General features: G+C 52.5%; 6 protein-coding genes and 1 pseudogene across 16 annotated transcripts; 3 read left to right on the forward strand and 4 right to left on the reverse strand.

The window, feature by feature from the left end:
* Nucleotides 1-23,528: 23,528 nt before the first annotated feature.
* On the reverse strand, nucleotides 23,529-30,439 carry HINT2 (histidine triad nucleotide binding protein 2). Of its 2 annotated transcripts, none has more exons than XM_084832691.1 (6): nucleotides 30,354-30,439; nucleotides 29,080-29,133; nucleotides 28,678-28,815; nucleotides 28,259-28,363; nucleotides 27,328-27,400; nucleotides 23,529-23,878 (listed from the first exon to the last, which is right to left on the reverse strand). In XM_084832691.1, exons 1-6 carry the CDS (start codon nucleotides 30,411-30,413, stop codon nucleotides 23,787-23,789), a joined length of 522 nt encoding a protein of 173 aa, XP_084688817.1. In that variant the 5' UTR covers nucleotides 30,414-30,439; the 3' UTR covers nucleotides 23,529-23,786. The 2 variants fall into 2 exon arrangements, with proteins under 2 accessions (XP_084688817.1, XP_084688816.1); XM_084832690.1 differs by lacking the exon at nucleotides 30,354-30,439 and adding an exon at nucleotides 29,509-30,012 and having other exon boundaries at nucleotides 23,696-23,878.
* Nucleotides 30,440-31,819: 1,380 nt separating this feature from the next.
* TAF1C (TATA-box binding protein associated factor, RNA polymerase I subunit C) lies at nucleotides 31,820-40,267 on the reverse strand. 4 transcript variants are annotated; one of them, XM_084832686.1, is made up of 13 exons: nucleotides 39,853-40,267; nucleotides 39,648-39,760; nucleotides 39,440-39,535; nucleotides 38,798-38,868; nucleotides 37,774-38,024; nucleotides 37,384-37,512; nucleotides 37,164-37,281; nucleotides 35,976-36,047; nucleotides 34,999-35,134; nucleotides 34,650-34,778; nucleotides 33,893-34,073; nucleotides 33,678-33,821; nucleotides 31,820-33,080 (listed from the first exon to the last, which is right to left on the reverse strand). In XM_084832686.1, exons 1-13 carry the CDS (start codon nucleotides 40,223-40,225, stop codon nucleotides 31,966-31,968), a joined length of 2,928 nt encoding a protein of 975 aa, XP_084688812.1. In that variant the 5' UTR covers nucleotides 40,226-40,267; the 3' UTR covers nucleotides 31,820-31,965. The 4 variants fall into 4 exon arrangements, with proteins under 4 accessions (XP_084688812.1, XP_084688813.1, XP_084688815.1 ...); XM_084832687.1 differs by lacking the exon at nucleotides 39,440-39,535; XM_084832689.1 differs by lacking the exon at nucleotides 37,774-38,024 and having other exon boundaries at nucleotides 37,384-37,535.
* Nucleotides 40,268-68,012: 27,745 nt separating this feature from the next.
* Nucleotides 68,013-130,153, reverse strand: FAM221B (family with sequence similarity 221 member B). The gene is made up of 8 exons (XM_084832748.1): nucleotides 129,880-130,153; nucleotides 127,392-127,511; nucleotides 89,843-90,354; nucleotides 87,957-88,100; nucleotides 86,524-86,634; nucleotides 71,742-71,945; nucleotides 69,653-69,772; nucleotides 68,013-68,300 (listed from the first exon to the last, which is right to left on the reverse strand). Exons 3-8 carry the CDS (start codon nucleotides 90,345-90,347, stop codon nucleotides 68,098-68,100), a joined length of 1,287 nt encoding a protein of 428 aa, XP_084688874.1. The 5' UTR covers nucleotides 90,348-90,354; nucleotides 127,392-127,511; nucleotides 129,880-130,153; the 3' UTR covers nucleotides 68,013-68,097.
* Nucleotides 113,689-147,122, forward strand: TMEM8B (transmembrane protein 8B). Its single transcript, XM_084832735.1, has 13 exons — nucleotides 113,689-113,811; nucleotides 125,638-125,827; nucleotides 127,296-127,503; nucleotides 129,856-129,989; nucleotides 130,449-130,720; nucleotides 133,343-133,695; nucleotides 134,046-134,142; nucleotides 134,344-134,467; nucleotides 135,919-136,061; nucleotides 136,646-136,824; nucleotides 143,538-143,684; nucleotides 144,238-144,354; nucleotides 145,122-147,122. The coding sequence occupies exons 1-13, from the start codon at nucleotides 113,736-113,738 to the stop codon at nucleotides 145,464-145,466; spliced, it is 2,385 nt and encodes a 794-aa protein (XP_084688861.1). The 5' UTR covers nucleotides 113,689-113,735; the 3' UTR covers nucleotides 145,467-147,122.
* Nucleotides 147,123-148,407: 1,285 nt separating this feature from the next.
* Nucleotides 148,408-159,796, forward strand: LRPAP1 (LDL receptor related protein associated protein 1). Of its 7 annotated transcripts, none has more exons than XM_084832755.1 (9): nucleotides 148,408-148,625; nucleotides 149,558-149,762; nucleotides 151,217-151,364; nucleotides 153,079-153,203; nucleotides 154,271-154,391; nucleotides 156,295-156,456; nucleotides 156,790-156,872; nucleotides 157,333-157,509; nucleotides 159,389-159,796. In XM_084832755.1, exons 2-9 carry the CDS (start codon nucleotides 149,658-149,660, stop codon nucleotides 159,452-159,454), a joined length of 987 nt encoding a protein of 328 aa, XP_084688881.1. In that variant the 5' UTR covers nucleotides 148,408-148,625; nucleotides 149,558-149,657; the 3' UTR covers nucleotides 159,455-159,796. The 7 variants fall into 7 exon arrangements, with proteins under 7 accessions (XP_084688881.1, XP_084688883.1, XP_084688882.1 ...); XM_084832757.1 differs by having other exon boundaries at nucleotides 151,220-151,364; XM_084832756.1 differs by having other exon boundaries at nucleotides 148,408-148,604.
* Nucleotides 159,797-178,715: 18,919 nt separating this feature from the next.
* Nucleotides 178,716-179,792, forward strand: LOC146351845 (beta-1,3-galactosyltransferase 5-like; annotated as a pseudogene).
* An 11,393-nt stretch (nucleotides 179,793-191,185) lies between these two features.
* LOC146351846 (uncharacterized) lies at nucleotides 191,186-194,675 on the reverse strand. The gene is made up of 3 exons (XM_084832665.1): nucleotides 193,833-194,675; nucleotides 193,522-193,680; nucleotides 191,186-191,672 (listed from the first exon to the last, which is right to left on the reverse strand). The coding sequence occupies exons 1-3, from the start codon at nucleotides 194,673-194,675 to the stop codon at nucleotides 191,658-191,660; spliced, it is 1,017 nt and encodes a 338-aa protein (XP_084688791.1). The 3' UTR covers nucleotides 191,186-191,657.
* Nucleotides 194,676-219,038: the final 24,363 nt, after the last annotated feature.

Genomic DNA, 219,038 nt, shown 5'->3' on the forward strand with positions numbered 1-219,038 from the left:
AGGCTCCCTCCTGCGCCACCCTCGGGCAGTGCACGGGCAGTGGGGGGGCTGCGGGGGCACCTCCTTTCCCCTCTTCTCCGGCCTGTTGGATTGGTGGGAGGGAAGCACGCTCCCCAAGGTCTAGTGCTGCCTCCACATCTCAGAAAAGCGCCACAGTGCCCCCAGGACATCTGGAGGGGTGCTGTGCCATGCAGGCAAGACGGCCTGCGTGGCACGAATGCACCCGGTCGCCAGAGCCGAGCGGAGATGGCTTGGCCGGAAGAACTCCTGTCTCCACACTCTACCCACCAAGAGAGACTTTATCCAGAGAGGACTCTGGACTCGGCCACCTGGCACCCTCGGGAGCCCGGGTCCTAGACCTCTTGCAGAGCACATGGGATCAGCACTCCCCACCCCACCCAACCAGGAGAGAGCATGCTATTCTATGCATCTGTGATTCCCTGCCTGTGCCACTGTATCCACGCTGCCTTTCCCCCTTTCTCAAAAAGCCCAAGGCAAGAGATTGGAACAGTGGCCCTTCCAGAGAGGGCTCCTTCTGGGCTGGTGTGCGGAAGGCCCCCCACAGTGGTTAGCTCCCCCTATTGCCCAGGAAAAGCAGGGACCCCGTGACTGAGTTTCGAACGCGCTGTCAGTACAAAGCTCCTCCTAGCCAGTTCCGTCCATGGCTAAAGCTCAGAAATTGAGGAAGGAAACATCTCTTGGTATCATAGGTAAGGAAGAACCACAGAGGAACAGAAGGCTCATTTGTAAATACATAGACACCAATCTGAGAGAGCAAACTCTGAGGATCCTGAGGAGAAGGTCTGGCCAGCCAGCGGCAGAGACAAGTGGCCTGACTGACTCGATGGTGCTGCAGGGCGTGGCTGCAATGCCTTCTGCGCACGGACCCAGAGGGAACCTTCTCGGTAAGTACCAATGTTCCGTTCTCCAGGTTGGTCTAAGGAAGGCATCCCACAACGGGACACGCTGAAGCTAAAACCCTCATTTGGGTGGGGAAAATATGAGGCAGAGTCTATTGTAGTGCTACTACCTGCTGGGGGACTCTTCTGCCAAAGGAGACGTCCGCTGAGGCATATGCCTCTATTCTGCAGAGCCTTATGAAAGAATTGGGACTTGTTTAGGTGGCCGCCTTGCAGATTTCTGCCAGGGGAGCATCAGTACTTAAGGCAGCTGATGTGGCTGATGCCCTAGCGGAGTGAGCTGCGACTCCTAACAGCTCCGGGAGGCGAGAAGCCTCATAGGCTGAGACAATGCTTGCTTTTAACCACCTAGCCGAGGTGGATCTGGTAACCATCTTGCCCGTAGCAATAGGGTGAAAGGAAACAAACAGCGAGTCAGATTTTTGAGAGGACTCTGTCCTCCTTACGTAAGCTTTAATAGCTCTGCGGACATCCAGCTCGTGCCAGGCCCTCTCCTGTGGATGAGAAGGGTTAGGGCGGAAAGAGGACAGAATAAGCTCCTGTGACTATGGAACAGTGTGTTGACCTTAGGGATAAAGGTCGGATCTGTTCAGACGACGACGGGATCCCCGTGGAAGGTGATGAGGCCTTTTCTGATTGAGATGGCAGATAACAGATTCTGCAAGCAGACATGACAGCAACAAGGAAAAGAACTTTTCGTGCCAGAATTCATAGTAGGGTAGATCTAATTGGCTCAAAGGGAGGTTTAGTCAATGTAGGAAGTACAACTTGTAGGCTCCAGGAAGGCAGCCTGTGGACTGTGGGAGGGCTCTTGAGAGCAGCTCGACAGGGACCTTTCAATGTGAGGGTGCAAACTTTGTGGCTGCCCACCCAGTTGGGAAAGGACCGATGAAGGCCCAACATCCGCCTGCACGGGGTGCCTGGTCTCGGACCCACCTGGAGGCTCCTCTGGAGAAAGGCCAGGAGTTCCTTGCCGCCTGTGGACTGTTTTCCCCTTTCGCTCCATCTGCAGAAGGCCTTTCAGGTTGTTTCGCAGATTCTGGTGACAGAGTTCTTGCAGGATGCCAGCAGGGTGCATATGATTCCTGCACTGAGCAAGGGGTTGGGCTCAATGGTCTTGCAGGCCCCTTCCAGCCCTGCTATTCCATGCTTCTATGGCATCCTTGGAATAGCCCAGGGTGAAGCAGATGGGCCGTTCAGCAGGTGCCAAGCTAGCAGGGGGACTAGAGGGGATGCGCAGCACCTTCCTTTCAGCCAGGTGATGCACAGCGCACCTGCTCCTTCAGCTCCGTAGGCTGGCATCTGGAGAGAAATCTCGGCAGCTTGTGGCTGTGTCTGGGTGCAAAAGTCCCAGCGTGAACGGGCCGATGCGCTGTATGATTTCCTGGAAGACTGCTGGATGTAGGCTCCACTCCCCCGGCTCCACTTGTTGCCAGCTTAGTCCGCCGTATGGCCCAGGGTCCCTCCGAGGTGTGGGGCTGACCTGGAGGCTAAGTGCTGCCGAGCCACAAGGGCGTGTGCTGGGCCCCCAGGCGGAGGGGGGATGCGGTGTCCCTCTGATGCCTCGTGTGTACTCACGCTGCTGGGCTGCCATTCTGACTAGGGCGTGAGAATGTAGCAGCAGACGTGAGGAGCACTTCAGGCCCAGCTGGACTGCCCTGAGCTCCAGCCAGCTGATGCGGTGGGGGTTTCCCCGTGTTTCCTTTCCTTAGGCCAGGAGGGAGTTGCGGCAGCTCCCGGTCCTTCGAGGCTCGCTTCTGCCGTGTGGTCCCGTCCGACTCCTGGATGGGGCTGCCTGCCTGTAGATTTCGCAGGTGTTGCCACCATCTGAGGAAGTCTCTGATGTGCTGAGGGAGAGGTACAGGGAGGTGCAGTCCTGTGAGACTTCGTGACTGGAAACAGATCAGATAAGAAGGGCATCCAAATACGGGCGAGTACGCCCGCCTTCTAGCCTGAGGTGAGCTATCAGAGACACCATGGTCGTGGTGAGGCGCGGGGTGCCGAGGATAGGCCAAATGGCCTCGTGCTGTACCGGCAAAGACAATCCTGGTAGGAAGAGCACAGGGATTTTCTGTGAAGCGGCGAGGTAGGAACATGCCGATATGCCTCTGTGAGGTCTATTGATGTCAAAAATTCCATTTTGTGAAGGGTTTCCTTGATGGTTTGGAGTGTCTCCATATGGAATTGTCAGTGTCTGACAAACTTGTTCAGGTGTCTGAGGTACAGCCTAGGTCTCCAGCCTTTGCCCTTTTTGGTGACCAGAAAGAAGATGGAATAACTGTCTTGTATTTTACGTGAGATGGTGCTGGTCGTATCACTCCTATTTGAAGTAGACGTTGTATTGCAGTAGATATGATGTAATTCTTGGTGGTGGATTGCGATGTTAGGGATGGGACGACCTGAGGAGGGGGCTGTTTCCGAAACTCTATGAGATAACTGCAGGAGATGATGTCCAGGACCCAGCAATCCCCTGTGGATTGTTCCCCAGCTGGAAAGCTGGGAAATGCTGGAGTCTCCCTCCTACAATGGGTTCCCTGGCATCAGATCTGTTCTTTTCCGGACCTGGAGATCTGGAAAGTAGAAGAGGGGGTTGGAAGAGCAGTTAGAGGAATTGGTGCTTCTGAGCTGGAAGCAGGATCTGGACCATGCTGGTTTCAGGAACCTCTAGCTTTGGGACTGAAAGGAATTCTGGTTAGTGCTCCAGAATGGGCGTAAGAATGTATAAAACTGGGCAAAAGTTTTTACAATCTTCTCAACAGGAGAAGGTATAACTTTTTTCTTTTCCTTAGTTTCTATGAGCACATCTTTTAAGGCCTCTTTGCCAAAAAGGTGTGCCCCCATGAAGGGTACAGCGGCAAGTTTTCCCCTTGAGGGAAGATCAACGTTCCAGTGCTTGAGCCAAATGGAACATCTGGCTACATTAGTAGCTGCCATGCAGCAGGCGGAAAGCGCATCTTGGGTGGCATCTGGAGCACATCTTGCATGGCATCAGCCAGGAAAGCAAAAGATTTAAGGAGAGCGCTGAAGCTTCATGTGTCTTTTTAAAAGCTGTATCAGACGTCCTTTCCCCACGGTCTTTTAGGGCAATGTCACCATCTTTTGGCATTACAGCGCCCGAGAGCCAGGCTGCCACAGGGGCATCTGCTAAGGGGATTTTCAGTTCTTCCATCACATCATGACGAAGAGTGTAAAATCTCTGTGCTGTACTGACCCCTTTTCTCCCTGGTAGGGAGATTTCCACTTCTTTCATTAGTTTATTAAAGGATTAGGAAAAGGTACTTCTCTGGTGGTCTTGGGTTCCGGAAACATCACCGCCCCTCTAGATAATGATTGCTGCTTCTCAGATGGTGCTGGGTCGCCAGACAGGGAGGCAACTGCTTTTGACAATAACATTAAAAAGTCCTCTGTTAAAGAATCCATCAGAGGAGGAATGCTCTGTAACCTCTGTGTCTGGCCACCCACCCTCATCCCCTTCTGAAGCAAATTATGGCGGAATCACCGTCAGGGTGGGGCTCAGCCAAGGTGGTCCTGCTCTGTGAGTGCGCCCTGTGGCTGTGGAGCATGGGTCTGGACAGCAACCCAAGAGCCAGCTGTCGAGTGCAGATCATGGACAGAGCTAGGCCATTTTGAAGTCTGACTTGGGATGCCTCCACACCATCCTGAAATGTGGCTGCTTCACTGTCCACGCTTGACTCCCCTTTCCTGGAACTCAAGTTTTATAGCAGTCCGAGTGCAGATCCTTCAGGGATCTGACTTCTTACCTCTACCCCACTGCGAGGGCTGTCACGTATTCCTGCTCCCTGCTTTTGAACCAGTCACCAATCTAGAAGGGGCTGTATGCTCGTCTCAGCATTGCTAGGTTTACTTAGGAGCCCTTGGGGCAAAACTGTGATACCGGCAGGTTTATTTTTTATTCTTTTCCTAGTCCACGCCCCCTTTCCCAGAGCCACTGGTGATTTGAAATTGTTGTCGATCACAAGCTGAATATGAGCCAACAATGTGATGTGGCTGCAAAAAAGGCCAATGCTCTTTTGGGCTGCATTCATAGAAGCATAGCTTCCAAATCCCGGGAAGTACTAGTTCCCCTCTCCTCAGCACTGGTTAGGCCTCATCTGGAGTACTGTGTCCAGTTCTGGGCACCACATTTTAAGAAGGATGCAGACAAGTTGGAGAGGGTTCAGAGAAGGGCAACAAAGATGATCAGGGGACTGGAAACAAAGCCCTATGAGGACAGACTGAAAGAACTGGGTATGTTTAGCCTTGAGAAGAGAAGACTGAGGGGAGATATGATAGCGCTCTTCAAGTCCTTGAAAGGTTGTCACAGGGAGGAAGGCCAGGATCTCTTCTCGATCATCCCAGAGTGCAGGACACGGAATAATGGCTCAAGTGACAGGAAGCCAGATTCTGGCTGAACATCAGGAAAAACTTCCTGACTGTTAGAGCAATAGGACAATGGAACCAATTACCTGGGGAGGCGGTGGGCTCTCCCACCCTGGAGGTGTTCAAGACGAGGCTGGACAGACACCTGTCAAGGATGCTCTGACTTGGATTCCTGCATTGAGCAGGTGGTTGGACTGGATGGCCTTGTAGGCCCCTTCCCACCCTACTATTCTATGATGCTATGATTTGTGGCTTCCCAGCCCCTGCGCAGTTTCCCCCCATTGGCCTCTAAAAGGCCAACACGCCTCTCTGGAGGCTGAGCTACTGGCAGGAAGTGCTTAGAGCTGCAGTGCGCTGGCATTTCCAGTATTCCGCCCCGCCCACTCTGCCCTTGGCCCTGCCCACCCCTGGAAGGCGGCCCCCGAGAGCTTCTCCAGCATGGAACTTGGCCCCCGGGCGGAAAGAGCTCTGCACCCCTGGCAGGGTCAAAACATGCATCCACTCCCACAAGATGCAGTGACAGCCACCACTTCTACAACACAGTAACAAATGAAGAGCCATGATGGATCTGACTCATTTAGGAGGTGGGAAAAGCGGTTCTTCTTGCTGCGATTGTTAAATTATTGGAAGTCAGAAATCCTTGCAAATCTCCCACGCTCTGCCCGTCGACTGTGACTTGGCTCCAGCCAACTTCTGCTCTTGGCCATCTCCTGTAAATGGGCCAAAGCTGAACTCTCCTCGGCTGGGCTGGTAGTATGGAGGGAGGACACAGGTACAATTATGGCTGGCACAAGACATGCACTGGAAACGCGGGGGGGGGGGGTCAAAAATTTCATGGAATGACCCAGGCAGCGGGGGAGGGCAGGGGGAGAGAGCCTAGGAGGCTGGGGCAAACCATACCACTCGTGTGTCGGGGCAGAGATTGTAGAGCTTAGAACATAAGAAGAGCCTTGTGCCTGGAGCAGACCCAGGGTCCACCTAGTCCAGCATTCCGTTCACACAGTGGCCAACCAGCTGCCCACGGGAAGCCCACAAGCAGGACACGAGTGAAACAGCACCCTCCCACCCGTTCCCCTGCAACTGGTGTACACAGGCATACTGGAGGTAGCACATAGCCGTCAGGACTAGTAGCCATGGACAGCCTCCTCCTCCTCCAGAAATGTGTCCAACCCCCTTTTAAAGCCATCCAAGTTGGCGGCCATCACTACGTCCAGTGGAAATGAAATTCATAGTTTGACTATGCGCTGTGTGAAGGGCTTCCTTTTATCTATCCTGAATCTCCCCCAATCATAGGAGGACACCTTGGGGTTCTAGTATTGTGAGAGAGGGAGAAAAATGTCTCCCTGTCCACATCCTCCACACCATGCATAATTTTGTGCACCTCTATCATGTCTCCCCTTACCCGCCCTTTTTGCAAGCTAAACAATCCCAGCTGTTGTAACCTTCTCTCATAGCGGAGATGCTCCAGCCCCTTCATCATTTTAGTTGCCCTTTTCTGCACCTTTTCCCGCTCAACTGTTTCTTTTTTTAGCGGTGGAGACCAGAACTGTACACGGTGTTCCAACTGCGGTCACACCAAAGATGTGTGTAAGGGCAGTACAATATTGGCAGTTTTATTTATTTATTTATTTATTACATTTATATCCCGCCTTTTTTCCTCCTCAAGGAGCCCAAGGCGGCTTACACAATCCTCCAGTTTATCCTCACAACAACCCTGTGAGGTGGGTTGGGCTGAGAGTCTGTGACTGGCCCAAAGTCACCCAGTGAGCTTCCATGTCTGAGTGGGGACTAGAACCCGGATCTCCCAACTCCTAGTCCAACACTATAGCCACTACACCACACTGGCTCTCAATTCTCAATCCCTTCCCTAATTATGCCTGCCATGGAGCTTGCCTTTTTTTTACAGCGGCCGCACCCTGGGTTGACATCTTCACTGAGCTGTCCACCACAACCCCAAGATCTCTCTCCCGGTTGGTCACCGCTAGCTCAGGTCCCATCAGGCTATACTTGAAGTTGGGATTTTTTGCTCCGACGTGCATCACTTTGCACTTGCTTACAATTTGGATGGCTTTAGAAGGGGACTGGACAAATTCGTGGAGAAAGCTACTGATGGATACTAGTCCTGATGGCCGAGTGCAGCCTCCAGCATCTGAGAGAGCGAGCCTCTGCACACCCGCTGCTGGGGAACACAAGCAGGAGGGTGCTACTGTGCTCACGTCATACTTGTGGGTTTCCCCCAGGCAGTTGGCTGACCACTGTGTGAACCCAATGCTGGATGAGGTGGGCTCTTGGTCTGATCCAGCATCAAGGCTCCTCTTGCGTCCTTAATGCTGTCAAATGCTTTTTGGAAGCTGAAGTATGGAGTCTCGGCCCGAACACCCTGACCCACATGCTAGTTGACACTCTCAAGGAAGCCTTCAAGAACCCGAAGAAGCAGGAGCACCTTGGCCTGATGGTCCGACAGAGCTGTTGCTACTAGCTCCACTGCCTTCTGGGAACTGGGTGAGCCTAACCCTGCAGTCCTGGGAAGGGGATACAGCTCAATGGTCTTGGCATGTACAGGGCCCAAGTCAATCTGGTTAAAGACTCTCAGAGAGCAGGGCTGGGGAAAAAACAGAGTGGCTCACACAGGCCAGAGAGAGCGCTGGAAGGCTGGGGACAGGCCGCTCCTTCCACTGGGGGGTGGGGGGGTGCCTTTCATAAGGAGAAGGGAAGGGCTCCTTGCCACTCACTCCCTGCTCCTATGGGGGGGGTCTGTGCTACTCACCTGTGCTTCTGGTACAGGAGCCATTCCAACATGGCCTCCCGCTGCCCTGGGGGAGGAAGAACAGCCAGTTCAGAGCAGCCAGAGCTCGGGGGGGAGGGGGGCAAGCAGCAGCCTGGGGTGGGGGAGAGAGGGTCAAGGCAGTAGCCCCTCCCTTGAGGAGGAGGATGGAGACCCCAGGCCAAGCCAGTTCCCCACCCTCACAAGACACCAGTGACTTCTGAGAGTGACAGGCTGGAAAAGCCACTGGCTGCACCCAGAAGCCCCCCCTTCCCGTCTCAGGGCAGGAGGTTCTTGCCCCCAGCAGGCTCTACAGAACTCTTCCCCTTTCACCAGCAGACTGCAGGGATGCTTAACAGCTCCATTGCACAGGCCACTTGGGGCAGGCGGGGGCGGGGATGCCCCACAGCTTCCTCTTTACATGAGCTGAAGTAGCTCAGGGCGGATAATGGTCCCTTTGAAAGCAAATGTAACCTCTCTAGTTGTATTGTTATACTGTGGTTTTAATGTTTTATATATTTTATATTGTTTTATTGTGTGCTCTTTGGCTTTAATTTTTGTGAACTGCCCAGAGAGCTTCGGCTATTGGGTGGTATAGAAATAAATAAATAAAATAAAATAAAACTTGGCCATGGCCATCTAACCCAGACTACTAAAAGCAGTCCAAGCAGAAAAGTCCTGAAGCATGGGCACCCGGAAGGCATTCAGAGGCAGGCTCTGGCCTCCGAGGACGGAGAAGCCACCATTTTGACAATGGGGCAGGCTCAAGGCTCAGAAAACCCACCGGGACTGGCCACCTGTCCCGTGCCGCCATTCTTTGGGTGAGGCAGAGCCTCGGGCGGCCCCCTGTGATGTGTGGCAGCGCTGGGGCCCAGCACAAAAACAGTCTATTGGCCCATGTTGTACCGCTGGGGGGGAAGAAAAGCCAAGAGGAAGGGAAAGGGCCTTTCCCCTGGCCGTTTGCTGTGGCTGGCGACTCTACCCTCAGCCCTAGCCAGCCCTCTCCCTGCCCCACATGCGCTACTTGGAGGGAGCCCTGCGCTGCCACACACGCGTTTCCCGGGGCGCTCAGCCTCCCTAGCCCCTGCCCACCTGATCCCCACCTCTCGCGGGGAGGCCCGTCCTCCAGGGTCTTCGGTAGGAGTCCGTCATGGTGGTGCTCTTGGCTGGCCCAGCTAGGCACTGGAGGGTGAGCAGCCCGGGGTGTCCGTGCCGAAAGAAGAACCCCTCCGTGCCGCCCTCGGGCCTTGGCGCTCGGTCCAGGTCGCTGGTGGCTCTCTGGAAGAGGCGTCGTCAGGGAGGGAGGCTGGAGGCTCGCCGGGAAGGGGGAGCGGCAGCGGTGCCACCCCGCCGCTCGCCCCACCTCAGGCTGACGCCTCGGGCGCGCCTTTCTTCCCCGGGAGCCGCTGCCCCGCTTCGCCCGGCAGCGCAGCGCCCCGCGTGTGTTTCCCGGGTGCTACGAGTGCGGCTGCGGTTCGGGCACGGCCGGGGAAAGGGGCCGGACGGGCGGCTGCTGCTCTCGCGGGGCCCGCGGGCGGCCCGGCACAACCCTTGTTAGGCGGCCTGACGGCAGGCCGGGCCGCGGGAGGGGGCGGCGTGCGGACAGGACGGCGGACGCGCGGAGCGAGGCGGCGGCCGCTGCAGGCCGGGGGGCATCGCGGTGCGCTGCGTGGGGGTCCCTGGGCGACCCGCCGGGGGCAGCGGGTTCGCTGCTCGCTCCACCTCAAGCCCGCCGGAAAAGAACCGCGAGCGCTGCACGCGGGAGCGTTACCTCCTCCTGCCAGTTGCGGATCAGGCACGCGCCGCGGAGAGGGCGCTGCCCGGGCGGCCCCGGCGGAAACGCCTCCTGCTCGGCGGCGGGCAGCCCCCCGAGGGCGGGCCCGGGGAGGCCGCGGCGCGGGGGCCTCTCCGCGGCGCGGGCCGGGGTCCTCGCCGCCACGGGGCCGGCCTCGGGCCAGCGCGGCGCCTCCCCCGAGCAGAGGGCCGGCTCGCCCAGGCCGGCGGGGGCTCCGGCGGCCTCGTCGGGGGGCTCGTCTGCAGGGCCGGCCGCCGCCGCCGCGGCGCTCAGCTGCGGGCCCTGGAGCGCGGGCGCGGACCTGCAGCGCCCCGGGGGGCGGGGGAGAACGGGCTCTGTGGGCCGGCGCGCTCTCCGCCAGGCCGCCCGCCCGCCCGCGCCGGGCCGGGCCGGGCCGGGCCGCGGGGCAGAGGGCCGGGCGGCGGCGCTCCCCCGGGGGCTCCCCAGCCCGCCCGCCCGGGCCGCGTCCCGCAGGCGCGCCCGCTCGGGGGCGCAGGGCGCCGTGGCCCGAGGGCCCGGAGCCACGGCGGCGCCGGAGCAGGCCGCGCAAGGGCCGGGCGGGGTCCCCGCCGCGCCCCGGCCCGCCACGCCACGCCACGAGGCCCCGCGGCGCGCCTCCTCACCCGTCCGGCTCCATCCCTCGGGCCTGCGCCTGCGCCGTCTCCACGGCGACGGCCAGCGGGCGCGCGGCCCCCCGCGGCGCGGCGGCGGCAGGGCGCGCGGCCGGGCGGGGAGCGGCGGCGCGCCCGAGCGCGGCAGCGCCTGGCCGCCGCCCCGCCGCAGGGCGCCCGCACGCGGGCTCCGCGCGCCGCGGGACAGGGCGCCGTGCCGAGGCTGGCGCAGGCCTGCGCCCGCCCGGGCCCGGGGAGGCGAGGCGAGGCGAGGCGAGGCGAGGCGAGCGGGCGCTCGGCCGGAGCCGCGAGAGAGCGCGCGCCCGCCCCAGGCCCCCCTGCGCGGCCGGGGCCGGGAGGACCGGGAGGACCGGCCTCCGGGGGCCGCTTTCGTCTTCGTTCTTCTGGAAACCGGGCGGTGTTGGGCTACTGCGTATTTTCTTCTAGAAGGACGAATAAAATGTTTAGGACAAGGTGGTAGGCAGCCCGCACGCTCCAAAACGATGTCTACAAACTAAGGAATAGGAAGACTAAAATTTCTGAGAATTTTGTTGCCGTAAAGGGGGTGGGGGCAGGAGGAATGGTTTTTTATCCTCTCTGTGAGATTTCCAGCTTAGTTATTTCTTCCATTCTTTATTAGAATTATTGATCTTACATACTTTTTACTGGTAGACGTTTAGGGGAGCTCCAAGTCATGGACAGTTTCCCAACATGATGTTAGAGTTGCCATATCATAATGTGCGAAGATGTGCATTCTTCTGAGTTTTGTTCTCTAGCACGGGTGGGGAACATGTGGCTTCCCAGATGTTGGACTGCAGCTCCCATCACCCCTGGCCAGCATAGCCAAGAAGGTGGATCTGGATCTACTGCATGATCTGCAGTGGTGCTGGCAAGGATTTCTGACTCCCAGTTGTTTGACAAGAGCAGAAAAAAAACGACTCCCCTCACATCCCAAATTGTACTCCTGAAGAAAGCATTGGGATCTGGATCTACTGCGTGATCTGCAGTGGTGCTGGCATGGTAATGGCAAGATGAAAGCCTTGTGTTGACGCACCCCTACTTGAACACAGTGTTGACCACCCCCTGTGAGTCAGAGGCTTCCCTCTGATGTAAGGGAGTGTGTGCTCTGGGAGAAAGGAGGCTGTGTCGAGGCTGCTGCTAGAGGTGCAATAGCTCCCTTCTGCTATAAAAAAAGGATATTGCAGAGATGGAAAAAGGGCAACTAAAATAATTGAGGGGCTGGAGCAACTCCCCTCCGAAGGATGGTTACAGCATCTGGGCCTGTTCAGGTTAGAAAAAAAGGTGAATGAGGGGAGACGTGATATAGGTGTACCAAAGTATGCTTGGTGTGGAGAATGTGGATAGGGAGACATTGTTCTGCCCCTCGTAATCCTAGAACCCAATAGGGTCACCCCATGAAGATGATTGGTAGGAGATTCAGGACATAGAATCATAGAATAGTAGGGTTGGAAGGGGCCTACAAGGCCATCGAGTCCAACCCCCTGCTCAGTGCAGGAATCCAAGTCAGAGCATCCCTGACAGGTGGCTGTCCGGCCTCGTCTTGAACGCCTCCAGTGTGGGAGAGCCCACCGCCTCCCTAGGCAATTGGTTCCATTGTCGTGTTGCTCTAACAGGAAGTTTTTCCTGATGTTCAGCCAGAATCTGGCTTCATGTCACTTGAGCCCATTATTCCGTGCCCTGCATTCTGGGATGATCGGATAAAAGGAAGTCCTTCACACAGCGCATAGTCAAACTATGGAGCTCGTTACCACAAGATGTAGTGATGGCCACCCATTTGGATGGCTTTAAAAGGGGGTTAGACAGATTCCTGGAGGAGAAGGCTATTGATGGCTGCTAGTCCTGATGGCTGTATACTACCTCCGGTATCAGAGGCAGTGTGCTTATGTACACCGGTGGCTGGGGAACATGGGTGGAGAGTGCTATTGCACTCATGTCCTGCTTGTGGGCTTCCTGTGGGCAGCTGGTTGGCCACTGTGTGAACGGAATGCTGGACTAGGTGGACCCTGGGTCTGCTCCAGGCACAAGGCTCTTCTTATGTTCTAAGCTCTACAATATCTGCCCCGACACACGAGTGGTATGGTTTGCCCCAGCCTCCTAGGCTCTCTCCTCACGCCCTCCCCTGCTGCCTTGGTCATTCCATGAAATTTTTGACACATACCTGTTTCCGGTGCATGTCTTGTGCCAGCCATAATTGTACCCATGTCCTCTCTCCATACTACCAGCCCAGCTGAGTTCAGCTTTGGCCCATTTACAAGAGATGGCCGAGAGCAGGAGCCGGCTGGAGCCGAGTTGCAATCCACCGGCAGAGCATGCGTGATCTGCAGGAGGTCAGCAAGGATTTCTGACTCCCAATTTAACAATCGCAGCAAGAAGAACTGCTTATCCCCACCTCCCAAATGGGGCTGCTGAAATCAAGAAAGCTTGGAGAGAAACAGGAATAGATTTATGTGTGGAAGGATTTGTCAGCAAGCTCCAGTTCAGCTACCACAACTCTGGTGCTGTAGTTGAACTCCTGGCTTGAGTGATGGTTCGGGGAGGCTGCAGCACAGGGAAAGCCTTAGATAACCTCTGCCGGCCTGCCCGCCCACAGGATCACCATTCTGTAGATTCCTATTCTGCTTTTCTCCGCAAGGTCGCCCAGTGAGCTTCAGGGCTGGATCAGGATTTGAACCTGGGTCTTCCCAGTACCACTGATACGCTAACCACCACACTGGGGACTGGTAACCAAAAGCGAGGTGTGGGGAAACTTCCAACAACACTAAATACCCTTCCACTCGGTTTATGGTGATTTCTCCACCGTCCGCTGGCTGGGTCCTAAAGACCAAACCAAACTGGTTGCTCTCACAATGCTTAAGAACGTAGGAAAAGGCAGCCTAAACATAATTTTCAATCAGTAAATAATGAAGAGCCGTGCTGGATCGGACTATTCGGTTCCCACAGTGTCCAAAGAGATGCCCCAGCAGAAGACGGACAAGCAGGATGTGGCCGCAACAGCGCCCTCCCGCTCATGCTCTCCGGCGTCTGGCGTGGAGAAGCAGAAGCCTCTGGCCGTTCCGGACACCGCCTTCGTCTGTGGTCATCGTGACTAGCCACCACTGACGGGGCGGGGAGCCTGTGGCCCCGGCACGTCCCCGTCCGCCACAAGCCGATTTTGCTGTTCGCTCTGCCCAGCAATCGGGGATAAGAGCAAAATAAGCTTGTGGTGGATGGAGCGCCACCAGCGCGCGCTGCACCTCGCCGTCAGCCTTTCAATGCTCTGCTCAGAACGGAGGCATGCATTTTGCAGGCAGGAGACCTGCTTCCTTGTGAGTAAACATGCGCAGGCTTGATAGTTTTAAAAAGGGATCCAGGGGGAGGGGTCCAGGAAATTACAGGCCAGTCAGCTTAACGTCTGCTCCAGGTAAATTGGTTGAAAGCAATAAAGATAAAATTACCAAGCCTATAGAATTAGCAAGCCTATAGAATTAGCAAGCCTATAATTTCTCTGCACAGAAATACAGGAGGATGGGCTTGGTAGCCCCATCAAGAGTATCTGGGTTAAAATAAATGGAGCAAAGAATAAAAGGAACCTGGTGGTCGGAGTCTACTACCAGCCACCCAATCAGGGAGAAGACGAGGATGAAACTTTTGAAAAGCAAATAGCCACTGTTTCGAGGAAGCATGATGTAGCAGTAATGGGGCACTTCCATTTCCCCGATATTTGTTGGGAGACAAATTCTGCAAAATGTGGCCCTTCCAAGAGATTCCTGACTTGTGTCTAACAGAAGCAAAAGTTGAGTGTAGCCAAACGTCTACCCTGGATTTTAGGAAAGCGGATTTTAATAAACTCAGAACAATGATCAGTAAGGTCCCATGGTGAGCAACTCTAATGAGAAAAGGAGTCCAAGATGGATGGGAGTTTTTAAAAAAGGAAATTCTGAAGGCACGTAGCTGAAGAAAGCCTTTGTGTTGCTTTTAGCCTCCCTTGCTAATCTCAGCTTATTCTCAGCTTTGGCCTTCCTGACGCCATCCCTGCAATTCTGGGCTACCTGCCTGTGCTACCTGCCTGCCTTTGTTGCTTGGCCTTCCTTCCACTTCCTGCATGTGTGCTTTTTTGTTTTCAGGTCATCTCTTAGCTTTTTGTGAAGCCACATTGGCTTCTTCGTTGTCTTTCGCCTTTTTTTCCTCGTTGGAATTGTTTGTAATTGCACATTTAGAATTTCCTTTTTCAAAAACTCCCGCCCACCTTGGACTCCTTCTGTATCCCTACAGAGCTGGAGCGCCCAGCTGCTGCGTGGAACAACCCTTCCTCAGTGGGGGAGTCTTGGACGTGCCGGCGAAGGCCTTCCCCGCTTGGTGTGAGTGTGGGCGTGTGCAGTGACACCCGCCAGGTGCTCCCCCACAGCACAGCACTTGTGTCCTCACTGCCACTGCTGCCCCCACCTGCGTCATGCACACACCCCTCCCCCGGGTGTCCTGTCATGGCTCTGATGGGCTGACCACGGTAGCTGTGCAAGTCTGTAATTGGGGACGTGGGGTGCACGGGAAGCGAACCCAAACCAATGGGGTGCGGGGGGGAGTGATATGCTGTCAAACGGGGCTGAAGGCATGATCAGCCCCCCCCCCCGCACTCCCCTCCACTTAAGGCTATGGGGCCTGAAGCCGGAGCAAGCCAAGCGAGGCACTCCCCCCGCCCGCCACCCACAGACAAAGTCCAGGCCCTGGAACGGGGACAGGGAGCTCAGCCCATCTCTGACAGCCACCGACATGCCTGCCAGCAGCTGAGGCTCCCCGGGGAGGCCGCCTCCTGCTTCCCCCCGCCTGCTGTCTCTGTGGGGAAGCTCGTCATCCTTGCCGGGCTGTTCTGAGCTCCCTAATGGAAGGCAAGCAGCCTCCCCCCCCCCGGCTTGCTTCAGGGTCAGTGACTTGACCAGCCAAAGTCGACACATAGCAATGGTGTGAACGCACTGCACACAGCTGGCTGCACAACACCAGGAGCAGGGGGCCCGGAGCGCAGCACAAGGAGAGCCCCGGCAGCTGACGTGCCGCAGCGCCCACACCTGGATGCTGGCAGGGGCTGCCCTCAGCCACTGGGGCATGAAGGGCTCCCCAAAGCTGGCTGGAGCTGCCCCACGGGGAGGGAGACCCTCGCCTCTGGCCTAGGGAAAGGGCCTGCTCACCCTCCGCACTTCCCAGTCGCACCAAAAGCCTCTTGGCTCGCCCAGGTCCCTGGCGCAGAAGCTCATCCTGTCGACATCTGGCTGAGGGCCAGACGGGAGAGAACAACAGTGTCGCGAGGTCGTCTTGGACTCGACCTAATGGGCTTACTGGCAGGGGGTTCAGATCAGCTATGTCGGCCAGCTCCTATGGGAGTTGTGGTCAACACATCCGGAGGGCAGCACGCTGGGGAAGGCTGCTTTTGACGGTCACAACTATGAGGTATGAAGCCAGACCTGCCACATACGGGGCCCTCCTGCCCTTCTGTCGAGCAGGGCTCTGGACCTCTGCCCCGAAGTCCTGCCTGATAGCACCACTGTGGGAGAGCCTGCAGAAGGGGCCCTTCTCTGTGGCATGGGGAGGATGTTGCCCATGGGGGCTCCCCATCCAGCAGCAAGCTGCTCCTGTCCTCTCCAAACAGTGGTCAGAAATAAGAGAGTATTTAAATGCCTTCAAGTGCCCTCTTATCTCCGATCACCATCCGGAGATAACAAGTGAAGAAGCTTGCAGCCAGATACAGAAGACAATTCCGCCCCTTTGCTCTAAACGGCGTAGTGCAGGGCCCTGAAGTGGCCATGATCACAGAGACGTTCTCCTAGAGTTGGGAATCTTGACTCTAAGAGACTGTGGCACAAGGCCCACACAGGAATCTGCTTTGGCCCAGGTTGAACTACAGTCTGAGCCAGACATGGGCCCCAATAGCTGGGGGGGGGGGCACTCAAGAGCACCTGGGAGGGAGGGACCCTTGGGACACGATGGAGACCCAGCAGCAACAGGGACCATTGCTGGTTTTCCCTCCATTACCTGGCCTGCTGTTCCACTTTCACTCATGGTCCCATCCTCAGTACATGATGCCATGCTGTCTCCTGGGATTTCAGCGCCCTCCTTGCAGGATTTAGTTTAAAGCCCTCCTGATCAAGGTGTGAGGCTCCTTCCAAACATGTTCTTCCCAGCCTCAGGAGGTGCAACCCATCCCCTGCCAGAAGTCTTTCATTGCGGAGGCAGAGGCCACAGTCCAAGAATCCAAACCCTTCCCAACAATGCCATCTGCCTATCCAGTCACTCCTTCCCAGTATTCTTCTCTCTGACTGGGCCACGGTCTTCAACAGCAAGGAGTGACAGAAATGCCCCATGTCACCTTCCTACCCAGAGCCTCATGGTTACTCAGCCATGTGTCCAGAGCTGTGTCTGGCAACATCCTTGGATCCCACATGGATCAGTGGAAGGGTGTCATAGCCAGTGGGCTTGATGATTCTCGGCGCGCTTCCCATCACATCTCGGATGTCAGCAGGGAGATGGCATACCCACAACAAATCAGGACTACATAGAGGCTCTGGGAGAGGGTGAGCTTGCCAGCCTTAACCTGTGAAGCCAGCCCAGGCCTGCTACCACTTCCCAGGTCTGTAGGTATGCTAGGCCTTGGAAAGGGGTTTCCAGAAAATGCCCAGTGGCTGTGGTCTCCCCTTCTTGGGATGATCTGCAGCCCCCCTGCACACTGCACAGGGGTACGGGAGTGAGTGAGCCCTCCTCTTTGCCCGCTCTCTGAAACCAGGAAGGGGCTTCAGTGGCAGGGCTCTCCTGGAATGAAGCTGAAGGCAGCTGAGAATTTCATGGCAGTGATGCGGACAGGGGCAGAGGGGGAAGCAGGTGTTATCTTGCAGCTTTCATCATGATATATATCAAACTCTTCACCCCAAACAGAGCTTTCAACTAGTTGGTGGTGGGGATGGTAGATAGATAGAAACAACAAAGAGTCATGTGGCAGCTTAAAGATGAGCACATTTATTATGGCAAAAGCCTTCCTGCGCTAGAGTCTGCTTCATCAGATGTAGAGGATTATCCTAAATTGGCAGGTATACTTGGGGAGCGGTGGGGATGGAAAGCACATCAGAGTGAAATGAAATGCAAGATGTACAGACTGTGACACCAGCAACCACAGGCCACATGACAAGGACACAAACACAGATGGCCACTCTGTCCCCATAACTACTTGGTCATCACATTTACAACACCCAATAACGCCCCCTACAACATCATTTCAAAATGTGATATTTGCAGTCATCCGCTAGCAGCACCCCTCTGCATTCTACATTGGACAAATGGCCAGTCTCCACACAAAAGAATAAAAGGCCACGAACCTGACATTCAGAAACCAGTGGGAATGCTTCAGCCACCCAGGATTCTCTGCTGCAGACCTTAAAGAAGGTGGCTATTCTCGAACAAAGGAACTCTGAAGAGACTCCAGTGTGAAACGGCTCAATTACAACTTATCAAAAAGTTTAATTCTATCACCTATGGCCTGAATCCAGATAACAGGTTTTGCTGCTTATATTATCCCCTTGTAGGTGTTAATTAGCTTACTAGTGCCAGGATGTTTATCATTGTAACTTTGTGAACGGTCATTGTAACAACTGTACAGACACTTAACACAATTGTCGTAGTCTGTACTTTTTGCATTTCATTTCCCTTTGACCTCACAGCTTACAATTCTACCCCACCGCACCCATGTGCTTGCCAACTTAGGCTAACCTTCTATGCATCTGAGGAAGGGGACTCAAGTTCACAAATGTGAATAGAATGCAGGACACGGAATACTGGGCTCAAGTGACAGGAAGCCAGATTCCGGCTGAACATCAGGAAAACCTCCTGTTAGAGCAATAGGACAATGGAACCAATTCCCTGGGGAGGTGGTGGGCTCTCCCACACTGGAAGCATTGACAAGGCTGGACAGCCATCTGTCAGGGACGCTCTGACTCGGATTCCTGTACTGAGAAGCGGGTCAGACTTGGTGGTCTTGTAGGCCCCTTCCAGCCCTACTATTCTATGAATAGCATCATACATGTTTTAGTCTGCAAAGTGCCACAAAGCTCTTGGTTATTTTTGCAGCAATAAACGAGCATGGATACCCTCTAGACAGTGTTCAGGATCCTGCAGAGTAGTAGCAGGTGTCATTACAGAAAGCAGAAATGACTGGAGAATCCTGGAGCCTGGGATTTTAACAAAGCAAGAACACCAAAACTAGAATTAATGCCTTTACATTCTAGTGCAACTGGACTTAATTTCAGCATGTTCCAAAGAAAAATGGGGGGTGGGGGCTGGAGCTGCAGTGGCTTGTCCCCTCCACTGCAACAAACCCAAGGCTTTCTAGGCAACCCACGGAAGTCCAAGCGAGCGACTGGAATGGCTCAGCACCACAGCGAATGTAAAGTTCAAACGGGAAGACCACTTTGCTTGCACCCGAGTCTGCTCTCCAGGTTGCCCAGGCTGGTCTCCTTTGCCCATGTGACCCTGTTGACTGGAGCCAGCCCCGGGTTTGCAGACAAGGCAAGGACTCCGGGAGTCCTTCTTAGCAGGGCTGTCTCACCTGAATGGCTGAGCTTATGCATCTTCCAGAGGCTTCTTCTTTAGCTTGGAGAGCACGGGCAAGGAGGAGGGCCTCTTAACTGGGTACGGTCCACCACTGAAAGACAGCACTCAGATTCTGGGCCACTTCTGTTGGTTCCCCTTCAAGTGTTGCTACTAGCACTGACCTCCTGACATGGGCAATTAGGCCGCGGTCGCGCTCGCTGGCTTCTCAGGCCACGTGCACTCTGCAGACTAGCCTTGTTATTGGCCCAGGGGTTTATTTCTGTTCCTAGTCCAGTTTTGTCAGGCATGGCACGCAGCAGAGCCAGAACCAGGGGCTGACCTAGAAACTTCCAGAGCCCTTCCAGTGCCGTGTCACCACGCACGGCGGAGGGCAGCTGGTTTAGGCCCTGGACACCAGTGAGGCCCAGGGAGCTCCACCAGCTCTGCCAGCAGGCTCGGCTATTCTTAGCAGCAGGCGCCTGGTGGGCCCCGGGCGCAGCAGGCCCTGCGCCAGCCCCACTGGCCAGGTGCCTAATTGGCTGCTAAACAGCTGCGCCTGCCGTTGCAGCCAGCACGTCGCCACTGCCGGCCCCACGGGAACCACCGTCCTCAGCACAATTGCATGGGGGGGGGCATTTGCACCTCTACGTACAGCTGCCCCGTGAGCAGAAGGGCTGGCCCCTTCTCTGCTCCTGTAACACGCCCACCTTCGAAAAGGCTGGCATAAAGAGTTTCGTTGCTTTGAATAACCAAATGGTTACTTATGAGAACGTGAGAAGAGCCCTGATGCTGGATCAGATCCAGGGTCCATCCAGTCCAGCATTCTGTTCACACAATGGCCAACCAGCTGCCCACGGGAAGCCCACAAGCAGGACACGAGTGCAACCGCACCCTCCCGTCCGTGTTCCCTGGCCACTGGTGCATACTGCCTCTGGTCCTGGAGGCAGCACAGAGACATTGGGACTCCAACGGTCACTGTTCCTTTGCTGACCCAAGTGCGGCTAGTGGGGACAAGAGGGAGGCTTAAGGGTGGCACCTAAATGACGGGAAAGCCTCTCTGGGAGGGTCACCTGGCCCCCTCCTTGCCCACTTTCAAGCAGGCTCTTAAGCCAGTTTTATTCTGACGGGCATTTTGAAATGGAGCCTGCAGTGTATGTTTTAAGTCTGCTGTTGCTTTTTACAATGCAGCCTTTTTAGTGCTGCTTGATTACTTTTATACTTGTCAGTAGCCCAACTCCTGGGTTCTCTGGGCAATTTGTAAGCCGCCTGGAGTTTGATTTTATCATGGAAAAGTGGGCTACGAAGCTGGGGCAGGGGGTCATTTGAAAGCCAGGGGCTCAGGGCCGGCTGGAACGTCTTCCACCCCGGTGCCAGGTCTGTGGCTGCTGCTAGTTGTGCTCGAACAGTTATGAGGGAAACATTCTCTGCATACGCTCAGAGGCAATCCTTTTTTAGCCTCCACCGGGGCCAGGGCTGAGCTGTGGCACCCGGAGCCCGAGCCCTGCCCCTGGGCAAGGGGGGCACAGGGGCTGCCCCAGAGCCCAATCTGCGGCCAATGCGGAAGGCAAGTTTGCTGCGGTGCGTGTCCAAAAGGGAAACGCGGGGCAGGGCTGCTCTGGGGAGCCGTGGCCCAGCACGGCCTACCTCCTGCCACCCCAGCCATGTTTGTAGTCAAGCCCCGCCCCTGCAAGCATGGCCCCTTTTGCCAGGGGACGGCCACGGCCAAAAGCCGCCTTCCTGCAGCTCCGCAGTGCCACCTAGCGCCCACCAGGCAAACAGCCCTTTCTGGGGAACAAGAGGGGCATTATCCTGGCTGCCGCCCGCGGTGCTCCCTCCTCCTCCCCAGGAGAGCCCCGGAGGCCTCACCCTGCCACCCCACAGCGCCCCGTCCACGCAGCCCCTCCACAGGAACCGCCTTGTGCCAGGACAGCACAGCCCTGAGCACAAGGGACTACATTTAGACAGTGCTCAGGGGGGTGAGGAGAGCAAACAGCATCCCTCCAAAGCCTGACAGTTGGTCGGTGGGCGGGGATGGGCCTAAAACATCACGGCCACCTGGAGAGACACACTTTCCCTGCAGCACTGGGGCTCGAGGCCTCCCAATTAAAAGGCCTGGATAGGCGCAGAGGGCAGGCAGAGGGAAAGCTTCCTTCCTGCAATGCATCAACTTCTGGAATTTGTTGCCACGAGCAGAGGAGAGGCCACGAGCTTTGATGGCTTTGTAAAGGCGTTTGACATATTTGTGCAGGGGGCGGGGAGGGCGACCAGCAGCCACTGCGACCACCACGGCACTGAAGTGGCGCTGCCACGTGCAGAGGGCGTCTCGTCGTCCTGCTGCTGCTTCTGCGTGGGGCCCTTTGCACTCAGGGCGGCAGCCAAGCACGCCGGAAGAGCAGCAGGGCCTGGGCCCGTGGCATGGACAGCAACTGCTCCCACAGGGCCGCTGGCCACTGCGCTGCACCCACCAGCCCAAGCGCCAGTTGCCAGCAACACCCGCATGTCAGCCGTGCACGTGCGGCGCCCACTGATTTGCGGCAACAACGGGCTGCCAGGCAGATAGCGCAGAGCCCATTCCACGCTCCTCCCTGCTGCGCTGTGCAGCCAGGCTGCCAGGAACAGCCCAGAGAGCCCCCGCCGCCAGACTGCACGAAGCCCCGTCGCTCCCCTGGAGAAAGGCCTCTGCTGCGCTATGCTGCCAAGGCTTCCACACTGCCAGCCTCCACGGCACATCAGGCCTGGTGGCTCTGTGAGGGAAACAGACATTTTGCACGGGAGACGGAGGGGGCAGGCTCCCTCGGACAAGGAAGAACGGACACTCCACCAGCAAGCTCACAGAAAACTGGCTCTGTGCGAAGGAGCCCGCCACTGATGAGCACACTAGAACCCAGGTCCTCTTCAACTGCAGAGGCACATCCTCCTCCCCGCACCTGGCCCATGCTTGGGACAGACCGGCACCCCCTGGATGGGGCCAGTTTCCCTGAAGGGCTGCTACCTTCACCCAGACAAACAGAAGGCAGGGTGTACGCTGGGTGAATGAACCAGCAGTCAACAGCGATGGAGACAGGGACAAAGAGCCTCCCTGCATCCAGCCGCAAGAGCAGGACGCCTTCGGATCTGCCCAGCCTCAGACCGCTCCTGCACCCCAGGAGGCTCATCCCCCAGGAGATGCTGGTTCTGTTCCGAGCAGGCCTCGCCCCTGCCCTTCCTCTTCCACAGTGCACTGCACAATGGGGGGGGGGGGGGCAGGCAGGCAGGCAGGCAGGCAGATGGTATACAACGGTGAGGATACAACGGTGAGGAGGAGGATAATGTAAGCCGCCTTGAGTTCCTTGCGAGAGGGAGAAAGGCGGGGTATAAATGCAATAAATAAATAAATAAATAAATGGTTGCTGGGGTCGCTCCAACCCGCTCGCAGCGGCCAGGCTCTGGAGCAAGAGGCAGACCGTCAGCTCGGCGGGTTGGGAGAGGCCAACAACTCACCGCCTCTCTGCCCACTCCTTGTGCTGCCAGAAGGGCATCGCTGCACATGCCACGCAGAGCCCCTGGCTGAGCACCTAGCAGCACTGCTGCAGCATGTTGATCCGCTGGGCTCCTACAGCATTGCGCAGAGCTGGGGCCGCCACCCTGTGTTGTTGCAAGCCCCCTCCCCTGTGCCTTTGGGAGGGGACTGACAGAAAGGGGGGATCAAGAGGGTTAAAATCTCTCCAGAACCCATGGAGGGGGCTCAGCCCCATCACTGCAGCAGCTCGCCAAGAATGCATTCCGCAGGCGAGGAAAGACAACGCCAAACCAAAGAGGTCACCGGCCCGGGTAGCGAGCAGCGCCAAGGAAGCTCTCAGAGAAAAGAGGGCTTCGTTCAGAAAATGGGCGTCTTGCCCAAAGAAGGAGAATGTTTGGGAATGAGACCCCTGCTGGACACAGCCCACACGGGTCCATCCAGCCCAGCATCCTGCTTCTCACAGTGGCCAGCTCGATGCTGCGACCCCCACGCAGGACATGCCTGGAGAAGCTGGTGAGGTGGGTGGGCCAGAGGGCTACAAGTGGGGAGACCCAGGCTCGCTGCCCAGGCCGATATCAAGCGAAGTCACTCTGTCACCCGCAGTGTGCCAAGCCGGAGGTGGCTCTTGTGCGCAGCGTCCAACATGCTGCCTCCAGCACCTGAGGCAGGCGCCTGTGTGCACCAGGTGCTGGGGAACATGGGCGGCGAGTGCTGCTGCGCTCAGGCCTTGCTTGTGGGCCACCGTGTGAACAGGATGCTGGACTGGGTGGGCCTTTGGCCTGATCCAGCAGGGTTCTTCTTGCGTTCGTATGTCCTGCATGCAGGCTTCTCCCTGGGGCCTCTGCTTGGCCACTGTGGGAACAGAATGCCGAGCTAGACGGTCCTTTGGTCTGGCCCAGTTTCAGGCCCAACATTCCTTCTTAGGGGACCGCCCCAGCCCCAGATTGGATGTAGAGAGAGGTGGGCCAGGGGAGGAGGGGGAACCATCTAGTTTGACTGAAGATGTATTCAGGCTTAGGGGTCCCGGCACCCTCCCTACCCCATCTCCTGCCTGCCCCAAGCTGCCACTTCGCTGGGCTTCTCCCAGCTCCGTGAGACAGGGCAGGAAGGACACCAAGTGCATCGCAGCAGGACAGCCCGCTGCCCCCACCCCAGACACAGCCCACGCCCAGCAAGGACCGCCCCACTCCAGTCCCAGCGCAGGTGTTTATTTCCTTCTGGTGCAGCGCCTGACACAACTGGGATGCACAGCTCAGCCGGGCGGCCAGGCCATCTGGCGCCCCCCCAGGACGTGGAGATGGAGGTGGTAGACAGACTGGGCCCCCTGCTTCCCGTCGTTGATCACTGCAAAGGAGGGAAGGAGAAAAGAGCTTTGCACGACAGTGTGGGGATCAGGCCAGGGGGCGGTGGGTGGGCTGCTGCAGGAGCGATCCAAAGCCATGCTTTGGCTCGGCGCCCAAGAGCGAACGCCCGCTGCAGCCAGACTGAGAGGGAGCTACAACCTGCCCCACAGCAGAGATTCCACTCCAGGGGAGTCTGGAGGGGGCTGGCCAGAGGCACGGCTGCGCTGTGGCAAACACAGATCCAGGTCACTGCCCAGCCACAGCCCTCCCTGGCCAGGCCACTCTCACTCACTCTCAGCCTGGCCCCCCTCACAGGAGAGACCACCCCCTCATGGCCAACAGAGAACATAGAATCATAAAATAGTAGGGTTGGAAGGGGCCTACAAGGCCACCGAGTCCAACCCCCTGCTCAATGCAGGAATCCACGTCAGAGCATCCCTGACAGATGCTCTTCTTGAGTGTCTCCAGTGTAGGAGAGCCCACCACATCCCTGAGGAATTGGTTCCACTGTCGTGTTGCTCTAACAGTCAGGATGTTTTTCCTGATGTTCAGCCAGAATCTGGCTTCCTGTCACTTCAGCCCATTCTTCCGTGTCCAGCACTCTGGGATGATGGAGAAGAGATCCTGGCCTTCCTCCCTGTGACAACCTTCCAAGGACTTGAAGAGCGCTATCAGATCTCCCCTCAGTCTTCTCTTCTCAAAGCTAAACATGCCCAGTTCTTTCCGTCTCTCCTCATAGAGCTTTGTTTCCAGTCCCCTGATCATCTCTGTTGCCCTCCTCTGAACCCTCTCCAGCTTCTCTGCATCCTTGCCCAGAACTCAATACAGTACTCCAGATGAGGCCTAACCAGTGCTGAGGAGAGGGGAACTAGTACTTCCCGGGATTTGGAAGCGATGCTTCTATGAATGCAGCCCAAAAGAGCATTGGCCTTTTTTTCAGCCACATCACACTGGTGGCTCATATTCAGCTTGTGATCAACAACAATTCCAAGATCCTTCTCGCTTGTAGTGTGGTTGAGCCACGTATCCCCCATCTTGTAACTGTGCATTTGGTTTCTTTTTCCTAGGTGCAGAACTTGGCATTTGTCCCTATTCAATGTCATTCTGTTGTTTTCTGCCCAGCGCTCCAGTCTATCCAGATCACTTTGAATTTTGTTTCTGTCTTCCAGGGTATTAGCTATCCCGCCCAATTTGGTGTCACCTGCAAATGTGATCAGCATTCCCTGCACCTCCTCCTCCAAGTCATTAATACAAATGTTGAAGAGCACTGGGCCCAGGACTGAGCCCTGCGGGACCCCACTCGTTACCTCCCCCCAGTTTGAGAAGGTCCCATTGAGAAGCACTCTTTGAGTCCGATTCTGTAGCCAACTGTGATGGTTGTTTCCTCTAGCCCACTTTGAGCTCGTTTGCTGATCGGGATATCACGGGGCACTTTGTCGAAAGCTGTGCTGAAGTCGAGGTATATGAGGTCTACAGCATTCCCACGGTCCACAAGGCAGGTTACTTGATCCAAGAACGAGATCAGATTCGTCTGGCAGGATTGGTGCTTGAGAAATCCAGGTAGGCTTCGAGTAACCACGGCATTGTTTTCAAGGTGCTTCCAGATGGATTGCTTTATCACCTGCTCCAGAATTTTCCCAGGGGTTGTCAGACTGAATTGGTCTGTAGTTCCCAGTCATCTGGGAAGTGCCAGATGACTGGAGGAGGGCTAACGTTGTCCCTATCTTCAAAAAGGGTAAAAAGGAGGAACCTGGGAACTACAGACCAGTCAGTCTGACATCAATCCCTGGGAAAATTCTGGAGCAGATCATAAAGCAATCCATCTGGAAGCACCTTGAAAACAATGCCGTGATTACTCGAAGCCAACATGGATTTGTCAAGAACAAGTCCTGCCAGACAAATCTGATCTCATTTTTTGATCAAGTAACCTCCCTTGTAGACCGTGGGAATGCTGTGGACATCATATACCTCGACTTCAGCAAAGCTTTCGACAAAGTGCCCCATGATCTCCTGATGAGCAAACGAGCTCAAAGTGGGCTAGAGGAAACAACGATCATGTGGATCCACAGTTGGCTACAGAATCGGACTCAAAGAGTGCTTATCAATGGGACCTTCTCAAACTGGGGAGAGGTAACGAGTGGGGTAGCGCAGGGCTCAGTCCTGGGCCCAGTGCTCTTCCACATTTGTATTAATGACTTGGAGGCGGAGGTGCAGGGAATGCTGATCAGATTTGCAGATGACACAAAATTGGGCAGGATAGCTAATAGTTTGGAAGACAGAAACCAAATTCAAAGTGATCTGGATAGACTGGAGCGCTGGGGAGAAAACAACAGAATGACATTTAATAGGGAGAAATGCCCAGTTCTGCATCTAGGAAAAAGAGACCAAATGCCGAGTTACAAGATGGGGGATACGTGGCTCAACAACACTACAAGCGAGAAGGATCTTGGAATTGTTGTCGATCACAAGCTGAATATGAGCCAACAATGGGATGCGGCTGCAAAAAAGGCCAATGCTCTTTTGGGCTGCATTCATAGAAGCATCGCTTCCAAATCCCGGGAAGTAATAGTTCCCCTCTACTCAGCACTGGTTAGGCCTCATCTGGAGTACTGTGTCCAGTTCTGGGCACCACGCTTGAAGAAGGATGCAGACAAGCTGGAGAGGGTTCAGAGGAGAGCAACAAAGATGATCAGGGGACTGGAAACAAAGCCCTATGAAGAGAGACTGAAAGAACTGGGCATGTTTAGCCTTGAGAAGAGAAGACTGAGGGGAGATAGGATAGCGCTCTTACTTGGAAGGTTGTCACAGAGAGGAAGGCCAGGATCTCTTCTTGATCATCCCAGAGTGCAGGACACGGAATAATGGGCTCAAGTTACAGGAAGCCAGATTCCGGCTGAACATCGGGAGGAACTTCCTGACTGTTGGAGCAATCCGACAATGGAACCGACTCCCTAGGGAGGTGGTGGGCTCTCCCACACTGGAGGCCTTCAAGACGAGGCTGGACAGCCACCTGTCAAGGATGCTCTGACTTGGATTCCTGCATTGAGCAGGGGGTTGGACTTGATGGCCTTGTAGGCCCCTTCCAACCCTACTATACTATTCTATGATTTTATGCCCTGGGGAGGGATCACTTGGCCAGCAGGCACAGGGCCAAAGAAGAGAGTTTGGTGCTCCTGTTGAGGGGTGCTGAGGGACATGGGCCTCCTCCCATTATTCACATGTGCTTCACACTCTCTCCCTCTCCCTCACACACATGCACCTTCCCTCCAAGATGACTCAGTCCAGAGAAGCCCTGGCCAGAGGCCCCCAAGAGCCCACCCAGACCCAACTCTGTTCTTATGGTGTCTGCAGCTCCGCCAGCTCCCAGGGCTCAGTTCCCCCAGTGCACGGGGAGACCGAAAGAACCTTCCGGGCCACCGTTCGGGGATGGGTGTCTCGACTGCTACTCACCCACACGATAGCCATCCGACAGGCCTTCCGCCTTGGCTGTCTGGCTGGCCACCACCAGCAAGTGTCCCAGGAGCTGAGGACAGGGGGGGATCAGATCAGGGGATGGCCCTGGTGGGATCCTGCCCCGCCCCCCCCCTTGCATGTGGAATCCCTAGAACAGACTGCAAAGCCCTTTGGCAAGCATGGTTATTTGTATCATGCCATCAGTATTGGTGATGTCTCATGGAATAGCACAAAAAAAGGAAATTAAAACATGACTCCCTGCCGCAAAGAACTTGCAGTCCACGTTTCCAGAGTGGGAGAGAAAACAAGGGGAGAGAGGGAAAGGCTGGCGTGAGCAATGCAACGGGGAGCAGGAAGCAAGGGAGAGCGAGAAGGAACAAGGGGCAGAGGCAAGCGAGCGCCAGGCACTGTGTGGCGTAGGCCTAGCGCATGCTGTCGGTGCCACATGGAAGTACCCTAGTGGTATGATCAGCAGCCACTGAAGCCACTTTCAGCCAAAGGGGGAACGGCACGATGCAGCCCACAGACTGCTCTCACCCTCAGGGAGGGTCACGCGCTTCACCATGGCTGGGGGCTGCCTGCCAAGGATGCCATCACCCGTCAGGGCCAGTCAAGGGGGGTCTTTCCCACAGAAACAGCACTGTTAGCGGGAAAGACCAGCACGCTGGTGTCAGTGACTCATAGCCCAAGCCACACGGCAGCATGACTCAGGAAAATAGCGTGCTTGTAGCTGGGGAGGGTCTGAAAGGCGCCCCAAAACAGTCGGGTCCTTTCTGCATGGCCACAGCCACGGACCCACATCTGTCACATTGAGCAGGTCCCAGCAGTCCTGCTCCCTCCCTCCTTCTTTCTCCCCACTCAGAGCAGGGCTCTCACAGCACCCCCGCCCGGCCCTCTGCATCTCCACCCCCTAGCCTCCCTCACTCACCTGGGCATCGCTCTCAGCCACACCACTGATGCGGGGTATGGGGCGCCTTGGAATCACCAGGAAATGCACAGGAGCCTGCGGGGCCACATCTCGGAAGGCCACACACTGAGGGGGAGACAGGCAGAGAGGCGGTCACAGCACTGCAGGCGAGCAAGGGGTGCCAGGTTTCCCATACACCAGCCAGGACTTCTTTGTGTCCTCCTGGACGTCTAGAGGCTGCACACTGTTGCTCTTTGATGAGGGGAAAACCTTCTGCCCATGCTCAGGAGCAGTCTGTGATTTTTTTCCTAGGCTCCAAGTTTGAGTCTAGGTACTGAAAAAAGATTCCAGAGCACAGAGCCCCCATCCCACATCCTTCCATAAGGCTGTCCTTGTCTACCCTTCCCCCCTTGAAAAACCTCATGTGGCAAACCACCAACCTTGTCATCCTGATAGATGATGTTGGCTGGGACAGAGCCGTCCAGGATCTTGCCGAAAATGGTTGGGAAGGGCTCCCGGGCTGCCCGCTGCGCCTTGTCTGCCTCCCCATCTAGTCCTCGTGGGGCCACAAATGCCCTCTGCCACAAACACAGACAGGTCCAGCTGGCTCGAGTCACGGCCAGAGGCCTTTCCAGTCCCTTCCTGCCAAGGACCCTGGAGAGCGGTCGGGGGGGGGGGGGGGATCAAGTGTTTCCGAAGCTGGCCCAAGTCCTCAGCTTGGGGAGGGGAGCAAAGGCTCTCCGCAGCCTGCCAGTCACATTCCTGGCCCATCGGCCTCCTTCCCCGCTGCAGTGGCAGCAAGCAGCTGTTGTTGCAGCCCCCGCCCCCCCCCCGCTCCCTACCTGGCTCTGGTCTTGCCTTCTGCTTGCTGGTGCGAGTCTCCTACTCCAGGATCCCTAGAAGTGACATTGCAGAGTGGGGAAGGGATGCTTTGCCATCTCTCCGAGCGCAGGCGTGAACGTACGCGCACAGAGACACAAAGGCACAAGAAGCGCACAACAGTGTTGCCAGGTCTGCTGAGATAGGAAGGGTGACATGTGCTCTACAACGGGCAGCATCCTGGTCTGCTCAGCACCCTTCCTCGGAACAAGGCTTCCCTGCAGTCTCACTTGTGCCCACAGATCCCATGGAGCCCTTTCAGGGAAGCCTTGGTGGTCTGTTAATTCCATCCAGGCCTCTCAATGATTCATGTGAATGCCCTGACTTGGGGGGGGGGGGGTTCCCGATGGATGGCTCCAGATGCCTCCAGCAATGGGGCCTTCCGCACCTACCGCGTCTTCCCCCCTCAGGAGCAGCGGGGAAACAGGCGAGGGGGCCCGGCGGAGGTGACATCCTCTGACCCTCCCCCCACGGGTCCCATTCCCCGAAGGGGGCAGTGGGGTGGCCGCTAGAAGCCTGGTCTTGAAGGGCCCCCGGTAGGAGCCCAGGGAGGTCCGCGGAGAAATCCCCGCTGCTCGCTCTCTCGAGGCCACGGGCCTCCGGGCTGGAGCATCTCCCGGAACTGTAAGTGCAGAGCGGCGGGGGGCGGCCCGCATCTGCAGCGGGGGCTACAGCGGTCCGAGACACGCGGCTGGCCACCAGCCCTGGCGAGTCAAAGCCGGGGTTGCCGGCTGCCGCGCCAGGGCGGGGGGCAGCTGGGGGGCGGGGCCAGCCCGGACCGCTTTGCTGCCTGAGGCAGAGGCCGAAAGGGCCCTCCGGGGGCGGCATCCCCTCGCCGCGGGCGCAGCAGCAGGCGGCTCACCCGGCCAGGGCAGGCCCGCGCCACCCGGCGCTCTGCCGGCGCCCCGCCCCTCCGCGCCTGCTGCGCGCTCGGCCCGCCGCCGGGCCGGGCCGGGCCGGCAACCTCCTCGCCGCTCGACTGGCCGCGAGGCCGCCCGCCCGGGCCCCTCGGCGCTGCCGCGCGGCCACGGCGCCGAGGCGGAGGGGCGCCGGCTGCCCGGGGCAGCAGCTTCCGAGTCCGGGCGAGAGCGGCGCGCGCGCAGGCCTGGCCTGGCCTGGCCGCCGAGGCGCCGCTCCACGGCCCCGGGCCGAGCCAGAGGCGCGGCCGCCCAAGCGCGCGCCCCGGGAGCTGCTGGGCCCCCGGCGCCCCCCGGCCGCCGCCGCCGCTCGCCCCTACCAGCCCGGGCCGCTCCCAGCGGCGGAGCCGCAGCAGCAGCAGCCCCCGCGCCGCCGCCATGCCGCCGCCGCCGCCTGCCCCGCCCCGCCCCGCCCCGCCCCGGAAGCGCCAGCGGGTCGCGGCGCGCCGCCGGGGTCCTGCCGCCGCCGGGCCTCCGGGGGCGAAAGGGCCCCGACGCCGCCCGGGCGCCCCTGCGCGCGCCCCGCCCGAGCAGCCCGGGACTGGCAGCCGCCGCCCCCGCGCTTGGGCCCTTTTGGCCGAAGGGGGCGGACACCCCGCCCGGCAGGCCGCGGGCGTTGCGGCAGCAGGCGGCTTGCAGCGCGCGAGGCCGCCCGCCGCGGAGGGGGAGCCGGGCCCCGGAGGAGGCGCGCGAGCGGGGGCGGGCTCGCCCGGCTTCCGCGGCAGCAGGCCTCCGCCTGCCTCGCAAGGCCCGGGCGGCTCCCTCGCCAGCGGCCGGCCCGCCGCCAGCAGGGGCGGCTCCGCGGGGGACTGGCCCTGCCCGGGGGCCGTCCGGGGCCGCCGGCCCTGACGGCTGTGCGCCGCCCCACGCCAGGGCGACGACCCCGCGCGCCGGCGGCTGGGGAGGGCGCCGCGGGGCCCCGCGCCTCGAGGGGCCCGCGGCCTGGTCCAGCCTCGGGGCTCGCGCGCCCTTGGCCCCCGCGGGTGCGCCCTCGCTGGGCGCGACTTCCGAGCGTGGCCCGGGCAAGCCCGGAAGAGCGGGCTCAAGTCCCGGCCGCTGCGCTCATTGCGGCGATGGAGGCCTCACGCCAGCGGGCGATGCTCTTAAACTCGCCGGCGCCTCGCGGCGCTCCGACGGGCGCTTCGCCCAGCTGCCTCCGCGGCAGCGCCTCCCGCTCGCCGAGCTTCGCAGTAGGCGCGGCAAACCCGGCCGCCCAGCGGGGCCCCCCGCGAAGACGGCGCCGGCAGGGGCCCGCGGCCCGCGCGCGGTTCTTGCCGCTCCCGTCGCCCCTGCAGGCTCCTCCGGGGACCGGCATCCCCAAGCAAGGCCGCGCCCCGCTGCGGCAGCCCGCGGCCGGAGAGGGGGCTGCTCCGCGCGCGCCCTCTGGCCCAGCCCCAGGCGCGGAGGCCGCAGCAGGCGGCTCTTCCCCCAGGCGAGAAGCCAGCACACGCGCTTGCGCCCCCGCCCTTGCCTGCGGGGCTTGGGGCTCGCCGAGCGCTCTGCTCCGCGAAGTCGGGCTGTCGCCGATGCGGTCCTCTCGTCGGCACCAGGTGAAGGCCGTCCTCCTGGGCACATGGCAGCACGAGGGAGCTTTTTAGTTTTTTATCAGGCCGGGTAGTTTTATTGTTAGTTGCTCTTAACGTGTTTTCAAATAGTTTTAAATCTTTGCACATTAAAGGTTTTATGTTTTATCATGCTGTGAACAGTCCAAGGAGCTTTCACTGTTGGGCAGTACCAGCACTGCATGGATGACAACCAAGAGCCAAAAAATAGCGACAAGCCCACCTGGGCCAGAAACAATTGTCCTTTATTCCTTTACCAAAGACTTCAGAGAACAGCCCACAGCCACTCCAGGGCCCGCCCCCAACAAGAACTTCGGCCGTCCTCTGCCCCTCGCCAAGGGGGACTCCTCCAGCCACCTGGGCGGGGGCATCAGAAGCCCATGCGGGCTCGCTTGCACCGGGGCTGGGAGCTCTGGGAGGAAGGGGGGCCGCGCGGGCTGCCTCGGGCAGAAGGCTGGCTAGACAGCGGATCATCCAGGGGCGGAGGGGGCTCATCCCAGATGGCGAGGTAGTTGCGCAGGGTCCGGCAGCGCTCCCTGGGGATCCCACGAGAGCGCAGCGTCTGGGAGGAGAGCAACTCCGAGGAGTCCTGGGCATCCGGCCCGGGGTCCAGGGAGGCAGGCGGGAGGCAGGGCGCCAGGGAAGAGGGCTGCATGGGACCACAGGGCTCCTCTCTGGGCACAGCATGGGCAGGCTGGCTCTCATTCAGGCCAGTGGAGACGCCACTGCCACCTCCCGCCCCAGAGACGTCGCTGAGATCCGACTGGTAGCTGGTGGAGGAGGTGAAGCTGCCGGACAGGCTGGGGGTGCCCCGGGCCCGCTTGAGCCGGCGCCGCTGCTCCCTCAGCACCTGCTGCTTCTGTGCCTTGGTCATGCCCAGCTTCTCTTGCCACCAGCCATACCAGTTGCCAGCCCAGGAGGATGCAAGCCGCTTGCCCAATTCACCCAGCTGATCCTGAGGCAGCAGGGCTGGGGGCAAGGGGGCCGTGCCCTGCTCCGCCCAGGGGCACAGAGGCAACCTCTTCTCCATGGCGGTGCGCAGGTGCTGGCGGGCTTCCGCATGGAGGGGGGCAAACCACGGCTGCTCCTGGAGCTCATGGCGGCTGAAGAGGCGGTCCTGGGTGACAGTGGGCAGAGGCCGCGGCCGGCTCCGCACTTGTTCGGGCAGCTGCTTCCAGGCCCTCAGCAAGGCCCGGAACCAGCACTGATAACTGGCCGGGGCAGCAGCAACGGGGCCAGCTGTGGCCACAGGCACCGAGGGTGGAAGAGGCGAGTCCTGGCAGCGCCCACCTGCTCCAAAGACTCTGCCGGCATTGCCCTTGCGGGAGACGTCTGCATCTGGTCCTGGCTGCGCCTCCGCACAGGTGCCCTCCCCATGCTCGTCCTGGCGGAGCAGCGGCTGGTAGAAGAGGTCTCCCACCTCCGAAAGCTGGAAGATGAGCAGGCTCTGGCTCTGGCCCTGCTGGCCAAGGGCAGCTGCAATGCCTGGGGGGAGCAGCGTGGGCGGTGAGGGGCGGGGCTCCCCTGAGACGAGCCCCTCAGCAGCAGGTCTGGTTGCCGCATCTCGAAAACGTCTTAGCAGGCTGGAAACAGCAGCGGGTAGGGCGGGGGCACAGAACACCTCCCTTAACAAACACTCGGGGGAAATGGGGGGGATGGTCACACACTCCTGACGGGCTTGTCCCTGACTGGAGTGACTCAATCACAAATAGGAGTGTTGGGGGCTGTTCGGGATCAGACCCAAGGGAGCCTCCAGTCCAGCCTCCCCTTCCCAAGTGGCCAGCCAGCTGCCCGGTGGGAAGCCCACAATCCGGACAGGAGCACAAGTGCAACTGGTCGGTGGAAGCACCTTGCAGCCAGCGCGCCCACCCTGGCACAGAGAGGGCTGGCATGAGCACAGAAACGCCCATACGCATCGCCCATTTTCTCTGGTGGCCCTTTGGCCTCTCTGACACCAGGCTGGGCTAGCTGGGCGATGCAGAAGCGCAGCTCTTACTGATGGCCTGTGGGAGTCCGTGGCTCCGCCCAGATCTGGCCCGACCTCTTCCAGAGCTGCGCACCCACCCCTTCCCCGTCACGTACCTGCAGTGGGTGCACTGAGGCGCTGGTGCAGGGCGCTCTGCATGATGGGGACTTGGACAGGGAAGTGGGGCAGGCACTCCCTGATGGACGGGAGCTTCTGTGGAGGGCCCCAGAGCTGGCACAGGGTGCCACTGCCGCTGCCACCTGGAAAGAGGCATTTGAGTGGCCCAGCCCGCCACAGCCGCCTCCCCCCACAGCAACCCCCCGGCCCCCACCTGTGTATTGCAGCAGCAGCAGTTCCTGGGAGTGGTGGGTGCCCAGAAGCACCTTGTGGCTGCGCTGTGGTGACATGGTGGCTGGCGAGAGGTGGGCATAGACAGGCGGCCTCCGCATCATGTGCTCCCAGCTGAGCACAGGCACAAGCGGGAAGCGTTCGTCCAGCATGTAGACCGAGAACTAGGGAGCAAAGCGCATTCAGAGGACTGCACAGGAGGGAGGGGGCAGCACATTTCAGGGCGGGCACGCAACAGGCAAGCCACCCCCCACTCTTGAGTCTGCCCCCACCATCTGCAATGTGGGGGGGGTACTGATGACAGACGATACATGCTTGCAGTAAGGAATACTGAAATGACGGATATGAAGCACTCTGAGCCACGGAAAGCATGACCACAATGCAACTATACAAAGTATCATCAAGCCAAGCAGCGACTGGGGTGCCAGAAGCCCCCCCTGAAGGAAGCCCCTTCCCCAGACCGAGTGTGGTGCTAGCCTCACACTGCAGGCGTGAACAGGGCTTGGCAGCTCCGGGGGAGGGGGCCTTCCAGGCATGGCTGGGCAGGATGGCCCCCACCCCGCCGCAGGCCAGGCGGAGCGTCTGCCCAAGCCAGCTTTGTGGCCAGGGGAAAGGGCCCCCTGGGACAAGGCGGCCCCCTGGGACAAGGCGGCTCCCTGGGCAGGGCGCAGCTGCCAAGGTCACATCCCTCCCTTGGGGCCCCAGAGCTCTCCCAGAGGCAGAGACGCTCCCGCACTGACCTGAGTGGCCACCAGGTGGTGGTGGGGCTCTGCCTGGCCCAGGTACTTGGAGAGGACCAGGCGCTCCCCCCGCCGGCACTCTGCTTCGCCTCCCACCTTGAAGAGCTCGACTCCGCAGCCGCCGGGCTCCTGCAGCCACCGAGACAGTCAGCCCCGGAGAGCAGCACCCCCTGCCACTCAGCCCGCTGCCTCTGGCCCTCTGGGCCCGCTGTGGCTCGGCCCCCCGGAGGGGCCCTGAGCACCGAGGCGCAGGGCCATGAGCAGAGACGTGCAAGACGCACAAAAGGCGCCGCAGCGCCACCGCCCCTGCCCTTCCCCACCTGCGTCTCCTTCCATCCAGGCATCTCACCCTCTGGTCAATGCCCCTAAGGCCAGTACGGTCAGCAAAACTCAGCACGCACGGGTGGGCGGTGAACTCGCTCCAGCGCCACGGGGAGGGGTCGCGGAAGAACATGGTCTCGCAGTCCTGGTGCAGCCGCCGAGGCCTGGCAAGAAGGCCGTCTGGGTTGGCCCCGGGGGGAAAGAAGCCCTCGCTTGGCCTCCCGGCCTCCCGCCTGGCCCACCCACCCGCCCCTGTGTCTGCTGGTGGCTCTTCCCCCAAGTGCAGGCTCGGGGCCAGCAGCAGCGGTTCTCCTGGCCAGGTGCACAAGAGCAAGGTGGCTTCCCGGGCAGCATCCAGCGTAGCCCCGGCATCCGCCTGGCCCCGCTGCACCAGCATCATCTTCTGTAAGTTACAACCCCCGCAGAACCGAAATGAGGGGAATCATTGAGGGGGAATCATTGAGGGGGAATCATTGAGGGGGAATCATTGAGGGGGAATCATTGAGGGGGCACACAGGCCCTGCTTCTGACAAGGCTAACACAGGGCCCCCAAATACAATCCACAAGGGCATGCTTGCCAAGGGCTTCAAAGGTAAGGGATGTTCTTGATCCTTGGGGGAGGCAGGTAGACAGTGACAATTCCCACAGATCTGTTTTGTCTGTTTGTACAACCTTGCGTTAAGAGGGAAGTCACCAACGTTTTCAAACTACAGGGTAACGTAGGCTTGGGAAGGCTGTTTACCAAAGCAAGCTCTCCCTGCCTCCATCCCTCTCCGCATCCCAAAATGCCATCATCGCAGCCACCTTCCTCCTCGCCAGGAGGCAGGAGCCCTTCTAGCATCGTGATCTGCCACCTGCAAGGCTGCCCCTTCCTCCCAGAGAGATGGCCAAGTGTAAACACACATCTCCACAACTATGCAGGCTCAATGCAGAACCCCTTCCAGGGCAATATCCTGATCTGTGCCCGACTCCCAGGGGAACGGTGTGGGCCCCAACCTCGCTCACCCCGTCTCGATGTTCCACACATACAGGGCTCCATGGAGGGTGCAAAAGGACAGCTCGCCAGGCACATGCGGGCTGCAGAGAGGAGAGGCAGAGGTGTAAGCAGGAGGGATGGAGGAAGAGGCCCACCGCCCGTGGCCAGAAAGCCCCGCCCGCACCTTAGCTCTAGTCAAAGGGTCTCCCTTTTTTCATAAGATGGCCACGTGGGTCCATGAGCAAAACCCCCCCCAAATCCTCAGCTAGGCAATGCCTTTATTAAGACCAACCAAAATGCAACAAGAGCATGTGTACAAGCTCCCATGTTCTCCAAAACTCTTCATCAGGCTAGGTGCTTTGGGAGAACTTGAAAACTTGAACTTGGGTGGCAGGCCAGTCCCAAAAAGGGCTGTTGGGGGATTACTCCTTGACCTCTTGGTTGTTAGCCTACAGGGTCCCATAGGGTTTCATCTTGTTCCCTATTCTTGGCAACATCCACCTGAAATCACTGAGAGGTCATTCAGGGATTTGGGGTTGGGTCTCATGATGACACTCAGCTCAGTACAGGAGACAATTTCCAAACAGTTTTTAAAAAAAATCTGGCTCTGATTTTAGCTCTCTGTTTTTACTGTATTGTAAAAGACAAGGTAGATTTTTTTCCTAAATAAGTACGATAAAATTGTGGACTGGTGCCCAAATGTCAGCAACTCGCACAGCGTGACTGAGCGAGCGTGTGAGGAGAAAGATTTGTGTCACTCCTCCCGTGCCCCCAGTGACACTTGCACAATTGCAACAAGAAACGATGAATTACCTGTTCAAAATGCTTGGAAAATGCAACATCCCCAGAACTCTTAACTCTGCCTCAAAGGCAGACGTGCAACCTGTGCACAAGCAATATAAATCAAGCACGCAATGAATGACTATGCAGAAGGGGCTCACGTGACGGGATCCCATCCTCTCCCGGGCAGCCAAGCCCCCTTCCCTAAGTAAACCACAGGCACAATCCCATGGCTTTGGGTAGCCAAACAGATCAGCTGGAAGAGTGAATCAGCAACAAGTCACCAGACATTTCCAGGTGGCTGCCACGCTGAACTCCAACATGACTGAGTCTGCAGAAGGCCAAATCCAGGGGAGGGAGAACGGGTGACAGCATGACAGAAAAAGAAAGAAGGTGGAAGAACCACCCTCTTCTTCTCTGTGGCAGACACAGCTTACCTGACAGAGATGGAGGAGCAGGGGGCCTCTGTGCGAAGAACCTGGAGAGGAACAGGGGCTGCTCCATGTTGCATCTTCCACACCCCACAGTGATGCTTTGAGCGCACCCCAATGAACTCTGTTTTTGGATTCAGAGCACAAAGACCAGATTAAAGACCTTGGAAGAACACTGGGGCGGGGGGAGGGAGACAGCAATTTCCGGCGAATGCCTCTCGCTCACCATGGCCATCAACGTGCGCTGCTGCCACTTGCTGGACCACACCGCTCAGCTCAAACTGCACAGGGCAGCTGTGGGTTCGAGGTCTCAGGGAGCCGCTGGTTGTGGGCTCCAGAGTCACATCCTGAAAGCCTGGAGACTCTGCTAAGGAAGGCCTGCGGGGTGATGAAAAAGGGAGGAGGGGGCTCCGGTGGGGGGGATCAGACAGGTGGATGACAGGCAACACCACGGCAAAAGTGGAGAAGAGGCTGCCGGGGGGGGGGGGGGCACATGCAGGGTTCCATGGAGGAAAGGCCAGAAACGGAGCTGCTGGTCGATCTCCCACCGTCCCCACCATCCCACCCCTGGTGACTGACTGGATGTGGCCACCCTGTCCCACCTCTCAGAGGATACAGAGCCAGTTCATGGCATCGCCAGCTGGGTACACCAAGCAGCCGCTGCGGGTGGCCCCCCCACAGCCACTGCTGGGCAACCATGCCAAAGCCCCCCCAGTGGGGGCATCGTCAAAGGAAAGGCCTCTCCACCGATCAGCCAGGTCCTCATGTACCCATTCAGCTACCAGGTCCAGGGGCAACTCAAAGAGCCAGTCCCGGCACAGGTGGGCCACCCTGCGCAGGCGCCCCTTGGCCGTGAAACGGGGACACCTGCAGAAGGGCGGCAGGGGAGAGAAGAGCAGCCCTCAGCCCCAGGGCCAGGGAGGAAGCCCTGGTGGGCTTCTCGCCTGTGCAGCTCCCAGCGGAGCCACCCATGTACCCCAAGGAACCACCACAGGGCGAGCAGTGAGCGGCAGGTCCTGGGTCAGCAAGACCGGTCAGGGGGATGCCGGGGCCCAACAGGCTGCTGAACCAGAGCAGGCTCAGAATGCAGCATCCCGAAACAAGGCCAGGCACTGTTGTTTTCATGAGCCTGCAGGAAAGCGGAGACTGAGTGAAACTTATAGTTGCGGGTGTGGGGGGGGGGTCCTCAGCTCTGTGCAACTCCTCCCTCTTACTGTAGCAAAAGGGGAATCACATCACAAAACAGGCCTCTCTACACAGAGGAAGCAGCCGCCGGGCAGCTGTTGCGCGTCAGCCCCACAGCCCAGGAGCAACGCTGCAGGCTGGGCTTGGCGTGAGGTCGCAGGCCCTTGGCACCAGCTTCTGAACCTCTCGTCACGCCCAAGGCTCAGCCTTCCAGCGGAAGTCAAAGTGAGGAGCTGTCCTACATCCATGCGCACAGCTCCTTTCCCTCAATGCCGCCTCAAGGCCAGCTGTGTCCAGGATTACAGAGGGGGTCTGAGGGCACACTCTGCACACAGCCACAAAGAGGGGCAGCTCACTCACCAGGCATCCACCCGGAACGCTCAGCCCCGCTGGCACCGAGGGGCATGCTGGACCTCCACCCCCATGTCCCACTTCGGGAGAGGAGGGCTGCTCACCTGCCTTCTCCCTGGGCATCCAGGTCTTTGAGAATGCGGGTGGCACGGCAGACGTTGTCTCGCGCTTCTCTCTGCAGGGAGCGGAGGCAAACGAAGCATCAGCCCCCCCGAGGCCTTGGCGCATCTGCCCCTAGACCTGCTAGCTGGGCACAGTGGAGAACATGTGTGGGTCCCCGCCCCCCCCCCCCACAGTCTCAGGGCTTGGCTGGAGAAAGGCGCTCGCTCCACTGAGCCGTTCCCTGGGGCGGCAGCTTCGGCCAGCTGCTCTCTCCAGCAGCCTAACCCCCTCACGGCAGGATTCTTGGGAGGAAATACAGAAACGAAGACATATACAGCAACAGAGCTCCTTGCAATGCTACTAAGAGCTGGGGGGGGGGGGCTGCTGGAATGAAAGCCCCCAGCCACCACAGAGAGCAAGAATGCAGCCATGTGATGCCGGCAAAGGATACGGGGCCTGGGCACAAGCCACTGGCGAGGAGAAAGCAAGCGGGCCCTCACGCCCAGTCCCTCACCAGAAGGAGGCCCAGACTGGCGTGTGCCACGGACAGCAGGGGCTGCAGAGGCCACAACACAAGAGAGCAGCCTGAGCGGAGACTGGGAGGCCTGACGGGGAAGGAAGCGGGTGCCTGGAGGCTCACTCACCGGCACCCCTGAATCTCCCAGGTAGAAGTTCTCCTGGAGCAGCGGGCCCATGGCACCAAAAGCCACGTCGGGATGGTCCTGGAAGAAGGCGCCCAGCTGCGGTGCAGAGAGACAGGCTGGCCCCTTGCCCGGGAATACAGGCCAAGCGCCTCCTGCACAGCCCACACGCATCCTCCCCCGCCCCCCGCGTGAGCTCCCCCTGGACTACCTGACTCGTGAAGTCGAGGGCCGCCTGAGCGCCGGTGTTGGTTGCCTCCACGGCCCGCTGGATCTGCCCCCGGTAAAGGATGTCCTGGGGGGTCACAGCTGGGACCCTGCAGCCTGTGGGGAGGGGATTCCGTCTGTCCGCGGCTCCGCAGGGGCGGCTCGGGCACAGGCACCCCCCGGCCCAGGGGCAGCAAAGGGGCTCTCACCAGCATCGGGCAGCCTCAGCGGCAGGGGGGCGGCCTCTGCGGGCACCCAGCTCTCCCGGTCCTTCTTGCGGTGGCGCGGCACGAACCTCGGCTGGGCCTGTGGGGGCACGAGCGGGGCTGGCGAGCCGGGGAGCCCTCCCGCCGCCCCGCCGCCCCCGCTCCTGCCCGCCGGGGGCGAGGCCGGGCCCGGGCGCGCCTTCCTCGGCGAGGCGTCGCGCCCGCTCACCGGCGGCTGCTGCGGCCCGCGCGGGTCGGCCCGCACTCGCCCGTACCGGCCCCAGCCGGCCACCAGCGGCGCGCAGCGGGCGCGGGGGCGGCGCGGGAGCCCCTCGCGGAAGTGGCCAGGGAAGAGGGGGCAGGGGAAGGCCGCCATGGCCGGCCTCGCGGCGGGCGGGCGGCGAGAGGCGGGCGGCGCCTGCGCGGCGCGGCGCGAGCGGAGTTCCGGCGCCCGCGCGCCCCCTGGCGCTGGGAGGCCGCGGCCCTGGCGCGGCTGGCGGCCCGCGAGACGAGCCCGCTGCCGGCGAGGCCCTTCGGCCCGCGGCGACGGCGGCGCTCCGCGGCCTCGGCGCGGCGGGCCGCGAGGCTGCCGAGGCGGGCGGCAGGCTTCGGCGTCGCAGGCCGCGCGCCCGCCCGGCCAGCTACCCGGGGACGTAGGGCGGAGGAGCGTTGCCGGCCTGCCACGCACCGCCCGGGCCTCCGGCTACGGCCCGGCGCTGCCGCTCCCGGGCGGCTCCCGGGCCCCGAGCCTCAGCCCCGAGGCCGCGCCGCGGGCCACCCGGCCTCTCCGGGATGTGTTGGTGCAGCTCCCCGGCCCGGCCGGCCCTGGCCACCTTACGGCGGGGGGGCAGAAGGCGGAGCGGGGCTCTGGCGATTGGCAGTTATTTCTGACTCCCGGCTGTAAGCCCTGCGCCCCCTTCATGGGTCACTGCCTTGTTGCGCGAAGGCGCTTGCGTAACTCAGTGGGGCCAAGAACTGTGCCGCGCAGGGCCACCCAAGACGGACAGGTCACGGCGGAGAGTTCTGACAAAAGGTGGTCCGCCAGAGAAGGAAATGGCAACCCACTCCAGCATTCTTGCCAAGAAAACCCCATGGAACGTATCACAAGGCTAAAAGAGATGACGCCGGAAGATGAGCCCCTCAGTTCGGAAGGTGTCCGATACGCTGCTGGGGAAGAGCAGAGGGTATTTCCAAGTAGCGCCAGAAAGAGTGAAGCGGCTGGGCCAAAGCCGAAAGGACACTCCGCTGTGGATGTGTCTGGTGGTGAAAAGAAAATCCGATGCTGCAAAGAACAATATTGTTTAGGAACCTGGAATGTCAGATCAATGAATCAAGGTAAGCTGGAGGTGGTCAAACAGGAGATGGCAAGATTGAACATCGACATCTTGGGAATCAGCGAACTAAAATGGACAAGCATGGGCGAATTTAATTCAGGTTACCATCATATCTACAACTGTGGGCAAGAATCCCTTAGAAGAAATGGAGTAGCACTCATAGTCAACAAAAGGGTGGGAAAAGCAGTATTGGGGTACAATCTCAAAAATGATAGAATCATCTCAGTACAAATCCAAGGCAAACCATTCCACATCACAGTAATTCTAGTCTATGCACCAACCACTGAGGCCGAAGAAGCTGAGGTTGATCGGTTCTATGAAGACCTACAACACCTTCTAGAACTAACACCAAAAAAAGATGTCCTCTTCATCATAGGGGATTGGAATGCTAAAGTAGGAACTCAAGAAATCACCGGGATAACAGGCAGGCATGGTCTTGGTGTACAAAATGAAGCAGGACAAAAGCTAATCGAGTTTTGCCAAGAGAACACGCTGATCATAGCAAACACTCTTTTCCAACAGCACAAGAGGCGTCTCTACACATGGACATCACCAGATGGTCAATATCGAAATCAGATTGATTATGTCCTTTGCAGCCAAAGATGGAAAAGCTCTTTCTGTAGCCCTGCGAGATCAGTTTCGCAGACAGATGATGGCTGGCCCAAGGCCTCCCTGCAAGCCTCGTCGGGATTAGAGCCCTGGTTTCTCCAGTTCAGGCAGTTCTCCACTGGCATCCGTGTTTTTACTGGGTCCATTTCACACAGAACAGGACCATAAGCCTCCATCCTGTCCCCAGCGAGGATACATGCCATTTGGGCCCATTCTACAGCTGGCTGTGCCCTGCTCCGCTCATGCCCAGTCTGACCACAGGCAAGGCACCAGGGGCTGCACTGCATTTATTTATTTCATTTCTATACTGCCCAATAGTCAAAGCTCTTTGGGCGGTTTGCAGTGGTGTGCAATGAACTCGGCTCACGAAGGGAACGCTGCCCATCTTTGCTCTCACAGCAACCAGCAGGCACAAGCCGCTTGCCCGTAAATCAGCCAGCCTTCACGAAGGCCACTTCACAACCCCAAGGGTGACAATGATCAGAGTTCCATCCTATAGACACTTCATTTAAAGCCCCTTGTGAAGGAACAGAACTGCCTTCTAAGTTCGTGTATAGCTTGGTTTGGCTATTATGGGGCTAATGTTTACTCTCTGTGTACTACTGGTCAGTGTAAAATCCAAAAGGTTAGAAGCTCAGGTAACGTTTCACTAAGTCTTGGTGCCACTAGGTCTGGAAAATAAGCAAGAAGGAAAGAGATTGAACAGATGGTTAGCTCTGAGTGTGGAGGAACTCTCTTTAGTTCCATTTTCATGGACAGATCACTACCTGGTGGGGTTTAGACTTGTTGGCACTTGGAACCTCTGCAGGGGTGGAGGGCTGATTAAGATGGTCCGCCCCAGGAGGCTGATGGATCCGAATGGTTTCCTGAAGGCTCTTGGGGATTTTCCTGTTGCCTCAGCAGGCGATTCTGTCGATGCCCTGGCCGATCTCTGGAATGGAGAAATGACCAGGGCCGTGGACACAATCGCTCCTGAGCGCTCCCTCTCATGAAGTGGAGCCGCACCAGCACCCTGGGTTTCTAGGGAGCTGGCGGTGATGAAACGAGCGAGAAGACGACTAGAGCGACATTGGCAGAAAAAACAGTAAATCCGATCAAACACAGGCTAGAGCCTATTTGAAGGCCTACTCTGTTGGCAATACGGGCAGCAAAGAAAATATTTTTTTCTGCCACTATTGCGTCTGCAAAGAGCTATCCAGTGGAGCTGTTTCAAGTGGTTAGGGGTCTTTTACACACTAGCCCACAAGAGGAGAATTTAAACCCCTCGACAGCCCGCTGTGAACAATTTGCTCAGCACTTTGCAGACAAAATTGCTGGGATCCATTCTGATTTGGATGCTATAGTTGCTACGGACCCAGAGGATGTAACTTTGGCCCCTGCTTGTCCAGTGTTGTTGGATAGTTTTCAATTTGTACAGCCTGAGGATGTGGACAGGATCCTTGGAGAGGTGAGAGCCACCACGTGTGTTCTAGATCCTTGCCCTTCCTGGCTCATAAAAGCAGCCAAACGTGGACTGGCCGAGTGGGTAAGGGGAGTGGTTAATGCCTCCCTTAGGCAAGGCAGAATTCCAGCCTGCTTGAAGGAGGTAGTGGTGAGACCTTTGTTAGAAAGCCCTCCCTGAACCCCACTATATTGGATAATTATCGGCCAGTCTCCAGTATTCCATTTCTGGGCAAGATATTGGAGCACGTGGTAGCGTCCCAACTCCAGAGATTCCTGGATGAGACAGATTATCTAGATCCATTTCAATCTGGCTTCAGTCCCGGTTATGGGACAGAAGCAGCTTTGGTTGCCTTGGTGGATGACCTACGCCAGGAACTAGACAGGGGGAGTGTGTCCCTTTTGGTTCTGCTGGACCTCTCAGCGGCTTTCGATACCATCGACCATGGTATCCTTCTGGGCCGCCTTGCTGGGATGGGACTTGGAGGCACTGTTTTACAGTGGCTCCATTTCTTCTTGGAGGGGCAGACCCAGAAGGTGGTGCTGGGGGACTCCTGTTCGACTCCCTGGCCATTGGCTTGTGGGGTCCCTCAGGGTTCTGTTTTGTCCCCCATGCTATTTAACATATACATGAAACCACTGGGGGAGGTTGTCCGGAGTTTTGGGGTTCGGTGTCACCAGTACACTGATGACACCCAACTCTACTTTTCCTTTCCATCTAATTCCAAGGAAGCTGTTGGGGTGCTGAACCAATGTCTGTTGGCAGTAATGGACTGGATGAGGGCAAACAAATTGAAGCTTAATCCAGACAAGACAGAAGTGCTCCTGGTCAGTTGAAAGGTAGATCAGGAATAGGGATTCAGCTTGTGCTAGATGAGGTTACACTGCCCCTGAAGATACAGGTTCGCAGCTTGGGTGTACTTCTGGATACAGCCCTGAGCCTGGATGCCCAGGTTTCAGCGGTGGCCAGGAGTGCATTCTCACAGTTAAAGCTAGTGCACCATCTGCGCCCATTCCTTGAGATGTCTGACTTGGCCACAGTGACACATACCTTAGTTACGTCCCGTTTGGATTACTGTAACGCACTCTACGTGGGGCTGCCTCAGAAGAGTGTTCGGAAACTTCAGCTGGTTCAAAGAACTGCAGCCAGACTGCTGACTGGGGCTGGTTACAGGGAGCATACAACTCCCCTGTTAAAACAGCTTCTCTGGCTCCCAGTCTGTTTCCGGGCACAATTCAAAGTGCTGGTTATGTCCTATAAAGCCCTATACGGCTCGGGTCCAGGTTATCTGAAAAACCGTATTCTCCCCTATGAGCCTACTTGTGCCCTGAGATCTTCAGGGGAAGCCCTTCTCGCCATCCCACCATCATCACAGGCATGCCTGGTGGGAACGCGGGAGAGGGCCTTCTCGGTGGCTGCCCCAAGGCTCTGGAACTCCCTTCCCAGGGAGGCGAGAGTGGCACCCTCCTTGATATGTTTTCGTAGACATGCAAAAACTTTTTTGTTCCAGCAGGCCTTTGGGGATAACTAGTCTGGACCTGGGAAAATGCGACGTATGGATACCATCTGGTTGTCTTTTAATGTTTTAATATCTTTACAATTTTAATATTGATGATTTAATTATATTTTTAACTTTTATACAGTTGTATTTATATTTCTATTTATAGGTTTTAATTGTAACAGTTTTAACGTTGTAAGGCCGCCTTGAGTCCCAGTATTGGGGAAAAGGTGGGATATAAATTACTATAATAATAATAATATAATAATAAGCAAGATAGGGAGCTAGCAGCAAGGGGCTTGTTTATATTGTGGTGCCAAAGTAACTGCAGGTTTCATTTCTGCAAAAATTGTTGTAAAGAATTGTAAGGGACAACGGTAAGTCCTGATTGGTTCGTATTACAAGAGTTCATGCTAGCTTTAACACAAAAACTGGAGCAAAGGGGCAGGTTTTTTGGTAGAGGAGGACTGAAATAGAGGAAGTTTTAAACAAACAAGAATCTGGAAGAAAAAAAATCAGACAGCTGCTTGGGAGAAGCTGAATGCTAGGGAGAGCTGAGAGCTCTGAGGTAAAACATTGCTGGGAAGAACTTGGCTGATAGAGGGACAGTCTAGGTAGGAATTACTGGATGTGTTTAAACCCTGGTCATTTTCTTACCCTTTTGCTTGCATGGATTTGTTTTGTGTTTGTTGTAACCATTCCGATGTCAAAACCCTTTTCCTAATAATAGTATTTTTTTTAGTAAACTTTTAAAAATGTTGTTTAAATCTTGGGGTCTCCTGTCTTGTTGGATTACCAACCCACACCTAAAAGCCAAACCTCAGACTATTTAAAGGTATTTACAAGAGGTTGTTTGGTGGAGGCAGCCAGAAAATAAAGATTTCCATCTGGTGGCAGTGGGAAAGTACCAGGATGGGAAAAGGCAATCACTCCATTTGGCCTGGTCTCCCTTCCACATGCAGGTCAGGGCATAGATGCTCCCATGACAAACCTCTTGGTGGGAGCAGCTGGCTAAGAAACGTCTTGTCTGTGCCTTCCCGGTGTCTTTCCAATCATTCTAGCTTGTCCTGCACTATTTTGTCCTGCTATTGTGCAGTCACTCACACCTGACCTGACAAGGCCTAGTTTCCCTTCATTCAGGTAAGTAACAGGGCATCAAGGGTGCTGTCAAGAACATGGGCGATGTTTATCCTAGCAGATGCTGTGACAAGGTGTCTGTGGTCTGGCAGTTGCAACCTCTGGGAATGTTCAGACATTCTTGCAAGATTCTCCTAAATTTGGCAGCGCTTGAAGCAGGGGGCCGGTGCGGGTATCATAGAATAGAATCATAGAATCATAGAATAGTAGGGTTGGAAGGGGCCTACAAGGCCATTGAGTCTAACCCCCTGCTCAATGCAGGAATCCAAGTCAGAGCATCCCTGACAAATGGCTGTCCAGCCTCGTCTTGAAGGCCTCCAGTGTGGGAGAGCCCACCACCTCCCCAGGTAATATGTTCCATTGTCGTATTGCTCTTACAGTCAGGAAGTTTTTCCTGATGTTCAGCCGGAATCTGGCTTCCTGTCACTTGAGCCCATGATTCCGTGTCCTGCACTCTGGGATGATCAAGAAGAGATCCTGGCCTTCTTCTCTGTGACAACCTTTCAAGTACTTGAAGAGTGCTCTCATATCTCCCCTCAGTCTTCTCTTCTCAAGGCTAAACATGCCCAGTTCTTTCAGTCTCTCTACATAGGGCTTTGTTTCCAGTCCCCTGATCATCTTTGTTGCCCTCCTCTGAACCCTCTCCAGTTTGTCTGCATCCTTCTTCAAGTGTGGTGCCCAGAACTGGACACAGTACTCCAGATGAGGCCTAACCAGGGCTGAGTAGAGGGGAACTAGTACTTCCTGGGATTTGGAAGCCATGCTTCTATGAATGCAGCCCAAAATAGCATTGGCCTTTTTTGCAGCCACATCACATTGTTGGCTCATATTCAGCTTGTGATCGACAACAATTCCAAGATCCTTCTCGCTTGTAGTGTGGTTGAGCCACGTATCCCCCACCTTGTAACTGTGCATTTGGTTTCTTTTTCCTAGGTGCAGAACTGGGTATTTCTCCCTATTAAATGTCATTCTGTTGTTTTCTGCCCAGCGCTCCAGTCTATCCAGATCACTTTGAATGTTGTTTCTGTCTTCCAAAGTATTAGCTATCCCTCCCAATTTTGTGTCATCTTCAAATTTGATCAGCATTCCCTGCACCTCCTCCTCCAAGTCATTAATACAAATGTTGAAGAGCACTGGGCCCAGGACTGAGCCCTGCAGTACCCCACTCATTACCTCTCCCCAGTTGGAGAAGGTCCCACTGATAAGCACTCTTTGAGTCCGATTCTGTAGCCAACTGTGGATCCACCGGATCGTTGTTTCATCTAGCCCACGTTGAGCTCGTTTGCTCATCAGGATATCATGTGGCACTTCGTCGAAAGCTTTGCTGAAGTCGAGGTATATGATGTCCACAGCATTTCCACAGTCTACAAGGGAGGTTACTTGATCAAAAAATGAGATCAGATTTGTCTGGCAGGACTTGTTTTTGACAAATCCATGTTGGCTTCGAGTAATGGCGTTGTCAAGGTGCTTCCAGATGGATTGCTTTATGATCTGCTCCAGAATGTTCCCAGGGATTGATGTCAGACTGACTGGTCTGTAGTTCCCAGGTTCCTCCTTTTTACCCTTTTTGAAGATAGGGACAACATTAGTCCTCCTCCAGTCATCTGGCACTTCCCCCGTCCTCCATGATTGCTCAAAGAGAATAGACAGCGGTTCTGAGAGTTCTTCTGCCAGTTCCTTTATGACTCTAGGATGCAGTTCATCTGGCCCTGGAGATTTGAACTCATTCAAAGGAATGAGGTGTTCCTTGACCATATGCCTGTCGATCTCAAGCTGCAATCCTGCCCCTTCAGCCTGTACTTCGCCTTTGCCAGGGGGGTCATAGACCCTCTTTTGGGAGAAGACTGAGCCAAAGTAGCAATTGAGCACCTCTGCCTTTGTCATCTGTTATCATTTTGCCATCCTTATTTAATAGCTGAACCACCATTTCTTTCCTCTGCCTTTTGCTATGCACGTAGCTGAATAAAGCCTTTTTGTTGTTTTTAACATCCCCTGCTAGCCTCAGCTCATTCTCAGCTTTAGCCTTCCTGACGCCATCCCTGCAATTCTGTGCTATCTGCCTGTACTCCTCCTTTGTTACTTGACCTTCTTTCCACTTCCTATATGTGTCCTTTTTTGTTTTCAGGTCATCCCTAAGCTTTTTGTGAAGCCACATTGGCTTCTTCTGTTGTCTTCCACCTTTACTTCTTGTTGGAATTGCTTGTGATTGTGCCTTGAGAATTTCCTTTTTTAAAAGCTCCCACCCATCTTGGACTCCTTTTCTCGCTAGCATCGCTTGCCATGGGACCTTACTGATCATTGTTCTGAGTTTATGAAAATCAGCTTTCCTAAAATCCAGGGTACGCGTTTGACTACACTCGGCTTTTGCTTCCCTTAGAACCAAGAACTCAAGTACAACATGGTCGCTTTCCCCCAGAGTTCCTGTAACTGCTACTTTATCCACTAAGTCATCTCTGTTGGTTAGGATCAAGTCAAGGATAGCCGATCCTCTAGTTCCTTCCTCTACTTTCTGTAGGAGGAGGTTATCCGCCACACAAGTCAGGAATTTCCTGGAGGGGCCATGTTTTGCAGAATTTGTCTCCCAACAAATATCGGGGAAATTGAAGTCCCCTATTACTACTACATCATGCTTCCTTAAAGCATTGGCTATTTGCTTTTCAAAAGTTTCATCCTTGTCTTCTCCTTGATTGGGTGGCCGGTAGTAGACTCCGACCACCAGGTTCCTTTTATTCTTTGCTACATTTATTTCAACCCACATGCTCTCGATGGGGCTACCAAGCTCCTCCTCCTGTATTTCTGTGCAGAGATATGTATTTTTCACATACAGTGCAACCCCACCTCCCTTTCTGCTCCTCCTGTTCTTTTTGAACAAGTTATATCCTTCAATTGCTGTATTCCAGTCATGAGAGTTATCCCACCAAGTCTCAGTTATACCTATCAGGTCATAATTTCCCTCTTGAATTAAGAGTTCAAGTTCGTTCTGTTTGTTTCCCATACTCTGGGCATTAGTATATAGACATCGAAGACCATGTGCTTCATAGTCTGGCTTTCTTCCTACATGTGTCTGAAGACTATTATTGGGCGCTATCAGAGCTGTTCTCTCCATTGCAGTGCATGCGCCTATGTCCATTGTTACCCCCAACATTACATCTCCCTTCCCCGTAGTATTCAGTTTAAAGCCCTCCTGATGAATTTCTTCATGCTGTGGCCAAACACATTCTTCCCATCCTTTGTGAGGTGCAACCCATCCCTAGCCAACAGCCCATCTTCCAGGAAGTATAGCCCGTGGTCCCAGAATCCAAATCTTTCTCGTTGGCACCACCTTCGTAGCCAGTCATTCACCCGGAGTATTTTTCGTTCCCTTTCTATCCCTCTTCTAACTACTGGAAGGATGGATGAGAAAACTATCTGGGCCCCAAAGTTCTTGAGTTTCCTTCCCAAAGTTTCAAAGTCTGACGTGATCTCTTCGTAGCTCTGCTTGGCTGTATCATTTGTTCCCACATGGATGAGAAGAAAGGGATACCTGTCAGTGGGCTTTATGAGTGCAGGCAACCTTTCAGTCACGTCTCTAATCTGTCCTCCCGGGAGACAACATACCTGGCGAGTCCACGGGTCTTCGCGACATACTTGGGTCTTGATCCCACGCAGCAAGGAGTCTCCCACTGCTACCACTCTTCTCTTCTTCTTGTTGTAGGCCTGGGTTTCATCGCCTCTGCTTGACTGACCTTCAGCCTCTTGCTCACTCTCATGCAGGTTCCCCTGTGATTCTTCCTCTGCAGGCTGTCCTCCAGTCTCATCCGCAAGTACCTGTAATCGGTTCCACAGCTCTACTGCTTCCACTGGTGCAGAGTGGTGTCTAGTTCTTCTCCTAACTGTCACCCTTTTCCAAGGAGTATCCTCTATTCCATTTTTCTTCACCTCAGCATTTCCCACTGCCTCATCTTGCTGTTGCTCTTCAAGCTTCTGGTCTGCCCTTTGCTGCTGTAGTTCCCGCATTCTGTCCAAGAACTCTTCGTGTTCTCTTATTCCCCGGAGGGTCGACAGTCGCCGCTCCAGTCCACTTACTTTTTCCTCCAGCAGCGTGATCAACTTGCACTTGTTGCAGGTGTCGGCCACGTTGTTCTCAGGCAAGAAAACAAACATTGCACACACCTTGCAGGTCACCACCACTGGAGAGTCTTGTCCTTCCACAGCCTCTTTTCCCTTTTTGTGTCTAGCTTTGTGATTGTTCTAGACTAGCCTGTGCCTGCTCCTCTACTCAGTAGAGGTTAAAAGCAGAGTCCCACTGGTGTGAAAGTGTGTGTTACAAGACAAATAAATGGAAAAAAGTTAGTTAAAATAAAAAATAAAAATAATTTAAAAAATGTTAGGGGCCTCCCCCTTGACCTCCCCTGTCGAACTCCCCTGGCCAACTCCCGTTTGCTCCCCCTGTTCGCTCGCTCTCTGGGAGCTTGCCTGCTTCTGTAGTCCCTGGACCAGCTGGGTAGGGGAATGCATTAAGTGTTCCGCCTTTGGATCCAGCAGAATACTGGCCAGCTGCTTCAGCTGCTATCCAGGGCAGGATCTCCTTTTCATCCTCTTTATTTGGAAGGAGGGGGGATTGCATTGTAGCAGCCGTATCAGGGGTCAGACTAAGTAGCCTCATGCAGTCTCATGCTTCATGTTCTTGCTGAGCTCTTTCTCCCTTGAATATATTGTTGTAAGCTGACGAGACACAGGAATTCCTTATCTTGTCAAAGGTCATACAATTGTATATCTTGTTCTCTGCTGTTCTCTTCTGTTCTCTCCTTATCATGGCTACCCTATAACCCAGTTCTTGTATTATAAACAATAGTGCTAAGAGAAGAAATGTTGAGGATTGCAACCCCATGCGGGAGGGAGAGGAGGAGCCGTTTCATATGTGTCACAATGTCTATAAAACCAATGTGCTAATATAAATCGGGGCTTCTGGCTCTTTGGAAATGATTCCAGCCTTAAGCCCGCGCGTTAAGTAAAGGATCTCTTTTTCCTTCACTCCGTGGTCTCTCTGACTCTGGGTTCTGCAACATAAATGGTGCCGTGACTCGGATCTGGCAGGCTCTGAGCCAGACAGGTGGCAGTTGCCTGCTCTTGATCTCCGCACCGGGAAGACGAGCTCGGCGCATGCCTCCCTTTCTTGGCGCCACCGACCTTTTTGTCGAGTGAATGGGAGAAAGCCTGCGCCGGGATCGCCCAAACGGCAGCGAGCGGCAAGAGAACCTTGGGAAGCGGAGGAAGGAACTTGAGCCCTGCCTGTATCGCAGCTGCAATTGAGTTGAAACCCACATTGGAAGCCTTCAGGAGAAAGGCAAGTATATGGGAAAAAGAGGACCCCGCCTTTAGGGAGAAAGGCCACTGGGCAAAAAAAGAGAGGGCCCCGCCTCATGAAGAAGGTCAGTGTTGGTGGTATACGTATACAAAAGAACCTACTCCTTGCGGGTAGAAGGGGGGCCTGATCACACCCCCGAGTGGGCGCCAGTACCCAGCACGCCAGTACTCAGTAGGAAGCTGAGGAAGCCGTTTTCCGCTCTGGTAAAAAGTGGGAAAAGTGGGTGGCAGGGACATATGGATGCAGTGGAGAGATTGATGATTGTGTGAGTGGCTACTGCGGTTTCTGACGCATACCGTTGACCGTCCGGGTGCCCAGGCCAGTAGCAAAGTGCGTGGTGTGTAAAATCCTCTTGTGTCGGCCAGTGAGACCCCTTCCTCACTGACCAATTCCCATTCCCTAATTGTGTCTGTCTTCAATTTAGGAGGGAGGCTATGGGTGGTGGGGGAAGCAAACCTTGCACCCCCTTGGGATGTATGTCAAACAAAGAAGGAAAAAGGTTTTTTTTTTTTTTAAAGATTCAGAATAGAAAGAGAAAACAGCAAAAAGCTCAAGGTCGAGCTGAGAGGAAAAAAGAACAAGATCTGAGGCTGTTTATTAGAAAAATGTTGCAGGACAGCCTGGCTTTTAACAAAGCGTGGGAGCGTGAGAGTGTAAGGCCGAAGAAGTAGCTGTTAGCCTAGCGCGCCGAGAGGGGGGGGGCAGGAAAATTGCCCACAACGTTCTGAGTTGTGCAACATCATCACCTCGCCTAATTGAGATGAAATCCCTAAGAAATGGAAACTGAAAATGAAGACCCAGAAGATGAAGGCAAAATAGAAAATAAAGGTGAAGAATCAGCCCCCAGAGCACAGGCTAGACCCCTCTTCGAGTGGAAAGTGTGCCATAAGACTGTCCCAAAGCAGAATGAAGCGGAAAGACCATGTTGAAGATCTCTGTCAAGGTAACCGTGTTTAGCTTTGAACTGTGTTAGAATTGCATACAGCCTGTAGCTACTGACCATCGGCTATATGATTTCTGAAGAGCGTAACCATTAAGCTTTTGCCGTGGGATTCCCTGCAATGAAGAAATCTCACTGATTTGAGTGTCCAGTGTTACACTGCCTAAGTGTGTGCTGAAGAGACCGAGAAACCAGACAGCATGTTCCTGGCCAAGCCAAAATCGCGCTACTTCCATGCTCCTGAAAGCTGCAATAAACTGTGTAAGCTGGGAGACCCAACCTGAGTGAGAAGAAAAGAAGATATTGGAGCAACTGTCTTAAAAAACAATGAGATCTGTGTAGCTGGCTGGCTGACGCTGTCAGTGATGTTACAACTTTAAATTAAGACTGTTTTCCTGTTTGAGACCCCAGCGAAGAAAGCTGACCCGAGTTATTTGTTGCCCCTGCCAAAGCAAAGATTTGGCTGCCCTGTACCTCATCATGTCCTGTTTTAAGCTTGGGATTTACAAATACAAACAAACTGAGAAGCTTGCCTTTGAAGTCCTGCAAATCACCCCACCGCCTCCCCGAAGATTAATGGCTGCCTGAAAAATGCAAGTATAAGGCGATGCCCATCACCCCCCAGCATCCTGAGTTTCGGCACTCAGTGTTTCAGTGCTTTCGTGTACCAGGTTAGAAGAGAAAAAAAAAGAGTAAGTTTTTAAAATGTCTGTGAGAGAACCTGACAGAAGTAAAATAAAATTTACAGAGGAGTTGCCCAAGTTAAAGCATCATGGCTAGAGAGCTGAGCTGTGCCGCTCTGTTTAGACAGAGGCCTTGCTAAAAAGTTAAAGGCCCTTGTCTGTCAGAAGGGGTGTAGGGCCACACTTTCCCTTTTTAAACTGATGCAAAAGTGGAGAGCCTTTGCTGGAAACATCGCATCTTCATTGCCCAGAGCCTTCTCTGTTTGCCTCCATCATCATCTGGGCTTTTTAGAGACACTCTGCACATGAACTAAAATTTTAAATTGTCAAAGACTTGCCATGGACAGTGCTGTGAAGCTTTGGATAAACTTGAACTCTCATCGCTGTAGACTGTGTGTCTGTGTTTGTAGTCAGCTCAGTGTACAGCAGGCTGAGTTTGATCTATGACTTTTAGATTTCCTTCTGCCAGAACTCATGCAGCATAGAGTTGCCGATGCAAAAATGGTGACCTAGAACTCTTTGCGTGTGTGGGTATGCCCGTCCCTTGATTTTAATGGGCCCTGAGCTTTCAGCCAGAAGAGCAGTATAATTGCTGGATCTGCTCCATCATGCCTTACCATGCAAAAAGTGTTTTCCATTCATTGTGTTAAATTGCAGAAAAAGTTTGTTGTGTATATTTTATGATTTCTTAGATATTATAAAATATATGTGATATTTGCAGATTAGTGTTAGTTGCAACTCCAAATGATACTGAGTGTGGTTCCCGATGGATGACAAGGAAAAAAAAGAAAAAAAAACATTTATAAAAAAGAAGCGTGGCCATAGTTGCCCCCAGAATAAATTAAAAGCAGCTGATTGTGCCTGGAGCTTATTACCTGGGGTAAAGTAGCCACAATAATGTAATAGTTCTTTAAGATGAAGAAAATGTAACTAGAAGGAGAAGAAGAGCCTATCCCAAATGTGTGTCATTGGGACTAGTGTAAGGCAGAAAGGTTTAAGTAAGTGAGTTTAACTTGAAAAAGACAAATAAAGAAACAAGGCTGGTGCATGGATCAGAAAGTTTTATATAAAAAGTTTGAAACATGATCTGCAATACAGGCAGATCAGCAAGAAAAAAGAAAGCAAAAGAGAAAAAATTTATCTTCCCATACTAATAAATAAAAGTGTTATCAAGCACTTTGGGAAGCGAAGTTGTTTACAGGAAGCTGTGCCTGAGAACCAAACACTTCTAGCCTATGCTGAAAATGCTTGCTAGTGTTATGGGTAACATGTATGGTATAAAAACCCATTTAGCCCAATAGCTCGTGGTTCAGAGAAGCTGTCTGATCCAACCATTAAGTACGCCTGTGTGCTGCAAGTTACCCAATAAAGTCTCCTTGTAAGTAAACCCCCCCCCCCGCTGAAATCCCAAAACACAAGTGGGGATTCCATTTAAACCCTGCTGTTAGAAGCCATGAAAGCAGGTATGAAGAAGTCATTTAATATGACCAAAGTGTCTAAAGTGCTGCAAGGTGCCACCGAGGCCCCAGAGCGTACTTGGAGCGTCTTTCAAATGCCTATCGCCAGTATACCCCCCTCCTCAACCCAGAGGCCCAAGAAGACGTGGACGAAAAAAAAAAGAAGACCCGGCAGGGGCAGAAGATTCTTAAAAAAGAACCAGTGTGCCCAGTGTGGACAAGATAGACATTAGTGGCATGAATGCCCAAATAAAATAAATCAAATACACAAAAGAGAAAACCAAAGGGGCCAGAATGGGCGAAGAGGGAGACAGCTTGAGAGGGGCCGTGACATTGACTGTGAGGGGCCGTGACATTGACTTCATGATTGACACTGGAGTGGCATCAAGAGCAAGCAAACGTTAGCCTTAAACAAGAAGTCCAAACACTAAACAAAGTTCTTCAAGCCCAGCCTCGCTTTGTCTTAGAAAATAAGCCATTCCCATCACAGAAGTTCATCCTTTCCAATTAAGAGTTAAAGTATGAGTTAAAGAGGGAAAAATAACCCTTTGACTCCCAGATAGAGAAGACTGAAAACTGTCATACTTTCCACCCCCGCAGCTATGAAAGCAGCTAGAGTTAAACCCTGAATACATTAGACATGAGTCAAGAGAGCGAGAGGGGGAAAGTAGACTATAAACAGAAATCCTGAAAATCCTTTAAAAATCATTCTGAAAAAGCAGTAAGAAGACTCAGGCTAGACCTTACTGTGGACATACCAGGAAATTGTTCCCCCTGCGTACGGTCAGACCTGCAACTGGAGAATTGAAGAAGGGGACTAGACCCTACTGCAGCTTGCCAGGTGAATAGCTGCCCGGCGTACGGTCAGATCCCAAAGAAGATCAAACATGTGTGTTGTAGTGTTAGTAGTGTTGCATTGTGTTTCCTTAATAAGGTGCAAAAGGGGGGGTCTGCCCCTGGAAGGAGAAGTTTGTCCCAGTGATTTGCTGATAATTCCTGGCTTCACCTGGCTAACATCACGAGAGTAAAACATTTTTGTTTGCCAAGAGATATACCTGCAAACAGGCTTATTAGCTCTTGCCTAATACCTGTCTGTAGACATCCTGGGAAAATTCAAAAAGATACCAGGTTAAGTGTTTATGGTGTAAGTTTAACTTATTCCCAAAATGCTAATTGGGGCGTGGTTGCAAAGATCCTACCCCCTACAGAGTTCACTCTACGCACTCCCATCGTTGCTGAAACAAATGCTACGTGTGCACGAATGCTTAATTGTCAAAATTTTTTCCAGAAAATACAAAGCTATCCCTGGCCCCCTTCCACTGTAATAAAATTCAAAACATATCTTTTAATGATGCCCACATACTTTTGCCTCATGGATGGTTTTAAACATGTGGTTCCCGCACTTGGTCATTCATTCCTGCCAACTTGTCTAATAACCACCCATGTTGCCTCAGCCGCCAATTGAACTGGTGCCAATTTTTCCCCTGTAGCCCGAGAAAATCCGTCAACGGCAGCCTCGAGCACTCCAACTAACTAAAAATTGTAATAGTCATGTGCAGTTATATTTTGACTCAGAAAAATTGGCCTTAGCAATGTCACTGGTTAGGGTTCCAGGTTTAGCCTTGGCTGATGGTCTGGAGATCAACCGGTTAGCTTGCAGCTTAGCCAAAAGCATAAATGCCACCTCACGAGCATTGTCATTGTTAAATAAAGAGTTGCGTGATCTAAGAGGTGCAGTTCTAGAAAACAGAGCTGGTATAGATTACCTCTTCCTTCTTCATCATTTAAGTTGTGAGACACACCAAAAGCTCTATTGTTTTAACTTAACTAATAATGGCAATGCTGTAGATAAACAGATCAACAAGCTGCACAATATAGTAGCTAACAAAACAATTAGCTCAATTAGTTAACCCCTTGGCTTCCAGATCTTAGCTGGCTTGAAGCATTGTTCATCCTAATTCTACCAGTGTTGTTCATAAAAGTTCTGTTATGTCTCTGCGTTCCTTGTCTTATGCGCTGTTTAACCAATCTGTTTTATGTCTCAGCTAGTAAAACTGCTGCCCTCTACGCTCTAATAGCCCAACAAGAGGCTAAGTAATATGTATGTCACAAAAAGCTTTGTATAGTTATCAGAAATGCTATAATTGTAATGAAATTATGCATTTAAGGGGGGAATGTAGCAGCCATATTGGGGGTCAGACTAAGTAGCCTCATGCAGTCTCATGCTTCATGTTCTTGCTGAGCTCTTTCTCCCTTGAATATATTGTTGTAAGCTGACGAGACACAGGAATTCCTTATCTTGTCAAAGGTCATACAGTTGTATATCTTGTTCTCTGCTGTTCTCTCCTTATCATGGCTACCCTATAACCCAGTTCTTGTATTATAAACAATGGTGCTGGGAGAAGAAATGTTGAGGACTGCAACCCCACGCGGGAGGGAGAGGAGGAGCCGTTTCCTATGTGTCACAATGTCTATAAAACCAATGTGCTGATGTATTTCGGGGCTTCTGGCTCTTTGGAAATGATTCCAGCCTTAAGCCCGCGCGTTAAATAAAGAATCTTTTTCCTTCACTCCGTGGTCTCTCTGACTCTGGGTTCTGCAACAGCATCATTGGGCAGCAGCCCCCCTTGTGCCCCCTGGCTGCCCTAAGTAGTGTCTGGATGGGCTCATGCTGCTTGTCCCACCTGCTTTTGTCCTCAGAAAGTTACTCCATAAGAACCTATGAAGAACCATGCTGGATCAGACCACAGGTCCATCTAGTCCAGCATTCTGTTCATATAGTGGCCAACCAGCCGTCGTCCAGGGACCCAGAAGCAGGGCAACAGCACCCTCCTACCCATGTTCCCCAGCAACTGGTGTACATAGGCTCACTGCCTCTGGTACTGGAGGTAGCACATCGCTACTTGCGAGTAGCCATTGACAGCCTTCTCCAGGAATTTGTCCACCCCCCTTTTAAAGCCATCCAAACTGGTTGCCATCACTACTTCCTGTGGTAGTGAATTCCATAGGTTAACTCTGCGCTGTGTGAAGAAGCCCTTCCTTTTATCTGTCCTGAATCTCCCACCAATCTGCTTGATAGGATGACTCCGGGTTCTAGTATTTTGAGAGAGGGAGAAAAATGTCTCCTTATCCACATTCTCCACACCAAACATAATTTTGTACACCTCTATCATGTCTCCCCTTACCCGCCCTTTTTGCAAGCTAAACAATCCCAGCTGTTGTAACCTTCTCTCATAGGGGCGATGCTCCAGCCCCTTGTTCATTTTCGTTGCCCTTTTCTGCACTTTGTCCAGCTCTACAATATCTTTTTTGAGGTGTGGTGACCAGAACTGTACATAGTATTCCAAGTGTGGCTGCACCATAGATTTGTATAAGGGCAGTATGATATTGGCAGTTTTATTCTCAATCCCTTTTCTAATTATGCCTAACACGGAGTTTGCCTTTTTTTAGAGCAGCCGCACAGTGGACTGACATTTTCATCAAGCTGTCCACCACAACCCTAAGATCTCTTTCCTGGTCGGTCACAGCTACCTCAGATCCCATCAGGCTATACTTGAAGCTGGGATTTTTTGCCCCAACGTGCACCACTTTACACTTACTTACATTGAACCGCATTTGCCATTTGGATGCCCATTCTCCCAGTTTGGAGAGATCCATTTGGAGCTCTTCCCAATCTCTTTCTGTTTTAACCACCCTAAATAATTTGGTGTCATCTGCAAACTTGGCCACTTCACTGCTCACTCCTAATTCCAGATCATGTATGAACAAGTTGAAAAGCATTGGTCCCAATACAGATTTATTATTATTATTTATTAAATTTATTAATCGCCCATCTGGCTGGTCACCCAGCCACTCTGGGCGATGTACAACACACCATAAAACAATTTAAAACAATAAAATTCTACCATAATTTTTTTAAAAAAATACCCTAACCCACCCCAAATGCCTGCCTGAACAACCACGTTTTTAATGCACAACGGAAGCTCATTAAAGAGGGGGCATGATGGAGTTCCCTAGGGAGGGAGTTCCACAGAGTGGGGGCCACCACAGAAAAGGCCCTCTCCCTCGTCCCCACCAGTCTAGCTGTCCTGGCTGATGGGACAGAGAGAAGGCCATCTGAGGCTGATCTTGTTAAGCGGCCTGTCTGGTGTTGCTGGAGGCGCTCCTTAAGATAGGCTGGGCCGGACCCATATAGGGTTTTAAAGGTCAAAACCAACACCTTGAATTTGGCCCGGAAAACAACTGGTAACCAGTGCAACTCCTTCAGCACTGGAGTGATGTGATCTCGCCGGCGGCTGCCTTTAATCAGGCGAGCCGCCGCGTTCTGTACCAGCTGCAGCTTCCGAACCGTCTTTATTTATTTATTTATTGCATTTATACCCCGCCTTTCTCCCTCTCGCAAGGAACTCAAGGCAGCTTACATTATCCTCCTCCTCACCGTTGTATCCTCACAACAACAACCCTGTGAGGTAGGTTGGGCTGAGAGTCTGTGACTGGCCCAAAGTCACCCAGTGAGCTTCCATGGCCAAGTGGGGACTAGAACCCGGATCTCCCGGCTCCCAGTCCGTCACTCTCACCACTACACTACACTGTCTTCAAGGGTAACCCCACGTAGAGCGCATTACAGTAGTCTAAACGAGAGGAGACCAGGGCATGTACTACCGATGGGAGCAGATGGTCGGGAAGGAAGGGGCGCAGCCGCCGTATCAGATGGAGGTGATACAGCGCTGTCCGGCTCACAGCTGACACCTGAGCCTCCATGGACAGCTGGGAGTCCAAAATGACCCCCAGGCTGCGGACCTGGTCTTTCAAGGGTAGCCGTACCCCATTCAACACCAGGTCAACATCCCCCAGCCTCCTCTTGTCTCCCACCAAAAGTACCTCGGTCTTGTCAGGGTTCAGCTTCAGCCTATTCCTCCCCATCCAGCCACTCACGGTCTCCAGACATTTGGACAGGGATTCTACGGCCAACCTTGGTGAAGATTTGAATGAGAGGTAGAGCTGCGTGTCATCCGCATATTGATGACACTGCACCCCAAACCTCCTGATGATAGCCCCCAGCGGCTTCACATAGATGTTAAATAGCATCGGGGAGAGGATGGAACCCTGTGGCACCCCACAAGTAAGTGGCCACGGGTCCAAAACCTCCTCTCCCAGTGCTACCCTCTGGTACCTGCCGGAGAGGAAGGACCGGAACCACCGCAATACAGTGTCTCCAATGCCCAACCCCTCCAGGCGGTCCAGGAGGATACTGTGGTCAACGGTATCAAAAGCCGCTGAGAGGTCGAGGAGAACAAGGAAGGAGCATTCACCCCTATCCAGAGCCCTCCTCATATCATCCACCAAGGCGACCAAGGCCGTTTCTGTCCCATGCCCAGGCCTGAAGCCCGACTGAAATGGGTCTAGATAATCAGTTTCTTCCAAGTGTGCCTTCAACTGCACTGCCACCACCCGCTCAATCACCTTGCCCAAAAATGGCAGATTTGAGACTGGGCGAAAGTTGTTCAGAACTTGAGGATCCAAGGAGGGCTTCTTTAAGAGTGGTCTTATCACTGCCTCCTTGAGGGCTGATGGCATCACTCCCTCCTCAAGGGAGGCGTTCACCACCGCCCTGATCCCCTCACCCAGTCTCTCTCAGCAGCTCATAATGAGCCAAGATGGGCAAGGATCAAGTAAGCAGGTGGTCGGCCTTACAGATGAAAGCACCTTGTCCACTTCATCAGGAGGAAGCTGGAACCGATCCCACAAAACCGGTTGGCCACAGGCCGCCTCTTGCTCACTAACTGTATCCACAGTGTGCAGAGTAACACACCTAATCTGATCAATTTTATCTGCAAAGTGCCTTGCCAAAGCCTTACAGGAGGCCTTAGAATGCTCCAGTGGTTCCGGAGCCACAGGACCGACCAGGCTCCAGACCAATTGGAACAGCCTCCTGGGACAGCACTCTGCAGACGCGATGGAGGCAGCATAACATTCCTTTTTTGCTGCCTTCACCGCCACGTGATAGGCTGAAGATACAGCTTTAGCCCGTGTCTGATCGTCTTTGGAGCGAGACTTCCGCCACCGGCGCTCTAGCCGTCTCACCTCCTGTTTCAGAGCTCGTAACCGCGGATTGAACCATGGTGCAGTCCGAGCCCTGTTCAGGGGGAGAGGGCGTTTCGGAGCCACCCGATCTAATGCCCCAGTAATTGCGGCATTCCAGCCACCCACCAGGGTCTCGACCAAGTGGCCGTTGGCATGCCCCAGAGAATCCCCAAGCGCGTTCAGGAATCCATTTGGATCCATAAGACGCCTGAGGCGGACCATTTTAATGGGTCCTCCACCCCTGCGGAGGGGTTGTGGAACCGAGAAGTCCAACATCACCAGATAGTGATCTGACCATGACAAGGGGGTGGTGGATATACCCCCGACTTCCAGATCACTCCCCGCTTCTCCAGAAACAAACACAAGGTCTAGTGCATGACCGGCTACGTGGGTGGGCCCAGTTAGAATATGGTGCAGCTCCCAGGAGGCCATGGTCTCCATGAAGTCCCGAGGTGCTCCTGTGAGGATGGCCTCCGAATGTACGTTGAAGATCCCTGTGGAACCCCACTATTTACTTTCCTCCATTGGGAGAATTTACCATTTATTCCTGCTCTCTTCCTTCTGTTCATTAACCACTTACTGATCCTCTTATTCCATGACTGCTGAGTTTATAGAATCATAGAATACTAAGGCTGGAAGGGGCCCACAAGGCCATCGAGTCCAACCCCCTGCTCAATGCAGGAATCCAAGTCAGAGCATCCCTGACAGATGGCTGTCCAGCCTCGTCTTGAAGGCCTCCAGTCTGGGAGATCCCACCGCCTCCCCAGGTAATTGGTTCCATTGCCGTATTGCTCTGACACTCAGGACGTTTTTCCTGATGTTCAGCCGGAATCTGGCTTCCTGCAACTTGAGCCCATGATTCCGTGTCCTGCACTCTGGGATGATCAAGAAGAGATCCTGGCCTTCTTCTCTGTGACAACCTTTCAAGTACTTGAAGAGTGCTATCATATCTCCCCTCAGTCTTCTCTTCTCAAGGCTAAGCATGCCCAGTTCTTTCAGTCTCTCTTCATAGGGCTTTGTTTCCAGTCCCCTGATCATCTTTGTTGCCCTCCTCTGAACCCTCTCCAGTTTGTCTGCATCCTTCTTCAAGTGTGGTGCCCAGAACTGGACACAGTACTCCAGATGAGGCCTAACCAGTGCTGAGTAAAGGGGAACTAGTACTTCCCGGGATTTGGAAGCCATGCTTCTCTGAATGCAGCCCAAAAGAGCATTTGCCTTTTTTGCAGCCACATCATATTGTTGGCTCAGATTCAGCTTGTGATCGACAACAATTCCAAGATCTTTCTCGCTTGTAGTGTGGTTGAGCCACATATCCCCCATCTTGCAACTGTGCATTTGGTTTCTTTTTCCTAGGTGCAGAACTGGGCATTTCTCCCTATTAAATGTCATTCTGTTGTTTTCTGCCCAGCGCTCCAGTCTATCCCAGTCCAGATCACTTTGAATGTTGTTTCTGTCATCCAAACTATTAGTTATCCCACCCAATTTTGTGTCATCTTCAAATTTGATCAGCATTCCCTGCACCTCCTCCTCCAAGTCATTAATACAAATGTTGAAGAGCACTGGGCCCAGGACTGAGCCCTGCGCTACCCCACTCATTACCTCTCCCCAGCTTGAGAAGGTCCCATTGATAAGCACTCTTTGAGTCCGATTCTGTAGCCAACTGTGGATCCACCGGATCGTTGTTTCCTCTAGCCCACTTTGAGCTCATTTGCTCATCAGGATATCATGGGGCACTTTGTCAAAAGCTTTGCTGAAGTCGAGGTATATGATGTCTACAGCATTCCCATGGTCTACAAGGGAGGTTACTTGATCAAAAAGTGATATCAGATTTGTCTGGCAGGACTTGTTTTTGACAAATCCATGTTGGCTTCGAGTAATCACGGCATTGTTGTCAAGCTGCTTCCAGATGGATTGCTTTATGATCTGCTCCAGAATTTTCTCAGGGATTGATGTCAGACAGACTGGTCTGTAGTTCCCAGGCTCCTCCTTTTTACTAGGGATGCACGAAAGTCACTTACCTGGTCTCGCAGCTTGCTTCACGGTGGGGGGGAGGCGCTTCGCTGCTCCCCCCGAAGTTCAGGCTGGGGGGGGAGGCTTCCCTCCTCGCCCGGCCGAAATTCAGGCCGGGGGGGAGGCTTCCCGCCTCGCCCGGCCAAAATGCAGGCCGGGGAGAAGCGCCCCGTCTCCCCGGCCGCGAACTTCAAAAGGAAAAAAAAAAAACCCGCCCCTGTGATAGGCTACGTAACGATTATCGTAGCCTATCATGGCTAGATCTGCAAAGTCAGCCGTGATAGGCTACGTTAATCGTCACGTAGCCTATCACGGGTGACTTTGGGGCGGGGGGGAAGCGCGTACACAAATGGCGGCCCCCATAGGGAGCCGCCATTCGCGTTCCTTATTTGGTCCCTGTAGTCTACGTAAAGATTTACGTAGACTATGGCGAAAATAAGGGCAACGCTATTTGCATTGTCCTTACTTTCGCCGTAGTCTACGTAAAGATTTACGTAGACTACAGGGACCAAATAAGGAACGCGAATGGCGGCTCCCTATGGGGGCCGCCATTAGCCGTACGCATTTTTTTTTTTTTTAAAGTCACCCGTGATAGGCTACGTGACGATTAACATAGCCTATCACGGCTGACTTTGCAAATCTAGCCGTGATAGGCTACATTAATCGTTACGTAGCCTATCACAGGGGCGTTGTTTTTTTTTACTTTTCTTGTAATGGCGGCGGCGGCAGCCAGTCGAAAGACTGGCTGCCGCCCCTGCCCCTGACGAAGACCTGCCGAACCACCGCCGGGAGGGACATTCGTGAAAGGTAAGTCCCATCCCGGGGGGGGGGGGAGAGAATTTCTCCCCGAACAACCTTCGGAGAACCGAACACATTGGCACTCGGCCCCCCGAAGTTTCGGGGAGAAATTCTCCCCCATCCCTACTTTTTACCCATTTGGAAGATAGGGACAACATTAGCCCTCCTCCAGTCATCCGGCACTTCCCCCGTCCTCCATGGTTTCTCAAAGAGAATAGACAGCGGTTCTGAGAGTTCTTCTGCCAGTTCCTTTATGACTCTAGGATGCAGTTCATCTGGCCCTGGAGATTTGAACTCATTCAAAGGAATGTGGTGTTCCTTGACCATATGCCTGTCGATCTCAAGCTGCAATCCTGCCCCTTCAGCCTGCACTTCGCCTTTGCCAGGGGGGTCATAGATCCTCTTTTGGGAGAAGACTGAGCCAAAGTAGGAATTGAGCACTTCTGCCTTGTCTTTGTCATCTGTTATCATTTGGCCATCCTTATTTAACAGCTGAACAACCATTTCTTTCCTCTGCCTTTTACTATGCACATAGCTGAAGAAAGCCTTTTTGTTTTTAGCATCCCTCGCTAACCTCAGCTCATTCTCAGCTTTAGCCTTCCTGACGCCATCCCTGCAATTCTGTGCTACCTGCCTGTACTCTTCCTTTGTTACTTGGCCTTCTTTCCACTTCCTATATGTGTCCTTTTTTGTTTTCAGGTCATCCCTAAGCTTTTTGTGAAGCCACATTGACTTCTTCTGTTCTCTTGCACCTATTCTTCTTGTTGGAAGGGTTTGTGATTGTGCCTTGAGAATTTCCTTTTTTAAAAGCTCCCACTCATCTTGGTTCACTGTATGTGAAAAACCCATATTCACATGATTCACTGTATGTGAAAAACACATATCTCTGCACAGAAATACAGGAGGATGAGCTTGGTAGCCCCATCGAGAGCATCTAGGTTAAAATAAATGGAGCAAAGAATAAAAGGAACCTGGTGGTCGGAGTCAACTACCGGCCACCCAACCAAGGAGAAGACGAGGATGAAACTTTTGAAAAGCAAACAGCCAATGTTTTAAGGAAGCATGATGTAGTAGTACTGGGGGATTTCAATTTCCCCGATATTGGTTGGGAGACAAATTCTGCAAAACATGGCCCCTCCAGGACATTCCTGACGTGTGGCGGATAACTTCCTCCTACAGAAAGTAGAGGAAGGAACTAGAGGATCGGCTATCCTTGACTTGATCCTAACCAACAGAGATGACTTAGTGGATAAAGTAGCAGTTACAGGAACTCTGGGGGAAAGCGACCATGTTGCACTTGAGTTCTTGGTTCTAAGGGAAGCAAAAGCCAAGTGTAGTCAAATGCATACCCTGGATTTTAGGAAAGCTGATTTTAATAAACTCAGAACAGTGATCAGTAAGGTCCCATGGCAAGCAACTCTAACGAGAAAAGGAGTCATAGAATCATAGAATTCAAAATCAAGGCCATCGAGTCCAACCCCCTGCTCAATGCAGGAATCCAAGTCAGAGCATCCCTGACAGATGGCTGTCCAGCCTCGTCTTGAACGCCTCCAGTGTGGGAGAGCCCACCACCTCCCCAGGTAATTGGTTCCATTGTCATATTGCTCTTACAGTCAGGACGTTTTTCCTGATGTTCAGCCGGAATCTGGCTTCCTGTCACTTGAGCCCATGATTCCGTGTCCTGCACTCTGGGATGATCAAGAAGAGATCCTGGCCTTTTTCTCTGTGACCTTTCAAGTGCTTGAAGAGTGCTATCATATCTCCCCTCAGTCTTCTCTTCTCAAGGCTAAACATGCCCAGTTCTTTCAGTCTCTCTTCATAGGGCTTTGTTTCCAGTCCCCTGATCATCTTTGTTGCCCTCCTTTGAACCCTCTCCAGTTTGTCTGCATCCTTCCTCAAGTGTGGTGCCCAGAACTGGACACAGTACTCCAGATGAGGCCTAACCAGTGCTGAGTAGAGGGGAACTAGGACTTCCCGGGATTTGGAAGCTATGTTTCTATGAATGCAGGCCAAAAGAGCATTGGCCTTTTTTGCAGCCACATCACATTGTTGGCTCATATTCAGCTTGTGATCGACAATAATTCCAAGATCCTTCTCGCTTGTAGTGTGGTTGAGCCACGTATCCCCCATCTTGTAAGTGTGCATTTGGTTTCTTTTTCCTAGGTGCAGAACTGGGCATTTATCCCTATTAAATGTCATTCTGTTGTTTTCTGCCCAGCGCTCCAGTCTATCCAGATCACTTTGAATTTTGTTTCTGTCTTCCAAAGTATTAGCTATCCCACCCAATTTGGTGTCATCTGCAAATTTGATCAGCATTCCCTGAACCTCCTCCTCCAAGTCATTCATACAAATGTTGAAGAGCACTGGGCCCAGGACTGAGCCCTGCGCTACCCCACTCGTTACCTCTCCCCAGTTTGAGAAGGTCCCACTGATAAGCACTCTTTGAGTCCGATTCTGTAGCCAACTGTGGAATGCTGATCAGATTTTTCAGATGACACAAAATTGGGCAGGATAGCTAATACTTTATAAAACTGTAACAGATGACAAAGAAAAGGCAGAGGTGCTCAATTCCTACTTTGGCTCAGTCTTCTCCCAAAAGAGGGTCTATGACCCCCTGGCAAAGGCGAAGTACAGGCTGAAGGGGCAGGATTGCAGATTGAGATCGATAGGCATATGGTCAAGGAACACCTCATTACTTTGAATGAGTTCAAATCTCCAGGGCCAGATGAACTGCACCCTAGAGTAATAACGGAACTGGCAGAAGAACTCTCAGAACCACTGTCTGTTCTCTTTGAGAAATCATGGAGGACGGGGGAAGTGCGAGATGACTGGAGGAGGGCTAATGTTGTCCCTATCTTCAAAAAGGGTAAAAAGGAGGAACCTGGGAACTACAGACCAGTCAGTCTGACATCAATCCCTGGGAAAATTCTGGAGGAGATGATGAAGGAATCCATCTGGAAGCACCTTGACAACAATGCCGTGATTACTCGAAGCCAACGTGGATTTGTCAAAAACAAGTCCTGCCAGACGAATCTGATCTCATTTTTGGATCAAGTCACCTCCCTTGTGGACCGTGGGCATGCTGTAGACATCATATACCTCGACTTCAGCAAAGCTTTTGACAAAGTGCCCCATGATATCCTGATCAGCAAACGAGCTCAAAGTGGGCTAGAGAAAACAACGATCCGGTGGATCCACAGTTGGCTACAGAATCGGACTCAAAGAGTGCTCATCAATGGGACCTTCTCCAACTGGGGAGAGGTAACGAGTGGGGTACTGCAGGGCTCAGTCCTGGGCCCAGTGCTCGTCAACATTTTTATGAATGACTTGGAGGAGGAGGTGCAGGGAATGCTGATCAAATTTGCAGATGACACAAAATTGGGTGGGATAACTAATACTTTGGAAGACAGAAACAACATTCAAAGTGATCTGGATAGACTGGAGCGCTGGGCAGAAAACAACAGAATGACATTTAATAGGGAGAAATGCCCAGTTCTGCACCTAGGAAAAAGAAACCAAATGCACACTTACAAGATGGGGGATACGTGGCTCAACCACACTACAAGCGAGAAGGATCTTGGAATTGTTGTCGATCACAAGCTGAATATGAGCCAACAATGTGATGTGGCCGCAAAAAAGGCCAATGCTCTTTTGGGCTGCATTCATAGAAGCATAGCTTCCAAATCCCGGGAAGTCCTAGTTCCCCTCTACTCAGCACTGGTTAGGCCTCATCTGGAGTACTGTGTCCAGTTCTGGGCACCACAGGTGAAGAAGGATGCAGACAAACTGGAGAGGGTTCAGAGGAGGGCAACAAAGATGATCAGGGGACTGGAAACAAAGCCCTATGAAGAGAGACTGAAAGAACTGGGCATGTTTAGCCTTGAGAAGACTGAGGGGAGATATGATAGCACTCTTCAAGTACTTGGAAGGTTGTCACAGAGAGGAAGGCCAGGATCTCTTCTCGATCATTCCAGAGTGCAGGGCACGGAATAATGGGCTCAAGTTACAGGAAGCCAGATTCCAGCTGAACATCAGGAAAAAATTCCTGACTGTAAGAGGAATAGGACAATGGAACCAATTACCTTGGGAGGTGGTGGGCTCTCCCACACTGGAGGCGTCCAAGGCGAGGCTGGACAGCCACCTGCCAGGGATGCTCTGATCTGGACTCCTTCATGGAGTAGGGGGCTGGATTTGATGGCCTTGTAAGCCTCTTCCAACCCTACTATTCCACAATTTTGTATGATTCTATGGTCCAACTGCCTTCCTAGCTGGTTTTCTGCTTCTGATATATTTAAAGAATTCGTTATTTTTGGCCTTGATGTTGTTAGCGATATGCTCTTCAAAATGCTTTTTTGCATCTCTTTTTGTCTGCTTGCATCACCTTTGTGCAAGCTTGTGCTCCCTTTTGTTTTCCTCACTTGGGCAAGACTTCCATTTTCTGATGGAAGCTCTTTTTTCCACTGGGCACTGGCCCTGTCCTCTGGCCTCGTGTGGCCCCAGCATGGCAGGGAGCGTGGCCTTCCGAGGCACAGGTGCGGCTGCCACAGCAGTGGCAGCACAAGGGCCTGGCAGTCTGTGATGTGGGGTCCCTGTTGGCATGGGAAGGGCTGGGGCTTGCCCTGGTGGACCTCACAGCACGGCTGGCAGCAGGGCAGAAAGGCGGTGCTTGGTACATCCCTCATCTCACCATCCAGGATCCTGGTTGGCCCCAAGATGTGGAAGTAGCCCGCTGGCTCTGCAGGGCACAATGGCTGCCTCTCCCCTGCTATGGAGGCCTAGGGCTGCCCTGGAGTCAGGGCCTCTGTGGAGCCTCCGCCCCTACCTGAACACACACCCAGACACGTGCCCAGAGCAACCGCTCTTTATTGCCTTCAGCTGTGCCACGGCTCGCTCCTGTCTGCAGGCCACCCTTAGGCCTTCTTGTCGTCTTTCTCCACTAGCCTCCGTGGCCCTGAGGGGGGAAGAGGCAGAGCACGTGAGCCAGAGGGGGCAGGCAGGGCCTGGTGGGCCTGGCCCTGCAGCAGGGCCTGGTAGGCAGAGTTGTCCTCCGTGCGCCCGGTGAGCATGGCGTTGCGCAGTTCGGGCATCTCAGCAAAGGGCAGATAGGCTTCTCCTGGGGGAGAGAGAGGCAGGTGTGGGACACAGCGGTGCTGTGGGGGGCGGCTCCAGGGGCACAAGGCCAGAATGAAGGGAAGGACTTTGTTCAGAGCAAGTGAGTCAGTCGCCCATTAAGCCAGCCAGGACTGTGGTGGAAAAGGGAGGTGTGGCTGATGAATTCTCTGCACACACAAAAGGTTGCTCTCGGGCTGGGCCACGAGTCTGTTGTGAGAGACCTCCGCGTTTGCAAATGACATGCTTGATGCAAATCTTCCAGGCAGCTATAGAATCTAGATTTAGATTGGTGGAATTAGTTGGGTTGCTGAAGGCAACAGAGCAGAGGAAAGCTGGAGAACCCCCTGGGGGCAACTGGGTCTGCACATCCTCACGGCTGCTGCTCCCGTGCGCTCGTCGCCCAGTGGCTGCGGCAGGTTTGTGCAAAGCAGTGGAGAGCACGGCAATCCCAGAAGGCCCCACTGAAGGTCCAAGGGCCAGCTTAGCTCGAGGGCAGGCCGACCTCCGGTGTGGAAGATGTTCCTTGTTTTTTACTAGAACCATCAGATCCACCAAACGGAGCCTGGTGCAGAAGACCTCTGCCTAGAAGTCAAGAATTCTGAGACCAGGGTTTTGGTGTGTGCCCCAAAACCGAAGGGAGCTCACCACCCATCCACACAGAAGCCCACTCCGGGCCACCCTGCCCAGCCTTCTTCATTTCCGCGGAATACGTCAGGGCAGGGCCCAGCGGAGAGCCATTTTGGGGCTGCTCCTGATCGATCGGGAGTCAGAGGCCCTCGCTGGCCGCCACAAAGCACCCGGTACAGCCCAGCCGGCCTTCCTGGCATCCTCTCGGCTGGGGCAGAGGCCCGGGGCGGGTGGGGCAGAGAGGGCTAGCTTCAGCGGAGGGCGCCGGCGCCTGCGGCGTGCGGGGAGGGCCAAGGGCCGGGCCTGAGCGGCTCCAGCCCGGAAGGCGTTCTGCTTCCGCCGGCCTTGGGTGGCGCGCGGCATCCGCGCGGCAGGCGGGGCGCGGCCCAGGGCGCTCCCCCTGCCCTGCGCAAAGGCGAGGCTGCGCCGCCCCTGCCCTCCGGAGGGCGGGCCGGGGGCCGGGAGTTCTCTGGCCGGCCGGCCGGCCGGCCAGGCGGGAGCGGCGGGGCTTGGCTGACAGGAGGGGGCCCGAGCAGCCGCTGTGCCTGCTCACAGCCCCGCCCAGGGCGCAGGGCCGGCCACGAGCCCGGCCCGGCCCCGGCGAGGGGGCGCAGCGGGGCCGCCCTGGCCCCGCCTCGCGCAGGTCACGCGCCCCAGGAGCACAGCCAGGCCCCCGGCGGCGCGCCTCCCGCCCCGCCCCGCCCCGCGCAGCCCGCCCCGCCGTACCGCATGGCCGGCCGCCTTTGCGGCGCGTCTCCTCGGACTCGAAGAAGGTCTCGTGCTCCTCCCAGCGCCGGTCGCAGGCTGCGCACAGGAAGCTGGACGTGAACCCCGCGCAGGGGCAGCCTAGAGGGGGAGGGCGCGTCAGTGCCCGAGGCAGGGGCTGCCGGGCCACGCTGGGCGTCTCTGCCGCGGGCCCCGGGCTCCTCGCTGGGCAGGAGCGTCAGCTGGGCCGCTTCGAGCTGCTGCGGCGCGGCGCGCGGCCTCCGGGCAGGCCGTGGCGCCCTGGTTCAAGGCCCTGCTCAGCCGCCGGGGTCGCCCGGGCAGCAGCTTCGGGCCGGTCGCTAACCGCCCCCGCGGGGCGATGCCGAAGAGAAGTCAGGAGGAGCCCCGGCAGGCCCGCCCGCGGGGGGCACGCGGCGGCCACTGCTCGCCCGCACCTCTCCTGGCCCTCGGGAGCCGCCCCGGCTTGCCCCCTCCCGCGCCCCTCCGTGCGCGCTGCTTCCGCTCGCGCCGCCTGGCCAGGGGCTGGGGAAGCGCGGGGCAGCGGCGTGGTCAGCTGTGCCGCGGCAGAAGCGCCTCCGCCAGCTCCCGGCACAGGGACGGGAAGGCGCTCGACCCGCGCGATGCGGAGGGAGGCGCCGCGCCCGCCTCCCCGCGGGCGGGCGCCCGAAGGCGGAGGAGGGGCCCTCGCCATAGCCCGGCCCAGCTGGCGCCGGGGGGCGCAGCGCTTTGTCGCGGCCGCGCCGCTTCTTGCAGGCTCCTTTTCTTCTTCAGACGTTTCGCGCCCATTGCTTGCAGTCGGCTGAAAGTGCGTGCACCGGCCCCAGGGCTGGCCTACATTTCCGCCCTTCCCAAGGGCACGTCTGGAGACTGGGAGGGCTTTGGAGGAGCCTTCTGCCCATGGCAAACTATCCCCCCGTCTGCCCCCTTTTGCTTCTGCTGGCTTCGGAGAGGCAGGTGCTGCGGAGGTGGGGAGGGGCCCTTTGGGGTCGATCCCCCTGCCCAGACTGGGCCTCTTCGTCTGCCCTTGAAAGGGAGATCCAGGTGGCCCTCTAACTCAGGAGTGGGGAACCAGGGGCCCTCCAGTTGTGGTTGGACTCCAACTCCCATCATGCCCAGCCACTGGTCCTGCCAGCTGAGGCTGATGGGAGTTGGGGTACAACACCACCACAGGCCCACCACCCTTCCCACAGCCCCCAGGACACTCTGGCGAGGACCATGGGGTGGCAGCCTAGAAGTGGGCTCCCCACTGTGGAGGAAACGGGCCAGTGCCCCCCCTCCCCCCACGTCCTGTCTGGGTGGGCGGGACATGGCATGCGCACAGGGCTGCTTGAGCACAGGCAAAGGGCCTCCCTCCAGCCCCTGGCAGCCACACATGTGGGGGAGGGACCATTCTTGGGAGGAGCCCCAAAGGCAGCGGGAGCGTGATCCCAGCCGAGGTGACCCCTTCTTGCCACGGATTTCTTTGGGGCACCTGTGCGCCGCGTTCTTGGCCTCAGGTGGCACTCAGCCAGCGCACAGCTGACCTGACCTCTGTGCAGCCAGAGCCAGCCTTCTCCCAAAGGGCCAATTTCTCCTAGGTGAGCTGAGGGTCTCAAAGGAGTCTCTGGGGGCATCCGCACAACACAGCCGCCCGCCGTGGGTTATTTAACCCTCGGTGAGTCTGTGGCGCGTGTGGGGCACGTGCAGCCCCCGTTTTGGATTTGCAACCCCCACTCGGAGGATAGTCGTGTCATGCAAGGCTGGGGAGTGTGGGCTATGCAGTGGGCTCAGGCTGCGTGGCAACCCCAGGCGGGGCGGGGCGTGCACCAGGGCACCTGCAAGCGCCATGGCTCGTCTGAGCCTGGTCTCTGCCTCTCGAACCCTGCAAGCAGCTCCGTGGGATGTGGAGCTGGGGGAGGCAGAGGGGCTCCTCAGGGAAAGCCTATTTTTCCTTTGGAAAAATGCCCCATTCCCCCCACCCCGAGCCTCCACATCTCCAGTGCTCTGTGCATTCTCCCCGAGTCCCCTTCCCAAGAGCAGCATCGCAGCCAAGGTCCTCCCGTGCTCAGGCACCTGCTCCCTGCTGGGGAAAAGGCACAGCCCCACTCACCTCTGGCCCCGCAGGCCCAGGCTCCGGTCGGTGCGTGCTCCTCGTGGGTGTGTTTGCAGCGGCATTTTGCCCTCCAGGCAGCTGCATCAAAGCCAGTTCTCCTCTGCAGCCAAAATTCACCCACCTCCTCTGGGCGTGATGGGATGAACATGTAGCTCTGGCATCTGCAGTTGGGCACAGTGCAGGGCACGGTTGCCCGCCTCTCTGAAACAGACAGCAGGCTCGTCAGGAGAGGGGGCTGGCTGGGGGTGGGGAGGGTAGCAACAAGAACCAAAGTATTCCCTGAGCAGGGCGTGGGGGGAAGCAGTTCTGGGAAGCACCAGGGAAGAACTGAGGCTGAGGGCAGGAGCACTTTGGAGATGGCTGGCAGTCGGAGTAGCACAGCGTTTTCAACACTTCGGTCTCCTGTGGCATCTCTACAGCATTTGCAGCAACAAATATTGCAGTGTGTATGTGTGCATAGTGTATGTGCGCGCGCGCGCCTTTATAAAACCCTTTTAATGGCTGGTTTAGCCATGTTGGGGCAGAATCACCCTCAGGGCAGAGCTAGGAGAAGAAGAGTTCACTTATTCTGCTGCGGAGTTGCATAACATGGGCTCTCGGTCACCTTGAATAAACTGGAGTTAATTGATAGACTAGAAACGAAGGCTGATGTCTTAACGGACACGCTCCATGATCAGTGCTGATGTGGTGTAATGCCACAAATTATGCTGGCTTACAACTTACCCTCCAGGCACCCACACTTTTTCTTGGTCTTCAGGCCCAAATCCAGATGGGGACAATGGAGTGCCTGGGAACAGCAAAGATGCCCCACATTGTCCGGTCCCGTATTGCCTTAGGAAGCACCTGAGGAATCCTCCTGTGAGCTGGCCCATGCCTTATCTCAACAGCTGGCATGGAGGGTCCTGACCAGCAAGAGGCCCCCCTTCTTAGGCTTGCTCAGCACAGAGGAGGTTCCAGTGTGGCACTAACCACAAGGCTAAATGACATGAGAATTCAAGCGTCTTCTGGATTTGGAGCTGCAGCACAGAGAACGTGCAGTCGCACTCGTGTCCTGCTTGTGGCTGTCCCGTGAGCAGCTGCTGGGCCGCTGTTTGAGAAGAATGCTGGACTAGATGGACCCTGGGTCTGGTCCAGCGCAGCACAGTCCTATCTGGATGGTCGCCAGCCTCCCAGATCGGAGGCCTCCGACTGTCCTCTGCAGGGCAGATGGAGCACAGAGGGGACCCTCCCCTCCGGGCTCTGGCTGCCCTGCATTTTTCCGCCTAGGTGCAGCTTCAGGGAGAGGGACGGGGCCTGGAGGCCCAATAGGAAGCTGTGTAACGCGGCTTCCACGGTCCCCTCCCCCTTTTCCCTGTCTCCATGCGCCATTTCTTAGCACAGAGATGTAGCCCGCATGGGGAGAACCGCACTGGCTATGGGGGGGGGAGAGACACTGTTTCTGGGAACCAAGGCCAGAGCCCTGGCTCCAACCTCCGTTCCCAGAAACTGAACAATCCTGTGGCCCTCCAGACAGATTGCTCCCTTATGTTCTTATGCAGTGACAGAAGAATACCGATCTACCACGTGGAGTTTCCCTGCTGGCCTGCTGCAGGACACTTGCAACTGCTTTGGAAGCTCAGATGCTTGGTGGGAATAAAGCGGGCCGGGTGGTACAGTGTTGCAGTTGAGGTTAAGCACCCTCTTTCCATACACCACACACAAATTACACCACTTCACAGAAGAAAAGATGTGTGGGCTAAGGTTGTGAGCTTAACGGTCTAACTTGATATTCTTCATAAGTCCCTGTGAGTCCCCCTTTCAGAGGGGAAGAGGCACCAAACTACAAATGCACTGAAATAAAAATAATGAAACAGCCCATTCATGCTCAACGTCAGTCCAGTCCATTCCTACACGCTGCCAAGATGCACTGTTTCTTAGAGCCTATTAAGAGTAGTAGTAGTGGGAGACTCCTTGCTGCAAGGGATCAAAACCCAAGTACGTCGCGAAGACCCGTGGACTCGCCAGTTACGCTGTCTTCCAGGAGGATGGATTAGAGACATGAGTGAAGGGTTGCCTACACTCATAAAGCCCACTTACAGGTATCCCCTTCTTCTCATCCACGTCGGAACAAATGATACCACCAAGTGAAGCTACAAAGAAATCACATCAGACTTTGAAGCTTTGGGATGGAAACTCAAGAACTTTGGGGCTCAGATAATTTTCTCCTCCATCCTTCCAGTAGTTAGAAGAGGGATAGAAAGGGAAAGGAAAATACTCTGGGTGAATGACTGGCTACGAAGGTGGTGCCAACGAGAGAGATTTGGAGTCTGGGACCACGGGCTATACTTCCTGGAAGATGGGCTGTTGGCAAGGGATGGGTTGCACCTCAGAAAGGATGGGAAGAATGTGTTTGGCCACAGCATGAAGAACTTCATCAGGAGGGCTTTAAACTGACTCCTACTGGGAAGGGAGAGGTAAGGTGGGGGTAACAATGGACGAAGGCTCATGCACCGCAACGGAGAGAACAGCTCTAATAGCGCCCAATAATAGTAGAATCATAGAATAGTAGGGTTGGAAGGGGCCTACAAGGCTGTCGAGTCCAACCCCCTGCTCAATGCAGGAATCCAAGTCAGAGCATCCCTGACAGATGGCTGTCCAGCCTCGCCTTGAACGCCCCCAGTGTGGGAGAGCCCACCACCTCCCTAGGCAATTGGTTCCATTGTCGGATTGCTCTAACAGGAAGTTTCTCCTGATGTTCAGCCGGAATCTGGCTTCCTGTCACTTGAGCCCATTATTCCGTGCCCTGCACTCTGGAATGATCGAGAAGCGATCCTGGCCTTCCTCTCTGTGGCAACCTTTCAAGTACTTGAAGAGTGCTATCCTATCTCCCCTCAGTCTTCTATTCTCAAGGCTAAACATGCCCAGTTCTTTCAGTCTCTCTTCATAGGGCTTTGTTTCCAGTCCTCTGATCATCTTTGTTACCCTCCTCTGAACCCTCTCCAGTTGTCTGCATCCTTCTTAAAGTGTGGTGCCCAGAACTGGACACAGTACTCCAGATGAGGCCTTGTAGCAGCCATATCAGGGGTCAGACTAAGTAGCCTCATGCAGTCTCATGCTTCATGTTCTTGCTGAGCTCTTTCTCCCTTGAATATATTGTTGTAAGCTGACGAGACACAGGAATTCCTTATCTTGTCAAAGGTCATATAATTGTATATCTTGTTCTCTGCTGTTCTCTTCTGTTCTGTCCTTATCATGGCTACCCTATAACCCAGTTCTTGTATTATAAACAATAGTGCTAAGAGAAGAAATGTTGAGGATTGCAACCCCATGCGGGAGGGAGAGGAGGAGCCGTTTCATATGTGTCACAATGTCTATAAAACCAATGTGCTAATGTAAATCGGGGCTTCTGGCTCTTTGGAAACGATTCCAGCCTTAAGCCCGCGCGTTAAATAAAGGATCTCTTTTTCCTTCACTCCGTGGTCTCTCTGACTCTGGGTTCTGCAACATAAATGGTGCCGTGACTCGGATCTGGCAGGCTCTGAGCCAGACAGGTGGCAGTTGCCTGCTCTTGATCTCCGCACCGGGAAGACGAGCTCGGCGCATGCCTCCCTTTCTTGGCGCCACCGACCTTTTTGTCGAGTGAATGGGAGAAAGCCTGCGCCGGGATCGCCCAAACGGCAGTGAGCGGCAAGAGAACCTTGGGAAGCGGAGGAAGGAACTTGAGCCCTGCCTATATCGCAGCTGCAATTGAGTTGAAACCCACATTGGAAGCCTTCAGGAGAAAGGCAAGTATATGGGAAAAAGAGGGCCCCGCCTTTAGGGAGAAAGGCCACTGGGCAGAAAAAAAGAGGGCCCCGCCTCATGAAGAAGGTCAGTGTTGGTGGTATACGTATACAAAAGAACCTACTCCTTGCGGGTAGAAGGGGGGCCTGATCACACCCCCGAGCGGGCGCCAGTACCCAGCACGCCAGTACTCAGTAGGAAGCTGGGGAAGCCGTTTTCCGCTCTGGTAAAAAGTGGGAAAAGTGGGTGGCAGGGACATATGGATGCAGTGGAGAGATTGATGATTGTGTGAGTGGCTACTGCGGTTTCTGACGCATACCGTTGACCGTCCGGGTGCCCAGGCCAGTAGCAAAGTGCGTGGTGTGAAAAATCCTCTTGTGTCGGCCAGTGAGACCCCTTACTCACTGACCAATTCCCATTCCCTAATTGTGTCTGTCTTCAATTTAGGAGGGAGGCTATGGGTGGTGGGGGAAGCAAACCTTGCACCCCCTTGAGATGTATGTCAAACAAAGAAAGAAAAAGGTGTTTTTTTAAAAATTCAGAATAGAAAGAGAAAACAGCAAAAAGCTCAAGGTCGAGCTGAGAGGAAAAAAAGGACAAGATCTGAGGCTGTTAATTAGAGAAATGTTGCAGGACAGCCTGGCTTTTAACGAACCGTGGGAGCGTGAGAGTGTAAGGCCGAAGACGTAGCTGTTAGCCTAGCGCGCCGAGAGAGGGGGGGCAGAAAAATTGCCCACAACGTTCTGAGTTGTGCAACATCATCACCTCGCCTAATTGAGATGAAATCCCTAAGAAATGGAAACTGAAAATGAAGACCCAGAAGATGAAGGCAAAATAGAAAATAAAGGTGAAGAATCAGCCCCAGAGCACAGGCTAGACCCCTCTTCGAGTGAAAAGTGTGCCATAAGACTGTCCCAAAGCAGAATGAAGCGGAAAGACCACGTTGAAGATCTCTGTCAAGGTAACCGTGTTTAGCTTTGAACTGTGTTAAAATTGCATAGAGCCTGTAGCTACTGACCATCAGCTATATGATTTCTGAAGAGCGTAACCATTAAGCTTTTGCCGTGGGATTCCCTGCAATGAAGAAATCTCACTGATTTGAGTGTCCAGTGTTACACTGCCTGAGTGTGTGTGCTGAAGAGACCGAGAAACCAGACAGCATGTTCCTGGCCAAGCCAAAATCGCGCTACTACCATGCTCCTGAAAGCTGCAATAAACTGTGTAAGCTGGGAGACCCAACCTGATTGAGAAGAAAAGAAGATATTGGAGCAACTGTCTTGAAAAACAATGAGATCTGTGTAGCTGGCTGGCTGACGCTGTCAGTGATGTTACAACTTTAAATTAAGACTGTTTTCCTGTTTGAGACCCCAGCGAAGAAAGCTGACCCGAGTTATTTGTTGCCCGTGCCAAAGCAAGAATTTGGCTGCCCTGTACCTCATCATGTCCTGTTTTAAGCTTGGGATTTACAAATCCAAACAAACAGAGAAGCTTGCCTTTGAAGTCCTGCAAATCACCCCACCGCCTCCCCGAAGATTAATGGCTGCCTGAAAAATGCAAGTATAAAGCGATGCCCATCACCCCCCAGCGTCCTGAGTTTCGGCACTCAGTGTTTCAGTGCTTTCGTGTACCAGGTTAGAAGAGAAAAAAAAAGAGTAAGTTTTTAAAATGTCTGTGAGAGAACCTGACAGAAGTAAAATAAAATTTACAGAGGAGTTGCCCAAGTTAAAGTGTCACGGCTAGAGAGCTGAGCTGTGCCGCTCTGTTTAGACAGAGGCCTTGCTAAAAAGTTAAAGGCCCTTGTCTGTCAAAAGGGGTGTAGGGCCACACTTTCCCTTTTTAAACTCATGCAAAAGTAGAGAGCCTTTGCTGGAAACATCGCATCTTCATTGCCCAGAGCCTTCACTGTTTGCCTCCATCATCATCTGGGCTTTTTAGAGACACTCTGCACATAAACTAAAATTTTAAATTGTCAAAGACTTGCCATGGACAGTGCTGTGAAGCTTTGGATAAACTTGAACTCTCATCACTGTAGACCATGTGTCTGTGTTTGTAGTCAGCTCAGTGTACAGCAGGCTGAGTTTGATCTGTGACTTTTAGATTTCCTTCTGCCAGAACTCATGCAGCATAGAGTTGCCGATGCAAAAATGGTGACCTAGAACTCTTTGTGTGTGTTGGTATGCCTGTCCCTTGATTTTGATGAGCCCTGAGCTTTCAGCCAGAAGAGCAGTATAATTGCTGGATCTGCTCCATCATGCCTTACCATGCAAAAAGTGTTTTCCATTCATTGTGTTAAATTGCAGAAAAAGTTTGTTGTGTATATTTTATGATTTCTTAGATATCATAAAGTATATGTAATATTTGCAGATTAGTGTTAGTTGCAACTCCAAATGATACTAAGTGTGGTTCCCAATGGATAACGAAGAGAAAAGACAAAAGCAAATAGAAAAGAAGGAATAGAGAAAGTAGAAGACAGATAGAGAAGAGAGAAAAAGAAAAGGCAAAAGGCAAAGAAAAAACATTTATAAAAAAGAAGCGTGGCCATAGTTGCCCCCAGGGTAAATTAAAAGCAGCTGATTGTGCCTAGAGCTTATTACCTGGGATAAAGTAGCCACAATAATGTAATAGTTCTTTAAAATGAAGAAAATGTAACTAGAAGGAGAAGAGCCTATCCCAAATGTGTGTCAGTGGGACTAGTGTAAGGCAGAAAAGTTTAAGTAAGTTTAACTTGAAAAAGACAAATAAAGAGACAAGGCTGGTGCATGGAGCAGAAAGTTTTATATAAAAAGTTTGAAACATGATCTGCAATACAGGCAGATCAGCAAAGAAAAAGAAAGCAAAAGAAAGAGAAAAAAAATTGTCTTCCCATACTAATAAATAAAAAGTGTTATCAAGCACTTTGGGAAGCGAAGTTGTTTACAGGAAGCTGTGCCTGAGAACCAAACACTTCTAGCCTATGCTGAAAATGCTTGCTAGTGTTATGGGTAACATGTATAGTATAAAAACCCATTTAGTGCAATAGCTCGTGGTTCAGAGAAGCTGTCTGATCCAAAAATTAAGTACGCCTGTGTGCTGTAAGTTACCCAATAAAGCCTCCTTGTAAGTAACCCCCCCTGCTGGAATCCCAAAACACAAGTTGGGCTAGAGCGCCTCACCCAGTATCAAACCCTGCTGTTAAAAGCCGTAAAGGCAGGTATAAAGAAGTCAATTAATATGACCAAAGTGTCTAAAGTGCTGCAAGGTGCCACCGAGGCCCCAGAGCGTACTTGGAGCATCTTTCAAATGCCTATCGCCAGAAACCCCCCTCGACCCAGAGGCCCAAGAAGACGTAAACGAAAAAAGAAAAGAAGAAGACCCAGCAGAGGCAGAAGATTCTTAAAAAAGAACCAGTGTGCCCAGTGTGGACAAGATGGACATTAGTGGCATGAATGCCCAAATAAAATAAATCAAATACACAAAAGAGAAAACCAAAGGGGCCAGAATGGGCGAAGAGGGAGACAGCTTGAGAGGGGCCGTGACATTGACTGTGAGGGGCCGTGACATTGACTTCATGATTGACACTGGAGTGGCATCAAGAGCAAGCAAACGTTAACCTTAAACAAGAAGTTCAAACACTGAGCAAAGGTCTTCAAGCCCAGCGTCGCTTTGTCTTAAAAAAATAAGCCATTCCCATCACAGAAGTTCATCCTTTCCAACCAAGAGTTAAAGTATGAGTTAAAGAGAAAAAAAATAACCCTTTGACTCCCAGATAGAGAAGACTGAAAACTGTCATACTTTCCACCCCCACAGCTATGAAAGCAGCTAGAGTTAAACCCTAGATACATTGGACACGAGTCAAGAGAGCGAGAGGGGGAGAGTAGACTGTAAACAGAAATCCTGAAAATCCTTTAAAAATCATTCTGAAAAAGCAGTAAGAAGACTCAGGCTAGACCTTACTGTGGACACACCGGGAAACTGTCCCCCTGCGTACGGTCAGACCTGCAACTGGAGAATTGAAGAAGGGGACTAGACCCTACTGCAGCTTGCCAGGTGAATAGCTGCCCAGCGTACGGTCAGATCCCAAAGAAGATCAAACATGCGTGTTGTAGTGTTAGTAGTGCTGCATTGTGTTTCCTTAATAAGGTGCAAAAAGGGGGGTCTGCCCCTGGAAAGAGAAGTTTGTCCCAGTGATTTGCTGATAATTACTGGCTTCACCTGGCTAACATCATGAAAATAAAACATTTTTGTTTGCCAAGAGGTATACCTGCAAACAGGCTTATTAGCTCTTGCCTAATACCTGTCTGTAGACATCCTGAGAAAATTCAAAAAGATACCATGTTAAAAGTTTATGGTGTAAGTTTAACTTATTCCCAAAATGCTAATTGGGGCGTGGTTGCAAAGATCCTACCCCCTACAGAGTTCACTCTACGCACCCCCATCATTGCTGAAACAAATGCTACATGTGCACGAATGCTTAATTGTCAAAATTTTCCAGAAAATACAAAGCTATCCCTGGCCCCCTTCCACTGTAATAAAATTCAAAACATATCTTTTAATGATGCCCACATACTTTTGCCTCATGGATGGTTTTAGACATGTAATTCCCGCACTTGGTCATTCATTCCTGCCAACTTGTCTAATAACCACCCATGTTGCCTCAGCCGCCAATTGAACTGGTGCCAATTCTTCCCCTGTAGCCCGAGAAAATCCGTCAACGGCAGCCTCGAGCACTCCAACTAACTAAAAATTGTAATAGTCATGTGCAGTTATATTCTGACTCAGAAAAATTGGCCTTAGCAATGTCACTAGTTGGGGTTCCAGGTTTAGCCTTGGCTGATGGTCTGGAAATCAACCGGTTAGCTTGCAGCTTAGCCAAAAGCATAAATGCCACCTCACAAGCATTGTCATTGTTAAATAAAGAGTTGCGTGATCTAAGAGGTGCAGTTCTAGAAAATAGAGCTGGTATAGATTACCTCTTCCTTCTTCATCATTTAAGTTGTGAGACACACCAAAAGCTCTGTTGTTTTAACTTAACTAATAATGGCAATGCTGTAGATGAACAGATCAACAAGCTGCACAATATAGTAGCTAACAAAACAATAAGACAAAACAATTAGCTCAATTAGTTGACCCTTTGGCTTCCAGATCTTAGCTGGCTTGAAGCATTGTTCATCCTAATTCTACCAGTATTGTTCATAAAAGTTCTGTTATGTCTCTGCGTTCCTTGTCTTATGCGCTGTTTAACCAATCTGGTTTATGTCTCAGCTAGTAAAACTGCTGCCCTCTACGCTCTAATAGCCCAACAAGAGGCTAAGTAATATGTATGTCACAAAAAGCTTTGTATGGTTATCAGAAATGCTATAATTGTAATAAAATTATGCATTTAAGGGGGGAATGTAGCAGCCATATCAGGGGTCAGACTAAGTAGCCTCATGCAGTATCATGCTTCATGTTCTTGCTGAGCTCTTTCTCCCTTGAATATATTGTTGTAAGCTGACGAGACACAGGAATTCCTTATCTTGTCAAAGGTCATATAATTGTATATCTTGTTCTCTGCTGTTCTCTTCTGTTCTCTCCTTATCATGGCTACCCTATAACCCAGTTCTTGTATTATAAACAATAGTGCTAAGAGAAGAAATGTTGAGGATTGCAACCCCATGCGGGAGGGAGAGGAGGAGCCGTTTCATATGTGTCACAATGTCTATAAAACCAATGTGCTGATGTATTTCGGGGCTTCTGGCTCTTTGGAAACGATTCCAGCCTTAAGCCCGCGCGTTAAATAAAGAATCTCTTTTTCCTTCACTCCGTGGTCTCTCTGACTCTGGGTTCTGCAACAGCCTAACCAGTGCTGAGTAGAGGGGAACTAGTACTTCCCGGGATTTGGAAGCGATGCTTCTATGAATGCAGCCCAAAAGAGCATTGGCCTTTTTTGCAGCCACATCACATTGTTGGCTCAGATTCAGCCTGTGATCTACCACAATTCCAAGATCCTTCTCGCTTGTAGTGTTGTTGAGCCACGTATCCCCCATATTGTAAGTGTGCATTTGGTTTCTTTTTCCTAGGTGCAGAACTGGGCATTTCTCCCTATTAAATGTCATTCTGTTGTTTTCTGCCCAGCGCTCCAGTCTATCCAGATCACTTTGAATTTTGTTTCTGTCTTCCAAAGTATTAGCTATCCTGCCCAATTTTGTGTCATCTTCAAATTTGATCAACATTCCCTGCACCTCCTCCTCCAAGTCATTCATAAAAATGTTGAAGAGCATTGGGCCCAGGACTGAGCCCTGCAGTACCCCACTCGTTACCTCTCCCCAGTTGGAGAAGGTCCAATTGATAAGCACTCTTTGAGTCCGATTCTGTAGGCAACTGTGGATCTACCAGATCGTTGTTTCCTCTAGCCCACTTTGAGCTCATTTGCTCGTCAGGATATCATGGGGCACTTTGTCAAAAGCTTTGCTGAAGTCGAGGTATATGATGACTACAGCAGTCCCATGGTCCACAAGGGAGGTTAATTGATCAAAAAATGAGGTCAGATTCGTCTGGCAGGACTTGTTCTTGACAAATCCATGTTGGCTTTGAGTAATCACTGCATTGTTTTCAAGGTGCTTCCAGATGGATTGCTTCATGATCTGCTCCAGAATTTTCCCAGGGACTGATGTCAGATTGACTGATATGTAGTTCCCAGGTTCCTCCTTATTACCCTTTTTGAAGATAAGATCAACGTTAGCCCTCCTCCAGTCATCTGGCACTTCCCCTGTCCTCCATGATTTCTCAAAGATAATAGACAGTGGTTCTGAGAGTTCTTCTGCCAGTTCCTTTATAACTCTAGGATGCAGTTCATCTGGCCCTGGAGAGCTGAAGTCATTCAAAGGAATTAGGTGTTCCTTGACCATATGCGTATCGAACTCAAGCTGCAATCCTGCCCCTTCAGCCTGTACTTCGCCTTTGCCAGGGGGGTCAGAGACCCTCTTTTCGGAGAAGACTGAGCCAAAGTAGGAATTGAGCACCTCTGCCTTTTCTTTGTCCTCTGTTATCTTTTTGCCATCCTTATTTAATAGCTGAACAAATATTTCTTTCCTCTGCCTTTTACTATGCACGTAGCTGAAGAAAGCCTTTTTGTTGTTTTTAGCATCCCTTACTAACCTCAGCTTGTTCTCAGCCTTAGACTTCCTGACACCATCCCTGCAGTTCTGTGCTACCTGCCTGTACTCTTCCTTTGTTAAGTCTTCAGAAACATGTAGGAAGTCAGACACATGTAGGAAGAAAGCCAGACTATGAAGCACATGGTCTTCAGTGTCTATACACTAATGCCCAGAGTATGGGAAACAAACAGAACGAACTTGAAGTCCTAATACAGGAGGGAAATTATGACTCGATAGGTGTAACTGAGACTTGGTGGGATGACTCCCATGACTGGAATACAGCAATTGAAGGATATAGCTTGTTCAAGAAGAACAGGAGGAACAGAAAGGGGGGTGGAGTTGCACTGTATGTTAAAAATATATATCTCTGCACAGAATTACAGGAGGATGGGCTTGGTAGCCCCATCGAGTGCATCTCAGTTAAAAGAATTGGAGCAAAGAATAAAAGGAACCTGGTGGTCAGAGTCTACTACCAGCCCCCCAGTCAAGGAGAGAATGAGGATGAAACTTGAAAAGCAAATTGCCACTGTTTCTCGGAAGCATGATGTAGTAGTAATGGGGGACTTCAATTTCCCCGATATTTGTTGGGAGACAAATTCTGCAAAACATGAACCCTCCAAGAGATTCCTGACTTGTGTTGCTGATAATTTCCTCCTATGGAAAGTAGAGGAAGGAACTAGAGGATCAGCTATCCTTGACTTGATCCTAACCAACAGAGGTGACTTAGTGGAGAAAGTAGCAGTTGCGCAAACTCTGGGGGAAAGCGGCTATGTTGTACTTGAGTTCTTGGTTCCAAGGGAAGCAAAAGCTGAGTGTAGTCAAACACGTACCCTGGATTTTAGGAAAGCTGATTTTCATAAACTCAGAACAATGATCAGTAAGGTCCCATGGCAAGCAACTCTAACAAGAAAAGGAGTCCAAGATGGTTGGGAGTTTTTAAAAAAGGAAATTCTCAAGGCACAATTACAAACAATTCCAACAAGAAAATAAGGACACATACAGAAAGTGGAAGGAAGGCCAAGCTACAAAGGAAGAGTACAGGTAGGTAGCACAGAATTGCAGGGATGGCGTTGTCAGGATGCCCCTGTTGCCCACTGACTTCTCCAATAGCCAGAATCAACACTCAGACAGAAGGGCTGCTTTCCAAGGCTTTAATTCCATTTATCCTAATGAGGCATACAGATGGTAATTACTTGAGACTCAGAGGAACTACAAAGGAACAGCCACCTAGGGGTTTCTAAGAGTTAGGACGTCAGTTGATCTCCTTTTGGGAAAAATGCGGCACTGAACTTAAGGGGTGGGAGGGGAAGATGTCCCCCTCTCCTGTGATGCTTCTGGGTGCAGCTGCTTACGTCGAGCCAATTGGGCTGAGCACCGAAGCTCGATTGGCCCCTGCAATCTCTCGCTTGTGCCTGCATCCGCACCACGCATCTAAAAGCTCAGGTTGTCCCTTTCCACGCCTGGTTCACTGTCGCTCCCAGGGATGTGAGCAGGGGGAGCTCCCCCTCCAGCTGCGCCTCTGAAATCTGAACGAGTTCCTCCCCCATGAAGTGTATCTCCTCAGAATCAGAGCTGCTTTGGGACTATGGGCTCAGCTACAACCCTGACAGGCGTCAGGAAAGCTAAAGCTGAGAACGAGCTGAGGTTAGCGAGGGAGGCTAAAAACAAAAAGGCTTTCTTCAGCTACGTGCATAGTAAAAGACAGAGGAAAGAAATGGTGGTTCAGCTATTAAATAAGGATGGCAAAATGATAACAGATGACAAAGAAAAGGCAGAGGTGCTCAATTCCTACTTTGGCTCAGTCTTCTCCCAAAAGAGGCTCTATGAGCCCCTTGGCAAAGGCGAAGTACAGGCTGAAGGGGCAGAATTGCAGCTTGCGATCGATAGGCATATAGTGAAGGAACACCTAATTCCTTTGAATGACTTCAGATCTCCAGGGCCAGATGAACTGCATCCTAGAGTAATAATGGAACTAGCAGAAGAGCTCTCAGAACCACTGTCTATTACCTTTGAGAAATCATGGAGGACGGGTGAAGTGCCAGATGACTGGAGGAGGGCTAACGTTGTCCCTATCTTAAAAAAGGGTCAGACTCAAAGTGTGCTTATCAATGGGATCCTCTCAAACTGGGGAGAGGTAATAAGCGGGGTACCACAGGCCTCAGTCTGACATCAATCCCTGGGAAAATTCTGGAACAGATTAGGTGGGATACGTGGCTCAACAACACTACAAGCAAGAAGGATCTTGGAGTTGTTGTCAATCACAAGCTGAAGATGAGCCAACAATGTGATGTGGCTGCAAAAAAGGCCAATGCTCTTTTGGGCTGCATTCATAGAAGCATAGCTTCCAAATCCCAGGAAGTACTAGTTCCCCTCTACTCAGCACTGGTTAGGCCTCATCTGGAGTACTGTGTCCAGTTCTGGGCACCACACTTGAAGAAGGATGCCGACAAACTGGAGGGGGTTCAGAGGAGGGCAACAAAGATGATCAGGGGAATGGAAACAAAGCCCTATGAAGAGAGACTGAAAGAACTGGGCATGTTTAGCCTTGAGAAGAGAAGACTGAGGGGAGATAGGATAGCACTCTTCAAGTACTTGAAAGGTTGTCCCAGAGAAGAAGGCCAGGATCTCTTCTCCATCATCCCAGAGTGCAGGACACGGAATCATGGGCTCAAGTGACAGGAAGCCAGATTCCTGCTGAACATCAGGAAAAACCTCCTGACTGTAAGAGCAATACGACAATGGAACTAATGACCTAGGGAGGTGGTGGGCTCTCCCACACTGGAGGCATTCAAGACGAGGCTGGACAGCTACCTGTCAGGGATGCTCTGACTTGGATTCCTGTACTGCGCAGGGGGTTGGACTCAATGGCCTTGTAGGCCCTTCCAACCCTACTATTCTATGATTCTACTATTCTAACCACGCTACTCAAGTTCAGTTACTCTTTTCTAATCCTTTCAACTGTACCATATGTTAGAAATTCTGATCCAATATTAATTTATTGCATTTGTTTATTAGTCTGAATTAATCCCATCAGTCTCATAATGGTAGAGTCCTATTGAGACAACAGTATTTTAGCAGGGGAGAATGTGAGTCCCATGAACTGGCTGGTTTAGCCCTGTCAGGGCAGAGTCACCCCTCTGGGGAAAGCTAGGAGCGAAAGAATTTGCTTATTCTGCTGGGGAGCTGAATAACAATCATGGGCTCTTCTCACCTTGTATAAGCTGAATTGAATGGACATACTATGTGTGCAGCTGATTAGCAAGGGCATGTGGAAGACGTAGTTGTATCTGTGGTGTTTGTTATATTTGTACTATGATCACAAGGCCATGTCCTTCAAGCTGCAATTTATACGTTTGCCATTTGCTGTGGTTGGCCTGCTGCTTTGGGACTAGAAAAACGGAAAGCAAGAATGGTGTTAATCGCCACTTTCCTAGTTTCCAAAAAGGGCTGCACAAATTTATGGAAGGCACATCTATCACATGGACTATTTGCCATGAGAGCTCATGGGAACCACTCATGGGAACCACCAGAGCACCAGGGATGCTCTGACTTGGGTTCCTGCATTGAGCAGGGGGTTGGACTCGATGGCCTTGTGGGCCCCTTCCAACCCTACTGTTCTGTGATTCTATGATTCTATGATCTCCAGATGCCACCAGATCAAGTGGCCCTCACCTTCAAGGCCAGAGCTGCTGTGAACAGAATGCTGGACTATTTGGCCTGAGGCCTGATCCGGCAAAGCAGTTGTTAAGTCAGGTGTCCTCCAGATGTTTGGGACTACAACTCCCATAAGCTCAATCCAGCGTGGCCAATGGTAAGGGGTCATGGGAGCTGCAGTCCAAAGCACTGGAGGGCCCCAGGTTGCCCACGTGTGCCTTGAGCCCCAGGGACCCTCTGCTGCTTACCCACATAGACCTGATGCAGCTTCAGCAGGTGCCCACAGAAGCACTTGGAGTCGTCACCCACGCGGAAGCAGTCCCACAAGTACTCGGGGCAGCGCCAGCCAATGTAGAGGCCTGTGGGAGAGGAGGCCCGTCAGGTGGATGGCCTTGCAGGGACTGAGGGAGGGGCCCTGTGCTCTCGGGCAGCCAGGGTCCTCGGCTCAAGCCCACCTGATGTCCCTGGGCCCAGCCAGCCCCTGGGATCTCCTCCCCGCTGCTGCCTGGCCTTTCCTGACGTTCCCTCCAGCCCTGCCCACTGTCCAGCCCTGGCCTTCTCCTCATCCCACCTGCTCCGCCCGACAGGGTTGCCAGCCAGGGCTGCGGGCTGTGCCCCTGCGGAGTCCTGGAGGCGGCCCGTTGGCGCTGAACACGTTCTCAGCAAGGGGGAAGCACAAGGCGCCTGAAGGCGGGGGAGGTGCTGCCCTGGCAGCTGCGTCACGTGGCCTGGCCACAGCCGTCCTCGCTGACGAAGGCAAGGGTGTTCCCCCTCTTCCGCTTCTATTGTCCGTGGAATGACGTGATGCTGAATGGGGGGGCAGGGGGTACCGCTGACTCGCCTGTTCTTCGGCTTCCCAACTGGCTCTGCAGTCGCCGTGATGCCCCAACAGACAAGACTGAGGGCAAGGGCCATTTGGGTGACGTGCCACATGTGGGGGGGTCTTTTGCTGCATGGCCTTGCAGGGGCCACTGTGAACCACAGACCTGCTGGGCTAGAAGTGACCCGTTAGGTGGACCGTTGGTCTGACTCGGTAGGAGGCCGCTTCCTACGTTCATAACTGGGGATTGGGACCACCTCCTCGGCAAGTCTGGTTTTGGGTGGGAGCCTGACAGCTGAACATCAGGAAAAGCTTCCTGACTGTCAGAGCAACAGGACAATGGAACCCCTTCCCCAGGGAGGCGGTGGGCTCTCCCACCCTGGAGGCGTTCGAGACGAGGCTGGACAGCCACCTGTCAGGGATGCTCTGACGCAAGGGTCTTGCAGGCCCCTTCCAACCCTACTCTTCTATGATTCCATTTCCTCAGGTGGGGGGGTCACTGGCACAGTGCGGGTGGCATCTGTGGGCTTCCCATGTCTAACCTGGGAAGAGAGAAAAGCGGCCCTTCAGGGTCCAATTGCTGGGCTCTCAGCATATAAACAGCAGACATTGGCTCTGATGGCATGGATTCCCCAGAAGAACCCTGGGAGATGTAGTTCTGTGACGTGATCAAGAATTCCTTGTCCGGTGTTGTGTTCTTGAGCAGCAAGAGGGGACATTCCCCTCCCTCCTACCCCTGCTCTCAGTCACCGGCCCTGCCGGGCCAGGGCCCGCTCTCACTGCTTGCCTCCACCTCGGAGGAGGGCTGGGTTGCCTCCAGGAGCATCACCAACACTCTGCCCAGCCTGGCTGCCCCCACACCTGTCTCCATGGACCGCAGGGCTGCCTCCCTCTCCAGGCGGAAGAGGTCCTTGACGTTCTTGCCAAAGTTCTCCCGGTGCATCGCTTTAGCCACAGACACGAGCTCTGCCTTCTCCGCTGGCACAACGGGCCTCACTGTATAATCTGGGAACAGGGAAGCCAGTCAGAAGCCAGCCCGGGGTTCAGGCACACAGAAGGGCCTGCCCCAGCCATTGATCAGGGGCACAGAACCTCCGCTCCGGAGCTAGGTCTGGTCCACCTGGGTCCCAGTCTGGCCCTCCAGGCTTCCCCAGATGGCCCTACCCTCTTCCTCTGGCCCCCCAACCACCAACAGCTTCCTGGCTGTTGTGCACTTTTCTCCCCCAGGCCTCCCAAAGGCCCTTACGGGCAGCTAAAACGGGCTAGTACTTTTGGTATTTTCCCCCTGCCCCTTTTGGCTTTGGCACCACAGCTTTTGCCATAGGCTACTCCACCCACCACTGGAATGCGGCCCCCGATAGTGTGTCTGAAATGGAAATTGACCCTCGGGATGAAAGAGGGTCGGCGCCCCCGCTCTGGATGAATTGGCCCATGAACTGCCTCTTGTTACCACTTTATTGTTGGGCTGGCTTCATGATTTTGTATCTTGAGACCTGTTGTTTTATTGCAAACTTGAGTACACTTCAGAGTAGAAAGGCAGGTTTAAAGTGATTTAAATGACCTTTACAAATAAATGTAGAAGTAGTCCACCACCCATGCGATGGTTTGACCTGGACTCCTGCAGTGAGCAGGGGGTCGGGCTCGATGGTCTCGTAGGCCCCTTCCAACCCTGCTGTTCTATGACTCTGTGTCTTCACTGAGAGCTGAAATAACTATCCACAGTTCTCCAGGATTTCCCATTTCATCCCTATCCTGCAAGCTCCCATCTGTGCTTCCCTCCAGGCAGCAGGAATCTTCCCCGCACATCCCCCAGCCTCAGCCCGCCCGCTCTCTCCCATCTGCTACCCACAGCTGTGCCTTTCAGCTTACCAGTTAAGGGTGGCCACAGCATCCGGCTATTTATGCTGAACTATAGCTCTTCCCCCCCCCCCCACAAGCACTCAAGGCAAGCAATGCACTTAATGCACACAACGTATTGGAAAGCCATAAAATCACTGTGACAAAAATGGTAAGAGATACAGAAAAGATAAAATATATGAAAAGACGGGACTAAAATGGGCCTTAACACACACGTGCACCCTGCCCGCGCATACTAGGCAAGATGGGAGTCCACCTTTGCCTCCTCTGGGGTGGTGCTCAGACTCGCACTATGATGAACTTCACAAGGAGAAGCTGCGGGACGGACCTCCAGAGCTGGGAGCAGCCACCCCCAGGGCCCCTCCCTACACAGCACTGCTTCTTCCACCAGGGCCCACAGATCACGTCCTGAACGGAGGTCGTCTTTCTTTCCCCTCTTGTCTTTGGAACCCTGCCCTGGTCGGTCCCTCTCTCCATCCAGTTGTCTGTTCCTGCCTGGTATTGAGCTGCAGGAAGACACTCAACCGAGAAGGTGCCCTCAAGTGGTCTGGGAGACGAGGGAAGAGGCTCCGCTGCTGCAGGGCATCTCTGCAATCCTCCTGCGGCTCCCTCCCTCTTGCCGCCATTCCACAAGACCAGCCTCCAACACCCCCCAGCCCGGGTGGCAGGGCTGCTGATGGTTGCAGGACCCCAGCAGGCCAACCCCCTCCCCCACCTGCAGAGCTTTCGTGCCCCCTCCCCCCGCAGCAGGCCCTGCCGGTTCTCCATGTTGTGCTGGCTCCTGGGTGTGAGGGCATGGGGCATCTTGTTGCTGTGCCAGGAGCATCCCTCCTCCTTGCACTCGACCCTCACAGTCCAAAGCTTCCCTGCCCCTCTGTTACAGGACTTACTTGGGGCTCCCTTCTTAGTGACTGCCTTTTTCTTTGCCTTCTTCTGCTCCACTGGGCTCCTCTGGGGAGGGAGGCTGCTCAGGTCTGTGTGGGTCTCCTCTTTCTCCGTACTGTCTTCCTCTTCCTCTACCGCGTGCAGCCTGTCCTGGTGCCTCTTCCAGGAAAGAGGCGATGTCGAAGGCGAGGAGGGTGTGGATGAGGAGACATCCTCAGAACTTTCCAGGGGTGGGGAAGACATTTCGCTTGGGCTCTGCCCTTGGGGGCATGCTGACTCCGAGGTCTCCCACTCTGAGGAAGGTAGGAGAGATGTGGCCACGAGGTCTTCTTCCCTTTCTAGGGATGTGGACTTTGGCAGTATCGTGTCCTCATCATCACCCTCTGTAGAAGTGGGTATGATGATTTCCTCTTCCACCTCTAGAGCTGTAGAAGACGTTCTCAGGCCCTCGCCCTCCAAGGACAGAGATGAGCCCCCACCAGGCAGCTCTTCAGTGAGCTCCTCTTCCATGCTGGCTCTGCTGGGATACACAAAGGGCAAGCTGAGACAGTGGGGCTTGGGAACCTCACAGCACAAGACGTGGGTCGGTCTTTAAGGGGCCACACAGCTCTCTGCTGCTTGGGGCTGGGACTCCCAGGGCAGGGCCAGGCAGGGCCAAGCAGGATGTTGTCCTTTGCTAGGCAACAGTGCTGGCTGATGCAAAGTATCTGGGCTCCTGCCAGAAAGGTCCAAAGGAACAGCCTGAAGACATAGGCACAGGAAGCGGCCTCCTCCAGAGTAAGAGGACTGGGTCAGCCAGCCCAGGGGTGTTGTGGTCTACAGCAGCTGGCAGGGGTTTTCCCAGCCTCAGTCCTGGAGAACCTTTAGGCTGGAGATGCTGAGCACCGAGCCCAGGACCTTCTACATGCAAAGCAGGTGCCACTGTGCTATGCCCCCGCCCCTCCCAATCCTGATTTATTGCATTTCGATACCTCCCAATAGCTGAAGCTGAAGAGAGCCAAGGGCTGTGAGAAGGCCGTCCCAAGGCAGACTGATGGCCAGGTGATGGGCACAGTCTGAGGCAAGGCAGGCTGGTTAGTTGGTGGGGGGTGGGGGTGGATTGGACAGGTGGGAGGCAGGAATCCTAGTTCTCTGCCCATCTTGGCAGCTCTCCTACCTCTGCTGGGCTCCTCACAGGGCAGAACAGCTGTAGCCAGGAAGCCGTGATCCCATTGGCCACAGGGAGGGAGGGAGGAAGCCGGCATTGCCATGACAACAGGAGCCTTGTTTATTGGTACAGCAACCAGCTGGGTGCTAGGGGAGTCCTTGGCTCAGGGGAGCCTGGCTCCGTAAGGAACTGGGCATCCACACGCCCCGTCTGTTTCTTTCCCCCAGTCAACCCCCCACCCCACCCAGCACACACCCAGTTTGGCCTACTAGCAGTCTTGCCAGGTGAGGGGATGCTCATGAGGTCCTGCATCTTTGAAAAAAGGTCATCCAAATGCTGCATGCATCAACCCCCACATCTGCCCAGGGGTGGAAACAGCAAACATTGTTCAGCTGTTGGTAAAAAAACAGGGCAAGGAGATATGTGGGTGGGGGTCACAAACTCAGGAACTGACTGGAGATTGTGGGAAGAGAACTTTTTACCTTTTCAGTAGAAACTGAACCCCACCCCTGGAGCATATGTGAAGCACACCCCATCGGGGGTTGAAGGACTGTCTTCGCACAGCACCCAAGGGGCTCAGGATTTCCCACTGAAGGTTTTCAATTTATACATAGCTGACATACCACACACAAAGTCGAGGAAGTTTGGCTATGCGGATGATTGGGCTATAGCCACACAACATAAATCCTTTGAGACAACTGAAGATGTCCTCACTTCGGATCGAGACATACTGGATATTTTCGTAAGTGGAGGTTACAGCCCAATCCAACAAAGACGGAAGTAACATGCTTCCACCTTTGTAATAGATCAGCAGGCAGAGAGGTCAACGCTCAATTTAAGGGAAACCGGCTCAATCATAACATGCATCCCAAATATCTTGGGGTCACACTGGATAGGACGCTTACTTATAGAGAACACCTGATGAAGACTGCTGCCAAACTGAGACGTAGAAACAACATTCTACACAAATTATGCGGCACTAGCTGGGGCTTGACAGCGGATACGCTGAGAACGACTGCACTCAGTCTGGTTTACTCAGCAGCAGAGTACTGTGCCCCAGTGTGGCTTAATAGTCGGCACACGAGAAAGATCGATACACAACTGCATGAGTCAATGCATATTGTTAGTGGGATGATACAATCTACTCCCACATACTGGCTGCCTGTTTTGAGCCATATACCTCCTCCGGATGCAAGACGAAAGAGTGCCCTTCTTCAAGAATACCGGAAGATTACTGACAATCTCCAGCTACCAATATTAAATGACGTAACCTACTTGGAGCAAAACAGGCTAAGATTGAGACATCCAGCCATTTCTACCGCTAAAGCTCTTCTAGAAGTTGATTTCAATATCCACAACACGTGGAAACAACATTGGCTAGGAAACTGCCCTCCACAATGCCGAAGCTTGCCCTGCATCTTGGAAAAACCATCTGGATTTGAACAGCCCTGTGCGATATGGACAACCTTGAACAAAATTTGCATGGGTCCTGGTAGATGGGCAGATGCCCTTTATAAATGGGGCAAAACAACATCATCAAATTGTGATTGTGGGGCTGAAAAACAAACTATCCAACATATAGTGACAGAGTGTCAAAACCGAGCCCACAAGGGAGACTTTGCTGATTTCCTGGCTGTGACAACTGAAGTAAAAAGCTATATCTGTAACCTAGACATACGTTTGTAATATTCCTGTCTATATTTTTTATTTTACATTTCATATTTATTATGCTCTATGTTTTTATTGTAATGCGATGTAAATGTGCCATACGATAAATAATCATCCCACTGAAGAGACTATTAAGAGAGCTAGAAGTGGAGATGACCCATCTGCAATTCCTACTTTGGCTCAGTCTTCTCCCAAAAGAGGGTCTATGACCCCCCTGGCAAAGGCGAAGTACAGGCTGAAGGGGCAGGATTGCAGATTGAGATCGATAGGCATATGGTCAAGGAACACCTCATTCCTTTGAATGAGTTCAAATCTCCAGAGCCACACAAACTGCATCCTAGAGTAATATAGGAACTGGCAGAAGAACTCTCAGAACCACTGTCTATTCTCTTTGAGAAATCATGGAGGACGGGGGAAGTGCCAGATGACTGGAGGAGGGCTAATGTGGTCCCTATCTTCCAAAAGGGCAAAAAGGAGGAACCTGGGAACTACAGACCAGTCAGTCTGACATCAATCCCTGGGAAAATTCTGGAGCAGATCATAAAGCAATCCATCTGGAAGCACCTTGACAACAATGCCGTGATTACTCGAAGCCAACATGGATTTGTCAAGAACAAGTCCTGCCAGACAAATCTGATCTCATTTTTGGATCAAGTCACCTCCCTTGTGGACCGTGGGAATGCTGTAGACATCATATACCTCGACTTCAGCAAAGCTTTCGACAAAGTGCCCCATGATATCCTGATCAGCAAACGAGCTCAAAGTGGGCTAGATGAAACAACGATCCGGTGGATCCACATTTGGCTACAGAATCGGACTCAGAGAGTATCAATGGGACCTTCTCCAACTGGGGAGAGGTAACGAGTGGGGTACCGCAGGGCTCAGTCCTGGGCCCAGTGCTCTTCAGCATTTTTATGAATTACTTGGAGGAGGAGGTGCAGGGAATGCTGATCAGATTTGCAGATGACACAAAATTGGGAGGGATAGCTAATACTTTGGAAGACAGAAACAAAATTCAAAGTGATCTGGATAGACTGGAGCGCTGGGCAGAAAACAACAGAATGACATTTAATAGGGAGAAATGCCAAGTTCTGCACCTAGGAAAAAGAAACCAAATGCACAGTTACAAGATGGGGGATATGTGGCTCAACCACACTACAAGCGAGAAAGATCTTGGAATCGTTGTCAATCACAAGGTGAATATGAGCCAACAATGTGATGAGTCCAACCCCCTGCATTGAGCAGGGGGTTGGACTCGATGGCCTTGTAGGCCCCTTCCAACCCTACTATTCTATGATTCTATGTGACTGCAAAAAAGGCAAATGCTCTTTTGGGCTGCATTCATAGAAGCATGGCTTCCAAATCCCGGGAAGTACTAGTTCCCCTCTCCTCAGCACTGGTTAGGCCTCATCTGGAGTACTGTGTCCAGTTCTGGACACCACACTTGAAGAAGGATGCAGACAAACTAGAGAGGGTTCAGAGGAGGGCAACAAAGATGATCAGAGGACTGGAAACAAAGCCCTATGAAGAGAGACTGAAAGAACTGGGCATGTTTAGCCTTGAGAAGAGAAGACTGAGGGGAGATAGGATAGCACTCTTCAAGTACTTGAAAGGTTGTCACAGAGAGGAAGGCCAGCATCTCTTCTCGATCACCCCAGAATGCAAGTCACGGAATCATGGGCTCAAGTGACAGGAAGCCAGATTCCAGCTGAACATCAGGAAAAACGTCCTGACTGTTAGAGCAATGTGACAATGGAACCCATTCCCTAGGGATGTGGTGGGCTTTCCCACACTGGAGGCCTTCAAGACGAGGCTGGACAGCCATCTGTCAGGGTTCTCTGACTTGGATCCCTGCATTGAGCAGGGGGTTGGACTCGATGGCCTTGTAGGCCCCTTCCAACCCTACTATTCTATGATTCAGGAAGGCTAAAGCTGGGAATGAGCTGAGGTTAGCAAGGGATGTTAAAAACAACAAAAAGGCTTTCTTCAGCTACGTGCATAGTAAAAGGCAGAGGAAAGAAATGGCGGTTCAGCTATTAAATAAGGATGGCAAAACGATAACAGATGACAAAGAAAAGGCAGAGGTGCTCAATTCCTACTTTGGCTCAGTCTTCTCCCAAAAGAGGGTCTATGACCCCCCTGGCAAAGACGAAGTACAGGCTGAAGGGGCAGGATTGCAGATTGAGATCAACAGGCATATGGTCAAGGAACACCTCATTCCTTTGAATGAGTTCAAATCTCCAGGGCCAGATGAACTGCATCCTAGAGTCATAAAGGAACTGGCAGAAGAACTCTCAGAACCGCTGTCTATTCTCTTTGAGAAATCATGGAGGACGGGGGAAGTGCCAGATGACTGGAGGAGGGCTAACGTTCTCCCTATCTTCAAAAAGGGTAAAAAGGAGGAACCTGGGAACTACAGGCCAGTCAGTCTGACATCAATCCCTGGGAAAATTCTGGAGCAGATCATAAAGCAATCCATCGGGAAGCACCTTGACAACAATGCCGTGATTACTCGAAGCCAACATGGATTTGTCAAAAACAAGTCCTGCCAGACAAAACTGATCTCATTTTTTGATCAAGTAGCCTCCCTTGTAGACCGTGGGAATGCTGTAGACATCATATACCTCGACTTCAGCAAAGCTTTCGACAAAGTGCCCCATGATATCCTGATGAGCAAACTAGCTCGAAGTGGGCTAGATGAAACAACGATCCGGTGGATCCACAGTTGGCTACAGAATCGGACTCAAAGAGTGCTTATCAGTGGGACCTTCTCCAACTGGGGAGAGGTAACGAGTGGGGTAGCGCAGGGCTCAGTCCTGGGCCCAGTGCTCGTCAACATTTTTATGAATGACTTGGAGGAGGAGGTGCAGGGAATGCTGATCAAATTTGCAGATGACACAAAATTGGGAGGGATAGCTAATACTTTGGAAGACAGAAACAAAATTCAAAGTGATCTGGATAGACTGGAGCGCTGGGCAGAAAACAACAGAATGACATTTAATAGGGACAAATGCCAAGTTCTGCACCTCGGAAAAAGAAACCAAATGCACAGTTACAAGATGGGGGATACGTGGCTCAACCACACTACAAGCGAGAAGGATCTTGGAATTGTTGTCGATCACAAGCTGAATATGAGCCAACAATGTGATGTGGCTGCAAAAAAGGCCAATGCTCTTTTGGGCTGCATTCATAGAAGCATCGCTTCCAAATCCCGGGAAGTACTAGTTCCCCTCTACTCAGCACTGGTTAGGCCTCATCTGGAGTACTGTGTCCAGTTCTGGGCACCACACTTTAAGAAGGATGCAGACAAGCTGGAGAGGGTTCAGAGGAGGGCAACAAAGATGATCAGGGGACTGGAAACAAAGCCCTATGAAGAGAGACTGAAAGAACTGGGCATGCTTAGCCTTGACAAGAGAAGACTGAGGGGAGATATGATAGCCCTCTTCAAGTACTTGAAAGGTTGTCACAGAGAAGAAGGCCAGGATCTCTTCTTGATCATCCCAGAGTGCAGGACACGGAATCATGGGCTCAAGTGACAGGAAGCCAGATTCCGGCTGAACATCAGGAAAAACGTCCTGACTGTAAGAGCAATACGACAATGGAACCGATTACCTGGGGAGGTGGTGGGCTCTCCCACACTGGAGGCCTTCAAGACGTGGCTGGACAGCCATTTGTCAGGGATGCTCTGACTTGGATTCCTGCACTGAGCAGGGGGTTGGACTCGATGGCCTTGTAGGCCCCTTCCAACCCTACTATTCTATGATTCTATGACCCCAGCTCTGCCTGGCCTCAATGAGAAGCCATGACAAATCCCTGTCTCTCCATTTCCTATCTGAAAAGCCCCCTCAAAAAGGATGGACCTCACAAGGACTGGGTGAAGATGAATAGTATGCCAATTCCAGTGCACTTTGTATATTGGAAATGCTCCATAAATCAGTGTATTGCCCCCTGCAGTAGACTCTCAACTCTTAATTTAGAGGTGCCAAGATAGTGATAAATCAGACCCAGGTATACTTACAAGGAGCTCTTTACTGAGTAACTTACAGCACACAGGCGTACCCAATGGTTGGATCAGACAGCTTCTCTGAACCCAGAGCCATGGGGTACAATGGGTTTTATACCATACATGTTAGCAATGAGGCAGCATAACAGCAGCAGGCGTCCCCTAGCGTTCATTCCCAGCATAGACTAGCAGGGCTTAGTTCTCAGCACAGCCACCTGCAGCTTTAAGGTAAACAAACTTCACTTCCCAGGCAGAGTGCTTGATAACACTCTCACTCACTAGTATGGAATATGCTAGGCTGCGGTATCAGCCCTTTGACTCATCTTCACATGCTCAGAGGCTTACTAGCAAGGGAATTGCACTAATAATGAACTTAAGCAAGTCGTTATGGATCTCTAGGCCCCTCTAACACCACAGGTGACTTGGTTACACTCCTGGGGCCAATACATTCAGTAAGTAACAAAACCAGAACATTGTTGGAATGTTCCTAATATGCCATCATATTTCCTCTGCAATATCACGTGCTTACCACTCTCAGAGGCAAAAGACTGGGTGGATGAACCACTGTCCTTCTTGAAAGCTGCAGTGGGTAACTTCCCAATCACCTGGGCTGCGCTCTGCCTCCATGAACTTGCCTTGTGGGGTGAAAAGGTGGTTGACCTGTGCTGTTCTGCTACTGGGTGACTGGGGGCAGCCCATTGGGCCTGATTAGGGCAATCTGCCATTTCTCTGCACGTGCCTGACTTCAGGAGCCAGCCCCTCTGCCACCCCTGCTGAGATGCGCTCTCCTGCACAGCATTGGCCCTGCGACACCTTCCCCAGCTGCAGCCTCCTGGGACTGGGTGGGTCTGCATTTGCTGCACTCCTGGCATGCGCCTGTGTGCAGGCCCTTGCTTGGCCACCGGGGGCCCTGTCGGGAAGCCTGCAGTGCCCTCGCTCCCTGCAAGCCGGCGGTGCTTCCAGCCTAGCTCTCACGCCGTGGCGGGGGGGGGGGGGCATCATTTAACAGCCAAAGGCAGATATGACGTATCCTGTGGAGCCCAACTCGGATCTTCTCAGCTAAGCCCACCCTATTCCAGGCCCAGGTTTGTATGCCCCTGCCCCCCTGGCTGAAATGCCCCATCAAAAGCATGCCAGCAACTTAATGGGTGGTCTGGTGAGAGCTGGATGGCAGCAGCTTGTGCCAGGACCAGATCTGGGCTTGCTGGTTCCCATAAGCATCTCTGGGCCCCAGACAGCTGCCTATCACTTTCCCACTCCCAGTGTCCAGCTATCTCTCTCTGCTTACCTTTACAGCATCCAAACATCCTGTCCCTTTAAACATAAAAAGTGCTGCTTTGACTGATGGTAAATGTGTGTGTCTTCTAATGTTCCCAGCAATTTAAGAGGACTCCTTGCTGCCACCAGACAACTTGCAAAATGGCAGACTTTTAAAAAACCCTTTCTTCAATGGCCTGTTACATAACTGAGGCTTTTTTAACTGCCTTGCACACATTGATTTAAACAAAAATGACTTTCTTGCTATTTTACATGTTCATAGAGTCACAGAATAGTAGGGTTGGAAGGGGCCTACAAGACCAACGAGTCCAATCCCCTGCTCAATGCAGGAATCCAGGTCAGAGCATCCCTGACAGGTGGCTGTCCAGCCTCGTCTTGAAGGCCTCCAGTGTGGGAGAGCCCACCGCCTCCCTAGGGAGTTGGTTCCATTGTCGGATTGCTCCAACAGTCAGGAAGTTCCTCCTGATGTTCAGCCGGAATCTGGCTTCCTGTCACTTGAGCCCATGATTCCGTGTCCTGCACTCTGGGATGACCAAGGAGAGATGCTGGCCTTCCTCTCTGTGACAACCTTCCAAGTACTTGAAGAGCGCTATCCTATCTCCCCTCAGTCTTCTCTTCTCAAGGCTAAACATGCCCAGTTCCTTCAGTCTCTCTCCATAGGGCTTTGTTTCCAGTCCTCTGATCATCTTTGTTGCCCTCCTCTGAACCCTCTCCAGTTTGTCTGCATCCTTCTTCAAGTGTGGTGTCCAGAACTGGACACAGTACTCCAGATGAGGCCTAACCAGTGCTGAGTAGAGGGGAACTAGTACTTCCCGGGATTTGGAAGCGATGCTTCTATGAATGCAGCCCAAAAGAGCATTGGCCTTTTTTGCAGCCACATCACATGGTTGCCCACTTGCCCAGTGGGAGTGGGTTTCAAAAAGCCTGCTCCCCCCGCCAAAAAAAGAATCACACACACGCGCGCACCTTCCAGCTGAAGTGGTAACGTTGACATAAGTTAAGGTGCCACAAGACTCTGCTGTTTTCCCTGGAACAGACCAAACGTGAAAATTTTTCTAAACTGTCCTTCGTCCATTATGGATTCCAGTATAATAGGTGAACTCAGTGGCACAGAGCACTTTTTCTCAGCTTAGACTGGTATACCAACTACGTCCTTATCTGGACAGAGAGAGCCTAGCTACAGTTATCCATGCTCTGATAACCTCTCGTCTGGATTACTGCAATGCATTATACATGGGGCTGCCTTTGAAAACGGTCCGGAAACTTCAGCTGGTCCAAAATAGGGCAGCAAGATTGTTAACGGACTGGCCAGCGAGTTCATATTATGCCTGCCCTTTTCCAGCTGCACTGGCTGCCAGTCCATTTCCAGGCCTGATTCAAAGTGCTGGTGTTAACATTCAGAGCCCTTAACGGCTTGGGGCCAGGTTATCTGATGGATCGCCTCCTCCCATATGTGCCTGCCCAGACCTTAAGACCATCCTCAGCGGCCCTTCTCCGTGAGCTCCTGCCAAAGGAAGTGAGGCAGGTGGCTACTAGGAGGAGGGCCTTTTCTGCTGTGGCACCCCAACTGTGGAATGAGCTCCCTAGTGAGGTTCGCCTGGCACCTACATTGTATTCCTTTTTGCGCCAGGTGAAGACCTTTTTATTTTCCCAGGCATTTTAGCATTTAAACTTTCTAGACTTTTAGCTTTGCTGTTTTAAATCTGTATTTTAAATTCCTGCACTGCTGCTAGGTTTTATTGTGGTTGTATTGTGGTTTTAATGTTCTATATATTTTATATTGTTCTATTGTGTGCTGTTTGGTGTTAATTTTTGTGAACCGCCCAGAGACCTTCAGCTATTTGGCGGTATAGAAATGAGATAGATAGATAGATAGATAGATAGATAGATAGATAGATAGATAGAATTTCAAGCAACATGTAAATAAAATAGAATAACCTCCATCACAGAATTAACAAACTCAAAGACTATGCAACTAAACCCAGGGTGAGGCAGCATTACCATTTAAAATGCTGGGGCAAATAAAAATGTCTTTGCCTGGAACTGAAACAAATGCAGCACTGGCACCAGCCATCCTTCTTGGGAAGGGCACTCAAGAGCAATGTTTGGATCCACTGCAGTGTGTGTGTGAGACCTTGCCAATTCATTTCTTTTCGACAGAGGGGCGACTGAGGCTTAATGCTATCCAAGGCCTGCCTGATGCCACTCAGGGAGCTCATGGCAAAGCCATTCAGTCCCACCACAGGTCATGGTCCAACCCTGTTCGTCACATTGCACTGACTGCAGTGTGTCACAAACTTCTAATGCATATTTCCTGTGATGCTGTTTGTGACATGGTGAATTGCACCATTGCACCCACCGACCCGAAATCAAACTCAGTGCCCTTTGGCAGACTTTTCTTGTTATCGCAAAATGATAACAGATGACAATGACAAGGCAGAGGTGCTCAATTCCTACTTTGGCTCAGTCTTCTCCCAAAAGAGGGTCTATGACCCCCTGGCAAAGGCGAAGTACAGGCTGAAGGGGCAGGATTGCAGCTTGAGATCGATAGGCATATGGTCAAGGACCACCTCATTCCTTTGAATGAGTTCAAATCTCCAGGGCCAGATGAACTGCATCCTAGAGTCATAAAGGAACTGGCAGAAGAACTCTCAGAACCGCTGTCTATTCTCTTTGAGAAATCATGGAGGACGGGGGAAGTGCCAGATGACTGGAGGAGGGCTAATGTTGTCCCTCTCTTCAAAAAGGGTGAAAAGGAGGAACCTGGGAACTACAGGCCAGTCAGTCTGACATCAACACCTGGGAAAATTCTGGAGCAGATGATAAAGCAATCCATCTGGAAGCACCTTGACAACAATGCCATGATTACTCAAAGCCAACATGGATTTGTGAAAAACAAGTCCTACCAGACAAATCTGATCTCATTTTTGGATCAAGTCACCTCCCTTGTAGACCCTGGGAATGCTGTAGACATCATATACCTCGACTTCAGCAAAGCTTTCGACAAAGTGCCCCATGATCTCCTGATGAGCAAACGAGCTCAAAGTGGGCTAGAGGAAACAACGATCCGGTGATCCACAGTTGGCTACAGAATCGGACTCAAAGAGTGCTTCTCAATGGGACCTTCTCAAACTGGGGAGAGGTAACGAGTGGGGTAGCGCAGGGCTCAGTCCTGGGCCCAGTGCTCTTCCACATCTGTATTAATGACTTGGAGGAGGAGGTGCAGGGAATGCTGATCAGATTTGCAGATGACACAAAATTGGGCAGGATAGCTAATACTTTGGAAGACAGAAACAGAATTCAAAGTGATCTGGATAGACTGGAGCGCTGGGCAGAAAACAACAGAATGACATTTAATAGGGATAAATGCCCAGTTCTGCACCTAGGAAAAAGAAACCAAATGCACAGTTACAAGATGGGGGATACGTGGCTCAACAACACTACAAGCGAGAAGGATCTTGGAATTGTGGTAGATCACAGGCTGAATCTGAGCCAACAATGTGATGTGGCTGCAAAAAAGGCCAATGCTCTTTTGGGCTGCATTCATAGAAGCATAGCTTCCAAATCCCGGGAAGTACTAGTTCCCCTCTACTCTGCACTGGTTAGGCCTCATCTGGAGTACTGTGTCCAGTTCTGGGCACCACACTTGAAGAAAGATGCAGACAAACTGCAGAGGGTTCAGAGGAGGGCAACAAAGATGATCAGGGGACTGGAAACAAAGCCCTATGAAGAGAGACTGAAAGAACTGGGCATGTTTAGCCTTGAGAAGAGAAGACTGAGGGGAAATATGATAGGACTCTTCAAGTACTTGAAAGGTTGTCACAGAGAAGAAGGCCAGGATCTCTTCTTGATCATCCCAGAGTGCAGGACACGGAATCATGGGCTCAAGTGACAGGAAGCCAGATTCCGGCTGAACATCAGGAAAAACTTCCTGAGTGTTAGAGCAATATGACAATTGAACCAATTACCTAGGGAGGTGGTGGGCTCTCCCATGCTGGAGGCGGTCAGGACGAGGCTGGACAGCCATTTGTCAGGGATGGTCTGACTTGGATTCCTGCATTGAGCAGGGGGTTGGACTCGATGGCCTTGTAGGCCCCTTCCAACCCTACTATTCTATGGTTCTATGATTCTATTCTATGATTCTTGCCAAGAAAACCCAATGGAACGTATCACAAGGCTAAAAGAGATGACGCTGGAAGATGAGCCCCTCAGGTCGGACGCTTCCAATCTACTACTGGGGAAGAGCAGAGGGAATTTCCAAGTAGCGCCAGAAAGAGTGAAGCGGCTGGGCCAAAGCCGAAGGGACGCTCAGCTGTGGATGTGTCTGGTGATGAAAAGAAAATCTGATGCTGTAAAGAACAATATTGTTTAGGAACCTGGAATGTAAGATCAATGAATCAAGGTAAGCTGGAGGTGGTCAAACGTGAGATGGCAAGATTGAACATTGACATCTTGGGAATCAGCGAACTAAAATGGACAAGCATGGGCTAATTTAATTTAGGTGACCATCATATCTACTACTGTGGGCAAGAATCCCTTAGAAGAAATGGAATAGCACTCATAGTCAACAAAAGGGTGGGAAAAGCAGTACTGGGGTACAATCTCAAAAACGATAGAATGATCTCAGCACGAATCCAAGGCAAACCATTCAACATCACAGTAATTCAAGTCTACACCCCAACCACTGAGGCTGAAGAAGCTGAGGTTGATCAGTTCTATGAAGACCTACAACACCTTCTAGAACTAACACCCAAAAAAGATGTCCTCTTCATCATATGGGATTGGAATGCTAAAGTAGGAAGTCAAGAAATCACCGGGATAACAGGCAAGCATGGCCTTGGTGTACAAAATGAAGCAGGACAAAGGCTAATAGAGTTTTGCCAAGAGAACACGTTGATCATAGCAAACACTCTTTTCCAACAGCACAAGAGGTGACTCTAGACATGGACATCACCAGATGGTCAATACTGAAATCAGATTGATTATGTCCTTTGCAGCCAAAGATGGAGAAGCTCCATACAGTCAGTCAAAACAAGACCTGGAGCTGACTGTGGTCAGATCATGAGCTGCTTCTTGCAAAATTTCGGCTTAAATTGAAGAACGTAGGGAAAACCACTAAAACATTCAGGTATGACCTACATCATATCCCTTATGAATATACAGTGGAGGTGAGGAATAGATTTCAGGGATTAGACCTGATAGACAGAGTGCCTGAGGAACTATGGACGGAGGTCCGTAACATTGTTCAGGAGGCAGCAACTCAATCCATCCCAAAGAAAAAGAAATGCAAGAAAGCCAAGTGGCTGTCTGATGAGGCTTTACAAGTAGCTGAGGAAAGAAGGGAAGCGACAAGCAAGGGAGAAAGGGGAAGATATACCCAACTGAATGCAGAGTTCCAGAGAATAGCAAGGAGAGACAAGAAGGCCTTCTTAAATGAACAATGCAAAGAAATCGAGGAAAACAACAGAATGGGAAAGACTAGAAATCTCTTCAAGAAAATCGGAGATCTCAAGGGAACATTTTGTGCAAAGACGGGCATGATAAAGGACAAAGAAGGCAGGGACCTAACAGAAGCAGATGAGATTAAGAAGAGGTGGAAAGAATACACAGAAGAACTATATAGGAAAGATCTTAATGTCCCTGATAGCCATGATAGTGCGGTCACTGAACTTGAGCCGGACATCCTAGAGAGTGAAGCCAAGTGGGCCTTAGCAAGCATTACTAACAACAAAGCTAGCGGAGATGACAGTATTCCAGCTGAACTATTTAAAATCGTAAAAGATGATGCTGTTAAAGTGCTGCACTCAATATGCCAACAAATTTGGAACACTCAACAGTGGCCACAAGACTGGAAAAGGTCAGTTTACATTCCCATTCCAAAGAAGGGCAATGCCAAAGAGTGTTCAAACTACCGCACAATTGCGCTCATTTCACATGCCAGCAAGGTGATGCTCAAAAACCTACAAGCTAGGCTTCAGCAGTATGTGAACCAAGAACTACTGGAAGTACAAGCTGGGTTTCGAAGAGGCAGAGGAACTAGAGATCAAATCGCCAACATTCGCTGGATCATGGAGAAAGCAAGAGAATTCCAGAAAATCGCCTATTTCTGCTTCATTGACTACGCTAAAGCCTTTGATTGTGTGGATCACAACAAACTGTGGCAAATTCTGAAAGAGATGGGAGTACCAGACCACCTTACCTGTCTCCTGAGAAACCTGTACGAGGGTCAAGAAGCAACAGTAAGAACCAGACATGGAACAACCGAGTGGTTCAAAATTGGGAAAGGAGTACGACAAGGCTGTATATTGTCGCCCTGCTTATTTAACTTATATGCAGAGTACATCATGAGAAACGCCGGGTTGGATGAATCACAGGTCGGAATTAAGATTGCCGGGAGAATTATCAACAACCTCAGATACGCAGATGATACCACCCTAATGGCAGAAAACGAAGAGGATCTAAAGAGCCTCTTGTTGAGGGTGAAAGTGGAGAGTGCAAAAGCTGGTTTGAAACTCAACATTAAAAAAACGAAGATCATGGCATCTGGCCCCATCACTTCCTGGCATACAGAAGGGGAAGAAATGGAAGAAGTGACAGATTTTACTTTCTTGGGCTCCAAGATCACCGCAGACGGTGACTGTAGCCATGAAATTAAAAGACGCTTGCTCCTTGGGAGGAAAGCTATGGCAAACCTAGACAGCATAGTAAGAAGCAGAGACATCACCTTGCCAACAAAGGTCCGTCTAATCAAAGCTATGGTTTTCCCAGTAGTAACGTATGGCTGTGAGAGCTGGATTATAAGGAAGGCTGAGCGCCGAAGAATCGAAGCTTCAAACTGTGGTGCTGGAGAAGACTCTTACGAGTCCCCTGGACTGCAAGGAGGTCAAATCAGTCAATCCTAAAGGAAATCAACCCTGACTGCTCATTGGAAGGACAGATACTGAAGCTGAAGCTCAAATACTTTGGCCACCTAATGCGAAGAGAAAGCTCTCTGGAAAAGACTCTGATGCTGGGAAAGACTGAAGGCAAAAGGAGAAGGGGACGGCAGAGGAGGAGACGGCTAGATAGCATCACTGATGCAATGAACATGAACTTGAGCACGCTCCGGGAGAGAGCGCAGGACAGGAAGGCCCGGCGTGCTATGGTCCATGGGGTCACGAAGAGTCGGACACGACTGAACGACTGAACAACAACAACATATCTCACCAATGATTTTTAATGAAAGTTTACACTCGCTTAGACCACTTTAAAATCTCATTCTCATCTTGACAGCATCTTCTAGCCCATGCTGCATCTCTCAACAAACATTTAGTTCAGCATGCTTTTTTTCCCTTTGAAGTAACACTTACTGGTACACACAGAAGGTTGGGCTTAAGCTACAATAGATGTTCAAGGACATTGGGTAATTCATGACCATACAGACAGTCTCCAGCCAACACTCACTTCTCTATCGCCAGTCACACACAGTCATTGCATCTTAATTTTTACATGGGAGAAGCTGCTGTTGTTGTAGCTTTCGAGTGGCATATAGGAAAATCTGTCCAGCAGACCTAAAAGACAGGCATTTGATGACTAAGAGGCGTAAACAGATCTCACTTCCGCATGGCAGGAACAATAGGCACAAACACAGATATAAAAACATTTTCTTTACAAGCAAAAGCAAAAACAAAGTTACTAAGTATATTAAACACATTATTCACATTTATGTAACTTGCTTGATCTAAATCATTGTGGCACCTTCACCCCTTAGACGAATGACTCAATCAGTTTTACCCTTCTTATCTGCTACTACAAGGTGGGGAAGAGGGGCCATGGGCGCTACCAAGCAGCAGTTGAGGGAGCGCCACAAATGGTCAGTGTACTGAGTACAACCAGCCAGTCGCCACTTTTCTTTTTCAACATTTGGGCCTGATTTTGGAGTTGTGCAACATCTACAGAAGTTGCCATGGGAGACTGGCTTATTGCTGAAAGGAATAAGGCAGTGGCCCTGGAGAGGGCAAAAAGTTGTGCCACTTGAAGAGAAGTGCAGTGAGGGAAAAGATTTTGTTCTATTGCAGCATGAGAAGTAGAGACAGCTCATCTCTTCAGCACTTCTTTGACAAGACCCATCCACAAAATATACACAAACTACATTAGTCAGTGGCTCATCTGACAAGCCTGGATGAGGCTTTGCCGGGTGCTCAGCCACCTCTACACAATTATAAGGAATACTTTCAGAAGGATCAGGCAGCAAAGAAGCACGATTTAGAGTGAAACAACGTTGCACTGTGACTGCTAGAGAGAAGCTAAATTTCATACCTGAAGAGGCATGACTGAGATACGTGCAGAGTCTTTGTATAAAAAAGAAGAGCTGCTACTGAGTGAGGTACACAAAGAGTTAAAGGAGAACATAACACAATATTTTCACAGTCTTGAACAGGGAGGGCAACGGCTGCAGAATCAAGGAAAGTACTGTAATACGTTACTGGTCAGGTCCTATTTTCTATACTTGTAGGTAAGTATACTGCACACTAAGAGCACAAGATTTTTTTCATAACAGAAGACAGTGAACAGAATAATTAGGAAGCCCAAGTTGTTTTAGAACAATGCTTGTTTTGGAGCTGTAGAAGCAGATTCAGCTTTGGAAGATCAGGGAAGTGGCTCAGGAATATCTGAATATACTCTGTCAGGGAACAAAGATAGTGCAAACCAAGTTTACACAAAAGGTCTCTCTGGTCAGTAGAAAGAAATGGGCATTGATGAAGTTACAAACCTCTTGGCTGTCTTAGAAGTTTTGAGGAGGAGGGGGAGGAAGGGGAAGCAGCTGGGATTTGTGAAGTGTGTTTTTTTTAATGTCTTTAGATGATCCATATGGTCTGCTGTAGTCTCACTTTTGATTTGTTTACAATTGATGATTTTTAGCCTAATCAGTTGTCTGCAGACAAATTTCAGAGATTGTTCCTAGGAGTCTAATGCATGCTTGATCTAAAGTATTAAGATCAGCTGGTTCTTGATTTGGCCAATTTCCTTGTTCCTTTAATCTAATGTGCACTTCTTGAGGCAAAATAACTCGCATGAGTCAGTTCATGCTAGCCCAATTAGGATCTTAACAAGTGATCACTATTTGCAATTCTTCTCTAAATTTCTGTAGCTTTTCTCTGATGTTTCAAAATTTGACCTGGTCTTTCAGTTTTTCTTGGGAGTCCTTAATACTCCATTCCCCAGGACTTAGGTGACCTTTTTGATGTCCCAACATACCAATTAAAGAATGCATTCTCATTGACCCAGTGCCACCTTGGAACCCTGGGTTTCCAAGGCTCCCTCTAAATGCACAATTCTGTCCAAATCAAAGGTCCCAACCAAGGGAAATTGTTTGGATGGGTCAAGTTTCATTTGTCCAAATTGTCACAGAATCATAGAATAGTAGGGTTGGAAGGGAGCTGTGGAATTTATTTGGAAGAATCCAGCCCCATCCTCAATTTATGCAGGAGCACACAGGAAAACAATCAGGAGGTCTCCACAGGTTGTGAGAAACAAAAGGCATTGCCCAATTCCAAGGTACAGTTAGTGACTGGCTCTCACTGAATTGGAGGCCCAATCAGTCACTCGCAGTCAAGGGAGCTCATACAATGGTAGGGAGTCACGGTAGAAATGTCAGGTCACTCACTGTAATCTCTGTTCATTGAGGAATGATTTATTTAGGAGGCCCGTGCCTTCCTGGCCAGCTCATACCATGGAGGGAAGAAGGAAAACTCACTCACACAAGGTTCCAGCAACTATCACTTTCCCTGGTCCTTTTTTCCTCAGTTCACACAAGGCAACTCTCATTCACCTGATGCCATATCCCATGGACCTCTGTAACCCCCCCCCCAAAAAAACCCCACTTACCAAGTGCTTAAATTACTGACTGTCTCTTTAAAGGCGGTATCCCGTCAGCCAAGGCAGAATCGTCCCATGGGCAGCCTCACACAGAGTCCCAGACTTAGAGATGTCAAAAAGTCTCTTACCTTGGTGTGCGCTTCTGGGATGTTCAGTGAATGGCGGTCCAAATTGGTTCGATTCTCCTCAGCATTTTGGATCCAAGTCACAGCACCAAATTGTTAAGGAAATATCCAAGGCAGGTTAGGTTGAACAATCAGAAATTTATTAAAGCACATCACAGCTATAGGAGAGACGGTTGACACTGTGTCTCACCAAAACAAAAACACAAGAACTCAGGATGCATTTATTCAGACTGAAAGTTAGAGAACAATGAAAATAAACTACACATGCTCAAGAGCTAATTTAGCTCAGCAACAGTCTTACCAGCACAGCTGCTTGCTTATCTTCAGGGATGACTTACTTTGGTGGATAGGAATTTCTCGCTTATAATGAGCAAGTTACAGTCACCTTCTCATGGCCAGACACATACACATTCTCTCAATCCCATCAGGCACCTTGCCTGAACCAAGCTACTTACAAGGCCTAGCCAGACCTAACTTCACACATGGAATTTGCCTTTTTCAAAGCAGCCACACACCGGGTTGTCATTTTAATCGAGCTCTCCACCACAACCCCAAGATCTTTTTCTTGATCAGTCACTGTGAGCTCAGATCTCTTCAGCATATACGTATGTGAAGTTGAGATTTTTTGCCCCAGTGCATCACTTTATAATTGCTTACATTGAACCACATTTGCCATTTTAATCCCCATTCTCCCAGTTTGGAGAGATCTTTTGGAGCTCTTTGCTGTCCCTTTTTGTTTTGTTCACCCTAAATAATTTGGTGTCACCAGCAAACTTGGCCACCTGACTGCTCACTCCTCATTCCAGATCATGTATTAACAAGTTGAAAAACATGGGTCCCAGTACAGATCCCTGTCCCCCCCCCCCCACTGTTTACATCCCTCCATTGGGAGAATTTACCATTTATTCCGTCTCTCTGTTTTCTGTTGTTTAACCAATTCCTGATCCATAAGAGGACCTCTCCTCTTAATCTATGACTGCTAAGTTTGCTCAGGAGTCTTTGGTGAGGGACGTTATCAAAGGCTTTTTAGAAGTCCAAGTAAACAATGTCTGCTGGATTACCCCTGTTCACATGTTTATTGACACTCTCAAAGAACTCTAAATGGTTGGTGAGACAGGACTTACCTTTGCGGAAGCCATGTTGATTCTTTTTCTGCAAGGCTGGTCCTTCTAGATGCCTACTAATTTTGTCTTTAATAAAATGTTTTGAACTAGTTTACCCAGAACAGATGTGAAGCCTGTAATATCCCAGATCCCTAACCCTGGATCCCTTTTTAAAATTTGGTGTTACATTGGCCATCCTTTATTCATCTGCTACAGAGCCTGCTCTTAAGGACATGTTGCATATTTTTGTTAGAAGATCTATAATTTCACATTTGAGTTCTTTAGGAACTCTAGGATGGATACCATCTGGGCCCAGTGATTTATTTGCTTTCAATTTATCAATAAGGTTGAGAACTTCATCTTTTGTCACCACTATTTGCCTCAGTTCCTCATACTCCCTTCTTGAAAACATCAGTTCAGGCACAGGTATCTGTTCTACATCTTCTGCAGTGAAGACAGATGAAAATAATTCATTCAACTTCTCCATAATCTCCTTATCCTCCTTTAGTATTCCTCTACCTCAGTTGTCATCCAACAGTCTGACTGCCTCCATAGCTGGTTTTCTGCTTCTGATACATTTAAATAATTCCTTATTGTTGTCCTTCGTGTTGTTAGCCATATGCTGTTCAAAATTCCTTTTTGCATCTCTTATCGTCTGCTTGCATCGCCTTTGTGCAAGCTTGTGCTCCTTTTTGTTTTCCTCACTTGGGCAAGACTTCAGTTGAGACTCCTCAACTTCACCTGACTTGCTGGCCCTGCGCGTGGAACAAATAGCATTTCAGAGAAAGCCACTTTGATGGTCCTGGATTTCAACCTCCTACCTAGCAACCTAAATTTGGCTTCTAGGACATCACAACTTCCAGGTCCTGCTCTGAATGCATGAGGTTGTGGTGACAAGAAACCAGAAAGGGAATGGCACTATATGCAGCAAATGAGCAGAGGAGAAATTGTCCTCAGAAGTGTCAAAATGTATTCAAGCCTGATGCACTTGGGAAAACAACAAGATTGCAGATTGGTTCTGAGGAAGGACAGTTTGTTTTCTGAAGAGCATTGGGAATGAATAAATTTTGGCCCTTCTGAGGGGCTTCTCCACAGTGTACCTCATCTCTGGAGCTTCCTCCCTGGACTGAGTCACCGGGCGCCTACACGATTCATGTTTAGGCATCAGTCCTCCTCCTTTCTTTTCAGGGATTTTGAAGTATTTAATTATCATGGTCAGTATGGTGGTGCTTGTTTAATCCAGGGGTCGCCAGCATTCTGGGGCTGGTGGGCACATTCTGACTTTTGGGGGAGTGTCACAGGCACCATTGCCAAATAGCTCCCATGGGGTCAGGATGCCCATTCATGAAATGGCTGCTACAGTGGGCACAGCCAGGCACAAAACACACAGTTCACAGGAAGGCAAACCAGGGAGGCCAGAAGACTACTGACACCTCTCAGTGCCGGAGTATGTGGCATAGGCGGGACTGAGCCCCAAAACACAAACCCCTCCTTTGAGCCCACATGTCTCTCAGTCAGGATCAGCCCCCCGCAAAATCTGCAGGCACACTCTCTCACCCACACTCCCAGCAGGCAAGATCCACTCACCCCTCCCTCTTTCCCCCCGGTCTGTTTCCCCTCTTCCTCCTTCAGCTAGGTCACATCGCCCCTGGCCCTTCTCTGGATGCCCTGCTGCCACCCCGAACCTCCCCCTTGCCAGGCAGTGGCATCCTTTCCCACCAGAGGCTGGGAGCACTTCAAAGCCTCATGCTTGCAGCTGGCTGTTAATTCCTAAGAGGGTCTCTGGGGAACGAAGATGGCAGGTGGCTGGAGGCCAGGGCTTCACTCTGGAGCAGCCCTGGACACCTGGAGAAACCATTTCAATGTAAGGATAAGACAAATCACAGGTGTCAGCGAGGCACTTCACAGGTGCAGGGGGAGATGTCGGTGGGGGCAGAGGTGCCCACAAACATGTGCTACACTGTCTACCTAATCAGGCATAGAATCATAGAGTCATGGAATGGTAGGGTGGGACAGGGCCTGCAAGGCCGTCAAGTCCAGCCCCCTGCTCAGTGCAGGAGTCCAGGTCAGAGCATCCCTGGCAGGTGGCTGTCCAGCCTCACCTTGGACGCCTCCAGTGTGGGAGAGCCCACCACCTCCCCAGGTCATTGGTTCCATTGTCCTATTGCTCTAACATTCAGGAAGTTTTTCCTGATGTTCAGCCGGAATCTGGCTTCCTGTAACTTGAGCCCATTCTTCCGTGTCCTGCACTCTGGGATGATCGAGAAGAGATCCTGGCCTTTCTCTCTGTGACAACCTTTCAAGGACTTGAAGAGTGCTATCCTATCTCCCCTCAGTCTTCTCTTCTCAAGGCTAAACATGCCCAGTTCTTTCAGTCTCTCCTCACAGGGCTTTGTTTCCAGTCCCCTGATCATCTTTGTTGCCCTCCTCTGAACCCTCTCCAGCTTGTCTGCATCCTTCTTCACCTGTGGTGCCCAGAACTGGACACAGTACTCCAGATGAGGCCTAACCAGTGCTGAGTAGAGGGGAACTAGTACTTCCCAGGATTTGGAAGCTATGCTTCTATGAATGCAGCCCAAAAGAGCATTGGCCTTTTTTGCAGCTGCTTCACATAGTTGGCTCATATTCAGCTTGTGATAGACAACAATTCCAAGATCCTTCTTGCTTGTAGTGTTGTTGAGCCATGTATCCCCCATCTTGTAAGTGTGCATTTGGTGTCTTTTTTGAGGTGCAGAACTTGGCATTTGTCCCTATTAAATGTCATTCTGTTGTTTTCTGCCCAGCGCTCCAGTCTATCCAGATCACTTTGAATTTTGTTTCTGTCTTCCAAAGTATTCGCTATCCCGCCCAATTTTGTGTCATCTGCAGATTTGATCAGCATTCCCTGCACCTCCTCCTCCAAGTCATTAATAAAAATGTTGAAGAGCACTGGGCCCAGGACTGAGCCCTCGGTACCCCACTCGTTACCTCTCCCCAGCTTGAGAAGGTCCCATTGATAAGCACTCTTTGAGTCCGATTCTGTAGCCAACTGTGGATCCACCGGATCGTTGTTTCATCTAGCCCACTTTGAGCTCATCAGGATATCATGGGGCACATTGTCGAAAGCTTTGCTGAAGTCGAGGTATATGATGTCTACAGCATTCCCACGGTCTACAAGGGAGGTGACTTGATCAAAAAATGAGATCAGATTCGTCTGGCAGGACTTGTTTTTGACAAATCCATGTTGGCTTTGAGTAATCACGGCATTGTTGTCAAGGTGCTTCCAGATGGATTGCTTTATCATCTGCTCCAGAATTTTCCCAGGGCTTGATGTCAGACTGACTGGTCTGTAGTTCCCAGGTTCCTCCTTTTTGCCATTTTGGAAGATAGGGACAACGTTAGCCCTCCTCCAGTCATCTGGCACTTCCCCGTCCTCCATGATTGCTCAAAGAGAATAGACAGCGGTTCTGAGAGCTCTTCTGCCAGTTCCTTTATGACTCTAGGATGCAGTTCATCTGGCCCTGGAGATTTGAACTCATTCAAAGGAATGAGGTGTTCCTTGACCATATGCCTGTCGATCTCAAGCTGCAATCCTGCCCCTTCAGCCTGTACTTCGCCTTTGCCAGGGGGGTCATAGACCCTCTTTGGGGAGAAGGCTGAGCCAAAGTAGGAGTTGAGCACCTCTGCCTTTTCTTTGTCATCTGTTATCCTTTTGCCATCCTTATTTAATAGCTGAACCACCATTTCTTTCCTCCGCCTTTTACTATGCATGTAGCTGAAGAAAGCCTTTTTGTGGTTTGTAGCATCCCTCGCTAACCTCAACTCGTTCTCTGCTTTAGCCTTCCTGACGCCATCCCTGCAATTCTGTGCTACCTGCCTGTACTCTTCCTTTGTTACTTCCCCAGGGATGGGGAAAAGAACATGGATGCTGCCCTCCTCCCTTCCCTCTAGGGTGCCATGTCTGGACCCGATCATCCACTCAGCCCAGCCCATGCCGCCCAGCCGCCTGCTCCATGGCTGGCCACCTGACCTGACAGAAGAGGCAAGCGGAGGCACGGCTCCCGCTGGGGTCACACCTGTCGGGCAATAGGCAGCTGCGTCAGGCGTCCCCAGGAATATCTGGACACAGACGGCTCATCATGGACTGTAAGCGCACAGCGCCATCGCGGGTGCGAAGCTACGACTGTCCGGGGAAGAGTCTGGCAGGCCTCCTGCCAGGGGCTCCACGGGGCTCAGCAAAGGGCCCATCTTCCACTTTGGAGCCCTCGGTTTGGAGCAGCAGCAGGAGCGCCTTCTCCCCCTCCCAGGTGTTAGCCTCCCTGAGAGGAGCGGGGGGCACAGGAGGAGACTGGCTCGGGAGGCTGGCCAGGGGGAGCCCGCGGGGCTCGTCCCTGGGGGAGGGCGGGGGTGCTTTCTCGCAGAGATGCCCGCGCCCCTCCCCGCCGGCCCTTCCTCACTGGGCGGCGGGGGGCGGGTCCGGCTGCCCCGGCCAGCTGCTCGGCCAGGCGTCCTCCTCCTCCCGCCGGCTGGCCCGGGTGTCCTCGAGAGGCGGCGGCGGCAGCCGCAGAGCGGCAGCTCGGTCGGCCAATGAGCCGCGGCTTCGCCAGGCAGCCTCGCAGCCGGGCCAATGGGGGAGGCGCGGGGGCTCCGGGCGGCAGCTGGGCCTGACGTCATGGCCGCCGCCGCCGCTGTTGCCGGAGCCGGAGCGCGGCAGCCCCTCCGGGCGCGGGGCGCAGCATGGGCCGCGCGGCTCTCGGGCGGCTCCGGCTGCTGCTCCAGCTGCTCGCCTGGCTCAGCCTGGGCCGGCCGGCAGGTGAGCGCGCCGCGGGCGGGCGGGCGGGCGGGCGCGGCCTGGGCGGAGGAGGGGGAGCCCCAGCCCCGGGCCGGGCCGGGCGGGCCGGGCGGCGGGAAGAGCCGGGCCCGGGGCTGCCGGCGCGCCTCCGCGGGCCGCGGGAGCTGTCCGCGCGGCGCGGTGCTGAAGGCGCCCGCCCGCCTCCTCCGCGCGAGGGGGCCGAGAGGCTCCTGCCGCCTTCGGGAGCTGCCTCGGCGCGGGGCGGGGGGCTTGGCGGTCGTCGCTGGCCTCTGCTCGGCACGCGCCCTCGGCGGGACGCCGAACTCCGGAGGCGGGCGCGGCGGCGCCTCGCCGGGCGGAGGGCAGGGGCCGGGCGGGGCTTCCCGGCAGCGGGGAGCCGGGGAGGGGTGGCCGCAGCCCCCACTCCTGCCGCTGGCCCTGGAAGGGAGGGCCCCGGCTTTCCGCGGGCTTCCGCCCTTCCTTGGGCACTCGCCGCCCACTCGGCCTCCTCGGCGCGGGAAAGCCCCGGGTCCCCGAGAGGGGCGCCGGGAGGCCTCGCGCGGACTGTGGGACAGGTGGCGCTTCAAGGCCCCGTTCGCAGCAGCCCGCCGCAGGCAGGTCTCTGCCCTCGGAGCCCCTCGCCGAGCCCCGGCCGCGCGGGCAGCCGCGGGGCCCGCAGCAGGAAGGGAGCGCGCGGGGCGGCGGGGAGCAGAGGCTCCCTTGCCGGGGGGCTCAGCGACTGCGCGCAGGAAAGGCGGCTGTGAGAAGAGGCTCGCGCTCGGCACGCGTGTCGTCCCGCCGACGCCTCCCGCCCCTCCGTCCCCGGCGGACAGCCGCCGCTGGGGCCTCGGGCCTTCCGGCTGTCTCTGCTCGAGCTCAGTCACTGAAATACATGGTGGGCTAGCGCGCTGCCGGCGGGATGGGGCAGGCGGGGCCCCTCGGCGCTTTCAGGATCCACGCCTCTCGCCGCTCCTGCCGCCAGCTGAGCTCGCCCGCCGGGGCTCTCCCGCTCTGGCTGGCCCCCTCGCACATCTCCAGCTGGGCTTCTCCCCTCCCCCGCGCCCAATGCCTTCCTCCGCCCCGCCGCGAAATTGTGGGGAGGGCGTTTTCGAGGGAGCCCTGCCTGGTCCTCGTTTGTGGATGGCTCTCTGTCCAGCCAAGAGCAGACCTGCCGAACGCCGTGACGCCCCGGGAGTAGATTTAGCGACACTGCCACGAGAATCCCAGGACATTTAATTACCTAGTAATTGATGGCTTTCAGCAAGAATAATGAGATCATTTTCATGGGGAGGGAACTGGCTGGTGGAATATTATATGTGCTCCCTTGAACTTACAAAAAAGTATTTTATGGCGGAGGCTGGCAGCACTTAGGTTGATTTACAGCACAGATGCTGTGCGATGCAGAGCCTTCGCGAGAAGGGGGCCACCCTCACATTCGCTGCGAGGTGCTTCCGGCAGCATCTTCTGTTTACACACAGGCCCTCTAAGCACACGTGGCAAAAGATGCGGATGAGCAGGAGTTTCCACTCAGGGCAGGTGGAAGTTTCTCCAGGAAAAGCCCCTGTCCCTGGCTGTGCCCCAGTGCCTCTACCCCCTGGGTGGCTCCTGCTGGGATTTCCCATGAGGGAAGCATGCAGGCAGGGGGACACCCTAATTAATGCATCTCCTCCTCTTGTCCTCTCTGGAGGCTGGGAATAAGCACATCGCTGCTGTCTCAGCAGAAAGTAGGTTAAGCGTGTGTTTCCCTGGCAAATGCATCTCAGATTCACAGCGCAAGGATTTTACTACCAGCAGTCTTTCAAACATTGGGGGAGGGGGCCCCTCCCCCAATGTTTGGGAGAGAAACATTGTTCCACAAGAGCTCCTACCACTGCCCAGGCTGAATGGCAGTACCAAGGCCAAGCCAAGGGCCCCGCGGGCGCCATGGCTCCTGCAAACAGACCTGTGGCCGCCTCTTCCAAGTGCCAGGTTCCACATGGCTGTACCATGGCTGGCCTAGGCAAACTCTTTTCTCTCCCATTTGTTTGAAATGCTGTGCCATACTGTCACATCCTTATGGCCCCATCTGTGGACCTCACACTCTACACAGGATGGAGGGGCGGTTCCAGGGGGTGTTGCTGTGGGACTCCTGTTTGACGCTGCTGCCATGGCCTATCGGAGGGATGCGGGACTCCGGCCCATGGGCTTCACCCGGCCCACAGAGGTTCTGCGTCCCCTGTGGAGGCTCCTGCTGTTCCTCCAGGGGGCGGGGCTTGGCCTCCCATCTGTTTTTGCTTCGGGGGTCTTACTGGAAGCCTGAGGCCCACCAAGCATGTGGCTTGGGGTGGGGTGGAGTTGGGGGATCAGAAGGACATTCACTTAGAATAATGGAACAGAATGCCTCTGAATACAGGCTCAGCCCAGGAACTTGTTTTATTATCAGAACAGAGCTTGTAGATCTTTCACATAAAACTTGACACTTACTTTCCCACTAAGCTTTTTCCACTGTGGCAGCCTCATTTAGGAACAACCCCCTCACCACCACTTTTTTGTTGCTGTGGTTGTTAAACAATCGGAGGTCAAAAAACCTTAAAAGCAGGCAGGACAGAGGCGTTCCTGGTCAGTAGAAAGCAGATTCAAGAACAGTTCAACCTAAGAACATAAGAAGAGCCCTGATGCTGAATCAAATCAAGGTCCATCTAGTCCAGCATTCCACAGTGGCCAACCAGCTGCCCACAGGAAACCCCCCAAATAGGATATGAGTGTGATAGCACCCTCCTGCCGATGTTCCCTAGCAACTGGTGTCCATAGGCATACTGCCTCTGATACTGGAGGTAGCATATAACCATCAGGACTATCTTCTATCGGGCTGCATTTTCCTTGAAAACTCAGGTTCACACAGTGGTGATGTTAATTAGAGTGTGGGGGATTTATTAAGGGAACTTCTGATAACTTTTTTTTATTTCTTGGCAGAATTTGATGAAATTTGCAGAGATAGTTGCCAATTCTGAGGGAATCAAGCCTGCCATGTTTCAGATGAATAGGTACAGGGATTTTTGTTAAAGAGAACATTTGCATTTTTAAGGTAAAAAAGGACACACTTATGCCACTATGTTCCTTGTGTACCATTCTTCTGAAAATGACATACAACATAGAGGTGGTCCTAACTAAGAAAAAATGCAAAGTTTCAGAAGAATAGGTGCAGTGGTTCATGTGGAAGGGGAATCCTCAATTTGGGGCAGGGGGAGTGATTCACTTCCCTTTCTCTCCTTCCATGTAGTTTTGGGGCAATTTGTAAGAAAACAGGACACATTAAAAAAAGTTTCAGAAGGATCGTTTACCTGTTTATGGCCTTTAGTGAAGCCTGGTGGCATTGAAAGTATGGCCATCTCGTTGTCCCATCCTTGCCCTTGCTCAAAGCACAGGGATTGGAGAGGGCCTGGTACAACATGCCTTGGGATGAGAGGGTGGACCGGTCGGTCACTCAAGCCCACCCCTTCCTTCCCCCCACACCAGCATTTAGAGAAAGGTGAGCAAAAGACACTATTTGGGGAGACACTCCATCTGCCTTTCCAAAGCTGAATTGCAGGAGAAGCCTCATGCAGAGTCCAGCAACAGTTCTGGTCACCTCAGAGAGAAGCCCGCTTCACCTCAGGAAGCACCAGGAATGTTCCAAAGGGGTCCGATTTGGCTCGGGCTGTGGCCAAATCCAATCAATGCACATTGGACAGCCACTTGTCAGGGATGCTCTGACTTGGATTCCTGCACTGAGCAGGGGGTTGGACTCGATGGCCTTGTAGGCCCCTTCCAACCCTACTATTCTATGAAGCTACATCTGTAGTTAAAAGCAAAGGTAGTGCAGGGTTGCACTTGAGTAGCATGGAGAGGGGAGGAGACAGGGAAGAAGACAGGCCACTGGGCAGGTGGTCCAATGGTGGAAGGAGGAAGGAGGGTGGCTTGCCAGTGTGGGGAGCCAGGAGGGGTCTGGGAGATGTCCAAGCAGGATGTGGAGGCATCTTGTCATTGAGGACCACCGTGGGAGCAACCGAGGTTCTTCGGGACAAATGAAGTCGCTTTCCTGATTGAGGAGAACGGCTTGGGAAGGGAGGAGGCTGGTAGTTCAGCTGGGTAGATTCTAGGGCAGGGGAGTTGCACATGCATGGTGGACAGCAGGGGTTGGAGCAATATTTGGGGAGGTAAAGAGAGTGGGCCGAAGCAGATAAAGGGGAGCCCTCAGCAGTGGCATGGAGGCACATCCTGGAGTGCAGGCACCCATCATGACAGTCCCCATGGCCAGGCCCCCAAGTTGCTGGCAGCAGCGGTGTTCATCCAGACCAACAAACCAGTTCTAGCAGATTTTGTCTCCAGCTGGAGCAGGTCTTCTGTAAAGCTGATGGGTCTTCAGTGCCCTTCCAAAACCAAGCCACCCCAAAATATTTTGCATTAGAAGAGGGAGCTCTCGCAACAGTATGTTGTTGCTGGGGAAATCCATTCCACAGGCACATCCCCAGCTACCGTGAGGATTGCAGCTATGCTCAGAGGGAAGCCTGAGCGCGGGGGAGATGCCACCACCTGTGCTAATCAGAATGTCCCGGCACTTTGACCCTGCGAGCCTTGCCCGCTCCGCTCCGCTCGCTCCACCACCGGCCTTCAGGGAGAAGGGAGGGAAGCCTGCGTGGCTCAGGGTGGAGAGCGAGCAAGTCAGACCCCAGGGAGAAATGCCAGAGTGGGCTTGTGAGCAAAATGAGGTGGCCAGCAAGCTTCTTACCTACATGCGGCCACACAAAAATTTGGCAAAGGACAGAAAAAGCAGTGGGGAAGAGTCAGCTGGATTCCCTAGAAAAGAGGTGGTAATGAAGGAGGGGGGCACTGCCTGGGGGAGGTTAGTGAGAGGGGCAGGTTATAGTCCCTGTCCTGCTCTTTCTGCGTAGCTTTGAGTGCAAAGAAGGCGGGGGGGGGCCCTCTTCAGCAACATTACGCGTGGGCGGGGCAGAGGGAGAAGGGGGCTTCCACAAGGTTTCTCTTGTGGCAGACAGACAAAGGAGGCTGCTGGGCCTGATGACTGCTGCTTCTATGCCAAACCTGAGCTTAATCATTAACACTCAAACCATGGCAACAATCCTGTCTCCAGTAGGGATGGGGGAGAATTTCTCCCCGAAACTTCGGGGGGCCAAGCGCCAACGCATTCGGTCCTCCGAAGGTTGTTCGGGGAGAACTTCTCCTCCCCCCCGCCCCCCCCCGGGATGGGACTTACCTTTCACGAATGTCCCTCCCGGCGGCGGGTCCCGGCGGCAGTTCGGTAGGTCTTCGTCAGGGGTAGGGGTGGGGGCGGCAGCCAGTCTCTCGACTGGCTGCCGCCGCCGCCATTACAAGCAAAGTAAAAAAAAACACAACGCCCCTGTGATAGGCTACGTAACGATTAACGTAGCCTATCACGGCTAGATTTGCAAAGTCAGCCGTGATAGGCTACGTTAATCGTCACGTAGCCTATCACGGGTGAGTTTAAAAAAAAAAAAGCGCGTACGGCTAATGGCGGCCCCCATAGGGAGCTGCCATTCGCGTTCCTTATTTGGTCCCTGTAGTCTACGTAAAGTTTTACGTAGACTACGGCGAAAACAAGGGCAACGCTATTTGCATTGTCGTTATTTTCGCCGTAGTCTACGTAAATCTTTACGTAGACTACAGGGACCAAATAAGGAACGTGAATGGCGGCTCCCTATGGGGGCCGCCATTTGTGTACGCGTGCTTTTTTTTTTTTTAAGTCACCCGTGATAGGCTACGTGACGATTAACGTAGCCTATCACGGCTGACTTTGCAGATCTAGCCGTGATAGGCTACGTAAATCGTCACATAGCCTATCACGGGGGCGTTTTTTTTTTTTTAACTTTTTATTTCGTGGCCGGGCGAGGTGAGGCGCCTCCCCCCCGGCCTGAATTTCAGCTGGGCGAGGAGGGAAGCCTCCCCCCCGGCCTGAACTTCGGGGGGAGCAGCGAAGCGCCTCCCCCCCACCGTGAAGCAAGCTGCGAGACCAGGTAAGTGACTTTCGTGCACCCCTAGTCTCCAGTGGCTCCCCAGAACTAAAATGGAGCTGCTGTTACAGGATTTACAAGGTGGTCGTTTGGGAGTGACTGACTGACAGTTCTCCTTCCTTCCAGCTTAAGCAGGCAGGTGGAAGTGGAGAGGCCGCTGAAAGCATATGCCTGGTGGCCCCTTCTCTGACCAGCACCTGAGGCAAAAGTATAATTTTGCAAGGGATATTCAGGGAGGGGAAAGAAAGCCAGGGATTATGTCTGGAGAACAACAGGCCTGCCAGAGAGAAGGGACACAGTTCTCCCCATAGTGCCAAGCCTGGCTTCTGAAAAGGCAAAGAGATTTCTCCTGCACTCTTCCCAAGGTGGAAAGAAGTCTCTTTTTCCAGGCACAGACTAGCAGAATACTGGGTGGGTTGGTAACAAGAGCTTTCCGAAAACAGTAGCTAAGGCACTTGCCTCCCAGCTGAGCAGAGCAGAGCAGAGCAGAGCAGAGCAGAGCAGAGCAAGCTGCTCCAGCTGGGCCAGGGACTACAGAAGCAAGCAAGCTCCCAGAGAGCGAGCGACCAGAGCGGGCGGACAGGGGGAGCAAACAGGAGTTGGCCAGGGGAGTTGCAGTGGTAGAAGAGACCAAGGAGACAGAGGCTGAGAGTGGGACTCTGCTTTTAGCCTCTACTGAGTAGAGCAGGCACAGGCTAGTCTAGAACAATCACAAAGCTAGACACAAAAAGGGAACAGAGGCTGTGGAAGGACAAGACTCTCCAGTGGTGGTGACCTGCAAGGTGTGTGCAATGTTTGTTTTCTTGCCGGAGAACAACCTGGCCTACACCTGCAACAAGTGCAAGTTGCTCACGCTGCTGGAGGAAAAAGTAAGTGGACTGGAGCGGCGACTGTTGACCCTCTGGGGAATAAGAGAACACGAAGAGCTCTTGGACAGAATGGGGGAACTACGGCAGCAAAGGGAAGACCAGAAGCTTGAACAGCAACAGCAAGATGAGGCAGTGGGAAATGCTGAGGTGAAGAAAAATGGAGTAGAGGAAACTCCTTGGAAAAGGGTGACAGTTAGGAGAAGAACTAGACGCCACTCTGCACCAGTGGAAGCAGTGGACCTGTGGAACCAATTCCAGGTACTTGCGGATGAGACTGGAGGACAGCCTGCAGAGGAAGAATCACAGGGGAACCTGCATGAGAGTGAGCAAGAGGCTGAAGGTCAGTCAAACAGAGGCGATGAAACCCAGGCCTCCAACAACAACAAGAGAAGAGTGGTAGTAGTGGGAGACTCCTTGCTGCATGGGATCGAGACCCAAGTATGTCGCGAAGACCCGTGGACTCGCCAGGTATGTTGCCTCCCGGGAGGACAGATTAGAGACGTGATTGAAAGGTTGCCTGCACTCATGAAGCCCACTGACAGGTATCCCTTTCTTCTCATCCACGTCGGAACAAATGATACCACCAAGCGGAGCTACAAAGAGATCACGTCAGACTTTGAAACTTTGGGAAGGAAATTCAAGAACTTTGGGGCCCAGATAGTTTTCTCATCCAGACTTCCAGTAGTCAGAAGAGGGATAGAAAGGGAACGAAAAATACCCCAGGTGAATGACTGGCTACGAAGGTGGTGCCGACGAGAGAGATTTGGATTCTGGGACCACGGGCTATACTTCCGGGAAGATGGGCTGTTGGCAAGGGACGGGTTGCACCTCATAGAATCATAGAATCATAGAATAGTAGGGTTGGAAGGGGCCTACAAGGCCATCGAGTCCAACCCCCTGCTCAATGCAGGAATCCAAGTCAGAGCATCCCTGACAGATGGCTGTCCAGCCTCGTCTTGAACACCTCCAGTGTGGGAGAAGGGAAGAATGTGTTTGGCCACAGCATGAAGAACTTCATCAGGAGGGCTTTAAACTGAATCCTATGGGGAAGGGAGATGTAATGTTGGGGGTAACAATGGACGTAGGCGCATGCATCGCAATGGAGAGAACAGCTCTGATAGCGCCCAATAATAGTCTTCAGACAAATGTGGGAAGAAAGCCAGACTATGAGGCACATGGCCTTCGATGTCTATATACTAATGCCCAGTTTATGGGAAATAAACAGAACGAACTTGAACTCTTAATACAGGAGGGAAATTATGACTTGATAGGTATAACTGAGACTTGGTTGGATGACTCTCATGACTGGAATACGGCAATTGAAGGATATAATATGTTCAAAAAGAACAGGAGGAACAGAAAGGGAGGTGGGGTTGCACTGTGGGAAAAATACATATTTCTGCACAGAAATACAGGAGGATGAGCTTGGGAGCCCCATCAAGAGCATCTGGATCAAAATAAATGGAGAAGAGAATAAAAGGAACCTGGTGGTCGCAGTCTACTACCGGCCACCCAACCAAGGAGAAGACAAGATTGAAACTTTTGAAAAGCAAATAGCCAATGTTTTAAGGAAGCATGATGCAGTAGTAATGGGGGACTTCAATTTCCCCAATTTTGGTTGGGAGACAAATTCTGCAAAACATGGCCCCTCCAGGACATTCCTGACTTCTGTGGCGGATAACTTCCTCCTACAGAAAGTAGAGGAAGGAACTAGAGGATTGGCTATCCTTGACTTGATCCTAACCAAGAGAGATGACTTAGTGGATAAAGTAGCAGTTACAGGAACTCTGGGGGAAAGCGGCCATGTTGTTCTTGAGTTCTTGGTTCTAAGGGAAGCAAAAGCCGAGTGTAGTCAAACGCGTACCCTGGATTTTAGGAAAGCTGATTTTCATAAACTCAGAACAATGATCAGTAAGGTCCCATGGCAAGCGATTCTAACAAGAAAAGGAGTCCAAGATGGGTGGGAGCTTTTAAAAAAGGATATTCTCAAGGCACAATTACAAACAATTCCAACAAGAAGAAAAGGTAGAAGACAACAGAAGACGCCAATGTGGCTTCACAAAAAGCTTAGAGATGACGTGAAAACAAAAAAGGACACATATAGGAAGTGGAAGGAAGGACAAGCAACAAAGAAAGAGTACAGGCAGGTAGCACAGAATTGCAGGGATGGCATCAGGAAGGCTAAAGCAGAGAACGAGCTGAGGTCAGCGAGGGATGCTAAAAACAACAAAAAGGTTTTCTTCAGCTATGTGCATAGTAAAAAGGCTGAGGAAAGAAATGGCGGTTCAGCTATTAAATAAGGATGGCAAAACGATAACAGATGACAAAGACAAGGCAGAGGTGCTCAATTCCTACTTTGGCTCAGTCTTCTCCCAAAAGAGGGTCTATGACCCGCTTGGCAAAGGCGAAGTGCAGGCTGAAGGGGCCGGATTGCAGCTTGAGATCGATAGGCATATGGTCAAGGAACCCCTCATTCCTTTGAATGAGTTCAAATCTCCAGGGCCAGATGAACTGCATCCTAGAGTCATAAAGGAACTGGCAGAAGAGCTCTCAGAACCGCTGTCTATTCTCTTTGAGAAATCATGGAGGACGGGGGAAGTGCCAGATGACTGGAGGAGGGCTCATGTTGTCCCTCTCTTCAAAAAGGGTAAAAAGGAGGAACCTGGGAACTTCAGACCTGACATCAGTCTGACATCAATCCCAGGGGAAATTCTGGAGCAGATGATAAAGCAATCCATCTGGAAGCACCTTGACAACAATGCTGTGATTACTCGAAGCCAACATGGATTTGTCAAAAACAAGTCCTGCCAGACAAATCTGATCTCATTTTTGGATCAAGTCACCTCCCTTGTGGACCATGGGAATGCTGTAGACATCATATACCTCGACTTCAGCAAAGCTTTTGACAAAGTGCCCCATGATATCCTGATCAGCAAACGAGCTAAGTGGGCTAGATGAAACAACGATCCGGTGGATCCACAGTTGGCTACAGAATCGGACTCAAAGAGTGCTTCTAAATGGGACCTTCTCCAACTGGGGAGAGGTAACAAGCGGGGTAGCGCAGCGCTCAGTTCTGGGCCCAGTGCTCTTCAGCATTTGTATGAATGACTTGGAGGAGGAGGTGCAGGGAATGCTGATCAGATTTGCAGATGACACAAAATTGGGTGGGATAGCTAATGCCTTGGAAGACAGAAACAAAATTCAAAGTGATCTGGATAGACTGGAGCGCTGGGCAGAAAACAACAGAATGAACTTTAATACGGATAAATGCCAAGTTCTGCACCTAGGAAAAAGACACCAAATGCACACTTACAAGATGGGGGATACGTGGCTCAACAACACTACAAGCAAGAAGGTTCTTGGAACTGTGGTAGATCACAAGCTGAATATGAGCCAACAATGTGATGTGGCTGCAAAAAAGGCCAATGCTCTTTTGGGCTGCATTCATAGAAGCACAGCTTCCAAATCCCGGGAAGTACTAGTTCCCCTCTACTCAGCACTGGTTAGGCTTTATCTGGAGTACTGTGTCCAGTTCTGGGCACCACATTTTAAGAAGGATGCAGACAAGCTGGAGAGGGTTCAGAGGAGGGCAACAAAGATGATCAGGGGACTGGAAACAAAGCCCTGTGAGGAGAGACTGAAAGAACTGGGCATGTTTAGCCTTGAGAAGAGAAGACTGAGGGGAGATCTGATAGTGCTCTTCAAGTCCTTGAAAGGTTGTCACAGAGAGGAAGGCCAGGATCTCTTCTCGATCATCCCAGAGTGCAGGACACGGAATCATGGGCTCAAGTGACAGGAAGCCAGATTCCGGCTGGACATCAGGAAAAACTTCCTGTCAAAGCAATATGACAATGGAACCAATGACCTAGGGAGGTGGTGGGCTCTCCCACACTGGAGGCGTTCAAGACGGGGCTGGACAGCCATCTGTCAGGGATGCTCTGACCTGGATTCCTGCACTGAGCAGGGGGTTGGACTCGATGGCCTTGTAGGCCCCTTCCAACCCTACTATTCTATGATTCTATGTCCACCTCTCTTGACAAGGGGGCATAGAAACAGTGCTGAGTATTGAGGCAGGAGAAGGGTCCAGTTGAGGCCTTCCTTTCTTCCTGCCAGAAAAGGGCATTTGGTGTGGCAGGGAAGGGAGGCCTCTCTGCGGATGGAAGGCTATGCTGATGGAACAAGAGGGAGGGAGGGAGGGATGGTACCTTCACGCATATCCAGTGACAATTCCTCAAGAACGCCGGCTGTGGCCCCAGTTGGCTGAACTGTTCCTCTGCACCCCTGAGTCAACTGAGCATAGGTGTTCATGCACCTGATGAAGTGGGCTTCAGTCCACAAAAGCTTATGCCAGAGTACACGTTAGCCTTTAAGATGCCACAAGCCTCTCTGTTGTTTTGTGGTGGTGGAGGAGGAGGAGGAAGAGGGGGCGGCGGGGAGGCACGGCATGCATTGCAGGTTTCCCAGGGTCAGCAGGAGCATCTTCCCGGTAAGCTCAGCTGAGAGTCTCTACAGATTTCTGTATCCCAGCAGAGGCCAGAGATCCAGCACCCTCCAGCAGGAGTCAGTGGGAAGAGAGCCCGAGGGCGAGGAGGATTTCCAGAAGGGAAATCTATGTCTGTGGAAATGAATCAGGACTACAGGGCTGGAACGCAGCCCGTTTCTCTGCATGGTGTACACCGAGTCTTCTTCCACCTACTCACAATGCTGCTCTGTGCTGCACCCAGATTCTCCCCCACAAGCTTTGCTGCTCAGTGCCCACTGCCCTCAGCCGCAGAGGACACGGCTGGGCCCCGCGATAGGCTTCATCCCTGGCTTCTGGGCGGAGGGGGCTCTCCATGTCTGTGTGGACTATGTGCTTGGCCAGGGTGGCGGGGAGGAAGAGGCCACTTTGAGGAGGAGTTCTGTGGCCCCCATTCCCTTGCTCAGTGCTGTTTCAGCAACCCCCTCCTCTCCCTCCCTCTCTCTCTTAGATGGGCTCTTTGTCACGGACTATTTCACCCGGACCCCTCGCAAGCTGAACCCCTTCCGCTCCTTCACCAGCATTGAGCTCTTCCATTTCCGCATCCCTGAAGACACGGTCGCAGCCGTCTGGAACCTCATCACCTTCAAAGAGCAGGGTGGCACTTTTGGGGACCACTGCCCAGACCGCAGCATCACCGTGTGAGTTGGCGAGTGGATCGGAGGGTCTTGCTTTCTGATCTCTTTTGCATGCTCAGACCCAGGCGGCCGCTCCCGTTCCCGGGGTTTCCAGGACTGGCCCACGCACCCGCAGCTGCTTCCAGGGCAAACAGGTCGGTGACGGAGAGCGCTGTGCTTTCCATCCTGCTGCAGCAAAACTGCCCCTCGCTTCTTTCTGCATCTCTGCAGGCTCCCATTGGAGTTCCGCCACAGGCATCTAGTCAGTCTCTCCCGGGGCTCGGCACCTCCCGTCACTCCGCCATCTGAGCTGGCCGGCCAGCTCAGGGGTGGGGTGGGGGCAGCCACTCCTTTCTCCTGAAAGCAGCTGTGGCCATCTGGGGCCTGCTGGGGTGGGAATCTGCTGGAGTTCTCAGGTTATCAGTACTGTAGCGTGTGCCCACTTCTCTGCCCGTGGGGCCCTCAGGGCAGGGCTGCTGTCCTTTCATGTCCCATGCCCTTTGGAGCTGTGAAGCCAGAGGTTTCACCTCCTCTAGGGCAGACGACCCCCGAGGGGCTCTTGTGGGTCCGGCCTAGCCCTTGCGGAAGAGTAATTGGCAAAGTGGGCCGCTGTGGCCCGAAATGTTTGCTGAGCCTCCGAACCACTCGTGCACGCGGTACTGAGAAGCAGTGCTAATAATCAGCAGGGAAATGAAATGTTCTAAGGGGATGTAGAAGGAAGAGCCAGTTGCACAGGGCTGTGGGGGAGCCGGGGTGCTCGGCCCTCTTTTCGCCACCTGTTTCCCCCTCAGATGAGAATGAACCGGTCGGCGAAAAATCTCATCCTGCCAAATGCCCCCAGCAAGTCTAGAGCTGCACTTTCCTCACAGAAGCCAGGAGGACCTGTGAGGAGGCGGCGGCAGGAGAGCCCCCCCCTCCCATCGGAGAGGTCAGGCTAGCTGGGTGTGCGTGTGCGATCTGGGCACACCAGTGATAGCTGACATGTTCTAAGATGATGCACCTCAGTCACACTTTGGCATAGCCAGCCAGGCTGACCTGCTGCAGAGGTCCTGTCGTAGCCAATTTTGAATGAGATGTGGGAGGTGGGGGAGAGGAATGTTGTTGTTTTTAAGGAAAGGACAGCTTAGGATGGATCGGCCACAGGCCAAACTGCCCAAGGAAGGCAGCACAGGCTGTCTTTCCCAGGCCGCTCACAGCAAGAGGCTGCCCAGGAGTCGGTTGCAACTGCTGCACTGGGGAAAGATAATTACCCTACCCAAAGGAGAGGCTCAGACTAGATAACCCCTAAGGGCCCCTTCCAACTCCCGCTCCAAGCCAGCAAGAGTCCTCTTTGGGCCCTTCCACTACTTGATCCAGCTCCATCCTTCCTTCTCAATCCAAGTCCCCTGAATTCTGCTCTCAGTTTTTCCCTCCTCTCTCTCACACACACCGATTTGTGCCCATGCCTGCCTGGCCCAGCTCCACCCCTCATCTTTCCCCCTTTCCTTGGCAGGTATTTCCGTTCCGGGGCGCCCCCCGTCATTAATCCTCTGCGCACCCACTTCCCCAGGGACACGGCCGTGCCGGGCTCCTTTTCCCTCACTCTCACCTGGACTTTGCCAAACAGGACCACCGGGGTCTTCAACATCACCAGCCCCCTGCCTGGGGACTGGTTCCTGGCTGCCCACTTGCCCAGAGAACAGGGCAAGATCTCGGTCAAGGTGAGACCCTGGAAAAAGTGGGCAGGGCTTACTGGGGAGAATAAATATGAATAAAACAACGTCTAGTAACAAATTCTATCTATGTAGCTAAAATGTATATACATAAAAACAGTAAGAATACACTGTTATTGTGCTGTAAAAAAACATACATCAAGCCAATCAGGGAGAATACAATGCTGTTGAGTCATGGAGGCCTGACCGTACCCAAAATAGCCAATACCAAATGAACTGAGTGCTTCTCAACATGCAGTCTTCCTCAGTGGTCTAGTGAAAGGGCTACGGTCTAGTATATGAGAGGTATGCCCAAAAGGAAACAGGCATATGCGGACAGCTGTGCAGACAGCTTGAAAGCTCCTGTTAAGGCAGCATTCAGAGCTACTGTGCTTTCTTATCGGTCTCCCGTTTGTATGACCACTGCAGCTCCTTGCCACCCTCAGAAACAGTTATTTGCAGCGGAGCTTTTGGCCCCCTTGCAGTTGACCATTACCATAACATGTGCATTCCTTTGCTGGTGCATGTACTAGAGGAAGGACTGGCGAGACTAGTAAATTGGTCTAAAAACTGCAGGGTCCTATGCTGGAAATTGTGCTGAATGTGTTATACACAGTGTGTCTATATACATATGTCTGTTTCTCTTTGGGCACACCTCTCATATACTATACCCTAGTCCTTTCACTAGACCATCGAGGAAGAGCGTATGTCGAAATGCGCTCTGTTTGTTTGGTATTGGCTAGTTTGGGCACCGTTAGGCCTCCATGACGTTATATTCTCCCTGATTGGCTTGACGTATGTTTCTTTACAGCACAATACACAACAATGTAGTCTTAATTATTGTTCTGATGTATATATATATTAGCTACATCGATAACAAAACTTTACCCTTAGATCCTAGGGAGGATCTAGATTTACCTAGGGAGGCGGTGGGCTCACCCACCCTGGAGGCGTTCAAGATGAGGCTGGACAGCCACCCATCAGGGATGCTCTGACTTGGACTCCTGCATTGAGCAGGGGGTTGGACGCGATGGCCTTGTAGGGCCCTTCCAGCCCTACTATTCTATGATTCCATGATCCTGTTCTGTCCAGATCTGCTGTCACTGGGAAGCCCAGCCCAGCGGTTCTGTGGCTATATTGCTAAGGGCTGGGAGACGCCTCCTGCTTTGGCTGAGCCTCTGGAAGAAGCCAGGTGCTTGGCCAGTCCAGCTGGTGGCCTTGGAGGGAGAATGAAGAGCAGTCTGGGTGGAAACACACCCCAGTCCCAGGGCACCCCTTTCCACAGGGCTGAAGCAGTGGGAGGAGGAATGGCCCTGCTGGATGGGGAAGATGGGAGTTTAGCCCAACTCACCAGCTGAGGCTGAGCTACACAGAGCTGGGTGGCCAGCAGGTGTACTCAGGCAGACTGGATCATTCCGCACACCCCACTTCTCTGAGGGGCGAGATGTTCCAGGCGCATGGGCTGACACAGGCGTGGCTCCCTTTGGAAGGAGGCCGCTGGAGGCTCATGGGCATTTGGTGCTATTTGTCTTTATTTACAAATATGCTGGTGGAGCAAAGGTGGAGGCACAGCTGCCACACTCCAGCAGCCAGACAAAGCCCACCGCTCACCCTTCAGATCTCTGGGGTGAGAGCCCCCCCCCCCCCCGGCTAGCTCACAGAGACTAAAAACTCAGCTCTCTGTGTGTCTTGGGGTGGAGTGGGGGAGCTCTTTTTCCAATTTGTCTCTTGCCTTCTAGAGATGTCGGCCACTTCCCAGTGCTTGTTGGCCATTTTATCTGGAACTTCCCTGAGAAACTTGGCAACTTTGCCAGGCCAGTAATTAAGGCCATCTCCTGGATCGATGGGCCCTCTCCTGTCCAGCCCCAAGTCTCACGTGACCTATCCACGAGAAGCGCCTTGGGCGAGGGAAGGCCTCAGGCTGCGAGCAGCCAGGGTTGGCGGCCCCAGCGGCCAGCAGTCTGACCTGGCTGCTCCAGGGGCCGTGGCAATGAATTCTAGGCCCCCTGGCCGGCGCCCCCGCCAGCAGCCCCTAGCGCCCCGCTCTGAACCAGCCGAAGTTTCCGGGCGAGGGCTTCCTTCCATCCACCCACTTGCCCTGCAGGCGCGAGGAGGGGAGGAACTGTTGCAGCCCCCGGAAAGCTGACGGGGGGGCACGGGGGGAGGGGGGCCCTCAGCGGCTGAGCGCTGCCCCGGGCCGCTTGCCCTCCTCGCAGCCCAGGAGGGCCAGAGGCCCGCGCGCTCGGCGGTGCCGGACTCAGGCGCGCGGCGGCCAGGTACGCCTCGGGGAGCGGCCGGGTGGCGGGCCGGCAAGAACGGGGTCGCCGCGGGGCCTTCTAACGGCGCCCCTCCCGCCCGCAGGGCCTCGCCGAGGACTGCCAGTACCTCTTCCAGCCCCAGCTCATCGTCCAGCGCCTCGTGGGGATCGGGGTGCTGCACCCGGACGACGTGACTGAGCACGTCCTCTCCCCGCACAACCGCTCGCTGCTCTACAAGTGAGTGCCGGAGAGGGCGGAGGCTCCCCCGGGCGGAGGCGCGCGGCCCTGCTCGGGGCAGTCGGCGGGCCCCTGCCCATCCCCCTGCCCCTGCGCGGCCGAGGGCGGCATGAGGCGGGGCCGGGGCCGGGGCGGAGGAGCAGCGCCCGCGGGCAGGGCGGCCCAGGGGCTGGAAGCGTCCCGGGCGCAGCACTTCCGGGCCACGCGAGGGGCGCGCCGGCTGGCGCAGAGGCGTCGTGCCCGCTCCCGGGAGCAAAGCGGGCGAAGAGGGGCGCGGCGCCCGGAGCCCGCCCCGCCCCCGCGCCGCGAATCCCGTTCGGTGCCGCCCGCCGCGCGTATCTGATGCGCAAAAGACGCTTCGGGGCCGGCCGGGGCCTCGGCTGCGGCAGAGGAGAGCGGGGCTGGGGGGGAGCGGGGCGCCCGGGCGCCGCGCCGCTAAGTGGCTCTCTCCCCGGCCAGGGTGTTCGTCCCCAGCTACACCTCCCGGCTGCTGGTGCAGCTGCGCAACTGCCGCGGGGCCGAGCAGAGCGGGGAGGGCTGCCCGCTGCGGCTGAAGGCGCGCGGCAAGGCGCCCCCCCTGCACAACTCCTCCGCCGTGGACTGCCGCGAGCACGCGCCCTGCCGCCTGGCCCTGGAGCTGCCCTTCTGGCAGAGCTGGTACTACGTGCTGGTGGAGAGGGGCCCGGCCGGGGCCGGCGGCGCCCGCTTCCAGCTGGTGGTGCAGCTGACGGGTGAGTGGGGCGGGGCCGCCCGAGGCCGCCAGCGGCGGGGGGGCCACGCCTCCAGGCGGAGGGGCGCCGGCCGGAGCTGGGCCCGGCCCGGCCCGGCCCAGGCAGCAGGGCCCGGGCCCAGCCCCCGGCAGCGCCCCCAGGTGACAATGGATCTCCGGTAGCGGGTGACCGGGGCGGGGGGGAGCCTTCTCTGGCCGGGCCCGGGAGAGCCCCTGCCCGGGCTTCGACGGGCAACTCGCCCGGCCCGGCCAGGCAGCAGCTCTGCAGGCCGCTGATACGACGAACAGCAGCCGGCCCCCCTGGGCGTCTTGAAAGCGCAGGGAGAAGGAAGCGGAAGGGGGGCGCGGGACTCCTGGGGCGCGGAGCCCCCGCTCGCCGCGCCTGCCGCCCCGGGCAGGGTCCGGCGCAGCGCGGACTAAGACCGACGCCGCTTCTGCAAGAGGGGAACGGGCAGACCGGGCCAGAGCGCCACAGCGCCGCCAGCAGGGCGGAGCAGCTGGCCGGGCCCCGAGGGCCCGGAAGGCTTCTTGGGCCCGCGAGGAGCCCTGAGGACTTCGACGAGGCTGTTCGGCGGAGCAGGCAGCCTCAAGGCAGAGGAGGCCCGCCCTGACCGGACCGGTGGCCTTCTGGCAAGACAGGCCCCAGGAGCGAGCCCCCCACACACACACGCGCCAGGGACCGCTCGACCGGGAGCCCGTGCTCCTCCTCTCTGCCCTTACCGTATTTTTATTTATTTAAAAGATTCATATCCTGCCCTATATCATTAAGATCTCAGGGTGGCGTACAGGTAAAATCAGTTTAAACGGTATAAAACATAAATAATTTAAACAGCTAAAAACATATTAAACATTAAACAAGCTAATACCAATTAAAATCTGAAACAGAACAGTTAAAACAGTGTGCTACTTTAGGGGATGCATTTAGCCCTCAAAGGCTTTGGTAAAAAGCCATGTTTTTACTTGGCGCCAAAATGAAACCAATGTACGTGCCAATTGGGCTTCCGAGGGGAGGGCACTCCACAACCAGGGTGCCACAGCAGAGAAGGCCCTCTCCCACACCCCACTGTAGTGTATGTCTTGCACTGGTGGAACACAGAGGAGGGTGCCTCCAACAGATTTCAGTCCTCAGGCAGGCATATATAGGGGGAGGAGGAGGTCTCAAGCTGCTTATGGCTTTAAATGTCATCACCAGAACTTTGAATTCTGACCAGAAGAGTATTGGCAGCCAGGGCCATTCCTTCGAAAATGGGATTATATGATCTTTACAAGATGTTCTGGTCAGCAGTACATTGCAGTAGTCTAACTGGGAGGTTCCAGGAGAGTGCGCAGGACAGGAAGGCCTGGCGTGCTATGGTCCATGGGGTCACGAAGAGTCGGACACGACTGAACAACAACTGGGAGGTTATCAGCAGATGCACTGCTGTGGCTAGGTTATCCCTGTCCAGGAAAGGCCATAGCCAGCGGATCCGCCGAAGCTGGCCCCAAGTACTCCAGGCCACGGAGTCCACCTGGGGCTCCAGTGATGGGAATGGATCTAGGAGTACTCCAAGCTACGCACCTGCTCTTTTGGGGGGCGTGCAGCCCCATCCAGGAGAGGTCACTTACCAAATGCCTGGACATGGGAACCCCCAATCCACAGATCTTCTGTCTTGTCAGGATTTAGTTTCAGTTTATTGGCCCTCATCCAGCCCACGACAGCCTCCAGGCACTGGTCCGGCACCTTCACCGCCTCAGCTGACTCTGACACCAAGGAGAAATAGAGCTGAGCATCAGCAGCATACTGGTCACACCCACCCCAAAACTCCTAATGACCCCACCCAATGGCTTCACATAGATGTTGAACAGCATGGGAGATAGAATAGAACCCTGTGGCACCCCACAGCTATAATAGCCATGGGGTAGAACAGGACTCTCCCAGTACCACTGTCTGGGATCAGCCCTGCAAGTAGGAGCAGAACCACTGTAGCACAGTGCCCCCACTTCCCATCCTGCAGAGCCGATCCAGTAAGACAGCATGATCTGTGGTGTCAAAAGCCACCAAGAGACCCAGGAGGATCAACAGGGTAGCGCTTCCCCCGTCTTTCACCTGGAGCAAGTCGTCAGAGCAACCAAGGCCATTTCAGTGCCGTGCCCTGGCCTGAAACTAGACTGAAATGGGTCCAAATAGTCAGTTTCCTCCAAGAACGTCTGAAGCTGCCCAGCCACCACACACCCAAGCCCCTCGCCCCCAAAGGGGATATTAGTGATGGGGCGATAGTTCTCACACATCTCTGGGTCCAGGGCGGGCCTCTTCAGGAGAGGGCGCACGACAGACTCTTTCAAGGCAGCAGGCACCACCCCCTGGACCCACCCAGTCAATCCACCCCTGCTCAGCCTGCAAGGAGTCCACCTTAGGTCTGCAAGAGCCCTCCCTATTTTAGGGGGAGGGCGTTCACAAGGGGAAAGGGAGAGATCTGGAAGCTGATGAATGGGGGCATCCTCTGGAAAGGGCACAGGACAAATGCAGAGGAGGCTTGGACTGCACAGGCCTGTCCCTTCCCAGGAGCGGGGGCTGATGGCATGGGGGCTGCTGGGCAGAGGTCCCGGGCCTGACTCTCACCTGTGGGACACCTGTCTCCCACAGACTGCTCCCGGACAAGCCTCACCCACACCCTCTTCCAGTTGCCTGGCTCCAGCCTCAACATGCCACACTCCTTTGGCTCCCCTGGGGGCCTGGCCCTAGCAGACGTCCCGCCCCCCTCCCTCCCAAACGGCACCCACCATCCAGCACCCGCCCCGCCCCCCAGGGCCAGTGACCACTGCTGGCCCATCCGGCCTACCCTGCGCAACGAGCTGGACACTTTCTCTGTGCACTTCTACATCTTCTTTGGCCCCAACGTCTCAGTGCCCCCAGACCGGCCGGCCATCTTTGCCATCAACCTTCTGCCTGTGCTGGACAGCGGTGGCACCTTAAGCCTCGAGCTCAAACTGAACGTGGTGAGTTTGGAAACGGGGGGGGGGGACACCCAGTGAGCCAGGGCCTGGCAGAGGGCCACTGCCAAGGGTGGGAAGAGAGGGCCCGGCCTGGCGCTTGTGGGAAGGGGAGCAGCGTTTGGGGAGGGCAGAAGTGGGGTATTTTGGGGAGGCATGGTGGGAGGGCGAGGAGGCGGAGGGCTGAGCATGGTCAGTGAAGGGCAATAGCAGGAGAAAGGGGTCCCCCCCAACATATTTGAATATTCCTCCTTTCTGTGCCACATGGAACCCCCAAGACTGCTAACACACACGATTCAAAAGAGAACAGCAAAATTTTACAAAATAATAACGTGACAGGGTGCCTGTTTCCATAGTCCTCTCTGCGCGGGGAGAACGCAACAGTGTTTGCATGCTTGAACCATGAGGTCCCGCTGTCATCAGAAGAGAATGCGTCCATCACCTGTGAGACAGGTAAGGGCCAGGCTATGCCCACCTCTGCCCTGATTCGCCATCCCAGCATCTGAAGGCTGTGCCATCTAGCTGTTGCTGTTGGTTTGCAAGGAGCACCATGTCTGCTGTGGTGGGGGGAGCAGCCAAGCCTGCAGGAGCTCCCATGGGTGGAGGAAGTGGTGTCCTCGGCCCCGGAGCTCACTGGCTGCTTTTCCTTGGCAGCGCTGCTGGCAGGGTTCCTTCTCTCCATAAACACCACAGCCCCCCTCGCCCGCTTGCGTATTCCCTACCCCCAGACGGGGAGCTGGTACCTGAGTCTGCGATTGCGCTGCGCTACGGATCGTGGGTAAGCCAGCCAGGCAGGGCAGCCTGCATACCTCGTCTGCGTTACACAGCTCTTCCTGCATGTGTCTATTTTGCACAATCTGTGCTGCTTCAGAGGGCCACAGAGCCTGAGGGGCAAATTTCTGAATAGAGCACTACAGACTCCACCCCTGGAAATCTGCCACAACCTCCCTCGGGCTGCTGGGGTGCTTCTGGTGTCCCCCCAGCCTTGGAAGCCACTCTGCGTTGCATTGTACCTGGCCCTGCTGCCCCAGACAGAGGGGGCACGGTCCCCGCAGACTGGCCCGCCAGGCTCAGACAACACAGGCGTGCAGAGGCCTTGCTCTGGGAGGTGCAAGGGGCTTGGGGGCAGCGGGAGCGCTGTTCCGATACACCATTCTTCTGCAAATGCCCAGGAGAGAGCGGAGGACAGGAAGGCCTGGCGTGCTATGGTCCATGGGGTCACAAAGAGTCGGACCTGGCTTAACGACTGAACAGCAACAGTCATTTCCCTGCCCTGTCCTTCCTTCCATTTAGGCCCTGCATGCTGGCATCCCACTTTGCAAAAAGGGGAAGTGAGCCTGGCCGGGGGCGTTGCACCCAACACTTTGACACCTGGACAAAATGTCACCTTATCCCACAAACGTAGGCTTTCCTGCACCTGCCGATGAATCTTGGCCCTAGAGACAGAAAGCTGCCCTGGTTCAAAAGAGAGCATGTCCCTAGATAGGCCATTTCAATGCTTTCTTCACACACAAGAATAGGGGTGTGCAGCATGCAGAAGTAGCCATTCCTCTGCCACTTCCCCACCTGACGCCAGGCGGATTAACAACTCTGATCCTCCAGCCCTTAGTGGGCGGGAGAGGGGCCAGCGCGTCGGTGGGCTGGCCAGGAACAGATGGGCAGGGTCTTGCTTTCCCTCTGGCTCGGTCTTCTTCAGGCATGTCTTGTGCCAAGGAGCATGGTGCATATATGTATGATTGGTCCAGTTGTTGCCAGGCCAGGGGTTCCATCAGACGCTCCGGCTCAGATGAGGCCTCACTGCAGCAGGGGCAAGATCAGCGTCGCCTTGCCTGGGCCTGGCAGAGGGATCCCTGGATCCCCTCCAGGCTTCCCTGGATCTCTTCCAAGCTGCCTGATGCAACTTGCCCCCCTTATTTCACCCCGACGTGTTTCTCCTCAACCTGGCCCCATCCTGCAGCAAGCCAGCCTTGTGAGGAGTCAGCACCCCCAGACATGTCCCCCAAAGTGCGTCCCGGAAACCTCCCGGCCCCCTCACTGTCACCGCCGTGCTCAGCCGGGCCCAGGCTCAAGAGCCGGAGGCGGCGTGGCGCAAGCAGACCCTGGGATGCTGCCTTCCCGAGGAGCCTCTCAGGCGCCGCAGCCATGGGGCCCCCGCATTTCGCAGGCCCCTTCCCACAGCGGCAGCGGGGCGCCCCTCGGCTGCCTTGCTGCCCTGCGCTTCCCCCCCAGGCTGGAGTTCTGTGGGAACATGACAGCTGAGGTGTCCCTCCGCACCTACCTCTCCCCCTGCATCAACGACTGCGGTCCGTACGGCCAGTGCAAGCTGCTGCGCACCAACAACTACCTGTATGCGGCCTGCGAGTGCAAGGCGGGTGAGTCCAGGCCGCCTGGGCGGGCGGCAGGCCAGGGAGGCGGAGCGGCACCACTCCGCCCATTGCCCTCGTCAGCCTCCCAAAGGCGTGGGACGGGGGCTACCAGGGAGGGGCGCTGGGCCCACAGCAGAGCTTCGCCTCCTCATTCCAGAGATGTGGGGGCTGCTTGTGATTACTCAATGGTAAGGGAAAGGCCTTTTGCATGTGCTCAGGGGCACTCTCTTTTTATGTCTTCATGTGTCCCAGGCTCAGGCTGGCCCTTAGCATCGAAGACGAGTTCCAGGCACAGCCCCAATTAAGCCCCACCCTCAGTGCACTCACTCCCGGGTTCCTGGGGGGGCGAGGAGGCTCTTTCCCACTGAGCGTCTCATGGGTGCATCAAGGCATTGGCCCTATTTCCTCTCCCAGGTGCTTGGGGGGGACACGGGGGGCAGTTGGGGCTGGCCTTTATCAAGCCTCTCTCCTCGATGGGCTGTGGGACTTTGGAAAGAAGGTTCTGGGGCAGGAGCCGCCGGGCTTCCTCGCGGGACAGCCTGGCCGAGGGGCCTCTGCCAGCCCTGGCCTGACTCTGGACCCGCCCACAGGTTGGAGCGGCTGGGGCTGCACCGACAATGCCGCCGCTGCATCCTACGGCTTCCAGCTGCTCTCCACGCTGCTGCTCTGCCTCAGCAACCTCATGTTCGTCCCTCCCGTGGTCATCGCCTTGCGGAGCGGCTTCCCGCTGGAGGCCACCGTCTACGTCTTCACCATGTTCTTCTCCACCGTGAGTGGGCACGTCCTCCCGGGGGGCTCCGGGGCCTTCCAGGAGCCCAGCTGCAGATGAACCCCCTGCAAGGGGGCGGGGCGAGGGAAGTCGGGAAGAGCGCCTCACACTCCGGCTCCACGGAGCCTTCCCGGGCGCGCTTGCCCAGGAGAGGCCTTTAGCCAGAGACAAGTGTCGCAGGCTCAGCCGCACAGGGGGGCTGCCTTTGAAGGGGGGGTATCTGGCCACCTCCTCCATGCACGTCTCTAAGCCCTTTATCAAGGGATTCCAGTGAGTGCCCCTCACAGCTGCTTCCAGCAGTGAAATTCTGCCCAGGAATCAGGCATTGCAGGAAGGAGAGAAAGGAGGACTGCTCTTCGTCAGCTTTGAACATGCTACCAGTCGGTTCCCTTGCATGACCATAGATTAGATGGAAGAATTCTGTCCAGTCTCTGTGCATCATTTAGATGTTCATGAGTTTCAATCATAAGTACATAAGAAGGGCCCTGCTGGCTCAGACCAGGGGTCCATCTTGTCCAGCATTCTGTTTACACAGTGACCAACCAGCTGTTGACCAGGGACCCACAAGCAGGGCATGAGCGCAACAGCACCCTCCTGCCCATGTTCCCCAGCAACAGGTGCACATAGGCTTACTACCTCTGGTTGTGAAGGTAGTACATAGCCTTCGAGACTAGTAGCCATTGATAGCCTTTTCCTTCAGGGGTTTGTCCACCCCCTTTTAAAGCCATCCAAACTGGTGGCCATCACTACATCCTGTGGTAGCGAGTTCCATAGTTTAACTGTGCGCTCTGTGAAGAACTCTGTTTTTCCGGCTGAACATCAGGAAAAACTTCCTGACTGTTAGAGCCATACAACAACGGAACCCATGACCCAGGGAGGTGGTGGGATCTCCCACACTGGAGGCGTTCAAGATGAGGCTGGACAGCCATCTGTCAGGGATGCTCTGACTTGGATTCCTGCATTGAGCAGGGGGTTGGACTTGGTGGCCTTGTAGGCCCCTTCCAACCCTACTATTCTATGATTCTATGAACTACTTCCTTTTATCTGTCCTGAATCTATCATCTATTCTATGATTCTGTGATTCTGTGATCTCCCACCAATCAGCTTCATCGGATGAGCCCAGGTTCTACCATTTTGAGATTGGGGAAAAATGTCTCCCTATTCACATTCTCCACACCATGCATAAGTTTGTACACCTCTGTCATGTCTCCCCTTACGCTCTTTTTTTCCAACCTAAACAATCCCAGCTACTGTAACTTTCTCTCATAGGGGAGATGCTCCAGCCCCTTGATCATTTTAGTTGCCCTTTTCTGCACTTTTTACAGCTCTACAATATCTTTTTTTAGGTGTGGTGACCAGAACTGGACACAGTATTCCAAGTGCGGTCGCACCATAGATTTGTATAGGGGCAGTATGATATTGGCAGTTTTAATCTCAATCCTTCTCTAATTACGCCTAACATGGAGTTTGGCTTTTTTTTACAGTGGCTGCACACTGGGTTGACATCTTCATTGAGCTGTTCGCCAGAACCCCAAGGTCTCTTTCCTGGTCGGTCACTGCTAGCTCAGATCCCATCAGGCTATACTTGAAGTTGGGATTTTTTGCCCCGACGTACATCACTTTACACTTGCTTACGTTGAATCACATTTGCTATTTGGATGCCCATTCTCCCAGTTTGGAGAGATCCTTTTGAAGCGCTTCACGCTCCCTTTTTGTTTTAACCACCCTAAATAATTTGGTGTCATCCACAAACTTGGCCACTTCACTGCTCACTCCTAATTCCAGATCATGTATGAACAGGTTGCAAAGCATTGGTCCTAATACAGAACCCTGTGGGACCCCACTATTTACTTCTCTCCATTGGGAGGATTCCCCTTCATGGATCACTGCCTTGTTGTGGCGAAGGGGCTTGCGTAACTCAGTGAAGCCATAAGCTATGCCATGCAGGGCCACCCAAGACGGACAGGTCATGGCAGAGAGTTCTGACAAAATGTGGTCCACTGGAGAAGGAAATGGCAACCCACTCCAGTATTCTTGCCAAGAAAACCCCATGGAACATATCACAAGGCAAAAAGATATGACGCCGGAAGATGAGCCCCTCAGGTCGGAAGGTGTCCAATATACTACTGGGGAAGAGCAGAGGGTATTTCCAAGTAGCGCCAGAAAGAGTGAAGCGGCTGGGCCAAAGCCGAAAGGACACTCAGCTGTGGATGTGTCTGGTGGTGAAAAGAAAATCCGGTGCTGTAAAGAACAATATTGTTTAGGAACCTGGAATGTCAGATCAATGAATCAAGGTAAGCTGGAGGTGGTCAAACATGAGCTGGCAAAATTGAACATCGACATCTTGGGAATCAGCGAACTCAAATGGACAAGCATGGGCGAATTTAATTCAGGTGACCATCATATCTACTATTGTGGGCAAGAATCCCTTAGAAGAAATGGAGTAGCACTCATAGTCAACAAAAGGGTGGGAAAAGCAGTACTGGGGTACAATCTCAAAAACGATAGAATGATCTCAGTACGAATCCAAGGCAAACCATTCAACATCACAGTAATACAAGGCTATGCCCCAACCACTGATGCCGAAGAAGCTGAGGTTGATTGGTTCTATGAAGACCTACAACACCTTCTAGAACTAACACCCAAAAAAGATGTCCTCTTCATCATAGGGGATTGGAATGCTAAAGTAGGAAGTCAGGAAATCACTGGGATAACAGGCAGGCATGGCCTTGGTGTACAAAATGAAGCAGGACAAAAGCTAATAAGAGTTTTGCCAAGAGAACACGCTGATCATAGCAAACACTCTTTTCCAACAGCACAAGAGACGACTCTACACATGGACATCACCAGATGGTCAATATCGAAATCAGATTGATTATGTCCTTTGCAGCCAAAGATGGAGAAGCTCCATACAGTCAGTCAAAACAAGACCTGGAGCTGACTGTGGCTCAGATCATGAGCTTCTTGTTGCAAAATTTCAGCTTAAATTGAAGAACGTAGGGAAAACCACTAAACCATTCAGGTATGACCTAAATCATATCCCTTATGAATATACAGTGGAGGTGAGGAATAGATTTCAGGGATTAGACCTGATAGACAGAGTGCCTGAGGAACTATGGACGGAGGTCCGTAACATTGTTCAGGAGGCAGCAACTCAATCCATCCCAAAGAAAAAGAAATGCAAGAAAGCCAAGTGGCTGTCTGATGAGGCTTTACAAGTAGCTGAGGAAAGAAGGGAGGCGAAAAGCAAGGGAGAAAGGGGAAGATATATCCAACTGAATGCAGAGTTCCAGAAAATAGCCAGGAGAGACAACAAGGCCTTCTTAAATGAACAATCCAAAGAAATCGAGGAAAACAACAGAATGGGAAAGACTAGAGATCTCTTCAAGAAAATTGGAGAGCTCAAGGGAACGTTTTGTGCAAAGACGGGCATGATAAAGGACAAAGAAGGCAGGGACCTAACAGATGCAGATGAGATTAAGAAGAGGTGGAAAGAATACACAGAAGAACTATACAGGAAAGATCTTAATGTCCCTGATAGCCATGATAGTGCGGTCACTGAACTTGAGCCGGACATCCTAGAGAGTGAAGTCAAGTGGGCCTTAGGAAGCATTACTAACAACAAAGCTAGTGGAGATGACAGTATTCCAGGTGAGCTATTTAAAATCCTAAAAGATGATGCTGTTAAAGTGCTGCATTCAATATGCCAACAAATTTGGAACACTCAACAATGGCCGCAAGACTGGAAAAGGTCAGTTTACATTCCAATTCCAAAGAAGGGCAACGCCAAAGAGTGTTCAAACTACCGCACAATTGCGCTCATTTCACGTGCCAGCAAGGTGATGCTCAAAATCCTACAAGCTAGGCTTCAGCAGCATGCGAACCGAGAACTACCGGAAGTACAAGCTGGGTTCCGAAGAGGCAGAGGAACTAGAGATTAAATCACCAACATTCGCTGGATCATAGAGAAAGCAAGAGAATTCCAGAAAATCGCCTATTTCTGCTTCATTGACTACGCTAAAGCCTTTGATTGTGTGGATCACAACAAACTGTGGCAAATTCTTAAAGTGATGGGAGTACCAGACCACCTCACCTGTCTCCTGAGAAACCTGTACGAGGGTCAAGAAGCAACAGTAAGAACCAGACATGGAACAACCGAGTAGTTCAAAATTGGGAAAGGAGTACGACAAGGCTGCATATTGTCACCCTGCTTATTTAACTTATATGCAGAGTACATCATGAGAAACGCCGGGTTGGATGAATCACAGGTCGGAATTAAAATTGCCGGGAGAATTATCAACAACCTCCGATATGCAGACGATACCACCCTAATGGCAGAAAGCGAAGAGGATCTAAAGAGCCTCTTGTTGAGGGTGAAAGAGGAGAGTGCAAAAGCTGGTTTGAAACTCAACATTAAAAAAACTAAGATCATGGCATCTGGCCCTATCACTTCCTGGCATATAGAAGGGGAAGAAATGGAAGCAGTGACAGATTTTACTTTCTTGGGCTCCAAGATCACCGCAGACGGTGACTGTAGCCATGAAATTAAAAGACGCTTGCTCCTTGGAAGGAAAGCTATGGCCAACCTAGACAGCATAGTAAGAAGCAGAGACATCACCTTGCCAACAAAGGTCCGTCTAATCAAAGCTATGGTTTTCCCAGTAGTAATGTATGGCTGTGAGAGCTAAGGAAGGCTGAGCGCCGAAGAATTGATGCTTTCGAACTGTGGTGCTGGAGAAGACTCTTACGAGTCCCCTGGACTGCAAGGAGGTCACATCAGTCCATCCTAAAGGAAATCAACCCTGAGTGCTCATTGGAAGGACAGATACTGAAGCTGAAGCTCAAATATTTTGGCCACCTAATGCGAAGAGAAAACTCTCTGGAAAAGACCCTGATGCTGGGAAAAACTGAAGGCAAAAGGAGAAGGGGACGGCAGAGGATGAGATGGCTAGATAGCATCACCGATGCGATATGAACTCCGGGAGAGAGCGCAGGACAGGAAGGCCTGGCGTGCTATGGTCCATGGGGTCACGAAGAGTCGGACACGACTGAACAACAACAAATTGGGAGGATTGACCATTTATTCCTGCTCTCTGTTCTTTTACCAGTTTCTGATCCATTAGAGGGCCTGACCTCTTATTCCATGACTGCTACGTTTGCTCGGGGGCTTTCATGGAATTATGTCTCTCTCCCTTAGAAGTTCTTTTCCTAAACTAAAAAGCCACAAACACTTTCTTGTAGGCAAGAATGGAATGCACAATATTCTAAACTGGCCACACCATATATCGTTATAATGACACTTGCTTCATTTTCAGATCCTTTCCAAATAAGTCCTAATTCTAAAAAAGCCTTTTCCCCAGCTGTGTCACAACTGTAGTTGACATTTTCATTGAGCTTCCCATTAGGACTCCGTCATCTTGTCTCCTGCTCAGTCACCGCCCAGCTAAGAGCTCCGTATGTGAAGTTAGGATTTCTTGCCCCAGTGTGCATCACTGCAAACTCACTTCCATGGAAGCACATTTTCCACTGTATTGCCCCTTCACCCAGGCTAGAAAGATCTTTGGGGGGCTCGTTCATGCTCCAGCTTTGATCAAAGTTTCACCTGACTGGCTAGTTTGGGATGGGGGGCTGTACTGCATCAGCCCACAGCTAAATCCCTCCAGATAGAAAACTAGAGGTCAGGAGGTCTAGCTGAGCCTTCTCCCTGACACACTGTTTATCCATGTGCAGGGAGTTGCTTTGGATGGAGGAGTACTCGATCCTGTGAGCTCCTCCCTACTTGCCCCCTGCCGCGGTCCAGCTCAGACTCCAGCACAGGTGGACAACGTCCACAAGAACATGGCCAGAGGGTTGGCAGTGTTGGGGGCTGAGCCAGCAGTGTATCAGTGCCGTCTGGCCAAAAGAAGACAACCAAAAAGCAAACTAGAAGTGCCCATTTCAGTTTGGAGAGATGTTGGAAGAGCAGTGCTGCGCTCCGGTGCACCGCTGCCTCCGTGGCCTGCCGCACACGCTTCTGTCTGTGGTGGCTTCAGCTGCCACTACCGCCACCTCCACCGCATGGGCTTCCTGCTCGGCGTTTGTCAGGCACTCCCATGCTTCCTCTTGTTCCCAGTCTTCCAAGGGGCAGCTCGTCTCCCCTACAGTCCCGTTCCTCTCCCCAAAGAGTGGAGGAGGACACAGGACTGGTCACAGATGTAACATGCAGTGCACATTGGGCTTGTCCTTCAACTTCTGCCCCTAGCAAAGACCCTGGCCAAAATAGCCCCAGCAGCATTTAGGGCTTCCCTTTTGCTGGTCAGAGTCATCTGCAGTGACGCCCAGCCCCTGCTCTGCACTGCAAGTCACCACCCAGCCCCCCCACCCTCAAGCCTGGAACTCACTAAATCCACAGCACCTGGGTCCCCAGCAAGAATGTGGCTCCTGGAAAGGCCTCAGGCAGAGAAGCAGATGGGACGGACACCCTTGCATGGGTCACGTGGGCAAGAGAAGCCACACTCCATTCACCATTGCATGGAAGTGGGGTCCTGTAGGGGATCAGGGAGGGCAAGATGTCAGGCCCACTGTGGCGAGCCGGACGTGCATGGAAGTGTGTACACTTACCAGCCTTGGACTGGCTCAGGAGTTGCCTTTCACAGCCCCCGGGAGAGGCTGCGGGGGGGTGGGGAGAAGGAGGACCTTTGCCATGGCTGACCCAGTATCTTCCCTCCCACCAGTTCTACCATGCCTGTGACCAGCCAGGCATTGTGGTCTTTTGCATTATGGACTATGATGTGCTACAGTTCTGTGACTTCTTGGGCTCCCTCATGTCCGTCTGGGTCACCGTCATCGCTATGGCCCGGCTCCAGCCGGTTATCAAGCAGGTAAGGGGAGGGAGGGGGCGGTGCTGGTGGAGTCTCCTGCCACAGGCAAGGCCAGAAGGGCAGGGGAAGGACTCCCCGAGGTCTCATCTCTTGCTTACATTTCCCAAATGCCTCATAGACAAAGTCTCTCTAGGCATTGTGCAGATTAGAACACAGTCACAGTGAAAAACCAGCACAGCCGTGACAGCCAAGTGCCAAATGCTGTAACAGTGGGGAGTTTGGTGGTCAAGAACAGAAACAGACTTAGAAGATCGGGACACCCTGAAAAAGCACGTCTGCCAAAGGAACACACAGGGTGGCTGGAGCTGTCTTTTAAGCTGAGGACTGTAGTGCTGTCAGCTCTGCCTCGCTATAGCTCAGCAAGGTCTCCGAGTTCCTTGCTAGCCTGGTTATTTGGGTCTCCCTTCCTTCTGAAGAAGCAAAGGGAGATGCCATGGCCTGAACCTGGAGTATTCTGCGTGCAAACAACCACCAAGCCTCAGGGGCCTCCCTTCAAGGACTGAGCCCTGTTGGGGACTCACACCACCTCCCTACCCATCTCCTCCCCGGGCAGGTGCTGTACCTGCTGGGCGCCATGCTCCTCTCCATGGCCTTGCAGCTGGATCGACACGGCCTCTGGAACCTGCTGGGACCCAGCCTCTTTGCCTTAGGGATCATGGCCATTGCTTGGGTAAGGACATGCTGGTCTTTGCTCCCTTCCCCACGCTGAAAGGAAAAGCCAGAATCCCAGGTCCCAATCTCTTCACACAAACACTAGACCCGAGCCCCCCCTCACCTCTAACATTTAGGATTTCAGCATCCTCTCCGCCCCCCCCCCCTTATGGTCTCCCCTATCCTTGCTGCCCGCTGATGTCACTGGGGTTCTACGGGAGAGGTTGGATGATAAACATGCAAAGCAGCCTGGCTAAGATCTGACATCTTTTGTTCCAGTTTGATACCGGGGCTTGGAGCTTGTTTACAGGGGCAGTCATAATGGGGGAACAACCTCTGTACTCATTTCAGTCTTTCTGCTTACAATTCCAAGGGGTGAATCAGAGGCTGGATGGGGTGGAAGAGAATCAGTTCATCCAAGAATAAGGCTGCAATTCTGAAAACAGTTACTAGAGAGTAAGCCCCATTGAACACAGTGGGACTTGCTTCCCAGACAAAATGCGAAGTGCCCAGGGCTGCAATCGCAAGGTTGCCCGCTCTGGTGGGTGGGCTCCACATAGGGCCACCCTGACCCCCGGAAGGCATAGCATTTGTGACTGAAATGCCCCAGAATCGCTGATGGGCATAGATTGGTGGTCCTGAGATCCCCCTGCCCCGCGACAGCATCCCTTCACAATGTTTGGGGGGGGGGGCGCAAGCCCTGCCTTCCCCAGCCTGGCCCTGGACTTCGCCCAGCTGGTCCTGGACTTCGCCCAGCTGGTCCTGACGTGCTCCTTTTGCCCACAGATGGCGCGCAGCATCCGCCGGCGGCGCTGTTACCCGCCCACGTGGCAGCGCTGGGCCTTCTGCCTTCTGCCCGGGGCGCTGATTGCGGCAGCTGCGGTGCTGCTCTACGCCTTTGTCGAGACGGAGGAGAACTACTTCTACATCCACAGCATCTGGCACATGCTGATTGCCGGCAGCGTGGGCTTCTTGCTGCCCCCTCGTGCCAAGCCCAGCGCCACCAGCCTGGCTGGCCCCCTACCTCGCCGGAAGGGCTGTGGCTACCAGCTCTGCATCAACGAGCAGGAAGAGCTGGGCCTGGTGGACCCCGTCGCCGGAGCCTCCGTCACCAGCGTCTGCACTAGCTGATGGGGGGCAGCTGCCCGGGGGGCGTCCAGACAGACTGGGTCTGCTCCCCCTTGCAGGGGGCCATGGACACAATGCCCCACAGCCATAGACCCAAGTCCCATGGCCAAACCCACACTGCCCTGCTCACGGCCCAAGTGTCCTCTGGTCTACTGTGGCCCATGGAACGTCTGCTCAGATGCCTGCCTGCCTGCCTGGTGCCTCTGGGCAGCAGAAGAGGAGGAGCCCTCCCGCACTCACAGCGCAAGCCTCAGCAGGGCCACCACAGTCCATGATGCAACACCTGGGCAGGTCGGAGGCTGCCTGTGCCGCAGTTCCTTCTCACCCTCCTAATGCCCTCGGATATGCAACTTCTGCAGAACCAATCCTGGACAGAGCTGGAGTGACCGTATAAGGGAGAGGCACCTTCCCACCTACCAGCCTTGCCAGCTATCCACACACGGGGGCTCAGTGCTCCCACATGGGAGTGGGATTAGGGGTGCGGAGGAATGCTGGGACGCTTCTGTAGGGGTGCAGATGACCCCGCAATTCCACACAGGAAGGTTGGAGTAACCATTATCAGGCTAACCACGCTACAGATTGGGCCCTGCTGTGTAGGGCAATGGTTTGTCTAGAGGGTGTCTCCATCTTCCTTCTCTGAGCTGTTTCACCATTTCCCACAATTCAAGACGATGACAGCCATTCCTCCAGTGACAGGAGGCCAGCATGGTGGGGCTGGCTGCGTTGAAATCTGAAGGGCCCTGTCCCAGGATTCAGCAAGAGGAGCAGCGTGAGAACACCCTGCATTTGCGAGGCCAAGCGTGGGCTGCTGGGGTCACACGCTGGCTGAAAAGCCTCTCTGGTTGATGGCTGAGAGCTGCTGGGGCCCAGGAGGCCCTTTCACCTGGGCCTGATCCCAGCAGACTTGATTATCAAGCACTGGTCAAGAGCCCATAGAGGTCTTCTAGAACACCTCTTCCCCACCCTGCACAAACACACACACAGCTGAGGGCAGCTGCCTGCTAGAAGAGGCCGAGAGCATCTGCTGAAGAACCAGCGGCCAAGACTAGCCTGGCAGAGACAGCCACCTTGGCCATTTCAGCTCATGGCTGCCTGCGGAGGCTCACCACAGCAAACACAAGCACAGATACGCTCCCCATGGCTGACTGAGGAGAAAGACCGAGATCCACAACTAGAGGCTGCTGAAGCCTCCTTTGGCAGGCAGGGATTCCCCTTTGCCTCCCTTGGAAGTTCCAGGGATGGCTTTTCCCTCCTTCCCTCACCCAAGACGCATGCCCACTCAAGGTCATCCCAGAAGCACCAACCAGCCTGAGACTGGCTCGCTCTGTGGGCAGCCTGCTTTCTGACCTTCCCATCGAAATGAATGCAGCCCCCCTACCCTCCCCATGGTCAAATGGCTCTTTGCAGGTGGGGGGGGCAGGCTAAAGAGAGGGATCAGGGGCCCTCCATGTCAGTCAGAGGGATGGATCAAGGCCACAGGCATTCCCAGTGGGAACCCTCCAGGGCATGCATACGCTCTCTCATGCATGCATGCACATCACTTCTGAGGTGTGTCCATCTCCCAGTTCCCAAGTACAGAAAGGAGGCATTTTTTATTTTAAAATTAGATTTGTATCCTACCCAATCCTCAAATAAACCAACGGAATAAAACAGCCAATGAAACAGAAAATATGGTTGATTGGGCAAAATGTTCTATACCAGTGCAACCAACTCCAGGCACTAAATTCCAGTTCCATTCTGAGATAAACACACAAGACATCTAGAACTGGGGTAGGGAGCACATGATCCTCCACATGGAGCCCTGGAACAGCCCTGGTCCAGGGAACCAGAGGCACTGCAGTCATGGGAACTGCTGGTGTCAAATGGGATTGGTGAGGCCTTGGCTCCCTGCAAAAGGATGGATTGCAGCAGTTATGTTTACTCCATGTAAACATAAATGAAAGAATGGGGCCTGTTTAGCCTTGAGAAGATTGAGGGGCGATGTGATAGCACTCTTCAAGTACTTGAAAGGCTGTCGCAGAGAGGAAGGCCAGGATCTCCTCTTGATCCTCCCAGAGTGCAGGACATGGATTAATGGGCTCAAGTTGCAGGAAGCCAGATTCCGGCTGAACATCAGGAGAAACTTCCTGACTGTCAGAGCAATACGACAATGGAACCGATGACCTGGGGAGGTGGTGGGCTCCCCCACACTGGAGGCTGGACGGCCACCGCCAGGGATGCTCTGACTGGGATTCCTGCGCTGAGCAGGGGGCTGGACTCTGCGACCTTGTAGGCCCCTTCCAGCCCCACTATCCCGTGAGTCTACGACGTCTGTCATGCCGCTCCAGGCCTGGGCTCCTGGCGAGGATCGCGGCTGGCGAGGTGGATCTCCAGGCTGACCAGCTCCCCGAAGCCCGTGCCGCTCGGCCAAGGGTCGGGATCGCTGGGAACGACAGAGTAGGTCACGAGGAGTCGGCGCGACTGGGCGGCAACGAGGGCCGGGGGCCGACGAGGCCATCGAGCCCGGCCCCCTGCGCAGCGCAGGAATCGAGGTCGGCGTCCCGGCCGGCGGCCGCCCAGCCCGGTCTCGGGCCTCCGGGCGCTGAAGTCTGCGGCGCGGGGCGACCGCTTCCCGCGCCACCCCGGGGAGCCCCGGGCACTGCCCGGCCGCGAGCGCGGCGAGCCGAGGAGGCCCGGGAAGAGGGTGGCGCCGCTGGCGGCTCCGGCCGCCCGGAAGGAAGCCCGCGCGTGGCCTCCGAGCGGGCGCCCGGGCGCGCCGGCACCCGCGGGGCCGCGCCAGGCCTCCCTCGGCGGCCCTGGAGGCGCGCGCCGGCGGCGCCGCGGGGTCCGCCGGCCCTGGCGCGCCCTCGCCGCCCCGCGCGGCGGCCGGGCAGGCGCCAGGGCGCCCGCGGCCCCGCCCGCCCGCCGCGCCAGGCCCGCCTCCGGCCGCTGCGGGGCGCCGCGCGGAGCATGCCGGGAGGGCCCGCGGCCGGGCGCCCTCCGCCGCGCGCGATGCCGCCGCCGCTCCTGCTGCTGCTGCTGCTGCTGCTGCCGCCGCCGGCGCCGGGCGCGGCGGGGAGGGACTCGCGGGCGGCCAACGAGGCGGCCGGCGGCCAGGGCGCCGCCGCCCCCGCGCCGTTCCGCCTGGCCCGGCTCACCCAGGTCTGGGAGAAGGCGCAGCGGGTGAGTGCGCGGCGGGGAGCGCGGGGGCCGCGCCGGATTCCCTGGCTGGCCGGCGCGGCCGGCGGGCGGGGGCGGGAGGCCGCGCCGCGCCGCGCGCCCCCGCCGGCTCCCGGCCGCTTTCCCAGGCTGCGCCACGCCGGCCGGCGCGGGCTTCCCTCCGAGGGCGCTGCGGCCCCTCGAGCCTCGCCCGCCCCGCCCCCCTTCCCGGCGCGGGCCAGGACTGGGCGGCGGCGGCGGCGGCGGCGGCGTCCCCAGCCCCTTCCGCAGCAGCCCCCGCGCGCGGCTCGGCTCGGCTCGGCTCGGCCCGGCCGCCGCCCTCGGCCCGCGGCGTGCCCCGCCCGCTGCCCGCCGGGGCCCCGCTGCTTCCCGGGCAGCCGCTGCCGGCTGGGCCCCGCCCGCCTTCGCGCAGCTGGCGCTTGGCCCGCGCGCCGCGCTCGGCTCCGGGGACCCGCGCCCGAGCGGCTGCTCCTGGGCGCGCCTCCCTGGCGCCTGCCGCGAGGGCGGTGTGCCGGGGCGGCTCCCGCGGAGCTGCCTGCCTGCTCCGGAGCTCCCCGCGGCCGCGTTGGCTGAGGGCCGCGCAAAGAGCCCTCATGGCCCCAGATGCGCCGCGAGGCTGGCGGTGGTGCTCGGGGCCTCGTGCAGCTCCGAGCGTGGCGGGGAAGCGGCAGCGTGCCCGCTTAGCACTCGACACCCCTGCCCAGGCTCGGGGCAGCGCTGAGCAGCGTGGACTGCCCTGCAGGGACACCCGTGTCCTTTGCCGCCTGGAAGGAGAGGCGCCCCCCGCCCCCCCACGTGCCTTACTGGCTGATCGGCAGCGGTGTTGTTCCGAACCATGATCCCATCTTCAAGCTGGAACACGCAGTTCCAGGTAGCAGAGATGTTAATGTTAATCTGGCTCCGTTAATCGTTGACCACAGTAAACTGCCTTTCAGGATCAAGATGGGCGCTTTTGGCTCCAGCAACCTTGTCACCGGCCTCCTTCCAGCCACTCTGCTCAGATGGCTTGCGGTTGCCTCGTGAGAATTAGGCCCAATGGCACATTTGTGTCAAAATAAAGTGGCCACCATCCAACCTGAGCAAGCAGCAAGTGAAGTCCAGATGGCAGGAGGCCAGAAGCAAAAAAGGAAGACCAAGGAGGTGACCATAAAAATATGGCCCCCATATAAGCTTCCCCAGACATGTGTACCTTCTGAAACCCTAAAAAAGAAACCTTATCAGCACTCTTTCCCAGAGCATGGTAGGCTATCAGTGCAGCCATTGGGACTCCAAAGCAGAATGGAGCCCTTTTGGTTTGTTTAGCTTCTGCTGTATTACAGCCTTGGTCACCTTGTCTGGAAGGTGTTCTTGGATCAGAGCCTTAGGGAAGGGAGGTAGAGAAAAAGTGTCTCAGAGCTTTGGTGAATTTAAAAATGCAACTACGGTAATGGTTTGACTTCCTAATTTTCTTGCTGTACAGTGACATGGAGGATTGGGGGTTGGACTCGATGGCCTTGTAGGCCCCCTCCAACCCTACTATTCTATGATTAGGTTATCAATGGCTACTAGTCATGAAGGCTATACGTTACCTCCAGTATCTGAGGCAGGATGCCTGTGTACACACGTTGCTGGGGAACAGGAGCGAGAGGGTGCTGTTGTGCTCATGTCTTGCTGGTGGGCTGGCTGCCCCTGTGGAATCAGAGCGCTGGACTAGAAGGGCTTTTGATCTGATCCAGATTCAAGGCGCTGCTTCTGTTTTCAGTGTTGCGAAGCTCCCTGGTGCAGCCCAAGCCCCATGCTGCATTTTTATGCTGAACATATTTCACACCCAAGACTTAAAGGCAACAGTAAGTCTCAGGTGTGAAAGATGTTCTATGTAAAGATGCAGCACAGGGCTTGGGTTTAAAATCTGCTCCTGATGGCCTTCGTCCGCCCTGGGGGTGGACTCCATTTTGATTACTCTCCCAAATCCACGTGCATTGACAGCAGTCATTCTTTGGCACAAAACACCAGGGAAGATAGAGCCTTTTAGAGCTTCCGTAATACTTGGGAGCAGCTGCTGGTTGCCATCCACAACCATCATCCAGGAAATGAGCCACTGGGAAGCTTTGCAGTTTGACAGCTCCTGTTTGCCTCTTACATTCCTGGGGGGCTTAGAATGGGCAGCCCAGCTGAGCACGATAGTTGAGGCAATTGGCTAGATTGTCTGAATAGAGCATCTTGTGCTTTTCACGGATAAATATATACTAGAAACCTGGTTTGTTGTAGAGAGCATTGGAGGGCAATGGAGCAGAACCTGAGAGAGCTCGAAAGGCCCGTCACACGGAGTCGCTCTCAGTAGACAAGGTGCAGGCGTGTGCCTCAGTCTGAGCAATAGGTGGGAGCCCATGAGCCACCCTGTGCGGCAACCAACAGCTCCCCCTCCTCTTGGGCCCTGCTGTGCGTACAGTGCCTGATCCCCCTCGTGAAGCCCTGCAGAGGCGCTCTGCTGCCATTAGCACCTTTCCTTTACTGCAGCGTGTTCAGCACGGGATACAATTGCCCACTGTTAGGATGGCATTCCCAGTGCAACTGACTTGAGTCTGTCCCCCACTCCCCTCCCACTTCTGTTTTAGCAGCTTCATCTCTCTGCTGTTAAATTGGCAGAGCTACACAGCGATCTGAAAATTCAAGAAAAGGATGAATTGGGCTGGAAAAAGCTGAAAGCCGAAGGGCTGGATGAAGATGGAGAAAAAGAGGCCAAGCTGAGGCGCAACCTACATGGTAAAGAAACACATAGCTAGGTACTCCAGACATTTCAAAGCTGTGTAACTGAGACGTTGGAAAAGTTTGGAAGCCTAGGTTACTTTGTCGCCTCCCATTGGAAACGTGGACACGAAAAACGTTGTTCCCTACTCCGCCTCTTGGAGTTGGTTGCAAACCCTGGACGACTTCCAGTTCGGTTCACCCTACTTTCTGCTGTGCTTTCACTGGTGGAGACTTGTGTCATGTTGGCTGTTTTGCTGAGTTGTTCTGGGCTTGTTCCACTCCTACCTGCAGTGTCGGTTCCAGAAGGTAGCGTGGGGGTGCTCCGCTTGACCCTGTGGCCCTTGCATTAGTGGATCCCACGGGGTCCCGGTCTTATCCCCCATGTTTTAACATCGTCATGCAGCCACTGGGCGAGGAGTGAGGTGCCGCCGCATTTCTCCTTGTTATCGGAGTCAGGCAGAAGTGCCAACGCTGTGGTGGAGCATGGATGCCGTGGTGGGCTGGAGGGAGGCCAGGAAACAAAGTGCATCGGGGCCAGGAAGTGAGCATTTCCCCTCTTTTGGATGCTCCCACTGGAAGAGCAGGGCGCAGTCTGGGGATGCTCCTGGATCCAGCTTGCCGCTATAGGCCTGGGTGGCCTTGTGGCACAGAGGGCTTTTGGTTGCTTTGCCAACAGCAGCCATTTCTGGACAGGGGCGGTCTGACAACAGCGATCCATCCCCTGGTAGCCTCCTGGCTGGATTGCTGCAGTGTATTATACATGGCGCCGTCCTTGGAGATGACGCGAAAGCTCCCGCTGGTGCGGCAGAATATGACCCCTGAGGTTTGGCTCGGGTTTTGACTCATATCCTGACAGTTTCAAAGTAGCTTCCCTGGCTGCCTATTTGCTTCTGGGCCCAAGTCAAGGTGCCGGCGCATGCCTTCAAGGCCCTAAATGGCTTGGGAGCCAAAGACGTGAAGCAGGGCCCCTCCCCATAACAGTCGGCCCAGCTGTTAAGACCCTCTCCTGAGGCCCTTAATCCGAAGGGGAGCAAAGGGAAGAAGGGCTTTGGGGGCCCAGTTATGGAAAGTGTCACCCACATTGTAACCTTTTGGGGGTGTTTTTGTTCACCAGGCATTTTAACTTGGGTACGTCTTAATTATTAAGGGGTTTCTCTGTTTTATTATTGTATTTATATTGTGATAATTTATTGTAAATCTTTAAATTCTAAATAGTATGAAGAGCAGTATTAAAATGTTTTAAACCTATGGCTAAATAACAATAGACCTTGAGATAAAAAGACGCGAGGCCCTTCGGCTGTCCGCTACTAGAGCAAGACTTTTGGGAAACACAGGACAGCAGCAGTTCTTTGGATGTAAATATTCCCCACCTGCTTTATGCACAAGAAATGGCAGAACCCTAGAGCCACCCCTTCCCGGTCTGTTGATGTGTTTCTAGTTTTTCAGAGCAAAAGTACATCGTCATGCATTAACTGCTATGCGGTCCTGACTAACATGCATTCAGTGATCCTGAGCCTGCACTCTTGGCCAAGGCCACACACGTTGCTTTGCTCAGCCAGACCAAAGTCCATCTGAGTTGGATTTCCCTCCCCCAGGGTGATGAGTTAAATACCTGGGGGCACCTTCTGCCCTCCCTGGCTCTTAGAGAAAAGCCATTCCAGCAGCGCCATTGGCCTGGGCGGAAAGGCGCCTGGCTCATTGCTTGTTCTTGCTTCTGTTTCCCCTTCAGTAATTATGGCTAAATATGGGATGAACGGAAAGAAAGATGCACCACTGGGGGCCACAAACTACATCAAAGACGGCCTGGAAAATGATATGCTCGATGACCCCAGGCTGGAGAAGCTGTGGAACAAGGTGTGTCTGAATTCTCACATGGGGTGGGGGCATCCTTGTTCCTCTACTGAGGCTTTTGTTTTCAGTTCTTCCATTTGTTTTACTGACTGCTGCTTCGCTTGAAGGTGGAACCTTTGAAATTCTTTCTTTTCCAAAATGCCAGTTGCAATTCATTGCCTCTGGCCTGCAGAGGTGAATGTGGATGCAGCTTCATCTCCACAACGTTCTACTTGTTTCTCCCCCCCACCCCGCCCCACTTCCTAAATGATCAGAGACACAAGTGCAGGCAGAGACAATGTCTGGCGCTCTGTCTAGAGTCCTAATGGTTCTGTGTGGTATTTGACAGATGATGACCTCATGTATCACTACTTAGGGGGCGTTTTCCTTCCTCAAGGGCAATTGCCATTCCTGGCATTGTGGAATAGTTCCTCGGGCAACTTTGCCTGCCATTGGCCCTGGGGAACAGAACGAATATGCCCTGGCATCATGCCCTGGGTGATGCAACAAAACTAAGTTTTCTTGTTTAGACCAGGACAAAGAATTAGTAGGATGTCACAACAGAAGAAGAGCCCTGCTGGATCAGACCAAAGTCCTCTCTAGTCCAGCATTCTCTTCCCACCGTGGCCAACTAGCTGCCTGTGGGAAACCCACAAGCAGGACATGAGCACAGCAGCACCCTCCCACCCATGTTCCCCAGCTACTGGTATTTAGAGGCCTCCTGCCCCGTAGTACAGGTGGAAATACATATGCATTGTGACTAGTAGCCAGTGAAAACCTGATCTTCCATGAATTGTCTCTGATCCCCTTTTCAAGCCATCCAGATGGGGGCCATCACTACATCTTGTGGAAGTGAATTCCATAGTTTAACTGTGTGCTGTGTGAAGAAGTACTCCCTGTTATCTGTCCTGAATCTTCCACCCTTCAGTTTCATAAAGTAAGATACTTCAAGGGAATGTGCATCTCACATCCCAGCCAATGCCTTCCAAAACAGGATGTTCCATAAAATGTGATATCCTTTCCCTAAGGCAATTTCATTTGGTAAAGTGTGGGGATTCTCATTCCTTGTATCCATTGGATCTCTCTTCAAGGCCAGGTCCTCAGGGAAGTTCTCGGATGAGGAACTGGATAAACTGTGGAGGGAGTTCACACACCACAGAGAGAAAGTCCATGAATACAATATTCTGCTGGAGACTGTGAGTCGAACGGAAGGTACCTAAATGTTTGCCTGGTGGGTTTGGAGGCTCTGGACAAGGGGCGGAGAGGCCAAAGGACGTGTGTGGGGAGGCCGCATTGCACAGATGGGTTTGAACGAACAGCTGGAGTGTTTGGCTGCCGTTCGTTTATTTGTTAAGCTCACGCTTTGCCCTTTAATAAAAGGCAGCTAACAACCAGAACATCCATGATAGAAAAGACCCAATAAAGCCATCAATAAAGCAACCAGATCAGAGAAGTTAAATGCCAGCCAGTTATGAACGTTTTTCCCTCGTTCTGAATTGCCTTTCATCCGCTCAGCAGCAGCTGAACTGGAGAGCTTCCGATGGGGTGCCAGGAGTGCTCGAGGCGCATCAGCGCAGCGCTGGGGGAGGGGGGTCGCACCGGTGCTGCAGGCCAATGCACAGGTGGGTCCAGAGCCAGCTCTGCCCGCCCCATCTAAAGCACTGTGGAGTTTGTGGGAATCTTTCCATTAGAACAGATTCTTCTGTGGCTTGGTTTTATTACACCTTTTAAAGGAGACGTTGAGTCCACTGTGGCTAGATTGATAGAGAAGCATCCCATGAAGTGTGAGGGGCATGTTTGTGTCTCAGAAGGAAGAACGGGGGCTCTGCTCCAAGACTTTTAAAGGGCCGGATCTTACGCACAGGGCCCTTTGCATCGAGCGTGGAGTGCCCATCTGTTGCACCTTGTCAGCATCCCTGAGAACACACTGTGAGCTGAGGATCTGTTTGACTGCGCATTAGCTCTTTTTCTTCTGCTACGTTTATATCCTGCCATTGGCTCTTTGGATGCTCCTTTGACATTAGTATAAATGTGGTAGAATAAAACAGTACAACGGCGACACAGTAGAATCCAAAACAATGTGCAGCAAGCAGTGTCCGACTGTCCGATGCCCCACAGCCCCAGGGCCCGAGGTGGAAAGCGGGAGGGTCCTGCTGGTTTGGACCAAGACTCCGTCTAGTCCAGCACCCTAGGAGATTGAACGGAGGACCTCGGCCTTGTAGCTGGCTTGAAAGCTCTGTGGAGGAGAAGGGATTTGCCCACATTTAATCTGGTAGGGATTCCGTCCTGGCCATGGGCAGGAGGGTGTTCTATGAGGCAGCAGGAAGGCTGGATGAGAGCCCAGGACCCAGCCGTCAGTCTCCTTCAAATAGAAGGCACTGGGGCGAGAGATCATTCACCAACACGGCTCACACACACTGACAGCCAGAAAACAGAAAGTCTAGATGGCTGGGATTCTTTTGTTGCTGAATCTGAAGACCCAAATTATTCTCAATTAAGATACTGTTTCAGATTGTCCGCAAAATGCCACGACTGCTCCTGTTCTGCAACTTGGTGCAGTAGAGGTAGTTTAGCATGAAACCATCAAATCCTGGTAAATTTAACAGCAAGCCTCAGCGTCATGTAGCAGGTTAAATTTAGGGCTGAAAAAGTTCTTCCCTTTGGCTTTCCTTGATGGGTTTTTAGAGTGTTTTCCCCAAATTTTGCCTCAAGTGAAGTTCAGAGCAGACTTGGGAGTCTTGCACAGGCACTTTCTGATGCTCTGCCCCACAGTTCCCCAAATTTGCTAGAGCAACCAGTCAAAGAAGCATCTTGGATTTACATGCTCTCCTTTGCTGGTCCTACCGCCGCCGCCACCCCCACCCCCCCGCCATACACAGCTCTTTGCTAGTGGATTGAAGGCGCTATTGAGAATCCAAACCCAAAGGCCTGCCTGGAACCTTGAGAGGTGGGGAAGTCGCACATTTCTGATTCTGAGCATCGGCCACTTAGTCCAATATTTTTGCAAACATTCTGTAGAATGTAATCACACGATGAGACCGCATGCGCTTTCCTGCCGGGATTCCTCACTTCCCCCCATTTGCTCCAGTTGGCGCCATTTTTCTTTCATTTCCAGACATCCATAGAAATATGATCAGCCCGATGGAAGAAGAGAGCCCGCGCAAGGAGGAGCTCCTGCACAACAAGCACTCAGAGCTCAAAGAGCGACTCCACAGCATCAGCCAGGGCTTCGAGCGCCTGCGCAGGGTCAGCCATCAGGGCTATGACTCCGCCCGCGGTATGGCTCCTGTCCACGGGACTCCCTCCAGCTCACGATTATTTGGCAGGGTGCAGGCAGGTCTTGGCCAGACAGCTGGCAAGGTCTTCGCAAATTCCACAACGCGTTCTGTGTCTGTCTGCCTCTCCCTCCCTCTGAACAATTGAACAGAAGTGTTTCCGCGGCCAGGCTCTTGGTTGGAGTTTGGTAGCGGGGAACGTTTCCTGACTAACTGCAAAATCAGTGCTTGTGTTTGTGCCCAAGTATTCGCTAGCACAGAACAAACCACAGTACACCCCATTAGCTCTGTAGCTGCATTTTGATGACAGAAATATATTTTATTTGTCCCTCCAGAATTTGAGGAGCCCCGAGTGATTGACTTGTGGGATATGGCAAAATCAACCAATTTTACCGAGAAAGAGCTCGAATCGCTCCGGGTAAGTTTGCTTGAATCGAGGTGTTTTCTTTTTTCAGGCTACATATTTATTCCCTCGGTAGTCTCATTAGCATCCTATTGGGTGAGACACAAACCCAACAGTGTTGCCTCCCTGCTTCAAAATGTGTGGGGCCAGTGAGTTCCACTTGGCCCCCTCGGGCTATATGAATAGGAACTGAGATTAGCATTGGCCGCTCGATCGTATCGGGTAAGGCTTGGAAGGGGCCTCTCCTCCTCTGGGGGCCTTCTCAGCGTGTTTTCCAGCTGGGGAAAAATGAGTTCCTCCTGGAAGAGGGCTCTAGTAGTCGGCATGCTTGTGTCCTGTAGTGGTCGGGGCGCTGTGTAGCAAAGTGTGCAAAGGGTTGCTGAGTGCTGGGCGGGTTGGGAGAGTCCAGCCGACGGACGCGCAGCAGGCCGAGGCCACGTGAGAGCCCCGTGCACGTGTGTATTTACTGCTGTAGGAAGAGCTGAAGCACTTTGAAGCAAAAGTGGAAAAGCACCACCATTACCAGAAACAACTCGAGATCTCACACCAGAAGTTGAAGCATGTGGAGGGAACTGGAGATGAGGAACACCTAAGCAGGAACAAGGAGAAATATGCCATGCTGGAAGAAAAGACGAAGGAACTGGGCTACAAGGTCGGTGGGGCAGCTGCCTACAAAGGGCTCCTGGCGTGGGGCGGGTGCCGGACCTTCTTCCCTTGCGGCCTCTCGCAGTGTTTGGGCCACTCTTGTGCTGTCCTCTGGGTGAGTGGTGGGAGGTTTAAGTCTGCCTTGCCCAGGGCCAGTTTCCTTTGCAGGAGGAGCTGCTGGAGATCTGCAGCCTGCCTTCGCCCTAGCTTGCTTGCCCCCAAATGAGCAGGTGGCCAAGAATAAGCAGGCATAGCAAGGCAGGTAGTGCTACTCCCACGGCAACATCATTCCAGCACCTCACGATCCTAAAAACTGCTCTGCAGCCAAGACCCTCTGGGTCACTCTGGCTGAATTCTTCTCTTCCAGCTCTTTGCGCACCCTCTTCCCTTCCTCGGATCCCATTGCAAACTGGCTCTCGCCTCCCACCCTGGTCAGGGATCCAATTCGAGAAGGAGAGTAGCAAAAGCTAATCTGTTGCAGCAGGTTCTTGTGGCACCTTAAAGACTAACAGACGCATTGGGCCGAAGTGTTTGTGGGCCAAAGCTCCCTTTGTCAGGTGCAGGAAGTCATTACCTGAGTTGGGAGCATCAGAAAAGCCCTGAAGCTGGATCAGACCAAAGGCCCGTCTAGTCCAGCATCTGGCCTTCTACAGAGGCCATCCAGTGGGAAGCCCACAAGCAGGACATGAGTGTGCAACAGCCCACTGCTCCCACTGTTACTCCCCAGCCACCACTGTTGTTCAGAGGTATACTGTTTCTGAACATGGAGGTTCCATGACTAATAGATACATCTTGAATGCAGAGAAGAGGCGGAAGCTGGTGGGGTGGGGGGATATTTGTGTGTGTTTGTAGTCTCTGCGAATTGAGGCCAAAGGTCAAGCCATGCAAGGAACGGCATGATTCTGGTGACAGACTTGCTGCTGAGCACAGATGCAGGCTGCGGTCAGCACAAGTGTGACTCACTCCTGGCTAGCAGCCCCTGGAGATGAACAAGCCTGGCAAGAGCAACAGTGCAAAACAACAAGCAAACGGGCCACTGGTTTCCGTAGTTGAGAGTCCATCGTCATTCTGGTCCCGCTGCTCAGAATGGGTCATCTTCCATGAGGCCATGCCAAGCCTAAGGAGACCGCCGCTTCCCATCATAAATCCACATATCTGTACGAAGGTAGCAGTGTGCTGTAGCCATCAGCAGAAGTAACTGACACCTGATGAGACAGAAGGCGGCAAGAGTTGCTTTGCTGGATCAGAGGCCTGAACAGCACCGAATGGCTCCTGCTCTAGGCTGGCTGGAGCCCTGAGCAGGAGCGCTTCCCTCGGGGGCTGGGGGGCCTCGGCAACTTCTTTGGGGTTTTTGAAACATTTGTATTTTATTTTTTAGCTAACACAGATTTTAAGTGAAATACCTGATTAAAACGTACTGCACGTTTTGAGAACTTTGTGGGAAATCCAAAATGCAGTCAGATTTTTTTTCATTAAAGCTGACACCCACAATATGGGGTTCGGTGGCCATCTATTGGGGACATTTTCCAATGCGGGAAGAAGGCCCAGCGTGCAGCAAGGCCTTCTGGCGCACGCACGCATAGCAGGAGCCCCCTTCAGACCTTCCACTGAACAGATGGAGCTTGGTGGTGTGGGCAGCCCCCCCCACGCACGCAGCAGAAGTGCGGAAGGGAGGTCTGAAGAAGGCTTCAGAGCAGCCTTCTTGCTGTGAAAGGTGGCTTGGGGGGGAGGGGGGCAGGATTCCTGGCTGCGGTACTGCAGCCATGTTAAAAGGAAAGTGTGCTGCGGTTTGAGGTTTGCCTCTCCTCTTAGCCACTTTGACTTGCCTTTCTGTTTAGAAAAGCGGAATAAGATTAAAAAAAACAAACATACTTTTGTCCCCTCAGGTCAAGAAACATCTGCAAGACTTATCCAGTAGAATTTCTAGAGGCCTTCAGCACAATGAACTCTGAAACTATCTTCTTGTAGGATCTTCATAGATTGTCTAAATTGAATATATCCTGAGATTTATATAATTACTTGAAATTCGGATGCAGATTGTCCAAGATGTCTTTTCCTGCTGTGTATTTAGTCACTTTCCTGATCTCTGTTATCACTCTTTCATATCGGCATATCTGTAAGTCGTGTTATAAACCTCTTGACAGACAAAACGGGAGCCTCTGAAATGAGACGGCAAGCAGGAAAACAGTCCATGGAGGAGAAGTCATTGAACGGCTGCAAAGTGTATTGGGAGTGTTTTTTGGTCCACAGTGTTAATTTCTTATTGTGAATAAAGAGTGCAGGTGGGACCATGCCATGAGCCTGCTGGGCTTGGAACAAGTGTGATGCGCTTGGGGGCACCATGTGTCTTTTTGGTGACATTTTGCTTCTGTGTAGACCTGTCTTTCTTTCCACTGTCAGCATAAGATTGTGGTAAAAGCGTGGGCTGCTGCAGACAAATGGCTCAAGAGCTACTGGCCCAATACCCAAGTCCTTCTTCCTGCTTTTTCCCCAAGAGTAGTCATGACTTGGAGGAGGGCAGGGGTGGCTCTTGCCCTCACCACCATCAGGCCGAGTGGGTTCTCCATCTCACGTTCTTTCCTGCACTCCCTTTTCGCCAGCCAGGCATCCTAAAAGTGATGTATTCGCACACCTGGCTGCTTCTTGGGCAATCTATTCAACAGAAGCGCTCACTACTTGCTGAGGGATGGCTTTTCCTGGCAGCATGTTGGGAATCCCATCCAAAGGGCTATGAGTTTTCCAGGAAGAAAAGCGGCTGCCGGACAGCTAGATGGGGTGGGAAGGAAGGTGCTGCAGCACCCATTTAACTCTGTGTCTTCGTTGCATTTTGTTTTTACAAAATGGGAAAATATCCCCTTGTCACAATAGCAGCTGTGCTGTGTTGCTGTGCTTTGTATTCTCTCTAACCCTTCCTATTCATGGTGGGTGGCCAATGCATAGGTGAAACGGGACTGGGAATCTGCTTAGCACAGTGAGCTACTGTCTGCACATGGGATGAGGCACCAAGAAAACCTCCAGGCAGGAGTGGTGGTGGTGATGTTGGATTCATCTGAAATTCTGCAGCTTTTGCTCAAACGCATATTGCATAGGCTGAAATAGACTTCCAACAAGTTTATATATAGTATTGGTATTTTAGTGCCTGTAGTATTATCTTAATTCGTTTTAACAATTCCTGGTTTTGATTAGCTGTATGCTGCTTTGACTATATGGGAGCAGCCTATGAAGATATGAAATAAAGATTAGTCTTGCGAGTACAATGGAAACGTTCAGTAATGTTTGCTGGGCCGGCTCCCCTGAGCACTTTTTCTGGGCCAGCCCTGCTGCAATGAAGGAGCATGCTGGAGAGCCCGGAGGTTTCAGTTCTACAAAGCTTGTGCTGGAGAAGATCCAGCTGGGTTGTAGCTGCTGCGCACCGATGTGCTGATCTAGCCCTGCTGGCAAAGCGCTACATCCAGCCCCTTGCAAGTGATACTTCATCTCTCCCTCTGCCTGTTTTTCCTGCTCAGAGGGCAGAGGAACCGTGCCTTGCCTCAAGCCTCCAAGTTGCGGTGTTGGGGGAGGAAAGAATGACACCTTGGAGAACACTTGTCTTGCCAGGTGCTCTGCTGTCCGCTATTAAGTGAGCGGAAAAAGTAAAGTGAAACCCCGTTAGATCATTATCTCTCTCTGGACTAATGATCAATCCAATAGCACACCTGTGTTTGTTTTGTACATCCTCTCTAGAATTGCAAGTTTAAGCCTTTGTCCGTGTGTCAAAAACACCAGGAAGGAAAAAATCCCAAAGCGCCACTAAATATGGTCTATGGTAATTGTTTATTCATTGTGCAAATCTCTAAAATGCACTGCTCTTTGTTTGTTTGTTTTTTTCTATACCGCCCAATAGCCGAAGCTCTCTGGGCGGTTCACAAAAATTAAAACCAAACACATAATAAAACAATTTAAAATATATAGAACATTAAAACCACAATATAACAATACAACCACAATAAAACCTAGCAGCAGTACAGGAGTTTAAAATACAGATTTAAAACAGCAAAGATAAAAATTTAGAAAGCTAAAATGCCTGGGAAAATAAAAAGGTCACCTGGCGCCGTTTTGAGACAAAGTCTCTTCCTCAGGTGCAGTTAATCTGTTTAAAAGTATATGAAATACATATTTTTGTTGTATGGTGAAATTACCATGAGCGGTTCCTAAAACTCTTTAAAGTTGATTCTCAAACAAGCTATTTAGAGCTATTTTTCTTTTCAACACGTACAGTTAGGGAGTGGGACAGCCTTCTTTATACTGTTCTTCCTATTAAATCTAATACTAAGAAAGTTAATATTTACACTTAGTCTTTATCCCAAATATATCGAATTAATATTTACAAACATACCAAATCCTTACTCTGCCTGCTTTGTACAAATTATGTCCTGTAAAACTTTTGTTTCTTGCTGTGTTTTATAGACTATCGATATTTTGCTAGATTTTATTTCCAAACAAACTTACAATAAACCATACTTGTGCTATATTGACATAAAAAAGAAAATCAGATTAGCCTTTGTCAAGCCATCTTCTCCGATGGTAAAATTTCTCTTTGACAACAACTGTAGATTAGCCGATTAAAATGCGCTTTTTAAAATACCTTTTTGAAATAGCGCTGCTACTGCCAACAAAACGTGGCGGACAACGCCCCTGTGCTACAGTGCGTCCTACACCATCTGTCGTCCCGGCAAAGAGGCGCGCGGCGAAGGAAGCACGCGCCGGCCGGGGGGACGGAGGGGCGACGCGAGAGACGCGCAGACCGCGGTCGCTGCTCGGCCGCGCCGGAGGCGGCCCGCGGGGCGGGGCGGCGCGGTGAGCCGACGCGGGCGGCGGGTTTTGTCCTGCAGCCCGCTGGGGTCCTCAGCGACCGCCGCCCGCGCGCGCCGCCGAGCGCTCCGTCCCCCGGCCGCGGGCGGCCCGGCCCGCCCGGAGCGCGGCGCGGCGCGGGCGCCGACGCAGGCCGGGGCCCGGGGCTTCGCTGCCGCCGGGCCGGGTCGCGCCGGGCGCCTGTCGCGAGGCGGGCTGAGCGGGCGGGGTCGGGCCCTTGCGCGGCCGCTCAGCGCAGGGCCCGCCGCGGGCAGGGCTCCCCGGCTCGCCGGGCGTGGCCCGCAGCGAGAGGCGCCGGCCGGGTCCCGCGGAGCGCGCAGGGGCCGCCTCGGCAGAGGCGCGGGCCGGTCGCCGGGGTCGCGGAGACGGGAGCGGGGCTCGTCCAGGGCGTGCGGGAAGCGCTGCCCAGGCCCTGCCTTCGTCGGGCCCTTTTCAGCAGACATTCCCCGCCATCCCTCTCAACAACTCTCCGCACCCGGACTAGCTCAAACGGCCAAGGCTCTCAAGATTTCTGCCTGGACGCTGGCAGACTTTCTCGCTGGTTCCTCCTGCAGTACGAAGTCAGGATCCGTGCACCGCGTTGTGCACCTGTGGCCATGCTGGCTCAGAGCCCCGCTCCCGCCTTTCCCCTCCTGTGACGTTCGGCATGGGTCTGTTGCTGCCCTGAAGAGCCTCCACCTCGCAGGGAGAGCCCCCAACCCCCATGTAGGCAGACGTGCTTCTGCCTGATCGGAGAATCCCCCCCAGTGCCAGAGGAGAGAGCTCCCAGGTCTTGCACAGCTGTTCTCTGGGCTGGGGGCCATTTGTGGAATTTCTTTAAAATCTTAATCTGTCTGGCCACAATGTTGCATCTGAAAGGAGCCTGACATAGCACCTTGACACGGGAGAACAGCTGGAGGGTGATGGTGCTGAGACAGCCAGCCAGTGCCAGCAGACTGTGACCTCCAATCACCTGGTGGACCACAGGGAGGGAGGCATTGCTGAGCACTGCTGAGTGACATACAACCAACGCACGCAGCACCTCCTCCTCCAAGTCATTGATACAGATGTGGAAGAGCAGGGGCCAGGACTGAGCCCTGCGGCACCCCACTCGGTACCTCCCCCCAGTTGGAGAAGGGCCCATTGAGAAGCACCCTTTGAGTCCGATTCTGTAGCCAACTGAGAGTTGTTTCCTCTAGCCCACTTTGAGCTCGTTTGCTCATCAGGAGATCATGGGGCACTTTGTCAAACGCTTTGCTGAAGTCGGGGTATATGATGTCCACAGCATTCCCACGGTCCACAAGGGAGGTGACTTGATCCAAAAATGAGATCAGATTCGTCTGGCAGGGCTTGTTCTTGACAAATCCATGTTGGCTTCGAGTAATCACGGCATTGTTGTCAAGTCGCTTTCAGACTGATTGCTTTATGATCTGCTCCAGAATTTTCCCAGGGATTGATGTCAGACAAACTGGTCTGTAGTTCCCAGGTTCCTCTTTTTTTGCCCTTTTGGAAGATAGGGACAACATGAGCCCTCCCCCAGTCATCTGGCACTTCCCCCGTCCTCCATGATTGCTCAAAGAGAATTGACAATGGTTCTGAGAGCTCTTCTGCCAGGTCCTTTATTACTCTAGGGTGCAGTTCAGCCCTGGAGATTTAAACTCATTCAAAGGAATTAGGTGTTCCTTGACCATATGCCTATTGATCTCGAGCTGCAATCCTGCCCCTTCAGCCTGTACTTTGCCTTTGCCAGGGGGCTCATAGACCCTGTTTTGGGAGAAGACTGAGCCAAAGTAGGAATTGAGCACCTCTGCCTTTTCTTTGTCACCTGTTATCATTTTGCCATCCTTATTTAATAGCTGAACCACCATTTCTTTCCTCCGCCTTTTACTATGCACATAGCTGAAGAAAGCCTTTCTGTTGCTTTTAGCATCCCTCGCTAACCTCAGCTCGTTCTCAGCTTTAGCCTTCCTGACGCCATCCCTGCAATTCTGTGCTATCTGCCTGTACTCTTCCTTTGTTACTTGGCCTTCCTTCCACTTCCTATATGTGTCCTTTTTTGTTTTCAGGTCATCTCTAAGCTTTTTGTGAAGCCACACTGGCTTCTTCTGTTGTCTTCCGCCGTTTTTTCTTTTTGGAATTGTTTGCAATTGTGCCTTTAGAATTTCCTTTTTAAAAAACTCCCACCCATCTTGGACTCCTTTTCTCGTTAGAGTCACTTGCTATGGGACTTTACCTGTCATTGTTCTGAATTTATTAAAACTGGCTTTCCTAAAATCCAGGGTAGATCAATTAGAACTCTCCTCCTTTTGAACTTGAGCCCTGGAACTTGCTTGTAGCATAGTGTGCCTCTGAGCAAGTGTAGAGTGCCTTTTACCTGCCCCTGATACATTGCAACTAGAATGGAATTTACTGCTGGAGGAAAGGCTGGATTGTTCTTTGGAACTCATGATCATAGAATCATAGAATAGTAGGGTTGCAAGGGACCTACAAGGCCATCGAGTCCAACCCCCTGCTCAATGCAGGAATCCAAGTCAGAGCATCCCTGACAGATGGCTGCCCAGCATCGTCTTGAAAGCCTCCAGTGTGGGAGAGCCCACCACCTCCCTAGGTCATTGGTTCCATTGTCGTATTGCTCTAACAGTCAGGAAGTTTCTCCTGATGTTCAGCCGGAATCTGGCTTCCTGGAACTTGAGCCCATTCTTCCACGTCCTGCACTCTGGGATGATCGAGAAGAGATCCTGGCCTTCCTCTCTGTGACAACCATGCAAGTAGTTCTAGAGTTCTATCATATCTCCCCTCAGTCTTCTTTTCTCAAGGCTAAACATGCCCAGTTCTTTCAGTCTCTCCTCATAGGGCTTTGTTTCCAGTCCCCTGATCATCTATGTTGCCTTCCTCTGAACCCTCTCCAGCTTGTCTGCATCCTTCTTCAAGTGTGGTGCCCAGAACTGTACACTCCAGATGAGACCTAACCAGTGCTGAGTAGAGGGGAACTAGTACTTCCCGAGATTTGGAAGCGATGCTTCTATTAATGCAGCCCAAAAGAGCATTTGCCTTTTTTGCAGCCACATCACATTATTGGCTCATATTCAGCTTGTGATCGACCACAATGCCAAGTTCCTCCTCGCTTGTAGTGTTGTTGAGCCACGTATCCCCCATCTTGTAACTGTGCATTTGGTTTCTTTTTCCAAGGTGCAGAACTGGGCATTTATCCCTACTAAATGTCATTCTGTTCTGCCCAGTGCTCCAGGCTATCAAGATCACTTTGAATGTTGTTTCTGTCTTCCAAAGCATTCGCTATCCCGCCCAATTTTGTGTCATCTGCAAATCTGATCAGCATTCCCTGCACTTCCTCCTCCCAGTCATTAATACAGATGTGGAAGAGCACTGGGCCCAGGACTGAGCGCTGCGCTACCCCGCTTGTTACCTCTCCCCAGTTGGAGAAGGTCCCATTTAGAAGCACTCTTTGAGTCCGATTCTGTAGCCAACTGTGGATCCACCGGATCGTTGTTTCCTCTAGCCCACTTTGAGCTCGTTTGCTCATCAGGAGATCATGGGGCACTTTGTCGAAAGCTTTGCTGAAGTCGAGGTATATGATGTCTACAGCATTCCCATGGTCCACAAGGGAGGTGACTTGATCAAAAAATGAGATCAGATTCGTCTGGCAGGACTTGTTCTTGACAAATCCATGTTGGCTTCGAGTAATCACGGCATTGTTGTCAAGGTGCTTACAGACTGATTGCTTTATCATCTGCCCCAGAATTTTCCCGGGGATTGATGTCTGACTGGTCTGTAGTTCCCACGTTCCTCTTTTTTGCCCTTTTGGAAGATAGGGGCAACATTAGCCCTCCTCCAGTCATCTGGCACTTCCCCCGTCCTCCATGATTGCTCAAATAGAATTGACAGTGGTTCTGAGAGCTCTTCTGCCAGTTTCTTTATTACTCTAGGATGCAGTTCAGCCCTGGAGATTTGAACTCATTCCAAGTAATTAGGTGTTCCTTGACCATATGCCTGTCGATCTCAAGCTGCAATCCTGCCCCTTCAGCCTGTACTTCGCCTTTGCCAGGGGGGTCATAGACCCTCTTTTCGGAGAAGACTGAGCCAAAGTAGCAATTGAGCACCTCTGCCTTTTCTTTGTCGTCTGTTATCATTTTGCCATCCTTATTTAATAGCTGAACCACCATTTCTTTCCTCTGCCTTTTACTATGCACATAGCTGAAGAAAGCCTTTTTGTTGCTTTTAGCATCCCTCGCTAACCTCAGCTCATTCTCAGCTTTAGCCTTCCTGACGCCATCCCTGCAATTCTGTGCTACCTGCCTGTACTCTTCCTTCATTGCTTGTCCTTTCTTCCACTTCCTATATGTGTCCTTTTTTGTTTTCAGGTCATCTCTAAGCTTTTTGTGAAGCCACATTGGCTTCTTCTGTTGTCTTCCACCTTTTCTTCTTGTTGGAATTGTTTGTAATTGTGCCTTGAGAATTTCCTTTTCTAAAATCTGGGCTCTTTGGAAGTATTCTCCCCCTGCCCCACCCCGAAGTTAATCTGAACAACAACGTGAGCCTCAGAGCCTATATTCATAGAATCATAGAATAGTAAGGTTGGAAGGGGCCTACAAGGCGATCGAGTCCAGCCTCCTGCTCAATGCAGGAATCCAGGTCAAAGCATCCCTGACAGGTGGCTGCCCAGCCTCGTCTTGAAGGCCTCCAGGGTGTTGAAGTCTAAAACATGTGGTGACTACTTCTTGCACACCTCTGCACTAGACCAGGGGTAGGCCCCTGGGCACCTTTGGAAATCTGAGGAACTGCCCTGGCCATGACCATGAGATCATAGAATCGTAGAATAGTAGGGCTGGAAGGGGCCCACAAGGCCATCGAGTCCAACCCCCTGCTCAATGCAGGAATCCAAGTCAGAGCATCCCTGACAAATGGCTGTCCAGCCACGTCTTAAAGGCCTCCAGTGTGGGAGAGCCCACCACCTCCCCAGGTAATTGGTTCCATTGTCGTATTGCTCTTACAGTCAGGAAGTTTTTCCTGATGTTCAGCCAGAATCTGGCTTCCTGTAACTTGAGCCCATTATTCCGTGTCCTGCGCTCTGGGATGATCAAGAAGAGATCCTGGCCTTCTCTGTGACAACCTTTCAAGTACTTGAAGAGTGCTCTCATATCTCCCCTCAGTCTTCTCTTCTCAAGGCTAAACATGCCCAGTTCTTTCAGTCTCTCTTCATAGGGCTTTGTTTCCAGTCCCCTGATCATCTTTGTTGCCCTCCTCTGAACCCTCTCCAGTTTGTCTGCATCCTTCTTCAAGTGTGGTGCCCAGAACTGGACACAGTACTCCAGATGAGGCCTAACCAGTGCTGAGTAGAGGGGAACTAGTACTTCCCGGGATTTGGAAGCTATGCTTCTATGAATGCAGCCCAAAATAGCATTTGCCTTTTTTGCAGCCACATCACATTGTTGGCTCATATTCAGCTTGTGATCGACAACAATTCCAAGATCCTTCTCGCTTGTAGTGTGGTTGAGCCACGTATCCCCCATCTTGTAACTGTGCATTTTGTTTCTTTTTCCTAGGTGCAGAACTTGGCATTTCTCCCTATTAAATGTCATTCTGTTGTTTTCTGCCCAGCGCTCCAGTCTATCCAGATCACTTTGAATTTTGTTTCTGTCTTCCAAAGTATTAGCTATCCCTCCCAATTTTGTGTCATCTGCAAATTTGATCAGCATTCCCTGCACCTCCTCCTCCAAGTAATTCATAAAAATGCTGAAGAGCACTGGGCCCAGGACTGAGCCCTGCGCTACCCCACTCGTTACCTCTCCCCAGTTTGAGAAGGTCCCATTGATAAGCACTCTTTGAGTCCGATTCTGTAGCCAACTGTGGATCCACCGGACCGTTCTTTCATCTAGCCCACTTTGAGCTCGTTTGCTCATCAGGATATCATGGGGCACCTTGTCGAAAGCTTTGCTGAAGTCGAGGTATATGATGTCTACAGCATTCCCACGGTCTACAAGGGAGGTTACTTGATCAAAAAATGAGATCAGATTCGTCTGGCAGGACTTGTTTTTGACAAATCCATGTTGGCTTCGAGTAATCACGGCATTGTTGTCAAGGTGCTTCCAGATGGATTGCTTTATCATCTGCTCCAGAATTTTCCCAGGGATTGATGTCAGACTGAGTGGTCTGTAGTTCCCAGGTTCCTCCTTTTTACCCTTTTTGAAGATAGGGACAACGTTAGCCCTCCTCCAGTCATCTGGCACTTCCCCCGTCCTCCATGATTTCTCAAAGAGAATAGACAGCGGTTCTGAGAGTTCTTCTGCCAGTTCCTTTATGACTGTAGGAGGCAGTTCATCTGGCCCTGGAGATTTGAACTCATTCAAAGGAATGAGGTGTTCCTTGACCATATGCCTGTCGATCTCAAGCTGCAATCCTGCCCCTTCAGCCTGTACTTCGCCTTTGCCAGGGGGGTCATAGATCCTCTTCTGGGAGAAGACTGAGCCAAAGTAGGAATTGAGCACCTCTGCCTTGTCTTTGTCATCTGTTATCGTTTTGCCATCCTTATTTAATAGCTGAACCGCCATTTCTTTCCTCTGCCTTTTACTATGCACGTAGCTGAAGAAAGCTTTTTTGTTGTTTTTAACATCCCCTGCTAACCTCAGCTCATTCTCAGCTTTTGCCTTCCTGACGCCATCCCTGCAATTCTGTGCTATCTGCCTGGACTCTTCCTTTGTTACTTGGCCTTCTTTCCACTTCCTATGTGTCCTTTTTTGTTTTCAGGTCATCTCTAAGCTTTTTGTGAAGCCACATTGGCTTCTTCTGTTGTCTTCCACCTTTTCTTCTTGTTGGAATTGCTTGTGATTGTGCCTTGAGAATTTCCTTTTTTAAAAGCTCCCACCCATCTTGGACTCCTTTTCTCGCTAGCATCTCTTGCCATGGGACCTTACTGATCATTGTTCTGAGTTTATGAAAATCAGCTTTCCTAAAATCCAAGGTATGCATCTGACTACACTCGGCTTTTGCTTCCCTTAGAACCAAGAACTCAAGTACAACATGGTCACTTTCCCCCAGAGTTCCTGTAACTGCTACTTTATCCACTCAGTCATCTCTGTTGGTTAGGATCAAGTCAAGGATAGCCCATCCTCTAGTTCCTTCCTCTACGTTCTGTAGGACGAAGTTATCCGCCACACAAGTCAGGAATTTCCTGGAGGGGCCATGTTTTGCAGAATTTGCCTCCCAACAAACATCGGGGAAATTGAAGTCCCCCATTACTACTACATCATGCTTCCTTAAAACATTGGCTATTTGCTTTTCAAAAGTTTCATCCTTGTCTTCTCCTTGATTGGGTGGCCGGTAGTAGACTCCGACCACCAGGTTCCTTTTATTCTTTGGCTGCTCTGGGCATGACGAGTCACAAAGGATAAGCCACGTAGCCAGAGGCAGTCTGGGAAAGTTAAGATGGCAGCAGCTAGTGGCTCCTGTGTTCCTTTGCAGCAATTCCAGCTGCTGGGAAGAAAACGTACGCATATTTTTTAAGGTGAGGAGCAGGGGTCTCGGTGGCATCAAGCAAGGTGCCTGAGGGCACCTGGGCACCTGTGGGGCCCTGGATCCTGTGTTGTACTTACAAAATCCATTCAGCCTTTGAGCATACACAAAGTCTGTCAGTTGTTAAAAAGCACCCCAAATTTTGCTGCTTTGGGAAGAAAGGGCCTGAAGATAGGAAGGGGGCTATGGTTTTCTGGGTCTGGGAGAGGAGCATAAAAGTGGGTTTTGTTGGATATTAAGGCCTTGCACATCCTGATGGAACTACAGATTTCTTGCATACCAGCTTCTGGCCAGCCATTGTGTTGCGATTGCCTTAATTCCTTGGTGTTAATACTTGCAAATTTCAGATCTTGCCCGAGGACAACAACCTCAAAAGCCCATGACATATTTTACATTGATTTCAAACCTTGTTTAAATAGAAGGAAAAATAATGAATTCAATGTCTTTTAAAGCTGTGAGACCCCGAATACCCATCATAGCGTAAGCAGGCATGCCTACCTGACTCTTTTGTCACCGAAGTTTACGACAATCACCAAAACTCCCCCCCACCCTATCTTGCTCACCTGGACCTATGGCAGTCAGAGCTCTCACCAACTCCCCTGCTGCCTTCACCTCAGGAAGGAAAGAGGAGCCCACTGTCTTCTTTCTTCCCTTAAGCGCGGCCACTGAAAAATCCATTTCCCCACATCCAAGAGCCATCTTAGAAGAACGACTTGTTTTGTTTTATTTTGATTACTAAATCCTGAGAGGAGAGAGAGAAACACAGATTCATACAACACAGAGAGGGAGAGATGGAAAGAGGACTCCTTCTGTCCTCTCTGCTCAGAAGAGCACCCCACCTTTTCTCCTGGTTCCCCTTTTTTTCCACAGAAGCAGCTCAACAGAGTCTCCTATCACTTCAACAGTCAGCAGATACAGATAGGTAAATGTTTGAATTATCTTCGGTTTTCCTTCTAAGTGCTCCATGAGCAATTATTCTTTATTCCTCCCTGCTTCCCAATTTTCCATCCAATTCCAAACTCCAAAACCCCTTTGGTTTGGAGCTCCCGGTGGTTCTTTTACGCCTCTCCATCCACTTTCTTCCAAAACCCCTGCATTTGCTCTAACTCCCTTCTCCACACTCTCACAATTTCCAAAAACAGTCTGTTCCCCCCCCCCCATTTAAATTATCCCAAGTTGAAAACTCCCCACCCCAGACACTTTCTCCCCCTTACTTCATGATCAGCTACACACACACCTTGCCAGGAGTTAAAAATTCTCTTTGAGGTGATGCACTTTCATCACATTTCCTTTAAACACACATACGCACGCGCGCACACAATTTTTACAAATCCCAGTGTACCCACCTTCACTATTTACTTTAAGTACATTATTATCTTTAACCTTCTTGGTGTTGATGTTGATTCTAACTCCCCAGATATATGTATGATTCAAATTCCCCTGTTGAGTGATTTTAATTCATTTCAAATTCTTATTTAATAAAACAAAGACTTGCTTTCAAAGGCCTTCTTGTGGTCTTTGACTGTCTCAGCTTTTGGGGGTATCAGGTTTTCATAAGTGTCCAGAGTTCAATGCCCAAAAATCTCTCATGTATTTGTTTGGTTTACATATATGTGATATGCATGTTCATGTAAACTAAAGCATACTTCTGGCACTGAATAGCCACATTCTGAAGGGAGTACCTACTGTTTAATTTTTCTTGTTCACTCTGTTTTGAGGTGTTGCAGAAATCAGAGTCAGAGAGACCATGGAGTGAAGGAAAAAGAGTTCTTCTTTATTTAACGCACGGGCTTTATGGCTGGAATCACTTCCAAAGAGCCAAAAGCCTCGATTTACATCAGCAGATTGTTATTATAGATATTGTGACACATAGGAAACGGCTCCTCCTCTCCCTCCCGCGTGGGGTTGCAGTCCTCAACATTTCTTCTCCTAGCACCATTGTTTATAATACAAGAAATGGGTTATAGGGTAGCCATGATAAGCAGAGAACAGCAGAGAACATGATATACAACTCTATGACCTTAGCCTTTGTTGACAAGATAAGAAATCCCTTTGTCTCATCAGCTTACAAACATATATTTCAGAGAGCAAGAGCTCAGCAAGAACATGAAGCATGAGACTGCATGAGGCTACTTAGTCTGACCCCCAATATGGCTGCTACAGAGGTAGGTTTTAACATGTGTGTTGGGTGTAGCTGGGTGTTGTGATTCCACCTGTAAAGGCTCAATCTGAGCTGCAGCTTAGAACCTGGTCTCTGAGGTGGGATGTAGGGAACCAAAGAAATCATAGAATCATAAAACAGTAGGGCTGGAAGGGGCCTATAAGACCATCAAGTCCAACGCCCTGCTCAGTGCAGGAATCCAAGGGTTCCTTCACACCAGGCTTTTATCCTGCGATTGAGATGGCTCCTTCACGGAAGCTTGTGGGCTCTTTACATGACGCCGTGATCATTCAAGGCATCTCCTGCACTAAATGCCCTTTGTTCTGTTTTTAAAAAATCACAGATAATGAGCTATCAAATTACCCCGTTGTGTTCCGCTTGAGTTTCCTCCATCAAGAGTTAAAGCGGCAAGAAGAAGGTGAGATCAGGAAGACTTGGATACCGGGAGAAGGGGGGGAGGAAGTGCATGTAAAGGGAGTCAGTTGTGATCCTGCATTTAAAATGGACGCAGGAAGCCCTGTTTTAAATGCAGGGTTTTATGCTAGTGTAGAAATGCCCCAGGTGTCTCTGAGAATGTGCAAACTACCTCATCACTGAGTCACAGTAACCATCACGAAAGGACTTTCTCTGCTTTCTTCTGTGGGGGTTTAGTGAGAAGTTGGAGGTGGTAGTGTGGGGAAGGGGCCCATGGCCTCTCTTGGTGGGAGGGCTCAACATGGTTGTAGAGATGTGTGTCTTCAGAACAACACAGGGCTGCCACTTATTCTAAAGTGGATAACTAGGCCTCAAACAAAAGAGGCCTAGTTATCCTGACTGAGAGGAGATATGATAGCACTCTTCAAGTACAGAGAGGAAGGCCAGGATCTCCTCTCGATCATCCCAGAGTGCAGGACACAGAATAATGGGCTCAAGTTACAGGAAGCCAGATTCCGGCTGAACATCAGGAAAAGCTTCCTGACTGTTAGAGCAATACGACAGTGGAGCCAATTCCCTCGGGAGGCGGTGGGCCCTCCCACACTGGAGGCATTCAAGACGAGGCTGGACAGCCACCCGTCAGGGATGCTCTGACTTGGACTCCTGCACTGAGCAGGGGGTTGGACTCGATGGCCTTGTAGGCCCCTTCCAACCCTACTATTCTATGATTCTATGAGGCCTGGGTCCACGTGCTCTCACAGGAAGCTGCTTTTAATGACTCACTGGAGTCCACACCCCAGCCATATCTGGTTTGTAAGTTTTATGGGAAACTTTGTGGACTAGAAAGTGCATTTCCAAATAAGAATGCTGCAACTGTGATCAAATGTGCTTGCTTCCATTTTGGAAATCTTTATGCAGATTACATGCTGTTAGATCCAGCTTTGCTGACCTCTTGGCTATCTGTGCCTTGTCCCTTTGCAACAGAATTTTGCATTGAAAAGCATGCGTGTGAATAACTAAAGCTCAGCACCCTGAATACGTTTAAGGAAACATTTACCAAAAAGTAATCTAGTTGCTTCTTGTTGCTTACTGCCTGTTTTTTTTTTATTTATGTATGGGATGACTCATAGTAAAAAAAATGATCTAACCACAAAGTAGTATTTTTCCAAATTAAAATTTTCCCCTCTGTGTTGTAGGCCCATAGTAACTTTTTCCCATTTATTTCAGAAAAAATATGTTTAGGATGACGGTTTTAGTGTGAAATGTACCATTATTTTTCTTTCAGTGATCTTCACATTTGGGACACAGCTCACCCACACTGAAATTAGCACACTAGCTAAAAGTGGGCTAGATGAAACAACTCTCCGGTGGATCCACAGTTGGCTACAGAATCGGACTAAAAGAGCGCTCATCAGTGGGATCTTCTCAAAGTGGGGAGAGATAACGAGTGGGGTACCGCAGGGTTCAGTCCTGGGCCCAGTGCTCTTCAACATTTGTATTAATGACTTGGAGGAGGAGGTGCAGGGAATGCTGATCAGATTTGCGGATGACACGAACCAAATGCACAGTTACAAGATGGGGGATATGTGGCTCAACAACACGACAAGCGAGAAGGATCTTGGAATTGTTGTCAATCACAAGCTGAAAATGAGCCAACAATGTATTATTATTTATTTAAAAAACATTTAAAATGTGTTGTTCAGTCGTTAAGCCATGTCCGGCTCTTCATGACCCCACGGACCATGCCACGCCAGGCCTTCCTCTCCTCCGCTGTCTCCCGGAGCGTGCTCAAGTTCACATTCATTGCATCGGTGATACTATCTAGCCATCTCATCCACCGCCACCCCCTTCTCCTTTTGCCTTCAGTCTTTCCCAGCATCAGGGTCTTTTCCAGTGAGTTTTCTCTTTGCATTAGGTGGCCAAAATATTTGAGCTTCAGCTTCAGTATCTGTCCTTCCAATGAGCACTCAAGGTTGATTTCCTTTAGGATTGCCTGATTTGACCTCCTTGCAGTCCAGGGGACTCGTAAGAGTCTTCTCCAGCACCACAGTTCGAAAGCATCGATTCTTCGGCGCTCAGCCTTCCTTATAGTCCAGCTCCCGCAGCCCTACGTTGCTACTGGGAAAACCATAGCTTTGATTAGACGGACCTTTGTCATCAAGGTGATGTCTCTGCTTCTTACTGTGCTGTCTAGGTTTGCCATAGCTTTCCTCCCAAGGAGCAAGCGTCTTTTAATTTCATGGCTACAGTCACCGTCTGCAGTGATCTTGGAGCCCAAGAAAGTAAAATCTGTCACTTCTTCCATTTCTTCCCCTTCTATATGCCAGGAAGTGATGGGGCCAGATGCCATGATCTTCGTTTTTTTAATGTTGAGTTTCAAACCAACTTTTTCACTCTCCACTTTCACCCTCAACAAGAGGCTCTTTAGACCCTTTTCACTTTCTGCCATTAGGGTGGTACCCTCTGCGTATCTGAGGTTGTTGATAATTCTCCCGGCAATCTTAATTCCGACCTGTGATTCATCCAACCCGGCGTTTCTCATGATGTACTCTGCATATAAGTTAAATAAGCAGGGCGACAATATACAGCCTTGTCGTACTTCTTTCCCAATTTTGAACCACTCGGTTGTTCCATGTCCGGTTCTTACTGTTGCTTCTTGACCCTCGTACAGGTTTCTCAGGAGACAGGTAAGGTGGTCTGGTACTCCCATCTCTTTCAGAATTTGCCACAGTTTGTTGTGATCCACACAATCAAAGGCTTTAGCATAGTCTTTAGCATAGTATGAAGCAGAAATAGACGTTTTTCTGGAATTCTCTTGCTTTCTCCGTGATCCAGCGAATGTTGGCGATTTGATCTCCAGTTCCTCTGCCTGTTCAAAACCCAGCTTGTACTTCTGGTAGTTCTCGGTTCACATACTGCTGAAGCCTAGCTTGTAGGATTTTGAGCATCACCTTGCTGGCATGTGAAATGAGCGCAATTGTACGGTAGTTTAAACACTCTTTGGCATTGCCCTTCTTTGGAACTGGAATATAAACTGACCTTTTCCAGTCTTGTGACCACTGTTGAGTGTTCCAAATTTGTTGGCATATTGAGTGCAGCACTTTAACAGCATCATCTTTTAGGATTTGAAATAGCTCAGCTGGAAGACTGTCATCTCGGCTAGCTTTGTTGTTACTAATGCTTCCTAAGGCCCACTTGACTTCCCTCTCGAGGATGTCCGGCTGAAATTCAGTGACCGCAGTATCATGGCTAACAGGGACATTCAGATCTTTCTTGTATAATTCTTCTGTGTATTCTTTCTACCTCTTCTTAATCTCATCTGCTTCTGTTAGGTCCCTGCCTCCTTTGTCCTTTATTATGCCCGTCTTTGCACAAAACGTTCCCTTGAGCTCTCCGATTTTCTTGAAAAGATCTCTAATCTTTCCCATTCTGTTGTTTTCCCCGATTTCTTTGCATTGTTCATTTAAGAAGGCCTTCTTGTCTCTCTGTGCTATTCTCTGGAACTCTGCATTCAGTTGGGTATATCTTCCCCTTTCTCCCTTGCTTGTCGCTTCCCTTCTTTCCTCAGCTACTTGTAAAGCCTCATCAGACAGCCACTTGGCTTTCTTGCATTTCTTTTTCTTTGGGATGGATTGAGTTGCTGCCTCCTGAACAATGTTACGGACCTCCGTCCATAGTTCCTCAGGCACTCTGTCTATCAGGTCTAATCCCTGAAATCTATTCCTCACCTCCACTGTATATTCATCAGGGATATGATTTAGGTTATACCTGAATGGTTTAGTGGTTTTCCCTACGTTCTTCAATTTAAGCCGAAATTTTGCAACAAGAAGCTCATGATCTGAGCCACAGTCAGCTCCAGGTCTTGTTTTGACTGACTGTATGGAGCTTCTCCATCTTTGGCTGCAAAGGACATAATCAATCTGATTTCGATATTGACCATCTGGTGATGTCCATGTGTAGAGTCGCCTCTTGTGCTGTTGGAAAAGAGTGTTTGCTATGATCAGCGTGTTCTCCTGGCAAAACTCGATTAGCCTTTGTCCTGCTTCATTTTGTACACCAAGGCCATGCTTGCCTGTTGTCCCGGTGATTTCTTGACTTCCTACTTTAGCATTCCAATCCCCTATGATGAAGAGGACATCTTTTTTGGGTGTTAGTTCTAGAAGGTGTTGTAGGTCTTCATAGAACCGATCAACCTCAGCTTCTTCAGCCTCAGTGGTTGGGGCGTAGACTTGAATTACTGTGATGTTGAATGGTTTGCCTTGGATTCGTTCTGAGATCATTCTGTCGTTTCTGAGATTGTACCCCATTACTGCTTTTCCCACCCTTTTCTTGACTATGAGTGATACTCCATTTCTTCTAAGGGATTCTTGCCCACAGTTGTAGATATGACGGTCACCTGAATTAAATTCACCCCTGCCTGTCCATTTTAGTTCGCTGATTCCCAAGATGTCGATGTTCAATCTTGCCAGCTCATGTTTGACCACCTCCAGCTTACCTTGATTCATTGATCTGACATTCCAGGTTCCTAAACAATATTGTTCTTTGCAGCATCGGATTTTCTTTTCACCACCAGACACATCCACAGCTGAGTGTCCTTTCGGCTTTGGCCCAGCCGCTTCACTCTTTCTGGCGCTACTTGGAAATTCCCTCTGCTCTTCCCCAGTAGTGTATTGGACACCTTCCGACCTGAGGGGCTCATCTTCCGGCGTCATCTCTTTTAGTCTTGTGATACGTTCCATGGCCTGGCCGCGCCGTCTCTCTCTGGTCTCTGGATTGGGCGGCACTCCCGGGAGTGCCCGCCACCTGGCCGCACACAGCGACTCCTCGGGCCGCTGAGCGCCCGTCACAGCTTCTGCCCGGGAGCGAGGGGCGGGCCTTCGTCGCTGGGCGGCCAGGCGCCTTGAGGGCGGCCCGCACGCCCCTGTTGGACGGCCCTGCCAGCACTGCGCACTTGCGGTGGCGGCCCTGCGGCGGCCCCTCGCCGCTGGCCAGGGGCATGGCACGGGGCACCCAGGGTGCGCAGGAGGGGCTGAGCTGCCCGGCCGGGGGCGCCCAGAACCCCTCAGGTGGGCCACACCCGCGCCGCCGTTGCCCGGGCCTCTGGCAGGCCTGGCTGCGCGGGCCCTTGCGGAGGGGAGCGCTCCGCCCGCTGCAGCCCGCGCTGCGCAGCGCCCGCAGGCCGGGCAGGGGGCCCCAATGGGGCCAGCCATGTGCTTGGCAGGCTCCGGCTGGCCGCTGCTCCCAGGCACCTCACTGCCGCCTCTGCCGGCCCTGGAAGGCTTTGGCTCATTCGGGCAGAGAGCGAGGGGCTGTGGGCTCCTGGAGCAGGGACAGGCCATGCCTGCCTGCCCGCCCGGTGCTGCTGGTCTGTGGTCCCTCGCCACGGGCCACGCTGGCTGGCTGCGGCGGGGAGGTTGCGGCCCAGGAGCATCCGGGGGGCCTGCCCTGCTTGGCACCTCATTACGAGGCCCGCGACCGGCTTGTGGGCAGCCTCCAAGCCCCTGCCTTGGGGCGGCACCGCCTGCCCCTCTGAAGGGGCCCAGCTGGAAACAGTGCAAGCGAGGGGCAGCAGCAGTGCCTGCGCGTGACGTGCATGTGCCGTTGGCATTGATGCTCACTGGAAGTAGGGGCCGGCCCGAACCCCACCCCGAGAACATTAGTCGTTGGGCAGACCGGACAGGCACTACATGAACATCAGAAAATCAAGCGCCGCCTGGCGCCCTGCTTCCTGCGGGCGTCGTTGCGTGGGGCCCTTGCAGCCACGAACCTTGAGATCTACCCCGCAGGTGATCCTCCCCCTCTTCCGCCTCGAGGTGTCCCTTTTCTTCTGCTCAGGGGGCTCAAGTGGAGCAGGGCAGGATGGTCCGGAGCAGGAAGAGTCACAAAGGACCCTCTGCCCCTCCTGCAAGCCTGCCAAGGCCAGCAGAACGCGAGGCCATCTCCCTGGTTCCCCCAGAAGACACGGCCTTGGCTGGTGCTCAGCTCAGCTGGGCCACTGCAGTCAGCTGAAATGGAGGCCTTAGCCCACGGCTTGGCAGTGCCATTCTGGAGAGCCCCTTGGATGGGTGGTGTTTGTTCTTGTCTGCTTGCAGAACCCTGATTGCCCTTTAGACTTTGCCCGGTCAATGCGACACAGAGCAGCCCTTGGCCCCCGCTCGCCCCGCTCCCAGCTCTCCCCTTGCAGCTGCCCTTTGGCCAGGCGGTGTGCGTTCCTCGGGAAAGAGCGCGCCTGTGGCGCCTGAGCAGCGGCCAGCAAAGGCGTCTCTGCCTCAAGAAGCAGGATGCGAGTGCCGGGGCTGCCATGCGCTGCTTATGGCTCTCCCATGGGCCTGAGGCACCCTTGTGGTTGGAAGGGGGTGGTTTGCCTGAGCGCCCTTCTTTCATTCACCCTCTTCTGGTGCCTGCTGCTCCTGCCTGGTGGTGCCCAGGAGAAGCGGCAGGCCTCTGCCCGCTTCCTTGCTGTCCGGCAAGAGCCTCCTCGGAGGACCAATCCTGGGATGGCAGCTTCAGCCGGTGCGGGAGTGGACTTTGGGCCTCTGTTCTCCGGAGCTCACGCCGAGCCCCACTGTGAGCCCTAGCAGGTGCCCCTAAGCCCAGTGACATCAGCCCCACGAAATGCGGTGCCTCGGCAAGTGATCCGGACGACCTGGGCTGCCCAAGGGAGAGCCCAGCCGTATCCGTGGCAGGCAGTGTTCCTGACTGGCCAAAACACACCTGCGAGGGCTGCCTGGCAGGTCCAGCAAGAGCAGCAGGAGTTCAGGGACCTCCTGGTTGGGGACTACCTGGACACCTACCGCAATCTCACCCTGAAGGTAATGCACGGCCTCAAGTGGGCTCTGGAGCGCTGCCGGCCCAGCTGCGTCCTTAAGACAGACGACGACTGCTTTGTCAACACCGACTGGATGCCGGAGTTCCTCGCCAGACGGAACTCCCTCAAGACTGGGCTCTACGCCGGCTCCCTCCTCTCCCGGAAGGAGCGGCAAGTCATCCGGCATCCCTCCAGTAAGTGGTACGTTTCGAAACAAGATTATCCCCCAAATGAGTACCCGCCGTACGCCAGCGGCATTGGCTACATCCTGTCACTGGATGCGGTCCAGCGGATCCTGCAGGTGGCGGAGCACGTCCGGCCCATCCCAGTGGAAGTCGCCTGCCTGGGCATCTTGGCTCAGCAGGCTGGGCTCCGGCCGACATCAAGTGCCCGCTTTACCAAGTGGAACGCGAGTTGGTAGCTCTGCAACTACTGCTACCTGATGGTGATTCACCACCTCGGTGCACGGGAGCAGGAGGCCGCCCCACACAGCATGCGGAAGGCCCACAGCGCCTGCCGCGAAGCCCTCGAGATCACCAGGTGGAAGTGAGCTGCGCGATCGGAGGGGAGGCCCGCCCTCCTGCCGCCCTCGTGAGAGCATTCCCTGGCCCTCACTGGCCACAGCCGCTGCTGATCCCCACTCACAGCTGCCCCCTGGCCTGAGAGGCAGGAGCTCCTCGGCTGCCCAAGAGGATGCCCAACGTTCCCAAGGCAGGAGGCACTTCGCCCATTTCTCAGAGGCTGCAAATGGATGAAGCAGCCTGGATGCACCAAGTTCGCGGTGCTGCAGAGGCCCTCGCAAGAGGGAGCCGTGCGAACCTGGGAGGCTGTTTTCGGTGGCGTCAGACCGGGGCCCATCTTTCCAGTGCCATCTGCTCTGGCCAGCAGCAGGCTCCCCATGTCCTGGGCAGAGGGACACCTTCCCCAGCGCTGCTCCCCAAAATCCTTGTAACTAGAGATGCCAGAGATTGGCTCAGGGCCCTGCTGCATGTGAAGCATGTGCTTTGACCACGGAGCTCTCCCTTCATCAGGACAGAGTGCCTTAACCTCACTACGGCAAGCCTGGTCCCTCGGGCTCTCCCAGGCCTCAGAGAGAGGTCCTGCGCAGCTCCACTGGCCAAGCTGGAAATGCCTAGGGCTCTACCTGGGCACCTTCTGCTTGCAAAGTGTGGGCCTCCCCATGGAACGGTGGGCCCTCCAGAATGTACACCCATTCTGCCTTCTACCAAATCAAGAGCATTGGTCCATCTGGTCCAGTACTTCTACTCTTGCTGGCACTGCAGCAGCTCTCCAGCTCCTGGGAGAGGGAGGTTTGTCCCAACTCTGCCACCCGAGGTGTTTTCAACTAGAGATGCCAGGAACTGAACCCAGGACCTTAGGCGTGCCAAGGATGCGCTCCAGCCACAGCATCCCTGGGCAGTCATTTACTGCCTGGTCCCTCAGCACCTGGCTGACGATTGCTGGAAAGCAGCTCCCCGAGACCCCTAACCTGCCCCCTGCAGCAAACGATGCCTGGACAAGGCAGAACGTCTTGCACACAGACTAGGACGTTTCAGCCGGCCAAGGGACAGTGCCGCTGTGGAGGACCATGCAGTGCCCAGGCCAGGCTTTGGACAAAACCCATTCCACGTACCCAAAGACAGATGCAGACAGCCTCACCCCGACTGCAGGAGGTGGAAAGGAGGGGCCAGGAAGCACAGCACAGTCCCAAAGGGGTCGGTTATTGATTAACGATGCTCACTTTTCTTACGAAGTGCAATGAGACACTAAACCACAGATGGGGAACCTCCAGCCACAGCCAGATAAACCAGCAGGAAGCCCCCCTCCGGCCCCCGCCCTTCCCACCAATCAAAGATGAGGAATCCCCTTCCTTCCGAAGCCACAAACGAGGCTTTTAGAAAGATTCTTTTAAAAGCCTAATTACAGCACTTGGGGGGTTGCTGCTGGGGCGGGAAGGAGCCGCCCTCTGACCAGCCCCCCCCCCCCCCGGTAATTGGCCCTCCCCCGCTGCAGTGAGCCTTTTTAAGGCCTCCATTGCCACCAGTGGAAGCTTTTGAGAAGCCGGATTGAAGTGGGGGAGGGCTGCTGAGCGGGGGCGGGCAGTCACAGTGGGGCCGTGTGGCAGCAGTGCAGTGGCCCCTCCCGCTTGGGGCGTGGCCCCGACGCGCCAGAACCAGGTCGGGCCTTGGGCTGAAAAGGCTCCCCAGCCCTGCCTTAGGCTCCGTTCTCGTCAGCCTTTCACACCTCGCACAAGTCATTGGCTCCTTCCCTCGGTTCCTCGCCTGTGAAATCCCACTGTCCTGGCTCCTCTCTTGGGGGCACCCAGCACTTCCCTGGCCAAGGGCTGTCAGCTGGCAGGGGCCAGCCCAAGAAAGTGGTGGCATGAGCTGTTCTCCGCCCCCTGGGGCGGAGGCGAGGAGGAGCCCCAGCCAAGTCCGCGCTCTTCTCTGAGCCCTTTATTGCCGTAAAACAGGCCTGGGGCCCTTGTGGAGGGGGCTGCGCCCTTTCTGGGGCGGGGGCCATCCGCCGTTCCCTGCCCTCTCCTTAACGGAACCGTCACTCTGTGGGGGCCGGAAGGGCAGAGCGGATAGCTCAGTTAGCACCATGGGCCTGGTTCTCATGGAGAGGTGAGTCTGTGTCTGGGCTACAGCACTTCAGGCTGGAGGTTCATAGGATTGGGTTTTTTAAAAAGCCCTGCCCATAGAAAGCATGTATCAGGGAGAAGGGCAGACTTGAATCTTTCTCCCTAACATGCTAGTTTTCTATATGCAGTGGATGTTGTTTTCTAGTTCAGTCAAGTGACCCCCCGCAACCCACCCCTGCATCCTGAAATGGCGCGGCACAGGCAGAGGGCAGGCAGATGAGGAAATATCTGCTGCGTTTGAAAGCAGGCCTCAGCCATCGGTATCAGCAGACACTGAGGAAACACACACGGTACTTGCAAAGCCATAGAGAATGCCGGATAAGCAAAGAGGGTGAAGGTCAGGCCCTCTGTTTTTGCCAGTGATGCTTCCTGTGCTGTGCTTCAAGTGGGGTGACTCAGTCCCCTGCAGAGCCAGAGAACTATGGGCCAAACGAGACCGTCCCTTTGGCCACGAGGCTCTGTACAGCTGCCACCACCGCCCCAGACAAACCTGCGAGGGATGTCACCAGGGCAGAGCTTCTAAGGGCCACCGGCCAGCTCCAGGTGGTTTTCCAGGAGGACAGCCAGGGAGTCTGCCTGGGGGGTGGGGAGGATGCGTTCTCCTCCGATCCCCAGCGCAGGAAAAGAATGTGTGCCTTTCTGATGTGCTGGGGACAGAAGTGCCTTCAGGACAGCGCCAGACCCACAGGGTGGGTGCGGTTGTAAGTCAGTGGAATTACTGAGTGTCCAATATGTTTGGTGGTATTCAATTTAAATAAAATGTTAATAAAGTGTTACTCAAATTTATAAAAAATAATTTAAAAAATTAAAAGTACCCACATGTTTGTCATTCTTCCCTTTGCCTCACCTCATAGAATCATAAAATAGTAGGTTTGGAAGGGGCCTACAAGGCCATCGAGTCCAACCCCTTGCTCAATGCAGGAATCCAAGTCAGAGCATCCCTGACAGATGGCTGTCCAGCCTCCTCTTGAATGCCTCCGGTGAGGGAGAGCCCACCACCTCCCTAGGGAATTGGTTCCATTGTCGTATTGCGCTAACAGTCAGGAAGTTTCTCCTGATGTTCAGCCGGAATCTGGCTTCCTGTCACTTGAGCCCATGATTCCGTGTCCTGCACTCTGGGATGATCGAGACGAGATCCTGGCCTTCCTGTCTGGGACAACCTTTCAAGGACTTGAAGAGCGCTATCCTATCTCCCCTCAGTCTTCTCTTCTCAAGGCTAAACATGCCCAGTTCTTTCAGTCTCTCCTCATAGGGCTTTGTTTCCAGTCCCCGGATCATCTTTGTTGCCCTCCTCTGAACCCTCTCCAGTTTGTCGGCATCCTTCTTCAAGTGTGGTGCCCAGAACTGGACACAGTACTCCAGATGAGGCCTAACCAGTGCTGAGGAGAGGGGAACTAGTACTTCCTGGGATTTGGAAGCTATGCTTCTGTGAATGCAGCCCAAAAGAGCATTGGCCTTTTGTGCAGCCACATCACGTTGTTGGCTCATATTCAGCTTGTGATCGACAACAATTCCAAGATCCTTCTCGCTTGTAGTGTTGTTGAGCCACGTATCCCTCATCTTGTAACTGTGCATTTGGTTTCTTTTTCCGAGGTGCAGAACTGGGCATTTATCCCTATTAAAGGCCATTCTGTTGTTTTCTGCCCAGTGCTCCAGTCTATCCAGATCACTTTGAATTTTGTTTCTGTCATCCAAACTATTAGCTATCCCGCCCAATTTTGTGTCATCTGCAAATCTGATCAGCATTCCCTGCACCTCCTCCTCCAAGTCATTAATACAAATGTTGAAGAGCACTGGGCCCAGGACTGAGCCCTGCGGTATCCCACTTGTTACCTCTCCCCAGTTGGAGAAGGTCCCATTCATAAGCACCCTTTGAGTCCGATTCTGTAGCCAACTGGATCCACTGGATTGTTGTTTCCTCTAGCCCACTTTGAGCTAGTTTGCTCATCAGGATATCATGGGGCACTTTGTCGAAAGCTTTGCTGAAGTCGAGGTATATGATGTCCACAGCATTCCCACGGTCCACAAGGGAGGTTACCTGATCCAAAAATGAGATCAGATTCGTTGGGCAGGATTTGTTCTTGACAAATCCATGTTGGCTTCGAGTAATCACCGCATTGTTTTCAAAGTGCTTACAGACTGATTGCTTTATCATCTGCCCCAGAATTTTCCCTGGGATTGATGTCAGACTGACTGGTCTGTACTTCCCAGGTTCCTCTTTTTTTGCCCTTTTTGAAGATAGGGGCAACATTAGCCCTCCTCCAGTCATCTGGCACTTCCCCCGTCCTCCATGATTTCTCAAAGAGAACAGACAGTGGTTCTGAGAGTTCTTCTGCCAGTTCCTTTATTACTCTAGAGTGAAGTTCATCACTACCTGCCTGTACTCTTCCTTTGTTACTTGGCCTTCCTTCCACTTCCTATATGTGTCCTTTTTTGTTTTCAGGTCATCCCTAAGCTTTTGAGAGGCCACATTGGCTTCTTCAGTTGTCTTCCACCTTTTCTTCTTGTTGGAATTGTTTGTGATTGTGCCTTGAGAATTTCCTTTTTTAAAAGCTCCTATCTTGGACTCCTTTTCTCGCTAGCATCGCTTGCCATGGGACCTTACTGATCATTGTTCTGAGTTTATTAAAATCAGCTTTCCTAAAATCCAGGGTACGTGTTTGACTGCACTCGGCTTTTGCTTCCCTTAGAACCAAGAACTCAAGTACACCATGGTCGCTTTCGGTTACTTTATCCACTAAGTCATGTCTGTCGGTTAGGATCAAGTCAAGGATAGCCGCTCCTCTAGGTCCTTCCTGTCCTTTCTGTAGGAGGAAGTTATCCGCCACACAAGTCAGGAATTTCCTGGAAGGGCCATGTTTTGCAGAATGTGTCTCCCAGGTTTCCGTCCCATGGCACAACTGGGCAGGATACTACTTGCATCTCCACAAAGAAAAGGGCTGGAGAAGAATGTACTTGAGAACGCTGGCAAACTGGAGGATGGGCTTGGGAAGCACCTCAGAGGGGGTCTCTGCGGGTGCTGCTTTGGCGGTGGAGGTGTCCGTGCCTGTGCGTGTCCAGCTGAAGTCTGTGGGACAGCTTCAAAGCAGCAGTTTGGCTCTGCGGACCAGTCACGTTACCCAAGAGATGCACCAGAAGTGCTGTGTGGAATAGTTAATGGCTCTGGGCAACGTAAGGATTCCAGGGCCACAGGCTGGGGGAGCAGCGCACAACGACAGAGCAGGTGGAGAGCCAGGCAGGGGGCTGCAGCCCCAAGCTCCCCTGGTGGGGTGCAGCCCTGTCCTCCTGTGGGGCTGCACCCGATGGCTCTCGCCCACATACACTCTGCTCTGTGGCCATGCTAAGCTACAACCTGCCTCTTCTCCCTCCCTGGAGAGAGTGTTTAGCTGCCTGGCCTCTCGGCCTGGACGTCTCCTCCTCTGATACATCTCCATCGGCCTTGCCCCACTTGTCTTGCCAGTTCCATGCCTGTCTTGCTCCCCCACCAGCCCCTCAACCGGCCTCCTGGCCCAGCCAGGGCTTTCGTAGTCCTCCACTTCTGACCACTGCACTGATATTCCTGTGTGAGGAGGAATGGGGCTACTACACTGAATACGTTTCCCTCATTTTACAATTTTATTACAAAAATAAAACTGCACAAAACTCTGAGGGCTTTTCTCCAGTGATGTGAAGACAGACTCTGGGAAATGCAGAGGAGCAAAGGGAGTCCCTCGTGCAGCCCCAGCCAACCCTCTTGGGGCCACAGAAGCCAGCAGAGGAGGGTGGCTCAGGGCGGGGCCCAGCAGTGAGGGGCAGGGAGCAACACAGCCTCTTCCTTGAGGCAGGGCGAGGTGGGTGGGATGGCAAGGGGGCAGACCTGGGATGGGCCTCCATAGGCCGGGGGGGAGGCCATGCAGATCAGCCCCGCTGGCAGCAGAGCAGGCCTGGCTCTGGTTCAGCAACTCCTGCAGGCTCTTGCCCACCTGCACCAGGCTGCCGGAAATGACATGCAGGTGGGAGACGGTGTTGCTGGCCAGGCCTTCTAGGAGCAGCTGCTGCTGCTGAGACACGCACAGGATCTGCTGCATGCTCTCGAGCAGGCTGACCATGCTGGGCCCTGCAAGGAAAGGCAGGAACAAGGGTGAACATCTGTCAGCACCCAGAGACTAGGGGAAAGGACCTCTCCAAGGGCACCAAAGGGGGGACACCCTGGCCTGAACATACAATGTTTTAAGGAAGCATGATGTAGTAGTAATGGGGGACTTCAATTTCCCCGATGTTTGTTGGGAGACAAATTCTGCAAAACATGGCCCCTCCAGGACATTCCTGACTTGTGTGGCAGATCACTTCCTCCTAGAGAAAGGAGAGGAAGGAACTAGAGGATCGGCTATCCTTGACTTGATCCTAACCAACAGAGATGACTGAGTGGATAAAGTAGCAGTTACAGGAACTCTGGGGGAAAGCGACCATGTTGTACTGGAGTTCTTGGTTCTAAGGGAAGCAAAAGCCGAGTGTAGTCAAACGCGTACCCTGGATTTTAGGAAAGCTGATTTTCATAAACTCAGAACAATGATCAGTAAGGTCCCATGGCAAGCGATGCTAGCGAGAAAAGGAGTCCAAGATGGGTGGGAGCTTTTAAAAAAGGAAATTCTCAAGGCACAATCACAAGCAATTCCAACAAGAAGAAAAGGTGGAAGACAACAGAAGAAGCCAATGTGGCTTCACAAAAAGCTTAGGGATGACCTGAAAACAAAAAAGGACACATATAGGAAGTGGAAGGAAGGCCAAGTAACAAAGGAAGAGTCCAGGCAGGTAGCACAGAATTGCAGGGATGGCGGCAGGAAGGCTACAGCTGAGAACGAGCTGAGGTTAGCGAGGGAGGCTAAAAGCAACAAAAAGGCTTTCTTCAGCTACGTGCATAGTGAAAGGCAGAGGAAAGAAATGGTGGTTCAGCTATTAAATAAGGATGGCAAAATGATAACAGACGACAAAGAAAAGGCAGAGGTGCTCAATTCCTACTTTGGCTCAGTCTTCTCCCAAAAGAGGATCTATGACCCCCCTGGCAAAGGCGAAGTACAGGCTGAAGGGGCAGGATTGCAGCTTGAGATCAATAGGCACATGGTCAAGGAACACCTAATTACTTTGAATGAGTTCAAATCTCCAGGGCCAGATGAACTGCATCCTAGAGTCATAAAGGAACTGGCGGAAGAACTCTCAGAACCGCTGTCTATTCTCTTTGAGAAATCATGGAGGACGGGGGAAGTGCCAGATGACTGGAGGAGGGCTCATGTTGTCCCTATCTTCCAAAAGGGCAAAAAGGAGGAACCTGGGAACTACAGACCAGTCAGTCTGACAGCAATCCCAGGGAGAATTCTGGAGCAGATCATAAAGCAATCCATCTGGAAGCACCTTGACAACAATGCCGTGATTACTCGAAGCCAAGATGGATTTGTCAAGAACAAGTCCTGCCAGATGAATCTGATCTCATTTTTGGATCAAGTCACCTCCCTTGTGGACCGTGGGAATGCTGTAGACATCATATACCTCGACTTCAGCAAAGCTTTCGACAAAGTGCCCCATGATATCCTGATGAGCAAACGAGCTCAAAGTGGGCTAGAGGAAACAACGATCCGGTGGATCCACAGTTGGCTACAGAATCGGACTCAAAGGGTGCTTATCAATGGGACCTTCTCCAACTGGGGAGAGGTAACGAGTGGGGTAGCGCAGGGCTCAGTCCTGGGCCCAGTGCTCTTCCACATCTGTATCAATGACTTGGAGGAGGAGGTGCAGGGAATGCTGATCAAATTTGCAGATGACACGAAGTTGGGAGGGATAGCTAATTCTTTGGAAGACAGAAACAAAATTCAAAGTGATCTGGATAGACTGGAGCACTGGGCAGAAAACAACAGAATGATGTTTATTAGGGAGAAATGCCCAGTTCTGCACCTAGGAAAAAGAAACCAAATGCACAGTTACAAGATGGGGAATACGTGGCTCAACAACACTACAAGTGAGAAGGATCTTGGAATTGTTGTCGATCACAAGCTGAATATGAGCCAACAATGTGATGTGGCTGCACAAAAGGCCAATGCTCTTTTGGGCTGCATTCATAGAAGCATAGCTTCCAAATCCCGGGAAGTACTAGTTCCCCTCTACTCTGCACTGGTTAGGCCTCATCTGGAGTACTGTGTCCAGTTCTGGGCACCACACTTTCAGAAGGATGCAGACAAGCTGGAGAGGGTTCAGAGGAGGGCAACCAAGATGATCAGGGGCCTGGAAACAAAGCCCTGTGAGGAGAGACTGAAAGAACTGGGCATGTTTAGCCTTGAGAAGAGAAGACTGAGGGGAGATATGATAGCACTCTTCAAGTACTTGAAAGGTCGTCACAGAGAAGAAGGCCAGGATCTCTTCTCGATCATCCCAGAGGGCAGGACACGGAATCATGGGCTCAGGTTACAGGAAGCCGGATTCCAGCTGAACATCAGGAAAAACGTCCTGACTGTTAGAGCAATACAACAATGGAACCAATTCCCTAGGGAGGTGGTGGGCTCTCCCACACTGTAGATGTTGAAGATGAGGCTGGATAGCCACCTGTCGGGGATGCTCTGACTTGGATTCCTGCCTTGAGCAGGGGGTTGGACTTGATGGCCTTGTAGGCCCCTTCCAGCCCTACTATTCTATCATTCTATGAAACCTTCCATTTGGGTGCTTTTCCTATGTATAGGGAGCAACATCTAGTGGCTGAAATATAGTGCTATGGTGGAATTACATGCTACCAATTCTGCACATTTTTTAAAATGACCTGATCTGGTTTTTGTAATAGCAAGCTAAACCTGAAAAGGCGTGGGAGGGGCCTTGGATGTCGACAACGTCATGTAATGGACCTGCAAACTTCTGTGTGTGGCCAGTCACATGCGTGCAAGAAATTGCTCGTGTAGAGAACCCCTGAGAGGAAACTAGGTTTTACTATGTTAACAATATGCTTGCTACTATTTTCATTATACTCTTAGTGATTATAACTTCATAGAATCATAGAGTAGTAGGGTTGGGACGGGCCTATAAGTCCATCGAGTCCAACCCGCTGTTCAGTGGAGGAATCCAAGTCAAATGTGTATGTGTGTATTTAGGGCTGTTTGTAATCTGCCTCGTCATAGCTAAAGCTTGTTATTCTCTTTGACTGTTTGAGCAATAAATATACTTTAATAACATATTTGGGTTGTCTGGCTTGAGAGAGGTTTCGGGGACCACATTAATTCTTGAAGCCCAAAACACTTGGCAACAATTTGTAAATCTATCACTGAGTGGGGTCTGTCCTTTAAGCTGTTGTACTCTCTCTTGATCTAGTGGTTCTCAGACACACCCGTTCAAGTTTGGGAAACAAGCTAGTCAGTTGGAACGAGAAGTTACTCTTCTCAATGGGGCCTCTCCTTCTTCCCACTAAATCCATGCATATGATACACTTCTGTGGTGATCCACAAATGTATTATGGCATAAGTTTTCATGGATCAATACGTTTGGTGGTCTTTAAGATGCCATGAGATTCTTTGTTGTTTTTGCTGCAACACACTAATATGGCTACCCCTCTGGAAATTGGAACAAAAAGGCAGGACCTCTGAGGCCAGCCTTTAGCAGCTTTCTATGGGAGGGAGCGGTTCTTAAACTATCCAGGTTTCAGCCTGTTCAGGGCTTCAAAGCTTAGCAGCAGCGTGGTAAGCTGAGCCTGGAAACAGGTAGGCAAGCAGTCTAGCTGAAGCTAATAAAAGACTGGAATTATAGGGACTTAGCGCAGGGACCCAGTCGGCATTCTGCCCGGTGCACTTTGGACCAGATCAAGTGTCTGAACTGTCTTTAGAGGCAGCCGCATATAGAAAGCATGGGTGCAATGAGGACATGAGTGGTCCAGGCCATTCCACTCTCTCTAGGAAAGGCTGCAGTTGATGAATCAGGCTGAACCGGTGAGAAGCGCTCTGGCATAGCCAGAGAACGAAAGGGCTAGATCCAGGAGCACCCTCAAGTTGTGCACCTGTTCCTTCCGAGGGAGTGCAGCTCTGTCCACAGCAGGCTGTTGCACACCCACTCCCAGGCTGGCAGAAGCCCTGACCCACAGCACATCTGCATTATCTGGATCAAGTGGCAGCTCAAGCATGACTCCTTTCGGCCACTGGGCCATGCGCATGTGTGAGCCGAGGCTGGTGCTTCGCTCTGCAGGGGTGAACAATGCAGCTGCTTCTGCACGCGCCCCAGGGAGCGGAGGGGGGCTCTCGCCACTCGGGCCCAACTGACAGGGTGGGCGGTGCAGCAGGTCACGGTTTGTGCTTCGCTGGTCCCACCCACGCCCAGCAGACTTCTGCTTATGAGCACCACATGTTCAGGGAAGTTCCTCTCCGCTGCCGAAAGCAGAAGCAGTCCCAGCAAGCCAAGCATGCTCCCCCCCCCCCCCGGAGCTCAAGGGCACAGCAGCTTCTCCCAACCTCAGGATGTCTCAAGGGGTGATCTGTGCTGACCTGAGGTTTGTGAGGACCCCTCCGGAGAAGAGGCAGCAGGAAGGTATAGAGCCAGTGGTACAGACCCACGGCAGGCCTCCTCTCCACATGCCCACTCCAGCCTCACGGCATCTTGTCTTCCAGAGCCAAACGAGGGGGAACTCGACTACGAGAACATCCAGGGGCCCAGGCCTCAGGAGGAGGGGGCACCCAGGAGATCGGAGGACACGCCGGGTGAATGTCTGTGACCCTCCCAGCCAGGGAGATCCTGCCAGGGAGCGGAGGAGGGGAGGCGAAAGCCCTGGAGCTGCCGGGGTTGCCCTCAAGATCTGTTGCTCAACCTCCCCGACCCCATTCCATGTGCCCACCTCTTCTGAGAGCTCAGTCCCGCTGAGGCCGCCTCAGGTTCTTCTGACTGCAACCCACATTCACCTCATTCTGCGCAGGGAAACCATTGGCCCAACAGCTTAAAGTATTTCCGCTGCTGCCAATCATACAGTCTGCTCCAGTAACTTTTAAACGAAGAGGACCCTTTCTCCCCCCGGCTATTTTTAGAGACGGCGCATCAGGATGTTCCTCCGGGGGGCGGGCTGAGGGGTTGCAGCCATCTTGGGACCCACCAGGATCCCTCTGTGCTTCCCCTTGTTGCTTGTGGGCATGCAGTGGCATCTCCTGCTCTTCCCTCTCCATGGGGCGTGGTGGTAAGGGGTGACTGGGGCTGCCCACTTTCTGGGTCTAAAGAGGGGGCTTTGCATCACAGAATCAGCAGGCCTTGCAACCAGAGCACTGTGAAAGCCCATATTTCCCCGTTTCAGTAAGAATTTGCATCAACCAGAAGAGATTTTATCAGACATCTGTCTGAATTTTTAATTTTTTTTTAAGGAATAGAAGAAGCACATTTCCATTTCTGGAGAAATCTTACGCAGATTTCAATTTCTAATTCCGGGCCCATGGCAGCAAACAATTGTTAAACAACCATCTGTCAAAGTAGTTTTGTACGATGAAATGATTAAAAATAAGTCACACCGTAATTCTCCACATTTACATGGCACACATTCAGCAAAGCAGTGAATGCTTAGGACACTCCTAAACGGGAAGCCAGTATTAACATCGGGCTGTCTGTCCTGTCACAGTCTCCAGCTCACCACACCCCAAGCTGAGCTGCTCATGCCACCCCCCCCCCCTCGAATTTCCCCTCCTCAGTCACGTCCACATCCACTGGCAGTGTCAGCTTCCACCCTGCAGCAAGAAGCCCCGGCTTCACCTTCAATCCCTTCTTCTCCTTTGCTTCCAACATCTGGTCTTCAAGCTACAGTGCTTCTCCCTGTACATGTTCAAAAAAATCAAGTCCTTTTTCTCTGGGTACTTCCAGATGGAGGGCTGCCTGTGCTACCCATCAAAAGGCCTTGTACAGCAATTCCGTCTTTTTTTCTCAATGGGTTTTCCTGCGGTGAGTGAAAACATGGAAGAAGCAGTGGGAAAGCATTGGAGAGTTCCAAGTGGAAGACAACGGGCACCTCTACACCTGCAATTTATCGCACATGCATGTTTGCAAATCGCACATCCATTACACAACATCGTAATCCTCAGGTGATTTTCCCGCAATTTCTCCCTGCCTATCCCATGTTATCCCCAAATGGAAAACATGCAGTATTTTTTCAGCCTGCCCAACAGGAGCACCGTGGTCTGCCCATGTACTTGTCCCGTAGCGTGAAAAGCCCGCTTTGTTTGGGGTTGTTGGGAGCGAGGTCATGACGACGATGGCAGTGATGTCGGGGTGGCGGGCGTGTCGGGATACTGACCTGCATGGCTTGCTGCCATGCAAGCAATGAGAAAATGCGATGCACTGACTTCTGCTCCCGACTTTGGCTGCTTACTCCACAACCCAGAATGGCCAGGAGGCCAGCAGTTTCCTGGGAAGCTGATGCCTGCGGGGCGGGGTTCGGCAGTTTGGTGGAGGTTGCTGTCCAACCGCACAGCATGTCCATCACAACCAAACCACCAATAATTGCTAGGGGAGGGAAAGGGGCAGCATGAAGGGAGGAAATTTCGCGATGCCCCAGTGCATGTCATGGCTTTTCATGGAAAAGTAGCCACCCCATGACAAGGTGAGGAACGGCATGTAACGAGATGGAAACATCTGCATGAAGGAGCCCAATCTAATCCCGTGATGAAACCAGATGGAGAAAGCCCTGGTACTGATGTGGATTTCTGCCCCCTTGTGATATGAAAAGGTAAAGGTGCCCCCAACCAGATATACCTCAACATTGTCCGGACCCTTGTAAAACTGCATGGACGAGGCAAGGGAATTTCACAATAAAAGCCTCATTTCGAAGCACCCTCAGTCTCCTCGGCTAAAATTCCAGTCCATAATCAGAGCATCCCTCACCGTTGTGGTTGCACTCTCTGGCTTTCTGCTTTCATGCCTCAGCCCTCTCCCCTCTCTCCAAAGTTCTGCTGCCATCCATCCATCCATCCACCTGGAATTATTTCCAGGCTGCCCTTGAGGGCGGAAACCTCTCAGCACCCTTCTCCCCTTCCATTGCTCAGGTCGTGGGATGCCCCTCGCTCCATCCTGAGGCTGCCTCCTGCCCCGTCCCTGCCCAGTGCAAGCCCTGCACATGCTGCTCCAGGGCTCCCTGCCCATGGACATAAGCCCCTGGAGCGTGTAAAGGGCCCCGGCGTTCTCCGCTGGGTTGAGATGCCCAGTTCTGGATCAACCATCCTTAAGAACAGCCCTCGCTCACAGGCACATCTGCTTGCGGGCTTCCCAGAGGGTGTCTGGCTGGCCACTGTGGGAACAGAAGGTGGGACGAGAAAGGCCCCCTTGGGTCTGATCCAGCTTCAAGGCACTTCTGGCGTTGTTGTGCTCTTCCATCACTCAATCTTGGAGCAGCCGTTTCCCATCTCCAGCCTTTCGGGCTTTCCTTTCGGGGGGAGAGGGATTTGCAACCACCTCACGGAAGGACTGTGGCTCAGGAGCAGAGCGCTTGCTTTGCATGCAGAGGGTCCCAGGCTCAATCCCCATCTCTCCAGGTAGGGCCAAGAAGGACTCCTGCCTGGAACCGTGGACAGCTGCTGCCAGTCTGTGTCAACAATACCGAGCCAGATGGACCAAAGTCTGGTTCAGTATAAGGCAGCTTCCTAGGTTCCTGTCAGGTTCCCCAACTCACCTCAGTGGGCTTCTCTTCCAGGGTCGCACCAGGGGACCAGATATGCAGCCCTGGCCATGCTGGGCACCTGCCTCGTTCTTCTAGCCGCCACCACAGGACTCGGGGTCCAATGCGAGTAGCAGACGCCTCCTTCCCAAATCCAGGAATCCCATGTGCGCCCTGGGGAGAAAGGGATACATGCGGGGAGGGTGCAATTGCCCCTTGGATGTGGCATGCTTGCCTTGTGTGCCAGCTCTGTCCCATGGCTTCAGGGTGGGTCGCAGCATGGTCACGCAAGATAATTCTGAGGAGCTGTTTAACGCTGTGCTCACCTGGACGGAGCGAGCAATGGGAGGCCTGGGTGTCCAGGCCCACGCAGGCCGTAGTGGCTGTGCGATGTCCCAGAGAGTGGAGGGGCGGAGCTCCATGGTGCCTCGCCCCTGCGCTGCTCCCAGGAGCTCCCGGGTTCCATTTGTGGTGCCCCCGGCAGCGATGCTCCTGGTCTGATGCCCTGGGGAGCAGCTGCCAATCAGGGTAGGCAGTCCGGAGCCAGAGGGGGCCATGGCTGGCTCAGCAGAAGGCCTGTTCGTGGGCCTGAGGCCCTGCTCCTGCAGCCCTGAGTCCCAGCAGGGTGGAAGCCTTGATCCACACACACACACACCCCACACACACATGTCCTCTGCAGCCTGGCAGGCCTGGCAGCAGCTCCGGCAGGCCTCCCGAGACCACACGGCGGAGAGCAGCGTCCTGGCCCAGAGGATCGACTCCCAGGCGGGGAGCCTGGCACAGGCCTGGCTCCAGCTGCACCAGGCCGAGGCGGACCTCAGCTCCACCAGGCTGGCCCTGCGGGAGAGCTGGGCAGCCGGGAATGGGACCCTGCAGCAGCTGCGGAGACAGGATGAAGCGCTGAGGCGAGCAAACAGCAGCCTGGCTCTCGTGTCACGGGAGACGGGCCAGCAGCTGCAGCAGCTGGAAGAGGCGCTGAGGTGAGCAAGGGACGCTCTGGCCCTCGAGCAGCGGGCCAGGCAGGAGTCGGAGGCAGCCTTGCCAGGCCAGGTCTTGCCGGCAGATCGGTATGTCCATTGCGCGCTCTCAAGAGTCTGCCCAGGCTGGGCAAGCTGTCCCACATTAGTTTCCACCACTGGGGTGGCAGAATGGGCATGAGTGACATGCATGGCAGATCCCTCCAGTGGTGTCGTGGCAAATCCAGAAGCGCAGGGTCCCTTCGTGACAGTCACAGCCACGCCCCCATCTAAGATTACACAGCCTTCAACTGGGATCCAGAAACAGCACAGCTGAGAGGAAGGCAGGGGTATTTCCATTGGATGTCTGAGGGAAAAATGCAGGGGTGTTAAAAACTTTTTCACCCACCCACTCACTCAAACACAAACATTTTAGGTTTTCAAAATATGATCCTCTATGGAAGCTTCACCCTCTCAACTCAGCCCTCATGGACAGATCCCTTCTCATTTAAACAGCCCCCTTGCACACTCCCCTAGTGCCCCAACATTACCCATTAGCCTTTCCTAAGCTCCTTCATCATATCTCGTGCCAGCATACTGAAGGGAACCATGAAAGGCATATAGTGATAATTGAAACAGTAATCCCGTAGCTTGGTCAATTTTGCATAATCTCCTTGGAGTCCCAATTTTGCATAATTTCCACTGGATGTGGGGAAACTGGATTTACTGTGGAAGAGTTTTGTAATGACAATACTAACCGTCTTGTTAGCAAGTTATATTCAGCTGCTCCACTGACAAAAAATCTTTTCATAAAAGATTCTTTGGGGACAGATTCATGTGATCTCTTTGAGCTGAATCTGTGATGGGCACCAGAGCTTTCATTTCTGAACATTTGGAGCTCATGGGACTGAGACTGCTGCATTGCATTAACCACAAAACGTCGCCGTTGAAGCTCACAGACAACCTTTTTAAAGCACATTCCTGTGGAAACATTACATGTGGAATGTAATGTCCCATTTCCTACATGCATCTGTGAACAGAATCATAGTTGTCTGTTGTGTCCTATGCAGGGATAAAGCTGAACGTGTGTACTCAGAAGCACTTCACTGTGCCGTGGGGGGCGGGGGGGGGAGCCTGCGCGTTGGGCAGTTAATAGAGACAATGCGCTAGTCGCCCCCCCTCCTCGCCACCTCCGCGCTCTGCTCTCAGCGCCACTTGCACTCCCTCCGGGTGGCAGCAGCTCCTGCCCGCCTGCCCACCTCATGAATGTGTGTATGTGGGGTTTGTCGGTGAATGTCGACGCGTAAGCAAGTCCTCCGTTGCACTTCGTTGACCATGCGAGGGGGGAAGGGAGGGGGAGCAGACGTGCGCTCACTGGCTGCCCTGCACCTGTGCAACCGATGATGTTCATTTCTACTCCCCCCTCCCCAGCTCGTGTGGCTTCAGTTCCCGTTTGCTCTGCAAAAGTGGAGGAATGCAGCACTGCGTGTTCTGTGGCAAGAGCTAATTAGCTCCTGTGAAGATGCAGATTGTGACCACATCGCCACAGACAGCCCACAGCGGCCAATGGTGCGGCCCCCCCCAGTCCCTGCTGCTGCTGCCGCCGCCCCCCCAAGGCTGCAGTGGTTCTGCTGGGAAACGGGGGGCAGGGGGAGCAGTCCGTGTTGCCCAGCAGAATGGCTGTTTCTGCAGCGTGAGCCAGGGAATGGGGGAGGCAGCCAGAGACAAGGCCGCTCTGGGCACCATTTGCTGTCTCAGCAGTATGACCTTTCAGACCAAAGTCTGTCTGCCAACCCCCAGTTTTTCCCTCTTAATCCTTAAGTATTTCTCATCTACCTTCTATGTTCTTATTCTCTCACTGTAAATGCTCACCTTTTTCTTGCTTGCCTTTCAGACTGTGTTTTTTTTTTGTACTAATAAAAGTTCAAGGGATGGATCGCTGTGTGTGTTTGCATATAAATAGCAGGAGTGTGAGGCCCTGGACCTCACTGGACACACTGTGTCAGGACCACAATGCGGGGGGGGGGGGATATATCTGTTCCTGCCCCCTGCTGTGCCCCCCCCACACGCCTGCTACTAGCTCAGGGAGGGAAGGCTCCGTTGGTGCCATAGTCAAATTGGGTTAAACTGGCAGAAAAGGTGCATCAAGAATGACTGGCTTTGGGAGAAGTGATCAGTGCTGGATTTTGTTTTTCTGTTTTTCATTTTTTTTTTGATGTGAAATGTAGATTTCAGATTTTTTCCTCATATTATTTTGCTTAAATCTAATTTAAGTCATTTTTATATATTTACATATTTAAAAAGCATTCCCACCCCTGCTGTGGTCTGACAAATATCCCCCCCACACACACCCTCTTACTAGCCCCGGAAGGGGATCCCAACGGAGGACTGCTCCTGGGGGAATGGCATCTGGCGGCGAGGTGATTTTCCTTGAGGCCATGGTGAGGGCAGAAAGGGTTAACCCTCCCTCCTCCCTCTGAACATCACCCCACACCCACTTTTTAAACTGAATCAGAAATGCAGGTTATTTGAGAATGCTGGAATAGGCAAGAGGAAGCTCCCCCACCCCACCCCCCTCGGCCTGAGACCCGCTTCTCTTTGCAAAGGGGGCACCACTGCATGTTCCCAGCCCCCACCACAAGCCATGCAAGGAGGCAGATGCACCCACCTGCCACGCCACCCACCACGCGCCCCAAAGCACGCTTGTCCCTCCGTTCGTGCCTCTGCCAGGTCACACGTCACGATATATGCACAGTGGCCGGTTTGGACCTGGATCTTGAGACCTGGATAATGTGATGTGAACTACTAGGGATGTGGGAGAAATTTGTTCAGTTCACATTTTAATGTGAATTTACCTAATTTCACACTTTCTTTTTTATTGAATGTTTATTATAAAAAACAAAACAAAACAGTGTACAAATATACAGTCAACAGCCAGGTACTAAAGGGGCCAGAATAACACAAGCTAATAACAACAACTCTCCATTTACTCATTCTCATTACATAAGACTTTCAGCAGTAAAGAGTAAATTTAAAAAAAATGTTATTGTTGTAACTTGAATGTGCTATTGTTCAAGAACTAAATTACTTCCAGGACTTCTTCAATTAAACTATCATGTTTACACTTTCGAACCAAAACACAAACTGAAACTCAGTTATCCTTTAAAATTTGCAGTTCTCCAAATCTGGCAGTGGAGTTCTCTAATCAAAACATGTGTTAACAAATGGACAGGGGGAGCGGGGCCCCGCTGATTCTCTTGGACCTCTCAGTGGCTTTTGACCATGGTTTCCTTCTGGATAGGTTGTCTTGGCAGGGAGTTGGAGGCACTGCGCTGCAGTGGTTCCGTTCCTTCTTGGATGGCCAATTCCAGAAGGTGGTGCTGGGGAATTATTGCTCTGTGCCTTGGCAACTATGCCATGGGGTTCCACAAGGCTCTATTCTATCTCCCATGCTGTTCAATATCTAAATGAAACCACTGCAGGGGGTTATTCGGAGGTGTGGGTTGAGGTGCCATCAATATGCAGATGACACCCAGCTCTAGCTCTGCTTTTCATCAAATCCAGGTGAGGCAGTGGCTGTTCTGAATCATGCCTGGACCCAGTAATGGACTGGATGAAGGCCAATAAACTGAGACTTAATCCAGACAAGACGGAGGTACTGTTAGTGGGTGGTTCGTCTGCCCAGATGTTCAACCTGTTCTGGAGGGGGTTGTACTCCCCCTAAAGGATCAGGTTCGTAGTTTGGGGGATCATCTTGGACCCAGAACAGTCATTTGAGGCACAGGTGGACCTGGTGGCACAGAGCACCTTTTATCAGCTTAGGTTGATATACCAACTACACCCTTATCTGGACAGAGATAGCCTTGCTACATGCTCTGATAATCTTTCGTCTGGATTACACATGGGGCAGCCTTCGAAAATGGTCTAGAAACCAGCTGGTCCAAAATAGGGCCGCGAGACTGTTAACGGGGTACTGGCCAACATGCTCATATTATGCCAGTACCTTTCCATCTGCACTGGCTGCTTGTCCCTTTCCGGGCCCGATTCAAAGTGCTGGTATTAACATGCAAAGCCCTAAATGGCTTGGGGCCAGGTTACTTGAAGGATCGTCTCCTCCCATATGTACCTGCTGTCACCAATCCACTGCCAGCCAGCCGCTTCCCTCTTGAAAAGCCGCATTTTCTCAAACTCTTTTTACTCTGACTTTTTTTACTGAAAGCGGCTCCCTGGTAGTTTTACCACGGTGTGCCATGGCCCTCGTCCCCCTCCCTCATGAAATCCTGGGCATGCCTCTGTGACCTGGCAGTGAAGGGAGTGGGACACCCCATTCCCTCTTGTTTCCCCAATGGAAGTAGTTTTTCCCATTGAGAAAATCCCCAGGAGTGCAGCTCCTCGCATTACCACAGTAGTGGGGACACTCACTCACCTTAGGTAGCCTGCTTTTAATCTTTAACATATCCACCCCTTCTGTGCATGTTTACTCAAAAGTGAATTAAAAGTAAAGTAAAAAATTCAAGATGAGACTGGACAGCCACCTGTTGGGGATGCTCTGACTTGGATTCCTGCATTGAGCAGGGGGTTGGACTCCATGGTCTTGTAGGCCCCTTCCAACCCTACCATTCTATGATTCTATGGTTCAAAAGTAAGAAAGAAATCTCACTCCCCTGCTGTGAAAAGGTTAAAGGCTAACTTTAGTAACTCACCCTAAAACGCACTTTCACTTCTCCAATGCTCTCTTGAATTGCTATTGCGATGTTGTGTTTCTTTGATGTTCTATAGTTTCTCTGATGTAAAGTCATTTCTCTGTTGTTATATAAAGTCCTTTCTCTGCTTTATTGCTGTAATGATCATTTGGGCTTATGGGAGTTTCTCATTGTGAGCAGGAAGAAGGAGAAAGGGGGAAGGGGGGGGTTGGAAGCAATACCTCCACAGCAGAGTGCTGGAATGGGGCAAAATTGGTGGGCTGGGCTGCTCTCAAGGGAGTCTTCAGATGCTGCACTCGAGAATCAGGGATTTTGGCTTCTCAAGGTACATGGGGGAAAATGGGGTGGGAGCAATAACTCTGCAGCAGATTGCTGGAATGGGGAGAAATTGGGATGGGGGAAGCTCTCAGAGGGAGCCTTCAGAAGCTGCACTCAAGAACTGGAGATTGTGGCTTCTTCTGGAAAATCTGCACACATGGGGAAAATTAGTTGCTCTCTATTCATAATAATGTAGTAGCAGGCGGGAGCCTGGACAGGGGTGGGAAACAAGCCTCTCTCATTGGTTGACCTGCCCCTGCCAGTTTGATGACATTCAGTTCTGCTCACCCCACCCCACCCCACCTCACCCAGAAATATGTTCCTTTCAAGCACTGCGTGACCACTGAAAATCGGATTTTAAAGGTAAGACACACGTGGCTTTTCTTGCTTCGTGTGTCCCTGACAAACCAAAGCCAATTCCATGAAAATTCACTCTTTCTGGGGCCAGGTGAAGACCTTATTATCTTCCCGGGCATTTTAGTCTTTTAGCTCTGTTGTTTTGAATCTGTTAATGTATTTTAAATCTACATCGCTGCTAGGTTTTATTGTGGTTTGTATTTTTGAATTGTGGTTTTAAACTTTTAAATTTTAAATTGTATTTTATGATGCATTTTATCATTTTAATTGTTATGAAACGCCCAGAGAGCTTCAGCTATTGGATGATGTAAAAAAATTATTTATTTATTTATTAGGGAACAATTGTATCGGGATAGATGGCCGCCTCCTAACTTGGAGGTGACCGCCTATACAATGCAGGGTGGGTGGAGTGTGGAGGGGAACATAGAATCACAGAATAGTAGAGTTGGAAGGGGCCTACAAGACCATCGAGTCCAGCCCCCTGCTCAATGCAGGAATCCAAGGCAGAGCATCCCTGACAGATGGCTGTCCAGCCTTGTCTTGAACGCCTCCAGTGTGGGAGAGCCCACCACCTCCCCAGGTAATGGGTTCCATTGTCGTATTGCTCTAACAGTCAGGACGTTTTTCCTGATGTTCAGCCGGAATCTGGCTTCCTGTCACTTGAGCCCATTGTTCCGTGTCCTGCATTCTGAGATGATCGAGAAGAGATCCTGGCCTTCCTCTCTGTGACAACCTTTCAAGGACTTGAAGAGCGCTATCATATCTCCCCTCAGTCTTTTCTTCTCAAGGCTAAACATGCCCAGTTCTTTCAGTCTCTCCTCACAGGGCTTTGTTTCCATTCCCCTGATCATCTTCGTTGCCCTCCTCTGAACCCTCTCCAGTCTGTCTGCATCCTTCTTCAACTGTGGTGCCCAGAACTGGACACAGTACTCCAGATGAGGCCTAACCACTGCTGAGTTGAGGGGAACTAGTACTTCCTGGGATTTGGAAGCTGTGCTCCTATTAATGCAGCCCAAAATAGCATTGGCCTTTTTTGCAGCCACATCACATTGCTGGCTCATATTCAGCTTGAGATCTACAACAATTCCAAGATCCTTCTCACTTGTAGTGTTGTTGAGCCACGTATCCCCCATCTTGTAAGTGTGCATTTGGTTTCTTTTTCCTAGATGCAGAACTTGGCATTTATCCGTATTAAAGTTCATTCTGTTATTTTCTGCCCAGCGCTCCAGTCTATCCAGATCACTTTGAATTTTGTTTCTGTCTTCCAAAGTATTAGCTATGCCGCCCAATTCTGTGTCATTTGCAGATTTGATCAGCATTCCCTGCACCTCCTCATGGGGCACTTTGTCAAAAGCTTTGCTGAAGTCGAGGTATATTATGTCCACAGCATTCCCACAGTCCACAAGGGAGGTTACCTGATCCAAAAATGAGATCAGATTCGTCTGGCAGGATTTGTTTTTGACAAATCCATGTTGGCTTCAAGTAATCACTGCATTGTTTTGAAGGTGCTTACAGATGGATTGCTTTATCATCTCCTCCAGAATTTTCCCAGGGATTGATGTCAGACTGGTCTGTAGTTCCCAGGTTCCTCCTTTTTGACGATAGGGACAACATTAGCCCTCCCCCAGTCATCTAGCACTTCCCCCGTCCTCCATGATTTCTCAAAGAGAATAGACAGCGGTTCTGAGAGTTCTTCTGCCAGTTCCTTTATTACTCTAGGATGCAGTTCATCTGGCCCTGGATATCTGAACTCATTCAAAGGAATTAGGTGTTCCTTGACCATATGCCTATCGATCTCAAGCTGCAATCCTGCCCCTTCAGCCTGCACTTCGCCTTTGCCAGGGGGGTCAGAGACTGTCTTTTGGGGGAAGACTGTAGGAATCCAAAGTAGGAATTGAGCACCTCTGCCTTTGTCATCTGTTATCATTTTGCCATCCTTATTTAATAGCTGAACCACCATTTCTTTCCTCTGCCTTTTACTATGCACATAGCTGAAGAAAGCCTTTTTGTTGTTTTTAGCATCCCTCGCTGACCTCAGCTCATTCTCAGCTTTAGCCTTCCTGACACCATCCCTGCAATTCTGTGCTACCTGCCTGTACTCTTCCTTTGTTACTTGGCCTTCTTTCCACTTCCTATATGTGTCCTTTTTTGTTTTCAGGTCATCTCTAAGCTTTTTTGAAGCCACATTGGCTTATTCTGTTGTCTTCCACCTTTTCTTCTTGTCGGAATTGTTTGTAATTGTGCCTTGAGAATATCCTTTTTTAAAAGCTCCCACCCATCTTGGACTCCTTTTCTCGTTAGCGTCGCTTGCCATGGGACCTTACTGATCATTGTTCTGAGTTTATTAAAATTGGCTTTCCTAAAATCCAAGGTATGCATCTGACTACACTCGGCTTTTGCTTCCCTTAGAACCAAGAACTCAAGTGCAACATGGTCGCTTTCCCCCAGAGTTCCTGTAACTGCTACTTTATCCACTCAGTCATCTCTGTTGGTTAGGATCAAGTCAAGGATAGCCGATCCTCTAGTTCCTTCCTCTCCTTTCTCTAGGAGGAAGTGATCTGCCATGCAACTTAGGAATGTCCTGGAGGGGCCATGTTTTGCAGAATGTGTCTCCCAAGCAATACTGGATTTTCCCCTCTGTGCTCCACCCACCCTGCATTCACGGCTACCTACTTCGGCTCTCTAGCTGCAGGACTTCGGAGCGGGGTGGGGGAAGGCCGGGCGATGCACAGGAAGCATCATACTGGCACTTCTGCACTCCCTGCCCCGGGAATGCCCCCTTTTGCCCCACCCCGCCCTGCTCTTCCAAGCGCGGAGCCCAGGGACAATCTGCGCCACCTACAAGGCAGCAGGGGAGGGAGCAGGGAGGTGGGTTTCCAGCAACTGACCTCAGAGCACGGGCTCCAACGTTGATTCTCAAAAACTGAGCAATCCTATGGTCATCTAGCTGCTGTCTAGTGGCCATAGGATTGCACCCCTAATTAAACATATTACAGGAATGTGCACACAAAAATGCATATAACATGAAAATAACATTAAAATGCATTATATTAGGAAACGTGCTTGGGAAAAATGTGAAAAATCAGGAAAAATTGCATTAAATTGCATTAAAAATCCATGTATTAGGAGAAATCTGCCCAAACGTGCATATGAATTTTCATGCAAACTTGGGGGGGGGGGATCTCAAATTTTAGGACAAACCAAACTAAAATTGGAAAAATGAGAAACTGAGAGAAACCAAGACTGGCCTATTTGTGCATCCATAACATGTACATATGAGCCAACAATGTGATGTAGCTGCAAAAAAGGCAAATGCTATTTTGGGCTGCATTCATAGAAGCATCACTTCCAAATCCCGGGAAGTACTAGTTCCCCTCTACTCAGCACTGGTTAGGCCTCATCTGGAGTACTGTGTCCAGTTCTGGGCACCACACTTGAAGGAGGATGCAGACAAACTGGAGAGGGTTCAGAGGACGGCAACAAAGATGATCAGGGGACTGGAAACAAAGCCCTATGAAGAGAGACTGAAAGAACTGGGCATGTTTAGCCTTGAGAAGAGAAGACTGAGGGGAGATATGAGAGCACTCTTCAAGTACTTGAAAGGTTGTCCCAGAGAGGAAGGCCAGGATCTCTTCTCGATCATCCCAGAGGGCAGGACACGGAATCATGGCCTCAAGTTACAGGAAGCCAGTTTCCGGCTGAACATCAGGAAAACCTCCTGACTGTAAGAGCAATACAACAATGGAACCAATGACCTGGGGAGGTGGTGGGCTCTCCCACACTGGAGGCCTTCAAGACGAGGCTGGACAGCCATCTGTCAGGGATGCTCTGTCTTGGATTCCTGCTTTGAGCAGGGGGTTGGACTCGATGGCCTTGTAGGCTCCTTCCAACCCTACTATTCTATGATTCTATACAGCTAACACAGATCCTCTTCTGAAGCGTCTTGCCGGTGGCCTCTCTCTCGCAGACATTCAACAACGTGACTGGGAATAAATCTAGACCCCAGGGCCAGGCTGAGGGCACACGCCAGCATCAGGAGAAGGAGCAGCTCCAGAGCAAAGAACTCTCTCTTCTGTCTCCTTCCCCAGGCTGCTGTCCCCCTGGATGGAAGCTCTTCAGGTGGAAATGCCTGTGGATTTCAGCACGTATAAAGACTTGGGAATGCAGCAAGGCAGACTGCGAAGGCAAATCGTCTCAGCTCCTGGTTTTGAAAGAGCCCTGGGATGCAAGGGAACTATGGGACGCTGTGACAGCAAAAGAGGCTCAGGTAAAAACAGCAGGAGGCAAATAGCTCTCACAAGAAAGGGCTGGGCTGTGGGGGACCCTTGTCAAGCTCATTAGCCAGAAGGAGGCACCCAAAGGCAGCATTTTCTCTAGTTCTGGCAGCACTCGAAGCAAAACAGAAGACAAAAACAACGTATGGTTGACACAGAAGAACTGGGAGGAATGCAGCGGGTCACTCTTGGGGCTTCTCCACACCAGGCTTTTTATCCTGCAGTTTACTGGGCTTTCTGCTTCCAGATTCTTTGCAGGATTAAGATTGGCTCCTTACACAAGCTGACATGGGCTTTTTTTCTGGGACTTCCTTTGTCTGCAAGTTCTACATGTTTCATTATACAGCAAGTAGATGGTGCTGTGCTATAGCAGAACTGCACAATTTCACATGGCAATTAAAGCAGATTAACATTTACTACCACATTATCCTTGATCTTTTCCAAACTGGGATAAAGGTCAGAAAGCATGGGAGACACCCTAGAAGTTTACAACATTGTGTAAAGGACCTGCAAACTTCTGTGAATCATGAGTGTGCAATAAAAGCCTCATGTAGAAATGCTCTAGGTCTGCATCTGTCTCAGGACAGGCCATCTTACAGCTAAACCATTGTAGACACATTCCCACTGAACCTACTTTGGAAAACTCACAAGGAAGGAAACTCTACAGTCTCTGTTTTCCATGGGTGAGGGTGTCTCCACACAAGTGATTTATTGCACACTCATGATTGGTCACTCATGGAATTTTGCAGGTCCCTTACATGACATTGTGAACCTCCAGGATGCCTCGCGCACATTTTCCCCTTTATTGCGCTTCCAAAAAGAAGAGAGATAAACTAGTAGTAAAAGTTAATGGCAGTGTGTAATACCGGCTTAGTGCCATGAACTTGCTGAGGAAGGACTTTCCTCAATTCAAACTAGTGCTGTGCCGAAAATTTCTCCTACATTTTTTTTTACCATTCTCATTCAATTTGGTAGAAAAGAAATTGCTTTCGAAAAGAAATGCAAAGGAGAAGACATTTCAGAGAAATGCTTACTTTACTTATGAGGTGGCCATGGAGCGTGTGTGATTGTCCTGTCTTTCATTGTACAATAATCTCTGTGGCAGCCGGCAGCCTCCTTGGAGTCCCACACTTCAGTTAAAGCCATCGTGAGGCAATTCCTCCCATGGGGCTTTTTCAGTTCAGGAAGTGCAGGTGGCCTGGGAGGCTGCAGAGCAATGGGAAGATGTGTAATAGAGAGAGAAAACACGTACAGAAGCAGCACAATAAACCAAGAATCCTTAGGAAAAAAGGAAGAAGCTGCGCTACAGCCCCTGCCAATAGTGAGCCCTATCTGTGAGAAACTGTTGCAGAATTTCTCCTCCCCTGCGAGAAATTCAGTGAAATTGTCCCCCCAGTTTATCTGCCCACAAATAGGCTGGACAAGTGTGAGAGGCCATTTGTGCACCGCTCTAAGTCAAACCACGTGTCTCTCGATCGCTGCTTGGAGGGACAAGAGAGTAAAATGCCTCCCTGCAATGAAGGGACAGAGATCTGATCCCCACCCCGCCAAGCTCAGAATCAACATACTCTTTTGATTCAGAGGACCCCACTGAGTTCAGTGGGGCTTACTCCCAAGTAAGTGTGCCGAGGGCTGTGGGGAAACAGAACAGCACAAGTTAAGCCACCAAAGCAAGACTCCCCCCCACCCGCCACTCCTTTGCACACATGCCAGGGTGGGGGGGAGGCACTTCCTCTATGCAAACCAGGTACCTGCTGTGTAAAGAAGCCCAGCCTAATCCCACAAAGACAGCAAAAGCAGAAAACCCCGGAAAGGATGCAGGTCATTTTGCATAATGGAGAGACACCCTGGGCTGCTCTAACTGTAAGCCCATCTCTCCTACTGTTTGCCCTCAAGGCTTACCCTGCTACAATCTCTTTAAAAGGAGGCAGGCTACGGGTATATGCATGCTACATGTTTATTTTATCGACATTTCTTGCAGTTATTTATATCCCGCTTTTCAGGATACAGATCCTTCCAAGGCAGCTTAGAAGTAGCTTGAAAATCCATCAATAAAATAACACATCATTTTAGAAAACAGCAACTCTTCAGGATCCTTCCCCAGGGCAGTTGGTGGTGGGTGGTCCTGCAGAGGCAGGGTGGTCTGGCTGGGACAGGAGCAGGTGCCTGGGGTTATCTTCCCCTGCGTGCCTTGCTCCCTGTGGATCCTACCCACAGGGCAGCTGGCGTGGGTGGCCCAGGTTGGGGGCGCCCTAGTTTGGTTCAGCCCCAGTATTGACAGCTAAAAGTTGAGAAGGAAGGAATGGCAGCAGGGACGCAGCACTTAGAGGAGGGCGGACGGGCCAGCCCACCCAGGCAGGATCGGCACAGACCCAAAGCTCAGCAACCCTCCTGCACCCAGCAGCGGAGGACACCTCCCTCAAGCCACCAGTTCTTCCCTTCTGCAGAAATGGCCTGTGATTCCACAGAACTCCCCTCTTGTAGTTTCCTATGTCAAGCCCTAAATGCCTAAACTCAAATTGTTCTCTTTAGTAACGGGATCCCATCTTGAGCAGGTTGAGCTGCCAGCCCCCTCCTCTTCGTGGCAGAGGTAGCCTGGGTGCTGCAGGAGGTGATCTGTGTTTAAAATATCCTGGTCAGATATTTATCCCATTTAACACTTTCTTTTTGACCCCAGAGTCGTTGGCAATCAACTGAATACTGGATTGGACTTCATGGAGTACAGTCTGAAAAGGACGGTTTGGGCTTGGGTTGATGGCTTCTTTATATGAAGAGTGAGTGGAGGAGAGAAGGTTCTCTTGCTACCTACCAGTCAATTTCATTTGGGCTGAGTGGGGCACGGAGAGCTTTCCGGTGTAAGGAGTTTCTTGGGCTTTGCAATTTACAATTGAGTACAATATGGGGAGGGGGTTAAAGCTAACGGGCAACAGGGCAAGTAGGGGAGTAAGATCCACTGTATTAAAGGCATGAATCATAGAATAGTAGGGTTGGAAGGGGCCTACAAGGCCATCGAGTCCAACCCCCTGCTCAATGCAGGGATCCAAGTCAGAGCATCCCTGACAGGTGGCTGTCCAGCCTCGTCCTGAACGCATCCAGTGTGGGAGAGCCCACCACCTCCCCAGGTAATTGGTTCCATTGTCGTATTGCTCTAACAGTCAGGAGGTTTTTCCTGATGTTCAGCCGGAATCTGGCTTCCCGTCACTTGAGCCCATTCTTCCGTGTCCTGCACTCTGGGATGATTGAGAAGAGATCCTGGCCTTCCTCTCTGTGACAACTTTTCAAGTACTTGAAGAGTGCTATCCTATCTCCCCTCAGTCTTCTCTTCTCAAGGCTAAACATGCCCAGTTCTTTCAGTGTCTCTTCACAGGGCTTTGTTTCCAGTCCCCTGATCATCTTTGTTGCCCTCCTCTGAACCCTCTCCAGTTTGTCCGCATCCTTCTTCAAGTGTGGTGCCCAGAACTGGATACAGTACTCCAGATGAGGCCTAACCAGTGCTGAGTAGAGGGGAACTAGTACTTCCCGGGATTTGGAAGCTATGCTTCTATGAATGCAGCCCAAAAGAGCATTTGCCTTTTTTGCAGCCACATCACATTGTTGGCTCATATTCAGCTTGGGATCGACCACAATGCCAAGATCCTTCTCGCTTGTAGTGTGGTTGAGCCACGTATCCCCCATCTTGTAACTGTGCATTTTGTTTCTTTTTCCTAGGTGCAGAACTTGGCATTTGTCCCTATTCAATGTCATTCTGTTGTTTTCTGCCCAGCGCTCCAGTCTATCCAGATCACTTTGAATTTTGTTTCTGTCTTCCAGGGTATTAGCTATCCCACCCAATTTGGTGTCACCTGCAAATGTGATCAGCATTCCCTGTACCTCCTCCTCCAAGTCATGAATACAAATGTTGAAGAGCACTGGGCCCAGGACTGAGCCCTGCGGTACCCCACTCGTTACCTCTCCCCAGCTTGAGAAGGTCCCATTGATAAGCACTCTTTGAGTCCGATTCTGTAGCCAACTGTGGATCACCGGATTGTTGTTTCCTCTAGCCCCCTTTGAGCTCGTTTGCTCATCAGGATATCATGGGGCACTTTGTCGAAAGCTTTGCTGAAGTCGAGGTATATGATGTCTACAGCATTCCCACGGTCCACAAGGGAAGTGACTTGATCCAAAAATGAGATCAGATTCGTCTGGCAGGACTTGTTCTTGACAAATCCATGTTGGCTTCGAGTAATTACGGCATTGTTTTCAAGGTGCTTCCAGATGGATTGCTTCATCATCCTAGATGCTGATGCTGATAAGAGATGTTTTGGTAACCTTCCAACCTTATGAACTGTGTCTTCCTTATAAGGAAACCAGCTAAAAAGTAAGGGGTCGTAGATAAGAACACGTTGTGGTTTAGGGTTCCGCTGTCTGAAAATAAAGGGAAGAAAAAAGGAGCTGTTGACCACATAAAAGGAGAACTTAGACCTGTTTTACAGTAAACAAGAGATAGGAGGGAATATTTGGGACATGTCATGAGATGGGATGTATAGGATGACATGGACCAATAGTTGTAAAGATTTTGGAATATGTATTAGAGGGGAGGACACCAACTTTGAGAGGGTATATAATGGGGTACGCAGAAGAGATCTGGGTCTTCCTCCTTTACTCTGGGCCGAGCTGGCTACACTGTGGTCTATGTTGTAGGCCATGGTTGAAGCCAGGGTTCGGAGTGGGAGAGAGTCCCTGTACCATTTTGGGTAAAGCAGCACTTTGTGAGTGTGGCTTTGCTTGGTTGAAGGTTTGTGTACTTGTTAAACTTTCCTTTACTTTTCTTTAATAAATGCATTTAGCTTACGTCATTGTTTTAATCCTCATTTATAGAATTTAAGTAAATCTGGGTGAATGTGAACACTCTGGTCTCAGTCCCCAAAGGAACTACGCCTACCACATCAGGGCCAAACTCAGGCTGTTTAAAGTAGGTGTGCCTAGGTACCCAATGCCAGGGACCCTGCAATGTAGCCTCCCGTTTTTCCCTTACACCGGTTCCTCCCACCAGCCACCACCAGAGTCTGTGGCCCTGCAGCCGTCTCATGATATTTCATTTCACTTCTTTTATTACATTTCTATACTGCCCAATAGCCAAAGCTGTCCGGTTTACAAAGCTCTCTCGGTTTACAAAGACTAAAACCCAAAAATACAATATAGTAGCATAATATAAAACCATTTACATACAAAAATATAAAACAATTTGAAATGATCAACAATAAAAATAATCTCAAGACCCGTTAAAAATGTATCACATCCTGTCAAATGCCTGGGAGTATCGCTGAAAAGATGACAGTGCTGGTGGCAGGCAGACCTCACTGGGGGGAACATTCCATAATCGGGGCGGGGGGGGGACACCACCAAAAAGGTCCTCTCTCTTGTTACCATCCCCCGAAGGGGAACTTTGAGAAGGGCCTCAGAGGATGAGTGTGGTGTACAGACAGGGTCATGGTGGGAGAGGGCTCCAATGTGAGACTCTGAGTCCGACCACTTCTCTGGCAGCCCTGTGTTGTCCACCCTGACTAACATGGGCTCCCTAAGGTCTCTAGCACAGCAGAGTCTTTCCCAGCCCTGATACTCAGTCCTCTCCCTGCACTCCCATTTGTTGCCTGGCACACTATGTCTATAAGCCAGGACTGCTAGAAAATGTTCCCCAGTTCCCCTACATAGCTTGGGACCACAGTACCTGACAGAACGTTTCTCCCAGCAATAACCGACCCGTACACTACACTATGCATCTAAGACCTTCATCTGGGATCCTCCTCCAGGCAGCAACAAGGGAGAGGGCCTTCTCAGTGGTGGCTCCCCATTTATGGAATAATCTCCCTGATGAGGCCTGCCTGGTGCCAAGCCACCACCATTGTCATCTTTTCAGTGCCTGCCCTCTTCTCTCAGGTATTTGGCAGCGTATAATGAGTCTCTTGATTGTCTCTGGCTGATTGTTCTAAATTGGTTTAGATATATGTTGTTGTTGTTGTGTGTGCTATTTGTTCTATGACATTACGTGAATGGTTTTATACTTCATATAATGTATTTTAATGGTTTTTTAATTTTTGTGAACCGCCCAGAGAGCTTCAGCTATGGGGTGGTATGGAAATATAAGGAATGAAATGAAATGAAATGAAGTGAAATGGAAGGGGCATCACCAAGCTGGTAAGTTGTCAGGTGAGAGCAGAGAAGAATGGGGGCTTTGGGAGGTGCATTCCCATTGTCAGGGTCCACTCAGGACCAGAAAAGTAAGAAGTGAGGGCAGGGGCTGACTGGGTGGAAGGGAAATGGGGAGAAACTTGATTTTTTGTGGAGAAGTGGTGGATGGGGACCCCCGCTCCTTTAACTCTTCCTCACCCCTCACTTTCCTTCTGCAGCCCGTTCCTCTAGCCACTTTTCCCCTACTCTGGAATCCTAGCGAATTGCACAGGGTTCTAGATGTGTCCTAAAACATCTAGAAAACAGCTGGGGGAACAATTTGGAGGGGGGAAATGGTGTGTGTGTGTGTGTGTGTGTGTGCAGGGTGGGGGAAGACACTGCCTTCCACACATACCATTTATCCCCACCGCATCACGTCCACACACACACACACCGCTGTCACATGAGTGTTGCTGCCGTCAATTGTCCGCGTGCGGTTAATAGACCATTCTAGAAATGTGGATGCTGCTAAATCTGAGTGTTAGACATTCTGTGGTGACCGGTGTGGTCAGTAAAAACTGACCGGCTGTAGTGGATTTTGCCTTTGGCGTTTCTTCATGCATCTCTTTTTAAACTTTTCAGAACTGAGAAGTCTCGTTACCATAGTGAGTTGCTATATGGAAAACTGAACAACGGAATGCTCCTCTACCACGCAATGGCGTCACTACATCTGCGAGAAGGCCACCAGCCCCAGATAACCATTACCTGGTTTATAAGGAAGGGATTTTATTTCCTTGTTTGCTTGTTTATACTATTTTAGTCCATCCAGTAATAGTCATGCATGTATGCATTCTCAGATGTTTACAGCACCTCCTGGCTAGAAAGCTCCCATTATGCACTACTAGCTGCTAATGTTCCTGAGATGCTTCACAACATTCCTAATGTTGATGTTGTTGTTTCATTCCAATACTGGGATTTTAATTGCTAGTGATGCATCTGCATTGGGAGGGTGGAGTAAAAATTAATGTATCAAAATATAAGCAAAAATAAGGCCCTTTCTGGGGATGTGGATGGCTCCTTTCAGCAATTCCCACCTCTGCAACTTACACAGTGCCCACTGGCAGTTCCCCCACCCCCCGACTGCACTGCCAATGTGAGGCATGGCCTGCACCTCTGGCTGGACTGATGCCCACTGGATTGGCCCCATCACCCCTGTTTTCATGAGGTCTCAGCCTCAAGAGCCCACTTCAGTGCTAACAGCTGGATTGGGAGAGATGAAAATCTTAAAGCATCCACTCCCCATTGTGGCTCACTCTGTGCTTCACCAGCTTTTTTGCTGCAGGTCTCTCTCTCTCTCTCTCTCTCTCTCTCACACACACACACAAACCCTGGGCTCAGGCAACCTTGAACCTCCTTTGCTGTGGTCCATCTTCCCCATGACCAGAAACAAAATTCAAAGTGATCTTGAAAGATTGGAGCGCTGGGCAGAAAACAACAGAATGAAATGTAATAGGGATAAATACCCAGTTCTGCACCTAGGAAAAAGAAACCAAATGCAAAGTTACAGGATGGGGGATACGGGGCTCAACAACACTACAAGCGAGAAGGATCTTGGAATGGTTGTCGATCACAAGCTGAATATGAGCCAACAATGTGATGTGGCTGCAAAAAAGGCAAATGCTCTTTTGGGATGCATTAATAGAAGCATCGCTTCCAAACCCTGGGAAGTACTAGTTCCCCTCTACTCAGCACTGGTTAGGCCTCATCTGGAGTACTGTGTCCAGTTCTGGGCACCACACTTGAAGAAGGATGCAGACAAACTGCAGAGGGTTCAGAGGAGGGCAACGAAGATGATCAGGGGACTGGAAACAAAGCCCTATGAAGAGAGACTGAAGGAACTAGGCATGTTTAGCCTTGAGAAGAGAAAACTGAGGGGAGATATGTAGGGGTGTACGAAACCCCCTTACCTTTGGTCCGTGGGAGTCTGCAGCGGGGGGGGGCAATCTATTCCTCCCCCACCCCCAGAATCCTCACCGGCCATGGCTGGCTCCACCGCTGGGATGCAAATGGCGTCCGCGTAGCGGGTACCATTTGCGTCCTTGTTCTTTGCAGTAATAGGCTACGTAAAGATTTACGTAGCCTATTACACCAAAGAACAGGGACTCAAATGGCGTAGCAGCCACTATTTGCATCCCTGCTCTTTGCCGTGATAGACTACGTAAATATTTGCATAGCCAATCACGGGCAAGGATGCAAATGGTGGCCGCTATGACAGCCACCATTTCATTCCGCAGCCAGGCCGTGGAAGGAAGACGACGACCCAACCCGGAGCAGCAGCCTTCACCAGGTAAGGTTCGTCCCGGGGGGACTTCGGGGGGTGGTGGTGGTGGGGTAGTCCGTTCTGCCACGGACCCCGGGCAGAACTAGAGTCCGTGGTGGATTTCTCCGCCATCCCTAGAGATATGACAGCGCTCTTCAAGTACTTGGAAAGTTGTCACAGAGAGGAAGGCCAGGATCTCTTCTTGATCATCCCAGAATGCAGGACACGGAATCATGGGCTCAAGTGACAGGAAGCCAGATTCCGGCTGAACGTCAGGAAAAGTTCCTGACAGAGCCATGCGACAATGGAACCGATGACCTAGGGAGGTGGTGGGCTCTCCCACACTGGAGGCGTTCAAGACGAGGCTGGACAGCCATCTGTCAGGGATGCCCTGACTTGGATTCCTGCCTTGAGCAGGGGGTTGGACTCGATGGCCTTGTAGGCCCCTTCCAACCCTACTATTCCATGATTCCATGACCAGATCCAGCAGCCACCAGGGTCACCAGCTCCCTTCCTCTACAACTATGCTTTTCACCCCTGCAGGGACTTCTGTCTCCACTGGCCGTCTTGCTTCTGCGGCCAGAAATAGCTCTCTAAGCAGGACAGAGCCCAGGATCTTGGTAAGCAACGGACAGGACCGCTTCAGCTCCCTTCTGGTGTGGCAACGTGGGGAGCTGTTGATGTCTCTATCAGCAGGAAGAAGAGCAAGAATTGAGTTCTTCCGGTGGGGGAAAGAGCAAGAGGAGAGGGGACCACACTGCTAGCCCCTGTCACCTTTTCATACTACAGTGAGATTTGGGGTTAAACAAGAGGACCTTTCAGGGACCCCTTGTAACACAGTGACTCTTAAGTCTAAAAACTCAGGCAGTTGCTTAAGAGGGATCCTGGTTTGGCCAGATCATGGGAGATGTCTCCTAGTGCTTGTCAACTGCTGCCTTTGTGACCGGACCCAGAAAGAGGGCAAGATGACTCATACTTTGTCCTCCACCTAGCCAGGAGGAAGGCCAGTTTGGGTAGCTCGTTCTGGGAGAGAGTGAAGAGAAGACCGAGGGTGAGTTGCTCCCTGTGAGAATCTTCTGACCCTGGTGGATCCCCATTAATTTAATGGGAGCCTTACCTGCTGGAGGGTGTGAGTGCTCTGAACCTCCATCTTATACTCGTATATTTGTAAATAAATGCAAATATTACACAATGCCACAAGTCTCCAGTGACCTCCTTCCAAATTAATCAACCTGGTTAAAATGCTTGCACCCCAGGCATCCTCAGTGGCCACTCAGAGGCCTGGGGTGCAGAGGGTGTGACAGTCTCCTAAGGAAGGGCATCCCTGGCCTGCATGGTTAGCAGTAGGCAGAACCCTGCAGCTTACAGCCACACAAGGCAAGACGTCTCAGGACCTTGAACCAAACCCCATCTACATGGGAGGGTTTCTCCATTGCTTTGTTGTTTATTCGAACAGTCGCCTCCAACTCTTCGTGACTTCATGGACCAGCCCACACCAGAGCTCCTGTCAGCCGTCACCACCCCCAGCTCCCCCAAGGTCCAGTCCGTCACCTCCAGAATATCATCCATCCAGCTTGCCCTTGGTCGGCCCCTCTTCCTTTTGCCTTCCACTTTCCCCAGCATCAGCATCTTCTCCAGGGTATCCTGTCTTCTCATGATTTGGCCAAAGTACTTCAGTTTTGCCTTTAATATCATGCCCTCAGGTGAGCAGTCTGGCTCTATTTTCTGGAGGATGGACTGGTTTGATCTTCTTGCAGTCCAAGGCACTCTCAGAATTTTCCTCCAGCACCACAGTTCAAAAGCATCTATCTTCCTTCGCTTGGCCTTCCTTATGCAGCCACAGGTTACTACGGGGAATACCATTGCTTTCACTATGCGGACCTTTGTTGTCAGTGTGATGTCTCTGCTCTTCACTATTTTATCAAGATTTGTCATTGCTGTCCTCCCAAGAAGTAAACGTCTTCTGATTTCCTGGCTGCAGACAGTGTCTGCATTAATCTTTGTGCCTAGAAAGACAAAGTCTGTCTCTGCCTCCATGTTTTCTCCCTCTATTTGCCAGTGATCAATCAAGCTGGTTGCCATAATCTTGGTTTTTTTGAGGTTTAACTGCAACCCAGCGTTTGCACTTTCTTCTTTCACCTTCGTCATAAGGTTCCTCAGCCCCTCCTTGCTTTCAGCCATCGAAGTGGCATCATCTGCATATCTGAGATTATTAATGTTTCTTCCAGCGATTTTAACTCCAGCCTTGGCTTCATCAAGCCCAGCACGTTGCATGATGTGTTCTGCGTACAGGTTGAATAGGTAGGGTGAGAGTATACAACCCTGCTGTGCTCCTTTCCTAGTCTTAAATCAGTCCGTTGTTCCGTGGTCTGTTCTTACCGTTGCTACTTGGTAGCAACTCCATTGCTACCTCCATTGCTGCTGTGGCTTAAAGTCATTAGGGAGACATGACAGCATAGCTATGCTGCAGTTTACCTGTGGGGAAGCCACATTTTTGCAGAGTACTTTTACTCTGTTGTTTTTCTTTAATTCAGCTCCCCTGCGGTTCAGCTGTTGTTTGCTCATCCTTCCACTTTAAATTTGGTATGATTGGGGCATTCCTAGGAGTATGTCTTTCACCTGGCTGTGCCCTAGGTAACCTAGGTAACTAGACTAACTCTTCTGCCTTTCCAACACATCAGAGCCCCAAAGCACTCTTCTGAGTCTTCAGAATCACCCTCCACTTCCTTTCTGCCGGTGGGAGTAATTAGCCTCAGTGATTTTGCACTTCTCTGATGTTTGCGTTACTTCGCTTTCCGGATGTTGTGTAAAGTCACTTCTCCGATGTTATGTCAGAAGTTTATCACAGTAGCGACCTGGTGAGGTCTCGGGATTATGGGAGTCTGTCATTGCAAGGTGAGTTGCTTCCTGTGAGAATCTTCTGGCACTGGTGGGTCCCCATGAATCTCATGGGAGCCTTGTCTGCTGGAGTGTGCGAATGCTCTGAACCTCTGACAGGGGCAGGAAACAAGCCTCTCTCATTGGTTGAGCAGCCCCTGTCAGTTTGAGGATGTTCAGTTCTACTCCCCCGACCCCACCCAGAAGTGTGTTCCTCTCAAGTGCTGTGTGACCCCTGAAAACTGGATTTTAAAGGTACAGTAAACTCGTCTTATCTTGCTCCGTGTGTCCCTGATGAACCAAAGCCGATTCCATGAAACTCTGGATAATACTCCGACAGGCTTCTCATTCCATTGCCGTGAAGATCCCACCCTGATGGGAGGGTCTAGATCAGCTTTTTCACTCTTCTTGAAGGCATCATCAGACTCCTTTACACCATTTGAGAGCACAGCCCTTGACATGAAAACATTGGACCAGCAGGAGAGGTCGATTTAGAAGTCTAATCAGTGAAGTTCTGCATAGAGCGCCTCACCAGACATAATTACATCCATTTTTTCCTCCTCTGATGAATTTCCTCCTGGCCAGCAGAGCGAGGGGAAAGGCAATGGGGAGCTCATTGTCTGGTCCCAACTTGCAATTAGGCCAGGAAAGGGAGCAGGGCTGTTGAGTCTCAGGACCAGGATGATGTCGTCTTGCTCTAACAGTCAGGAAGTTTTTCCTGATGTTCAGCCGGAATCCGGCTTCCTGTAACCTGAGTCCATTATACTGTGTCCTGCACTCTGAGATGATCGAGAAGAGATCCTGGCCTTCCTCTCTGGGACAACCTTTCAAGTCCTTGAAGAGCGCTATCCTCTCTCCCCTCAGTCTTCTCTTCTCAAGGCTAAACATGCCCAGTTCTTTCAGTCTCTCCTTATAGGGCTTTGTTTCCAGTCCCCTGATCATCTTGGTTGCCCTCCTCTGAACCCTCTCCAGCTTGTCTGCATCCTTCTTCAAGTGTGGTGCCCAGAACTGGACACAGTACTCCAGATGAGGCCTAACCAGTGCAGAGTAGAGGGGAACTAGTACTTCCCGGGATTTGGAAGCTATGTTTCTATGAATGCATCCCAAAAGAGCATTTGCCTTTTTTGCAGCCACATCACATTGTTGGCTCATATTCAGCTTGTGATCGACAACAATTCCAAGATCCTTCTCGCTTGTAGTGTTGTTGAGCCACGTGTCCCCCATCTTGTAGCTGTGCATTTGGTTTCTTTTTCCTTGGTGTAGAACTTGACATTTATACCTATTAAAGTTCATTCTGTTGTTTTCTGCCCAGTGCTCCAGTCTATCAAGTTCACTTTGAATTTTGTTTCTGTCCTCTGAGGTAATAGCTGTCCAGCCCAACTTTGTGTCATCTGCAAATTTGATCAGAATTCCCTGCACCTCCTCTTCCAAGTCATTAATACAAATGTTGAAGAGCACTGGGCCCAGGACTGAGCCCTGTGGCACCCTGCTCGTCACCTCTCCCTGTAGTAGCAATGTAGAGGGTCAGACTAAGTAGCCTCATGCCTCATGTTTTTGCTGAGCTCTTTCTCCCTCGAATACATTTTGCAAGCTAAAGAGACGCAGGAATTTCTTATCTTGTCAACAAGGCTAAGGTCAGAGTTATCATGTTCTCTGCTTATCATGCCCTATAACCCATTTCCTGTGCTATAAACAATTGTGCTAGAAGAGGACATGCTGAATACTGCAAAACCACACAGAAAGGGGAGAGGGAGCTTTTTCCTATGTGTCATAATGTCTATAAAAACAATTTGCTGTTGTACCTCAGGGCTTTTGGCACTTTGGAAGTTATTCCAGCCATAAAGCCCGCGCATTAATAAAAAGAAACCCTTTTTCCTTCACTCCGTGGTCTCTCTGACTCTGATTTCTGCAACATAAATGGTGCTGTGACTCGGATTGTGGCAGGCACTGAGACAGGGAGGTGGCAGTTGCCTGCTCTTAATCGCCGCACCGGGAGAGAGAGCTCGGCGCACGCCTCCCTTCTTGGCGCCAGCGACTTTTTGTTGGGAGAACGGGAGAAAGCCTGCGCCGGGACCGCCCAAACGGCTGCGAGCGTCAAGAGAACCCCAGTAAGCGGAGGAAGGAACCTGAGCCCTGCCCACATTGAAGTTGAAATTGAGTTGAAGCCCACAGTAAAGCCTTCAGGGGAAAGGCAAGTGTAAGTATATGTATACAAGGGAATGGACCCACCCAGTTGGGGTGGAAGGGGGACTTGATCACTCCCCGAGCAGGCCCTAGTACTCAGCAAGGCGCTGAGGAAACTGCTTCGCTCTAGTGGAAAAAGTGGGATAGTGGGCGGCAGAAACGTATAAATGAAGTGATGAAAAATTGTGTGAGTGGCTACTGCGGTTTCTGTCGCATACCGTTGATCGTCCGGGTGCCCAGGCAAGTAGCGAAGTGCATGGTGTAAAAATTCCTCTTGTGTCGGCCAGTGAGACCCCTTACTCACTGACCAATCCCCTTCCCACTTTGTGTCCATCTTCATCTTAAGTGGGAGGCTATGGGAGGTGGGGGAAGCAAGACTTGCACCCCCTTGGAAGTATGTTAAAAAAATTTTTTTTTAAAGGCTTCAGAATGGAGAGAGGAAACAGCAAAAAGCTCAAGGCTGAGCTGGAAAGAAAAGAACAAGATCTGAGGCTGTTAATTAGAGAAATGTTGCAAGACAGCCTGGCTTTTAACGAAGCATGGGAGAGTGAGGCCGAAGAAGTAGCTGTTAGCCTAGTGCGCAGGGAGGGGGGCAGGAGAATTGCCCACACAATATTCTGAGTTGTGCAACATCATCACCTCGCCTAATTGGGATGAAATCTCTAAGGAATGGAAACTAAAAATGAAGACCCAGAAGATGAAGGTGCAAAATGGAATAAAAGTGAAGAATCAGCCCCCAGGGCACAGGCTAGACCCCTCTTCGAGTAGAAAGTGCGCCATAAGACGGTCCCAAGGCAGAATGAAGAGGAGAGACCATGTTGAAGATCTCTGTCAAGGTAACCATGTTTAGCTTTGAACTGTCCTAGAATTTCATAGAGCCTGTAGACCATCAGCTATATGATTTCTGAAGAGCGTAACCATTAAGCTTTTGCCGTGGGATTCCCTGCAATGAAGAAATCTCACTGATTCGAGTGTCCAGTGTTACACTGCCTGAGTGTGTGTGCTGAAGAGACCGAGAAACCAGACAGCATGTTCCTGGCCAAGCCAAAATCACGCTACTGCCATGCTCCTGGAAGCTGCAATAAACTGTGTAAGCTGGGAGACCCAACCTGATTGAGAAGAGAAGAAGATATTGGAGTAACTGCCTTAAAAAACAGTGAGATCTGTGTAGCTGGCTGGCTGACGCTGTCAGTGATGTTACAACTTTAAATTAAGACTGTTTTCCTGTTTGAGACCCCAGCGAAGAAAGCTGACCCGAGTTATTTGTTGCCCGTGCCAAAGCAAGAATTTGGCGGCCCTGTACCTCATCGTGTCCTGTTTTGAGCTTGGGATTTACAAATACAAACAAACTGAGAAGCTTGCCTTTGAAGTCCTGCAAATCACCCCACCGCCTCCC

Source organism: Heloderma suspectum, chromosome 2 (genome assembly GCF_057233095.1).
Source record: "Heloderma suspectum isolate Gila_16-S chromosome 2, 16-S_ref, whole genome shotgun sequence".
Classification (NCBI taxonomy): Eukaryota; Metazoa; Chordata; class Lepidosauria; order Squamata; family Helodermatidae; genus Heloderma; species Heloderma suspectum.

Bases quoted from the DNA above. Each gene is read 5' to 3' on its own strand.
- LOC146351846 (XM_084832665.1), bottom strand. From the start codon at position 194,675: ATGCATGTCACTCATGCCCATTCTGCCACCCCAGTGGTGGAAACTAAT. The intron at 193,681-193,832 runs GTGAGCACAGCG...CTTTCTCCCCAG, and splicing joins CCATTGCTCGCTCCGTCCAG to GGCGCACATGGGATTCCTGG.
- FAM221B (XM_084832748.1), bottom strand. From the start codon at position 90,347: ATGGAAGAGGAGCTCACTGAAGAGCTGCCTGGTGGGGGCTCATCTCTG. The intron at 88,101-89,842 runs GTAAGTCCTGTA...CCCTGTTCCCAG, and splicing joins CACTAAGAAGGGAGCCCCAA to ATTATACAGTGAGGCCCGTT. The intron at 69,773-71,741 runs GTGAGTGGGGCT...CTCCCCCTCTAG, and splicing joins CTGGGCCTGCGGGGCCAGAG to GCTGCCCCTGCGCGGGGTTC.
- TAF1C (XM_084832686.1), bottom strand. From the start codon at position 40,225: ATGGCGGCCTTCCCCTGCCCCCTCTTCCCTGGCCACTTCCGCGAGGGG. The intron at 36,048-37,163 runs GTAAGCTGTGTC...TCCTCTCTGCAG, and splicing joins TGCTCCTCCATCTCTGTCAG to CCCGCATGTGCCTGGCGAGC. The intron at 33,822-33,892 runs GTGGGGGCCGGG...GCCTCTTTCCAG, and splicing joins GCTGCTGCTGCAATACACAG to GTGGCAGCGGCAGTGGCACC.
- LRPAP1 (XM_084832753.1), top strand. From the start codon at position 148,413: ATGCCGGGAGGGCCCGCGGCCGGGCGCCCTCCGCCGCGCGCGATGCCG. The intron at 151,365-153,078 runs GTAAAGAAACAC...TTTCCCCTTCAG, and splicing joins GCTGAGGCGCAACCTACATG to TAATTATGGCTAAATATGGG. The intron at 156,457-156,789 runs GTATGGCTCCTG...TTGTCCCTCCAG, and splicing joins GGGCTATGACTCCGCCCGCG to AATTTGAGGAGCCCCGAGTG.
- HINT2 (XM_084832690.1), bottom strand. From the start codon at position 29,772: ATGCGGGCCGCCCCCCGCCGCTCTGCACTTACAGTTCCGGGAGATGCT. The intron at 28,364-28,677 runs GTTGGTGGTTTG...TCTCCCCCTCAG, and splicing joins TCATCTATCAGGATGACAAG to TGTGTGGCCTTCCGAGATGT. The intron at 23,879-27,327 runs GTGAGTAGCAGT...CCTCCTTTGCAG, and splicing joins GTCGGATGGCTATCGTGTGG to TGATCAACGACGGGAAGCAG.
- TMEM8B (XM_084832735.1), top strand. From the start codon at position 113,736: ATGGGCCGCGCGGCTCTCGGGCGGCTCCGGCTGCTGCTCCAGCTGCTC. The intron at 133,696-134,045 runs GTGAGTTTGGAA...CTGTTTCCATAG, and splicing joins TCGAGCTCAAACTGAACGTG to TCCTCTCTGCGCGGGGAGAA. The intron at 143,685-144,237 runs GTAAGGGGAGGG...CTCCCCGGGCAG, and splicing joins TCCAGCCGGTTATCAAGCAG to GTGCTGTACCTGCTGGGCGC.